The sequence below is a fragment of the Amblyraja radiata genome, chromosome 33 (genome assembly GCF_010909765.2).
Source record: "Amblyraja radiata isolate CabotCenter1 chromosome 33, sAmbRad1.1.pri, whole genome shotgun sequence".
In the NCBI taxonomy this organism is placed as follows: Eukaryota; Metazoa; Chordata; class Chondrichthyes; order Rajiformes; family Rajidae; genus Amblyraja; species Amblyraja radiata.
In genome coordinates this window covers 9,743,387-9,946,180 of record NC_045988.1, presented here as the reverse complement: position 1 = coordinate 9,946,180, position 202,794 = coordinate 9,743,387, and the positions used below count along the sequence as shown (strand labels likewise).

General features: G+C 45.8%; 7 protein-coding genes across 9 annotated transcripts in view; 4 read left to right on the top strand and 3 right to left on the bottom strand.

Moving 5' to 3' along the window:
- The first annotated feature begins 6,748 nt into the window (after positions 1–6,748).
- On the top strand, positions 6,749–34,927 carry ppp2r1b (protein phosphatase 2 scaffold subunit Abeta). The gene is made up of 15 exons (XM_033049840.1): positions 6,749–6,899; positions 9,377–9,467; positions 9,553–9,653; positions 10,813–11,045; positions 11,907–12,054; positions 12,201–12,356; positions 13,220–13,334; positions 14,047–14,117; positions 16,697–16,831; positions 17,866–18,039; positions 18,985–19,045; positions 26,014–26,168; positions 29,729–29,871; positions 31,370–31,461; positions 33,793–34,927. The coding sequence occupies exons 1-15, from the start codon at positions 6,813–6,815 to the stop codon at positions 33,807–33,809; spliced, it is 1,779 nt and encodes a 592-aa protein (XP_032905731.1). The 5' UTR covers positions 6,749–6,812; the 3' UTR covers positions 33,810–34,927.
- Positions 34,928–62,998: 28,071 nt separating this feature from the next.
- Positions 62,999–144,860, bottom strand: alg9 (ALG9 alpha-1,2-mannosyltransferase). The gene is made up of 15 exons (XM_033049951.1): positions 144,483–144,860; positions 142,668–142,794; positions 141,419–141,553; positions 137,331–137,401; positions 136,254–136,342; positions 134,440–134,575; positions 133,037–133,124; positions 131,889–131,994; positions 122,027–122,149; positions 113,932–114,086; positions 104,729–104,858; positions 103,583–103,730; positions 101,485–101,614; positions 94,105–94,235; positions 62,999–63,475 (listed from the first exon to the last, which is right to left on the bottom strand). The coding sequence occupies exons 1-15, from the start codon at positions 144,617–144,619 to the stop codon at positions 63,352–63,354; spliced, it is 1,830 nt and encodes a 609-aa protein (XP_032905842.1). The 5' UTR covers positions 144,620–144,860; the 3' UTR covers positions 62,999–63,351.
- Positions 142,534–156,655, bottom strand: fdxacb1 (ferredoxin-fold anticodon binding domain containing 1). 3 transcript variants are annotated; one of them, XR_004416770.1, is made up of 7 exons: positions 156,508–156,655; positions 155,020–155,206; positions 153,580–153,736; positions 151,998–152,201; positions 150,485–150,643; positions 148,401–149,668; positions 142,534–142,579 (listed from the first exon to the last, which is right to left on the bottom strand). XR_004416770.1 is itself a non-coding variant. In XM_033049948.1 (6 exons), the coding sequence occupies exons 2-6, from the start codon at positions 155,198–155,200 to the stop codon at positions 148,453–148,455; spliced, it is 1,917 nt and encodes a 638-aa protein (XP_032905839.1). In that variant the 5' UTR covers positions 155,201–155,206; positions 156,508–156,655; the 3' UTR covers positions 148,287–148,452. The 3 variants fall into 3 exon arrangements, 2 of the variants coding, with proteins under 2 accessions (XP_032905839.1, XP_032905841.1); XM_033049948.1 differs by lacking the exon at positions 142,534–142,579 and having other exon boundaries at positions 148,287–149,668; XM_033049950.1 differs by lacking the exons at positions 142,534–142,579; positions 155,020–155,206 and having other exon boundaries at positions 148,287–149,668.
- Positions 156,656–157,850: 1,195 nt separating this feature from the next.
- On the top strand, positions 157,851–161,876 carry c33h11orf1 (chromosome 33 C11orf1 homolog). The gene is made up of 4 exons (XM_033049527.1): positions 157,851–158,020; positions 158,103–158,349; positions 160,334–160,397; positions 161,330–161,876. Exons 1-4 carry the CDS (start codon positions 157,851–157,853, stop codon positions 161,746–161,748), a joined length of 900 nt encoding a protein of 299 aa, XP_032905418.1. The 3' UTR covers positions 161,749–161,876.
- A 2,433-nt stretch (positions 161,877–164,309) lies between these two features.
- Positions 164,310–171,459, bottom strand: cryab (crystallin alpha B). The gene is made up of 3 exons (XM_033049586.1): positions 171,037–171,459; positions 168,206–168,328; positions 164,310–164,708 (listed from the first exon to the last, which is right to left on the bottom strand). Exons 1-3 carry the CDS (start codon positions 171,238–171,240, stop codon positions 164,505–164,507), a joined length of 531 nt encoding a protein of 176 aa, XP_032905477.1. The 5' UTR covers positions 171,241–171,459; the 3' UTR covers positions 164,310–164,504.
- A 2,428-nt stretch (positions 171,460–173,887) lies between these two features.
- Positions 173,888–176,621, top strand: hspb2 (heat shock protein family B (small) member 2). The gene is made up of 2 exons (XM_033049585.1): positions 173,888–174,163; positions 175,922–176,621. The coding sequence occupies exons 1-2, from the start codon at positions 174,070–174,072 to the stop codon at positions 176,389–176,391; spliced, it is 564 nt and encodes a 187-aa protein (XP_032905476.1). The 5' UTR covers positions 173,888–174,069; the 3' UTR covers positions 176,392–176,621.
- Positions 176,622–191,012: 14,391 nt separating this feature from the next.
- Positions 191,013–202,794, top strand: part of LOC116991301 (uncharacterized protein C11orf52 homolog) — a 15,322-nt gene continuing 3,540 nt past the window's right edge. Inside the window, exons 1-2 of the mRNA XM_033049819.1 lie at positions 191,013–191,440; positions 202,536–202,576. Coding sequence (XP_032905710.1) covers positions 191,409–191,440; positions 202,536–202,576 — 73 coding nt within the window. The 5' untranslated portion in view covers positions 191,013–191,408. The remainder of the gene's footprint in view (positions 191,441–202,535; positions 202,577–202,794) is intronic.

Genomic DNA, 202,794 nt, shown 5'->3' with positions numbered 1-202,794 from the left:
TTTCATGGTGTTATGAAGTTGACTAATAAGATCAGTCACTACTCTCATTAAAAAGAGCCTGCATTCACCTACATCAGGGACATATGTTCAGCTAACGGTGAATTTCTTCCTTGGAACAAGGAAAGTCACTTTAACCCTTTGTGTGCAGCTCCCTGTTTAACTGAAGTAGGAATCGTAGCAATCACAGGATTGAGAAGGGCAATCCAGACCCATACTGATGCCTCCTGAAAGAAACATCAGGATGTTCTAGCTCTGAGTGTGCAGGCTGGAACTACAGGTGCCGATTTACACTGAAGATAGACGCAAAATGTTAGAGTAACTTAGCGACACCTGAAGGGTCTCGACCCATTCCTTCTCTCCAGAGACGCTGCCTGTCCCGCTGAATTACTCCAGTATTTTGTGTCTATCTTCTCTCTCTGACGTGAGGACAATGACAAGGGCCACAGTGAAGCCTCGTGATCTCCAGAAATATGGTGTCCAAGATGGTTGGTCAAAAAACCAAAGTATGAAATTTGGGGACCATAGAGTCATAGTGTGGAAACGGGCCCTTTCGGCCCAACCAACCAAAACCGACAAACATGTCAACTACCTGCTCTGGCAGCTCACTTCATACACCCACCACCCTTTGTGTGAGAAATGTACCCCTCAGATTCCTGTAAATCTTTCCCCCTTCACCATAAACCTACCGTACATCCAACCGTACACCTACATATCACACAGGTTATTGTGATTGGATAGGACACAGGATGGTATAGTGTGGACCGTTACAGCCCGCTGTCATCCAGAACGCCGCCACTTCTTGCTGTGGAAGGGGTGAAGAAGAGTGCCGACCCCGAAAACATCAGCTGTCCATCTGCTTCAGAGAAGCTGTCTGACCCGCCGAGTTACTCCAGCACTTTGTGTCTATCTTCACGTTGAGGATGTGCCTGAGGGATGCACACACTGGGACCTCACTCTGGATACAGTAAGGAGTGACCCACAGAGTCACTGGCCGTTGAGCTTCACTGACGCAGTTTGAATTACCTGTCAACAATGCAGAACCTACCATCAATCAGTCGTTGAACAATTCACCATTTTTTGTTCCACTTCTACATTGATACACAAAATGTGGCACTGATGAAGAATCACGGGGCCTGGTGTTTGCCTGGTTTGCTGGTGTGGACAATGGATATCCAGTCCAGACCAGTCAGTGGGCAGTGCTTTCAGCTTCCAGCCCAGTCAGAAGACAATGGTCCAAATCCCACTCCCCATGAAAATACAGTGAAAAGCTTTGCTGGAGATGGGCATGGCTGGGATTTAACTTTCTGTACACGCCAGACCTTTGAAGATAAAAACTAACGAGTCATTAAGGCTTCACAAAAGCTCAGGTTGCGTCATTTCAGTTACACTCTCTCTCCCTTGTGTGGGAAGGAACTGCAGATGCTGGTTTAGTTGAATAAATATTAAGTAAAAAGAGAGTGAAGATGGACGCAAGAAGCTGGAGTAACTCGGCGGGACAGGCAGCATCTCTGGAGAGAAGGGATGGGTTCCTTTCTCTCCCGTCCCCTTCCACTCCCTCCCATTCCTTCTCTTGAATGGAATACTTTATTGTCACATGTGACAAGGCACAGTGAAATTCTTTGCCTGCAAATAGTTTGCCCATATAAAGGACGCTTACTAAGTTACAAATACCCCCCCCCCCCCTCCCCCGTGACAGGTCCCTTTCTGTTCACCCCACCCTCCCACCTCCCACACCGCCGTCCCCCCACACTCTCTCCAGAGATGCCGTCTGTCCCGCTGAGTTACTCCAGCTTTTTGTGTCCATCTTCAATCTCTTTCTTTTTACCTAATATTCATTCAATTCATTTAGTAGGAAGCTTCAGGGGAGCAACTGTGTCCCACTGTGACTTAGCGATGTAGTGTTGACTGAAGATTGGCCCATTCCAGTTCAGGCCCACAGCAGAGTCCACAGCCCTACATCAAGAACCAGTGCAGTACTGGGGATATGGGTTGCACTATCAGCAGCGCTGGCCAAAGATCCTATAGCAAGCAAGATAGATCACTGGACGAAAAAGATGTAGTAGGGTCATGGGCAGATTCATGGGTAATTTTCGACCCCATTTCCGTAACCGGTGGTGTATATGTACAGCTGTGTAAGTATCTATGTATATATGTAAATGTACATCTATCTGTGTGCGTATATGTGTGTGTAGATACAGTATATATGCACAGTTTAAAGAAGATCCCGACCTGTCCATGTTCTCCAGAGATGCTGCCTGTTGAGTTACTCCAGCACTTTGTGTGTATACACAGCTGTGCATCTATGCTGTGTATAAAATACCACATTACACTGGGGGGAGTGGGGGGGGGGGGGGGGGGGTCAGAGACCTGGTGTGAGTAAGATGCGTGAGGGTAGTGTAATGTGTGAGCTGGCAGTAGCGGAGGCTCACTGGCTGTGACGATGGGTTTGATGAGGGATTCATCCCCCCACTGGTTCCTGTCTATTAATAGCAACATAGATTTTGATGTTGAATCAGCTTTATTAAAAATGGAAGAGTCTGTGTTGTCTGCTGCTGGGTGGAAGGACCTAAAAGCCCCAGCCCACTGGTGTCACCTCCCTGTGATCGGCCCTCTCTGCAGCAGCCCCGACCTGCACCCTCTGATTCCCGGATTCCGGTTGCCATGGAGACTGTTCACAATGGGATTAGAGGAATTCTGCAGAACAGGAGCTGCACGGGTTTCAGTTGAATAAAGTTGCTAACGTTGTGGCCATCTGTAGGCCAGCAGAGGGTCTGTAGCGAACATCATTGCCTTGCAGTGAGCTGCACAAAACCCTATCCCCTCCCAGGAGGGAGAGGGTCGCAGGGAAACGAAAGCCTCCACAGTTAACATCACAGAGGGGGAGGGGGTGAAAGATTGCAACCTTCATGTTGTCCGATGAGTACAATCAACCTGGCGTGCACAATCAAATAAGATCAAATAGAGCAAGTTGTCCTACAACTTTAGACTGTGCACGCCATACGCAAGAAGAAGACAGAGGGGGAGCAGTAGGCTTCCACTGGTATCTGATTGTCAGAAGAACAGGAGAGTTCTCCCTGGTATTTTCACACTTGCAAAGTTGTGACCAAGGGTCTTCCACCTGTGATGCTGCCTCTATTTTTCTCTCCACAGATGCTGCCCGCCCTGCTGTTTGCTGCCATTACTGCCCATGTCATCAACGCAATTAATGTGGTTGCCATAGTAACCTTGATCTTTCATTAAATCTTTTAGCTATTAATAGTATTGATAGTTCATAAGTTCTAGCAGCAGAATTAGGCCATTTGGCCCATCATCTACTCTGCCATTCAATCATGACTGATCTATCTTTCCCTCTTAACCCCATCCTCCTGCATAACCCCTGACACCCATACTATTCAAGAATTTGTAAATCTCCGCCTTAAAGATAGACATTAAAATGAATTTTGTAATTTTTCTTTTCTGCCTTCATACCCGTTCTGAAGATGTTGATCTTTTCCACAGGGCATCAGAAGTTCTGAAGACTTCTGACGTCCTCTCTCTCACTCAAGGTCCAACGTTTCTTTGCTGTTTGCGGGGTTTTGGTGGGTGTTTGGGTGCAGGGTAGATTGGATGTGATGGTTGTCAACACTAAGGAGGTCAGTGACGACAGATGGCACAATGGGCTAAGTGTTCGGCTGGCGACCGGAAGGTGGCCGGTTCGAATCCCGCTTGGAGTGCATACTGTCGTTGTGTCCTTGGGCAAGACACTTGGGCAAGACACTTCACCCACCTTTGCCTGTGTGTGAATGTGTGTGAGTGATTGGTGGTGGTCGGAGGGGCCGTAGGCGCAGAATGGCAGCCACGCTTCCGTCAGTCTGCCCCAGGGCAGCTGTGGCTACAGAAGTAGCTTACCACCACCGAGTGTGACTGAGGAGTGAATGAATAATGCGATGTAAAGCGCCTTGAGTATTAGAAAGGCGCTATATAAATCCCATCCATTATTATTATTATTATTATTAAGGAGACACTAGAGACTGCAGACGCTGGAATCTGGAGCTCGCTGACACAAGGTCTCAACTCGAAAATGCAATCTTTACTTTAGAGATAGAGTTAAAGCGGGGAAACGGGCTGATTGGCCCACCGAGTCCGCGCCGACCAATGACCGCCCCGTACACTAGCACTATCATACACAAGAGGGACAATTTATAATTTTTACTGACGCCAATTAACCTACAAACCTGTACGTCTTTGGAGCGTGGGGGGGAACCGGAGCACTTGGAGAAAACCCATGCAGTGACAGGGAGAACATACAAACTCTATGGGATAGGCACATGGATATGCAGGGAATGGAGGGATACAGGTTATGTGCAGGAAGATAAGAGGTGGTCTTGGCATCATGTTCTGCACAGACATTATGGGCTGAGGGCCTGTTCCTCAGCTGTTCTGGACACACACACACGCTGCCCGACTCGCTGTATCTGCTCCTCACTTCAATGGGTAGGAAGGAACTGCAGATGCTGGTCTACACCAAAGACACAAAATGCTGGAGTAACTCAGTGGGACAGGCAGCATCACTGGAGAGAAGGAATGGGTGATGTTTCGGGTGGAGACCCTTCTTCAGACCGAGAATCAGGAGAGAGGGAGACGAGAGATATGAAAGAGTAAGGTGTAAAAAGAACAGATCAAAGAAGAAGAGGCTCAAGGAAATGTACAATGGCTGAGGGGGGAGATGATAAAATCAGCACCATCTATCAATCTTTATCCCCTGTACCCGACTCCCCAGCATCTACTCCACCACCTACCAAGGCCCCTCCTTTCAACATCTCCACTGACCTCCTTACCCCTCCTCCACACTGCTTCCTCTCCCAGTTTGACCTGGTCACCCCTATTGAAATCTCCAAACTCATCAGCTCTTCCAAACCCACTACCTGCTCCCTCGACCCTCTCCCCACTCCCCTGCTGAAGTCCTGCCTCCCCGTTCTCTGCCTCTACCTCACTAATCTCTTCAACTCCTCATTGTCCCAAGGAATTGTCCCCTCCGCTTTCAAAACTGCTGCTGTTACACCAATCTTAAAGAAACCTGGTCTTGATCCCTCCTCTCTCATTAACTACCGCCCAATCTCAAACCTCCCCTTTCTTTCAAAAACCCTGGAGCGTATCGTTGCGTCGCATCTTCATTCCCACCTCCTTGCGTATAACCTACTCGAACCCCTCCAATCTGGCTTTCGCCCCCTCCATAGCACAGAAACTGCTCTCCTCAAAGTCCTCAACGACCTCCTCACCTCTGCTGACACTGGTTCCCTCAACATCCTCATCCTCCTCGACCGGAGTGCAGCCTTCGATACAGTGAACCATAACATCCTGCTCACCAGACTCAAAGACCTCGGCATTGAAGGTTCTGCACTCAGCTGGCTCCGTTCCTACCTTTCCAACAGATCCCACTTCATCTCTCTCCACAACCACACCTCTGCTACAGCTGCAGTCACTCAAGGCGTTCCCCAAGGCTCCGTACTCGGCCCCCTCCTCTTCATCATCTACATCCTCCCCCTTGGTCAGATACTCCGCCACTTCAACCTGGACTTCCACTGTTACGCTGATGACACCCAGATCTACCTCGGCACCAAATCCCCCCACAACCCCCTACTGCAACTCACTTCTCCTTGGCATCAGCTCCACCTACATCAACCGACTCCAACTGGTCCAGAACGCAGTCGCCCGACATCACCCACACCAAATCCTGGCATCACATCACTCCAGTCCTCAAACAACTTCACTGGCTTCCCATCTCCCACCAGAGCAACTACAAAATCCTGATCCTCACCTACAAAGCCCTCCACCATCTGGCCCCCCCATATCTCACTGACCTCCTCTCCCCCTACCAACCCTCAGATCCACATCAGCCGGTCTCCTCTCCATCCACAAGTCCAACCTCCGCAGTTTTGGGGACAGAGCCTTCTCCAGGGCAGCTCCCAGGCTCTGGAACTCCCTCCCCCAACTGATCCGCAATTCCGTGTACCTCACCATCTTCCAGTCCCGCCTCAAGACCCATCTCTTCACCTCTGCCTATCCTTAGCCCCACGTCCCCCTCCCTTTTCATCTGTGCATTAATTGCCTCATATTGTGTTTTGTATTGAATTCTGTCTTTACTTTGTGTACTAGTCATGTCTCTACTATTTATTTCATTCCCCTTACATGGTTTTCCTCTACCTGCTAAATTTTTGTAAGGTGTCCTTGAGACTCTTGAAAGGCACCCATAAATAAAATGTATTATTATAAGGAGGCATGCAATCAGTAAAATTAATCAGGAGGACTGTGAAACAAATAAAGGATTCAATTCAATTCAAAACCAATCGAACTAGGGTGGGGAGGGATGGAGAGAGTAAAAAGTAAAGTAAAGTAGCCTTTATTGTCATTCAGACCTTTCGGTCTGAACGAAATTTCGTTGCCTTGCAGTCATACATATAATAAAAATGACAAAAACACACAATAAACACAAATTTAACATCCACCACAGTGAGTTCACCAGGCACCTCCTCACTGTGATGGAGGCAAAAATCTTAAGAGAGAGGGAAAGTAAGGGTATAAATATTGATTTCTCTAACTCCAAGTCACCTTTGCTTCTCTCCAGAGATGCAGTGTGTGGAATTACTCCAGCACTCTGTAGCAAAGCTCCTCCAGTATCTTTGCTTTGTGTCAATCCTCACCTGAATGGACCCGCGGTCACGTGACCGCAGCAAGGGCGGCGCCACTCCAATGATCGGTGCGCAGGCGCGTGGACGGGGCCCGTGCTGCAGGCCCCCGGACACCCCGTGCACCGGCAGGCAGTGGGCGCTAAGATGGCGGCGGCAGAGGTGGCGGACGGTGACGACTCCCTCTACCCCATCGCCGTACTCATCGACGAGCTGCGCAACGAGGACGTGCAGGTGGGCGGCGAGGGAGGGGGAGAGAAGGAGGGGAGGGATGCCGGACGCCCCGGTCCCGGGGATTCAGGCCCCGCCGTCCCCGGCCTCAGGCCTCGCTGCTCCGGTCCCGAGGCCCCGCCGTCCCCGGCCTCCATGCCCCGCCCGCCCGCCCATCATCACACGGCGGCCGTGGGGGGAGATGAAGGCTTCAGGCGGATAAAATGTCCGTCGCAGGAGATAAACCTGGCTCCTGGGGACGGTCGCCAAGCCTGGGGCTAGTTAACAAACTACAACACACACCAGACACTGGATATTGTGTAATCAAACAAGAAAATCATATTAGATACATAGAAATTAGGTGCAGGAGTAGGCCATTCGGCCCTTCGAGCCTGCACCGCCATTCAATATGATCATGGCTGATCATCCAACTCAGTATCCTGTACCTGCCTTCTCTCCATACCCCCTGATCCCTTTAGCCACAAGGGCCACATCTAACTCCCTCTTAAATATAGCCAATGAACTGTGGCCTCAACTACCTTCTGTGGCAGAGAATTCCACAGATTCACCACTCTCTGTGTGAAAAATGTTTTTCTCATCTCGGTCTTAAAGGATTTCCCCTTTATACTTTAACTGTGACCCCTTGTTCTGGACTTCCCGAACATCGGGAACAATCTTCCTGCATCTAGCCTGTCCAACCCCTTAAGAATTTTGTAAGTTTCTATAAAATCCCCCCTCAATTACACACAGTATGTAGAGAGCCCTACAAGGGAGAAGGCAAAAGCAACCACCTCATTGGGTAATTCGCAGAGCAGGTGACTGAAGTGCCAGTGAGCGAGCACTGTGGCACCAACCGTTTTATTAGCTTTAAAATAATTATGGATTAGGACAAGGCCTGTCCACAGGTTGGCTTGATGATAGACTGTGTTACTGTCAAGTTGGTGCTGGACGTCCTAACATGTTTGATAGGAGATAAATGATCACATGCAGAACAGCACAGGAACAGGCCTATTGTCCCTAAATATCTTTGCCAAACACGATGACAAGACCAACATCTGCCTACATATTATCCATATCCCTCCATTCCCTGCACACATATGAGTGTATTCATACGTTTATACGGCCTGAAGAAGGATCCCGACTCGAAATGTCACCCATCCTTTTTTTTGTGCCAGAGATGCTGACCTGCTGAGTTACTCCAGCACTGTGTATGTCTTCAGTATACACCAGCATCTGCAGTTCCTTGCTACAACTTATCATACCTCCCTCCACACCACCCCTGGCAGTGCATTCCAGGCACACTACCCTCTGAATTAAAAAACCCCAATGATTATGAGGTTCAGAAGGCATTGAAAAAATTGTAAGGATAGAAAATTTTAGATATAATTACATCGGGGCTATGGTAGAGAAGAAATATGTAGATAATCAACCACAAATGTAGGGCAGAATAGGCGTGAAAGATTCAGTGGCTGTCGCTTCCTATTGTTTAGCTGTTACTGTGTTTAGTGGATGTGGGAGAAATTGATGTTGAAGATGTTGCAGTGGTTCTGAGGTGATTAAGGTTTATTCAAAGAAGAGGAGATGGTAGATACAAAATATTGGTGTAACACAGAAGGTCAGGCTGCATCTCTGAAGAAAAAGAATAGGTGACGTTTCGGGTTGGAACCCTTCTTCAGACTGAAAGTTGAGGAGGGGGTGGGGGAATAAACTGGAGGTGAGAAAAGGCCAGAATAAATCGGGGTCGGCAACAGATGACCTTGGGAAGGGTGGAGCCCATAATAGCCCATTGTTGGCCGGGAAGGTGTGACAACAAGACACCTGTGTGTCCCTTCCCTGTCGGGTCGGTCGGAGATGTCCGGGGTGATCCTGGACTGACGGGACACCGGCCCGTTGCAGTGGTGGCCCAGGCTTGCAGCCAGCGCGGAGAAGAAGCGCTAACTCCAGCTTGACTCTGCCTGTCCCGCCGGGTTAAACGACAGCCCTGGATTGACGGGACACCGGCCCGTTGCAGTGGCGGCCCAGGCTTACAGCCAGGGCGGAGAAGATGCCATTGCCATTGGCTTTCTTCACTACCTGCTGTACCTGCATGCTTACTGTCAGTGACTCATGTACAAGCATACCCAGTTCTCGTTGCACCTCCTCTTCTCCAAATCTGACACCATTCAGATAATAATCGGACCCTGTTCTTGTCACCAAAGTGGGTAACCTCACATTTATCCACATTATACTGCATCTGCCATACTTCTGCCCACTCACCCAACCTATCCAAGTCACCCTGCAGCTTCATAGCATCCTCCTCGCAGCTCACACTGCCACCCAGCTTTGTGTCATCCGCAAACTTAGAGATGTTACATTTAATTCCCTCGTCTAAATCGTTAATATATAAAGTTTTCCTTTTGACATCTTTGTCTCCTTTTGTGTGATTTAAAGAAAATTATTTCTTTGAAACTGTTCTTGACTAGTAGTAGCTGCATTCACAAATCATGATTTTCCTTCCCCAGTTACGTCTGAACAGTATAAAAAAACTGTCAACGATTGCCTTGGCTTTAGGAGTTGAACGTACCCGCAGTGAGCTCCTTCCATTTTTGACTGGTATGTACAAAGCCACAATTGTGATTGGTTCTATTTTGACCTGTCTTTTGGAACTGACTGTCACTGGTTTCTTGTCTTAATGCAGATACCATTTATGATGAAGATGAAGTGCTGTTGGCTTTGGCAGAACAACTGGGAAGCTTCACCGTTCTTGTTGGTGGACCAGAATATGTTCACTGTTTGCTGGTAGGAATGAACTTGCATGTATAAAGCACCACGCAGTATAGAACGCAGCACGGCACAGGAATAGTCCCTTTGGTCTATAATGTCTGTGCTTAACATGATGGCAAGATAAACTAATCTCATCTGTCTACACATGATTCATATCCCTCCATTCCTTGCATATCCATGTGCCTATCTAAAAACCTCTTAACCACCACTATGGCATCTGCCTCCACCACTACTCCTGGCAGCATATTCCAGACACCCAGTTTAAAAAAAATCTTGCCCCGCCCATCTCCATTCAACTTTGCCCATCTCACCTTAAAGCTATGTTCTCCAGGTTTTGATATTTTAATACTAGGACAATGCTGTCTTTTAACCATGCAGTTTTTTTACTTTTTACTATTTATGCATAGGCTCATTATTATTTAGATTTTATGGTGGAAGGTTTTTATGTAAGTTAGGATTTATTGATGTCTTTACTGCACTTTATTGATGTCTTACTGCACTATTACGCTGCTCGGACCTGAGTACAAATTTACCTGATCTCCCAGTGGCTCAGCACTTCAACTCCCCCTCCAATTCCTAATCTGACCTTTCAGTCCTGGGTCTCCTCCGTGGCCAGAGTGAGTCCCACCATAAAATGGAGGAGCAGCACCTCATATTTCTCTTGGTAGTTTGCACCCCAGAGGTATGAACATTGACTTCTCCAATTTCAGGTAGTCCTTGCTTTCTCCCTCTTTCCCCTCCCCTTCCTAGCTCTCCCACAGCCCACTGTCTCCGCATCTTCCTTTCTTCTCCCCCCCCGACATCAGTCTGAAGAAGGGTCTCAACCTGAAATGTCACCTATTCCTTCGCTCCATTGATGCAGCCTCACACGCTGAGTTTCGCCAGCATTTTTATCTACCTTCAATTTTTCCAGCATCTGCAGTTCTTTCTTAAACATTCTATCTACTGATGTTGCCACTTTCAGGGAGTTGTTGACTTACTGGCATTGTTTTCTTGTACATCCAAATATTATTTTACCTTTTCATATTCTCTCGCATTTTCTTTTATTCCTAATTCCCAGGCGTTTTCGCGAGCTCTTCTTAAACAAAGATTCTTTTTAAATCGTTATTTTTTTTAATGTAGATTGAAAGAATTCATGGCATTCGTTTCATTTTAATTATTTCCCATTTTCCAGCCCCCCTTAGAGAGTCTTGCCACCGTGGAAGAAACGGTCGTACGAGATAAGGCTGTTGATTCGCTGCGAGCAATCTCTCATGAGCATTCTCCTGCAGACTTGGAAGTTCACTTCGTACCACTAGTTAAGCGCTTGGCTTGTGGTGACTGGTTCACATCCAGAACTTCAGCATGCGGCCTTTTCAGTGTGTGCTACCCTCGGGTATCCAGCTCTGTAAAAGCGGAGCTGCGGCAGTAAGTATATGTTTCACTTTGACTGCTGCAGAGGTTTATGATGTTAATAGATTAAAAATTAGCAATAAATGTTAAAAGATCGTGCCAAATCTGAATAGATTGTTTGGGAACAATTTCAATATTATTGGTAATTAATGGAGATGAGAGGTGGATATTTCCATTTGGTGAGCATGGCTTTGTGTTAATTGAGTGGGTACAAGCTTTTTGGGAATTACCAACAGAAACCGCAGCAATTTTGTTTAATGCCGCGTGAATTTGAGGTTTTTGTGGGCCAAAAGGGACAATAGACTAAACGTACATGGTTCTAAATGAGCCTCTACACTTGGTTTTCTAAGCTGTGCGATTGAGATAGCCTTGTATTGTTTTTATACAGAGAGTCATGTTTTGGCAAACTTACTGATATAGATAAAATCTTTTGTATCAATGTGGCATACAGAGAAGTCACTTGTTCAAAAGGAAGCTTATTTAGAAACTTGGGTTTTATAGGACAGAAGCAGGTGGTTTCGTCTGCCCGGGTCTGGTACCTCTGAGCTTGTGCAGTGCATGGCCAATCATACTGACTTGCACCACATGCATTTATGTGTTATAGCAATATATTATATTTAGCAATATATTATACTGCCTTTCTGCTGCTGCTCCTCTACCTCTTCACTTGTCAAGTATCACTTTTTAAAATTTGGCCTGAAGTAATTTAAGCTTCCAGTCCTACAGGAACTACATTATATTACAGAGTATCATAAAATGTTTTGGAGATAGCTAGTATGCATGTTTGTTAGAATAATAATTTGCTTCATAATAGCACTTTTGGATCACTTTTATAGACACAGCTATAAACCATTATTGACATGATCTTCTCTGTAGGCATTTCCGTAGCCTGTGTTCAGATGACACACCAATGGTCCGCCGAGCTGCAGCCTCAAAGTTGGGTGAATTTGCCAAGGTTCTGGAGCTGGAGTTTTTAAAAAGTGACATTATACCTCTCTTCACTTCCTTGGCTTCTGATGAACAGGTATGTGGTTGCAGAAGATGCCCCTATTGTCAATAAGGTAAAAGGCTCCAAGTCTGATGGGAAATTTCCATGCAGGAGTTAATATTGTACTCATTCAGCTTTTATTGAAGAACCATCGTGAACTTTGTCTGAAAATGTTTCTGCAGGATTCAGTGAGGTTGTTGGCGGTCGAAGCATGTGTGAGCATAGCACAGCTACTGCCCCAGGAAGATCTGGAAGCTTTAGTGATGCCTACTCTACGGCAAGCTGTGGAGGACAAATCATGGCGTGTTCGCTACATGGTGGCAGACAAATTTTCTGAAGTATGTACTGTGCTTGTATGAATGGATTATTGATCTAAGCACAAAGTGCAATTTTCTGGGGTGGTGACATTGTGCATCTATATTTTTAAATTAAATGATAGTCTTTTCATTGTTTTACTTGACTATTCCAGCAGCACTCTTTCCGATTTTATCAAAAGAGGTACTATAATAACATTTAAAAGACATTTGGAAGGGTACGTGGATAGAGCTTTAGGGGCTAGTGGAATCAAGGGATATGCAGAGCTGTCAAGTTGTACGGATTTTCCGTATTTTGTACGGAAATGCGATAAGAATACGGATGTACCGATTTGCTTTGTAAAATACGATTTTTTAAAAATCGGCCCGACTTCCTGCTTCATCTTGCTGCTTAAAAAATGCAAAGATATAAAAGTCATACTAACTCTAAAAATTATGGCAGATTAAATCCATTAGTATTTTAAATTTCAAAAATCCTGTCAAAGGACGCAGATTTAATAATTATCAAAACACATTGAGTAAATCTATGACTAAACTCTTTGAACACAAGGTCCAAGTTCTATATAAAATCACGAGAACACTTGTGAAATTAGTACCATACCACGATTGGAAAAATAATTGTATTTAAATAGATATAGATTTTAGTATTTCTTTGATAATTTTCTGATTGTTGCCAATGATAGACCTTTAACCTGCGATGCTTTCTAATATTGCACACGTCTAAAGTATCTGTCCACATATAACCTTATTTGAAATAATTTAAAACCAAAAACAGGAACTGGTTTGTGTTAGCACTGTTTATGTGCTTTTTATTACATAGACCACTGGCACTGATTCTCTGTGAGCAAACTGCTTTTACTTTGTTACTCATTTCATTTCTCTTAAAGCTTCAGAAAGCTGTGGGTCCAGAAATTACAGAAAATGATCTGGTTCCAGCTTTCCAAAACCTGTTGAAGGATTGTGAGGCTGAAGTTCGTGCAGCTGGAGCAAATAAAGTTAAAGGTAAGTTTGAAATTTCCTTTATTTTTTTTTGTCTTCACCACCTTGGTTTCAATATAGCACCAAATAAAATTAATAATGAGAGTACTGCCAGGTGGCACTTTTGCATTGGTGTCCTGACCTGATTATTAGGCTAGCTTTGTAGAAATCCATTGTAGTAAATGGAAACTCATTGTCAGACAATAGCCACCTTTGTTTCATGACATTTCAGTAGTGGCTGGTCTTCAAAGGAAAGATCTTCAGCAAAGCACCTCACCTGTGGAAGCACTGTGGAAATGAAGCCAACGCTAGTAAAGCATCGCTGCATCAGGCCTATCAGGCATCGCTCCATCAGGACTATCTCCATAAGGCAAATGTTTCAAATATTGTGATATCTGTCAACATGCTTTGGCAATCGTCTCTCGTGCAGTAGCTGGCATCTTGCCTTCATTGGTGCCAAGTGGCTATCCAAGTTCATTTGGATTATTTGCCACTGCTCAAGAGTATATGGCACTTTGACACTTTCTTTAAATTATCATGATATTTATGCTTTAGATGCGAGCCTTGTGCTATTTTAAATAGTATTTCAAAATATGTTTTTTTGCTACCATCTTCTGGAAAGATATTCAAATAGGTATACAGACATTTTTCAATTGTGCAAATTTGCTTAGTCTGTTAAAATATAATAATTATATTTAAAATATAACAACTTTTTAACACATACTTCATTCTGTAGATTTCTGTGAAAACTTGCCAGTGGATTGCAGAGAGACTGTCATAATGAATCACATCTTGCCATATGTTAAGGTAACATTCTCATGTTCATTCACATTCTCATGTTCATAAGTGAATAAGGAGCAGAATTAGGCCATTTGGCCATCAAGTCTAATTCTTGGTTTATTATATAATTAAATTGACTTAGCAATTGACTTTATTCGCTTTAGAAATAAAACAGTTCCTTCATTTCTGGGGTGGATTGGAAATCATGATTAATTGTAAAGGTCAACCACGAGTTACAACAAAGTTCCTTTCTGGTGTACTATTCTTAATCCAAACAGTTCTGTAGCAGGAAATGCAGCAGCTAACTAAGTTGCCATACAGCAGATGATGCCTGCAGCAATGGCAAATCCATCTTGCTGGTCTCCTAAAGGTTTGATTGTATGCATGGGCTGTACTTAAGTACAGTGAGGGTGTCCTTCAGGTAGGTGCCTTTTGAATTATGACAGCGATCTGCATGTAACTGGACAATCTCAATATTATAGCGTCTAATTAAAATGATTAACTTCTGAAGGCACATTACCACATTAGCTTGATTTTGTGTTTAATAAAAAGGCACATCTTGCCATTAAATTGAGGGAAATTAATATGCAACTATTTAGCAGTATCTGTTTCTCTTGATCTACTGTAACTTTCGTTCTGGAGTCACTCAAAGGGATAAGTGTAGCATCAAGCATACTGAATGAATCAGACTGAAGAATTCTCACACCACACCACAGAATAGGTCTTCGTTCATAATGAACATTTTACTCTAAACACATTGTTTTGATACAAACTGAAATGTCAAACTTTTAAAGAAACTAAGTAACAAATATCCCTGGATCTTTCATCATGGTCTTGGCCAGATCAATATTGCTTTTTTAAATTACTTCTTCAGGATTGGGAAAATCAAAAAATTTCAAGTAATACTTGAGCGTTGTGTGTAAATTCACATTAAATCAATAACATTTTCAGTAGTGTTTAACTATAATCAACATTAAAGCTAAATCACTGTTTCTGTGTTGATTAGAATTGTGAATGTTGCAAAATGCCTCCTCCACCTCCTACACACACAACCCAGGGAGATTTTGTCACCCAACTATGCATTTATGGATGCAGTATTTAAGTAGTCAGTTTTTCTGTGATTGCAATCCCAAATCCTGGACCATGATCATCAAACTAGAACAGTTCAGAAAGCTACTATAATGAGTTTTCATGCACAGATAATGATGCAAAGTTGCTCTGAATATTCTAAATAATTATATAAAATATGTCCAATTTTGGAGAGTAATGTGGTGGTTCATTTCCATTTTTGAGAGAAAGGCCAAACGCAGGCAAATGGGGCTAGCTGAGGTGGGAATTAAAAGATTAAAAATCTTTAAAAAGATTAATAGAGGGATTACACTTAACTTTAGCAAATTTGCAGACGACACAAAGTTGGGTGGCAGTGTGAACTGTGAGGAGGATGCTATGAGGATGCAGGGTGACTTGGACAGGTTGGGTGAGTGGCCAGATGCATGACAGATGCAGTTTAATGTGGATAAATGTGAGGTTATCCACTTTGGTGGCAAGAACAGGAAGGCAGATTATTATCTGAATGGTGTCAAGTTAGGAAAAGGGGAAGTACAACGAGATCTGGGTGTCCTTGTTCATCAGACAGTGAAAGTAAGCATGCTGGCCACATGAAGAAAGCTAATGGCATGTTGGCCTTCATTACAAGAGTTGAGTATAGGAGCAAAGAGGTCCTTCTGCAGTTGTACAGGGCCCTAATGAGACCACATCTAGAGTATTGTGTGCAGTTTTGGTCTCCAAATTTGAGGAAGGACGTTCTTGCTATTGAGGGAGTGCAACGTAAGTTCATGATCACAGTTTAATGGCAGTGCTGGCTCGAAGGACCAAATGGCCTACTCCTGCACCTTTTGTCTATTGTCTATTGAAAGGTTCGGAAAAATGTGGGCCAAACGCAGGCAGGTGGAACTAGCTATGTGAGGGATCTTGTTTGGCATGGGCCGAAGATTTTGTTTCCACTTCAACCATTTCAAGAGGGAAAAGAGCTTCTGAAATGCAATATTTTAACTTTGGTTGAAATGTATAAACCATGGATTTTAACATAATTAGATTGCTTAACTTTTGAGTTTGAATACATAAGATGGAATGATCAATAGGTTTTAAACTCCCTCAAACCAGCTTTGCTGTTGACATGGTTCACCTGATCTTTGACCATAATTCCATTCTGATCATTTCCCCATAGAGTTTAATTTACTCTTTACTCCAACGATCCCATTTCAAATTCTGCATCTCAAGGAGGCGCAATTAAACATTTTGGGTCTCAGAACATTTTCTGAAGCAAACAAACTTTTTTTTGGCTTGTGGTAAATATTTTCTGGGAAAACATCAATACATTGTTTAATTAGGTTTTGTTTTCAATTTTGTAAGCTTATAGAAAAATTGGAAATTCACCATTGGGCTTTGGCATTTATCTAGATTTTACGAACAAAGGTTATTAATATGTTGATGTACACATGTAATTTATTCAAGTTTCGAGCTGTTGCTCACAGTGCATTTAAGAAGAACACTACTCTTCACTTATGTAAGTTTTTATTTGATGATTTTTATGAATTCCTTTCCAGGAACTTGTCTCCGATACCAATCAACATGTGAAGTCTGCTCTTGCCTCTGTTATTATGGGTCTGTCCACCATCTTGGGCAAGGACAGTACAGTTGAACATTTGCTTCCTCTGTTCTTGGCTCAGCTCAAAGATGAGGTAATTTTATCATGAATAAAACTATCACAAATTTTTAATTGGTACATGGTAGTTGTAATTAATGGAAATAATTAATGGATTAACGACACCATTTACCACAGGAAGCTGAGACTTTTTTCTTTGTGTATTGTTTCAAAACTGTTGTCAAATCAATGTTGATGAAAGATCACAATAAAACAGTGGACACCCATTCATTTTAGTCGCATCTTCCACCAGTTGTTCATAGTCTTTTATGCCTGACCGATACAAGTGCTTGTCCAGGAGGCACATCAGAAATGCTGTCAGTGACACTGCTTCTGTCACCTCCCCCCCCCCCCCTCATTGTAGTCTGGTATATCCATATCTTCTTTTTGAATGGTAGTTTTGCCAGGTAAAGGTATGAGCCAGCTTCATTGATCTTTCATTGATAGGTTATGCCGTTTGTAACTTAAAATTAATGCTGCTTTTTCTACACATTTAAAACCAGGTTTGTGTTTTAAACAACAAGACCTGTAAACCATGTTACTTTTATTATAACTTCTTCATAAGCACTTATTTCTTGTAGGATCCACAAAATTAATTAGATTCTGTTACTGAAGCAAATTGTGGTTGTGACCGAATACCACCAGATTTCCAAAGTTTACAGTATTTTGATTTTGAAGTTTACTTAGAAAGCTTGTTTCAAGGAAAAATTATACCTCAGCCACAATTTAAGCATGGTACTGTGTACTCATTCAGATTCCATGACCGTTTATTTCTGCAGTCCACCCTGGATTTGCTGCCTTTTAAAGATTCTGTTAGTAAATCTCTCCGGCAGCAATTTTACAATGTTTAATCTAAACCATAATATATACATAAAAAGCTGCATTTAGATTTATTTTGTCAGGTCGATATTTAATGAATGTCTGCCGAACTACTTAGAAAGGAGAAAGGGGGAAAGCAATTGTTGACTATGTATTTTTTCATTCCAGCATCCCAGGGTGTTCCCAGCATCCATTGAGATAACATTTTTCACATGTGCATTAGTAAAAAAAAAAATTGCCTTTCTTTCCTAGTGTCCTGAAGTACGTTTGAACATTATCTCCAATCTGGATTGCGTGAATGAAGTTATTGGAATTCGCCAGTTATCTCAATCCCTTCTGCCAGCCATTGTGGAGTTAGCAGAAGATGCCAAGTGGAGAGTGCGCCTTGCAATAATAGAATACATGCCTCTGCTTGCTGGACAGTTGGTATGTGATTTATTTTTAATGTTTTTATATCTTACCAATAGTTATTAAAATGTAATTGCGGTGAACTATGCATTGAATATATTCGTTGATTCTACCTGATGTTTACTTAGGGTAATTTGGGATGATTTTCCCATTGCATGTAAGGAGTTGACATGGTCCAGATAAATGCAATGTGCACAGATCATTGTTGAAAATACAGCTACACCCGTGGGGAATTTTCAATTGGATTGGATATGAAAACCAAATAACCTAGAGTTGTGCGAGCACGCAATAACAATGTGGGAAATTGTTAATTTATTCCCAGTGATTGAATCCTTGTTGAAAGCAGAAAACTAATTCCATTAAAGAATTGCATAATAAGAAAGTGAATAATATTTTGCAATATAATGGGAGAGATACTTTGCTGGTCAGAAGTATCGAGTCTGTCACTCTAGCAGTGTGGCACAAGATAAATAGCACATTTAACCTGGTAGGCTAGTACTTGGACCTGGTAGGGTAGTACTTAGTTGTTAATGCTCCTACTATTTTCATTCAACCACTGAACACTGTAAAGTTTGTTTTTTTGTTTATATTGGACCATGGTCTTGGTGTTATATTGGCACCAATAAACTCACGAGGATATACAAATACTTGATACAAGGGCCTTAACTAAATGAAATCAGATGTGAATATATTTTGCAAAGCCTACTGCTACAGTATGATCTAGTTATATACAGTTAATTCAAACATTTTTCACTCTTTCGCATCCCACCCCTTCACTCCCTACCCATTGGGTCGGAATAGGTTATTAGATATCTGAGAAACATACTGCTGTTTATAGAAACAAGCTACAAAGGCTGGAATGAGAATATTTGGCAGATTTTTAGATAGCACTGAAGAAATATATTACTGTGCAAGAGATTGAAAGGGTTATTTTATTGACATTCTTTTTTTCAATCTGTTTAGGGAGTAGAGTTTTTTGATGAGAAGTTGAACTCCCTGTGTATGACATGGCTGGTGGATCATGGTGAGTGAGTGATAAACCATTACATTTGCTGTTACAAAGGTTCTTAGTTTGCTGGAGCTTCCATGTTCTTGATTTCTCAATTTTGCAAAAATCGTTTTTTTTCAACTTTAAAAGATCCTGTTGCTCTTGTGTTTTGGCTTGCGATGTTTGCTGAGCTCTGGCAATGTTAACCAGCAGGGAGATATTTTGTGGTGTCTAGTCGATGCAAAAAGTCGACAGATGAAATTTGTATGATTTTTGTGGAGCCGAGATCCTAACCCTCAGGGAAACAAAGTAAGTTGGTGTTATTGAAAGACAGCTATTTTATTGATCTGACCCGTTTACAGTTTTGGTTTTACTTGCTCTTTAACATTTTGGCTACAGATATAAGGATCTGAGGCTAAGGGTTATTTTTAAGTGTTTTGCCACAATCATTTTTAATTTACAAGAATACTTAAGACCATGTGTTCTGGCACTTTCCACTTGAAGAATTGACTTTTTCCATTTCTTTATGTTGTGATGTAAACCTTAATTTGTAATTCCTGTTCCAAAATTGCCTTGACTGTAAGGCGGATAGCAGATTAGTCTTTCTAAAATAACGGAAAGAGCAGAAACAAGGAACATGGTAGGTGACGTTTTGAGTTGGGACCCTTCTGATGGTGGGGGAAAGAAAGATGAAAGAGAGGAGGGACAGGACAAAGCCTGGCAGCCTGGCAATGAATTGATGGATACACGTGAACGAAGGGGGGGGGGGAAAGGAGGAATGTTCAGCAGATGGTTGACCAGAGATGAAAAGACAGCAGGTGTGAGGCAAAAGTATTGAAGGATTGCGAATTCTGAAGCTAGAGGAAGAAAAGTAATGGGCGGAGGGACAGTCCAGATGGAGCACAGGGGAGGGGGCGGGGAAGAAAGGAAGGGGGGGGGGGGGGGGGGGGGGAGAATAAATGGGGCGTGGTTGGTTTTGTAGTAGTTACCTAAAAGTGGGAAAATTCAACTTTCATATCATTGGGTTGTAAATACCCGAGTGGAATATGAGGCGCTGTTTCTCCTTAAGCCCAAGCTTAGACTCGGCAACTGTTCCACCAAACACTTGTGCACGGTCCGGCAATGCGTAATGGATCACTCGGTTGCTAACCATTCCTCTTCCCGTTCCCATACTGACTATTCGCTCCTGGGCCAAATCTTAGGCAACTTCTAAAACCATTCCCATTCCCACCCCCCCTCCTCTGTGTCCCACTTGGACTTGCACCTATTTCTCCCACCCCATTCCCTTCCACCGATGTTCCTTCCTCTAGCTTCACAACTTGCAATTCTTCAATCCTTCTGTTTCACACCACCTTTCTTTTCTCCTCTGGCCTTTGTCCAAATGTCTGCCAATCAAACCCACTATCATTTGTGCTCACCTACTAGTTGCCAGGCTTTGACCTACCCCTCCTCCTCTCTTCCAGTTTTCTTTTCTTCACGCCTCCCCCCATCCTCCACCAACACCACAATCATTCTGCAGGGTGCCAACTCAAAACATTACCTATCCATGTTCTCCAGAGATGCTGCCTAACACTGAATCACTCCAGCATGTTATCTTTTTTGATTAATGGAACGAGCCTGCCAGAACAGAATGCAATTATGATTTTTAATTCTGACATTATGTCTCTCGTTCCATACTACTACATTTATACTAATGATGAAAGAGGGGCAGTGCTAAACCATTTCCAGCTTTGTAACTGGAATAAAGAGGAATATAATTATGGGGTCAAGAGTGCATTAGAGATCTTTGTACATTGCAGGAAGTCCTAGCCAGTTCCTCCTGCTGGTGACTGTAGGAATAGCAGATAAGAGGGGTGAATGTGTGAATCACTGCAACAGCTTCTGACTGGCACAAGCTGCATGGGTTACAACTAAACCAAAATGATGGATGGTATGGTTTACCTATGTATGGCATAATTTGCCTGAATAACGCGCAAACAAAAGTTTTTCACTGTATCTTGGTACGTGACAATAAAGCAGTGCCAATCTGCGCAGGAATGTTTGCTGGTGCTGTGTGGACTTGGTAGGAATAGGCAAAGAATAGATGTGCAGTTGAGGGGGAGGTGCAATCAAATATACACCCACCACCGTTTGTGTGTAAAAAAAAAATTACTATTAAATCCTTCCCCCCTCACAAACTTTTGCCCTCTGGTTCTTGATTCCCTTAAGGGGCTGTCCCACTGTACGAGCTAATTCAAGAGTTCTCCCGAGTTTCCCCTGATTTGAACTCGGAGAATTACGGTAATAGCTGCTCGTAGGTACTCGGGGCTCTCGTGGACATTATTCAACATGTTGAAAATCTTCACGAGTCTTCACGAGCTTACCGCGTTTCCCGAGTACCTGCCGTTAGCGTTACGAGCCACTAAGAGACGTCCTGACCTCCGACGTACCCGCTACGTACATTCTACGTGCTTACCACGAGTTAAAACTCTGGAGAGCTCTTGAATTAGCTCGTACAGTGGGACAGGCCCTTTACTCTGGGCAAAATACTGCATTTATCAGATCTATTCCTCTTGTGATTGTGTACGCCTCTATAAAGATCGCCCCTCATCCTTCTGCGCTCCAAGGAATAATGTCCTAGCTTGCTCAACCTATCCCTATAGCTCAGGCCCTTGTGTCCTGGCAACATCATCATAAATCTTTCTGCACTCTGTATTAAATTCCATCAAACATTCCTCAGCCCATCTGGCCAAACGATCAAGATCCTGTTGCAATTATTGACAACCATCCTCACTGTCTACAATACCACTTATTTGCAAATTTGCTAATCGTGCCTTGTTAATCATGAGTAGTGTAGTTGATACTGTCCTCATGGACTTCGGTAAGTCCTTTGACAAAGCCCCCATGAGAGACTCATCATAAAAGTTAGAGATTATGAGATCCATAGCAATTTGGCAAATTGGATTCAAAATTGGTTTTGTGATTAGGATGTTGATGGGGGATTGTTTTTGTAATTGGACCGATACTAGAGGCATACCATAGAATCTGTGTTGGAATTCTTCTATTAACAATTTGGATACAAACAAATGGAGTAGGGTTGGTAAGCTTGCAGATGACATAATAATTTGTTTATTTTTATTGTTCATTGTGAGGGTTAGTCTTGGGTTGCAGGTTAATATTGAGCAGTTGGTAAAAGGAACAGAACCATGGAAGATGGATTTTAATCTATTTAAATGCAAGAATGTTGACCAGTTTAGCACAAGTACTGGCCCTTTGGCCTACAATGTCTGTGCCTAACATGATGCCAAGACTATAACTTATGTGTCTGCAGAATACCCATATCCCTCCTTTCCCTGCATATCCATATGCCTATCCAAAAGTCTTTTAAATGCCACCAACGTATCTGCTTCAAGCCCCACCCCCGGCAGCCATCCGTGTAAAAGAAAGGGCTTGGCCAGCACATCTCCTTCAAACTTTGCCCCTCTCACCTTAAAACTTCTAGTATTCTAGTATGCCTTCTAGTAATTGATTTTTCCATCCTGGCTCTCATAATTTTATATACTAACCAGTGACTAGAAATGCACGCAATACTCCAAATATGGCCTAACCAAATTCCTATAAGCCAAAGTCCTATTTTCTGTTTTCATTTGAATGCTTCTGATTTATGTATGGTCTGCCTAATAGAGTGAGAAATTTCTAACCATTCGCCTATACAATATTAATGTCTGTCAAGCTGCGCCTTGAGTCTTGAATGCATCTCTTCATCAGCCTCTTCTGCTCACTATTAATTGGTAGTTGGAATTGCATACATGGGAAGAATGTTTTCGTAGTTGGCTAACTGTGAAGATTTAGTTAGGATACTTTACAGTAAACATGCAAACTTTTGTGGGATGTGTTACAGTTACTGCCAGTAATCTATGCTGGCTGACTGGAATTCCAGCAAATCAGAAGTCGGACAAATCAGTAATTTGTAGAACAGTAAACAAGTACAAGGAGACGTGCAGATCAGCAGCTTTCAATGTCACTGTTTATAAATATTTTTAAAAAGCTTTGTTTCCAACAGTAAACAATTTTTTCCATCTTTTTTCTCCACCCTTTCAATTTACTAATTATAAAATTAGAAATTCATACTGATACAGTTGAATTAATGCAACTCCTTGTAAGATAATATAGAATCTCAAAGGAGAGCATTGTGAGAAAACTAAGTTATTTCTCCGGAAGTGATGAGAAACACTTCTGAGAAAAGAATAACTTCATTTCTCCCACTGCTTTTGTTTGATCGGTTAAATGTGCCCTCAGGGAATGGGTCCCCTCTTCATTGGCACGTGATAAATGACCCGAAACGGCATAAATATGGATGTGCATTATTACTTATGAGTAAATGTATTGAATAAAACCACAGCCAGAGTTGCTCAACATGCAAGATACAGCTGAGTAATAAAATTGAGTTTTTGCATTTTTGTGTTGATTTGTCAGAATGGATTGTGGTATTTGAGGTCATTGAGGGACTGGAAGCAATGGGCACAGATATATAGAATTACATTTACAATAAATCTCACTTTAGTATCAGTTGTTTTTGATTCTATGTAACTTGGATCACGAGTTGATGGGTAGTTGTGTACTGCAACTGATGCCCCTTACAGGAACCTTAGGTAGATGAAAAGAATGAGCTGATGGAAGTTATTTGTATTACTTCTGTTTTAACATTGTGCAATGACTAGCATTTATTATTTGACATTGCATTGTGAAATGAGGCAATTGGCTTTGTACAATTGGAACATCTATTATAGTATTTCCTTACTGATGAATATTGCAATCTGGAAAAAGTAAAATATTTGTCTATTTGATCACAAAAATTGTGAAATTGTAAGTTCACGAGTTTGTAATTATCATACCAGTGAATTATAGTCTCTACGAAGCTTGAAGAATGCCTCTGTCAGGGCTGGGAAAGCTCAACTACAGGAGCTATCCTTGCCTCTGAAAGTCAACAGTAAGATATTGCAGCCTCCTATGACCTAATTGAACAGAAAATGCAGCTTTAATCTGTCTGAAGAAGCAAGTTCATATGATTTGTCACCAGGTGCCAATAGATAATTGGAATGTTTGGTTGTTTCCTAGTCAACTACAGAAAAAGTATATTGGCATCTTGTGAAAGATTATGACAAAACATTCTGAATACTGCAGCTGCTCAATATATCTCTCCTTTCAGTGAAATGATAATAAAACATTTAACACGAGATCCACGCTGTAATATTATTTAATAACTTGTCTTCAATGATTATCAACTCCCCTCTGAACTTTTGTCTAAATGACCATATGCTATCCAATACCTTTTGTATGATCTAAGATATGTCTTTAAATAATTGAAGAAAATAAGAATAATGAGACCATTCACGTTCTATTGTTCAAGATCTATATGGCCAACTCAAAATAAAATGTGCACTTTAGAGCAAAGATGCTTCAATCTGACTAAAAGGAGAAATTGAACATTTTATTGTGCTCCTTTAATGTCATTATTATCTCTACAGTTAACATTTAAATATGACATTAGAGCAGTTCACTTCTGCAATCAGTTATTTAGAAATGTTGTGACAGTATTGGAGTACTCCTTACAGAGTGACGAGTTTAGAATCTTTTATGATTAGTTTTTGATAGAACCCACTACGATGACCGCAAATATTAACTGTCTTTCTCTTTCCACTGATGTTGGCTGACTTAGCATGTTGAACAAGTTTTGCTTTGATCATAACTTACTTACTCTTTCTCTGTCTTCAGAAATCACCTATATCATTAGCAGTGCATTCATTGTATTCTTGTGTTGTAGCCAAAACTCTGCACAATACTCTAGCTGCCTTTAGCCTGAATTTCTCTTTTTTTTTTTAAATGATGCAATAACAAAATTTAAAGGAAATGTGGACAAATACACCCACCCATAGGAAAGTTTTAGAGAGATGTGGGGAAATGGGACGAGCTTAGATGATGCACAATGGTTGGCAAAGATGAGTTTGACTGAATTGTTTCTGTGCTCTATGACTGTGATGCCCGTGTGTTTTCTCAGAATTGCCACTTGCTAGGTGTAAGTATGTCAGTAAACATGAATTTATCTCTGCTATACAGTTACCTCTGTCAACATGATAGTTGAACGAATAGAACACTGCATTCAGATACGCTGGTAGCTGGCATATAAGGTCTAGTCAATTAAATTACATGGGTGACAACTGCACAAATCATAGTAGTTAATTGATGCTGTAAGTCTTTTCTAAGACAACTCAGATGTATTTAACCTTGTTTAACAGACATTTTAATATTTCTCAACCACTTGGCCATTTAAATGTGATGGGGGCCCTCAAGTTGAATTTCTGCTATCAGTCAAGACATCTTTTATAGTTGCTATTGTTTATGAGCTGTATTTGGGTTTCTTTTCCTTTTGATAAATGAAATATAGATTTCCCCCCCCCTGGCACAGTATATACAATGTAGAAAAGTCCAGCACAGGAAGGCCCATCCGACTGCAATGTCTGTGCCAATCATGTCGTCAAGATAAACTAATCTAATCTGCCTATTTTATGATGAAGGACTGATTTTGTTTTAAAGTATGTTACGTTTGATTTGACTGTATTTGGCCTTTGATGTGAGTTTATTTTAACTTGCAATTAGAATTGGAACTGAGAATGTTTCAATAATGATCACTTGTATCAGGTACACCCCCTTTTGGTTATTTTGTTATTTCATTCATTTGCGATTGGTTAAACCAATGATAAACTGTTTTGTATGCATGTTTCAAATATTTAATTGCAAGATAAAATATTTAATGATATATTAAAATAGTTTTAATAATTTTGCACTTTACTTTCCATGTGCACGACGACCTCCGTGTGTAACTTGGTATTAAACAGGGTGATATTTGAGAAACATTCAGGAAACTTGAATTTTATTTAACTAAGGTGGAATTCCACTACGTTTGAAAATCCAGTAATAAGAATTATCATTTCAGATATTTTCTTTACTCCGAATGTGTCTTCCAGTTTATGCCATTCGAGAGGCTGCTACCAACAACTTGACAAAACTAGTGGAGAAGTTTGGCAAAGATTGGGCCGAATCTACAATTGTGCCTAAAGTTCTCGCCATGGCCAGTGATCCCAACTATCTTCATAGAATGACCACCCTTTTCTGCATTAATGTGAGTATAATTCTGTTTTAAACTTTGAAAGTTCATATTTATTATTAATAAAGCATATAGTTAGACCTCAGTCCTAAGAGCAGAATTTAACAAATGTATCATGGATTTGTTCAAAAAGTTCGTTTTTTCAATAATTGTCTGTTTGTGAATATTTACATTCTGCAAAAATTAAATATTGATATCCCTTCATGCAATGCCAGTGTAGAGTTGTGTCAAAATGATAAAGTAAAGACTGTTAGTCTACAATCTTGGAGCATGACTCAATTAAGGAATCAAAGTTGTAATCTGTTTCCAAGAAGTGCCTTACTTGGTCTTTCTCTCAGTGGAGCTTGATTTCTAGTTGCATTATCTTCATTAAAACATGCTGGTCATAAGAACCATTCCACCCGGCCCTGTTTTTCTGTGCCAGTATTTGTGTAAAGAAAATAATTGATGTTTATAGGGATCTAAATATAAAACTGAGATCAATTTTATTATTTTAAAATTGCAAAATACATAAATTACAGTGCATTCAAAGGGTCTGAATACTTATGTAAATGTGATATTTCAGTTATTTCTTTTTAATTACTTTACAAAAATGTCTAAACACCTATTTTCACTTTTTTATTATGGGGAATTTGCGTAGATTGATGAATTTAATCCATTTTAGAATAAGGCTGTAATGTACAAAAATGTGGGAAAAGTGATGTAGATATTTTCTGAATGCACTATACATAACTTCGTAGTTAGATATTATATGAACCATTGACATTGAAACTCGTGTTTCCGGATTCTAGGAAAGCATAGACATTTCCTTATTTGTTGATTTATGAATCTATTATCCTAGATAGGTTTAATCTTTGAGAAGCATGCGCAAAATTTTATTTCCAAATCGTGTTTGTGAATGAATTAGTGTGTTGATGCCAATCCGTGCAGAAAGTAGCAAAAGTATGGAATGGGCAGCCAAGGCAAATTATGAGAAGGGAAAGTATTAAAGTTTTTCAGCATGAAACGGGCCCTTCGGCCCATCTTATCCACACCAACTGTGATACCGTTCAATACAACCACTATGCAAATGAACTAGCCACGTGGATCTCCCATCTTAAACCTATGTTCTCCAGTTTCAGATTCCCCCACTCTAGGAGAAAGACTGCCATTCATCTTTTAAAAAATCTCAATGCGATTATCCCTCAGCATCCTGTGTTCCAGTGGGAATAAACCCAGCCAGTCCAATCTCTCCTTGCAAGTAAAGCCCTCCATTCAGGCAATATCCTGGTGAATCTTTCACGTTATTTTTCATGCTGCCACATCCTTACTATACATATAACCTAGAACAGTACATCACAGTCCCTTCAGTTCACAATGTCTATGTCGAGCATGATGCCAACTCATATGTGACTGTACATAACGTATATCCCTCCATTCCTTGTACATCCATATGCTTATCCAAAAGTCTCTTAAATGTTGCTATCGTATCTGCCTGAACCACTCCTGGCAGCGTCATTCCCACCACCGGCTGTGTAAAAACAAACTTTCCCCAGCATCTCCTTGAAATGTGCCCTTTCACCTTAAAGTAATGTCTTCTAGTCTTTGACATTTCCACCCTGGGACAAAGATATTCTGACTTACTCCCCTAACTACCCCCTCGTAGGTTTATATACTTCTACCGGATTTTCACTCTGCCTCAGACGCTCCAGAGTTTGTTCCACAATCCAAGTATGAAGAAGGGTCTTTACCTGAAACATCACCTTTCAATGTTCTCCACAGATTCTGCCTGACCTACTGAGTTAATCCACCACTTTGTGTTCAAGTTTGCCCAACCTCGCACGGGCCCAAATGGTGGCACAGTGGCGCAGCGGTAGAGTTGCTGCCTTACCGTGGTTAGAGTGCCAGAGACCCGGGTTTGATCCCGGGGATGCTGTCTGTATAGTGTTTGTACGTTCTCCCCATGACCACGTGGGTTTTCGCCGATATCTTCGGTTTCCTCCCACACTCCAAAGACGTACAGGTTTGTAGGTTAATTGGCTTGATATAAATGTAAATTGTCCCTACCCACAATTTTCAGACTTCTATACCTTTCAGAGGCAGTGCCTCATACGGATCCCTTTGATGGCAGCAGGTCAGTACCCATGGTGGACCAAGCAGCATCCACCACTTTTTGTAATTTTCATTCATGAGTGTTTGAGTTACCGAACCAGGTTGTTATGCAACCTGTCAATATTCACTCTACTGTACAGCTATAGAGGTTTGAGAGTATTCTTCACACCGAATTATCATATTAGTGTTCTCCACACTGATCTTACCGTTCTCCATTTCCTTCTCCTGGGTGAGTACAGATGCAAAGTACTTGTTTAGTACCTCGCCTACATCTTCTTGGCGCCTGTTCGCCCTTGAAATTACCCGCTTGAGTTCTCTGCCATATCTTGCCTTCCTTCCTTCCTAGCCCTGTCTGATTTCATTATCTTACACCTTGCATGCACTTCCTATTTCTTTTTGACCACGTTTACAACTTCCTTTGATCATCCAGGGTATCTCTACTTTGCCATTCTTATCCCCCGTCCTACTGGAACATGCCGGTCGTCGATCAACTGGCCTTTAAACGACTCTCACGTGTCAGATCCTGACTTAATCAAAACAATTGCTTCCAATTTACTCCCCCGTTCCTGCCAAAATACCATTTGAATCTGCCTTACTACAATTTTGTACGTTCCCCCAAACTTGTCCCTATTCAAAGTATTCTTAAAATGTATGGTGTTGTGATCGTTATTCCCAAAATTCTAGTCCCTTTGATCAGGCTCATTTCACAACACAAGGTCAACAGTATAGTCTCCTCGAGTTGGACTATCCACATTCTGTTTTAGGAAACCCTCTTGGATATGCCTAATAAATTATGCCCAGTCTACGTCTTTTGCACTAAGTAGGTTCCTGTTAATATTTGGTGTGTAGGATGCAAAAGTGTGATAACATAGAATTAGTGTACGGTGATCGATAGTCGCCATGGACACGGTTGGCTGATTGTACTGTTTCCACGTTATATCTTGAAACTCTAGAGAGATATGGGAAATGCTACTAGCCTAGGTGGGTGTCTTGGTCAGCATGTTTAGACTGTGCTGGTGCCTTTTTCCATGCTGTATCACTCTATGATCTTATTTTATTTCATTTTAGTTTAGTTGAGATACGGTGTGGTAACAGAACATTCGGCCCACAGATTCCACACCGACCAGTGATCACCCGTACACTAGTTTTATGTCCTACACATGAGGCAATATACTGAAGCCAATTAACCTCCAAACCTGCACCTCTTTGGAATACGGGAGAAATGCATCCAGAGAAAACCCATGTGACCACAGGGAGAATGCACAAACTCCAACACCCATGGTCAGGATCGAACTGGGTCTTGGCGTAGTGAGACAACAGCTCTACTGCTGCGCCACGGTGCCACCCTGTGTTAGTCCCAACAAGGACTAAAGCCTCTGATTGTACAGCATTTAAAAAATTGCATTGTGAGCATTGTACTGATCAGGTAGGTGGTCTTTTTCAGTCCTTGTAAATTAAAAATGTGCCTGATTATACATTTTCAGGTGTTGTCCGAAGCCTGTGGCCAAGATATCACATCAAAACAGATGTTACCAACAGTTCTACAGATGGCAGGTGATCAAGTGGCAAATGTACGCTTCAATGTGGCTAAATCATTGCAGAAAATAGGACCGGTTTTAGATGCTAAGTAAGTATTGTGTGTAATTATTATCTTAAATTAGTTGGGAATCGTAAAGAGAACTAGAGCATCCTGCTCAAAGTAAGCAGGATGACTGATCTGTGGTCTCTAATTGCTTTTCTATGAAATAGAATGAATCCGTTAGCTAGTCTATTCTTCGTGGTGGTCCTACAATGATTCTTGGATTTTAGTTTCCACCCATATTAACAATTTATTCAACTTCCTACCTTTTTAGATAGCTGTATTTTATCCCGACAATCTCACAGATACCAAACCTCTCAATTAATTTCATTAAAAAATGCGGAACATGAAGCAGGAAACTACTGGTCTGTTTACTTAATATCTATGATCATGAGTATGTTAGCAACTGTAGCATAACATTCCAACATATACTCAATACCCTGACTGATGAAGACCAATGTGCTGAAAGCCTGCTTGACCACCCTATGACGCCATTTTCAAGACACTGCACCTGCACACCTGCACCTGCACTCCATTCACTGAGTAGGTCTTGCCCTGGTTACATTTCCCAAAATGCAATGCACCGCACTTATCTGCATCAAACTCCATTAACCGTTCCTCAGTCCATGTGGAGGCATAGAATAGAAACAGATCTTTCAGCTCACCCCATCTGTGCCAACCATATCTATCTAAATTAAGATAGACACAGAATGCTGGAGCAACTCGGCGGGACAGGCAGCATCTCTGGATCGAAGAAATGGTTTAAACCAGCATCTGCAGTTCCTTCCTACATCATTCTTTCTATATTAATCCCACTTACCTGCATTAATACTATTTCCCTCTATTCCCTGCTCATTCAAGTACCTGCCCAGGAGCTGCTTAAATGATGCTACAGTTTCTGCCTCCAGCACATTCCACATAATAATTCCAACACTGTACGAAAACATTACCCCACAGTTCCCCTTTAATGCTCCTCCCTCTGGTCTTAAGTCAATGAAGTACAAATTGTTCAGCTTTCACTACTGAAGCTTTCACTACTGAAGTACAAATTGTACTTCAGTAGTGAAAGCCACAGGAGGTAATTTTAGCTAATACCTTTCATAAAACTGCTTTTGTGATTAAATTTTAATTTATGCATCCCCCAGTTTCTATTTACCACACGAAGGAGGTGTATCCACTTCTGCCCATTCCCTTCAATCTGGTTAAAATTAACTATGCAAGTGTCTTTCTATTGCCACCCATGAGCCCAAATGAGCTATGTTGTAGTTTACTTCTGTACTGCCTGGTTAGTTGTCCTAGCCCTTATCAGGCTTGTGAAAATGGGAGGTTAGTTCAAGTTCAAGTGAGTTTATTGTCATGTTAACTGAGGTTAACTGAGAGGGAGAAAGGCAGATTCTAAGCTCAATGATATCCAGCGTATTTTGAGGTTTAGGAGTGCTACTTTCGTTTGAACCTCATGTGAGGTTCAAATGACAAATAAAAGGTATTGTATTGTACTGTTGGGTTTTCCAATGTTCACAGGATTTAAAATTGCTTTAAATTACAGCACTTTACAGACTGAAGTCAAACCAATATTGGAGAAACTGAGTCAGGACCAAGATATGGATGTGAAGTATTTTGCCCAGGAAGCTATAACTGGTAAGTTGCTGCTTTGTATCTACTTTAGTATGAGAATAAATATTCTTCCTTCAAACAGTTAATCCAAAATCCACCTGGGTTTTTGTCCCACATTTTTTTGCTGGATCTCTGAAACCAAGTGCAAGCTGGATTCGTATGACATTTGTGAACAGTTAAAATTGATGCTTATCGAAAGTTGTGTGCATCACAATCTGCACATTTAACGTCCCTGAAGGGTATGGAAAAATTGTGCGGTGCTCAGTATGCCCAATAAAAGGGGATGAGCAAGTTCTGTGATTCAACATTCTGAAACTAACCCAAGTAGTTGGAAACAACTCTGAAAACCAGTGTGAAGATTGTGAATGGGACTCAAACCATTGCCGTGACATTTATCCGGTAGATGAAATGATAATTGTTCAGGATTAGAAATCTTGTGCCAAATTTGACGTGCTGAAAACTTCCATTTTGTCTCTTATCTCACCCCACTGTTTCAGCAGATTGAACATTTAAAAACCTACTGATTTGAGAAAAGCCTCAGTTAATATTCACGTTGGGGATGGTGTATTTTGTATTGTAGTTTAAACTGCTTTCTAGAATGGGTTGTGCCTCTAAGGAGGATTGCAAGGAAAACAGTAGACAATTGAGCCTAACGTCTGTGGTAGGCAATTTACTGAAGAGTATTCAGATAAGATACAAGTGCATTCTTAATAGCACAGTTTTGTATGTGGAAGATCGTGACTCACGAATCTGAGTTTTTACAAGGAGGTAATTGTGGGCAATGTATATTCCTCCAACTTCACTTGCCAAACTCCAAAGTGAACTAATATACTTAGTGACGTCTCATTGACATTGACTTCTCTAACTTCAAGTAACCCTTGCTTTCAATCTCTCTCCATCCCTCCCCTTTCCCAGTTCGCCCAACAGTCTTATTTGCTCAAAATACATGTTATCTCTGTTTGCTTTGTTGTTACCTTCTCCCAGCTAAATGATCTATTCTACTTTTTCCTTGATCTCCATTCCCTTTGCCGTATTTTCACACCTTAATACTTGCTTATTTATGTATCTACTCCCCCCCCCCCCCTAACAGTCTGAAGAAGGGTCTCGACCCAAAACGTCACCCATTCCTTCTCTCCAGAGATGCTGCCTGTCCCGCTGAGTTACTCCAGCATTTTGTATCTATCTTCGTTTTAAACCAGCATCTGCACTTCCTTCAAACACATTATTCTGTGGGTCCTCTCCTACTCTTATTTTGTTATGTTGCAGTAATTCATGGGTTGTGTTTGTTGTAGAGTAACACCATTGCAACTGTCGGTGTTGAAATGTGTGTGGAAATGGCTGGTTAGACTATGGAAAGTTCCTTCCACGCAGATGACGGGTGTAGAGATGTAACATACTAAACTAGGATGCGTACCATTTTAAAACAATCTGATTTTGCAAGAAGAACAAATTAGATTTTTTATTTTTTGTCTTGAATAATTTTGTGGTGTTCTATCTCAAGTAATGTAACAGGTTCTGGGCGGGTGCCAATGTGTAGAGGCTGAATAATGGGCTCCATTAACCATTAGCTGAACATTTAAAATTTGGGGCAAAAATTACAAGGATGTAGAACGAGAATGGTGATGATCCAGAACTCCCTGCCTGTGGGTGATGGGCTCAGGATCAATCAAGGCTTTCAAAAGTGAGAGGAATAGAAAGTTCAGCAAGAATATTTTGAAAGGTTATGGGAAAAGAGCAAGACTAATAGAGTTAGACACAAAAAGCTGGAATAACTCAGCTGGTTAGGCAGATTCTCTGGAGAAAAGGAATAGGTGACATTTCAGTCTGAAGAAGGGTCGCAACACAAAATGTCACATATTCCTTTTCTCCAGAGATGCTGCCTGGCCTGCTGAGCTACTCCAGCTTTCCTTCTATCCTTGATGTAAACCAGCATCTGCAGTTCCTTCCTACTCTAATACTGGGGAAACAGTGTAAACTCCACGGCCTGCTCCTGTGTTGTAATAATTCCGTGTTTCTGCATCAGATATCAGAGGCTGTTATAAAGATTCCAATGTTTTCCATTTTCAATATTTCACTTCAAAAGGGCAGATAAAATATTTTGTGATTTCAAATTAAATAGTTTGTAGAAACTACTAGGTTTTAATGAAAGAGTATATAATGGTTGATGATTAAATAGTGAATTTGCCTGTAATGTACAAGAAATGTCCACACTAAATAAATAACACCCCATTGCTAGAATTCCACCACATAGTTTCCTTTGAAAATTCTGATAGACATTCTGTACATTTTGATGATTATCTTTACCGCGAACATTAACATTTTGTCGTGTTTTAATATCTAATCTTTTTTTCCTAGTGCTTGCTTTGTCATAGAAAGGGGGGATGAAGAAATAAATCTCCATACCTAACGTGAGATCCATCGCTGGTGCTGACGTCATTGAAAACCTTACTTCACTACTTCCTACCCTGGAAAATGTAAATGCATCGTTGGTAGTGTCACTGGATTGTAGCTGCATTGGGGATTCAGGCTTCTGCAATCTTGCTGCTGTCTACATTTGGCATGAGTGTGATTTACATTTATTTATTTTCATTGATTGTAGTGTACCCAGTGGCATTATGTATCTAAAGTGTTTAGCTGTTAACCGTGTTAGAAAACGGGTGTGTGGTTGTTCACCTGGGTAACCCAACCTTGTTACGTATGTAACCACTGCTTTCTCAGTAGTCACTTGTATCCGTGTTTGCCAGCATGTTTCTCCTCTCCCAAAAACTCTTGGATGCATCCCAATATTCAATTGCAAATATTAGTAGTAAAAGAGAATATTCTAGAAATGAATGTTGGTTATGTTGTGTTTAGATTGGAACAAAAATGAAGGGGTTCACTCGAGATGTTAATTGCTTTCTTTCGGATGCTGAATGACATGCTGCACACGTTGACTGTTCTTGATTTTCCTTTACCATTAATCATTTCTAACCGTATAAATGAACATTTGCAGTTTCCTTGTTAAATTAGACAGCTTTGGAATAGCCCTTGCTTCAACTGTTTTAAATAAATGTAAATGAAAGTCTCATCTTGACCATACTCATTTCAATGACTTAACAGCAGTGCCAACGAATGTTGTGGCTACCTGTAGAACGTAGAACAATACAGTTCTTTAGTTGTAATCTATAGTTCTGTAGTGTTTCCCACTCTTGGGCTGCTTTGCTTTATCAGGTTTGTCAGTTTTACTCTGAAGCTGCTTGATCCCCACCCTGAACAGGTCCACGTTTGGATATTGCCATTCCAGTAAGAGTTGGTCAGGGTTGGGATCCTGCTTCAACTTTGCAAATCATGTAATTTAATGTTTAAATTGCTTTCAACATGGACCTTTTCAAACAAATTTAGATCGTGTTAGATTGATTTACCCTGTTTATCAGTGGATGTTTGCCTCTAATTTGTATATTTTACACATTATTGATTTGACTGATTCCCAAATAAAGTGGATAAAGACAAACTTTGTTGTGTGGAAATGTAGAGATCTGCAAGATTAGCTTCCTCAGAGCGAAGGGTACAGATGGTAAGTGGGGAAATCAAAGGGATGCAAATTGTGGAATCAGTCAAGGAAAGTGAAACGGAGGATATAGAAACATAGACAATAGGTGCAGGAGTAGAGGCCATTCGGCCCTTCAATATGATCATGGCTGATCATCCAACTCAGTATCCTGTACCTGCCTTCTCTCCATACCCCCTGATCCCTTTAGTCACAAGGGCCACATCTAACTCCCTCTTAAATATAGCCAATGAACTGGCTTCAACTACCTTCTGTGGCAGAGAATTCCAGAGATTCACCACTCTCTGTGTGAAAAATGTTTTCCTCATCTCGGTCCCAAAAGATTTCCCCCTTATCCTTAAACTGTGACCCCTTGTTCTGGACTTACCCAACATCGGGAACAATCTTCCTGCATCTAGCCTGTCCAACCCCTTAAGAATTTTGTGAGTTTCTATAAGATCCCCCCTCAATCTTTTAAATTCTAGCGATGTTTCTACCCCAGCCTGTTCTCATCTACTCGCCATCCCCCCCCCCCCCCCCTCTGCCTCCCCTCCATGTTTCACTCCCCACCTTGTTTTCCCATCAGATTCCACCATTTTCACCCCTTTGTCTTTGCTTATTGCCTCCAGCCTCTGTCACTATCTCCACACTTCTCTCCCCCACCTGACGAATCTGCCAAGTGATCCTTCTTACCTGGATCCGCCTATTACTTGCCAGCTCTTGCCCCACCCCTCACCTCTCTATCAGCAATTTTCACTCTACTCCATCAATCTGAGGAAGGGTCCTGACCTGAAACGCCATCTGTCCATTCCCTCCACAGGTGCTGACTGACCTACTGAGTTCCCACAGCCCTTTTTTTAATTTTGCTCAGTTGATATCCTTGTCTCCTTCTTTCCTTCCTTCCCTAAATGCTCACAACCTCGTGCTTTAAATGGGTGGTCTTAAATTTATGTCATCTCGTTAAATGATACCTTAAATAGAAATCTCAAACTTGATCCCAGTGGTAGCTAGCAGCATAAACAAAATACCAAGACATTCCTAGACTACAATGGATATCATAGATTTCATGCAGACTGCATTCCAGGTTACTTTGCAATTTAATATCCCCTTGAGCAGCAGTACGTAAAGGATTGAAGCGTGGTAGAAAAATAATGGTGTTTCATCATAACCTTCGCCTGCTATCCATTCTCATTCACCCGAAGTGGTCATTATTGTGCAATAAGAGCAACTTGGTCAAGAATAAATTTCAGCTGATACTTGAGATGGACAATGAAAAATGGCAAAGTCATAGGTTGCAAGGAGACGTAATAGAGAAGAAGTATATAAAATTATGAGGCATAGATATGTTAGACAGTCAATCTATTTCCCAGTATGGAAATATCAAATAGTAGAGAGTATGGTTTTAAGGTCAGAATCAGAATCAGAATCAAATTTTATTCGCCAAGTATGTTTTGCAACATACGAGGAATTTCACTGGCCAGGTCAGTCATACAATTAAAAGCAACAGGCTCAAAAACACATTTTAACATGAACATCCACCACAGTGACTCCTGCACATTCCTCACAGTGTTGGAATGCAAAATAAAGTTCAAGTCCTTCCTTAAGATAAAGGAGATGTGAGGAACACTTATTTTTTACAGAGGTTGGTGACTGCTTGGAATGTGTTACAAGAGGTGCTGGTGGAAACAGATATGATAGTGGCATTTAAGAGATTTATTTGATAGGCACATGAAATATGCAGGTAATGAAGTGGTGTGGATTATGTACAGGTAGATGAGGGTTGGTCTTGGTGTCATGTTTAGCACAGATATTGTGGGCCGAAGGGTCTGTTTGTTCCATGAATGTCAATGAGCCCCACATTATGTGATGAAATCAATAAAAAATATTTTCCCTTGTCGGAAATATTAAAGAATAAAGGGCATAGCTTTTAAGGTGAAAAGGGAAATGTTTGAAGGGCATGTGTTTTTTACACACAGGGTGGTGGGTGCCTGGACTGCTGTTTTGCGATGACTTGGGCATAAACGTAGATGGGTTTGTAAGTTTGCAGGTGACACCAAGATTGCTGGGGTTGCTGACGTAAAGAAGGGTGTCTAGGCATACAACGGGATATAGATCAGCTACAAAAATGGATGTTTACTTGTCCTATTTGGCGCGTAACCTAAATCTTTCCTAGAACAGTATGTCACAGAACCGACAAGGGGGGAGGCAATCTTGGATCTGGTCCTGTGTAATGAAGCAGGATTAATTAAAAATGTCATAGTTAGGGACTCGTTGGGAACAAGTGACCACAATATGGTCGAATTCCATATTCAAATAGAAGGGGAGCAGGTTGAAACTCAGGCTAGGGTGCTTAGTCTAAATAAGGGGGATTATGAAGGTATGAGGACTGAGCTGATCAAAGTTGACTGGGATAGCAGACTCAAGAATAAGACGGTACATGAGCAGTGGTGTACGTTTAAGGGTATACTGTATAACCTTCAAGAAAAATTTATTCCTATGAAGAAAAAAAGGGGTAAGGGTAAGAACAGTCAGCCATGGCTCAGTAAAACTATAAAGGATAGTATTCGGCTGAAGGCAAGGGCATATAAGGTAGCCAGAGATAGTGAGAGGGTAGAGGATTGGGAAGCATTTAAAGGTCAGCAAAAAATAACTAAGAGATTAATTAAGACGGGGAAAATAGACTATGAAAGGAATTTAGCGAACAACATAAAAACTAATAGTAAGAGTTTTTATAGCTATATAAAAAGAAAAAGGGTGGCTAAGGTGAACGTTGGTCCATTGGAGGGTGAGACTGGAGAGTTGTTGGTGGGGAACATGGAAATGGCAAAGGCATTAAACGAGTATTTTGTATCAGTCTTCACCATAGAAGACACAAAAAATATTCCAACGCTGGATAAACAGGGGGCGGTAGGAATGGAGGAGCTAAATACTATTAAGATCACCAAGGAGGTGGTATTAGGGAAATTAATGAGACTGAAGGAGGATAAATCCCCTGGGCCTGATGGATTACATCCAAGGGTCTTGAGGGAGATAGCGGTGGGGATTGTGGATGCATTGGTGATAATTTTCCAAAACTCCCTGGAGGCAGGAACGGTCCCAGTGGATTGGAAAATGGCCAATGTAACACCTATATTTAAAAAAGGAAGTAAACAGAAGGCGGGTAACTATAGACCGGTTAGTCTAACATCAGTGGTGGGTAAAATGTTAGAGACAATTATTAAAGAAACACTAACGGGGCACTTGGATAAACATGACTTCATCGGACAGAACCAGCATGGTTTTGTGAAGGGGAAGTCCTGTTTAACGAATCTGCTCGAATTCTTTGAGGAAGTAACAACCCGGGTGGATAAAGGGGAACCGGTGGATGTGGTATACTTGGACTTCCAAAAGGCTTTTGACAAGGTGCCACATAAGAGATTATTGCTAAAAATAAAAAATTATGGGATTGGGGGTAATATATTAGCATGGGTAGAGGATTGGCTAACAAATAGGAAGCAGAGAGTGGGGATAAATGGTTCATACTCGGGATGGCAACCGGTAACTAGCGGGGTTCCGCAAGGGTCGGTGCTGGGACCCCAGTTGTTCACAATTTATATAAATGATTTGGAGGAGGGAACCAAGTGTAATATATCAAAATTTGCGGACGATACAAAAATGGGAGGAAAAGTAGGGGATGAGGAGGATAGGAAGAGTCTGCAAAAGGATATAGATAAGCTAGGTGAGTGGGCAACAACTTGGCAGATGAAATTTAATACTAATAAATGTGAAGTCATTCACTTTGGGGAAAAAAATGATAGGGCAAGTTATTTTCTAAATGAGGAGGAGCTGCGTTGTAATGCAACGCAAAGGGATCTAGGGGTATTAGTACATGAATCACTAAAAGTTAGTATGCAGGTGCAGCAAGCAATCAGGAAGGCCAATGGAGTTTTGGCCTTTATTGCTAGGGGGATTGAGTATAAAAACACGGAGGTCTTGCTGCAGCTGTACACAGTATTAGTGAGACCACATTTGGAATACTGTGTACAGTTCTGGGGTCCATACTTAAGAAAGGATGTACTAGCCCTGGAGGCAGTGCAGCGAAGGTTTACAAGATTAATTCCTGCAATGAGGGGATTGACATATGAGGAAAGGTTAAGTAGGCTGGAACTCTACTCTTTGGAGTTTAGAAGAATGAGAGGCGATCTCATTGAAACATATAAGATCGTGAGGGGCCTTGATCGGGTGGATGCACCGAGGATGTTCCCAATGATCGGGGAAACTAGAACTAGGGGACATAGTTGCAGAATAAGGGGGGGCTCTTTTAAAACTGAGATGAGGAAGAACTTCTTCACCCAGAGGGTGGTTAATTTATGGAATTCACTGCCCCAGGGAGCAGTGGAAGCAGAAACTTTAAATATATTTAAGACTAAAATAGATGGTTTTTTAGCTGCCAAGGGGATAAGGGGCTACGGGGAGAGGGCAGGGATATGGACCTAGGTATGGTTAGTATAGTAAGACCTGAGTGATCTCCTGGACAAGTGTCGATCGCCTGGATTGGGGTCGGAGAGGAATTTCCCGGATTTTTTTCCCGAATTGGACCTGGGTTTTTATCCGTTTTTTTGCCTCCCCCAGGAGATCACGAGGTTCTTGGGGTGGAGAGGGGTGATAGCGGTATAAAGGGGAGGGTAGTGTCTTGTGTTCTGTGTCTTGTGTCTACTGTTTGTGGGTAAGTGTGTCTGTTTAGTGTTCAGCCATGAGCGAATGGCGGTGCGGGCTCGACGGACCTGGTGGTCTACTCTCGCACCTACTTTCTATGTTTCTATGTTTTGTATTCATGTACTGTAAATGTCCTACATACACGTTTCTAATGTTTCCTCTGGCAGCTCATTCCATGTACCCACCACCCTGTGGGAAATAGCACCCTTCAGGTCCTCTGGTAGTTGTTTCATCCAAACGGCCTACACCGTTTTCTATACCTTCTCTAACCCTATATACCTTTTTCTTGATCAGAGCCTCAGTAATCTTCATCAAACAGGAATCTCTGATCTTGCCAGCCTGGCCCTTCACTCCAACAGAAATATGCTGGTCCTGAACACACACACCGAGAGAGTCAATAGAATCTCTTTCCTCCCTCCCTCCCTTTCCACTCCAGAACACATTGTCAATTTTTGATTTAACTTTAATGTTGTGGTTTCATACGAAATGTAGTTGAATTGGAAAATCAGCAGCTAAAGGTGCATATCCTGTTTACTGCCAGAGGCTTTTCTAAATCATTCTCTCCAACAAATAAACCAAAATACAAATCACGGTGGCAATGATATGGAACGGTCAGGTTAAAGTGTGCTCGAGAGAGAGAAAGAACACAGTCCACTCCTCAACCCTCCCCAAAATCATTGAACTAAAACAATCACGATACACAACTGCTGGGTTCACTAATACCACCTTTTAAGGCGTATGAACCATGATTCTGGCAACTTTTACTCTACAAGTGAAGCATTATATAATTCAAACTTGTTCAGTGGATTATTGACTCAGCTACATCTATTAGCAACTGTAATCGCAACCTCATAAGGTTTAAGGTAGTTCTGAATAAGAATAAGTCAGGGCCTAAGGGGTGGGGAAGTACTAAATTGGGGTAAGGCAGATTACATGATTAGGCAATGGTTCAATTGAGGTACAGTGAAATTTGATTTACCATACAGTCATACCAAAAAAGCAACGAGATACAAAACTACATAAAGATTAAACATAAACAGCCACCACAGCGGTGTGTGAGAATCCCCAGGGCACACAGCATAAGCGGAGACCCACAGCCATCAGTTCAATGTCCGGACCACACACATGCTCCTTCACCGTGATGTGACCAGAGTTGTACTGACCGCTGTCATTCTCTGCAGTCCCTGTCCGCCCAAACAGTCAGAAAGCCGTCCACACTCGCACCGGACTCCAGGATGTTCTCATGGCGCGATGTCCCCGCAAACACCGAGATCACTGTACTCACGGCAATCCCTCCGAGTCCCCACCAGCGGAGGCAGCACTTCCATCTTGTTTTTTGGCGACTTCACATTCCCCACTGTGATGGAAGGCGAATAACGTTTTACCTTCTTCCTCCTCCCTCGCGGTCGGCGATAGAAGCCCCCGCAATGGGGCGATCGAGGCTCCCGTGATCGAGGCGGTCGAAACTCCTGCGGGTGGAGCTCCCGAAGTCGGTCCCTAACAAAGGGATTGCCAACTCCACAATGTTAGGCAGAAGTGTGGACAGAGATACGATACGGAAAAAGTCGCATCTCCATCGAGGGAAGAGGTAAAAAAAAAGTTGCCTCCAACCCTCCACATAATACACTAAAGATACATTAAAACATACAAATAAAACAGACTAAAAGCAACAAAAGAAGAAAGGGATGAGACAGGCTGCTGGTGAGGCTGCCACTTGCGGTGGACGGAGCTGGGGATGGAAAATTGGGAGAATTTGTTATTGGGAAAGTATTGGACATGTGGGAGTTAACGAGGCTAGCAGATCAGAGTTCAGACCGGCAAGTTCCAGTAAGGAAGACGGACAAGCATGGCAAGGTAAGGGAGTTTCGGATGACCTGAGAGATAAATTTAGCCAAAAAGAAAAATGAAGCATATGTAAGGTGAAATGAAAATCAGAGACAGGGCTTTAGGAGAATATAAAGCAAGCAGGAAGAATGCAGGCAGGTGATTGTAAGGGTCAAAATGGACCCATGAAATGTAATTGACAAGTCCGAGTAAAGAAACTTCTAAGGCTTTATATATGTACATTGAAATGGCGATAATTGGAGAGAAGGTAGGAGCACTCAAAAATAAAGGAGGGAATTCACGTTTGGAGTCAGAGAATGTAGTGTACGAGCTATGAAGTGTGTTATTTGCATCCGTATTCACCAAGGAGAAGGGCATGGAGGACAGTGAGATCACTGTGGGTGTATAATAAACAAAAGCAGTTACCTCAAACCTAAAAAAGGCACTGGGCAGGTACAGCCCCTATAGATGCCAAAGGGTAGTGATCTCCAGATTACCCTCGATGCCATGTGCTAGTGAATGTAGAAATAGGAAGATGAATGCAGGAGTTGTTGAAGCGGGCAGAGATTTACAATTTTAGACCATTGGAATCTCTTCCGGGGCAGAGGTAATCTGTACAAGAGGGATGGGGTGCACCTGAACTGGAGGGGGACCAGTATCCGTGCAGGGAAGTTCGCTGATGCTATTTGTAAGGAGTATTGTGGAGGCAGCAGAAGAACCTGGATCTAGAGCCTGGATTAATGCTTGTGACGATGATGCTGTGGCCTTTGTGGAAACGTGCTTGTGGGAGACGTGACTGGCAGCTCAATGTTGCAGTGTTTTGACCGCTCCCTTTCTCTATCTACTTGTGTCGCCACATTCTGGAGCTACCGATTTGCATCCAAAGATCCATCTGTACATCAATGTTTCTACGAGTCCTCCCATTTATAGTATTTGACCACGCAAAATTCATGACCTCAGGTTGGTCTGGATTAAGCACTCATATCTGTCATTTCTCTGCCCATATTTCCAACTGATCTGTATCCTGCTGCACCCTTTGACAGTCTTCCTCATTATTCAAAGCTCCAGTAGTTTTTATTTCGTCTGCACACCTACTAATCAACTACCTACATTTTTATCCGTCATACATATCTATATTTTTCTATTTATTTATTTACAAACACGTGCACACACACACATATATACACACACATACATATATATATATATGTGTGCATATATATGTGTGTGTATCTGTATATATATCTCAATATATATGTGTGTGTGCATATATATGTGTATGTGTATATAGATAGATAAATATATCTGTGTGTGTGTGTGTGTATCTATATATATCTATCAATATATATGTGTGTGCATATATATGTGTATGTGTATATAGATAGATAAAATATATATGTGTGTGTGTGTCTGTATATATATCTATCTGTATATATGTGTGTGTGTCTATATATATATATATTATACACACGCACATATATATCACAAGCACCAGAGGACCCATCTCTGCAGCACACTACTGGTCCCATGCTTTAACCAGTGAAACTCCCTTCCACCTATAACCCTTTTCTAAGACCCAAGCAATTTTGAATCCAACTCACCGTGGATCTCGTGACATACAAACAAAATTGTTTTGAATCGAATGTCTCCATCCATAAACTATACTGAGGCAGTAGTTGCAGACAGTCTGTTGCTATGGTGATAAAATGGCCTTTGTATCAGAAGGCAGAAGGCTCACTGCTGTGGCTGGTGAATGAAATCTGATGAGCTGGAGTTATTCTGCGGTACATTCAGTCTGGCAGTGACTACCATAGAGTGCAAAATGTCAGCTCAACTACTGAAAATCTGCATTGATCTTCACATGAAGCACTTTGAAATATAGAAGTCTTGTTTAAACAGGAATGTATTTCAATGCCTTCACCCTAGGACTGAGTTCAGATCAGCAACTCCACACTATATGGCCCTTTGCATTTTTCATTTATTTGCACTGAATGTTTTCTCTTAGTTTGACATCCAAACCAATGAATATGTAATAATTAAACTCCTCTGCGTTTTCAGACGTTTACTTCTTGAGTTAACTATCAATAGGTCTCCTATTCTGTGGGAGGAAATAGCTTTGCAAATTACTGCTGTGTTTCTCCTAATTGTCTCATGGCCCTTAGAGGCATCTAGCTGTCTGCTCTGGTTCTTTTAATTTCTCTGTACCCATCCTGTCGTTCTGCATTGTATCATCATGTACCTGTTTACCATTTAAAAATAGCTCTCATGTGCTGAATTTTGGTGGAATCGGAATGGCTTTAGATCTGATCTCCTGATGTCTATAAAATACCAGAACAAATCTGCCCCATTTGATTCTTTGAAGATGTACTTTATTATGAGGCTGTTGATAGTGCTTACACAGAGATAAGACATGGTTCATTTGCCTTTCTTAGTTCAAGGGCTCTTTGATTGAGTTATTTATTCATCTCTTCATACAATACGGAATAATCAGGCTGTCAGGAGACTAATCTCATATTCACCACATTGTGGCTTCATCACAGTCTCATGTGCATCCATTTAGTGTGTAAATTAAACAGGGAATTAGAGATGGTTCTTACCTACAATCAGTATTAGTCACCAAGACAGCTTACCCGAATAAAGTGACATCAATACTCATTGAGAAAGTTGAACTATTATTTAGAATTTTTATTTTTTGCATTCACACAGAATGTATTAGAGGAGGCTACTTGGCCTAAATGTCTTTGAGTTTGAGCTGCATATCATCCTCTCCCTGCCCACGTTACAGTGCATTCACTCTCTTGCTCTCAAACGCTACTTGTTTCTCCCTCTGCCAACTTAAATTCAATTATTTATAGATAGACAAAAAATGCTGGAGTAACTCAGCGGAACAGGCAGCATCTCTGGAGAGAAGGAATGGGTGATGTTTCGGGTTTAGACCCTTCTTCAGTCTATCTTCAATTATTTATATCCAGAATAAAGAATTAATGCGAACAATGGTGACCAGGTTAGTCCAGGATGTTGGTAAAATCCACCTGTTTACTGGTGCCCTCAAGGGAAGGAAACGCTGTCCTTTTCAATATGGCACATCATTGACTGCACTCTGGCCAATGTGATTTACTCTGTGACCACCTTCTAACTTAGTCCCATGAACACAAGAACAAGGCTAAATTGGGAGACAGTCCACAGATCAATCACCTCCTGTGCTGCTGGTGCGCTGTTCTACATTGAACACTATTTACAGAACGCAGTTAGTAGTTCAACAAGGCAACGATGGCTTCACATCCTGTCACTGTTGGGGTGGACAAAAGAAGCAGGTGATTGGGAAGGCCATCACTTGCTTGTTTGAAGAAGGATCCCGACCTGAAATATTGTCTGTCCATTCCCTCCACAGATGTTACCTGACCCTCTGAAATCCAAATTGGCAGCCACATTGTCCTGTGCATGAGTTAAAGTTGACAACACAATCTTGCGTGGGATGGTACTGCAGACGCTAGTTTAAACTGAAGATAGATACAAAATGCTGGAGTAACTCAACGGGACATGCAGCCTCTCTGGAGAGAAGGAATGGTTGGCATTTCAGGTCAAGAAGTCTGACAAAGGGTCTTGACCCAAAATGTCACCCATTCCTTCTCTCCAGAGATGCTGCCTGTCCCGCTGAGTTACTCCAGCTTTTTGTGTCTGTAACACAATGCTGTACCAAGGCAGTGAAGGGAATGTTGACAATTCGGAGTTGCTAAACTGAGGTTGCAATTTATGGTTTTAAAGAAGGATGTTGAGTTTTCTCTTGCCCTGGTATAGTGTACCCTATTAGACTTGCAAGGTCACTGCTATGTTTGTCACCTTTAGAATGGAGATGAAGAGGAATTTTGTAGTTAGAGAGTGGTGAATTTGCGCAACTATTTGCCACAGAAGGCTGTGGAGGCCAAGTCAATTGATTTTTTAAGGTGGAGATTGACAGATTCTTGATTATTTAAGGGTGTCAGAGGTTATCTGGAGAAGGCAGGAGAATGTGATTGAGAGGGAAAGATAGATCAAGTTCAAGTTCAAAGCACTTTATTCGTCTCCGAGGGGCAATTTAAAAGGGCGCATTACAGTAGCTTTTTAAAAAGGAACACAATCAACAAACATAAGCAGCACGCATACTGCACAATCAACCAACACACGCATTTCACAGACACACTGAACAATCACACAACACACACCGCACATCAACATTCAACACATAGGAATAGTTTTTAAAGTGCTTCCTTAGTGCTTCAGTTAAAAAGTGCATATAGAAGGTTATTTCATTTCATATGTTCATGAGTCAGTGATCGGCATTAAGAAGCTGGACAGCCCTGGGGATGAAGGTTGCCTTCCTCCTCTGTGTCCGGCAACCCGGAGAGCGGAGTCTGCGTCCTGAGGGGAGCCACTCAAACTCAGGAAACAGGATGTGAGAGGGGTCGTGAAGAATCCTGCGTGTTAACTTTACAGACTGTTGGCCGCATAGGGCAGTGAGAGGGCGGACGGGCTGCGCAATGATTTTTGAGCAGACCTTGACCACATTCAACAGGCGGTTTCTGTTTTGCAGGGTGATGGAGTGGAACCAGCTAGTGAAAGAGAACGTTATTACATTTTCAATGAATGCGTAGTAGAATGTGGTGAGAATGTCTTTGTTAATCCCAAATGACTTCAGCTTCCTGAGTAGGTACTGTCTCTGATGGCACTTTTTAAGGATTTCCTCTGTATTAGAGGAAAACCTTAGCAGGTTGTCGAAGGATGTTCCCAGGTATTTGTATACCTCCACTATCTCCACTGGCTCCTGCTGGATGATAGTGGTGGCTGCCTCAGCCATCTGTCTCTGTTGGGGGGGGGGGAAAGGTCACAATCATGTCCTTGGTTTTGCTTATATTTAGCTCAAGACAAGACCTTTCACACCATACTATAAAGTCCTGCAGGGCTGAGCTGTGATGTTGTGTATGGCTGGGAAGCAGAGTCAGGAGGACTGTGTCATCAGCAAATTTTACAAAATGGCAGTTTGGCTGGGTGGATCTGCAGTCATCAGTGTAGAGAATGATGAGAAGTGGGGAGAGGACACAGCCTTGTGGAGAGCCAGTGAAGGTGAAGAGGGTGTCGGACAAGGTGTGGTTCACAAGGTGTGATCTGTTGGTGAGGAAGTCTATAATCCACAAAGTGAGTTGGTGGTTGAGGTGGAAGCGGGTGATGAGCTTCTCAGCCAAAATATGTGACTGCATGGTGTTGAATGCTGATGAGAAGTCTGCAAACAGAAGTCTGGCTGTGGTCTTGGGGATTTCCAGATGCTTATGGATGGTGTTTAAGATGAATATTTTTGCGTCATCGACACCCCTGCCAGCCTGGTAAGCAAACTGCAATGGATCCATCATCGAGCCAGTTGCCTTGGTGATGTGCTCCTTGATGATCCTCTCCATGGCCTTCATGACCAGGGAGGTGAGAGTCATTCAGGACCTTGGTGGTGCCCTTCTTTGGGATGGGAATCACTGTTGAGTTTTTCCACATCGCGGGGACTGTGCTGCTGGTCAAAGAGCCCTGGAACAGGTGCTGGAACACACCTCCCAGCTGCTCAGCACCATGATTGAATGGCAGAATAGACTTGATGGGCTGAATGGTCTAATTCTGCTCCTACAACATGAATTTATGAATGAGTTCATTGCAAAAATAGCATGGCTCTGAAATAATTTGGGATGTAGTAACAATGTATTAATGATTTTGTCATTATTCCCGATCCCTGGCACAAAGCCTAGGCCTAGGTGGCAGAAATGAAAAAATAAATGGAGTATAAATGATAAAAACTAAGAAAATCAAAGGTAGACAAAAGTGCTGGAGAAACTCAGCGGGTGCGGCAGCATCTTTAGAGCGAAGGAAATAGGCAACGTTTCAGGCCGAAACCCTTCTTCATATGCTGGTTTAAACTGAAGATAGATACAAAATGCTGGAGTAACTCAACGGGGCAGGCAGCCTCTCCGGAGAGAAGGAATGGTTGGCGTTTCAGGTCAAGAAGTCTGACAAAGCATCTCGACCCGAAATGTCACCCATTCCTTGTCTCCAGAGATGCTGCCTGTCCCGCTGAGTTACTCCAGCATTCTGTGTCTACAGTTTAAAGCAGCATCTACAGTTCCTTTTTACACACTTGAATCTTTTAGTTGTCTAGGTGATCATTGAACACAATGCTATACCGAGGCAGTGCAGGGAATGTCAATCTGTATTTAAATATTTTGAACAAGTTAAAATGATTTGCTGTGTTTAAACCCGTGTCATTCACTCAAATGAAACTGATCCTGTAATTAAGAAGCCGGCTTAATTCAGAACTTGTGCCTGAACAACTGATCCTTGTTATTGAAACCAAGAGTTCCATTCAAATATCTAACATAACCACACAAATTTATAATATCACATGTTCAGCAGGCTTTAAAAGTAAGATCCTCAGCTGGAGTCTGGTGTATAGATCCTTGTCATTCACATTGAGCCACAGAGGGCAGCTCCCAGCTGCCGACTGACATCCATAGAACTAAACATTATCTGTACTTACACTTGCACCAACATGGTCACCCTCACAGGCTTATCCTTTAAATATATGTAACATTAATCCCTCAGGGGTGGGGTTGTTGTAAATAATCCTTTCTACATAAAAATGTGAACCAATGATTCAATGATACTGTATTGTCATGTGTAGCTACATGCTAAGGACGTTCCTTTAGGAAGGAGATGGGGAGGAATTTATTTAGTCAGAGGGTGGAGAATTTGTGGAATTCGTTGACTGTGGAGGACGTCAATGGATATTTTTAAGGCCGAGATAGATAGATTCTTGATTAGAACGGGGGTTATGGGGAGAAGGCAAGAGAAAGGGGTTAAGAGGAAGAGATAGATCAGCCTTAATTTAATGGCGGAGTAGGCATGATGGGCCGAATGGTCTAATTCTGCTCCTATCACATAAACCTATGAACATGATATTCTACTGCTCAGTGGCCAACACAGACAAATACACAGACATGTGCTATTCATACATTTGACATATCATCATTCTGCTGAGCTTTGCGGAAGGTTCTGGAACGTGAACAGCACAGGCACAATCCCATTCCCACTGCTGCTTGTCGGTTAATCTTACACCATTAAGACCTATCGAGGCAAGACCATAAAATTCCTGTTGATAGTTTGAATGGAAAATTTGTCTTCTAATTACAATATAAAATGCTTTGCAAATTCCCAGTCTTACAATACTAAACATTACAAGATATGAACCTCTCTAAGTAAAGCCATTAACTTTTAATACATTTTAACTACATTTCATAATTGAACACTGTTAAAAAAAAAAAATGATCCTGTTGGATTTAAAACTTGACTACTGGAGCAGATCAATGTTATGAGCCAAAGAAACAGGTTGGGAGAGTCGAGAGTGTTTAATTATCTCTCGCAACAATGGAACAATGATATTACTCGCTGCAGCTTTACAGGCCCGTTAACACAACGATGTGACAGATAAATACACAATATTCAATAATACAATAAATGATCTGTTATACTGGGTAGCCAGTAATAGTGAAAACTGAAGTATGCAGTGAAGCCTGTCACAAAGGCCGTAGTAGTTTGGTGGTGAGGTAGGGATGTGGTTAATATGGTACAGCGTGGTTCAGGAGCCTGATGGTTGGTGGAAGAAATAAATATGAATCGGACAGGTTTGGGGGGATATGGACCAAATGTGGGGAGGTGGGATTAATGTAGTTTAGTGTAGTGTTGTGCAGCTGGGACATGTTGGCTGATGTGGGCAAGTTGGGCCGGAAGGTCTGATTCGATGACGCTAAGCTGTTCTTGAACCTGGAGGCCACAGTTCTCAGGCTCCTGTACTTTCTTCCCGATGGTAGCAGCGAGATGAGAGCCTGGCCAGGGTGGTGTCAGTCTTTGATATTAGCTGCTTTCTTGAGGCAACCCTTCCCGTAGACTCTTCGATAGTGGGGAAGGTCAGTACCACTGATGGACCGGGCGGGGTGATGTCCACTATTGTCCACATGTGGCTTCCCCTAGATGTGGTGAGGATCTGTTCCATCTTGTACATTGCTTGAGTGCTGGACACTACACACACAAGATGTGATTCCAATACTAGCGCCTTGATTCTTTATCTCAGACGGGACCTTTCTCTGAGACGAGTGAGCAACTGTGAGCAACTCTCTGCGGGAGCATTCGGCATTCACCATTCATACACCGTTCAGCCCAACCCGCCCACCTTGGCCAAGCAGGCCCACCTTGCATCTCCCCAAACCCCTCCCATCCATGAATCTGTCCAAGTGTAACTTTGACGTTTTGAGGAAGGGTTTCGGCCCATATTGAATGGCGGTGCAGGCTCGAAGGGCCGAATGGCCTACTCCTGCACCTATTTTCTATGTATCTATGTATCTATGAAGCGTTGCCTATTTCCTTCGCTCCATAGATGCTGCTGCACCCGCTGAGTTTCTCCAGCTTTTTTGTGTACCTTAAATAACTTTAACCTTTAGCAGGTTAGTGCTTGTGGTGAGAAGCTGAGGTGAGTCAACTCTCTGAAGGTCTTTATGGGGCAATTAATCAACTGGCTGGGAAAATGCAACACGAACTGAATTGTTGGGAGGGATAACTATTCATCACGATACTTTAACTTACGTTAGTCACAAAAATAAACAGATCCCAACGTTGAAGCCTGAACCAGAGTTTCCCTGTGTTGTCTCTGGTGATCTGTTCACTCTGTTTGTTGAGATCAGGGTTGCCTGACTGTGGATCTATGTCCCTGCCACTGACTCACAGGCTCTGTGCCTCCTTCACTCTCCGCCCTATTCATCTGAAGGTCACACATTAGGTTGGACCGCAGCAAATGGGGAAGTTAAATTCCAGAGATAAAATTAATCTGAATGAATACATTTTTTAGCCAAGTATGTTTACATACAAGGAATTTTCCTCGGTGCTTTGCTCGCAAGTAACAACATGATATACAGTAGAGAATTAAAAATAAAACATTATATTGGAATATAATATAATCTATGGAACGAAGGAAATAGGCAACGTTTCGGGCCATAGATACCATCGAGAGCATCCTTACCAACTGCATCACAGTATGGTATGGCAACTGCTCTGTCTCCGACCGGAAGGCATTGCAGAGGGTGGTGAAAATTGCCCAACGCATCACCGGTTCCTCGCTACCCTCCATTGAGTCTGTCCAAAGCAAGCGTTGTCTGCGGAGGGCGCTCAGCATCGCCAAGGACTGCTCTCACCCCAACCATGGACTGTTTACCCTCCTACCATCCGGGAGGCGCTACAGGTCTCTCCGTTGCCGAACCAGCAGGTCCAGGAACAGCTTCTTCCCGGCGGCTGTCACTCTACTCAACAACGTACCTCGGTGACTGCCAATCACCCCCCCCCCCCCCCCCCCCCTGACACTTATTATCACTTATTATTATTTATTCAAATCATTTGCTATGTCGCTCTTCCAGGGAGATGCTAAATGCATTTCGTTGTCTCTGTACTGTACACTGACAATGACAATTAAAATTGAATCTGAATCTGAATCTGAATCTGAATCTGCTGCACCCGCTGAGTTTCTCCAGCTTTTTTGTGTACCTTCGATTTTCCAGCATCTGCAGTTCCTTCTTAAACACATTATATTTTAAACGTGTGAAGAATGAAATAAAATACCAGAGGACAAGCAAGCTACAGACTTTTGGCTGTTGAGTCGAGCTACTGCTCGTGGAATAAAGCTGTTTTCATGCCTGGCTGTGGTGGCTTTGACAGGATTGTCGCCTGTGATGCTGGAAAACAATCCAGTATCACCAGTGACAACCATGAAAGTCTTTAAACTTTAGAGATACAGGGTGGAAGCAGGCCCTTCGGCACACCGAGTCCATGCCGACCCCGACGATCACCCTCGAGCAACAGTGATCCATATCCCTCTATTCCCAGCACATCCAAGTGCCTCTCTACTTGCCATCTGGCAGTGGATTCCAGGCACCCACCACCCTCTCTGTAAAAGAAAAACTTTACCGAAACTTTGCTCCTCTCACCTTAAAGTTATGCCCTCTAGTATTTGACTTTTCAATTCTGGGAAAACGGTTTTGACTATCTGCTCTATCTATGACTCTCATCATTTTATATCCTTCTATCAGGTCTCCCCTCAACCTCTGAGACTCCAGAGAAAATAATCCAAGTCTGTCCAACCTCTCCCTGTAGCGAATACATCCTGATCCAGGCATCATTCTGGTAAACCTCCTCTGCACCCTCTCCAAAGCCTCCACATCCTTTCTGTAATGGGGTGACCAGAACTGCATGCATTACTCCAAATGCAACATGAGCGAAGGCCTATAGAGCTGCATCATGAGATCTTGACTCTTCTACTCGAATGTCCCAACTGATGAAGGCAAGCATATCCTATGCCTTCTTTACGCATCCAGAGCCTCACAGCTGTTAGTGAGAGCTTTAAGCACATTCTCTACCATGTTTCCTACATTCCAATCATGAAGCAAGTGAGATACGTTTGATGTATGTCACACACCTGGCCAAGCCCATCACTCCTCAACACTCAACATTCACTTTGACTATTGACCCAATTCATCCATGCCGCCAAGTTGCCTAACCAAGCTAGTCCCACTGGTCTGTCCCTGCTCTGTGTCCCTACAAACCTTTCCAATCCAGTACCTCCCAAAATGTGGTGTTTGTACCCCTCTCTGCCACCTCCTCCGGCTGCTCATTCCATGCACCCACACAGCCTCTGTGTGGAAAAAGTTGCCACTCAGGTCAGGTCTCCTTTAAATCTTTCTTCTCACCTTAAACCCATGCCCCCCCCCAGTTTTAGAATCCTTGACCGTGGCTATTCAGTTTATCAAAGCGACATATCTCTATGATGTCGCTCCCCAACCATGAACAAGGAGGTTTCTGACAAAGCAGTATCCCCCCCCCAGTTAGCTCTGCACCACGTACAGCCGTTTTACAGGGAGGTCTGGGGCAACTAACTGGGGAGCAGCGGTCAGAGTACAGCTTGGTGGAGAGGAATGTGAAGCCGTCAGTTAGAGACCTCTGAGTCTAGCAGGTTGTGTGTGTCAACACTTCAGGAAAAGAGGGTGAAAAGTTGCAGAATAAAAAATTCCCAGTCAATGCCAAGCAAAGGCGATCCCTTTGTCTGCTAAATGCAGTGACTGACATGGGAACGAATAGGACTGGATTGATTACGTAATCTTAATCCTAAAAATGTGATTTTGTTTTTCATAGAAGGCAAGAGTCTATCATGTGTTTCATGAACCTCATGATAGGCTGGAGTGAAAGAGAATTGAATTGTGTGGCTCTGATGGGAAGTCTGTCTGTTAATGGGATATAATGGGTTTCCCGGAGAGTTCGCTGCCTTGGTTATTACTGGCTGCTGTGGTGAATCAGTGTCAATTAAAAGATAGTGGAGGAACAGAATGAAGTGGGAGCAGGGGTCTGGTCCAGTGGGAACTTGCCTTTATTACACTGTGTGGCCATGACGCACATCAAATCTCCGAGTCTGCACAGTTATTGAGCCAGTAAAAGACTTAATGGGAAAACCAGCTTCCCTGCGTCCAACCGATCCAAGGTCAAAACTGAAAGTGTTGCTTCACCATACAGGACTATTGCGCACTTTTAATAGTTTGCTGGCTGCAGTCTATTCCTCTTCACCTAAAATTGTATCCGAATTTAGGGGTGAGATTTAATATAATGCTCCTTCCTCAGTCACTGGTGAATGAAGGAGAATTAGAATATGTGTACACAGTATTGATTAGATCTGATTTGATTAGATAAAATTTGAAGTCCGAAACGTCACCCATTCCTTCTCCCCAGAGATGCTGCCTGTCCCGCTGAGTTACTCCAGCATTTTGTGTCTATCCTCGATTTAAACCAGCATCTGCAGTTCTGTTTTATACTGATTAGATCACGTTCCTTCCCCCTAACGTACAGTAGCTCCCGGCTGCCCTGTCCGTATTGATATTGTCCCTGTAATGTCTTATGCACCAGATAAAGGGATTGTGTCTATGGGTCACTTTGCCATGTCGGAGGATCTGTTTGAAGTAATCAGTCAACGAATCCGACATCAATCTTTGATCAAAACACTGATACAATGTGGGAATCACATTTATACATTATAATATTTTTATGCCATATTTCCTTTAGGTTAGAAATGGAACAATTATTCTATTTTTGAACAACAGCTGACGTCATTGGATTGTGAGTGTGAATGGGATTTTTAGGGATTCTACAACTGATTGGCAACCATTTATCACCGCACTTCTCCAACAAGGTTGCTAACTCTTGGATTACTTAAAACGTGCGGTTAAATATGTTCCACCAGTAAAAACTGAGCGTTGTACCAAACTATCATTCTATGTCATGGCCGGACCATTAGCTGTGGCTCATGGAGCCATGGGGAGAGTGGGCTGCAAGGTGGGACCTCCATGCTCTGGTCATGTTGAGGAGAGGAACTCGCTCTGTAAATGAACCCAAGAGACAGGCTCAGTCTGAAGCAGGGTCTCGACCCGAAACGTCGCCTATTCCTTCTCTCCAGAGATGCTGCCTGTCCCGCTGAGTCTACCTTTGGTGTAAACCAGCATTTGCAGTTCCTTCCTGCAACAAGGGACAGGCTTGCCTGGGGAACATGCAGGCTGAAATGAAAAACATAAAATTGCTCTAGTCATTCCATTCAGTTTTATCCATTCATCATGGTGGCATCACCAGCAAGGCCAACATTGATTTCCCTTCCTGAAGTGTGCTTGAGAAGGATGCTATTGACTACTGCAACCCATCTGAGAAACACGCTCCTCCAGGGTGGTGTTGATGGGAATATAAGGATTTATATCCCATGAATACCAAGCGACATAGATATATTTGCATTTTGTGATGGTGTGTGACAAAATGTCTCAGACTGGAGAAACCCAGCGGGTGAGGCAGCATCTACGGAGAGAAGGAAATAGGCGATGTTTCGGGTGTCAACCTGACAGGAGTGGTGGATACGTATCGTGCAGGTAGAGGAGATTGGTTTAGATTAGTATCACAGTCAACACAGACATGGAAGGCCAATGGACCCGTTCATTTTATGTAAATGGGTACAACATTTTTTTAAACTTTCACCTTGGCCAAACCAGTGACTGCAATTTAGCTGATTATCCGAAAGGTTGAAGAAGGGTTTCGGGCCGAAACGTTGCCTATTTCCTTCGCTCCATGGATGCTACTGCACCCGCTGAGTTTCTCCAGCATTTCTGTGTACTATCCGAAAGGTTGGGCAGGTTTGGATTGTTTTCTTTGGAACATCAGAGGTTGGGAGATATGATGGAAGTGTACACAAGAGGCACAGATAAGGTAGACAGTCAGACCGTTTTCCCCACGGTGGAAATGTCCAACACTAGAGGGCAAGGATATAAGGTGAGAAGGGGGGAAGATTAATGGAGATGTGTGGGGCGAGTTTTTTACACAGAGTGATGGGGGTCTGGACCATGCTGCCTGGAATAGTGCTGGAGGTAGATACCATAATGGTGTTTGAGAGACGTTTAGATGGGTACATAGATATGCAGAGAATAGACGCATATGGATCATGTGCAGGCAGACGAGGGTGAAATAGTTTATTTTGCAATTATGTTCAACACAGACACTGCGGGCCGAAGGGCCTGTTTCTGTGCTGTATTGTTCTATGTTCTATGATATTTGCCCCCACGGAGGAAACCTTCCTATAGAGAATTGTGTTGGAAGGAACTGCAGATGCTGGTTTAAACCGAAGATAGACACAAAAAGCTGGAGTAACTCAGCGGGACAATTGTTTTGATGTCAATGAATAGAGTTCTTAAATGCTGGAATCAGTGTTCTTTGAGCTTGTGAAATGAACCTTAAAGATCGGCACAGTCATCAGCTTGGGGACTGGGAGGGTTGTGAAAGGGTCAGTTGTTGGTGCCAGTGTGTTGGCTGACGTTCTTTGGCCTGCCCGGGGCCGTTTGGTGGACGTCACCAGGCCACCCGTGCCGTCCCATCACCGTGCGGCCCAGCTGTGTGTACGTGCCTCTCATTGTGCCCCTTATCTTTGTTCCCAATCGGTCACAGCGAGCGAACATCGTCAACACCTCCCGGCTTTTCAATAATATTCCACCTTCTACCTTTTCGTTTCCCTAAAAAGTCTTTGTGCGTCAGAGTTGTGTGGATTGGCAGGAACGACTGCTGCCTTCTGTGGACCGAGCCATCCCCAGGAGGAGAGGAGCAGCAGCAGCAGCAGCTCACTGCCAGCGTTGCATTTAAACATACAGTCAGTCTGTGACACTGCCTCCAGCCAGCGAGGTAGTCAGCACCAGCAGGAAAAGGCAGTGTTTGTTGAAAAAAACCCAACCTCTCCTTTCTGAATGAGTCTGAAGAAGGGTCCCGATCCAAAACGTCACCTGTCCATATTTTCCAGAGATGCTGCCCGACCAACTGAGTTACTCCAACACTTCTTCAACAAGCATCTTCGGTTCTTTGATTCACAAGGTTTCTTTTTGTCAGTCTGAAGAAGGGTTTCGGCCCGAAACGTTGCCTATTTCCTTCGCTCCATAGATGTTGCTGCACCCGCTGAGTTTCTCCAGCATTTTTGTGTACCTTCTTTACCAACTATCTGTGTGTGTGAATTCATCTGTTCATACCAGGAACTTCATGAAATGGCCACATTGGAGATGACACGGGCCCAATGTCAGGTTGTCGCACACAAGAGGTTGTTCCCCTTCATTCCTCCCCCAACTAATGAACACCTTGTGCAGGAAGGAACTGCAGATGCTGCTTTACATTGGAGATAGACACAAAATGCTGGAGTAACGAGTCATGCAGCATCTCTGGAGAAAAGGAATAGGTGACGTTTCGTGTCATGAAGAAGGATCTCGAGTCGAAACATCACCTATTCCTTTTCTCTAGAGAAAATCACATGTGACAATAAAATATTCCTATTCCTATGTGCAGGTGTATATGATGGTCTTGGCATCATGTTAGGCACAGACGTTGTGGGCTGGGGGCTGTTCTTGTACCGTACTGTTCTATGTTCTCAGGGAGGGTCTTCTGACAATCCCTGTATAACTTGCACACTGAAACCTATGAGTTGGGGGCCACCATTCCGCCAAGTTTGGTGTCATCTCGCAACTGCATTCTCATCGAAATCGTGACTGTAGACAGCAAACAATAGTGGCACCTGGTCACAGGACCCTAACCTGAACAATAAGCCTTCGATGTTCCAGTCAGCATTCTCTAACATCTCCATTCCACATGAGAACAATTGTTCCTCTCACAGAGGGCCTGGGTTTTGGGCCTGAGCTTTGGGCCTGAACTTTGGGCCTGAGCTTTGGGCCTGAGCTTTGGTCCTGAGCTTTGGGCCTGAGCTTTGGGCCTGAGCTTTGGTCCTGAGCTTTGGACCTGAGCTTTGGGCCTGAGCTTTGGGCCTGAGCTTTGGGCCTGAGCTTTGGACCTGAGCTTTGGGCCTGAGCTTTTGGCCTGAGCTTTGGTCCTGAGCTTTGGGCCTGAGCTTTGGGCCTGAGCTTTGGTCCTGAGCTTTGGACCTGAGCTTTGGACCTGAGCTTTGGGCCTGAGCTTTGGGCCTGAGCTTTGGTCCTGAGCTTTGGGCCTGAGCTTTGGGCCTGGGGTCAGTGGAAGTTCAGTGACTGAATATGTTCAGACTTGAAAGAGAGAAATAATTTATTTATTTTGGACTGAGTGAGAAGGATCTGAAGAAGGGTCTCGACCCGAAACGTCACCTATTCCTTTTTCCCCCAGAGATGCTGCCTGATCCGCTGAGTTACTCCAGCATTTTATGTCTATCTTTTGAGAATTGAGGGGCGTGAGGATGGAGTTGGAATGCAGGGCTCGAGGGGCTGAGTGGACTGACATCTACACAATTACTGCTGTAGATCCTTCCCGCTCTGGAAACCATGGCGGCTCTGAACATTTCCATTGCCCACACGGTGATCCCCGGGGGAAGGTGACTGGAGTGTTTGCTTTGAATTCAAGGTACACTTTGTGGTCAACCTCCAGCCCTTAGGGAAGGCTTCAGAAATAGTGAACCAATTTAATCTGAGACGTTTAATCAGCACTGGGACACATTTCATCGCTGTCTGGGCTGGGTTCCAGCAGCGCTAACAGACTGGTGGGGAGAAGCCACAGCACAATAATGGAATGATTAGCATCGTACAATATTCCCTCAAACCTTCCCCACAGAATTTCTGCAAATGGCTTCTGTGTTCTGCACTGGTTGGCAGCGCTCCACTCGACTGCTATCATCAGGCACCTGAATCATCCTATCACAACCAGAGAACCGTCCCGAACTACCATCTACCTCATTGGTGACCCTCGGACTCTCCTTGCTCGGACATTGCTGGCTTTACCTTGCACTAAACGTTATTCCCTTTATCATGTATCTGTACACTGCAGATGGCTCGGTTGTAATCATGTGTTGTCTTTCCGCTGACTGGTCAGCAGGCGACAAAGGTTTTTCACTGCACCTCGATACCCGTGACAATAAACTAAACTCAAACTAACTAAAACTGTTGATGAACTCATTATACATTAGCCACCGGCTGGCTACAGTGATGATCAGCACCAGCTCCCAGGGCAGTGTCACAAGGGACCATCACAACAACCCTCCTCAAGGCACCTACCTCTCTGCCGTTTTAGCCCCATCCCTCGGTCACAATATCAACAAATACAAAGTCCTGGCTCATCCCCAACTCACACAGAGCAAGAGAATACGATGTTTTCATCTGCTCTGCCTAAAGAAAGGCAGATTGTTTTCATACAAGAGTCTGTCAATTCCCAGATGCACAAAGCTCGGTCAGATTGACTCTCCCTCCCATCTGCTGTCTCTCGCTCTGTCTGTGTGAATTATATTCAGCCGCTTTGTGTATGAGGCAAAGGTTCTCCTCTATAGTTTACCTCCAAAGCCCACTGTTTTGGACACATTTATTATTCATTGCAAGCCCACAGTCTCCTGGCTGGAGGTAACTGGCAAAAGGTGTAGAAGTGTGAAAACGCACAACTCCTGATTCAGAAGGTAGACAAAAACATGCTGGAGAAACTCAGCGGGTGAGGCAGCATCTATGGAGCGAAGGAATAGGTGACGTTTCGGGTCGAGACCCTCCTTCAGACTGATTCAGGGCCAGTTTCTTCCCAGCTGTTTTCAGGCAACTGAATCATCCTACCATAACCATAGCTCATGTATTGTCTTTCCGCTGACTGGATAGCACGCAACAAAAGCTTTTCACTGTACCTCAGTACACGTGACAATAAACTAAACTGTACTGTAGAACTGCTCACTCAGTAATCTCCCACCTTCTCATTCATATTAGTGAGGGAGGGCAGGGAGAGGGACGGCCGGAGCAGCAAGCAGACACAGATAGATGGACGGACAAAGTCAGACACGGATGACCATCTATCTTCTGCTCTTTGTCACTGCTCAGTGTGAGATTGGAGCAGGGAACGGGGCCAGTCCTGGCATTGAGGTGACTGATGAAGGCCGTGACTGACACCTCAAAGTCTCTCCCCATCAGTCGTTGTGTGTAACTGTACAGGATGCGGTGGACTCAGATGAATTGAAGTCAAGACGTCATGGAGAATGTACAGCATTGAACAGGCCATTCAGCCCCAATCCAGTGGGCATCCTTTCCACCAACACTTGGCCCATGCTCTCGGTGTCTGGATGGTTCACATGCCCTGGCCACTTCTCAAGCACTGTGGGAAACTGCTTTCACCGGATGTTGCAACCCGCCCCCACTCCGTCCAGTCCTCCGGCTGGGCCATGTGCTCCAGGTACTTGAGACCTTTAGAGATAAAGCATGGAAACAGGCCATTCAGCCCACTGAGTCCGTGCTAACCACGATCACACCGTACACTAGAACTATCCTACACACACCAGGGACTATTTACAGAAGCCAATTAACCTACAAACCTGGTCTTTGGTGTGTGGGAGGAAACCAGAGCATCCGGAGACAACCCACACGGTCACAGGGAGAACGTACAAACTCCGTACAGACAGCACCCATAGTCGGGATCGAACCTGGGTCTCTTGCGCTGTAAGGTAGCAACTCTACCGCTGCACCACCGTGCCGCCAGCATGTTATGGGAAGTGTTATTTGGAAGATCTTTTTATGGAAAAGAAATACACAAAGTTTGATCGGTCGGACCTTTATATACCTGTTTCCATGGTTTTATTCAGCATGCTCTGAGATTAACGACATTTAATGAAAAACAGAGACATTCTGGTCCCCAGAGATCTCTTTTTGCTCAAATTCATTAACTGCAGATCCCGATCACAAAGTAAATAAAGCCAAGAGCGGCTGCAATGCAGCTCCCCCTTGTCTGGCATGGTGATGTGCAGAATCTCAATGATGTAAATAAACAATTAGCAGTGGGATGTAAAAGCAGTCAAGATGCAGCAGAGGATTTTAACATTGCCTTCGGGATAGACCGTAGAAAGGTCCCGACTTGAAAAGTAATCTTTCCTTTCACTCCATAGATGATGCCTGACCCGTTGAGTTCCTGCGGCACTTTGTATTTTGTAACCGTGGACGTGTTTGTGAGATGTGAATGTGAATGTCTTGCATGGTATCTTCATAAAATATGCAACCCTTTACATCAGGACCTGTAAACAGATCTTCTTTAATGCAGGGTAGGTTTCAGACTGAAACACGACACAGGATGCTAAGTCCATCTATAATTCATTCTTCCACCTTATCCCACAATGGTTGTATTCTGATCTTCATCCGCATGTCCCCCCCCGAGCTTGGGTTTCATGTTGAGATCCTACGTGTTCAAGAGATTATTAAATGACGACAACAGCAAAGTCAGAGCTACGAATGCCCACGGTTGGCATCTCAGTAGCATCTCATTACTTCTGTTTATCTCTTTTCGGCAAATGTGAGGATGATGGTTTTGTTGCTTAAATAATGAAATGGATCTGAGGAATGGGTCAGAGCCCCCCCCCCCCCCCTCTGAGTGAGGTGCTTGGGTAGTGTTTCAGTGCGTTGCTGATGGGACGGTTTGTGTGAGATGTTAAGGTGGAGTTGCCATCTACTGGCCTGGCCTCGTTTCTCCTGAACCAACAGCATGGGAAGGTGACGATGTACACTGCTTTCCTAAAGGCTTTGGCGAGATGCCCATCAACATAACAGCTCTTGTGCAGTGGGCCAGCTGACAGGGAAGAGAGTGGAGACTATGGGTCTTGTTCTTGTAGGCAAGATATTGTGCAATAGAGAACTACGCTGTACCTTATGTTATTGGGTGAAGACGGCAAAGGCATGGTTGTTAATTTAGTGGACAGGAAAAAGCAGGCAGGCAGGCAATTAACGTGACCTTAGGCAGAAGAGATTCACAGCAATGTGGGTCAAGTAGGTCAGGTGGAGATAATGTGGAAAACCATGATGTTGTCCGTTTTGCCAGCAGATATAAATTGTAGGGCCCAGTGCAGGATGTTCCAAAAGCCTGCATGTAGCTGCTTTAAATAAATAGGAAAAGCAACATGCTGGAGTTTATTACTCTGGAAATCAAATACGTAACAAATTGGAGTTAAGTTGCAAGTGTGACCATGGGGCTAGGAGGGAAAGATAGTTCAGCCAAGATTGAATGGCGGAGTAGATGGGCCGAATAATTACTGCATTCACTTATGAATTTATGAACCACATCTGTGCAATGTGCACAGTATTGCTGCCTTAGTTAATGATGTTGGGGGATTTGTGTTGACTGCTACTTGGAATGGACAGATGGTCTTGCAAGGAAAGGTTGGACAGTCCTGGCTGGTACCTGCTGGAGTGTGGAGCCCAAGGAAGGTTGCTCGAACAACACGCGGTTGGTTCTGAGAGGTTTTCATGGGTGGGTGGTGAGATTTTCGGATGAGGAGACACTTGTTGAAGATCGGGGTCTTCGCAACTCTCCCCAAAGGAAAGGTGGAAGAAGTCCTCAAATATTTTGAAGTCAACGGTGGGTGTATAGTTGAAGGCCAGTTGGCATGCCAACCCATCCTTTGGGGTGTAGAAGGAACCAGAACACTGGGAACCCATGGAGACCATGCAAAGCCCACACCAATGGTCCAGATAAAGGATACAGCAGCACTACCTGCTGCACTCCAACATGGGGGTGTGGGGGGGGGGTGTGGGGAGAGACGCTTGCCCTGCCAGCAAGTGGTGTCCACCAGGGTACACAAAATTGCTGGGGAAACTCAGCGGGTGCAGCAGCATCTATGGAGCGAAGGAAATAGGCGACGTTTCGGGCCAAAACCCTTCTTCAGACTGATGGGGGGTGGGGGGGGGAGAAAGAAGGAAAAGGGGAGGAGCCCGAGGGCGGGCGGATGGGAGGGTGGGAGGAGACAGCTAGAGGGTTGAGGAAGGGGAGGAGACAGCAAGGGCTAGCAAAATTGGGAGAATTCAATGTTAATGCCATAAGGACGCAAGGTCCCCAGACGGAATATGAGGTGCTGTTCCTCCAATTTCCGCTGTTGCTCACTCTGGCAATGGAGGAGACCCAGGACAGAGAGGTCGGATTGGGAATGGGAGGGGGAGTTGAAGTGCTGAGCCACCGGGAGTTCAGGTAGGTTATTGCGGACTGAGCGGAGGTGTTCGGCGAAACGATCGCCCAACCTACGCTTGGTCTCCCCGATGTAAATCAGCTGACATCTAGAGCAGCGGATGCAGTAGATGAGGTTGGAGGAGATACAGGTGAACCTTTGTCGCACCTGGAACGACTCGGAGACTCGGAGACAGTGGTGTCCACCATGTGGTTTCATCTCCTCATACCTGCCACTGGTGACATCCAAACTAATGACGATCTGTGATGAAATAGCAGGGTGCAAAATAATTTTATTCACATTAGATTTTATTTTCAATGGTTGGGCTGTAAAGGAACTGTGGTCACACGGTTAAAGAGAAACCTTGTGCAGGTGAGAGCATCTTGCAGGCGTTGACGTGAGCAACGTGTGGTGGGATTCAGGGAGGGCTGCTGCTGCTGCAGAGGGAGACGTCAACAGCACAACAACAGACAACAGACACAAACCAGAGGAAAGCTGGAATGAAAGCGGAAAATGCTGGAAATAGCCATCAGGTCAGGCAGCATCTGTGGGTATAGGAGAGTTTTAGGTGGATGACATCCTCATTAGTCTGGGAAGGGGAGAGAAGAATGTGATAACAAGGAACAGCAGATGCTGGTTTATTCCAAAGAAGGACTAAAGTCCGGAGTACTCAGCGGGTCAAGCTGTATCTCTGCAGAACATAGATAGACAATAGACAATAGGTGCAGGAGTAGGCCATTTGGCCCTTCGAGCCAGCACCGCCATTCAATGTGATAGGTTGCATTTCAGGTCGGGACCCCTCTTCAGACACAAAGTGCTGGAGTAACTCGGGGGGTCAGGCAGTCTCTCAGCAGAACAGGGATAGGTGAAGTTTCCGTTCAGGACCCTTGCTCGGATTGATTGCAGGGGGGAAAGAAAGCTGGAAAAGAGGTGGGGCAGGACATTGGTGGAGCATGGGAGGAGGGGTGGGGGGGGGGGGTTGATAGGCAGATTGTTGGCCAAATGCCATAGATGAAAAGGCAGGTGAGAGAGGAAGATATTTAAGCTGCAGTGAGGGTGAGTGGACAGACACATTTTAATATTTGGTTTGTGGAATGCACTTTCAATATTGGTGAGGTGTGGTGGGCAGGTCAGAGATTTGCCCCACTGCCAACAACCCTCAGCAAACAGATGGAAAAGGTCAGTCTGCACAGTGGACACAGTAATACAGGAGCAGCAGGAAATGTAAACATCAATGAGTTGACTGGGATGATACAGAGCACAGACAAGTCAAAAGGACACCGATGTCTTTGTCTCTGGTCGAATGTCCTCCCTTCCTCTTGTTTCCAGCTGTATTGTCCTAACGTCCCATCTTCCTCCGCGCTGCCTTCGGCCGTTTGGGTTTCAGAATGGTGTAGTTTGCGTACCTCGTGTACCGCTCGGATAGGAAGGGGACGTAGAAAGCACGGAGTACCTTTGACGATCTGAAACATAGACATGGAATCAGTGGAGCCTGTGCAGGACGTAGACTCCCGGTAATGGACCGCGATTGCAAGCACGGGTTAAGGGCCTGTCCCGCTGTACGAGGTAATTCACAAATTCTCCCGAGTTTTCCCCTGATTCGAAATCGCAGAATGACCGTAACAAGTCTGTAGGAGGCCGTGGGAGTTCGTGGATGTTTCGTAGCGGCTCGTTATGCTAACCGTCGGTACTCAGGGCATCAGGTAAGTCGGGTCGTTTTTTCATCCCGATGAGAAATGTCCACGAGAAAAAAAATAGTCGGGATGACTCGTACAGTGGGACAGGCCCGTTACAGTATAACCACCTTAATTCTCTGCCCTCTGGTTCTTCATTCCACTACTCTGGATAAAAGACTCTGTGCATTCACCGTATCTAGACCCCTTCATGATTTCATTCACCACTACAAGATCACCCCGCATCCTCCTGCGCTCCAAGGAATAAAGTCCTAGCCTGCACAACCTCTCCCTGCAGCTCAGGCCTTTAAAGTCCTGGCAACATCGACTCAGTGTGCTTTCCAGTTTAACAACAACTTGCCTGTAACATAATGGCTAAACCTGAGCACAATGCTCTAAATGTGGTTTCACCAATTTATTTCCTTACAATACTTGAAGAGTTGACCATCTCAACCTTGCATGTGAGTCTCCATCAACACCAGCAGGAAGAGGAAAGTGAGGGTGAGCCAGCCCCACCAAGCTGCCCTCTCTTTAATGGATTACAATGAAGACATCGCTGGCTCCGCAGGGAAATCTAATCCCATTCTCCACAGACGCCAATGAACTCATGACCCAGAGTAGGGGAGCCAGGTGCACATTAATTCACTTTGCGAACTTATATGGTATTTTAAGATGTTGAGTCTGCAGTTTAAAATTTTTCGAAAGGCAAGTAACTAAGTTTTCAATTCTCTTCCGTCATTGCAGTGTTTATACAATGATGTTCACTCAGACCCACAGTGCAAAGCAGTTTCAAAGGGCAGGGAGGGACCGGTGTAGGTTGGGGTGACATCCGCAAATGTGTGGAGGTCCTGCACTGTCATCCTGACCCCCTGAAGAAGGGTCTCAACCTGAAATGTCACCCGTTCCTTCTCTCCAGAGATGCTGCCTGTCCCGCTGAGCTACTCCAGCGTTTTGTGTCTATCCCAGCTTCCCCCATAGCTAGTTGTCCACCAGTGGAGAGAGCAAACGGCAGGATGACAGGGAGAGCGAGTGATTCAGGGAGAACCAACCCCCTCTCCTACTGTTGCAACTCCCTGTATGTCAATGCAGGTGGAGTGTGGGTGACTGAGGGAGAACCATACCCCCCCCCCCCCCCACCCCCCCACTGCTCCAACCCCACGTCTCAGTGCAGGGGGAGAGCAGGCAAATTATTTACCACATTTAATTTGAATGCATTTTATTGCTATTGTCTTGGTTTTGTGCAAAACTTTTAAACTTTTAAAATCATAAAAGTTAACCACTTTAAAAACTTAAATTAAGAACTTTTAGAATGTCACCGACATTAAAAATCAAACTCGTTGACAACTTTGCATGCTGGTTCAAGACATTCTCGGCAATTAATTCAATTACTTCATGGCTTTTTACCAAGAAAATGATGTCTGGACACATGGTTTAATCTAATAGTAGGTGATGAGCCAATGGTTGGATCTGTGTGGCTGTGCAAGTTGAATGGCCCTTCGGCCCAACTCTCATACCTCAGAATAAAATAACGTTCCTTTAGAATGTAGATGATGAGCAATTTCATTAGTCAGAGGGTGGTGAATCTGTGGAATTCATTGCCACAGATGGCTGTGGAGGCCAACTCATTGGATATTTTTAAAATGGAGACTGATCGGTTCTTGATTAGTAAGGGCATCAAAGGTTACAGGAAGGATAATGGGGTTGAGAGGGGGAAAATAGATCAGCCATGGGTGATCTCTCCGGGTGCTCCAGGTTTCTCCCATACTCCAAAGACGTGCAGGTTTGTAGGTTAATTGGTTTCGGTATATTGTAAAAGTTATCCCCAGTGAGTAGGATAGTGCTCATGAACAGTGCGATCGCTGCTGGTGTGGACTCAGTGGGTTGAAGGGCCTGTTTCCGCACTGTATCTCTAAAGGGTAAAGAATGGTGCAACAGTCGATGGGCTGAATGGCCTAATTCTGCTCCTTTGTCTTACGGATTTATGAGACCAAACTCACAGGCAACAGGTCGGAAGATTCCATCCACTGAGCCACGCGGACAGACACGGTGGAGATAATGTCACGGATGGGAAGCTGAATTAATTTAATTGTATTAAGATTGATGATTATCCGAGGGAAAATAATCTGTGCATGAGAGGATTGCTTTGATATTGTTGGAAAACAAACATCTTTGTTTCATTATTTTGCAGACGGATCCAAACGAGATATTTCCCCTGATGCAGCCAAACTGCAGAGATTACAGTGACAAGGATTTAATCGGAACCCGAGGGGCAACTTTTTTTTGCACAAATGGTGGTGGGTGTATGGAATGAGCTGCCGGAGGAGGTAGTTGAGGCAGGTATTATTGCAACGCTCAATAAACAATTAAACAGGTATATGCATAGGACAGGTTTAGAGAGATATGGGCCAAACGCAGGCAGGTGGGACAAGTGTAGATGGGGCATGTTGGTCGGTGTGGGCAAGTTGGGCTGATTGGTCTGTTTCTATGCTGTATGACTCTATGACTGTAGAAGTGGAGATGGCAGAATCCTGACTTCAGCTGGAGAGGCAAGTCACATGTGTGTAGAGCAACACCAGGGGAGAAATCTAATCTGCCCCACACTCGGTAATCCACAAATAAAGCCCCAGAATAAAATAACGTGCCTTTAGAAAGGAGATGAGGAGGAATATCTTTAGTCAGAGGGTGGTGAGTCTGTGGAATTCATTGTCACAGACGGCTGTGGAGATCAAGTCAATGGATATTTTTAAGGCGGAGATTGACAAATTCTTGATTAGTGTGGGTGTCAGGGGTTATGGGAAGAAGGCAGGAGGATGGGGTTGGGAGGGAAAGATAGATCAGCCATGATTGAACGGCGGAGTTGAATGGCCTAATTCAGCTCCTAGAACATGAACATGAATTTCCCTCATTTGTTCCACTTTTCCTTTGAGACCTGGTGGGAACCCATAGCTGTCTGGGAATAGCTCACTGGGAATGCTCCTGGATGTGAGTGGTGGGAGGGAAGGAGATTGGGAGGGGGTAGAGTGGGTGGTGGGTGAGTCAGGAACTTCTCCCCTGCAAACTCTTCCCCAGACATTGTGTGGCCTCTCACGGCTCATGCCCGAAGACGGTTTGATCTTGGCACAGACTGGGAGGACGAGGAAAAGCAATTTAACTCTGCTTGGATTAGTTTCAACTTTAAATTCTGTCGTCTTGTCTTTGAACATGTTGTGGCCCGTGACTTTTTGCTTAAAGTTATGTATTTTCCACCTCTCAAACTTGAGCTGTAGGCAATGAAAGTTACTCTGCAAATGGAGTTTGTCAATCCTCAAAGCCCGAATCACATTCGAGCATCGCAGGTGGTGCAACGGAAGAGTTGCTGCATCACAGCACCAGAGACCCGGGTTCAATCCTGACTACGGGCGCTGTCTGTACAGAGTTTGTACGTTCTCCCTGTTTCCCTGGTTGCCCCAGTTTCCTCCCACACTCCAAAGACGTGCACAAATTGTAGTCTAATTGGATTCGGTAAAATTGTAAATTGTCCTTAGCGTGTAGGATAGTGCTAGTGTACGGGGTGATCGCTGGATGGTGCGGTGGGCTGAAGGGCCTGTTTCCGTGCTGTATGACTAACAGCTAAAGAACAGGCCTTTGGCCCATTGTATCCATGTGACATTCAAGGAGCCATCAATACAAAACGCAGCGTATGGTCTTCACCCTGGTTTACGTTGGGGTGACCCAAAACAGTTAATTTATCCAATATATCTTTCAATATTCCAATCTGATCCAGGATATATGGACTTTTAAAACAGAACTCAATGCAAAGGCACAGAGGTGGTGAACAGAGAGGGCAGGATGGTGCACACCACTTTGACCTCAGGACCCTCTGGGTTCCCACTGGCACATTCCCATTTAGAATTTACAGCAGCCATTGAATGTACCTAGCATGTGGCGACCAGAACTGAATGTAATACTCCAATGCAATGCAGCCGAACATTGCAGTCTGACAGAGCTGTATCTTGACTTCCTGATCAGTTATGCTGAAATGTCACTAGCATTAAGTGCTGGAAGTTGAAAGTACAGGAGAATCATTAAATGCTTGAAGATAAATTGTGTTTGAGGTTTTGCAATAACACATGGACAGCAAGTCTACAGTTTGGCACGAGACCTCTCCACAGTTAAAGTCAGTTACTGGAAGATGATTAGACCTTTGATGTTAAACGTTGAAAGAATGGATTCTGCTTCCTGCTCAGCTGACAACTGCTTCAGGCAAAAACTGACTCAAACTCCGGTCAGTTTCACCTCTCAAATGTCGCTATCAAAGCCCTGGTTAAGCTTCCATTTAACATCAAATCGCTGGCACAAATCCAGGCACGTCATAAACCGAAATCTGCCCTAGGATTGTTTTATTATTAATAACAGTTAATTCTGATCCCCTTCAAGAGTAATACGGCGATCAGTTGAGCAGTGGGATGAAACAATCTGTTTTTACCCATGTGTAGGAAGGAACTGCAGATGCTGGTTTAAACTGAAGATAGACACAAAATGCTGGAGTGACTCAGCGGGTCAGGCATCATCACTGGAGAGAAGGAATAGGTGACGTTTTGGATCAAGACCCTTCTTCACACTGAGAGTCAGGTGGAGAGGGAAACTGGAGGTATGAGGCAGTACAAAGAACAAAAGAAAGATATGATAAAAGGCCTGTCCCATTTTCACGATCTTTTATACTCGTGGACATTTTTTATCATGCTAGAAAAAACGCCCCGACCTACTTGATGCCACGAGTACCTACGATTAGCATCATGGCCTGCTACCACCTACCTACGACCTCCTACGACCTTGTGACGACCATGCTGCGAGTATGAGTCAAGGGCAAACTCGGCAGAGGTCGTGAATTAGGTCGTGAAAGTGGGACAGGCCCTTAAGAACAAATCAAGGGCAGCAAGGATGATAAAACACACCTGGCTGTGGTAGCGAGCCTGGGTTAAACCATTAACTGGTTTTCTCTCTTTCCAAGCTCTGACAAAAGGTGTTAACCGGAAATGACTCTGCTAATCTCTCCACAGATACTGCCTGACCTGCGGATTGTTTCCAGCTTGTTTGGTTTCCATTACAGATTTTTCCTCCAACAATTTTTTTTGATGTGCAGTCCAGCTTCTCATGAAGAGGCCCGCAGTACTTTGGACTATTATGGGCACTGAACAAAGCCGGTCTTGGCGATCTGCTCACGTCAGGTTTTAGGAGAGTACATTAATGACGAGTATGAATCTGTATCAGACATCTTTATTACACTCCTGAAGACAGATATTAAAGTGATATTCATGCTAACAAGCTCCATCTGCACCAGTAACAGTGGACTGGCCCCCAAACCAAGAACGGCTAATTGCTCTTTACGTAAAGGTCTGCACTTTATCCTTTGACTAAAGTCACCTGAGGTGGTGGAAGCTGGCTGATGGCTCTGGATGAGAACTGGTCTGGATATTTGTTTTTCTGATGAGCACAGATGAGGTGAAAGGAGATGAGCTCGGAGGAGCCTTGAGCTGATAAAAAAATATTCAGAGAGAACGCTCCTCGCAGCTTGTATCGTGACTGCATTATGCAGCCGTTTAAAGAGGATCTCGCAGAGATAATGAGAACACCCTGACAAGTGAAATGCAATCAATTCCGAATGCATTACTGGAGGATATGTGTTAATTGTATCAGAGGAACACCGACATTTCTGCAGTGCCTTTCACTATTAAAGTTAACAAACTCCTTTGCCCACAGAAGATAGCAATGTCAGAATCACCAAATATTCAGCTTTCGTAATACTTTCCGAAGGATGAAACACTGGGAATAACTCCCTCTCGTGCCTGGACCTGTGTGTCTGGAAGCAACAACATGTCCCGAATACAGGACCGGACTTGTGCAGTCATGTCTCGGAGTTTAAACCCACATTCACCTAACTCGCAGATGAAGAATATTATCATCCAAACGACAGGAGCTAAAGCAGCTGCAATGTAAACCATTGATCTAATCGCAATGGTGTGCCTATTTTCACAATACATCTCTATAGGACTCTGATTAGGCCACATTTGGAGTATTGCGTGAAGTTCTGGATACCCCATCACAGGAAGGATACGGAGGCTTTGGAGAGAATACAGAGGAAGATTATCAGAAAGCTGCCTGGGTTAGAGGGGATCAGCCACAGGGTGATGTTGGACAGACTGGCTGTTTTCTCTGGAACGTCAGAGGTTGAAGGGAGAATTGATAGAAACATATACAATTATGAGAGGCATAGATAGGGCAGACACAGAACCTTTTTTCCCCAGGGTGGAAATGTCCAACACTAGGGGTTATAGCCTGTCCTGTGCTGTAGTGTTCTGTGTTCTATTTTTGAACTGATAGGATTGTACTACAGGCTTCCCAATAGCCAGCATGAGATAGGAACAGATAAATATGTAGACTGATTATAGAAAGATGTAATAGCAACAAGATTATTGTAGTGGGTGACTTTAGCGTCACCAGTATTGGCTGGGACATTCCCAGTGTGCAAGGCTTAGATAAGGCAGAATTTGTTATGGGTATCCAAGGGGGTTTCCTAAAGCAGTATGTTGGTGATCCAACTTGAGGAGTGACCGCACTGGACCTTGTGTGGGGAAACGAGCCTGGCCAGGAGACTAGTGTTTCCAAATGCCTGTTAAACATTGTAAATATCAGACCATGGACCGTGAGAGCTAAGTGAAAAATTTGCATCAGATAGAAAATCTGAAGAAGGATTGTCTGAAGAAGGGTTCCGACCCAAAAAGTCACCTATCCCGTTTCTCCAGAGATGCTGCCTGACCCGCTGAGTTAGTCCAGCACTTTGTGCCTACATTGTAAACCAGCATCTGCAGTTCGTTCCCACATAATCAGCGGCAGAGCCAAGTGCGGGGATTGTCAGCGGGTCCCACAGGCCACGCAGGGCCGACTAATCAAATCAGGACGGCAGATTGATTCAAGAGTCTGCTGCACTGGAGTGGAAAATTATTCAACACCTCATGAATCTTCAATGATGCTCAAGTGAAACTAGTTCCCAAGCTTGAAGGAGCGCACAGCTGAGCTGGAAAGGTTAGTCAGTGATGAACATATCCTGGGAGATGATGTTGCCGGTGGTGCCTCTCACCATCTGTTGTTTGCTTTAGCGAGAAATGTCTTCAACTTCAGATGACCCGCCTGCAGTCACCGGCAGCTGAAGGGCTCGAGTTTAACCATGCACTTTTTCCCCTTTATTCTTAAATTCCAGACACCTGCTGTTTCAAGAATATTTCTAAACGGGGTTCTTCAATGACAGTCGAAAGAATTCTTCTTTAACTGCCTTGTCCATCTGCATAGCTTCAGGATGTGGATCACATGTTGGATGTAGCGAAGTGCAATTGCTTGCAATTTGCAGAGTTAATTGGTTTCAGGGCGAGGGGAGAAAGATTTTATAGGAATCTGAGGGGTAACATTTTCACACAAAGGATGGTAGGTGTGTGGGACGAGCTGCCAGAGCAGGTAGTTGAGGCAGGGACTATTGCAATATTTAAGAAACATTTAGACAGGTACATGGATAGGACAGGTTTAGAGGGATATGGGCCAAATGCAGGCTGATAGGACTAGTGTAGATGGGACATGTTAGCCGGTGTGGGCAAGTTGGGCCGAAGGCTGTTTCCACACTGTAAGACTCTATGACAGGCTAGCAAAACTGTAATGAATATGATTCACCCACATTGCTTTGATATTTTAACTCATTTATCATTCCCTTTTGATTTCCTTGGGTGCCTACCTGATTCCTGAGAATGGAATCAGGTATAGAGAAGATTTATGAGGATATTGCCAGGGCTTGAGGGCCTGAGAAGTTGGGTAGGCTAGGACTTATAGGGTGATCTTATACAGCTGTACATGATTATGAGGGGAATAGATCGGGCGAATGCAATGTCTTTGTACCAGGGTTGGGGAATGATGAACGAGAGAGCATAGGTTGAAGGTGAGAGGAAAAGATCTATTAAGGATCTGAGGGGCAACTTTTTCAAACAGAGCATGGTGGGTTGGATGGGTCGCTAGCTGCATGGAGGACAGAGATGTGTAGTGCGTCCGTCACCGTGCCCGTGGGAAACCAGCACCACTGCGTCGCTAATGTTTACAACGATTTAATAATAAATAATAATGGTGGGTTCATAGAATGAGGTGGTAATTGAGGCAATTCAATAATTGCACTTGAAAGACAGAGTTTTAATCCTTTCCCCATCCTTTCAAGTTACAGTTTGACGTTCACGTTATTGCCTTTGCCGTGCTACGGGGGGCGATTTTCACAGCACTCGGCATGCCTGGGATCGGCAGAGAGGCAGAGGCATGTTGAACATGGTGGGATTAACACTCTCAGTTTGGAACAGGGAGAAATTGACTTCTGCAGATAAGCAGCGTGGCATTTACATATTGAGAGAGGCAGGCATGACGTCTGCTGACTGCAAGGGAGTCAGTGCGAGCGATGACATCAGCCTCGGGTGATTAATGTCTTAGGGACTTGGATAATTGACGTAGAGAGAGGAATTATAGCTACTGTGTGTAGCGGATGATGAAGCCTCTTCTTCTACAAGGCAGGGAGCACCTGCGTCAGCACTTCCACCTTGATGCAGCAGCTCAGAGTAAACCACAATCTTACATAAATAGAAACTTCTTCAAGGGATTGGGCGAAAGATAACAGGAGATCTTATCTCTAGCCAGTATCTTTGAAGGACAAAAAATCATGGGGTTTAATGGAGGTTTAATGGTGTTTTTAATGAGAAATGTACAGAGTGCTGATATTCAAAAACTCTTTGCCAGGACGATAGTGGGAAAGTCATGTTGTGCTCACTAACCGGTGCTGGAGTGTGGGAGGTTGAGGAGAGACCCTTCTTAAGGCTGGTCGACAGGAAACAGAATGCAGAATACAATGCTATCCCCAATAGAAGATGTGGGGGGGAAAGTATATTACATAGAGGGTGGGTGGGTGCCTGGAACGTGCTTGCCAGGGCTAGTGATGGAGACAGATACGAAAGTGGTATTGAGGCTTTTAGATAGGCAGATGGATATGCAGGGAATGCTGTAATATCTGAATTTTGGAGCAATATATATTCAGTTTCTGTTCCTATAGTTTTGCCCCACACACCCTACTGTCAGTATCCCACAGTTAGACACGAACTGCGGGAGTAACTCAGTGAGACAGGTCGCATCTCTGGAGAGAAGGAAGGGTGACGTTTCTGGTCGAGGCCGTTCAGAACGCCATCCAATCCTGCTCTCTAGAGATACTGTCTGTCTCGCTGAGTTACTCCAGCATTTTGTTTCTGTCATCGGTTGAAATCTGCTTCTGCAGTGCCTTCCTACACAGTATTCCTCAGTTATTTGTGACTGAAGCCCTCACTAGTGCTTTATATTGGAGCATATCCATATCCTCCAGCGATGCTGTCTGACCCGCTGAGTTATTCCAGCACTTTGTGTTCTGCACAAGACTCCAGCAAATGCAGTTCATGTGTCTCCTCTTTATAAACTTGAGATTGACTTGCGTCATCTCGACCTCTAACCTCAGGCGCAGAAGAGCAAACAAGGTCCCCTCTAGAGTGTAGCCGTCGAGGAGAGATGCTGCATTAAACTCCCTCGACACTCATGTCCCTCGCTCACGAGCGATAGATCGGGTAGATGCACAGAGTCTCTTGCCCAGAGTGGGGGAATCGAGGACCGGAGGACATCGGTTAAAGGTGAAGGGGAAACGATTTAATAGGAATCTGAGGGGTAATATTCTCACACAAAGGGTGATGGGTGTATGGAATGAGCTGCCAGAGGAGGTAGTTGAGGCAGGTACTATGGCAATGTTTAGGAGAAATTTGGACAGGTACATGGATAGGACAAGTTTGGAGGGATATGTGCCGAACGCAGGCAGGTGGGACTAGTGTAGCTGGGACATGTTGAACGGTGTGGGCAAGTTGGGCCTGTTTCCACACTGCATCACTCTATGACTCCATCACACCAGACAACTCCCACTGGCACATGTCCCAAGATGTGCTATCTGATGCCTGACGTCAGGCAGCAGATTGCTGGGCTGTGCGTTCCTGTATGTCAGCCTGGAGCTGCTAATCATTCCCAGCAATTACTCACAGGGTGCTAGAAACATCAAACTGCAGATACCGGTTTGCCAAGGAAAGAAACAAAGTGCTGGAGTAACTTAGCAGGTCGGGCAGCATCTCTGGAGACCACGGACAGGTGGCGTTTTGGGTCGGGACGTTTCTTCAGGCAAGTTTCAGGTGATGGTTTTTCAGTCTGAAGAAGGGCCCTGACTGGAAATGTCACATATCCATGTTCTCCAAGGATACTGCCTGACCCGCTGAGTTACTCCAGCACTTTGTGTAGAAAGGAACTGCAGATGCTAGTTTATACCGAAGATAGACACAAAGTGCTGGAGTGCTGTAGCAGGTCAGGCAGCATCTCCGGAGAAAAAGAATGGGTGACGTTTCGGGCCAGAGATGCTGCCTGAACCACTGAGTTACTCCAGCACTTTGAGTCTACTCCAGCACTTTGTATTATTTTTGTTAGCAAAGAGATTTTATTCAATTACTCACAGTTACAGGACGTAGGTTTAAGGTGAGAGGGGAAATATTTAATAGGAAGCTGTGGAGCAATTTTTTCACACAGAGGATGGTGGGTGGAACGAGCTGCCAGAGCAGGTAGTTGGAGCAGGTACTATCACAGCATTTAAAAGTACATGGATAGGAAAGGTTTTAGAAGGATATGGGCCAAATATGGGCAACTGGGACAAGCATAGATGGGGCACCTTGGTCGGCATGGACAGGTTGGGCCGAAGGGTCTGTTTCTGTGCTGTATGACTCTATGCAAACTTCTTAATGGTGCCACAACTTTGCACTTTGCTGAGATGTGATGAAATGGCAGTGACACCACTGGCGTAATTAGTACCGGGCTCCGTCTGTTATCTAATTCAATTATCGGGCTCATTTATCAGCGCAATGATTGTTCCACATGCGAGAATTCACTTGCACTTGCTGACGTCAATGCGAGAGTTTCTATCCGTTCCCTGTAGCCACCGCTTCAGTAGCAGTGCAATCAGCTGCAGGGATGAGATACGAACTGAAGTTTTAAAAAAAACCCACACACACACGACACATTGACAAAGCCAAGGTTTGTTTGGTTTGCCGGCTCAGTGTAACCTCACACCGTGGCTGTGATGTGCTCGATATCCACTCAATTAACCCTTTTACTTTCAAGCCCCGCCGCTACCTAGCAACCGTCAGCGGCAACAGCTCGGGATATCAACCATCATGATCAAAACGCAACAAACCCATTCAAGGTCCCGCTATAGGGAAGACATGCATTTATACAATATACGATGGCTGGATTGGAATCATGTATTGTCTTGCCGCTGACTGGTTAGCACGCAACAAAAGCTTTTCACTGTACCTCGGTGCACGTGACAATAAACTAAACTCCACCTGTATTGGGCAAAACACTTAAGTGCTGGAGGAACACAGCGGGTCAGGCAGCATCTGTGGGGGGAATGGACAGATGACGTTTCAGATCGGGACCCATCTTCAGACTGAGGTATTGGTATTGTACACAAAAGGTGGAGGTTGACACAAAACATACACATACGTGTTGCATGGCCAGAAAACAAAATAGTGACATTTAACTCTCGAGGTCCCAGTAGGCTGTCACAAAAAAAACAGCACTGTGTGTCGGTATTTATTTATTATTGTCACGTATACTGATACAGTTGGTTATGGCGGCACAGAGGCGCAGCGGTAGAGTTGCTGCCTTACAGCGAATGCAGTGCCGGAGACCCGGGTTCAATCCCGATAACGGATGCTGTCTGTACGGAGTTTGTACGTTTTCCCCGTGACCTGCGTGGGTTTTCTCCGAGATCTTTGGTTTCTTCCCACTTTCCAAAGACGTACAGGTTTGTAGGTTAATTGGCTTGGTAAATGTAAAAATTATCCCTTGTGGGCATAAGATAGTGTTCACGTGCGGGGATCGCTGGTTGGCGCGGACCAGGTGGGCCGAAGGGCCTGTTTCTGCACTGTATCTCTAAACTACACTAAAATCAGGAGTACACCCTAGCTTCTGAGAAGAATATTCGGTTGTCTGATAACAGAGGGGAAAGAACTGATCCTGAATCTGGTGGTCGGTGTTTTTTTAACATTTTGAATCATATATCCGATGGGTGAGGGGAGAAAAGGGAATTAGTTTCCCTCTGGAGGGGAAAGCAGTTTGTTTCCAGCTGTTAACAGGCAACTGAATGGGCCTCTCACCAACTAGAGTGCAGTCCTGACCTCCCATCTACCTCATTGGAGACCTTTGAACTTTCTTAATTCAGAATGTATTTGACTTCAATGTTATATCTTAATATATCGTAACATAAGGTCATAAGGAATAGGAGTAGAATTAGGCCATTCGACCCATCAGGTCTACTCCCCCATTCAATCATGGCTTACCTCTTATTTAAGAATAAGGGGCAAGCCATTTAGAACGGAGACAAGGAACTTTTTCACGAGTTGTGAGTCTGTGGAATTCTCTGCCTCAGAGGTGGAGGCCGGTTCTCTGGATACTTTCAAGAGAGAGTGAGATAGGGCTCTTAAAGATAGCGGAGTCAGGGGATATGGGGAGGAGGCAGGAACGGGGTACTGATTGGGGATGGTCAGCCATGATCACATTGAATGGCGGTGCTGGCTCGAAGGGCCGAATGGCCTACTCCTGCACCTATTGTCTATCTCTCCCTCCGAACCTCATTCTCCTGCCTTCTCTCATAACCTCTGACAAGTGTATTTTCCACTGACCCTCAACCAATAATATGATCAGATGATCAAGAGAGAGTTAGATTTAGCTCTGAGGGCTAACGGAATCAAGGGATATAGGCAAAAAGCAGGAATGGGATACTGATTCTGGATGTTTAAGAAAGAACTGCAGATGCTGGAAAAATCGAAGGTAGACAAAAAATGCTGGAGAAACTCAGCTGGTGAGGCAGCATCTATGGAGCGAAGGAATCGGCGGCGTTTCGGGTCGAGACCCTTCTTCAGACTGATGTGGGTGGGGGGGGGGGAAGAAAGGAGGTAGGCGGAGACAGTAGGAGAACTGGGAAGGGGGAGGGGAAGGAGGGAGTAACAGCCATGATCATATTGAATGGCGGTGCTGGCTCAAAGGGCCGTATGGCCTCCTCCTGCATCTATTTTCTATGTATATTCCTAGATATCTAATGTCAACATGTGCCAGTTGTGTGGTGGCAGTGCAACTGTGCAGACAAATGCTTCTCACAAACACAGACGGATTGTGGCTTAATTAGAGTTTGTAAAAGGAACGTCCAGGACCTCAGCATATATTTAACAAAAATGATGTTCCTCGTAATAAAGGGACTGCCAAGGGACGTAAAATACCTCTTGTAAATGTTCACTCAAGTCAGCTTACATTTCCGAATTAATCTGATGAACATTACCCACTGGCAGGATGGAATAATAAAGTTACTCAGAAAGGGTTGAAAAGTTCAGCTTCCGCAGTAGATTTCTTGAACAAAAAAAAGTCCCAGATTCCCTTTAATGTTGGAACCGTCCCGGGTTTGCCTGGCTTCCTTCATCTATCACAGCCACAAAATGCAAAGAATAATATGACAGAGGAGGGGGGGGGGCATTCAGCCTTGTCCCCCGTACCAACTCCTCAGCTACACATTCATCTGCTACTGGTGTTACAGCAATTGTTGTGTAAGAAGGAACTGCAGATGCTGGTTTAAACCGAAGATAGACACAAAAAGCTGGAGTAACTCAGCGGGATAGGTGGCGTCTCTGGAGAGAAGGAATGGGTCCCTTCTTCAGACCTGTATACCTGTTTTGCAGTAGAATGGCCACAGGGGATTCCTGAGGTCTCGACCTACTCCCTTACCTGGTGGTCACCACTCTGTTCTTTGCCTGCCCCTTAGATGTGACCTCTGACCTCAGTTACCTCCCCTACCTATGACACCCTCAGTCGCGGATGTGCTTTTTAAGGAAGATAGACACAAAGTGCTGGAGTAACTCAGCAAGATAGGCAGCATTTCTGGAGAGAAGGAATGGGTGACGTTCTGGGTCGAGACCTGCACCTGGGTGCGCCTCCTGCAGAGGTAGTCCTCAAGGACTACACCAGGTGGGGCACGGTAGTGCAGCCTTGCAACGCTTGCTCGCTGCAGACACAGGTTCATTCCCGACTACGGGTGCTGTCTGTACGGAGTTTGTACGTTCTCCCCGTGACCGTGTGGGTTTTCTTCGAGATCTTCGGTTTCCTCCCACACTCCAAAGACGTACAGGTATGTAGGTCTTATAAATTGACACCTGGAATTTTTAATGCTCCCTCATGGTATTTGTTCCTGAATGTCTGTGTTGGTCAGAGTTTCAGGAAGTTACCACATTTACAATTATAAGGCCCCTTATCCCGGTGAACTTTTTTAGTTGTTTAGTTTAGTTTATACAGCTTGGAAACAGGCCCTTCTGCCCACCTTGTTGACACCGACCAATGATCCCCGTACACTAGCACTATCCAACGCACTAGGGACATTTTACAGTTTTTACCTCAGTCAAATTAACCTACAAAACCTGTAAGTCTTTGGAGTGTGGGAGGAAACCAGAGCTCCCAGAGAAAACCCATGTGGTCACGGGGAGAACGTACAAACTCCGTACAGACAGCACCTGTAGTCAGGATCGAACCCGGGTGTCAGCAAATCGACCGCTGTGCCACCGTACCACTATAAGTGTCCTGTCGGTGATCACACTGCCATGGGGACAGGTCAAGCTCGATTGGAGACGGGGAGACTGTAAATATAATCTCAGTACAAACACGATGTCTGTGCACGTTACACTGCATTGTTGATGTTCTACTGCGTCCAGAGCTGCAGATGGGGGTTGCAGCACACAAAACATCGGGATTACAATAGAGAAAATCCCTGGCAACACATTTCACAGTCTATCTGCTCTGAATGGCTTAGACAGATTTTGTCTAACTCACTGTTTAACCAGTGACATCATAAGACCTTGTCTATTGTTTAACGCCAGACATCGTAAGTGAAGTACAAAACCTCATGTTACCAACTTACTTCCTTTCTCCCCGAGGTGCAGATGGCTCCTCAAGGGAGGTCTTCAATCCACCACAGAACGCAGCTGACTTACACGGAACAGTCCAGCACAGGAACAGGCGCTCCATCCCATAATGTCCGCACCAGACATCACGCTGTTACCCTCATCTCCACCATCTGCACATGGTCCGCATCCCTCCATTCCCTGCATATCCATCCCTGCCGCCACCACCGCTGCAAGGAGATCAGGGGCATGGGACAAAACTGAACGTGTCTCAAAGAGCCCACAGGGGCATGGTGGGCTGAATGGCCTCCTGTGGTGTAAATGTCAGAGTCACATCGCATGGAATGATTTCTCACCTGAAAGGGCAGCACGTCAGAGTCCCGGGTTCGATCCTGACTGCAGGGGCTGTCAGTAAGGAGTTTGTACGTTCTCCCTGTGACTGCATAGTTTTCTCCGGGTGCACTGGTTTCCTCCCACACTCCAAAAACGTACAGGTTTGTAGGTTAGCCAAGCGGGTGCATCATCATTTATGAAGCGAAGGAAATAGGCAACGTTTCGGGCCGAAAGCCCTTCTTCAGACTCTGTGTACTCTGCATAACTGCATACTCTGCATAGTCTGAAGAAGGGTTTTCGGCCTGAAACATTGCCTATTGGGTCTGAAGAAGGGTTTTGGCCCGAAACGTTGCCTATTTCCTTCGCTCCATAGATGCTGCTGCACCCGCTGAGTCTCTCCAGCATTTTTGTCTAACTTCGATTTTCCAGCATCTGCAGTTCCTTCTTAAACAGGTTTGTAGGTTAATTGGCTTTTGTATATTGTCGCAGGTGTGTAGGATAGTGCCAGTGTATGGGGTGATCGCTGGTTGGTGCAGACTCGGTGGGCCGATGGGCCTGTTTCTGCGTTGTATTTCTAAAGTCTAAATGTTAGGCTTGTTTGTCTTTCCACAGATGCTAGCCAACCTGCCGAGAGTCTCCAGTACTTTGTCTTGGTCTCCTCAGAGGCAACCTTCTGCATTGAAGATGAGTCGGTACCACAATGGTTTATAGAAAAAAAAAACAAAGCGCTGGAGTAACTCAGCAGGTCAGGCAGCATTTCTAGAGAACATGGATAGGCGATAATTTAAGTTGTGACCCTTCTTCTATGGTGGTTTTGTGGGTTCTGAGGTGGAACTGAATATTTCCTCTGAAATCCACAAGTAAATTCACTGTGGAACACACATCAGACCCTTTAAATGTATAAGAAGGATGTATAAGCAGATGCTGGTTTACACTGAAGACAGAGACAAAAAGCTGGAGTAGCTCAGCGGGGAAAAAGAATAGGTGACGTTTCTGGTGCAGGCCCTTCTTCACGAACAGATTTAGTTGGAATTGTTCCTGTGTGTTTGTTGGAGTGAAGGTTCATGTCTGCAAGAGAGTGTAAATGACCTCTCCATTACAACAAAGTTGATGCTGGAATGCAATTGAAAATGTCTGGTACAAAGTCACCTTGTCACATTCTCCTAGACTGTGTAATTATGTCGCCGAAAATCTCAATCTCAGCAACAGCGAGAGTTCTTCATTGTAAGCGTCGAGGCTCAGGTCTCGGGAGGTTTGTGTAGCCTCGTTCTCAAGGAATGCTGCCCTTCTGTGCCACCCGAGGGAGATCGCGCAAAGGCAGATCGCAGCCAATCCAATAATGCGTAACCAATCCCAGTGTTAAATGAGAAAAACCCTCCAAGCGGATGAGAAGACAATCATTTCTCCCGTCACCGAATGTGTAAATTGTTACTGTCTTGCACCTTCTTCCAAAGGGCCAGAAAAATTAAATGAAATTTTGAAATGGTGTCGAGGAAGGAACTGCAGGTGCTGGTTTAAACTGAAGATAGACACAAAATGCTGGAGTAACTCAGCGGGACAGGCAGCATCTCTGGAGAAAAGGAATGGGTGACGTTTCGTGTCGAGACCCTTCTTCACCAGTCTGAAGTGTCTCGACTCGAAACGTCACCCATTCCTTCTCTCCAGAGATGCTGCCTGGCGCGTTGAGTCACTCCAGCTTAAAGTGGTGCCTTACCATTAGGTATATTTTTATTAAGGTTATTTCCGTTAAAATGATAAAATAAATCATGGTTCATGGAAATCTGAGATAAAAGCAAACTGAACGTGCAGCTGGACAAGAGAGATGAATTTGCTTTCACCATCTTGTTCCAAACTGCTGCGGATCTACTGAGGTTCCCTCCAGACCTAACCCGCAGGCTTTACACAGCAAGACATGCTCTTGGTGGTGCTGGAGGGAGGGATTGTATGATCTCACCACAGTTCACTGCACAGTCTTTACTTTACTTTCGAGACACTGCGCGGAAACAGGCCACCAAGTCTGCGCCGACCAGCGATCCCCATTACACTAGAACGCACCACACACACACACACACACACGAGTGACAATTTACAATTTTTAACTGAAGCCAATTAACCTACAAACCTGTACGTCATTGGAGTCTGGGAGAAAACCAGAGCACCCGGGGAAAACCCACACAGTCACGGGGAGGAACGTGCAAACTCCGTACAGACAGCACCCTTAGTCACTGGAAGTGTCTTGACTGGCAATACACCTTCAATTTCCCTCTTAAATGCTCACCTCAACAGTCTGTTTAACCGTGGAATGGGGAATTAACGCATAACCTTCCAGCTCAAACAGAGAAGAATCAACAGTTCCTTTATCTGGTCCATTACCCTTTATCCTTTTCCAGTCTGAAGAAGGGTCTCGACCCGAAACGTCACCTATTCCTTCTCTCCAGTGATGCTGCCTGTCCCGCTGAGTTACTCCAGCTTTATGTATCTATCTCCTTTATCAGAGTTAACCTCTTGATTGTTAACTCATGTTTAGGTCAGAGAACCCAAATCTGCCACAGATTCAATTCACCATTCACAGGGTAAAGACATTCTACATTCCCATTCACTCCGCCTTTGCAGCAGCTGTGCATCCACCCCTCTGCTGGACTGTTCCACCTCACCGTGCGCCCAGCTCCATAACCAAGGCGGAGTATCAAGGCAATCACATCTCCTCTCTTGTCTCATGCCAAGCATTGGTGCGGACACCAGCAAGGAAATATATTCCTGGAGTACATTTCCCCACTGCTGGTTCATTATTTAAACATGCTGATGAGTCTTCGTACAGGGACTTAAAAATAGAATTACAGCTTAAATCATCAACTGGTGATGATTTTAAAATCTTAAGTGGGCTGTAGAGAAACAACTAAGTCACAGATGACTCAATTCTCCAGCGATTGCAGTGGCCATGAGAGGCACAATGTTCAGTTCTGGTCAGGGCCAGTGACAGGGGTACAATCTACAATGAGGAAAGGTCACAAAATAGAAACATATTTGTCAGCACTGTGTCTCCTCAGCGTTTAAACGATTTAATGATAATTTTATGCTTCATATGAGGCAAATATACTAAAGAAACCAATAGCTGTTCCCCTCTCCCTCTCTCTCCCCTCATCCCTCAGATGATCATTCTGATAACCCAAATCTGCCACAGTTGACCGATCCTTTTCACAAACCACTAACGTCTACAGGTCTCGGGGTTTGGATTTCTCATCTAGGTTCTGAAGACTCGGCCACTGTCTGAGGCTCCACGGCAAGAACATGCTCCCTCCTCACCTTCACTGAGACCTTTCTAAAGACCCTTTCCGTTTTACTCTTTCCCCATTTCCTATTTAAACTCGAAGGTAGACACCAAATGCTGGAGTAACTCAGCGGGTGAGGCAGCATCTCTGGAGAGACGGAATGGGCAACGTTTTGGGTCGTGACCCTTCTTCAGACTTCTTCTTCTTGCGTATGGCGTGCACAGCCTAAAGTTGTAGGACAACTTGTTCTATTTGATCTTACTTGATTGTGCACGCCAGGTTGATTGCATTCGTCGAAACTGGGCGGACCACATGAAGGTTGCAATCTCCCACCCCTTCTTCAGACTGATCTTACTCCTATTTAAACTCACTTGCCCATTATTTTCTGTACTCTGAAGCATCTCACCCAAAGGTGGAAGGGGCATACAGCACTTGGTGTCCTTTTTTGTAAACCAGCATGTGTGATTCCTTGTTTCGAGGTGATGTGGGGATTCTCAAACTGCCAGACGGTAGCCATTTGCTGTTTGCAACTTTACTGCCACATTCCAACAGGGACGGAGAGTGAAGATTAGTTCCTTCTTGTGGTGTCTGAGAAGCTATTGCTACCTCTGTCCTTGCTCCACCAACCTGCACCACCACAGAACCACTGTTCCACCACGGCCCATCTCCAGCCAAGCGCGTTCAGTGCAGTGGAAAACGCTTGTGTGCAGAAGGTGCACTTCAGCGTGGAGGGGTGCTCTCCACACTCTGCCAAAGCGAGTAAATTGACCGGCGAGATCTCGCCCGTGATCAGGCATCAACACTGAGGTTGCCACGGTACAAGTGTGGCGTGCAGATGAGGTCTGTCACCATGGTAACACAGCGCACTCCCACTGCACAGCTTTTCGTCGGAGCTCAGAGCCTTGTTCCTGTCTCCTGCTCAGAGGTGGCAGCTTGCAGTGTGAGAGTCGTGGAGTCATAGAGTGACAGCATCAGGAAGAAGATACAGGAGCCTGAAAGCCATGACCTCCAGCTTCTTCTTCCCAGCAACTGTCAGCCACTTGAACACTACACACTAACCTCGAGTCACAGAGCCACACAGCGTGGAAAGTGGCCCACACCGCCCAACATGTCTCTGCTACACTAGACCCACCTGTCCGGGTTTGGCCCATATCCCTCCAAACCTGTCATATCCATATACCTGTCTAACTGCTCCTTAAATGTTGGGAGCTGGCTGTGTGACCGACTGCCCAGCTGTCTAAATTGACCCCCCCTGCACTGGAGCCCTCAACTGGTCAGGCAACATCGGTTCAGCAAGAACCAGAGTAGGTGGTGACCTCTACCAGAAGGCTAGTGTGGTCCTGGTCTAAGCAAGAGATGCAGGGAAAGCAGGCACCTCTTGTCCTTTGTTTAAGAAGGAACTGCAGATGCTGGAAAATCGAAGGTAGACAAAAGTGCTGGAGAAATTCAGCGGGTGCAGCAGCATCTATGGAGCGAAGGAAATAGGCAACGTTTCGGCACGAAACGTTGCCTATTTCCTTCGCTCCATAGATGCTGCTGCACCCGCTGAGTTTCTCCAGCACTTTTGTCTACCTCTTTTCCTTTATTCTAATATCTCACAATTCCAGAACTTAATTTTCCTCTCCTCCTTCTTCTCCCTTTATTTACACCTTCCCCCAATCATTCCAGGTGAGGGAATGCCTGCCCCAACCTCAGGCCGGTAGAAGCACCAGCCGCGGCGTCATTCACTCACTCATGGTTTCCACTCTACCAAAGACATTCTTTGTCCTCTCCACCCCTCCCCTTACTCCAAAGCCAAGCATTTTGTTGATTTCCAAAGATAAGACACAAAGTTCTGCAGGAACTCAGCGGGTCAGGCAACATCTCTGGAGAAAACGGATGGGTGACATTTTGGGTCAGGACCCTTCTTTAGACTGAAAGTATCGGGGAGAGAACCAGTGGGAAGAAAAGGCCAGAACAAAGCTGGGCCATCATCAGACCATCAACCAAACCAGGAACCCTTCCCCTGAAAACCAATGACATCGTTTCATTCCTGGAGACAGTCAAACAGTAACAAGAGATGTCAGCATGTGTGCATTCTCAAAGATCTAGCAGTCGGTATTTACATCCAACTACCAACAAGCATGACATGCATGATTGCCAAGAAGATGCAAAGCTTTTATTAATGAGGTTTGAATGATGTAAAGGTGGTGATCGTGGTTTCAATGTCCAGGAGTGGAATTCTGAAGCCTAGATCCCTGATAGTGCAGCCCATGGAGTGCAGCAGCAGCACCTCGCCAGTAGCCCCGTTGGCCAGCTGTCCAACCTTCGGATCTTCGCTTACCGCCAACACCACCACCCCTCCTTCTCATGGCCGACCAGCGGTTCATGAGTTGGATGGGGTGCCGGACTTTGCGTGCAGCAGAACACAAAGCCCAGCCAGCCGGCCGGGCCAAAACTCCTCAGCTGGCCCGCCGGCTGGGCTTTGTGTGCAGTCCAGCACCCAGGCCAACTCATCATTCACCCAGCCACGGCCGAGTCGGTCAACGAATTGCCATCAGGAATTTGTCCCCTATTTTGACCTTGTTTGGGAGTGAGAAAGTTGGCAACCCTAATCTTCGGCCTAACTTCCACACTCAACTCCACAGACCGCTGGACACCGAGGGGAAATTACATAACATTGCCGCTGAACCGAAAGCAGCCAGAACCAGACAGGGAGCCTCAAGACCAATATGCCCTCGGGTAACAGCACGCAACTGTCCCAGATTATGCTGCTGTACCTGCTCACTTTGTAACAGGGATACACACAAGCACACTCCTCTATCCGCCTCCTGTGTATCTTTCTAATTAACTGCAGTTGGTTCAGTGCATGCAGCAACACTGAATCATTGTCAAAAGGTTAATGCTTTCTGCAGACCGAGATGACTCCAAACTGCCAATCAAACATAATTTGGGCAGTTCACTTTAGTGTTTAATGTTCTCTTGGTATCTGGGGAAAAGCAGATAAAATGGTTGTCATGGTTCAGTGTGACAAGTAACCCTTTGGGTGCCAAATATCCCGGCATCAAAAGAGAATCCAGAATGAAGGAAAAATAACAGGAGCTTGTTATTTTAAAGGGACTTTTAAAACGATTTCAGAACCAAAGCCATGTGACTAACTGTGAATCTAGGTCATTCACAAATTAAATATTTTCTTCTGTGTCTTTGATATACTGGATTCTACCCATTGAACATAGATCAGTACAGCACAGGTACAGGCCCTTTGGCCCAGAATGTCCATACTAAACATGATGTCAGGTTAAACTAATCTCCTCTGCCTGTATGTGAACCATAACCCTCCATTCCCTGCACCCCCACATGCCTAACTTAAAATCTCAAATAAAACTATTGTGTCTGTCTCAATCACCACCCCTGACAACACGTTCCAGGCACCCAATACCCTGTAAACAAAAACTTGCCCCGCACCTCCGTTCAAGTTTGCCCCTCTCACCTCACAATGCCCTTTATCCTTTGAATGTTCACCTTTGAAAAAAGGCTCTGACTATCTACCCCTCTCATAATTTTATATACTATAAGGTCTCCCCTCAGATTCGATGCTCTAGAGAAAACAATCCAGCCTCTCCTTATAGCCAATCCCCTCTAATCCAGGCAGCATTCTGGTAAACCCCTTCTACACCCACTCAAAAGCCTCCACATCTTTCCTGTAATGGAAATGTAGACCTGAAGTGCACACAATACTCCAAATGCGGTGTAGCCAACGTCCCATAAATCTGTAACATGACGACCAGACTCGTATACACATTGCCCCAAAACTTACACAATTCTTAAGGGGTTGGACAGGCTAGATGCAGGAAGATTATTCCCGATGTTGGGGAAGTCCTGAACAAGGGGGTCACAGTTTAAGGATAAGGGGAAGTATTTTAGGACCGAAATGAGAAAATCATTTTTTACACAGAGAGTGGTGAATCTGTGGAATTCTCTGCCACAGAAGGTAGTTGAGGCCAGTTCATTGGCTATATTTAAGAGGGAGTTAGATGTGGCCCTTGTGGCTAAAGGGATCAGGGGGTATGGAGAGAAGGCAGGTACAGGATGCTGAGTTGGATGATCAGCCATGGTCATATTGAATGGCGATGCAGGCTCGAAGGGCTGAATGGCCTACTCCTGCACCTAATTTCTATGTTTCTAAATGCTGGAGTAGCTGGAAGGGTCAGGCAGCACCTCCAGAGAATAGGGGACGTCTCGGGGCGGAACCCATCTTCAGAACGGTTTGGTCTCATTCTTTTCTGCAGGAGTGGTGGCAGCCAGACGGGACAATTGGTGGAGTGTGTGGGCTTGGAGCTGGTGCCCACGAGGCAGCAGCCTGTCCCGCTGAAAGCCACGACAGCAGGCAGGAGCCTGCTGGTGCAACAAATCCCATGACTCGCACGTTAAGGGTTAAAACTCACTCTGGGAAAAGCAGAGTGAACAGAGATATGCTTTGTTTAGCTGCTGATATGACTACCTGCTTTATTTCTACACTGCCTGCGTCAGTAATTTAACATCTACCCCACTGGACGGGACTGCACACGTCATTTCTAAATCCCAAGAGGATTCAGTATTTATGCATAATTAGGCATGAAATGCACTTAAAGCTGGAAGTTGCTTTGACTAATTTGGTTCCAACAGTATTATCGGTATTTCCTAGCCTTCAAAGTCAATAAATTCTTTCTATGATGCAAGCTGAATTCTGCAGGATACTTAAACTGGTGCAGCGTTAGGCAATGCCACCATTGCACAAAGATCCTCATTCTTTCACTTGCTGTTTTGCTTGCTGATGTTGGACATGTCCCCAGCGGAGCTAATGTGAGACTTCAACCTCAAGCTAATTAATTTTAATAGGTTGAGGTTTTAACATAATTCCTCTGCTCAAATTGCATTCCCGCCGTGTAACCAATATTGCAGCCCAGTTTGTGCAGAATGCACAGTCTGTTTCAGGTGTCCCTGTTGCTGGGTAGCATTCCTTTGGTTTGAAGGGTCAGGTTGCTGCCCAGGGAATTGTTCTGATCACTGCCAGACCCAACATGGAGTTGTCCCCCATGCTTTCCACACGATGTATCATTTCACCAGTATCGTAAAGCATAGAGCAGTACAGTATGGGAACAGAACAGGCCCTTCAGCCCACACCACCTGTGCTGAACATGTTGCCAAGACCAACACTTATCTGCCTACACCTGATCCTTTTCCCTCCATATTCATGTGCCTATCTAAAAGCCTCTAAATGCCACTATTGTATCTGCCTCCACTCCCACCCCTGGCAGCACCTTCCCAGCCACCACCACCCTCTGTGGAAAAAAAACATTTGTCCTGCATATCACATATAGATTTTGCTCCTCTCAACTTAAAGCTACCCCCTCAAGTATTTGATTTTCTACCCAGTCTGTGCCTCTCTCTGCATCACTGGTTGAGATGATCTGCCTATTGTCACACAGGAGCATGCTGTGTGTGAATTGGCTGCATTAGTGAGTCGACTGCACTAGTGTGCTCTGGAAATGCACTTTGCTTCCACTATTCTGTTCACACTAAGCTCCACCCCATTTCTAATAAGTGAAAAAAAAAGTTCCCATTCATCGTTCTATTCCTTCTGCCGGTGACTTCAAATCTACGCCTTTGTTTCTGCAGATGCGAGATACTGCAGATGCCGGAATCCTGAGCAAAACACAAAGTGCTGGGGGAACTCAGCAGGTCAGGCAGCATCTGCGGATGGAATGGACAGATGACATTTCGGGTTTGGACCCTTCTTCAGACTGGTGTGGGGGGGAAATGAAAAATGGAGGTGGGGGTGGAGCAAAGCCTGGCAAGTGATAAGTGGATACAAATGGATGGAGGGGGGGGGGGGGTAATTGGCAGATGAGTGGAGATAGTGACACAGGCTGGAGGTGAAATGAGGACCTTTTGTGCATTAGCTCATGGTTTAATGGACTGATGGACAAAATGGTGTCAGATAACGAGAGCAAGAAGGAAATGTAAAGCTGGAGGATGGTGGCTTTTCAGTGCCTGTTCCTATGCTGGGAGGAGGCATAGAGTGTGTAACTATTGGCTGGCACAGACACAATGGGCCATATCACATCCGTCCACAACATCACGTTTCTGTGTTTGCATGAATTACATTGCGCAGTACTTAATTTTAAAATCAAGAACAAATTAAACACCAGAGGTTGTTCTCAGACCCACAGGTACAGGGCATGCTGGTGGATTAACACAGTCCGACACAGACTGGGGTTCATTCCGCCACAGGTTTAACAGGGGAAACTGGGGGAGAACGGTTTGTTACGCAGATGTGCTCACTCTGGAGGTTTTGCTGTGTCCAGCAAGGAGTTCATCAGTCCATTAAACTATGTGCTAATGCACCAAAGGTCCTCAATCCTGGTGGACTGCCATTGCCAGCAGGGTCTTGCCCCAGGCAAGAGAAAACTCTGACATTTTTAAAACTTTGGATGAAGGGTACAAGATTTCTGAAATGTGGTGACTTTTGTGTCCGGACTGCACTGTCCTGCACTCTTGTACTTAGCATGATTGTGCCCCGATTTAGAGTGGGATTGTCACTGAACCCATGGCAGAGGTCAGGCCCACGCCTTCTCCACTGTTCCTCGACAGCATCCCCCGATGCTGGGGGAGCATTTGCACGGAGCCACAGGGAATAGGGAGCAGATTCCTGCATCCTCTCCGCAGGGCAAAACACACAAATTTAATCAGCTGTCGGATGTAGCAAATAAATCCCAGAGAAAGCCAGTCACAGTCGGCAGAGCGTTTCATAAAGATTCAGGCAGCAGGGACCCAGAGTCACGTCACTTGCAACTGGCTCGCACCGGAAGTCCTGCAGTCTGCAGACTCACATCCGTTTCATGTTTACATCCTTGATGATCTACCATTGGTACCATTGATTAATGATGTAATCTCCCATTACACAACGTGTTAGGCTGCAGATGGAACACCACATGCTTATTTAATCTTCCAGGGCAAACACATAGACTCCTCAAATGAGTTCCAGCAGTCTGAAGAAGGGTTTCGACATGAAACGTCATCCATTCCATCTCTCCAGAGACGCTGCCTGTCCTGCTGATTTACTCCAGCTTTTTGTGTCTATCTCCAGCATTAAGATCTTGGCCTCAAATTTATTTTCCTGACTGTTGTCCATAGCCCCAACTTCCCCTGCAGAACAATTAACACTTTACCCTCCCGTCTCTCCCTCTCCCCTGACTCTCCGTCTGAAGAAGAGTCTCAACCCGAAACGTTACCCGTTCCTTCTCTCCAAAGATGCTGCCTGACCCGCTGAGTTCCCCCAGCACTTTGTGTGTGTCTTTGGTGTAAACCAGTTCCTTCCTACACAACGGTCTCAGCTTTCAATGTGTTCAATGACTCCACCCCACAGCTCTCTGGGGTTTAGAACTACGAAGGTTCAGAACACAAAGAAATGCCTCCTCTTACACGGGCAATCCCAGCTCTCAACTCTCTCCCACGAGGGAAATCATCCCCAGCAAAGATCCTACAGCGAGCAAGATTGATCACTCGAAATATCCGTAGTACGGTCATGGGCAGATTCATGGGTGATTTTCAGCCCCATTTCCGTAACCGGTTTCTGTCTCTGCACCCAATATCCCACAGCGGAGCAAAGATACTAGTGCGGAGACGGAAGCCGGTTACGGAAACATCCTCGTAAAAATAAAAGTTATTTGGTAAAAATCTTCCCCTCAATTTCAGAATTATAATTTATTAACACAAACTGTTCCCCCGCAACGTTGATTACACTGCAAGTCGGGTCAGGTTACTGAAATGGATGAAAAAAAAGGCCCACGTTCCGCTCCGTTGCGTACTACACGTCAGCCCATTGTATTTAGAAGGAGTGGTCTATCTTCCTCCGCTATAGGATCTTTGATCCCCAGTGTTTACCTTGCCAAACATCTCAGGATCTTCACAGTCACACAGTCCACACCAACAATCCAACACCCACCCCATTTTATTCTCCACACATTCTCATCACCTCCCCTATACATTCTTACCTTCGGTAAAGGATTACGTACATTTCCCAATTAACATCTTTACGAACTGGGAGAAACACAGTTCCCGGGGAAACCACGTGGTCACAGGGAGAACGTGCAAACACCACACAGACAACGCACCAACACACTATGATTGAGACGGGGTCAGACACCGTGCTGTCCAATAGCTGTGAGGTTTGAAAGAGCTGTTTGCTTTTTCATTTTACGCTCTGTCAGAATCTTTAATCTTACATCAGCCCCTGGCTAAACCCTGGACTGTTCATCTATTGTTTTATTGATTATTGTGTGCCATTAGTTATGTTGCTGTGTTAGTGTGCAAATGTTTTGTTGTTCCGTTCCTGGCGCCTAGGACAATTATTCGCTCTAGACTCGAGTGGGGGACATCGTTCACCTGCAGACAGAGAGCAGCTCTGCTCCACTCGTGGGAAACGTGGGCGCGATTGTCACATCCTTCTCCACGTTGTTGACTCAATCGAGGTGAACGACTCGTGTACCAGCATGTGCGTACGTCAGAAACCATCTGCTTTGACAATGGCCAATTTACGATGAAAGCCCAGCGAATCTGCTGCATGTTCAATTTAGTTTAGTTTAGAGACGAGGCATGGAAAGAGGCCCTTTGGTCCATTGAGTCCACGTCGATCAGCGATCACTCCATACACTAATTCTAGTCTACACACGAGGGACAAATTATAAAAGCCAACTAACCTACAAACCTGTGTGGCTTTGGAGCGTGTGAGGAAATTGGAAAACCCGGAGGAAACCCACACGGTCACAGGGAGAGCGTGCAAACTCCGTACTGACAGCACCCGAGGTCAGGATTGAACCCGGGTCTCTGGCGCTGTAAGGCAACAACTCCACCAGCTGTGTCACTGTGTTGCCCAATTCCTCTCATGATTTTATACACCTCTATAACCTCTATCACCCCTCATCCTCCTGCGTTGCGCTTCAATGAAAAGAGTCCTAGACTGTTCAACCTCTCCCTATAGTTCCGGCCCTCGAATCTGGGCAAAATCCTTGTAAACTTTCTCTGCATTCTTTCCAGCTTGACAACATCTTTCATATAACATAGTGACCAAAACGGAACGCAATATTCCAAATGTGGCCTCACCAATGTCTTATACAACTGTAACATGACCTCCTATACTCAATACTCTGACTGATGAAGGCCGATGTAACAAAATACTTTTTTGACCACCTTATCTATCTGTGACGCCACTTTCAAGGAACTATCCATCTGCTCTTCTAGATCCAAGAGGCTTGCTGTCGACCCAGGGTTCATTCACCCAGTAAACAAACATTGCTCTGAGTTCACAGAGATTCTCCAGCACCACTCGATGTCGAAAGCACGCAAAGAAGAACAATGTGTAGGGAGGAACTGCAGATGCTGGTTTAAACCGAAGATAGACACAAAAAGCTGGGGTAACTCAGCGGGACAGGCAGCATCTCTGGAGAGAAGGAATGGTTGACGTTTCGGGTCTGAAGAAGGTTCTTGACCCGAAACGTTACCCGTTCCTTCTCTCCAGAGATGCTGCCTGTCCCGCTGAGTTACTCCAGCTTTTTGTGTCTATCTATAGTATGATTTGGCTGGATAGCACGCAAACAAAAGCTTTTCACTGCATCTTGGTCGGAACACGTGACATGAATAAATCAACACTGGATGCCTTCCTGCTGCTTGATTCCTCCCAGGGCAGGCACAGTCATACGGAGTTGGCAATTTTATTTTTGTTTTGTAAATTTATTTCCAATACAATCCAGAACCAGGGGCCACCATCTAAGAATAAAGGGGAGGCCATTTAAAACTGAGATGAGAAAAAAAAACTTTTTCACCCAGAGAGTTGTGAATTTGTGGAATTCTCTGCCACAGAGGGCAGTGGAGGCCAATTCACTGGATGAATTTAAAAGAGAATTAGATAGAGCTTTAGGGGCTAGCGGAATCCAGGGATATAGGGAGAAGGCAGGCACGGATTACTGATTGTGGATGATCAGCCATGATCACAATGAATGGCGGTGCAAGCTCGAAGGGTCAAATGGCCTGCTCCTGCACCTATTTTCTATATTACTATGTAATCTTGGCTGAATGGGGATGTGCTCCATATATGGGACATTACATGTGTGGAGATCAAAGTAACCAATGCAATAGAGGGCATGGCTTGAGATGGATATGTAGGATCGCTCATCATCTACACCTGCAACCAAGTGGATGAACCACCTGACGTGTCGCAGACAGCTGATCCCAGGGAATACCTGCCTCTGCAGCTACTTATCCCTTTAAAGGACTGCTGCAATATTTCTCTACCCCGTCAGTGCACCACTCTGTCCAGCAGCTCTCACTCCTGCCAGGCAGGGGGAGGATGTCCCTGGGGCATGTTGAGGCACCAGGAGAGGAGCATTGGGTCAGGCTGGGCACGCAGTAGGTTTTGTTTTACATGCAATGAAGTCTCCCATATGTTTAGAAAATGGTTCTTTCTCAGCATGGAGGTAATTTGTCAAAAGCAGAGTAACCAAGGCACAGAGCAAGATTTCATAGAAACATATAGAAATATAGAAAATAGGTGCAGAAGTAGGCCATTCAGCCCTTCGAGCCAGCACCGCCATTCAATATGATCCAAAATCAGTACCCCCGTTCCTGCTTCCTCCCTGTCGCACTTGATTCTGTTAGCCCTACGAGCTATCTCTACCCGTCTCTTGAAAACATCCAGTGAATTGGCCTCCACTGCCTTCTGTGGCAGAGAATTCCACAGATTCACAGTTTCAGTGGAGAAGCTGAGGCAGTGATGAGCGCAGGATCCCATTGTTACTGGATGCTGACTCAGCAGCCGGACCAGATAGTGCAAACATTAATATAACAAGGGGTAACAATGCCAGAATATGTTGGCACATACAACAGCCCATCAGACAGAGAGCTCCAGCAAGTCAGACAGCAGACCCAACAGCAGCAGTCTCAGAGATCACACAGCAATGTCACTACCTCTCTTGGGAAGCAGAGATTGGGTACAGGTTAAACTTTAGACCTTAGAGATATAGTGTGGACACAGGCCCTTTTGCCAACCAATTCTGCAGTGACCAGCGATCACCCCATACACTAACCTACACACATTAGGGTCAATTTTACAACTGACTGAAGCCAATTAACACATAAACCTGCACGTCTTTAGAGTGTGGGAGGAAACCGAACACCCGGAGAAAACCCACGTGGTCACAGGGAGAACGTACAGACAGCACCCGTAGTCAGGATCGTACCCGGATTTCTGACGCTGTGAGGCAGCAACTCTACCACTGCGCCACCGTGCCAATGCTTGACCTGACTGCAGCCAGTCCAAGTTCAAATCCCACGAATTCCTGCCTTTCTTCCACACCAGACATCAACGCTTCACAGAAAGATACCCATTACTCACACAGTCAAGAAGAGAGAACACAATACGTCAAACAAATCACAGAGGCCCGGATGAAGAACTGAGTTAGACTGATGCATGTCGAGCCAGTACGATCCAAACATGCACGCTGACCCAAGACAGCATCAGGCTATGGATCTCATGACAAACCCAATGAAATAACCCACCACCACCCCCCGCACCCCACTGGCAAAGTGCATTGAGTCAACCCCACTGCCCGAGACATCACCTTACCATGAAGAGTTGACCTGCAGGGCATTGAAAAATATCACAAATGCTTTGGATTAAAGTCTATGCTGATGTTTAAGAAGCCACTCGAAAGAAACAAAGGTTTTGTAACTTCACAGGACGTGTGCTCACCTCGTGGCATCTAGGAATGGTTTGTAGGCTACGACCATCCAGTCGTCTTTATTTGCGGCGTACCTGGGCTCCCGCTGAGTCTCGAATTCCGTGTCAAGGTCGACCAGGTAATGGCACTGCCTGATGTCCACCTGAGGAGATCAGTGTCAGATAAGAGTTTAGACAAATGAGGGGGGACCCCATTGAAACTTACCGAATAGTGAAAGGCCGGGATAGAGTGGATGTGGAGAGGACTACACTAGTGAGAGAGTCTAAAAGTAGAGGCCATAGACGCAGAATAAAAGCACGGACCTTTAGAAAGGAGATGAGGAGGAATTTCTTTATAATAATAATAATAATAACTTTATTTATAAAGCACTTTAAACAACTGCAGTTGCCACAAAGTGCTGTACATGAGAATTCATGAACAAAAAGCTATTACAAACAATTAAAAACCATTAAAAACCGTAAAACGAAGGACTATAAAAAACACACTAAAAATTAAAAGACATTAAAAGCACTAAAAACAGGAGCAATGCCTCAGCCAGTGTCGAAAGCCAAAGAATAAAAATGTGTTTTTAGGGAGGATTTGAAGGATTTAGACAGAGGGTGGTGAATCTGTGGAACTCATTGCCACTGACGGTGGTGGAGGCCAAGTCAATGGAAGGTAGACAAAAGTGCTGGGGAAACTCAGCGGGTGAGGCAGCATCAATATATATATGTGTGTATTTGTGAGTATGTGTATATATACAGTACACACACACAGACTGAACTTATTTTTTGTCTCGTTTATTATATTGTTTACAGTGTACTATGTTTACATATTCTGTTGTGCTGCTGTAAGTAAGAATTTCATTGTTCTATCCGGGACATATACTGTATGACAATAAAACATTCTTGACTCTCTTAAGAATAAGGGGTAGGCCATTTAGGACTGAGATGAGGAAAAACATTTTCACCCAGAGAGTTGTGAATCTGTGGAATTCTCTGCCACAGAAGGCAGTGGAGGCCAATTCACAGGATGTCTGCAAGAGAGAGTTAGATTTAGCTCTTAAGGCTAACGGAATCAACAGGATTATGGGGAGAAAGCGGGAACGGGGTACTGATTTTGGATGATCATATTGAATGGCGGTGTTGGCTTGAAGGGCCGAATGGCCTTCCCAACCTATTTTCTATGTTTCTATGACACTAGGTAACAAGACCATAATGCCGAGTTACTCCAGTACTTTGATTTTTACTCAGAATTCCAGCATCTGCAGGCTCTCATGTCTCCCTCAAGCCAACTACCCCCCCCCCCGCACCACCTAGTCTCTTGAAAAGATTGTGTGTGTAGAAAACACAATCGCAGAATTCTCGTTTAGTTTGGATGATTTACAATAACACTGCTGCTTCACCTGAAGGCATTTCAATATAAGAAGCAGGTTTCCCATCAGCTGTGTCTGAAATTATTTACACAACAATTCATAGCATCAGAGTGATACAGCATGGAAACAGATCCTTCAACCAACTTGCCCACGGCGACCAAGGTGTCCCATTTACACTGGTCCCACCTGCCCGCCTATCACTCTAAACCTTTCCTATTCATGTACCGGTCCAATTGTTTCTTAGATTTTATGATAGTACCAGCCTAACTGCCTCCTCTGGCAGCTTGTTCCATACACCCATCACCTCTGTGTTAACGGTTGCCCTCCAGGTTCCGATTAAATCTCTCCCCTCTCACCTTAAACTTATGTCCTCTGCTACTTGATAACACTACGGTGGGTAAAGGACTCTGTGCGTTAACTCTCTCTATTCCCCTCCTGATCTCATGCACCTCTTTACGATCAGCTCTCACCGACTGTGCATTCACCTGATCTATTCCCAAAGGAAACAATGTATTTGTGTTACTTCCAAGCCTGATGTCGTTCCATTGGCAAGATTCCCCAAATGCTGCAGCATTAACAGATCTGTCCCGGATATTGCTGGTGTCTGCCTGGTGTCCCTTTCAGTGACTGCATTGATCACGACTCAGTGGTCTCTTTGACATCTTTCCTTTTCATTGCTGCTCATGCAGTCGGTGATGAACAGTGTAAGCAGTGAGGAGGACAGGCCGCTGACAATGGCTCGGACTCCGGCACAAAGGGGGAGCGAGTGGTCAGACCCACAGCTCAGACTGGCCGTCTCCTCGGCTGAAGCAGCCCCGTCGCCTGTGCCAGGACCAGCCCTGCTCGCTGCCAGTCTGCCCTTTGTTTCCCCAGCACTACAATTAGCTGAAGGCCGAGTTGGCAGCAACTCACAGGATTTTGCACAGCAAGGGACCAGTTGGTACTATGCCACGCTGGCCACAAAAATGCTTCTCCGGGAGAGGGGGGGGAAGAGAAAGAAATAATAAAACAAAGGAATGGTTGGAGGCATGATATGGGAAATGGCAGTTTGAATAGTTAACCCCACAATGGGGACGAGCTCGGATGGCCAAGATGGGCCGAAGGGCCTGTTTCCACCCTTTACAGTTATATAGCTACAATCTATTTTTATTTGTCAGAGGTTATGACAGTGTGACCAATGACAGTATGACCACCATCTAGACATCACCCATGCAGTCACCACCCATGCAGACACCACCCACGCAGACACCACCCATGCAGACACCACCTATGCAGACACCACCCATGCAGTTCGTCACCACCCATGCCGAGGCCACCATGCAGTCACCACTCATGCCGCCACCCCCCATGCAGCCAGCGCGGTCCATTCTTGCACCTCTGGACATTTCCCATAAAATTTTATTCTATTCTTCATCCACGATTCCTGCAATTATTTACAAATAACTACCAAATAAAATGAGTATTGTCATTCTTTCCTCGAGTATTATTTTGGAGAAAATAATGTCGTGCTGTCAAAGTTTCACTATGTAGCGTGTATTTTGGCACGATACAATAGTTCTTGCAGCTACTGTGGTTATATATTGAGAAAATCATAATATAGATTGTAACCACATCATTTAATACAATTAAAAAACTATTAAATGACTTCCAATCCGGTAATCTACTCTGTGGGAGAAACTCCGGGGTATGGAGCAGTTTCCATTTGGAACGTAAAGATGCCAAGCTTGTTCCATTGAGGAAGTTATTCAATATTAGGGTGAAATTCTTACAAAAGTGGTTCAATAAGAGGTGTTAGCCTCAATATAAAATTCTATATTACAGTAGTCTGGATTATTAACTCACTCACAAGACCACAGCACGTTCAATGCAAACACCAAATTTTGTGTGTGTGTGTGTGTCTGTGTGTGTGTGTGTGTGTGTGTGTGTGTGTGTCTGTGTGTGTGTGTGTGTGTGTGTGTGTGTGTGTCTGTGTGTGTGTGTGTGTGTGTGTGTGTGTGTGTGTGTGTGTGTGTGTGTGCGCGCGCGCGCGCACGTATCCATTCACTCCCTTGTGCGTAGAAAGGAACTGCAGATGCTGGTTTAAACCAAAGATAGACACAAAATGTTGGAGTAACTCAGTGGGACAGGCAGCATATCTGGAGAGAAGGAATGGGTGACATTTCGAATCGAGAACCTTCTTCAGACTGAAAGTTACGGGAAAGGGAAACAGGAGATATAGACGATGATATAGAACAAATGAATGAAAGATAAGCAAAAGAAAATAACAATGATAAAGGAAACAGGTCATTGTTAGCTTGTGTTTGCACGAAGGTGTCAATTGAGTTTGGTATGCCTATGTTTTGCCTTGTCCTTGTGTGTACACATGCAGGTGACATTGTCTGTCTGCATACATCAGTGTACCTGCATGCACACATTTTACTACTGATAGCCCTCCATTAGAGATATGTTTTCCTCAGACTCACATGTATAAATGACACTGAGTCTAAATGTTTCCAGCCCCAGGTGGCCGGCGATCGGTTCAGGCACAGCTCCTGGGGGCATGATTGACGATGTCACCCCACCTTCCATGTTCTCCAGCACGGGTAACAACGGGAATGTGGAACGGGTAACAGACAAACAGTAATGTTGGATGTTGCCTGACCCACTGAGTTGCTCCAGCATTTTGTGCAGATGCTTTGGTATAAACCAGCATCTGCAGTTCCTTCCTAAACAACATTGCGGGCCAGGCAGCATCCCTGGAGGAAAGGAATAGGTGATGTTTTGGGACGAATTCCGTCTGCATGTTAACGTTGGTCTGCTCTCCCCTCCACCACACTCGCTGCCTTGTTTTCTCTCCCTGATCTTTTTTTAAATTGTGTTTTGTTTCAATAACAATATCCCACACAGGTCACACGAACACAAACACACATACACACGCGAACACACGCACACGAACACGCACACACACAAACACACAAACACACTCACACACATGGACGCACACACAATTTATGACCAAGTCTGAGGAGGTAATTTAACCTGAGAGTTGGGATTTCTAAACGTCTCAAGTTGCCTTGCAGACTGTGACCGGAGGTATCAAACTTCAGTGGTGAAGAATGCGTCTAGCTTGCTTGCCTTTGTGGGACGGGGCACTGAGTTGGGACGTCAGGACACACGATACAGCTGTATCGGATGCTGATGAGACCGCATATGAACTATTACATACAGTTCGGGTCGCCACGCTAAAGGAGGGATGCCATTAAATTGGAAAGTATGCAGGAAAGATTCACAGGCGGCATGTTACCGGAATCAAGCGTTTGAATTATAAGAAGAGACCGGATCAGCTACAATTATTTTCCCTAGAGCAGAGGAGGCTCAGAGTTTATAGAATCATGATGGGCGGATTAAAGGTGCACCTTCCCAGAATGGAGCTACCCTCCAATAATTTCCCCATTTACTGGTGCTCTCCCCTATTTCTCCATTAAATGGACAGTAAAGGTACAGGGAGACATAGGCCACTTTTAAAAAGATCTTACGATCTCAGTCTGAGGAAGGGTCTCAACCCGAAACGTTGCCTATTCCTTCTCTCCATAGATGCTGCCTCACCCGCTGAGTTTCTCCAGCATTTTTGTCTACCTTATGATTTAGAAGATTGAGATGCAAGTTAGATATTCTGGCTGGTGGCTTGTGACCAGTGGAGGCTGTGGAGAGGGTGCAGAGGTGGTTTGCCATAATCAATTGGATTAAGTTTGCACATGACACTAAGGTGGGTGGTATCACAGATAGCGAAGATGGTTAACAAAAATTACAGCAGGATCTGGATCAGTTGGGCAAAGGGGCTGAGGAACCGTTAACGACTTTTAATGTAGATAAGTGTGAGGTGTTGCATTTTGGGAAGTCAAAGCAGGGCAAGACTTTCACAATGATGCGTAGGGCCCTGGGAACTGTTGTAGAGCAAGGAGCACATAGCTCACTGAAAGTGGCGTCACAGGTAGAAAGACATGGTACATTGGCTTTCATTAGTCAGGGTCTTGAGTTAAGAAGTTTTGATATTGTGTTACAGTTGTACAAGATGTTGGAAGGATGTCATTAAGCTGGAAAGGATGCAGATTAGATTTACGAGGATGTTGCCAGGACGTGTCTGAGCTATAGAGAGGTTCCGTTGACTAGGATGTTATTCCTGGATCATAGAAGGCTAAGGGTTGATCTTATAGAGGTGTATAAGATCATAAGGGGAATAGATAGAGTCCTTTATCCAGAGTAGGGGAATCAAGAACCAGAGGACATAGGTTCAAGGTGAGAGGGGAAAGATTTAATAGGAACCCGAGGAACAACTTTTATTACATAAAGGGTGGTAGGTACATGGAACGAGCTGCTGGAGAAGATAGTTGAAGTAGGTACCATCACAACATTTAAAGGACATTCGGACAGATACATGGTTAGGCTAGGGTTAGCGAGATATAGGTAAAATGCAGGTAGGTGGGACTAGTGTAGATGGGGCTTGTTGGTTGGCGTGGGCAAGTTGGCCGAAGAGCCTGTTTCCACGCTGTATCTTTGACTCTATGACTCTATTTAAGAGGAACACGAGGGGTAACTTTTTCACACCGATGGTGGCGTATGGAAGGAGTCGCCAGAGGAGGTAGTTGAGGCAGATACAAAACAACTTTTAAAGGACACTAGGCCAGGTACATGGATAGGAAAGGTTAAGAGGTATATGGACCAAATGCGGGCAGATGGGACTAGTGTCGATGGGACATGTTAGCCGGTGTTGGCTAGTTGGGCCGAAGGGCCTGTTTCCACGCTGTAAGACTCTGACAGGCTAGCAAAACTGTAATGAATATATGATTCACACACATTCACCCACAATGAATATGATTCACCCACATCTGGGTGGGCATGGACATGTTGGGTTGAACAGCTCAATGATGCAATCACTAACCAAGGTGCCTTCCTGAGTCATCCCATTTGCCTGCATTTGGCCCAAATTGCTCCAAGCTGCAGTTTCTCAACCTTTGGGCGTAGCATGGGATTGAATCTTGCCCGTGAATGCACCCAACCCCTTTTCTAAAAGAATAATGCTAAATTCCAGCAAAAGTTGTTGAGATGGTTGACGCACAACTCTGCAGTAACCGTGCAAGTTTCAGCATGCAATGGGTAGGCAGACAGGCGGGCAGGAGCAAACGTTAGGCTTAATGTTTCATTATGTGTTCTGCAATTTAATCGGAATTTTATTTCGTGCTTTAATTTTGCTTTCAATTACTTAATTTGATTTTTATTTAATGCTTTAACTTTACGATTGATGAACTACAAAGCCAAATAATAAAATGTTTTGACATGGGTCCCAAGTCCAAACGTTTGATCAACTTTCAGCCACAGATTAATAAGATTGGGAGCCACTGCTCCAAACCCATCCTAGCCATGAACCCAACCCACATGTCTTTTAAATAAGTTAAATTGTTTGTATCTTCATTTTCTTTGTGTGAATTCAGAGTTAGAGACATACTGCACGGAAACAGGCCCTTCGGCCCAATGTGTCCATGCCAACCAAGATGTTCGTGTCCCATTTGCCCACGTTTGGCCAATATACCTCTACACCTTTCCTATCTAAGTACCAGTCCAAATGTATCCCCTTCACATACCCCAGGCTCTCAAGCCCTGGCAACATCCTAATAAATCTTCTCTGCACTCTTTGCTATGTTCGCTCATAGCTCATGAGAGATCTACTATTTATCAGAGCTACATCTGACAGAAAGAGTTTTATTTCAGTTCTCCTTTGTTAATCCTCAATTTTCTTGAATCATTACTTTGTAGAAAAACAAATACCAAGTAGATACAAAATGCTGGAGCAAATCAGTGGATCAGGCAGCATCTCTGGAGACAAAGATTAGGTGATGTTTCTGGTTGAGTCTGAAGAAGGGTCTCGACCGGAAACGTCATTATTCCTTTTCTCCAGAGATGCTGCCAGACCCGCTGAGTTGCTCCAGCATTTTGTGTCTATCTTCGGTGTAAACCAGCATCTACAGTTCCTTCCTGCACAAATACCAAGTCCCTCACTTACATATCGTGATGGTTCCTCGCGGTTTTGGTCATTCATATCTGTGGGCAAGGTTTGAGTTGCTTTGTGTCCTTTGGCAAAGGGCTTGGGGAGCTGCCCTCGAAACTCTGAAGTGATGAACTGGAGCTGCCAACTGGGAAGAAAAAAACAATAGGTCTTTAGTCTGCTCTGCGATGAAGCAGACACTGTTACAAGCCTTAGTTTTCCTTTTTTATATCAGAGCAGGTTCCAGCTGTATGAATTATTACGCCTTGGGGCAAACGTGCACCGTGACGCTGTTTGGAAGAATAATGACTGGGCCAGGCATAATTCCATCACTCTTCTGCTGTTCAGCAACCTGCAGTGTTGCATCTCCTCCCTCCGGAGCTGGCGAGGCCTCGGTGCCCCTCATGGGAAAGGTGACGCTTCTGACAAGGCCACAGCCTGCGGTGGTGTCAGCAACGATCATACCTCAGCTCTCTGACACAGGACAGCAATCACAAACCAACGCAAGCTCCTGCACACACTTTAGTACAAGTGTCCGCTCACACTTTAGTACAAGTTTTGCACACACATCAGTACAAGTGCCCACACACTTTAGTACAAGTCCCCGTACACACTTTAGTACAAGTCCCCGTACACACTTTAGTACAAGTCCCCGTACACACTTTAGTACAAGTCCCCGCACACACTTTAGTACAAGTCCCTGCACACACTTTAGTACAAGTCCCTGCACACACTTTAGTACTATTTCTTGCACAATCTTCTCAAGGTGTGCCTATTTTAAATAAGTTCCCATCCTCTCTCCGACAGACGTTCTGAGAGACTTTAGAGAGAGATACAACATGGAAACAGGCTCTTCGGCCCACCGAGTTCATGCCGACCAGCGATCATCCCGTACACTAACGCTATCCTTTACTCTAGGGACAATTTACAATTTGTAGAAGCCAATTAACCTACAAACCCTGTCTTTGGAGATGGGAGGAAACCAGAGCACCTGGGGAAAACTCATGCAGTCACAGGGAGAATGTATAAACTCCATACAGACAACACCCTTAGTCAGGATCGAACCTGGGTCTCTGGTGCTGCTGCGCCACCATGCCTCCCCTATGGAGACCCTCTCGCCCTGCTCACCCCCCCCCCCCCTGTGATTCCTGCCGCTCTCCAGATCTACGACAATGTTTTTTTTTGTAACAGAATGACTTTGTCTATTCAAAGCTAATTTTAGAGAGCTTGCTTAACTCATAAACTGATCTGAGCCAAGAGTTGGATCTACATTGCTAGACCTTCAACTAACAAAAATAAAATGCTAATGAAAATGTTAAATATTCTTCAGGCATGTCATGACAGATAGTTAAAACAGATCATGTGTGATGTATCAAACTGTGTACACACACTATTAACTGATAGTACCTCTCTCTGTAATGTTTTGCATTCCTTATGTCAAGGTCCTTGGTTAAGCAAAAGATGTCCTTGGTTGAAGAGCGACCAGCCCAGGGGTCACAGATGTAACCCAGAGATGTATAACCTTCACAATGCACAGTTACTGAGCAGCACCAACTGACAATGAATTGTTCATAGAGTCATACATTGTGGCAACAGGTCCATTGGCCAAGCTTGCACACACGGACCAACATGCCCCATCTACACCAGTACCACCTGCCTGCATTTGGCCCATATCCCTCTAAATCTATTATATCCGTGTCCATATGTCCTGTCTAAATGTTTCCGCAGAGGTAGTACTTGCCTCAACTACCTCCACCAGCAGTTTGTTCTATATACCCACCAAACTTTTTAAAAAGTCCTTAGATGTTAATAAAGTCACAGGGAAAATGTACAAACTCTGTAGACAGAAACGGTAGTCAGAATCGAACCCGGGTCTCTGGCGCTGTAAGGCAGCAACTCTAACGCTGCGCCACAAATTGTTATAATTTCATTCTCAAGCACAACTTCTGCAGCATCCCCTTGGTTTCAGTACAGGCATCGCCTTCAAATCTGTGAAAGGCTGTGGCAACATAGGTGATATAAAACGAGCTTCTCACTTGATCAGCAATGTTTCACGAGCATAAGGCATCAGTGGCGGGTGGTCGGGTAAATGAGTGGAGGCAGTGAAGTGACTTACTTGTCGGGGAGGAGGAAGCTACTGGGGAAGCGATACCACTCCTTTCCAACGCAAACGTTGATTGGCCGCCCCTCGGGTACCGTGTGAATGGTCGGGTCAGTCGCTATCCGGTGGAACTCTGGGTACAGGTCGAGTGGAGCATGGTAACCTGTAGGTTCAACAGCAAGACAACAAGGTGGGATTCCCTTCGCCTGTTTATACAAGTAATAACCTCCCCGTGTTCATCGGGAACACCGGATGTAGTAGATGAGGTTAGAGGAGGTGCACGCGATCCGTTGTCTCACCTGGACCAGGGATGGAGGCTGGGGAAGTATTGAGACCGGTCGGTGTGTTACATCTCTTGTGGTTGCAGGGGAAAGTACCTGTGGAGGAGTGGTTGGGATGGGAAGGGATGAGTGAACCAATGAGTTGCAGAGGGAGCAGTCTCTGCGGAAAGTGGAAAGGGGGAGATATGACGGGTGGTGGGATCACGTTGGAGATGATGGAACAGTATGTGTTGGTTGCGGAGGCTGGTGAGGCTCAGGAGAACTCTATCCTTGTTCCGCATGGGATAGGGAGGAGTGAGAGTAGAGATCCATCCACAACAGCAGGGACAGGGGAACCATGTTTACTGAAGGAGGAGGACATCTCGGATGTCCTAGAATGGTGAGCGTCATCTTGGGAGCAGCTGCGGTATTTAGGGAGAAGTTGAGAGTGGGAGAAAGTGGCCTTGCAAGAGGCAGGGTGGGAGGAGTTGTAGCAAGGTTCAAGAAGGAACTGCAGATGCTGGAGAATCGAAGGTAGACAAAATTGCTGGAGAAACTCAGCGGGTGCGGCAGCATCTATGGAGCGAAGGAAATAGGCAACGTTTCAGGCCGAAACCCTTCTTCAGAGTTGTAGCAATCTGTCTACCTGTCTGTTCTGCTCCATACAAACCACTATTTCTGCAGAGACTTGCTGGAATATCTGAAGAAGGGTCTCGACCAGAAACATCACCTAGTCCTTTTCTCCAGAGAAGCCCTGACCCGCTGAGTTACTCCAGCACTTTGTGTCTGTCTCCGGTTTAAACCAGCATCTGCAGTTCCTTCCTACACATTTTGTCAGCTGGAATATTTACCAGTATCACTGGCGATCACTGCAATGAAGAATTTCCAGCTACTAACTAACCTCTGAACAAAGCCACCGAGCGAGAGAGAGACAGGAATCCAAACAGGGTGACTGTGCCCAAAGCCAGCCAGTTGGAGGAGACAGTGTAGTGATCCGGCCGATATCGTTGGAACAGGAAATGATAAGATTTCTGGAAAAAGAGAGAAACATATTACAGTTATCTCACAGCATTGACTTGAAGGTCAGTGATGAGGTTCCTCTGAGCCGAAAAGTCACCTACCCACATTCTCCAGAGAAACTGCCGAACCCGCAGGGTTACTCTAGCACTTTTGTGTATTAACCAACATCTGCAGTTCCTTATTTTTACCTATAACTTGTTATTTACACCGCTGTCGGTGCAGTTCAGTTTATTGTTACGTGCTCTAAGGTACAGTGAAAAGCTGACCAGTGTTGTGTGCTATCCAGGCAGTGGAAAGACAATACATGATAACAATTGAGCCTTATATAATGTATAGATAGATACACGATGATAAGGGAATCACATTTAGTGCAAGGTAAAGCCAGTAAAGTCCGATCATAGATAGTCCTAGGGTCACCAAGTACTGTTGCTGGTACAAGTGTTCTGATTGAGATCACCTCCTCCTGGGAAGCTACCTTCACTGATGAGAAGAGTCATAGTCAACCAGTACAACATTCACATCACCTGACCTGCAACTGAAGCACAGCAAATAGAAACATAGAAAATAGGTGCAGGAGAAGGCCATTCGGCCCTTTGAGCCTGGAGACACTCAATATGATTCAAACCATTCAATATGATCACGGTTGATCATCCAAAATCAGTACCCCGTTCCTGCTTTCCCCCCAGATCCCTTGGCTCCGTTAGCCCTAAGAGCTAAATCTAACTCCCTCTTGAATACATCAAATACGCTCATTAGTTTTGAGAGGAAAGGTAATGGTTACGAGTTTGTTATGGAAAGTGGACAAAAAATGCTGGAGAAACTCAGAAGAAGGGTCTCGACCCGAAACCTCATCTACTACTTTTCTCCATAGGTGCTGCCTCACCCGCTGAGTTTCTGAAGAAGGGTCTCGGCCTGAAACCTCACCTACTACTTTTCTCCATAGATGCTGCCTCACCCCCTGAGTTTCTCCAGCATTTTTTGTCTACTTTCGATATTTCCAGCATCTGCAGCTCCTTCTTAAAGAGTTTGTTATAAAAGTTATTCTTCTCAAAAGAATAACCACTTTTGGTTTAGGTTCAGGTGTACACAAGGTTTAGGAGGCACAGGGCTCTTTGTGATGGTAACCAGGGGAGTAGAAGGCTGGTTGACACCAGAAGGTTGTAGAGGACAAGTCAGTGGATATCATTAAGGCAGAGTTAGATAGATTCTTGATTAGTACGGGTGTCAGGGGCTATGGGGAGAAGGCAGGAAAATGAGGTTTAGAGGGAAAGATAGATCAGTCATGATTGAATGGTGGAGTAGGCTTGAGGGGCTGAATGGCCTAATTCTGCTCGGATCACTTATGAACAGGAGTAGAACCTCTCCGTGGGCTGGGGGTTCTCAGACCAGGGACAGGTCTAAGGTGAGGATTGGAAGGGATACAAGAAAGAATTCTCTCACCCATGGGTATCTACAGCTAGGAGTGGGCAGCTAAGGGGGTGGGGGAGGCCGGTGTTCACACAGGATGTAGGGAGCCTCAGGACAAGAACTGGAATCAGCAAAGCAGAGGAGGGACAGTCCAAATGCTGGTGAGAGTGATCAATGTAGATAGGACTTGGTGGCTGGCAGGGACACAGAGGGCCGAAGGGTCTGCTTCTGTGCCAGGAGACCCTCTGACCCTACTTAATAGTTTTTCACCATCAAATGGGGGAGAGAAAACCGAGACTATTGACCCGCTAACACGTAGCTTGTCGGCAGAACAAATACATGGAATGAGGACTGTTGTGAATGAACACTGAGCAAGGAATGACAGGACTGAGCAGAGTTTCATTTTGTTTGGACTGGAATGGAATACTTTAATGTCACAGTGACAAGGCACAGTGAAATTCTTTGCTTGCATAACTAAGGTGTGCAAATAGTCGCCACATACAGCGCTGTATGCCGCATCCTCCTTTGTTCTCCCCTCCTCCTCCTCCTCCGCTCCAGGTCCTCCATTGTCCACCCACACCCCCCCCCCCCCCCTCCCCCACCACCCACACCCCTCCCGATGGTCTCCCCACACCAGGCCCTCCATTAGTCGTCCCCCATTGTTTAGTGTTACAACGTGGAAACAGGCTTACAAAAAGCTGGAGTAACTCAGAATCTCCGGAGAAAAGGAATAGGTGACGTTTCGGGTGGAGACTCCTTGTATTAGTTTAGTTTAGAAAGACAGCGAGGAAACAAGCCCTGGAGCCACTGAGTCCGCGCCGCACACAATAACCCTATCCTACACACACACTAGCAACAATTTACAATTATACCAAGCCAATTAACCTACAAACCTGTATGTCTTGGGATGTTTGGGAGCTCCCGGAGAAAACCCACGCAGGTCACGGGGAGAATGTACAAACAAGCGCCCACAGTTAGGATTAAATCCGGGTCTCTTGCACTATAAGGCAGCAACTCTACCGCTACGCCACCGTGTCACCCTATTCACATTCTATTTGCCTTTTTTTTTAACACAAAATTAAATGTATACAGTTGTGTACAATAGTATTTACACATCAGACTGTAAAAAAACACCCTCCATCAGAATACAAAATTGCCAAGTATACCATATTAGTAAACAACAAATGACCATATCACAATCCTGATCCAGCTGACTAATCTGTCCTTCCACAGTCTACGTCGACAAGAACACATTACGTCATTTGCAGCTCTGTTGACGGAGTTAAAGGGAGAATGTCATGAACAAGTCTGCGGGAGGCCGACAATTAAACGTCAAGAGAGGAAAGATGCCGTCCCCTGCAGCTGAGGCAGTTGCTAAACAGCATTCTACAATCCAGTTCTGCAGGCTGACCTTTCTAGCTCAGTGTCGGCAATACAGCTGTGGGAGGTGCTTGCGTAAGGTCTGACAGATAAAGGAAGGTTACTGAGCAATGCCCATCAACTCTCGGCAGATATCGCTCTGTTTATATCTCATTTGTTCCAGTGTTGGAATGATATGTGAATCAACTTGCAACAATATATATTTTTTTGTTTAGTTTAGTTTAGAGATACAGCGTGGAAACGGGCAAGCCCTTTGTCCCACCGAGTCTGCACCGACCAGCAATCCCCGCATACTCGCACTATCCTACACTCTAGGGACAATTTATCAAAGTAATTTGACCTACAAACCTGTGCTCCTTTAGTGTGTGGGAGGAAACCGGAGCATCCGGGAAAAAACCCGAAGGGAGAAAGTACAAACTCTGTCAAGTCACGTCAAGTCAAGTTTCATTCGTCACTTGCACATAAAGTGCAGTGATATGAATTAGCCAGCAGCGGTACAATAAAAAAACAACACACAATAAAAATGTACACAAACATCCACCACAGCATTCATCACTGTGGTGGAAGGCACACTGTGGTAGAGCCAACACCGGTAGTCAGGATCCAACCCGGATCTCTGGCGCTGTAAGGCAGCACTCTACCATTGTGCCACCATGCCACCCCGCCAATTTACATTGTTTCAACCAATGTCATTTGCATGTTGCAGGGGGCTTTGGTCTTCAAGGTGTGGTATTCTGGCCAGCGTTTGTTGAATTTCTGGAGAGCAATGTTCAGCATCATCATTGTGTTGAAACAGCCTGAATGGGGAACACTCTGCCGAAAGAAACCTGCAATCTCCACCCGCCCCCTTCAACACTTTCTGAGCAGGCAGACGTGTCAATGTCCGCCACAGTTCAGACAGCAGCAGGAGATTCCAGTCCAGGACAAGTAGGGAAAATGCAGTGGGTGGGAAGGAACTGTAGATGCTGGTTTACACCAAAGATAGACACAAAATGCTGGAGCAACTCAGCGGATCAGGCAGCATCTCTGGAGAGAAAGTAAGTGCAGACCTGTCCCATCAAGATCACACCCTCCAGCCCCATGTTGAATCTAATAGAAGACTGGAGGATACAGTTGCTGCTAGGATTTTTCTTTCTTAGACATTTCCATCACTAACTACTGCAGGATGACCATTTTCCTTCTCTGGGTTCACATCCCCCTACACCCCCACCCGCCCACTGTCTTCTGCTCCTTCCCCCTCCCCCTCTTTGTGTCCCACCTGGACTTCCACCTATTTCTCCCCGCTTGCTACTTTCCTCCCTCAGGTTTCACAATCCATAACGTCTTCTGACCTGCCACACACCTTCTGCTGTTACTGTTAATCCTGGCTAAATTGGAGAGGCCAGGACTTCAAAATGGGGTAAAAGCTTCAGGGAGATTTGGTAAATTTGCTGGGAGATTTGGTAAATTTGGAATTGCTCTCTGCACAGCTGGGACAAGCTGCGGAGAGGTGCCAGTGTGTCTAGAGCTTGGATACAATTTGCAAGCAAAGAATAAGAACATCTGCAAACCCTGTCAATTAGGTGCAAAATGTATAGAATGGATTGGATGGCTGCAAACCAGACATACACCTTGTAAATAATTGTAAATAATGTTGCAGAGTTTGACTTTGCCGAGTGTTGATTGGATGAGGTATTGAGCCTTGTCTGGTTTTCTTGTAGATCAGGATAAATGTTTCTAAGTTGGCTTCCTTGCGAAGTCCAGTTTGAATACAATGTATTGAGCTGCTGGGTTAGGGAAATGTCTGTTATGTATGGGGTTAATCGATATCTGTAATTGGGTTATTAAGAGACCACCCCCATGTTGTTTGGCCCCTCGAGGTCCCGGGACATATAAAAGCCCGTTACCACGAGGTCCAGTGTCGATCTTCTGGGACTGCGTGAGCTTGGGACTGCGTGAACGTCTGGAGTGTCTCTGTCTGAGCGAGGCCTAGTGGGTTTGAACAGGCAGATACGAGGATCGAACCTGCGGTGGGATAGGCACAGTAGTTGAACTGTGACGCGTTTTTGTTAAAATAAAATTTAGTTGTTTCAAGTGCTTGATTCACTGTTTTTACTGAAACTAGGCTGGGGGGGAAGCTTAGAAACGAGCAATTATCTTTACCGCTGGACTTTGTTCCAACCAGCTGCCTATCAAAATATCCCCTTGCCTGTGGTCACCAATGACCTGCCATGCTCTGTTCTGCCACTCCCCTCTTTCAGCTTTCTTCTCCCCCACTCACAATCAGTCTGAAGAAGGGTCTCGACCTAAAACGTCACCTATCCATGTACCCCATGTTCAACCTGACCTGCTGAGTTACTCCAGCACTTTGTGTCCTGTTGTCTATTAACCACGGTAGGATGGTGGCACAGTGGTAGAGTTGCTGCCTTACAGCACCAGAGACCCAGGTTCGATCCTGACCACGGGTGCTGTCTGTACGGAGTTTGTACATTCTCCCTGTGACTGCGTGGGGTTTTCCCCGGGTCCTCCCACACTCCAAAGACGTACAGGTTTGTAGGTCGATTGGTTTCTGTAAATTGTAAATTGCCCCTCGTGTGTGTAGGATAGTGCCTGAGTACGAGGTGATCGCTGGTTGGCACGGGCTCGGTGGGCTGAAGGGCCTCTAAAATCTAAAGCAGCATCTGCAATGCCTGCTTCCCACGCAGTAACCGCGGCAGACGCTAGCCTGGGTACGTTTCAGGGGAAATCTATTCCAGTCATTAATTGCTCTGCTCTTCCCTTAGGATTTGGTGAAAGTGCCATATTTGTGTGCATGTGATGTATCGGTGCATTTGGCACTGCTGCTGTTTGAAGATCACACATTAATAGCCCGCATCATTTATCAGCGCGACCTTCATGCGGTCATCTCCTTGGAGAGCCCGACGTAAGCCACGTGGCCAGCTGCACACTTACAGCAACGTTAATCAGCTTTAAAAGTCTTTGCAGCGTTTCACCCCACCTCCCCACCCCCCCCAAAGCCTTCGGATAAACGTTTCTTAAAAAAGTGCTCAGCTCTTATCGTGTTCCCAAACATTTAATTCACAAAATGTGCACATCATTGACAAGGTCAGTGACTATCGTCAGCAGCCGCTGCTGAACGGTTGCTTCGTGCATCATTCAGGCATCGTCACTTACACTGACGCTCACGGCAGCTTTATTTATTTATTTATTTGGTTTACGTTCCCATGCCTGCCTTGGTGGGAATCGAACCCATGCTTTCAGGTCAATAGCCCCAGGCCTCCATGCACTGACTTAGTCACTATGAAGTTACCGAACAAACCATTGATGATGTTGATTAGTTTAGTTTTTGTTTAGTTTAGAGAAACAGGCCCTATAGAGAAATAGTTCCCAGAAACAGGCCCTTCGGCCCACCGAGTCCTCATCGACCAGCAATCAACCTATACACTAGCACTATCCTACACACCAGGGATATATCCTATACACTAGCACTATCCTACACACCAGGGCCAACATAATTTTTACTGATTTTTACTAATTAACCTATAAACCTGCATGTCTTTGGAATGTGGGAGGAAATCGGAGCACCCAGGGAAAGCCGACGCGGTCACGGGGAGAACGTACAAACTCCATACAGACAGTCAGGATCAAACCCCTATTAGAGAAGTGGTGGAGAATTCATTGCGCCTACTTGCCCTACAATGGGATTTTTCACATCTGCCTGAGAGACTGGGCTGGATTAACATCTCGAGGCTGGGCGCGATGGGCCACAATGCATAAGTCGGCAGACAACAGGGGTAAAAGCGTGCCCAACGTCGCCCTCACCATGATGGCCACCTTCGTGTGTGGCTGCATCAGGCGGAGTGTAGAGCCAAGGCACGTGGGCACCAAAGTGTCACTACCTGCTGATGTTCTACCTGGCCCCGGTGTTGCGAAGGATGGGCCTGGCGCAGATGCCGCGCAACGTGCCAGTCAGCTGGACATTGCCGCACCATCTGTCGTTCATGGAAAGGTTCTCATCCAACATTCTCATCCAAGTCATTCACACAAGGTCCCGTCACCAATCCATGCAGTACACAGACGTCGAGTCAGTAAAACACATAGCCATCACTACCTCCTGCCTATACTCAAGCCAATTTTCCATACAGTTTACCATCTTGAAACCCATGTGCACTAACGTTTTCGATTAGCCCACTTCGCGGATATTTCTCAAAAGTCTTGTTAATGTAAACCCCATCTGCTGCCCTATTCCAATTTTCTTAATTACCTCCTCAAAAGTTCTACCTGGCCCCGGTGTTGTACCTGGCCTCGGTGGGCGGCGCGACTTTCGTCAGCAGCGGTCTCTGCAGTCCGTCTGCGTTTTTATTATTTTATGTCTATGTTTTTATGTAGTTTTTGTTATTTTTTGTTGGGGTATGTGTGTGGGGGGGTGGGGGTGGGGTGGGAGGGAGGGGGTAACTTTTAAATCTCTCCCTGCACGGGAGACCTGACCTTTTCTTTGTCGGGTCTCCGTTGTCGTTGGGGCTGCAACGAGGAGCGGCCTCCAACAGGAAGACCGGGGGCTCTGGCGCCGACTACTCACCTCACCGTCGCGGAGCTGGCCGAGCCCAGAGCGGGTGGAGCGGTGGTGGAGCGCTGCTGCGGCCCGACCTCCGGAGGTTCGGAGGTTGCAACTGCGGGTCTGGCGGACGGCGGCACCGGGAGCCCGCGGGTCCCTGGAGGGAGACCGCTTTTCAGGGCTCCCACAACGGCGACTTCTCCCGCCCGAGTTGCGGGGTTGAAGAGCTCCTGGAGCGGGGCCTTACATCATCGCCCCGCGCGGCTTGGAATGGCCGCGGGACTCTGCGAGCGCACGCCGGGGGCTCTAACATCAAGAACCCGGTGCGCGACCTTGCATCACCCGGCGTGGCTTTAATGGCCGCGGGACAATTCGCCATCGCCCGCCGGGGGCTTTGACTTTGACTCTGACATCGGGGGGAAGAGTGCAGTGGAGAGATAAGTTTTTTTGGCCTTCCATCACAGCAATGTGATGGATGTTTATGTAAATTATGTTGTGTCTCGGGTCTATTTGTTTGTAATGTATGGCTGCAGAAACGTCATTTCGTTTGGACCTCAAGGGGTCCAAATGACAAATAAATTGTATCGTATCGTAAAAAGATCAGATTTGGGAGACCAGATTTCCTGTGCACAAAGCCATTCTGACTTCTCCTAGTCTCTGCTTCCCAACTAAACATAAATCCTGTCCCTTGGAACCTTTTCTAATAATTTCCCGACTGCCCCTTTCTTGACTGGGGGGCCACCATTAGCTCTCCTCGTCTCAGGCACCTCACCCCTGGATAACGAAGATGCCAACATCTCTGATAGAGCCCCATTGTTCTCCTCACTTGCTTCTGGTAGCATCCTGGAATAGATCTTGCCAGTCCATGGGGATTGCACTCGAGTACAATATGATTTGCTTGGATAGCACGCAAAGAAAGAAGAAGCTTTTCACTGCGTCTCGGTACAGGTGACAGCTTGTAGCAAATCAATACATTCGGAAGGGCAAATCTCCAGGGGAACGTGTACCAATATCTCCAGCACTTCCTCCCTCCTGACACAGACAGTGTCCGTCCCTTACCACTCCCTCCTCCACATCTTCACCCTGATGAATACTAACAAGGTCTACCTTTAGACTCTGCTGATATCTCCCTGTCTCCACACACACTTTTCATCCTTGGTCACTGAGGGGACATTCTCCTTCCTCAGATACCTTCTCCTTTCTAATGATAGTCATACAGCTTAGAAACAGGCCCTTCGGCCCAACTTGCCCATGCCGACCAACATGCCCCATCTACACAAGTCCCACCTGCCTATGTTTGGCCCCGTATCACTCTACGCTATCCCTAGAATGCATGGACCTATCCAATCGATGTACCCGTCTAAATGCTTCGATAAAAGTTGCGATGGTACCTGCCACGACTGCCTCTTCCGGAAATAGACAGAAAATGCTGGAGTAACTCAGGGGGTCAGGCAACATCTCTGGAGAAAATAAATAGGTGATGTTTTGGGTTGGAACCCTTCTTCATACTGGAAGGTAGATGTGGGTGGAGGGGGAGGAGGGGGGGGAAACTAGAGGCGAGAAAAGGCCAGTCCCTCTGCCGACAGCTCGTTCTATACACCCACCATCCTCTGTGTGAAATAAGTTACCCCTCGGGTTCTTATTCAATCTTTCCCCCCTCCTCAAAGGTTCAGAGATTCACCTTATCCCTCATTGCCATGGTCATGTGAAGTCCTAGGCCAGGGGAGAACAAACTGGGACGGACCAAACACCGAGCTACTGACCTGCAACGCAGAGAGAGCCACGGCCCCACAGAGGCAGACGAGCGGGTAGATGGGGAAGAGGAAACGTTCTTCCTTGTGTGGCCGAGTGAAGAAGATCAGGATCCAGATGTACATGGGCGAGAGGGTCAGCCAGTACGGACGGCCAAGGTTGTGCACTGCAAGAGAGTCAATGCAAGAGTTACGGCAAGAGTGTCAGGGAGAGGTTCACTGAGAACAGCCGAGGCATGGAATTGCTCGTTTACAACCCGTGCCGTGAACCTGCACCTTCACAGAGTGGCCTTCATCCTCAACTAGTCGAAGGTAGACTAAATGCTGGAGCAACTCAGCGGGGCAGGCAGCATCTCTGGAGAGGAGGAGCGGGTGACGTTTCGGGTCGAGGTACTTCCTCAGACTGAGAGTCAGGGGTGAAGGAGGCAGAGATATGGAAGGGTAAGGTGAGAAAACACACATCGAAGCAGACGATGAGAAGGAAATATAGAATGGTTCATTGTTAGCTGAGGGGAAGGTGACAAGGAGGCTTACAAGCAGTAAAAGATAATCAGGAGGACAGGGAAACTAGTCGGAGAACTGGGATGTGGAGGAACACACTCTGAGTCCCCTGACATTCAGTTTGAAGAAGGGTCTGAGACCCAAAATAAAATCTCCCCATCCCCCCTCTCCCATCCTAGTTTTCCGAGTAATTTCACTTTCCTCCTGATTACCTTTTACTGATTGTAAGCCTCTTTGTCACCTTCCCCTCAGCTAACAATGAACCATTCTACATTCCCAAAACGTCACCTATCCACGTTCTCCAGAGAAGCTACCTGACCCATAGTGACAATTTCAGGTAGTCCTTGCTTTCTCCCTCCTTCCCAGCTCTCCCATAAGCCTACTGTCTCCGCCTCTTCCTTTCTTTTTCCCACCCAACCCCGACATCAGTTTGAAGACAGGTCTCGACCCGAAACGTCACCTATTTCCTTCTCTCCATAGATGCTGCCTCACCCGCTGAGTTTCTCCAGCATTTTTATCCAGAATTAAGGGACAGAAGTTTAGGGGTAACATGAGGGGGAACTTCTTTACTCAGAGAGTGGTGGCGGTGTGGAATGAGCTTCCAGTGGAAGTGGTGGCGGCAGGTTCGTTGGTATCATTTAAAAATAAATTGGATAGGCATATGGATGAGAAGGGAATGGAGGGTTATGGTATGAGTGCAGGCAGGTGGGACTAAGGGAAAAAAGTTGTTCGGCACGGACTTGTAGGGCCGAGATGGCCTGTTTCCGTGCTGTAATTGTTATATGGTTATATGGTTATCTACCACAGTGTTACTCTGCAACTTTGTGTCCTTGATTGATAACTACCTTTCTAAAGCAACACTGGCGTGTATAAAAGGACTTTGGGCATCCTGCAACCTTGAAACACAACAAAGAATTGTAGATCTTCCTACTACACAAGAGAGTGTGGCCAGTGTTGACTACATGGAATAAAATAAAGAAATGGGTTAATTACAAAGTAATTCAAACTGAAGTCACTATAATTTATAGCATTTAGTCTATGCTGTAATATAATTCAAACATTTTAACTCAACGCAGAAAGGCAGAGATGTACTAAATAATGGAGGGTTCTCGAAACTGTAGATCGGATCTGTGTCGACCATACTAACTGATGGAGAGTTCTTGAACGTACACAGATCCGATGCTTGTGGACCATGCTAAATGACATGGAGAGCTCTCCAACCTACTCAGATCAGGCCTGCTTGATAGGGAAGTTGCTTGGGAACAGACGCGTCCAATCTGCTGAGCGTCTGCGAGGGCACTGGGTTTACTGGGTGAAGCCACATTGTGCGATCCCTCACTGCCTCTGAACTTGTACACTGGCAGCTGCTAGTCGAAGCATCGCAATTCCGCTTTGGGGAATCTTGGGGAAGTGGGAACTCCTTTGTCCAAGAGGAACACTTGCTGACCAAGGAACACAAACTGAAATATAAAATTATGGAAGCAACTGATCGTATAGTTGCAAGCTTTGTTTCGGTGCTTGCAGTTTTCATTTCACATTGGGTGCTTCTCCTGGGGTTTGTAATTGAGGGAAAGCCAACAGCTGTGCGTCGGGCCACTCGAGTGCCTCTAACCGGCAGCTCCGAGAATAAGCAGCATTCAGGCAGGAAACCCGATCAGGCTGGTGAAACTCAGCAGGGAAGGGGAGCTGGAATAACCGGGGAAGGAGCGGGGTGCACTGAGATGCAGGAGAGATCTGGGCATGGGCGTTTCTGCGCCATATCCCTTGTCTAAATTTGCATTCAGAAAAAGGAAATTGATGTCGCAGTTGGAGAACTCAAAGGGGAAAGTGAAATGTAATTCAAATCTCCATCAATAAAGAACAGGTATTCACAGACTCAAGTGGAGAAATCCCCAGAGACAGGTGAGATTTGCCTCGGGCTACCATGGGAGGCAAGGGAAGAGATAGCTAGAGACTGACATTTTAAAACCTTAGATTACCTCAAGCGAGGGACCAGATAACTGGAAAGCAGCAAATGTTGTCTGCATTTTCAGGAAAGGCAGCCAAACTAGACAATGAATTGAAGAAGGTACACAAAATTGCTGGGGAAACTCAGCGGGTGCAGCAGCATCTATGGAGCGAAGGAAATAGGCGACGTTTCGGGCCGAAACCCTTCTTCAGACAATGAATTGAAGAAGGCTTCCAACCCAAAACGTCACCTATTCTTCTTCTCCAGAGATGCTGCCTGACCCATTGAGTTTCGCCAGCATTTTGTGTCCATCTGGATAAAAAGTTAATCTGTCTAGGTTTGACCGGTTTCTAGCATTGAAGGTGTGGGCCAAGTGCCGGTAGGTGGGGTTAACTGGAACAGTGTTCGCTGTGCGGAATGGCCAGTTTCCGCGCTGCACAACTCCGTGACTTTACACAAATTGTAAAATGAAAGGCTCTGTAAAAGAGCGATGCAAAAATGCACACAGGTCCATAAACTGAGACTCCATTCCCAAGCAGGACAGGGCCCATTGCCTCGTCCACAACTCTGTACCCGCCCTTACAAACAACTGTGTGGACACCGAAAACTGATGGGAAAACCCAGGAATCCCAGGAATCCTGTTCCCGGGCGATTTATTATTTTGAAAATCAGAGTATGACTCGGAATCCATAAATATTTCAGTTACAGGTTCCACCTGCAAACAATAAAGCTCTCCGCGCCCACACGACACCAACTGCACACGGTCTTCTTTGAAGGTTTAGACTTACAGCCCCGTTCAAGTAAACAGATGTATTGTTTTCATCTTGAGGTTCACCGCTAATATAAAACGCAGCATCACTGATCAAATATGCACGGGACAGTTACAGAGTTACAGACAGGAGCGTAAACAAATCCGTCCAAGCACCACCGTGACTGTTAGAAGTTGACACCTGACCACTCCTGATGCAGACAAAATGAGGAAGGTTCTGCAAGGGTACACAAAATTGCTGGGGAAACTCAGCGGGTGCAGCAGCATCTATGGAGCGAAGGAAATAGGCGACGTTTCGGGCCGAAACCCTTCTTCAGACTGATGGGGGGGGAGAAGGAAGGAAAAGGGGAGGAGGAGGAGGAGCCTGAGGGCGGGCGGATGGGAGGGTGGGAGGAGACAGCTAGAGGGTTAAGGAAGGGTAGGAGACAGCAAGGGCTAGCAAAATTGGGAGAATTCAATGCTAATGCCATCCGGACGCAAGGTCCCCAGACGGAATACGAGGTGCTGTTCCTCCAATTTCCGCTGTTGCTCACTCTGGCAATGGAGGAGACCCAGGACAGAGAGGTCGGATTGGGAATGGGAGGGGGAGTTGAAGTGCTGAGCCACCGGGAGTTCAGGTAGGTTATTGCGGACTGAGCGGAGGTGTTCGGCGAAACGATCGCCCAACCTACTGCAAGTCCTGGTTTAAACCGAAGATAGACACAGAATGCTGGAGTAACTCAGCGGGACAGGCGGCATCTCTGGAGAGAAAGAATGGGTGGCTGAAGAAGGGTCACGACCTGAAATGTCACCCATTCCTTCTCTCCAGAGGCTGCTCAGTTACTCCAGTATTTTGTCTATCTTCACCCCTGATGCAGTCCAGTCCATGTGAAACACCACACCGTACTGTCCATGTAGCATGTAGGACACGCAATGCCAATCTAATAAACAAAGCATGACAATTAGAGAAATATTGGTATCGGTTTAATATTGTCACATGTTGTGGGATACAGTGAAAGGTTTGTTTGCTTGCATGCTATCCAGTCAACTCATACTGTACATGAGTACATTCAAGCCACAAGTAACATAGGTAGTGCAACGAGGAAAATAACAGTGTTGGCGTGCTAGTCAGAGAGAAAGAGTAGATTTTTTAAAAAAAGCTCAGGGGCCGCAATCAGATAGTTATGGAGATCAGGACTAAACACTTAGCTTATGAGAGGACTGTTCAATAGTCTAATACCAAGGGGGAAGAACCGTTACTGTAACTGGTGGTCCGCGTGTTCCTCGGAGGCAGCTCTGGGTCGGCTGCGGGAGGCTCCCTGGGGCACGTAGTCTGAGCGGTGGCCGGAGGAGAGGGGACGCTGCGTTCACGGGCCGGTGACGAGGGGCCGGAGTGGAGTGGGTCGCTGGAGGCCCTGCAGCAGCCGTGGGCTCCATTAGATCGGGCGGTGCTCCAAGAGAGTGAGCACGTGGAACAGACGCAGCCTGCAGCGGCACGGAGCGGTGGTGGAGGACATTGACACATCGCCAGGCCAGACCGATCCCTGCAACTCCACGCCAGTACAGCCGCCAGGATAACGGGCCCTCATGGACAAGTCAAGACTCTGACACTTAAAAAAAAATTTGACATAGACAATAGACAATAGGTGCAGGAGTAGGCCATTTGGCCCTTCGAGCCAGCACCGCCATTCAATGTGATCATGGCTGATCATCCCCAATCAGTACCCCATTCTCCCATATACCTGACTCCACTATTTTTAAGAGCCCTATCTAGCTCTCTCTTGAAAGCATCCAGAGAACCTGCCTCCACTGCCCTCTGAGGCAGAGAATTCCACAGGCTTGAAGTATAAAAGATGATGCCTAAAAGGTGGCGACTGTTATGTGGTGACTAAGTGTCTTACACTCTTGTATGTAGTATGATTGTGTCTATTGTATAGTAGAACTGTCACTGAAGTGTACACATGACAACAAAGTACCATTGAACCATTGAGACATGTTGAAATAAACCAAGAGTGCTCTCTGGTGTTCAAAAGGGAACTGCAGATGCTGGAATATCGAAGGTACACAAGTTTCCCCAGCAATTTTGTGTGCTCTCTGGTGGTTGGTTTCATCACATTTCTCATGTCAGGCCCTCCTGTCTACACTTCATTGCTCCTTATACTTTGTTCATTGAGTTCAGTAACAATTAACCAAAATGTTAAAATGAAGTACACAACTTCACTGAAGAGCTCCGAAATGCTCCCGGTTGGTCCAACCTAAGATTTGATCTTTCATTAGATGTTTGGACTTTAGAGATGCATTGCAGAAACAGGCACTTTGGCCCACCGAGACCGTGCTGACCAGCAATCCTCCCGTACACTAGCACTATCCTTCACAATAGGGACAATTTAAAATATTACCAAAGCCAATTAACCCATACATTTTTGGAATTGGGGAGGAAACCGGAGCACCAGGAGAAAACCCACACGGTCACTGGGAGAAGGTACAAACTCCGTACAGACAGCACCCGTGGTCAGGAATGAACCTGGGTCTCTGGTGCTGTAAGGCAGCAACTCTACTGCTGCACCACTGTGCCACCCTGGTGTGTGTGTGTATATATATATTCAATAGTATATGGTCACACTGATCTGCTCTGTATTTATTTATTTATGCCTACTATATTCTGTTGTGCTGAAGCAAAGCAAGAATTTCATTGTCCTATCAGGGACACATGACAATAAACTCTCTTGAATCTTGAATCTTGAATTTTCAACTTCTCAATAAAGCAGGTGGGAACCTCACACCTCTGTAAAATGGCACCAATAATACCGTTGGCAAAACGAGTACGGTCACGTGCATTAATAGCTACCGAACAGCACCACCAATGTCCATGGTGATGACGTTCTTTGAGAGGTTGGTTATGAGAGGTCCTATCAACTGCTACCCCAGCTAGAACATAAACCCGCTACAATTTGCCTGCTGCCACAACAGATCTTGCCGGCTCTCCTCTCTGCACTGGGTCACTTGGATAATAAAAACGCATGCGTCAGGCTGTTGTTTGTAGACCACAGCTCAGGGTTTAACACCATCATTACTTCCAAGCTGGTTACCAAGCTCACGGAACTGGGTCTCTGCGAATCCCTCTACATCTGGGTCCATGTCTTCCTCACCAGCAGAAAACCATCAGTACTAATCTGCAACAACACTTATTCCTCGATAACCAACAGCACAGGGGCAACTCAAGGCTGCGTGCTCAGTCCCCTGCTTTACTCGCTCTGTACCAACGACTGTGTAGCCAGTCACAGTTCCAACTCCATCTTCATGTTCGCCGATGACACCACCGTTGTTGGACGAAATACGGATAATATAGGAGGGAGATTGATCATTTAACTGAATGGTGCTAGAATAACAACCTTGCTCTCAACGTCACTGAAACTAAGGAACTGATTGTTGACTTTGGAAGAGAACGGCCGAGGATCCACAAATTTGTCTTCATCGATGGGTTGGTGGCGGAGAGAGTCAAAATCTTCAAGTTCATGGGCGTGAGTATCTCTGAAGATCTGTCCTGGATCCAACACATCGATGCAATCATGAAGATAGCCCATCAACACCTCTACTTTGTCAGAAGATTCAATGTAAACGCTTACTCTCTTTTATAAACTTGACTGGTTGCATGGCGGCCTGGTTCAGCAACTCCAAAGCCCAGGAACAAAGAAGATAACAAAAAGTTGTGAACACTGCCCACTCCAATACTGACCTTCCAACCATCAAAGCGATCTATAGGAGTCGCTGCCTCAAAAAGGCAGCCAGCATCATCAAGGACCCACACCACCCTGGCCACACATGAATTTCACTTCTCCATCGGGAAAAAGATACGAGTATGAAAACTAACGTCCAGGTTCAGGAGCAGCTTCTTCCCACCAAACTTCGGCTATTCAACACTCCGAATTCCAACTAAACTACGAACCGTGAAGGAAAGAACTGCAGATGCTGGTTTAGATCCAAATAGACACAAAATGTTGGAGTAACTAAGGGGGACAGACAGCGTCTCTGGAGAGAAGAAATGGGCGACGATTCGGGTTGAGTCTGAAGAAAGGTCTCAAATCGAAACATTGCCCATTCCTTCCCTCCAGAGATGCTGCCTGTCCCGCTGAGTTACTCCAGCATTTTGTAAACTACGAACTGCCTTGGTTGCACTCGGGAATTTGGGCTTTTTGTTTTTGCACTATTGGGTTTTTTTTAATTTATTGAACTTCTTATTTTTTGTTTGTTTATTGTCTTAATTGTTTATTGTCTTCATTGTGTTGTGTTTACAGACCTGTTGTGCTGCTGCAAGTAAGAATTTCATTGCTCCATTTTGGTACAGATGGCAATTAAACGCTCAGTTGAGTTTATTGTCAGGTGTACTGAGGTATAGTCAAAAGCTTTTGTTGTGCTGACCAGCCAGCGGAAAGACAACATACGACTACAATCGAGCCATTACACTGCAGTTCCACCTCAGTTTCTCTTTCCCCCTGCAGTTTCATTTTTGCTTAGTTTGTGTATTTTTAGTTTAACTCAGAGACACAGCACGTAAACTGGCCCATCGGCCCACCGAGTCCGCACCGACCAGCAATCCCCGCACGTTAACACTAGAGACAATGTTACATTTATACCAAGCCAATTAACTTACAAACCTGTACGTCTTTGGAGCATGGGAGGAAATCGAAGATGTCGGAGAAAATCCATGCGGTCACGGGGAGAACGTACAAAGTTTGTATTCACAGCACCCAGAGTTGGGATCGAACCCAGGTCTCTGGCGATGTAAGGCAGCAACTCTACCGCTGCGCCACCGTGCCACCCAAATCAAATTCAGAGAAGGATTATTTTTATGAAAGTAGACATGACAACGTACCAATTTACTGCTGGCCATTGTGCTTTGTGATCCTTACCGTTGAATTTTTGCAGCAGGAATTCCATGAGGGTGGTTAAAGGCAGGGCACAGAGCGCCAACACAAACACCACGTTGAAATTCAGGCAGCCATTGATGAAGTAAAACGGCCAGGGTTCAGTACCTGGAGGGAGAGAAACAGAAAGGGAGTTGTTAATATCCCAACACAGCCAAGAATGAGATGCATCAAATGCATTTCCATTTGATGCTTTAATTTCATCATTGAACCAATGAGTGAGTAGAGTTATATGTGTAGGAAGGAGTGGCAGATGCTGGTTTACACCAAAGATAGACACAAATTGCTGGAGTAACTCAGCGAAACAGACTGCATCTTCGGAGAGAAGGAATTGGAGACCACGGTCTCGATCCGAAACATTACCCATTCCTTCTTTCCAGAGATGCTGCCTGTTCCACTGTGTTGCTCCAGCTCTTTGATTAGAGTTATAGTCACAGAATGGAAACAGGCCTTTGAATTCAACTTTCCCATGCCGATGAGTTATTGCCAGTGACCAGGCTACTTACTCCGTACTTGCTATTGTTTTGTTGAGAGTTTTATATCTTCCTTTTGGAAAATGGGAACTAACACCACAAATCTCATTGTCCTCCTCCAGTGGCTCCTCCTATCTCTCTCCCTCACCAAGACAGACAGGATCACAGCCGACCGACCGATCACAAGAGAGGGTGCTTCACAATTTTCAACCATCTTTTTTTTTTAAAAAGGACATTGTGAAAAGAAATGACTTCTGGCAGATTTAAGATCAAATTCAGAAGCCTTTATCTGATCCAAGAATCATTAACATGTGAAATATATTTCTAGGCAGAGTCCTGCACTCAACAACTTATTGTACTTCAAAAGACAACATGTTTTGATTGAAAGATAAATCAGGGGTTTTATGAACCGCTATGTGATCCATTCAATCAGAACCCATTCATCCTCTTAACATGCAGGGTCCAATAAACAGTGGCATGCACCTTCTCCAATGCAGCTCAGACAAGGTCCAGCACGGGCAGCTCCCTGGTGACACCCGTGTTCCCTTGCTGGCAAATGTCCGTGAACTTACAATTTCTTTAGACTTGTCGAGATACAGCATGGAAACTGACACTTCAGCCCACTATCCTACACACAAGGGACAATTTACAATTTTTTACCGAAGCCAATTAACCTACAAACCTGTACATCTTTGGAGTGTGGGAGGAAACCGGAGCTCCAGCAGAAAACCCACGCGGTCCCAGGGAAAATACACAAACTCCATACAGACAGCACCCGTAGTCAGGATCGAACCCAGGTCTTTAGTGCTGTAAAGCAGCAACTCTACCGCTGTGCCACCGTGCTGCCCCAAAGCAGCGAGGGGGAATGAAGGTCCATGAACATGCCGTTGATTTAGTTTAAAAAAATATATATATTTTTGGAATAACTCAGCAGGTCAGGCAGCATCGCTGGAGAGCATGGATAGGTGACGTTTCAGGTCGGGACCCTTTTTCAGACCGTTTATCTTCTGACTTATTTCATTCCCATGTAGCTACCACGGCACAGAGTCAGGATGTACCACATCCAATGACTGAGATAGACACAAAATGCTGGAGGTTTCGGGTCTGTTTCTGTGCTGTACCTCTACGATTCAGATGCTCAGACCCTTGACTGTATCTGTCATGCATGAAGAACTCTTGTGCTACAAGTCAGCTCCTGCTATAGAGGCCACTGTCATCTACACCAATGATTTGAATGGCGATGTTGTTAACATGGTTAATAAGTTTGCAGGTTCCACCAACATTGGTGGTGTAATGGACAGTGAAAAGGGTTATCTGTGACCACAACAGGAACAAGATGAACTAGGGATGTGGGCCACAAAAAGTTAGATGGAGTTTAACTACATTTTGAAAAGTAGAACCAGGGCAGGACTCACCACAGCAAGTGGTCGGGCGCTGGAGAGCGCTGGAGAACAGAGGGACGGACCTAGGTGCACAAGTACATAATCCCCTAAAATTGGGATACTAGTAGACAGATTGAAGGTGATGTTGGGCTCACTTGCCTTCAATCCATCAGGACACTGCGTACAGGAGTTGGACATCTTGTTACAACCACAAGAGTGGCAAGAGTGTGTAGTTCTGGCCACCAATCCTATAGAAATGATGTCATTAGGCTTAAACGGGTACAGGGAAGTTGCTGTTTCCAAGACTGCATGGCTTGACCTCTGCCATTGTTGCTCACTGTTCTACACCCTCCGTCTTAGATGTCTCCGCGTCACCGGTATGGTTTCTTGTGCAAGAGAGCAATTCTTCCGCATTTTTTTTTACAGGAGTTACGCTGCCAATGGCGTTTGCTTTCTCACTTACTGTCCTCGGGACGGGTGGCTCAATCGACACGCACAAGCCAGTTTACAACCATGTCTCAGTAAAAAAAATCCCGAAGTGTCGACACAAACAGCTCCAGACTGTGCTCACATCTCCAATTAAATTCAACAGGCACCCACAGTGTGAAGCCCAAATTAACCCGCACACAGAGAGAAACATGACACATTTTCACATCTTTCACTTAATGAGAACTATTGTCTCACACAAGCCGTGATTGGAATGCAGCTGGTGCACAATCGCAAGCAAATTAGAGACATTATAACGAGGTCAGGTATTTTAAGATAACGTGCATTAAAATGGGTGCAGTGTTGGTGAGGTGGCTCCATTGTTGCAGAGAACCACCGAACGAGGCAGGATCAGTCACTCCTTGATTCAAATTCACTTAATTAAGCAATCTGCAATTTACAAACGCCACATTTGAAAGGTTACACCTGTGGGAAAAAATGCTGAACCAGGTTGTGGAGACAGTTACTTTCTCCAGAAAAAGAATGATCTGATACAAGTGTTTGAGATAAATAAAGCTTGCTATTAAGTCTACCTGCACTTGTTGGCAAAAAGAGAAGTGGAGGCTGTAAGTTTGATTGCCTCAGATAAATTCAATAGATAATAGGTGCAGGTGTAGGCCATTCAACCCTTTGAGCCAGCACATTCATTCAATATGATCATGGCTGATCATCCACAATCTGTACTACGTTCCTGCCTTCTCGTCACATCCCCTGACTCCGCTATTTTTAAGAGCTCTATCTAACTCTCTCTTGAAAGCATCCAGAGAATTGGTCTCCACTGCCTTCTGAGGCAGAGATTTCCACAGATTCACAACCCTCGGTGTGAAAAGGTTTTTCCTCATCTGTTCTAAATGGCTTACCCCTCATTCTTAAACTGTGGCCCCTGGTTCTGGACTCCCCCAATATTGGTAACATGTTTCCTGCCTCCGACGTGTCCAAACCCTTAATAATCTTATATGCTTCAATAAGAGAGCTTCTCATCCTTCTAAATTCCAGAGTATACCAGCCCAGCCGCTCCACTCTATCAACATATGACAGTCCCGTCATCCCGGGAATTAACCTCGTGAACCTACGCTGTACTCACTTTTACTTGGGAATTGTGAGATGTGGAACGTTGCAAGGTGTAATTACAGGAAGGAACTTTACTTCTTTAAGAGGAAGCTACGTACGCTGGAGAGACTCAGCAGGTGTGGCAGCATCTATGGAGCGAAGGAAATAGGCAACGTTTCGGGTCGAAACCCTTCTTCAGACTGATGTGAGTGGGCGGGAGCGGGGGCGGGGGGGGGGAAGTAGAAAGAATAGATCATTGTTAGCTAGGGGAAGGTGACAACGAGGCATACAATGTAAAATTTAATCAGGTCCAGAGATGTTGCCTGTGCCGCTGAGTTACTCCAGCATTTTGTGTCTATCTTCGGTGTAAACTAGCATCTGCAGTTCCTTCCTACACGTTTCCGTTCTGTAAGCAGGTTATGATGGTTATGGTGGTTCATAGAATGTTCTGCAATGGCTGCGTCTCCTTCCCCTGGTCTGGGACCATCAACCACGGGTCCCCCAAGATTACCCAGTCCCTGACCTCCTCCATTGTCAGAGTGAGACCACACACAAAATGGAGGAACAGGACCACATATTCCGCTTGGGTAACTTACAACCCAACGATATTAACATTTCAAGTAATACCTCACCCCTTTCCTTTTCCCCAACCTCATCCCAGTGCACAGACATTTCATCTCCTCCATACATTCATCTTCCATCCCCAAGTCTCATATTCCCTTTTATCCTCCTTTCCCGCCTCCCTGTCCCCTTCCCCCAAACCCTCTCTCCGGCTTTTCATTTCACTCTTCCTCTCTTTCCTTATCTGACCCCACTTGAGTGAGGAATATGAGACTTGGGGATGGAAGATGTTTGTGTTAAATTTTTATTGTGTTTGTGTGTTCTTTATCATTGAACCGCTGCTAACAAATTCATTTCACTTGCACTTTATGTGCAATGTGACGAATAAAACTGATTGATTTATTGTGTCTTCATTTCACCTCTAGCCTTTGTCACCTACACCCATTTCCAACCCCGACTTGTATCCACCAATCACTCGCTAGGCTTTGCCCTGTCCCCACCTCTCTTTTCCAGCTTTCTTCCCCCCCCCCCCCCCTTTCTCAATCAGTCTGGTCCCTCCACAGATGCTGCCTGACCCACGGAGTTCATCCAGCGCTGTGTTATTTGCTCAAGATTCCAGCATCTGTAGTCTCTCGTGTTTCAACACTGCAGCATTGTTCTCTTAGCACTGGAGCCCATGTTTGGTAAATAACACCAAGACTCTCTCAGAATCAAGATTCGGCTCGCTGAAGTTGAGATCTTAACTTTGGATTGCACTCATGAGCCGGTATGGGTTTTTAACAATGCTTTATTTATAACAAGTCTAACCATGCCCGGTATAAATACCGTTCCACTGATCCAACATCGCTCACTGCTCCTCACATTATACAGTCTAATCGGTGGGTGGCGATGATGAGAAAATGATTCTGTCAAAGAGCCTCAGATAACATCACATGCCATGATCGGAAAGATGGAGCTGCTGAAACGATCACTCCCAGTGTGTGTGTGTGTGTGTGTGTGTGTGTGTGTGTGTGTGTGTGTGTGTGTGTGTGTGTGTGTGTGTGTGTGTAGATATACACACATATAGCAGCATTATTTTACATATATATGAATGTGTATATATACATAATATGTACACTATATACAAACATATGTACACACACAGCAGCATTATTTGTGTGTCTGCATGTATATATGCGTGCTTGTGTGCATGTGCATACATATACGTGTGGATGTACGTATGTGTGTGTCTATATATATATATATATATATATATTATATATGTGTGTGTAGGATGTAGACTCAAAATGCTGGAGTAACTCAGCGGGATAGGCAGCATCTCTGGAGAGAAGGAATGGGTGACGTTTCGGGTCGAGACCCTTCTTCAGACCTGTTTGTGTGTGTAAGTATATATATATATATACATTTTTGTGCATGTGTGCATATGTATATATACATACACGCGTTTGTGTGTGTATATACACATACATAAACACATATACAAGTTTGATACAGATGCTGGCTGACCCACTGAGTTTCCCCTGGCACTTTGTGTTTGTGTGCCTCCTTTAACTCCAGGTCCCGACTCCTCTTTCAAGAGGATACAAAATACACAGCTGATGTGAAGAGCAGGGAATTGCTGCCAGTGTCCCCGGGTCAACTTGCCTCTTCACCAACATCATTCACCCAACGAGGATGATGACGTTGTTAGTGGGAGCTTGCTGTGCACATTTGGCTGCATGTTTCCTGCATTACTGCATTACTGCATGTGTACCGCAGTCCCCAAAAAGCACCTTTGGATGTTCTGGAAACCTGCTTCATGAATTGAAGTTACTTGTTTTGAATAAATAAGTGAACAGCTCATAGCAAACAAGTTTTTGCTCAATGTGTAGGAAGGAACTGCAGATGCTGGTTTATACCGAAGAAAGACTCAAAGTACTGGAGTAACTCAGCAGGTCAGGCATCATCTCTGGAGAACATGGATTGTTGACGTTCTTAGGCCGGGATCCTTCTTTAGTTTTTGCTCAAAGTGGAGTTACACAAGTCACAACAGTGTGCGTTCACGCACACGACCAGAATCAAAGGTAATCCCAACGTGAAAGTTTGATAGAACCTTATTGCCAAACTTTGCAGTAACCCACTCAAGAACCTCGCGATTGAGATAGTGTTCGGAAGCAGGTCTTACAAACGCCCACAGTTCAGGGCCTGCCGTATGATCATGCACGCACGAGCACGCACGCGTGCGCACACACACATATCCACTGACCCCTTGCCAAACTTCCCCCCCCCTGTCCACTCACCCCTCTCCTCCTTCCTTATATGGACAACTCTCCCACACCCCCATCTCCCCCCCCCCCCCGCCCCTTCCACAGATCTCTCCTCCACCCTCCTGAATGCTGACCACACTCCCACCCACCTCCCCCATTCATGAATCCTCATATCCCCCCCACCCGTTGGACCCTCTCCCCTGTCCACAGCCCCTTCCCCCCTCCCATCTCATGAATCTCTGGGGTGAGGGTGGGATGAGGGAGAGGGTGGGGTGAGGGTGGGGTGAGGGTGGGGTGAGGGTGGGATGAGGGTGGGATGAGGGTGGGATGAGGGTGGGATGAGGGTGGGATGAGGGTGGGATGAGGGTGGGATGAGGGTGGGATGAGGGTGGGGTGGGGGTGAGGTTGGGGGTGAGGTTGGGGGTGAGGGTGGGGGGGGGGGTGGGGTGAGGGTGAGGGTGGGGTGGGGGTGAGGGTGGGGTGGGGGGTGGGGTGGGGGGTGGGGTGGGGGGTGAGGGTGGGGGTGGGGTGAGGGAGAGGGTGGGGTGAGGGAGAGGGTGGGGTGAGGGAGAGGGTGGGGGGTGAGGTGGGGGGTGAGGGTGGGATGAGGGTGGGATGAGGGTGGGGGTTGAGGGTGGGGGTTGAGGGTGAGGGTGGGGGTGAGGGTGGGGTGGGGTGGGGTGAGGGTGGGGGTTGAGGGTGGGGGTTGAGGGTGAGGGTGGGGGTGAGGAATCTGGTTCGTGTTTGTGGAGGAATCTCTACGATTGAGCAGCTGCAAAAAGGCCCCGATACTTTCGACAGCTTTTGAATGGATTTGCTGAGATGCTGCGCCCCATTATAAATAGCAACTTGCCTCTATATAAATAGTCATTCTTAGTCATCTAAATTGGGTTACGCTTGGGTGGTAGATTAACACAGTGATTAATAAAGTTTATTTTTAGTGATAAACACACTTTCGGCAGCATGAGGCAAAATGACTCAAGAATTGTTTTTTTGCTAGCTCAGTCATCGTGTGGAGACTGGGCGTGGGGGTGGAGGAGAGATGTAGAGGGGGTGGGGGGGGGAGAGAGGTGGGGGGGGAGAGAGGTGGGGGAGAGAGGTGGGGGAGAGAGGTGGGGGAGAGAGGTGGGGGGGGAGAGAGGTGGGGGGGAGAGAGGTGGGGGGAGAGAGAGGTGGGGGGGAGAGAGAGGTGGGGGGGAGAGAGGAGGGGGGGAGAGAGGTGGGGGGAGAGAGGAGGGGGAGAGAGGTGGGGGGGGGGGGAGAGGGGGGGGGGGAGAGAGGTGGGGTGGAGGGGAGAGAGGTGGGGGGGGGAGAGAGGTGGGGGGGGAGAGAGGTGGGGGGGGGAGAGAGGTGGGGGGGGAGAGAGGTGGGGGGGGGGGAGAGGTGGGGGGGGAGAGAGGTGGGGGGGGGAGAGAGGTGGGGGGGGGGGAGAGAGGTGGGGGGGAAGAGAGGGGTGGGGGACAGAGAGGTGGGGGAGAGAGGTGGGGGAGAGAGGTGGGGGGGGGAGAGAGGTGGGGGGGGAGAGAGGTGGGGGGGGAGAGAGGCTGGGTGGGGGAGAGAGGTGGGGGGGGGAGAGGTGGGGGGGAGAGGTGGGGGGGAGAGGTGGGGGGGAGAGGTGGGGGGGGAGAGGGGGGGGGGGAGAGGTGGGGGGGGGAGAGGTGGGGGGGGAGAGAGGTGGGGGGGAGAGAGGTGGGGGGGAGAGGTGGGGGGGAGAGGTGGGGGGGAGAGGTGGGGGGGAGAGGTGGGGGGGAGAGGTGGGGGGAGAGAGGTGGGGGGGAGAGAGGTGGGGGGGAGAGAGGTGGGGGGGAGAGAGGTGGGGGGGGGGGGAGAGGTGGGGGGGAGAGAGGTGGGGGGGAGAGAGGTGGGGGGGGAGATGTAGAGGGGGTGGGGGAGAGGGGTGGAGGAGAGATGTAGAGGTGGGGGGAGAGGTGGGGGGGGGAGAGAGGTGGGGGGGAGAGAGGTGGGGGGGAGAGAGGTGGGGGGGAGAGAGGTGGGGGGGGGAGAGAGGTGGGGGGGGGGAGAGAGGTGGGGGGGGGAGAGAGGTGGGGGGGGGGGAGAGAGGTGGGGGGGGGAGAGAGGTGGGGGGGAGAGAGAGGTGGGGGGGGAGAGAGGTGGGGGGGGGGGAGAGAGGTGGGGGGGAGAGAGGTGGGGGGGAGAGAGGTGGGGGGGAGAGAGGTGGGGGGGAGAGAGGTGGGGGGGGGAGAGGTGGGGGGGGGAGAAGAGTGCAGGGGACGAGAGAGGTGTAGGAAGTGGAGGTAGAAATCGCTGTGACTTGGTGCTAGATTATTGATCGTACCACAAATGGAAACATGCAATGTCAGATGTCTGCGTCTGTGTGTGCGTGGATAGTGTTAGTATACGGGGTAATCGCTGGTCAGGACGGACCCGGTGGGCCAAAGGGCTGTTTCCGCGCTGTATCTCTAAAGTCCCAGAAACATACTAATCTTCTCTGCACTTTGTCCAGCCCTGCCACAGACTGACGCCACGCTGAGGCAAGAGACTGCGACTGTGGAACAGGCCGGGGACAGATGACAAGTCGCTGACAACAATTGCAAACAGCCCACACTCACTCACGGCTCAGCGGGGCCATCGTGTGGTCAGATGGTGCACTGTAGCACGGCACAATGAGCATTCAATCTTCAACATTGACCTTTGAGTAAGTGAATAACAGGATGATACTTTATTGTTACATGTGACATGTCACAGTGAGATTCTTTGTTTTACATGCCCAAGGTAGGCAGAGAGTCGCCACATGGGAATGTCTCGGCCATTAATAACAACTCTTACAAATTCAATTATCCAGGTTTGCCAATTCCACATTTCCCAACAGATTTATGAAGAGATCCAGACATTTATAAAGCAGAATCAACATTCTGCTGGTGCCACACAATCTATCCAAGATATTATCTGCAAGAACTGTTTGGTGTATTATTTTAGGTAGACAATAGACAATAGGTGCAGGAGTAGGCCATTCGACCCTTCGAATCATCCACAATCAGTACCCCGTTCCTGCCTTCTCCCCATATCCCCTGACTCCGCTATTTTTAAGAGCCCTATCTAGCTCTCTCTTGAAAGCATCCAGAGATCCCGCCTCCACCGCCCTATGAGGCAGAGAATTCCACAGACTCACCACTCTCTGTGAGAAAAAGTGTTTCCTCGTCTCCGTTCTAAATGGCTTACTCCTTATTCTTAAACTGTGGCCCCTGGTTCTGGACTCCCCCAACATCGGGAACATGTTTCCTGCCTCTAGCGTGTCCAAGTCCTTAACAATCTTATATGTTTCAATGAGATACCCTCTCATCCTTCTAAACTCCAGAGTATACAAGCCCAGCTGCTCCATTCTCTCAGCATATGACAGTCCCGCCATCCCGGGAATTAACCTTGTAAACCTACGCTGCACCCCCTCAATAGCAAGAATGTCCTTCCTCAAATTAGACGAATTGGTAAAATTATTTCTATTACTTCCTGGTCCAGACAAATGTTCAGTATCGGGACGGGTGAGAATGAAACTCTTGTGGCTAGGTAACACAACTACAGATCAGAGCAATGTATTGCATAATTAAACTGGCCACCTTTATCAGAGGGGACACAGTAACGGCGGTGGGTGCTGGTGGGGACGGTGCAAGGGGGGGAGGGGGGAGAGCCTCACCGTAGATGTCGGGGCCGTGGGGGGTGAAGACATTGTAGACAATGATGCCCAGCGGAGCCACCACCAGTCGCCCGTAGTAGTAGCTGTCCACCACCACCAGAGGGAGCTGCGAACCAGGAGAAACATCTACATTTAGATAGCGCCTTACCCAGCCTCCCACCACCTCAAAGCTTCACAACGGACGAAGGACTTCTGGGGGCACAGTCGTTGTTGCAATTTGGGGGCCGTGGCACCGCAAGCCCTGACCAACAGCAAGGGGTCAGGGCACATCTGTGCTACAGTGAAGACAGTGAAACATATCCGGGACACCACAAGGAATTTGTCATATCGGTGTCCCGGCATCTTCGGTGGCAACAGGTATCTCCAAATGTAACAGCAGCTCCAACTGCTCTCTCCTGATGGGTCTCTACTTCTCACCCACCAGGCATTGGTTCCCAGTTCCACCCCCCCCCCCCACCCAGCTCCATCTGCCCGCCACACGCCCCCCCCCCCCCCCCTGCAACCTGTCAGCCCCCAACCTCACCCCTCCCCCCCACCCCCTCTTCATATCCACTGCCTGCCTGCAACACAATCAGTCCAGATGCAGGGACTCGACCTGAATCTGCAACCTTCCCTCTGCCTCCATGGATGCTGCCTGACTACTAATGTTTGTATATATGTGTGTGCATTTGTGAGAATGTGTATATATACACACACACACTGAACTTTTTTTTCTCTCCCGTTTATCATATTGTTTACAGTGTACGATGTTTACATATTCTGTTGTGCTGCAGCAAGTAAGAATTTCATTGTTCTATCTGGGACACACGACAATAAAACACTCTTGACTCTTGTCGGTATATGTGACAATAAACTAAACTATATGAACTATTTTCAAATCTGTGGCGGTACTTTTAGAAGTGAACAAATTTAAACAGACAGCTTTGATGTGCAACAAGTCAGTTGCTCTCCAGTGGTCCACACACCAACAGCAAGGCTGTCGAATGAGAACACAAAAGGAGTCAGTCAGCTCCTGAGATGTCTGTGGGGATGCTGTTTGCTTCACCTGCTCTGGTTTCATTTGCTACACTCTGTGAGTGGTCAGTGCAGTGATCCAGACCTAGGCTGGTGGAGGTCATGCTGTGATAATCGTCTCCTCCCACACTTACCAGGAAAACCAGGAGCGCCACAACTGCCCAGGTAATAAAACTCTGCAGCTTCCTCTTCAGTATCAGCAGGTCAAATGCTATCGGCAGCCTGCAGTAAGAGAACAAGTCATTAGATTACACAAAGAACTACAGATGCTGGTCTCCAAAAATAGCCACAAATTGCTGGAGTAACTTAGCGGGTCAGGCAGCATCTCTGGAGAACATGGATAGGAGAAGTTAGGCACAAAATGCTGGAGTGACTCAGCAGGGACAGGCAGCATCAATGGAGAGAAGGCCAAAACTCTGAACATTAATAGCCTATTATCTGTTATTTGCACATTATGAGTTTACTTATTCATGTGTGTATATATAGTTATATAATGGTATATGGACATGTTGATCTGTTCTGTATTCATGCCTACTATGTTCTGTTGTGCTGAAGCAAAGCAAGAGTTTCATTGTCCTATTAGGGACACATGACAATAAATTCTCTTGAATCTTGAATTTTGAATCTTGAATATACAATAGACAATAGGTGCAGGAGTAGGCCATTCGGCCCTTTGAGCCAGCACCGCCATTCAATGTGATCATGGCTGATCATCCCCAATCAGTACCCCGTTCTGGGTGACGTTTGGAATGGGTGACGTTTCAGGTCGAGACCCTTCTTCAAAAGCTGCCTGAACTGCTGAGTTACTCCAGCATTTTCTGCCTATTTTTGGTTTAAACCAGCATTTGCAGTTCCCTCCTATGGATAGGTGGCGTGTTGGCTTGGACCCTGCTCGAAGGCCCAGAAGGATCCAGACCCGATACGTCACCTATCCATGTTCTCCAGAGATGCTGCCTGACCCGCTAAGATACTCCACCACTCTGTGTGTCTATTTTTTTTTTTTAAGTTATTGGATTAATTTTGTTAATATCTATTATGAAGAAACATTATGAGACCACTCAGAAAACAGCCTGTTGAATAAACACAGCAAAGCTCAAGACAAACAGAAGGGGTTTTCTCCACACCCCCCTCACTCATCCTCATGCAAAGTGTTGTGAACCATGAACAAGCCTTACACAACAGGAGAAGCACGACTGGCTGGGACATGGGGTATTAATTGAACGGAGCACTTTTTGTTATGGTCTGCATTGCTACAGTGTACCGGCTACTAAAGAGTTAAAAAATAGATTTTCAGATTTTTAGAATTTTAATTCTTAATTTTTGAATTAGAATTTTAGTTTTTTACATTACAATTTGGTTACAAAATCAAAAACAGAAGAGGGGATTGAATGGTGGAGTGGGCCCGATGGGCTGAATGGCCTCATTCTGCTCCTATGTTTTATGGTCCCGTTGTGCTGTATCATTCAGCAACCCCCCACGCACTAACCCGAGGTTGACCAGTGTAGCATCAGGGAGCCGCGTTGGAGGAGGCCCTTACCCAAGGACGGCGCTGAAGGGCCATCCGACGATGGCTCCGGCCGCCACGCCCAGCACCGCCACCGCGTCCCGCTCCGTGAACCAGCCCGTCATGGCGATCAGTGTGGTGTACATGCAGAAGCTGCTGGGAAGCAAGGCTGCAAGAGAGAGCGAGGCAGAGAGAGCAATGGGCCACAGTCCTGGTGGGTGAGACATCGGGCAGGGACGATACCAAGGGCAGTGAGGGGGGAATACATGGGGCAGCAACCCAAGGGCAGTGAAGGGGGAGGGAAGAGAGACATAGGGCATGGACATCAATGACAGTGTGGTGTTGGGGGGAATTCACTCATCCCTTTCCACCCAAACCACCTCCTCCCCAGATACTTTCCCCTTCAACCACAGGAGATGAACACCTGCCCATATACCTCCTCCCTCACTTCCATCCAGGGACCCCAGTAGTCCTTTAGATGGGACAGAGTTTCACATGCACCTCCTCTAACCTCGTCTACTGCATCCGGTGCTCCCGATATGACAGTATGCTTTCCCTTTGCATTTAACCTCCAAAAACACAACACCTCACTCTTGTCCAGATTAAACTCCATCTGCCACTTCTCCACCCAAATATCCAACTGGCCCATATCCTGCTATATTCTTTGACAACCTTCCTCACGATCCAAACCTCTGATTAATTAGAACTGCATTTTTATCCAGATCCTTATATATACTACAGACAAGAGTTCCCAGCACTGATCCCTGCAGAACACCTCTGCCTCCTGTCTTCTAGAGCTAAGCCATCTTCATATCCAACTCACCATGTGCACCAGCCTAGCACGAGTACCTTTGTCAAAAGTCCATGTAGACAACATCCACTGCCATATCCTCACCAATTATCTTTGACAATTCTTCAAAAAACTCAGTCAAACTTGTGAGACAGGAAGGTCGACACAAATTGCTGGAGGAACTCAGCGAGATCGGCAGCATCTCTGGAGAGAAGGAATGGGTGACGTTTCATGTCAAGACCCTTCTTCAGACAGGACCTCTCCTGCAGAATGTCACGCATATTATCCCATATATATCCATGCTTTTCCAAATACGACTCAATCCTATCCCCAGGAATCTTCTCCAATAGTTTCCCTACCATGGATGTAAGTCTCACTGCCCTATGATGTCCTAGGTCGTCTCTATTGTCCTTCAACGCACATCACTGGCCATTCTCCAGTTCTCTGGGAGCTCACCTGTGGCTAAAGTGGACACAAAGGTCTCCATCAAGGCATCTGCAATCTTCTCTCTTGCCTCTATCAATAACCTGGGATAGATCCCATCAGACTGTGGGAACTTAACCACCTTAACGTTCTTCAAAAAACCCAACACCCATCCTTCTTGATATCAACATGCGCAAGCATCAGCTTACCCCTCCCTGATCTCGCCATCCTGCTTTACCTTTGCGTTGGGTGAATACAGTGGCAAAGTTCTCATTGAGGACCTCACACTCTTCCTCCGGCTCGGAGCATAGATTCTCCTCTTCCGCCCTTGACTGATCCTACCGTCTTCCTAGCTACCCACCGGTTTCTAATACATAAATAAAATGGTGCCTTGGCATTCTCTTCAATCCATCTCACCAAGGACATTTCACGGACCCTCTCGGCCCCTCCCGATTCCCATTTAAGTTCTCCCTTTATATCCCTCAGGGGTTTGTCTGATCTCAGCTTCCAAAACCATACATCTGCTAACTGACGAAGTCAAACGAGGAAGGTCCAATCACTCCCAGATTCCCCCGATCCCCTCTCATCCTGGGTGTTACTCTGTCCGTTTGGACAAGACTCCCCCGTGACTTACCCGCAGCGGAGCAGAACATTCCCGTACTCAAAACCAAGAACGCCAACATCAGTCGCCCCACGTGGAGACCAAACTTCTTGCAAACGGCTCTATAACACAAACCAGCAGATTCTCCGTTAGTACCAAGGGGTGCTGAGACAAAGAAGCAGTGGCTCTGCCCCAGTCATTAACAATTGTCTAAATATCAGGGCTCATTTGGTCAGGGTCGGGAGGTCAGTGACAGTGGAGGCTGTCAAAGGTTGTCAAAGAATACTGCAGGATATAGACCAGTTGGGTGGAGAAATGGCAGAAGGAGTTTAATGTGGACAAGTGTGGGGTGCTGTGTTTTTGGAGATTAAATGTGACAGGGTTATTATCCAACCCTTTATTTTAATTTAAAAAAATAATTACAATAATATGTACAATTCTGAATTATTCTAAACAAATCCCACCACTATAGTACAAGTAAAACCAATATTCTTAAATTACTCAAGAAGGGACTGCAGATGCTGGAAAATCGAAGGTACACAAAAATGCTGGAGAAACTCAGCGGGTGCAGCAGCATCTATGGAGCGAAGGAAATAGGCAACGTTTCGGGCCGAAACGTTGCCTATTTCCTTCGCTCCATAGATGCTGCTGCACCCGCTGAGTTTCTCCAGCATTTTTGTGTACCTTCCATTCTTAAATTACTATTTCCCCATCTTAGTAACGGATGCATTCTACACCCTGCGGTCCCGGATATCCTCCAGGGTGCCCACGCACAGCGGGTGGTCCCTCTCGGGTGCGAACCTGGAACCCCGGAGAAGGAGTAGGCAGCTGGCTCGGGCTGAGCCCTCTTCCGCCTGGCACCAGAGCTCGCGGATGGCCAGCTTGGCCAAGCCCAGGAGCTGCCCAACCAGCACAGCTTCAGCCCGACCCTCTCCGCTACGCACACGGTGTCCAGAGATGAGGACGGTGGGTGTGAAGTGTAGCCCCTATTGTCCAACCCTGAGCCATGCTGAGTGCAGGAGGCACCCCGGACAAGGAAGGTCCAATCTCACAGTTTTTAATATTCTTATCACAAAGCAGGAACACGTCCGAGACACTATGCTGACTTACTTGTAAAAGTACAGCTCACAAACACAGCAGAAGAAGGCTAAGAGACATCGCAAGAAATAGAAGACAAGTACCTGTAAACAGAAACACCTGTTGTGATAAAGCCAACTGTGGATTCAACTTTAATGATATTAAACAGCTGTCAATGCAGTTTCACAAAGTGCCGCGCACTGCGCTCAACCTTTCTCTGCCCCTGAACAAAGCTCAACCACTAAGGGTGCAGCACATTACAGGCCCTTAAGCATCGCCTTGGTCGGAGGGAAGTTACCGAAGATGGGGAACAGTATCTACTCACGTCTGAAACAACATGGGGTAACTCATGGGTGGGTTGCATCTGTGGAGTTAAAATGGAGAATCCATGTTGAGGCAAGAACCTTCGTCCAGCCTGAAGAAAGGTCCCGACCCGAAATATGGTCCCTCCATGCTCTCCACAGCTGCTGTCCAACCCGCTGAGTTCCACCAGCACTTTGGTTCTTGCTCAAGATTCCAGCATCTGCAGTCTCTTGCGTCTCTGGTCTGATGAGGGATAGTCATCATGGCATTGTGTAGAGGAGGTCGTGTCTCACAGAATTTATTGTATTTATTGAGGAGGTGACGAACATGGTTGATGACGATAGGACAGTGGATGTTGACCACATGGTCCATGGAAGGTATTGCACTTTGCAAGGTCAAACGTAAAAGGAAACAGTAAATAGCAGGACCCTGGTCTGAGACCCACCACTGATCGTTGCAAACCAACGCTGGTCTCAGCCCTCTAGTCAGAACGTATACATACGTAAATGTGTAGACAACACAAACATTGGTGTTGTGGATAATGCAGAAGGTTGTCAAGGATGCAGTGGTCATGGTGGTGCAGCGGTAGAGTTGCTGCCTTACAGCGAATGCAGCGCTGGAGACCCGGGTTCGATCCCGACTATGGGTGCTGTCTGTACGGAGTGTGTATATTCGCCCCGTGACCTGCGTGGGCTTTCTCCCAGATCTTCGGTTTCCTCCCACATTCCAAACACGTACAGGTTTGTAGGTTAATTGGCTTGGTAAATGTAAAAATTGTCCCTAGTGGGTGTAGGATAGTGTTAGCGTGCGGGGATCGCTAGTCAGCGCGGACCCGGTGGGCCGAAGGGCCTGTTTCGGCGCTGTATCTCGAAACTAAACTAAACTAAGCAGGATATAGATCAGATGGAAATAGGAGCTAAGAAATGGCTGATGGGGATTAAGTGTGAGTTGTTGCGCTTTGGGAGGTCAAATGTAGGATCCTCAGGAGCACTGATGTTCAGAGGGATTGTTGGCTGCAGGTGCAGAACTCAAACTGGCAACACAAGTGGAGAGGGTGGCAAAGAAGGCTCTATGGTTTTACACTGTGTTTGTTCAGTAATCGTTACTTTCTGGAAGTGACAGGTATTACATCGAACCTCGGGTAATTAGGATGCTCTCCTTCGGATAGAGGCCGGGAAAGCTGTAGTGTAATTGTACACAATGGTGCAGAGCTCTGACTGAGGATAAACTGCTGAGAATTGGAGAAAGATAATATCAAAGATAATTGGAGAAAGACACATTGAGAATAGGAACTCTTTTTGTGAAAAGCAGCAAGCCGCGCTGTGGAGGGGCTGCCGTAAAGGGCAAAAGAAGCAGATTCAATAGAGACATTCCCTCGGGAATTGGAAAAGGTTGCAAGGTGGTGAGAAGTGAGCAGTGTAGCGGCAGTAATTGGCAGCTGCATCTGAAGATCGATCGGCTGAAGCTGCAGGTATCCGTGGTTGACAAAATGCCAAGTGCTCTGTGCATAGAGATACAGCGTACTGTTCAGTTTAGTTTATTGTCACGTGTACCAAGGGACAGTGAAAAGCTTTTTGTTAGGTGCTAACCAGTCAGCGGAAAGACTAGACATGATTACAATCGATCCGTCCACAGTGTACAGATACATGATAAAGGGAATAACATTTAGTGCAAGATAAAGTCCGGTATAGTCCAAGGATCTCCAATGAGGTCGATGTTAGCTCAGATCTGCTCTCTAGTGGGTGACAGGATGGTTCAGTTGCCTGATAACTGCTGGGAAGAAACTGTCCCCGAATGTGGAGGTGTGCGTTTTCACACTTCTGTACCTCTTGCCTGGTGGGAGAGGGGAGAAGAGGGAGTGGCTGGGGTGAGATTGATCCTTATTAAGTTGCTGGCCCTGCTGAGGCAGCGTGAAGTGTAGATGGAGTCAATGGAAGGGAGGTTGGTTTGTGTGATTCCCTGGTCTGCGTCCACAATTATCTGCCACTTCTTGTGGTCTTGGATGGAGCTGTTCCCAATCCATGCTGTGATGCATCCCGTTTAAAATGCTTTCTATGGCGCATCTGAGGAGGTTAGTGAGAGCTGTTAGGGACATGCCGAACTTCCTAAGCCTTTCAAGGAAGTTGAGGCGTTGGTATGCTTTCTTCGCCATTGCTTTGATACAGCTAGTCCGGGACAAGTTGCTGGTGATATTTACTCCTAGCAAGTTGAAGCTTTCAAACATCTCTACATCAGTGCCGTCAATGTATACCAGGGTATGCGTACCACTTGAAGTCGATCACAATCTCTTTTGTCTTGCGCCATGGCAATCAATGGTTCTCAGGCACTGGAGCCATGGCTGAAGGTCACACACAGACCTCCTGTAATTTAGACAAGGGGGATTCCATGGCAGAGAACAAACAACATCAACAGGAGTGTGGATGGGATCTGAGGGTGACCAAGACTTGGTCGGAACTATTTAACAGGCATGAACTCAACCAGCTGGCCTTTGGCAACATTCCTGCAACTTCCATGCTCGGCTTAGTCCCAGCACCATTCCAGGTTCATTGAAATGACAATGTGGATTGGAGCTCCCATCTCCAGCTTGCCTGCGGTTTTATCAACCACCACGCATGTAAATAAATGCCGTGCCTTGTTAGTTGGACTTGACCTTGTACTGCAGCCATCTCTCTGACCACAGTGAACGAGAATATAGAGTGATACAGTGTGGACACAGGCCCTTCGGCCCACTTGCCCACACTGGTCAACATGTTCCAGCTACACTAGTCCAGGACATGTTAGCCGGTGTGGGCAAGTTGGCCAAAGGTCCTGCTTCCACACTGTGTCACTCTATATTCTCGTTCACTGTGGTCAGATAGATGGCTACAGTACAAGGCCAAGTCCAACTAACAAGGCACAGCATTTATTTACAATACGTTTATTGGAGTTTTACCTTCTGCTCGCAGCGGCGACCCAGGCCTGCACAGCTTGCCTTTTGTAGATGTTCCTTGATCTGCCTTGGTGTGGTGAGTAGAGAGGGCAGCTATGCGGTGGTGTGCTCCTCCTGCAGATGTGGGAAGTCAGGGAGACTTCCAGTGTGGGAAGTGGGTCCAACTGCAGCTCCTTACAGACCGCGTTAGCGAACTGGAACAGCAGCTGGATGACCTCAGGATCACCCAGGAGACAGAGGTCACAGATAGGAGTGACAGTGAGAAGGTCACGCCTTGGGCAGGGGCCGGAGGTAGATTGGTGACCACCTGAAAAGGCAGTAAGCAGAGTGCTGTGGCCATTCCTCTTGACAACAGATACTGGATACTGCTGGCGGGGATGACTGGTCAGGGGAGAGCAGTAATGGAACGTATTAACAGTGTACAGTCCAAACATCTGCTATGCACTGGCTCCACAAACACTAGTGTGGACTCCGTACATTGAAATATTTCACTCCAGCACCGGAGTTAAACACAGGAACTACTTATTCACGCTAAATCTTAGAACTGTATAGCATAGAAACAGGCCACTCGGTCCAATTATTCCATGCTGACCAGTGGGCACCTTTCTGTTTTGACACTATTTCTCAGCGCGGGTCCATTGCCCCCCCCTCCCCATTCCCTCTTTGAAAGTGCACATTATTATAAATTTCAACGTACCTTTCACACTTCACACCCTAATGTACAGAGAAACAGTACAGGTAAATATATGCCTCTAATGTACAGATAAACGTACCCCTAATATACAGGTAAATGTGTCTCTAATGTATAGGGACGCAGTACGGGTAAAGGTACCCCCTAATGTAGAGGGAAACAGCGGGCAGTTCAGAAATACCTTTCAATAAAACACACCTTGTTGGTTTGCAAGATTTTGGCATGGAACCAGGCAGGTAAAACGTGGAGCCATAGGTAAGCGTAAGAACGAATAGCGTACACCGGAGAATATTCCCAAGTCTGGAATCCCGTTCCATACAACAGAAAATGGATCTGGAAACAAAGACATGAAACATAAATCACATGTTCAACAATTTAATCTTCTTGCAACTGCATCTTACTGTCATTTTGTGTGATCACCCATCTACTTCTGAGCCCTACCCTAAGCATAACTCCTCACTGTAAATCCTATCTGTGACCTCCTCAGTCTCCTGGATGATCCTGAGGTCATCTAGCTGCTGCTCCAGTTCCTTAATGTGGTCTGTAAAGAGCTGCAGCTGGATGCACCTCCCACACTGGAAGACTCCCTGACTTCCCACATACTGCAGGAGGAGCACACCACCGCCTAGCTGCCCTTTCTACTGCACTAGACCAAGGAGGACCAAGGAACATCTACAAAAGACACCTGCGGTGCAGACTCGAGTCGCCGCTGCGACCAGAAGGTAAAACACGTTGATGAACTTATTGTAACTTTGTCGGCACCAAAACACGTGGGGACTCTGTGTAACTGTGGTATGATTTTACTGGGTCATATGCAAACAAACCATTTCACTGCACCGATGTACTTGTGACAATAATGTACCACTGACGCATTGAATAGAAAGGGGTTAAGGAAAGAGCGTTCACGTCAAGGCCCTGTTTCCACCAATTTTTCTACCACCACGCACAAGAAGCACAAGAAGCGACAAGACAGACACCATTGTGCAGGTGCCAAGTAATGTGTTCAGCTCTGGCTGAACAATTTCTCATCTTGTATGTGGACTCGATGAGAAGAAGATTGAATAGAAAGTAAGATCCTCTCCGAAGTATCTTATTTAGTTTAGTGACACAGTGTGGAAACAGGCCCATCGACCCACTGAGTCCCCGCCTACCAGCGATCCCCTACACTAGCACTACACTACACACTAAGGACTATTTACAATTCTTACCAAAGCCAATTAACCCACAAACATGTGCGTCTTTGGAAAGTCGGAGGAAACCCAAGCAGGTCACAGGGAGAATGGACAAACTCTGTACAGACAGCACCCGTAGTCAGGATCGAACCTGGGTCTCTGGTGCTGTGAGGCAGCAACTCTATCGCTGCGCCACCGTGTCACCCTTTACGTATCAGCGCAAGTTAAATTCCTGTCATTCCAAACAAACAAACAACTGGCGGTATCTGACTTACGGGCTCCCAGTAGTTGAAGGTTTCATCGCAGTCGGAGAGGTTGCTGAGTAATGCGGCGCAGAACCGTGCAGAGATGAGGCACTTGAAGGCCGTTGATCCCTCAGGTGCCCACACCTTCACTGACTGCCTGCAGAGGGGCAAACGTTGGAGGTAAGGGGAGGGGGGTCTAGGCACCGGCAGTCAGGGAGAAGGGATGGCAAGATATGGTACGGGTCGCAGAACCAGCAAACAAGTAGCAAATTAAATATTTGGAAGTTAACATAGCGCTTAGTCCATTAACAGGAAACACGGTACCAAACACAACAAATGCACTGAGTGAAATGTGGCAATGTTGTGGAGGAAGCCAATCCCCATGACTAGATTAGTTTCGAGGTACAGCATGGAAATAGGCTCTTCGGCCCACCGAGTCCGCACCAGTCCAGCAATCACCTCGTATATTAGCTCTATCCTACACACTAGGGACAATTTTACAGAAGCCAATTAACCTACAAACCTTCACGTCTTTGGAATGTGGGAGGAAACCGGAGCACCCGGAGAAAACCCACGCATCCACAGAGCGAGTGTGTTGAAACTCCGTACAGAGAGCAGCCGTAGTCAGGATCGAACCCGGGTCTTTGGCGCTGTAAGGCAGTAACTCTACTGCTGCGCCACTGTGCCACGAGCGAATAACTGACGTGTTTTTAATATGGATTTACCTGAGAGACAGGATGGGTAAGATGCTCAGAAAATTCCCTGACCACCTTCAACCCATTCCACCGGATCTCTGAACAATTCATTCCAATAATGTTCTTACTTGGAGTATTGTGCTCAGTTTGGGCACCCTGCCACAGGAAGGATGTTGTTAAGCTGGAAAGAGCATAAAGGTGATTTGCGAGGATGTTACCAGAATGTAACCCCCTGAGTTTAGTTTTAGTTTAGAGATACAGCGCAGAAACAGGCCCTTCGGCCCGTCGAGTCCATGCCGACCAACGATCCCCGCACATTAACATTACCATATACACGCGTGACAATTTTACATTTTACGCCAAGGCAATTAACCTACAAACCTGTACATCTTTGGAGCTACAGGGAGAGGTTGAGCAGGCTAGGATTTTCCTCCTTGGAGCACAGGAGGCTGAGGGGTGATCTTAGTGAAGCGGATAAAATCAAAAGATGTTCTTTTGCACATTTCATTAGAATTAAACACTTTTTAAACTTCCCTTTTAATTGCAGGCTTCAAGGATAAGCGACTGACAGTAAACAGGGAAACATTGTTGCAAAGGTGATGGGGCAGAGATACATGGTAACAAGGGGTGGACAATGTAACCACAGGCCCTTCGGCCCTCAACGTGTGTGCTGAGCATGATGCAAGACAGCAGCCAAGAGAGGGCGGGGTGGCAGAGCAAAGGGTGAAGGGGCAGCGAGGAGTGAAGGCTCAAAGTAAAAAAGGAGTGCAGAGCGTAGAACAGCACAGGGACGGCCCTTCGGCCCACAATGCCTGGACTAAACATGATGCCAAGGCCAACCCTTACCTGCCTGCACATAATTCATACCCCTGCACATCCATGTGTCTATCTAAAAAGCATTTTAAACGCCACTATGGTCTCTGCCTCCACCATCACCACTGACAGCTGGTTGCAGACAAGGGCGGACAATGTAACGAGGAGGAAGGAACTCTGCAGCAGCGCTGAATGAATGAATTGGTGGCTGGATGGATGGACACGGTGTGTGTGTGCAGCCCGGACCCAGGCTACCGCCGGCCGGGGAGACAGCAGCTGCTGGGCCCGGGTCCAGGTCCGGGAGCTCTCATTACCGGCACCGGGCCCGAGTCCTCACCCGTTCCTGCTCTCCTGGCTCTTGTCCTCCGCCCCGCACTCCTCCCGCGGCGCCCGGCTGCTGTCTCCGGCCGCCCCGGGGCCCCCGTCCGCCGGCGGCCTCCTGCCTCCCGCCCGCTGCCTGCTCCGCACCGCCATGGCCCGGCCTGTGGCGTCGCTGGGCGGCGAGGCCGCTCACTGCAGCCGTGTCCTCGGCTCCCTTCCCTTCCCCTCCCCTCCCGTCCACAGCCCTCGGCTACTCGGCACAAAACAGTCCAAAGACCAAAACAACCCCGCTGCTGGAGACCCCGTGCGGCTGCAAATAACCAGCAGCATCTATGGACAGAGAGAAAGAGAGAGAACCCGCTCTGCTCCAACTTCCACGGGAAATAATTATATTTTTCATCCAAATTGCTTCGGTTTATTATTGTCACGTGTACTGAGGTGCAGCGAAAACCTTTGCTTTCCTGCTACCCAAAAAGATCAGATAATACCGTACATAAATACAATCAAACTCCAGTGTAATAGGTAAAGGAGAAGATTGAGAGTGCTGAATATTTAATATCTCAATGACTTTTTATTGACTGTTCAGAAATATCTTTCATTCATTTGTTCCATTCCTCTGCATCACCGTCTATATCTCTCGTTTCCCTCTCCCGTGACTTTCAGACTGAAGAAGGGTCTCAACCCAAAACGTCATCCATTCCTTCTCTCCAGAGATGCTGCCTGTCCCGCTGAGTTACTCCAGCATTTTGTGTCATTCTTTTAAAGCCCTGTCCCACTGTACGAGTTCATTCCAAGAGCTCTCCTGAGTTAAAAAAACAACTCATGGAAGCACGTAGCGGGTACGTCAGAGCTCGGGAACGTCTCTTAGCGGCTCGTAACGCTAACGGCAGGTACTCGGGAAATGCGGTAAGCTCGGGAAGACTCGTGAAGATTTTTCAACATGTTGGAAAATGTCCACGAGAGCCCCGAGTACCGACGAGCGGCCATTACCGTAAATCTCCGAGTTCGAATCAGGGCAAACTCAGGAGAACTCTTGGAATGAACTCGTACAGTGGGACAGGGCTTTTAGGTTTGTTCCCTCGGCCGTTTGTTCACGTTCTTTGTCATCGCTGACAGACACACAAAGTGCTGGAGTAACACAGCGGGTCAGGCAGCATCTCTGGAGGACACGGATAGGTGACGTTTCGGATTGGGAACCTATGGGACAGGCCTAGATCTCAGATCTACAAGGTTTACTTGGAACACTGCGAGATGATATTTTTCCAGATTGTTTTGCTGTAAAATTAAAAAACAATGCAAATTCTACAAGATAGCATGAGGCAGTTAATACGTAGCCACTGACAGTGCGGCACTTCTCTGCCCTGTGGGACTAGGGCCAAGAAACAGACTCCTGTAGTCAAGCACAAAGAACCATACGCAGTTTAAGGTGAAATTAAACTGACCAAAGGGAGATGCTTGGAGGTACAACTTGCAGATACTATTGCAATGTTTAAGAAACATTTAGACTGGTACATGGATAGGATAGGTTTAGAGGGATTTAGTTTAGATTAGAGATACAGTGTGTAAACAGGCCCTTTGGCCCACCGTATCCACACGGACAAACGAATCCAGGCACATTTACGCTACACACACACACACACACAGGAGGGACAATTTTCAATGTTACCATCAAAATTATCCTGTAAGGGTTTGAAGTGTGGGAGGAAACCGGAAATCCCGAGGAAAATCCACACAGGTCATGGGGAAAACGAACAATCTTTGTATAAACAGCACTCATAGTCAGGATCGAACCCAGGTTTCTGTCGCTGTAAAGCAGAAACTCTACCGCTGCACCACCATGTGGCCACTAGGGTCAGCAAACAGGCCCCTTGTAGTCAAGCACACGCAGTTAAAGCTGAAATTAAACTGACCAAGGGGAAATGCTTGGCGGTACAACATGCAGGTATTATCACAACGTTTAAGATTTAATATTTAGACAGGTACATGGATGGGGCAGGTTCATAAGATCATAAGTGATTAGAGTAGAATTAGGCCATTAAATCTATTCCGCCATCCCATCATGGCTGATCTATCTCTTCCTCCTAACCCCATTCTCCTGCCTTCTCCCCATAACCTCTGACACCCGTACAAATCAAGAATCTATCTATCTCTGCCTTAAATATATGCGCTGACTTTGCCTCCACAGCCTTCTGTGGCAAAGAATTCCACAGATTCTCCACCCTCTGACTAAAGAAATACCTCTTCATCTCCTTCTTAAGATGGATATGGGCCAAACACAGATAGGTAGGACTAGTGTAGATGGGACATGTTATCGACGTGGGCAAGATGGCCCAGTTTCCACGCTGTATGATTCTGTGACTGAGTTAATTGTTGAAAGCTAAAGCAATGGTGAAATATTCTTACTCCCAATTCTTCCTCTGAGGATGGTGGTAGTGATGGTGAGGATGGTCATGGAATGGAAATAACAACTCGTAACACATTACAAACACGGCCACTTATTTGTGAAATTCTTCCTTCAGCTTCAACAATTTATTGGTATATTTACTCTGTACATAGCAAAAATGTTCTGAGGCACTTCAGAGGAATTATCAAAAGATATTGGGCTGAGTCACAACAGGAATATATATTACACTAGGTGACCAAACCATGATAGAAGAAAGTTTTGAAGATTATCTTAAAGAGACAGAGATTTAGAGAATTAATTGAAAGGGTTGGGTTTGTGGAAGCTGAAGTCACAGCCTACACAGGCCCTGTAGCAGCGCAGCAGTAGAGTTACTGTCTCACAGTGCCAGAGGCCCAGGTTGATCCTGACCTCGGGTGCTGTCTGTACAGAGTTTGCATGTTCTCCGTGTGACCGCGTGGATTTCCTCTGGGTGCCCCGGTTTCCTCCCACATCCCAAAGACGTACAGGATTGTAGGTTAATTGGCTTCTGTAAATTGTCTGTTTCCCCCAGTGTGCAGGGAGTGGATAAGAAAGCGGAATAACGTTTAAATGAATGGGTGACCATTGATCAGTGGGCTGAAGGGCCTGCTTTCATGCTGTATCTCTAAACTAAACTAAACAAATATGAAATTGATCAAGAGGCTAACAGTCTTCGGCGGTAGCAAAGGTTGACTAGTTGGGAAGGATGTTACTGCGAAGATAACAAAAGTTTACAGATATTGGAATCTGGAACAAAGAACAAGGTAGCATCTGGAGAGGCAAAAGGTAAAATACATTCTTGCCATAGAGGGAGTACAGAGAAGGTTCACCAGACTGATTCCTGGGATGGCAGGACTTTCATATGAAGAAAGACTGGATAGACTCGGCTTGTACTCGCTAGAATTTAGAAGATTGAGGGGGGATCTTATAGAAACTTATAAAATTCTTAAGGGGTTGGACAGGCTAGATGCAGGAAGATTATTCCCGATGTTGGGGAAGTCCAGAACAAGGGGTCACAGTTTAAGGATAAGGGGGAAGTCTTTTAGGACCGAGATGAGAAAAACATTTTTTACACAGAGAGTGGTGAATCTGTGGAATTCTCTGCCACAGAAGGTAGTGGAGGCCAGTCTTCATATTGTGTTTTTGATTTTTTGTCTTTGGAGCGATTTCTGTCTTTAATTTGTGTATTGGTGATGTCCTTATTATTTATTTTACTCCGCTATATGTTTTTTCTCTCTTGTTAATCTCTGTAAGGTGTCCTTGAGACTTTGAAAGGCGCCCGCAAATAAAATTTATTATTATTATTATTATTAGTTAATTGGCTATATTTAAGAGGGAGTTAGATGTGGCCCTTGTGGCTAAAGGGATCAGGGGGTATGGAGAGAAGGCAGGTACAGGATACTGAGTTGGATGATCAGCCATGATCATATTGAATGGCGGTGCAGGCTCGAAGGGCCGAATGAGCTACTCCTGCACAGTGTCTCCGGCGATGTGAGGCAGCAACTCCGCCACTGCGCCATTGTGCTGCACTAAGGTGGAAAACGTAAATGCCGGTGGAAGGGCGTTATCGGAGAGTTATTTGGAACGCTTTCTGCAGTTCCTCGCGGAGATCCAGCTGCATTTGCAGCGCTTGTCTGTACGAGAGGGCTCGGTCACACGACTGGTACGTCAACCTGTAACAGCGGCTTCTCCGCTCAGTGTGAGGTTGACAGAAACTGTCGATCAGTATCATACGTCTGACCGTCTCTCTGCTGACCCGCCTCACAACAGCGTGGACCTCCAGTTCGTCTGGCCTCTCGTCGCTGCCCGCCCAGAAACTGAGATCGTGCGTGTAAACGGGCGGGTAGAGCGAGAAATCACGGAAAGGTTTCATTTCTGACCCGCCCAGCTGGTTTAAAAAGCGCTCGTCGAATGTCCAAAGCAGCCTCCAGTCAGGTATGTGGTAGAGCACCATGGACAGCAGGTCAAGGTTTATTGAAGCAACACAGACGCTCAACTCACCACCCATCTGCTGACCAGGAAAGAGATCCAACTTTCCAAGAGCATTGTTTATAAAGTCTGACGGAACCATGTCCTTAATATAAATATTCCAGCATTTTCCACTGGTCTTCTCCATCAGGACAGTTGGATGCAAGTTCTGATCCACCTGGGAGATTTCTGAACCGCTGGTTCTCAAGGTTGACGTCACCAGGAACGTGATGGTGTCCTCTACAGAGCTCATAAATCGGTGGGGGAAATCTGGCTGTCGTTTGTCATTAAAAGCACCAACCAGCACCATCTCATGGAATGCAGGCATGGTTTGTGGAGTAATCGGGCGTTTCCTGAAAACAGTGCCGCTGAGTGTATAGATGACTCCAGCTCTGAAGTCTGGTCTTTGCAGCACTTTGTCTAGGTATCCCATCAGACTGGGGCGGAAACAGTACCTGCAGCAAACCTTGCTCAAGTCGGGATCCTCAGCCCAGTTTAGCAGCTTGCAGTCCACGTTTTTGTCTCCTTGGCTCAGATTCGACATGGGTACTGAACATTCACAGCAAGGGGGTCTGCTAAAACATTGACCATCTCTGCATCTGCACTGATCCGCCCCACAGTTTGAGCGGGTAACAAAATAAAGCTCAGGCTGACAAACCTCAGAGTCCATGCGGGGGTCTCCAGGACGATATTCTAATAGCAGAGGAAACTGGTCCTCCAGTTCCTGAACAGCTACATTGGCTGCAATCCGCTTTTTCAACAGATCCTTAATGACGTTCGCTGGGTGATTTGAACCTTCCTGAAGAAAATTCCTGCCAAGGTGAAAAATATATTAGAGTTGTTGAAATAAGTCAAAATTTCTTTACATGAAGAGATTCTTAAACAAGAGTGGGCTATGATAGAGATGTAGTGTGAAGAGGGTTCCATGGCCAAAACTAATTGCCAACATAACCGTATGTGGGCTTCCAGAGTCTTCTCGACATAACAGCATGGAAAAAGGTCCTTTGGACCAACTTGTCCATGCTGACCAAGATGTCCAATCTAAGCTAGTCCCAATTGCCCTCATTGGGTCCATATCCCTCTAAACTTTTTCTATCCATGTCCTTTCCGAATGACTGCCACAACTACCTCCTCGTGCAGTTCATTCCATACTCCTACCACCATCTGAGTGAAAAAATTGTCCTTCAGGTTCCTATTAATTCGTTCCCCTTTCGCTTTAAACCTATGTCCTCTGGTTCGCTCCCCCCTACCCTGGGTAAAAAATTGTGCATTCACCGTTTCAATTCTCCTCATGATTTAATACACCTCTGTAGGGTCACTTCTTAGCTTCCTGCGCTCCAAGGAGCCAAACGCCAGTACGTGGGTGCTCTACTGCTGGAGTGTCTCAGGAACACGGGCCGGATCCTCTCCATAGCCAGCACATCCTTCCTCAGATATGGGGCCCAAACTTTGCTCACAGTATCCAGTTGCTATCCATGTCCCTGACAATGACTGAGCCTGTCGACCTTGTACCCTGTCTCAGCTGCCCAACTAAATCTTCCAGCATTTAAATGGCATTCGCCACAGAGTGGCTGGCAGAAAAGCAAGGTCTGGGCCAGCGTTTAATATAATGTGCAACCGAACTCAACCTGTTTATTTTATCAGCAAGTTCTTCAGGGATGCGGAAGGAACAGTATTCATTCCCAATTATAGTTTCCATTGTAAACGGCTTCATCTTATCAATTGGCAAACTTCTCGTGAAGACATGTGTCAACGCTCCATCCACACGGAAGGACTTATCTTGACTCCTGCAGGAAGAAAAATCAAAGCTGCAGTTTAACACGTTTTATATTTAAGTGTTTACACGTTTTATAATAAAAGCATCGTTAGAATCTGCTCTAAGGTACGTGTGATTTTTCAGTTCAAATTCAACTTCATCAATGTTAGTGCCAGGCAGTGGGGTGTGTACAAGGAACATATAAGCCCATGTTAGCATCCACCACAAAGCAGCGTAAAAACACAAACCACTTTGTTTTAATTTTAAATTTCAGTAACCAAAAAACCTCACTATTCATTTCATAGCCATGTGTTGGGACTTCCCCATGTCCAGAATAGCTTCTTTGCTTATATTTTTATTCCTTGAAGTGTAAAGGCTGAGGGATGATCTTATGGACATGTATAAAATCATGGGGAGAATAGATAGGGTGAATGAACGGTACACAAAAATGCTGGAGAAACTCAGCGGGTGCAGCAGCATCTATGCTGAATGAACAGTCCATTGTCCTAAGAGAAAGGGAATCAAGAACCGGAGGCTTAAGGTGAGAGGGAAAAGATTTAATAAGAACGCGAGGGGCAACGGTTTCACTCATAGAGGGTGGTGGGTACATGGAACGAGCTGTCAGAGGAGGCAGGTACAAGGACAACATTTAACAGTCACTTGGATAGGTACATGTATAGGAAATTTGTCAGACAATATGGGACAAACATGGGCAAATTGTAGATGGCATGATCCAGGTGGGCCGAAGGACCTATTGTCATGCTGTGTGGCTCTATGACTAATAAGACTTTATTGTATTGCATCAATAGGTCTTTGGCTACAAAGTATTTCTGGATGTAACAGGTTGATGGAAGCACCCGTTCATTCTGCCAGCAGTTTCCACGAAACGATATCCCGTGAGAGCTGAGCAGCGGCATGGAGGAGTTATGATTGGGGGTTTCAAATAAGTGGGTTAACATCTCTGATCTCTTCTTCTTGCGCATGGCGTGCACAGCCTACAGTTGTAGGACAAATTGTTCTATTTGATCTTATTTGATTGTGCACGCCGGGTCGAAACAGGGCGGACCACATGAAGGTTGCAATCTTTCACCCCGACATCTCTGATTAAACCAGGGATCAATGTTTCATTGTGCTAATATTGCCAATAGATCAATAACGCCATGGCTGGCATTCGTCAGGGAAATGAAACAGAATACTGCAAGCAGGTCAAACAGCATCTGTGGAGGGAGAATCGGAGGCAATGATCACATTTCCCGCAGCCACAGTATGCTGCTTTTGCATTTCCTGGTTCCTGCTCTTCACTGCAGAAGGTAAGGAAGCCACGCACAATCACAGTTCAACACACAAGGCTGTGGTTGTATATGTCTTGTCCACCAGTTACATACCTGTAACCTGTGCTGGTGTAGCCACCGTGACAGGTGGCGTCAAATGCGTTCACTTCACTCAGGATGAACCCTGCTCCTGCGGCCTGGGCAACGATTTGCCAGCTGTCGTGCCAGTGGCGTGCGGGCTGGTCGGCACCAGTCCCCCCCTGCCCCCGACACAGGGTAACCTGCATGTCACCTGTCGCAGTTACCACCTCTGCACAGCTGGAAAAGAACAGTGTTTGTTAGTGCTGTCGGTCCACTCAGTAACATTCAACTCAGCTGTATAGCACGGGAACAGGCTCTTCGGCCTGTCTTGTTGCCATTCTGCGGTAATCCCATTTGACCCTTTTCCCTCTAAACCCTCCCTATCCATATATCTTCCTAAATATATATTTAATGTATTTTTAGTATCAGCTTCCTCTGGCAGCTCATCCCAGATCAGGACTACCCCGAGTGAAAAAGGTGGCCCCTGAGGTCCCTCTTAAATCTCTCCTGTCTCACTTAAACCTGTGCTCTCTCGTTTTAGATTCCCCTACCTTGGGAAAAGGACGGCAAGTGTTCACTTTATACAATCAGATGACCTTTATAAGTAAGTTCTACAGGTGCTGCCTGACCTGCTAGGTGTTTACAACATTTTCTGTATTATTTCATTAGTCCAGCATTGGCAGTCTTTACTTTCACCATCTCTGCTCTCAGACGTTTTCTCTGTACGTTAAGTGGCCATTCGGCCCAATGAGTCAATGCTGACTCTCAGAACATTCCCATGATGTAACTTTAAGGGCGGCAGTGGCGCAGTGGTAGAGTTGCTGCCTTACAGCGCCGGAGACCGGGACGTCGGAGTACGTTCTGACTACGGGTGCTGTCTGTGCGGAGTTTGTACGTTCTCCCCGTGACTACGTAGGTTTTCTCTGGGTGCTCAGGTTTGCTCCCACATTCTAAAGACAGACATGTTTGTATATTAACTGGAATTGGTAAAATTGTAAAATTGACCCTTCGTGCGTAGGATAGTGCTAGTGTATGGGGATCACTAGTTGGTACGGACTCAGTGGGCCGAAGGGCCTGTTTCTAAACTAAACTAAAACCATCATCATAAATCTAGGAGTGTTGCTGTAGCAGCACCACCTGCTGTGAATTTTTTGTTTTCAAGGAGTGCAGTGCAGATCGCCCAGATTTCCTGATTAATATTTATCCTCTAATCAAACTGAAACAGATAACATGGTCATTATTGCAAGACTGTGCCAGGGAGCATGCTTAGGGCATAGTAACAGGTTTGTTTGCTCCAGTCACAGCAGTAACAGCAACAGTATCTCATCAGCTGAAGTGCATTAGAAAGTCCGGAAAGATATATGAAAGCCACCATATCAATGTAGGTCCTAATATCTCCACCTCCCACATTCTAGTACCTTACTTTGCCCAAATACTTCTCAGTTGTAGGAAAATCAAATGGCCCACAAATACAGAACATGCAATGAGGTCATCAAGTAAAACCACACAATGGAAACAATATCATATTACACCGCCCTATGCCAAACTGGAAATTCACCCGCAAACATGGGACCAAGCAGAGGATCCCGTCCCCCTGCGGAACATTCAGACCTACCTCCTGAAAAATTTTGCCAATAGCTCTCTATTTTTTTTCACTCCAGCCTTCCTGCCACAGTGTGGGAAATTGAAGATAACTCTGTCGAAAAGCCTGCTTCTTAAAGACGGACATTCCTGGATGTTGGTACAGTCCACGAGAAAGTGGGCCTCTGCTCCTGGAGAAGGGGTTACAAAGGACATTGCACGAGCGAAATTCATCTCCTGAGTGTGTGAAATTATGATTTATAGCATTGAACTTGGTTATTTCATCATCAAATCGATTGGAAGGTAGAAGTAAGACACACTAACATCGGAGTACAGAGGAGATTCAACAGTTTATTCCTGGGATGAGAAGATTTCTCATCGAGTGTCGTCGGGCAGTTTGGTTTTCTATTGCTTACATGTAAAAGAGGAATGAGGAGTAACCTGTCTCTGACATATAACATCCTAAGAGGAGTTGACAGGCGGAGGTCTCCACTGGTGGAAGAGTCATGAGCAAGGGGACATGAATACAAAATAAGGGACCAGTCATTTATACGATACGATACAATAGAACTTTATTTATCCCAGGAGGGAAATTGGTCTGCCAACAGTCATAAAACACAAAATCCATGAAACATGAAATTAAAGTGATGAGTTGAAAGGATTGGGGATGAGCAAAGATTGGGGGAGGGGAGTCTACCCCATGACAGACAGGGGGAGGAGTCGTACAGTTTGATAGCCACAGGGAAGAAGGAACTACTGAGGTGTTCTGTGCTGCATCTTGGTGGAACCAGTCTGTTGCTGAAGGTACTCCTCAGGTTGACCAGTGTGTCATGGAGGGGGTGAGCTGTATTGTCCAGGATGCTCCGCAGTTTGAGGAGCATCCTCGCCTCCAAGACCACCTCTAATGAATCTAACTCCGCCCCCACAACAGAGCCAGCCTTCCTGACGAGCTTGTTAATCCTGTTGCCGTCTGCGGCATTTGCCCCAGCATGCGGCAGCGAAGAAGATGGCACTGGCTACCACCGATTGGGAGAAAATCTGCAGCATCTTACTGCAGACGTTGAAGGAGTGGAGCCTTCGCAAAAAGTACATAACTAGGATGGGTAGCAATTCCTCATCTTAGAAGGTGGAATTCTCTACTTCCAAGGGTGGTGGAGGCAGATCATTCGATACATTTGTGAAAATGGATAAATGTTTGAAAGTTCAGAGTTGAGGGCAATGGGAAACTAAGGGGGAAGAGCACAGTAGGAGGGGTGTGTGGGTGATGGAGGGGGACAGGAGAAAGACACTGGTGATGATGAGCTGGGGGCATGGGTTATAAAGAAGGGTGTACATGAGAGGTTAAATGGAGGAGAGAGAAGGGAACAGTTTGTGAGCAAGTTCCCAGAAATCAGAGAATTTTAATATTGATGCCGTTGAGTTGTGGACTACCCAAGTGGAATATGAGGTTGTGTTGTGAACGCAAATCCCTCACCTTTCTCCAACAGGCAGTTGATATTATTGGCAGCATGTTCGTGTTTGGTTATTGTTTCTTCACTTTCATAGCAGGTGGCCACGACCTGGATATCTCGGGACACGCGATCACACAGGGAGGCCGAGAAGGAGAAGTTGCCCTCTCCCACGAGCAGCACACTGTCTCCCGGTTTCATTGCCATTTCAGTCTGAAAACAGAGGCAAACTTCTCAAATCCCATCGCACAAAGACAAACCACGTGCTCTCAAACCATCACATCACTCAACATTGGCCCTCCACAATGCAAATCTATCTATATTAATTTATTTCTTTAATCTTTTGCTTTCAAATTCACCCGTTGTCTCATTGGTTCCTTTTGGAAGTTCCTTCGGACAAACCAATTTCCAAGCTCATTCCTTCCTCCAAGTCTGACCACTTCATTCAATGATTGAAATATACTATATTGTGTCATGTTCCTAGGTACAGTGAAATGTTTTATTTTGCATACAACCCGGTAAAATCATGCAGCAGACCTCACCTAGACAGTATTTTGTGTTCACCTAGAGTGTACACAGGTGTCGCCACATATTGGCGCCGACAGAGTTAAAAATGTTCACTGAACAGTCCTATCTACTGGCTCCCACCCCCCTCCCGCCCAACCGGGTTCCCCTCCATTCTCAACCGGGTCCTCCAATATTCTCAGTGGCCTCCACATTTAGAGTTTGCCACCAGTCACTGGAATTCGCTCACTCAGCCTCTAATATTCTCAGGGCCACAGCGCTGGAATAAAGACACAAGAACAAAAGACACACAGAGAGCAGACCATTTGGCCCTTCAATTCCATGCATGCCACCATTCATCAAGATCTTGGCTGATGTCCTCCTTCATTGTCATTCCCCTGCCTTAACCCTCGACTAATACGCAGAAATCTACCAATTCTTGCTTTGAATTCATTCAATGACCCTTCATGGTTGAGAATTCCAAACATTCTCGTTTGCCTCGTCCCTCCATCAGAGGGAAGGATTTACCCCACAACTGGCTATCCAGGTGGCTCGCTCTCCCTGAATCCCAAGATTGAACTTTCCAGAGACTTGGAAGTTGCAAGGTGCAGCAGGAGCGTGGAGACTCTCTGCTTGCTGTTCCACAAGAGGGTCTATTGCCCTCATGTGTTGTATAATGTGACTGGGTAACATGCAGAATAAGCTTTTCACTGGATCACTGTAAATAAACTAAACCAAATGTACAAAGTACTCTAAATGCAGTCTGCCCAATGGTCCATTTATTTGCTGGAAGACATAGATGCCTCTATATAGGCACACAGAGGGTGGTGGGTGCCTGGAACAAGCTGCCAGAGGATGTAGTTGAGGCTGGGACTATAATAACAATTGAAGGACATTTGGACAGGTGCATGGATAGGACAGGACCAAATGGGACTAGTGTGTAGATGGGGCATTTTGGTCAGCATGGGCACGTTGGGCCGAAGGGCCGGTGTCTGTGCTCTGTGACCCACCTCCCTCCGGGGCGCAGGGTCAGACCGTTCGGCCCATCATGTCCGTGCTGCTGCGGCCACGGCCCGGTGTCGAGGCCTAGCTTCCCCGCGGAGCCTCGGCCTCCCGCTCAGCCTCCGCCGGTGCTCGCACCCGCCGCTCCTGGGTCCTAGCGCCCGTCTGCTCCTGCCCAGCCGCGGCTGCCCTGGGTCCTAGCGCCCGTCTGCTCCTCCCCAGCCGCGGCCGCCCCGGGTCCTAGCGCCCGTCTGTTCTTACCCAGCCGCGGCTGCCCTGGGTCCTAGTGCTGGACGAAGACTCTGATGCCGCCGCTCCTGGGTCCTAGCGCCCGACCGGATCCATGGATGCGACCGGTGAGCGATGGGGCAGGAGTCGGGGTGGAGAGGGGCAAAGGGGAGAAAGCGGACAAGAGCAAGGGTGCGACAAGGAGCAAGAGGAAAAGGGTTGCAGAGGGACGGGGCAAGGACGGTGAACTGAGGGCAAATGGTGGAAGGTGAGGAGCAAAGGGAAAGGAGCGGCGGAGGATGAGGGGAGCAAACTGTGGAGCGAGGACCTTTGGTGTGAGGAAGCAGCAGGGAGGTCGCCCCAAGTCTCAAAGTGTAAAGGAATGCAGAACATGGGACAGCACAGTCTGAACAGCCCCTTCGGTCCTCAGCGTCCAGGGCTAGGTTTATTATTTACTCGTGTACCGAGGTACAGTGAAAAGCTTTGTTTTGCATGCAGATCAAATATACTTGGGGTAGAAACAAGGAACTGCAAGTGCTGGTTTAGAGGGCAAAGCTACAGTATAAAGTACACAAACACACCAGTCTGCCCACAATAGCCCAGGCCCTCTGTGTGGGGATGTTGGCAGGGTTAACGTCCTCTGATAATTGTATCTTAATTATTAAAATTGTAATATCAATCTGTAACCCTGTGAATATTTTCAAACAAACGAGATGTAGCTCGGATCAAAAAACATCGCCTCCCCAGAGCACCAGGGGCCAGATACTACGCCTGTCCCGGGCTTCATGTTAAGGACCGCACAGAGGAGGGTGTATGGAACCAGCTGCCAGAGGAGGTCGCTGAGGCAGGTACAGTAACAGCACTTAAAAGGTACACAAAATTGCTGGAGAAACTCAGCGGGTGCAGCAGCATATATGGAGCGAAGGAAATAGGCGACGTTTCGGGCCGAAACCCTTCTTCAGACTGCATTTAAAAGATGTTTGGACAGGTACACGGTACATGGGTGGGAAAGGTTTGGAGGGATGTGGGCCACACGCGGTCAAATGGGACTAGTGCAGATGGGGCATCGTGGTCGGCATGGGCAGGTTGGGCCGAAGGGCCTGTTTCCATGCTGTATGACTCTATGGGCGGGAGTACAAGGTGCGATGCCACAGTATGCACCGTGTACACAGGACACAGCAAGAAGAGCAGCCAGGTCCGGATGGCGCTGACTTTATACAATTCTGTCAAAGCGCCGCGGGAATTCGGTCCGTCCAGCCCGTGCCGGCAGCTGATGGTGCGACTCCGGGGTAAGTGAGCCGGCGACAATCGAGCGTTTCACTGGGTTCCCGGAGCTCCCACGGCGGGGTCAGTCTCTGGCCGCTTTGTGATGCAGCGTTGCCGGGGCAGCGGGGAGCCCGGCCCGGCCCAGCCCGGCACTGGGTCTGGTCAGTCGGGCCGCAGACATGGCAGTGTGGGCAACGCAGGACTTTTGCCCCGGACTCGGGGGGGCCGCCGGCCCACAGAACGATAACTGGGAGGGCGGGGGGCGCCGCTACAGCGAGAGCACGCTGCTTGATCGCTGGTTCGAGGAGAGGAGTGACCTCCGCTATCTCCGCAAGATGAAGCCTCTGCCGTCTCAGGTGCCTGGGTCGCGGCCGCAGCGGGCACAGCTGGAGACTGCAGCTGGGACCACCCAGAACACCCCTAGCTAAAGCCACAGAGTTGAACAGCAGGGAAACTGACCGTTCGGCCCACTTTATCCATACAGTACTAGTCCCATTTTCCTGCTTTTGGACCATTTCCCTCTAAATCCTTTCTATCCGATGATGCTCTTTCTGTCACATATGCAACTGCAGAGTTAAATTATTTTTGCATATGCGCATATATCTACAAATATATTAAAAAATTCATAATTGGGTCCGCTCCTATAGCTTCCTCTGGCAGCTCATTCCAGATACGGACTACCCTCTGAGTGAAAAAGTGGCTCCTGAGATCTTTTCACCCTCATATTGCGCCCATGTCCTCTAGTGATAGAATCCTTTATCCTGGGGAAAAAGACCCTCCAGTCTGAAGCAGGGTCTCGACTCGAAACGTCAACCATTCCTTCACTCCAGAGATACTTCCTGTCCCGCTGAGTTACTCCAGCATTCTGTGTCTATCTTCGGTGTAAACCAGCATCTACAGTTTCTGCCTACACATTGAGATCACACCTTTCACTCCATGTAGATTATAAAATCATAAGAGATAGGAGCGGAATTCGGCCCTTCGGCCCATCAAGTCTACTCCGCCATTCAATCCTGGCTGATCTATATCTCTCTCCTAACCACATTCTCCTGCCTTCTCCCCATAACCTCGGACATTCGTACCAATCAAGAATCTATCTATCTCTACCTTAAATATATCCACTGACTCCGTAGCCTTCTGTGGCAAAGAATTGCACAGATTCACCACCCTCTGAATAAAGCTGGAGACACAGCCACTTCTCCAAAGGGCAAACCGACCATATGGTTTCAGTGATGCCGACTGAGTGATAAATATCAGCCCGAACTCAGGGGAACCCTTTCTCTTTGGAGTGCAGGAGGATGAGGGGTGATCTTACAGGTGTATAAAATCTTGAGAGGAATAGATCAGGTAGATGCACAGAGTCTCTTGCCCAGAGTAGGGGAATCAAGGACCAGAGGACATAGGTTTAAGGTGAAGGGGGGTATATTTAATAGGAACCTGAGGGGTAACGTTTTCACACAAAGGGTGGTGGCTGTATGGAACAAGCTGCCAAATGTGGTAGGTGAGGCAGGGCCTATCCCAACGTTTAAGAAGCAGTTAGACAGGTACATGGATGGGACAGGTTTGGAGGAATATGTGCCAAACGCGGGACTCTAGTGTAGCTGGGACATGTTGGCCGGTGTGGGTTTTTGGCCCGAAGGGCCTGTTTCCACGATTGGATCTCTATGACAATCTGTTGTATTGACTTTGGGGCTTCAGCCGGTGTCTCGCCTGATGTCTGACACTGCCGCATTCACCTGGGCAATATCAGCGTGCAATTGTTTGTAATGCCCCTGTAACGGGTGGAGTGTACTGAGCCACGGGGCAAAACATTCAAGTGCATTTATTGAAAAACATTTCCAACTGTGAAACAACTATATCTTTCCATTGAACCTTAATTATTTTACAAACTCAAGGACGGCACGGTAGAGTTGCTGCCTAATAGCGCCAGAGTCCCTGGTTCGATCTCGACGACGGGTGCTGTCTGTATGGAGTTTGCATGTTCTCCCCTTGACCGCGTGGATTTTCTCCAGGTGCTCCGGTTTCCTTCCACACTCCAAAGACGTACAGTCTGTAGGTTAATTGGCCAGGTATAAATGTAAATTGTCCCTAGTGTTTGTAGGATAGTTAATGTGCGGGGATCGCTGGTCGGTGCGGATCCGGTGGGCCGAAGGGCCTGTTTTTTTGCTCTATCTCTAAACTGAACTAAACTAAACTCATGATCCGTGTTTGTCATTGAGTTGCACCTCTTCCGCTCCTCCTGGGATAATTCTACTTATTTCCCCCTAACATGACAGTATTATCACAATCAATCATCAGCAAATCTTGAAAACAGTTTTATCTCCAATTGTTCTCTTCTAGTATGAACATGCGTATCGAACAATATATGAGGATTCCTACGTCAAGCCAGAGGCTCCGCGGCGAAGTAAGTGATGGTACAGCTGGCATGGGACACTTGAAACTCGAGGGAGATGTCAGCATGTGTAATGTCACAAATGTGTCACCTCATCGAAACCAACGAGGGAGTTTGGCTTTTGTGGAACTGGTCCGTTGCATTCGGGAACCGCAGTGCTTGTCTAATCCTTTACATTGCTCACAAATCAACTGTATTTTGTAGGAATATGAACAAAATTGCAGGTGCTGGTATAAATGGAAGATAGACACAAAATGCCAGAGTAACTCAGTGGGACATCTCTCTTCTCTCCAGAGATGCTGCCTGTCCCGCTGAGTTACTCCACAATTTCGTGTCGATCTTTTATTTTTGTAGGTGCTCGCCTTTCTATACAAAGCTAACTTGGATAACTTGCAATTTAAAGTGGCATCGGATACTTCCTCGGTCTGAAGAAGGGTCTCGACACGAAACATCCCTTTTTTTCCAGAGATGCTGCCTGACCCGCTGAGTTACTACTAGCTCCAGAATTGCACAGTTGGATTGTTATAACAGGTCAGAGAGTCGGTAGTTCCATCAACTTCCACCCCCGGCTCGTGTAGAACAGCCCACCCTGTCCCCTCAGTAGCCCTCCTTCGGCTCTCTGACAGTGGTGAAGGCCAACGTGCCAAGTGCCTTCAGCCATAGGTTGCTCAATACCGCCGAGTTGGTTTATCTACACGTCGGCATCGTCACTGCTACTTAGTTAATTTTTTTAACCATGACACAAAATGTAGGAAGCAAAAAATATAAGCTTTGATTTTCAATTCTGTCAAACTTTAAAAAAAATTCTATCGATGAACGGAAACTTAATTATTTCTTCTATGTAAATCACTTTGGTTTCAACGCGAGTTAACGTGCTATATAAATACAATTTACTTACTTTCTTACTTACTTACTTTATTGTTACAAAATGATTGCCTCCACAGACTTTAAACGCGAGTTCCATGCTTATCCTGGGCACCAGCCAGAGTTAGACCCTCCGATCACCAAGATATTCCCAAAGACCACCTACATGCTGGATTACATGGACCCCGTGTTGCATTCTAATCCTCTCGCACAGTTTGAGCCGGACAGAGGGGAGAGCCAGCAGCTGGAATATTGCGGGCTCCCGGTCACACCAGAAACGGAGAAGCAGCAGCTATGTTTCTCTTACATTCCTCTGGAACCCTGCTCGTCCACCGGCGGAACGGAGGGCAGGCAATCGGATCTCCCGTTTTGTGGGTCTTTCGTCCCCACGAGGTATCCTTTGGGGCTGTGCACGGCGCAGTTTTGCCAGTCTTGCACACCGGCCGCGGTACCTCCCGGGTCAGGCCTGTCTGCGTGCTGTGGGCCCGGAGCTCCATGAGGAATGGCACTCGGCCTGGGAGAGGAATCAGTGGAGCGGCGCAGTTAGGGACGGGAGAAAACAGAGAGACTTTCATTGTAATTAATAGTATGGAATGACTCAAATAAACAGGGCGTGGTGTATGTAACCCCGTGTGCTGAGAATGTGATTTTTATTTAACTCAGTCCGTGACCGACTACAAGAAATTAACTTTAGATGTCTAGTAACGGAAATGCAGAGAAAGGTGGCGCAGAGGAAGGGTCTCGACCCGAAAAGTCACATATTCCTTTTCTCCAGAGATATTGTCTGACCCGCTGTTACTCCAGCTTTTTGTGTCTAACTATCGTCGGTGTAAACCAGCATCTGCAGTTCCTGCCTGCAGTGATGGAGCGGCGCTGCTGGCTCTGCACAGTCCAGCGATCCTCGCTGTAAGTTCCTCATTCCTCGGGCACCCGGGGAGTTCCATTGCAGGTCTCTATGTGCAGAATCTGTCTTCTGCTCTGTCTGTCGTATGTGCTTGCTGAACTCTGGAGGCAAGTCGGTGAGTTAAAGACCCTCCAAACCAAGTGTGTATTTGATGGAATCCATGCTTCCATGAAATCCATGAAATCAAGCGTGCGCTTGAGTTACTTCAGAAACATGTCTTTCGTCATTCATTCATTCATTCATTCATTCATTCAATCATTCATTCATTCATTCATTCATTCATTCATTCATTCATTCATTCATCGTCGTTGAAAACATTAGCGATGCAGTGTTGCTGGTTTCCAACGGGAAAGGTGACGGACGCACCACACATCTCTGTCCTCCAGTTCCGCCGCTGGAAGTATAGGATATTGGTGTGTGTGCTTTATCATTCCTACAATGCTATGTACGACAGTGATCGCAACTTCTACTGAAGTGTGGATGGCCGTTGGCTCGCTACAAGCGATACATTACGATATAAACTTGCATGAAACGTGAGAGATTATTTGATGATTATTTGTTGGTGTAGCCGCTGTACTTTTAGGTAAATTCTGCTGTTACGATAGAACTTTATTTGTCCCAGAGGGGAAAGTGATGTAGTAAACATGTACTAAACCCAGGACCAGGGGGCACAGTTTAAGAATAAGGGATAAGCCATTTAGAACGGAGATGAGGAAACACTTTTTCTCACAGAGTGGCGAGTCTGTGGAATTCTCTGCCTCAGAGGGCGGTGGAGACAGGTTCTCTGGATGCTTTCAAGAGAGAGCTAGATAGGGCTCTTAAAAATAGCGGAGTCAGGGGATATGGGGAGAAGGCAGGAACGGGGTACTGATTGTGGATGATCAGCCATGATCACATTGAATGGCGGTGCTGGCTCAAAGGGCCAAATGGCCTACTCCTGCACCTATTGTCAATGTCTATTGTCTAAAACATTACCACAACCCGTTGCAAATCTTACACAATGCAACAGGAATACTGCGCTTGTGTCGGGCGACCTTGTTTCCTTTCAAAGACCGATGGTGTCATTTACTGTGTAGGAAGGAACTGCAGATGCTGGTTTGCACCGAAGGTAGACACAAAGTGTTGGAGTAACTCAGCGGGACAGGCAGCATCTCTGGAAAGAAGGAATGGGTGACGTTTCGGGTCGAGACCCTTCTTTAATGGGGTGTGGCGGTGTGTGAGGGGCAGCGAGGTAACTGGAGGTTGTTGGTACACAAAAACGTTGGAGAAACTCAGCGGGTGCAGCAGCATCTATGGAGCGAAGGAGATAGGCAACGTTTCGGCCCGAAACGTTGCCTATCTCCTTCGCTCCATATATGCTGCCGCACCCGCTGAATTTCTCCAGCACTTTTGTCTACCTAAAAAACTCAGTTCATTTCCTCTTTGCCCTGGAGAGGAAAAGACTACAAAAAGTAGTAAACACTGCCCAGTCCATCATCGGCTCTGACCTTCCTTCCATCGAGGGGATTTATCGCAGTCGCTGCCTCAAAAAGGCTGGCAGTATCATCAAAGACCCACACCATCCTGGCCACACACTGATCTCCCTGCTACCTTCAGGTAGAAGGTACAGGAGCCTGAAGACTGCAACAACCAGGTTCAGGAATAGCTACTTCCCCTCAGCCATCAGGCTATTAAACCTGGCTCGGACAAAACTCTGATTATTAGCAACCACTTTCTGTTATTTGCACTACCAGTTTATTTATTCATGTGTGTATATATTTATATCATGGTATATGGACACATTTATCTGTTTTGTAGTAAATGCCTACTATTTTCTGTGTGCTTAAGCAAAGCAAGAATTTCATTGTCCTATACAGGGACACATGACAATAAACTCACTTGAACTTGAACTTGAACTTTATGTTTTATCCATGACCTCTAATCCTTGAGCCGCTGAGTTTCTCCAGCATTTTTGTCTACCATCGATTTTCCAGCATCTGCAGTTCCTTCTTAAACAACTGGAGGTTGTTATTTGTTTGTACTAACCCATTGACCTGTTGGCATCTGTGCACTGGCTGATAAGGTAAGCAAATGCAACAAATAATTGGCTATTATCCTGAAATGCCTCGTCTGTCACGGGCATACAGCAAGGAAATAAACAGGATTTGCGCGTTAAGTTGGTTCATCAATTGTTGATTTTATTTTAAGGTGATATTAATGAAGGCAGCAAAGATAAATGTTTGTTGCAAGCTGACATATTAAGGAATGTTTGATTACATGGCGATACAAAAAATGTTACACAAAAAGCGAAAGGCGATACTTTAATGGCTTGAAGTTGTTTCACACTGAACTCAACAGAAAGGTCCGGGGATTCACATCTGCTGAGGTCCAGCGACCGCAGGCTTCTCCTCTCGGAAGATGGGCACGGTTCTCTCGGGGACGTCGGCCACTTTCCGGGGGCCGGTGACGGTCAGCACTCCGTCCGCCGACAGCGAGGAGGTGATCAGGGTCGGGTCCACTCCCGCCGGGATCTTGTACTTGCGGTGAAACTCCCGGGAAATATATCCGTGTTCATCCTGCAGAACAGAAGGGTTTCAGCTGCTGAACATTCCCGCTGTCTTTGTTTCACAAAGTAGAGAAGACACCACAAGGAAAAGCTCAGACCAGTCAGCAGCCATTGGGGATGTTCTATTCGTGACTGGTACAGTTCTGAACTGCCTGTACTTCCTGGAGTTTAGAAGGATAATTGGGGGGACCTCATTGAAATGTAGTGAAATGCCTGGATAGCGGGAATGTAGAGAGGATGTTTCCACTAGGACCAGAGGCCACAGCCTCAGAATAAAATGACATACCTTTAAAAAGGAGATGAGGAGGAATCTTGTTAGTCAGAGGGTGGCGAATCAGTGGAATTAATTGCCTCAGAAGGTTGTGGAGGCCAAGCCAAAGCATATTTTTAAGATTGATAGATTCACCACCATCTGACTAAATAAATTCCTCCTCATCTCCTTCCAAAAGGAACATCCTTTAATTCTGCGACAAGACTCTCCAACTAGTGGAAACATCGTCTCCACATCCACTCGATCCAGGACTTTCACTATTCGGTAAGTTTCAATGAAGTCCACTCTCATCCTTCCATACTCCAGTGAGAACAGGTCCAAAGCCGTCAAACGCATTTTCCTGCGTTAACTTGCAGCTACACAACACTCCTCCACTGAACCAGCACACTCATGCACCCTCTGCAGAATTAATTACGAGACCGTAGTCACAGAGTTAGATAACAACACAGATGCCTGAACCACTTGTTGTTTGCTGACATCTCTCTGGAACACCAGAGGCTGCGGAGAGACACGACAGAAGTATTAAAAAATGAAGAGAGGAATAGATAGGGTAGACAGTGCGTACCTTTTCACCGGGATGCATATATACAATAGTAGAGGGCACCGCTTTAAGGTGAGAGGGGTAAAGTTTAAAGGAAATGCACAGGGCAAGACTTTTTTTACAGAGAGGATGGCGAGTGCCTGGAACGCGCTGCTGGGGTTGGTGGTGGAGGCAGATACAACAGTGGCATTTTAGAGACTTTTGGATAGGTACATGGATATGCCGGGATATGGATTATGTGCAGGTGGCCGAGGGCTGGTCTTGGCATTAGGACCGTTTGCAACAGACATTGTAAGCGGAAGGGCTTGTTGCACTCTTCTAGGTTTTATGTTCCATGGTTTCACTTCACCCAAGGGACCAGTGTAGTGAGCAACAGGAGCCAGCTGATGAACGCAGGCACCACAGTTGGTACTCACTCTGCCTTCAGTGGACAGCCTCAGGAGTACAGGGCAACTGAAAGCATTGGCCAGTGAGCGGGAACTTGTGTCACACACGGGTGCTCATAAGTGATATGGGTATTCGGTCCATCAAGTCTACCCCATCATTCAATCATGGTTGATCTATCTCTCCCTCCTAATCCTATTCTCCCGCCTTCTCCCCATAATCCCTGACACCCGGACTGACCAAGAATCTATCTATCTCTGTGGGATGGGAGATTGCAACCTTCACGTGGTCCACCCTGTTTTGATGAATGCAACCAACCTGGCGTGCACAATCAAATAAGATCAAATGGAACAAGTTGTCCTACAACTTTAGGCTGTGCACGCCATACACAAGAAGAAGAAGCAGGTCTATCTCTGTCTTAAAAATATCCATTGACTTGGCCTCCACAGCCTTTTGTGGCAAAGAATTCCACAGATTCACCATCCTCTGACTGAATATTTTCACTGTCAATTAACGTCAATTAATCCGAAGCACATTCGGGATGGAAGTGACAAGATTCCTGTAGCCTGGGAACTATATTGCATCTGTCACATCTTCAGAACTTTCTGGAGACGACTCTAGAACCAATGAATCACTAATGAAGTGCAGTTGCCATCTAACCTCAGTAAGTTGCTGAGCCAAAGATAGTTGTTGGAACTGACTTTATAAATACATCTCCAGCTGAGATAAGGTGTCTGATGCACACTGCACTCCCCACCCGCTGACACTGACTGACGTCAATCCAAGCTCAGATACGTGACCACCAGCTTTGGCCGGAGCCCCATTGAACCCTTGAACCACTGAGTGTAAACCACACAGGAGAAGTCGTCGCCGCTGTAAGAAGTATTTTGCTTGGGACAGCTTACAACCCAGCGGTATGAATATTGACTTTTCTAACTTCGAGTAACCCTTGCTTTCCCTCTCTCTCTCCATCCCTCACCCACCCGAGATCTCCGACTAGTTTGACGGTCCGACTGATAATTTTTTCTTTGTACGCCTTCCCCTAGCAGTCACCCTCTACATTTTCCTTGCTTCGTCCCCTTTGATCTCTCATCTTGATGTTTCCCCCTCCCCTGACTCTCAGTCTGAAGACGGGTCTTGGCCAGAAACATTGCCCATTCCTTCTCTCCAGAGATGCTGCCTGTCCCGCTGAGTTACTCTAGCATTTTGTGTCTATCCTCGCAGTCCGAATGTTCTTCTTCTCCTGTCTGATTGCCCGTTGTCCAGTTAATAACTAGTGAGGTTATATTTAAATAATTTCTACAACCTGGACATGTTGTTGAAAGTCAAATGTATCTGTTTGTAGAATTGGTGGTATTAACATAACTGACTTGGAGGCGGCACAGTGGCGCAGCGGTGGAGTTGCTGCCTCACAGCGCCAGAGACTCTGTCTCCGGGTGTTGTCTGCACAGTTTGTACGTTCTCCGCGCGACCACATGGCTTTTTTTCTGTGTGCTCCGGTTTCCTTCCACATTCCAAAGATGTGCAGGTTTGCAGGTTCAACGTCTGACAAAGGGCCTCGACTCGAAACCCCACCTATTTCTTCTCACCAGAGATGCTGCCTGTCCCGCTGAGTTACTCCATCATTTTGTGTCTATCTTCGGTGTAAACCAAGATCTGCAGTTCCTTCCTACACAGGTTTGTAGGTTAATTGGCTTCTGTAAATCGTCCTCAGTGTGCAGGATAGTACTAGTGTACGGGGTGAGGGGTTATCGCTGGTCGACACGGACTCAATGGGCCGAAAGGCCTGTTTCCACGCTGTATTTCTCGACTAAAACTAAACTAAATGTAAACAACGACCGACTTAAGACCAGTCCGATCACCACCTGTATTTCCCATCCGGACTGAGCATGTTTACAATGTTTCATGGCTGCAAACATTCTAAAGTGCTGCCATAGCATTGGCTTGCTTCCAATGGTCTAATAGCAGATCCGGACTGCAACGCATCAGCTGGTCACCAGCGTAAACAAAGTCTACACCAATTAAAATGTATTGGAAGGAACTGGAAAACCTTTTCAAAATCATCTAGACCTAATGTGCTGCTGTAGGGGACTTTAAAATCCCAGTGGGGACAATGTTGTTTACTCACCCATACTAGTCCTGGCCCTCACTCAAACTAGCAGCCTGTGCAGGAATGCTCTCATTCCCACCCAGGGAATCTCTCCCGCAAATTCAACTCAACCCATTTTTCTTATTCTTTAAAGTTTACCCGGCCGATGAAAGCACCCACCAAAGAGGATGATCTAAAGCGGAACCGGAGAGTGAGACTTACCTGACGCTCTTCATGCTGGGCTTGGATTTCAATAAAGTCCCCCTGGATTTTGACTCGAATTTCCTCAGGGGTGAAATGTTTGACATCAAGGTGAATTGCAAACTTGTCCTTGTCCAGTCTCACCTGCAAGAGATAAAGCATGCATCCTGAGCAAAGAGTGGACGTCAAGTTCCCAAATTTTCTTCTAAATAACCCAGTGATAAAATAGTGGTACAGAAACATGACCCTGAAAACCCCCAACTCAGCTCGGATGGCAGGATATTGTAATAGGGACAAGTGCACAAGCCCATTAATTATTTGCTGAGTGTCTTTGGTGTCCTGTGGCTGGGAGAGCAGTTCGTAAGTTCTAGGAGCAGAATTAGGCCATTCGGCCCATCAAGTCCAAGCAGCCATTCAATCATGGCAGATCTATCTTTCCTTCTCAACCCCGTTTTCCTGCATTCTCCCCATAGCCCCCGACACCCTTACTAATCAAGAATCTACCAATCTTGGCCTCCAAAGCCGTCTGGACATTATAATCCCCCAAGTAAGTGGACACAACCCGTTCCCAGTAAAACAACTTTAACAAACTTTTCCGAATATTCTGTGTTACCAACACAACTTGCGGTTGCATAAACCTGCTAGCCACTCAAAAACATGCGTTGATTTTTAAAGATGGATCAAACAGGCTCATGTATTATTTTAATGCACTTTTTGTCCCAATGTAAAAACCTTTTGCTTTCCTCCCCCAACAAATAAAGCTGAGTTTCAAACCGTTGAACCTTGCTCTCCATTCTCTGTGAAGTGGTCTATCCTTGCAGAGCTGTGTGCAATAGGAAAGGGCAGGTCTGGAGTTGGGGCTGCAAGGAAGATATCTTGTTGCAGGAAGGAGAACACCTCCTCTCTCCTCTGTAGAGTCTTGCATGTGATGCGACGTATATAATACACCTTGAGGTATACGCCCCCCCAGTGGCAGAGGATTGGTGCCCTTTCGGCCCTACGAGCCAGCACTGCCATTCAATATGATTATGGCTGATCATCCAAAATCAGTACCCCGTTCCTGCTTTTTCCCCATATCCCTTGATTCAGTTAGCCCGAAGAGCTAAATGTAACTCTCTCTTGAATGCATCAGTGGGCAAGTTTCCACTGTGCACCCTGAGACAGTGAGTTTGACAACAGCACAGGGAGTTTCGAAGATGGTCCTTCTGTGCAAGTGCATCCATTCATTGGTGTTTGACATGGGCTCTCTCATCACACCACCGTGCTTCAATCAGCTACAGTCCTTGCCAGCCTACACTGGAGACTGCTGGAGCATTTTCTTCGGAAACAACACTCCATGGAATGAGGGACGTGGCTGTCTGAACAGGCGGCTCACACTGCACAATGGCAGACATTGTGGGAACTCATGATGGGGTGAAGAATTGTTCTCAAAGATTGTCTTAAGATGTCTTAAGATTTAAAACATAAAACATTTATACAGAGTCTTAAAGCATGGAAACAAGGCCTTCGGCCCAACTTGCCCATGCCAGCTAACATGCCCCAACTACACTAGTCCCACCTACCTGCATTTCAGATCAGATTTCAAGTAACCCTTGCATTCCCTCTCTCTCCATCCCACTCCCACCCTAGTTATCCTGGTGGTTACATTGTTCATATCCCATCATTAACACCTCCTCCAAAGCCAACAATGGACCATTGTGGGCTCTTTGGCCATCTGTGCTGGCTCTGATTTGTTCGAAAAGGTAGAGAAAAAATCAGAGCTGCCTCGAATGGTCAAGGTGTCCACAATGGTCCCCTCCCCCCACTCACCATCACCAACACCACAGTCACATATGTGGAGTCATTTAAGTTCCATGGAACCATCATCCCAGGGATCTAAAATGGGAGGCCACCATCGACTCCACAATCAAAAAGGCCCAACAGATGATGTACTTCCTGGGGCAGCTGAGAAAACACAATCAGCCACAGACAATGATGGTCCAGGTATATACTGCCATCATAGAGCCTGTCCTCGCCTTCTCCATCATGGTCTGGTTTGGCTCAGCCACCAAGCACGACATCCGGAGTCTGCAGCGCATAGTTCGATCTGCCGAGAAGGTTGTTAGCTACAACCTTCCCCCCATCGACAAACTGTACACTGCAAGGGCCAGGAAGCGAGCGGGTAAGATCATCTCTGACCCCTCTCACCCTGGCCACAAACTCTTTGAATCACTTCCCTATGGAAGGCGACTCCGGACTGTCAAAACCGCCGCAGCCAGACATAAAAAACGCATTTTTCCACGAGTAGTAGCTCTACTGAACAGCCAAAAGTCTGTAGCCTCCTTTTGCTCTGGTATTTTATTTTACTCAAGGTTTCAAGGTCAGTTTATTGTCACATGTACCAATTAAGGTACAGGACACACGTTTCAATTATAATGTTTTATTTTGTAATTGTCTACAGTATATCGTGTTGTTATCCTTGCGCGCAAAGCACCAAAGACAAATTCCTTGGAAGTATACATACTTGGCTAATAAAATGTATGCAGTTCAATTCAATTCAATTCACTTGCCCATTAGGGGCAAATTAACTGCGGCCAATTAACCTCCCAACCCGCCAGTGTTTGGGATGTGGGGAAACCGGAGCACCCGGAGCAAACCCACGCAGTCACGGGGAGAATATGCAAACTCCACACCGACAGCACCCGAGGTTAGGATTGAATCTAGAGTTGTGAAGATTACGCACAGGAAAATTGAACAAAATAATACTTGTTTTGAGACAAACGCACATCTAATTTCATCACACGCTCTCTAAGCAAACATGTTGTTAAGTAACACGAAAAGGACACGGCGATATAAGAACGCGTAGAACGTACCTCAGAGAGTCCAGACTGCAACCAGCTGGGGGTCCTGCTCAGACCTGCCGCCTTCCAGTAGAAGGGGTTCACCAGAGAGGAGAAGTTGATGAAGGGTTCGAGGTCAAAGTGTTCCCCAAAATGCTGGTCAAAGATGCGAGAGGGGAAGAGGGAGTTCTGGAAGAGGGAACGGCGAAACCACGGGTGTTGGATGGCAATGTCCATCTTCTCGCTTTGAAAGGAAGGAGAGGGTTTAGCTTTGAAACTTGTGCGGAGCTCAGTCCAAGAACCGCTTGCAGGTCAGCCCGTGGCTGTGATCTTTATATACACAATGACAGCCACCCATTGAACCTTCTGGAAAACTGATGCAAGGCTGATTGAGTCTGTCATGTGATCTCATTCTTTAGGGAGTTATTATTTTGGGGGATTAGACGTGTCACCACCAGTAACGCGGTCTCTCTAGCGGCGAACAAAGCTGTGCTGATCAATCCCTTCCTCTGCTGGCAAGGCCGCCGTGGGCTGCACCAGATGACCTCATGGCATTTTCAAAGGGGAGCTATTGTATCGGGAGAGATTTTATGATGTTCCAGTTTTATTAACGATTAAAGATTTTAATGCCCTTTTGTTCCGCGGTGTCTGTGTGTTGGGTCATTCAGAAGCTGAACCGGAATGGCGATGATGGCCATCACAAATATGTCATCCCAGAAATAGGCCAGTGCTGATCACTTTATAATGCGGCCGAGAGGGTATTTTAGTTCCTGGCTGTGTTGAATGGGATCAGTCCCTAGTACCGCGTTACCAATTGATGGCGTCGCAGGACGCTGCCTTGGAACGTCTCGATGACTTATTTTTACTTTTGAGGGCCTGAGACATGTTCTGCCCCCTGAGCCGTGTGATTACCAGCCCATCTCATTGGATGGTGTAGGGGGCTGCAGGCCTGGAGACACGTCTAGAAACAAAGAACTGCAGATGCTGGTTAATCAAGGAAAGTCACAAAGTGTTGGAGTAACCCAAGTTCAAGGTCAAGCGAGTTTATTGTCATGTGTCCCTGATAGGACAATGAAATTCTTGCTTTGCTTCAGCACACAGAACATAGTAGGCATTTACTACAAAACAGATCAGTGTGTCCATATACCATAATATAAATATATACACACATGAATAAATAAACTGATAAAGTGCAAATAACAGATAATGGGTTATTAATAATCAGAGTTTTGTCCGAGCCAGGTTTAACAGCCTGATGGCTGTGGGGAAGTAGCTATTCCTGAACCTGGTTGTTGCAGTCTTCAGGCTCCTGTACCTTCTACCTGAAGGTAGCAGGGAGATGAGTGTGTGGCCAGGATGGTGTGGGTCTTTGATGATGCTGCCAGCCTTTTTGAGGCAGCGACTGCGACCAGGCGGGTCAGGCAGCATCCCTGCAGAACATGGGCAGGCGACCCTTCCGCAGACTGCATCCATCACCTGTCCATGTTCTCCAGAGATGCTGCCTGGCCTGCTGAGTTACTCCAGCATTTTGTGTCTTTCAGCTTCAGGTTCCAACCACAGTTGGGTAATTTAATGGCCCCGACTGGGATTGCACTTGATGCCAGGTTTTTAAAAACGAAGCAGAATCAGCCGCAAGGTTGGACCAGAGAAGCTGAGAATGTTTCCTTGCAGCGGTGTTGACGGAGCTGTGAGAGGGAATCTGGTCCCATCCTCCCGCGGTTGGAGGACCAGGATTCTGGGTGTGATATCTGAGCGGTAGATCCACGGAGGCTGATTGTGACGGGGACTCACTGTGAGGGGGTGGGGGAGGTATGGAGCCCATCGCAATTCCCAGAGGGAACTGGATCACAACTTGAGGGAAAGAGGCAGGGAACTAGACTCTCCCCATTAGAGTGATACAGCGTGGAAACAGGACCATCAGCCCAACTTGCCCGCACCGACCAACATGTCCCAATGGCACTAGTCCCACTTGCCTGCGTTTGGCCCACATCCCTCTCAACATGTCCTATCTACGTACCTGTCCAATTGCTTCTTAAACATCGCTCTACTAAGAACTGGCACAGACCTGATGGGCTGAATGGCCTCCTTCTGTGCTACAGCCATTCCACAAATATCCCTGCTCTTTGATGGGTTTGAACTCCCAGTCATTAGTCCAGGTCATGACGGGCAAGAATTACTAGGAATCTGAGGGGTAACGCTTTCACTCAGAGCATGGTGGGTATATGGAATGGGCTGCCAGAGGAGGTAGTTGTGGCAGGTACTATAACAGCATTTTAAATATATTTAGACAGGTACACGGATAGGAAAGTTTTAGAGGGATATGGGGCGAACGCGGGCAGGTGGGACCAGAGTAGGTAAATTGGTAGAGTAGATTATAAGTGCTGCCTGACCCGCTGAGTTACCCCATCATTTAGTGTCTATCTTTACTCTTATTACTCATTTAGACAAGTACATGAATAGGACACGAATAGAAAGATATGGGCCAGATGCAGGCATGTGGGTCTAGTGTAGATGGGGCATACTGGTCGGTGTGGGCAAGTTGGGCCGAATGGCCTGTTTCCACGCTGTTGTACCACGTTGCTACCAACCGCGTGTTGAAATGTCCAGCCCGGCGGTTCTGGAGTGGGATTGACCTTGACAATGACCAGTCAGAGGGATTCCTTGACGATAGACACAAAAAAGCTGGAGTAACTCAGCGGGACAGGCAGCATCTCTGGAAGGAAGGAATGGGCGACGTTTCGGGTCGAGACCCTTCTTCAGAAGTCTCGACCCGAAATGCCACCCATTAATTTTGCTCCAGAGATGCTGCCTGTCCCGCTGAGTTAACTCCAGCATTTTTGTCTACCTCATCAGGCACACTGCTAGTGCGAGCTCAAGCTGTGGTCGCTTTCAGCTGCCGGTCTGTGGGTGGTTCCAGGCGCCCGGGTCTATTTCTGTTCTGTTCTAATTCCACTCCCTCCCTCTCACTAGAACCCGACTGTGAATGACCCGGCCTGGCGGAGATAGGGAGAGGGAGAGTGAGTGAAGGGGAGAGAGGGAGCTCAAGCCTTGTGTCTGATACGAACGATGGAGGACAGGACAGTCCCTCACGCTTACCCCATGAGCGTGGAATACGAGGGCGACACGCCAAGCACAATCTACGACCAGAACTACGGGGAGGGTGAGTTTGTTTATGTTCGCGTTAACCAAGTTACACGTTGTTGCTTTGCCGACACTTTGGCTGAGGGTGGGTGTGCCGAAATAAACGCGACCCCCCGGTATTAAAGTGGCCAGCTCGGAGCAGGATCTTTTTAAACAAAATCATCGTGGAGTTGGCGATCGAGTTGTGCCCATGCGCATAGACTCACCCACACACGCCTACTGACACACACACACAAACACTGCATACAGACACACTCAGATGTGCGCACACACACACACATACTGACACAAACACAGGCGGGCACGCACACATGCTCTCTCTTTCACACTCACACATACAGTCAGACAGAACGACACTCACTCACGGATACACACACACACACAAACACACACAAACACAAACACATACACTGCCACACACACACACACACACATACACTGGCACACACACACACACACACACATACACTGGCACACGCACGCACACACACACACACACACTGGCACACACACACACACACATACATTGGCACACACACAAACACATACATTGGCACACACACACACACACTGGCACACACACACATACATTGGCACACACACACACACACACACATACACTGGCACGCACACACACACATACACTGGCACACACACACACACACACACACACACACACACACACACACACACACACACACACGCGGCGAGCACAGCTGCGGACTCTGGTTGGGAAGTTGCCAACATGCACGTCTTCACATCAACATCTCTCTCTGCCGTGATCTTGCACTATTTCACCTGCCTCTGGGTGACTCAGTGTTACTGCTGCCGGAGACCAGCCCTGACCCCACTACTTTTTTTACACCCGATTTATTCACATGATTATAAATTCCCGATCTGCTGCGGTGAGATTTGAACTCGGAACTTTGCATCAATGACCCTCAACTCTGTGTGAGACCTGTATTTCAATGACCACTGCACTACATCCCATCACTGTGGTCCCAAAGGCAGGGGTGCGAATAATGGGCCAGTCGTTCATCACCACCCTGTCTGCCCGTGACGCCACTTTCAAGGGAACTCTGTACCTGCACTGCTAGATCTATGTACCTGCACTACTAGATCCCTCTGCTGTGCACCACTCCTCGGGGTCCTGCCCGGGTTTGACTTATTCAGCCACCTTACCCAGCTGATCAAGATCCTGCTGTCATTCAAGAAAACTATCTGCACTGTCGCTAGGTAGTTACTAGATAACTAAAGATAACTACAACGTTAATTAAATCATTATGAGACAGTTACTAGATAACCATGTAATACAAAATGAACAGATGCTGGTTTATACCAAAGATAAACACAAAATGTTGGAATAACTCAGCGGGTCAGGTAGCATGTCTGGAGAAAATGAATAGGTGATATTTCAGGTCTGGACCCTTCTTCAGTCTGATGAAGGGTCCCAACCTGAATCATCACCTATCCATTTTTTCCTGAGTTACTCCAGCATTTTATGTCAATAGACAATAGACAATAGGTGCAGGAGTCGGCCATTTGGCCCTTCGAGCCAGCACCGCCATTCAATGGCTGATCATCCCCAATCAGTACCCCGTTCCTGCCTTCTCCCCATATCCCCTGCCTCCGCTATTTTTAAGAGCCCTATCTAGATCTCTCTTGAAAGCAAATGTCTATACGAGGTTACTATCTTCACTGTGTGTGTGTTGCAGTGTTAAGTTACAAATTGTTGGTCTATCATTAGCAGTTTTATAACTTCCAATAAATCCCTCAGGTTTGTCACCGGAGGATATTTTAGCTCCGACTTTGTACCACGGTTACTACATTAGACCCAGGATCAACAAGCAACTGGACCGAGGGTTTTCAGAGATAGCCACAAAGGACCATAAATTCCAGGTCTTTCTGGATGTGTGCCACTTCCTGCCAAGTGAGCTGTCGGTCCGGACGGTGGACAACCTGCTGGAGGTGTCCGGTAGTCATCCTCAGAAGTTGGACGACCACGGCTTCATCTGCCGAGACTTTAAACGCACCTACATCCTGCCCCTCGACGTGGACCCTCTGCTGGTTCGAACAACTCTGACCCACGATGGCATCCTGTGCATCGAGGCGCCCAGGAAAGGCGGAGAGATACAGCCTAAAGTCAACGACGTGAAGATCAACCTGGCGTCTCCGCCGGGGATGAAGGAGCCCGGGGCTGAGGCACAGAAAGACCAGACGACTCACGAGGCAAAGATATCCCACTGATCCCCAGCAATGTTGTGGCACTGATGTACGGTCCTTGTTGCTTTTACAATTCATCCATGTTATTGTAGCAGCTAACTCGAAAGTAATTGGCATCTTGTTCAATAACTTTAAGTTAAATAGCAAAACTAAAAGTGTGACTAACATTGTAATATGCTGATATTTGCTGTATATTTGAAGCAAGAATTGTACTGATGAATGTATCTCAACTAAAACGAGAGGATTATCTTGAATAATATCTCCTATCTGCTTTTCATTTCCCTTCGCCTCATCTCTCTGCGACAAGATGACTAGTATTGAAGCACCCCTCTGCCTCCCTGTCCACGAGGAGATTATGGCGCTTGCTTTGATCAGCTGAAATCTGTTCATACAGATGTGTGTGTGTGTGTGGTGATGGTCCCTGTCTGCTGGAACCCGAAGGACAGGTATCTGCCCCTTCATTATCCACTGGTTAAGCAAGCAACTATGCATACAAGTTAGGTACACACAATTGCTGGGGAAACTCAGCGGGTGCAGCAGCATCTATGGAGCGAAGGAAATAGGCGACGTTTCGGGCCGAAACCCTTCTGCATACAAGTTACACTGGTAATCACATCCAATCTATAACCCAGAGCTCCACCATCCGAGAATGGGAAACTACTGCCATTTCTCTATGTGACTTGCTAACTGGTGTCTGGAATTCATTAACTAATTCTCTAGATTTGTCAGGCAACGTATCCATTTTACCAGTTGTACAGACACATGTGTATTGGCATATTTTTAATTGCAATTAATAAAAACGATAGAATAATCATTTATAGTACTGCTTCCAACTATTTTTCTTTCTTACCACACCGGAGACCTTTCAGCCCATAAAGTCTATACTAGCCCTCAGACAATCTTATTAAATTTCATTCCTTTTTTTAAATTTCCTGCAACCTCTCCTCTCTTACATGTCTATCAGCAATGCCCCACCTCTGCCACACCTTGCCTCTGATTCACCTGTCACCCACCTACACTAAAGGTGAGTTATAATCGCCAATTAACAGACTCACAGAGACCCTTCAGCCCACTGAATCAGTGCTGACCATCAAGCATCATTCAAGCTTTATTCTCCCCAACTTCCATCAGGTTTTACCACAAACATACACCCTGGGAACAACAATTGTGGGAGTAACCTGGGGGGGAGGAGGGGGGGGGGCAGCTTTTTCACTCAGAGGGCGGTGGGTACATGGAACGAGCTGCCAGGGGAGGTAGTTGTGGCAGGTACAGTAACAACATTTAAAAAAACATTTGGACAGGATCATGGATAGGAAAGGTTAGAGGTATATTGATCACACGTAAGCAAGTGGGACTTGTGTAGATGGGACATCTTGGTTGGCATGGACACTGGGCTAAAGGGCCTGTTTCCATGCTGTATGACTCTATGACTCGATAACACTTAAGTTTCCATACATAACTAATACAAGACTCTATATTCCTTTTTTAAATTTCATGCAAACTCTCCTCTCTTACATGTCTATCAACAATGCCCCACCTCTGCCTCACCTTGCCTCTGATTCACCTGTCACCCACCTACACTAAGTTTCTTACTGGAATTTTTATCAAACACAATTATTGCTGAGCCAATAAGGAGAAATTAGGGCGGGTGGCCAAACATTAGATCAAAGTAAAAGTGCAGAAGATGAAAAAGAGTTAAGAGGGAATTCCACTTAGGTCTTTATCAACAAAGGCGCTAAATTCACAGATGATTAGGAAGTCAACAATTCTGGAGCACAGAATACTTGGACACAGATTACAGATAGAGGAAGGTGGGATAGGGTGGAGGGATGAGAACATCTAATCTTCATGTGTGGGAGTCTAGGGGGAGGTTAATATTGGGTGGTGTGAGCAAATATTTTAAATCATCACAGTGACTTGTTTAAGTCTGAAAATTAATGTTATGACTCTATCCAAGTGAAAATCAACTTATCCTTTAAATTTATCCTCAATTGCATTTCATTCTGAGGTCAGCTGTTCATGCAGCCAAGTTCTTCATTTTTAAATATATATCTGTTTGATAAATAAAACTTTTAATATCTTGGTCCAGTTACTTTGGTTCTTGCTAGTACTCTTGCTGCCGACCACGGGTGAACATCAGAGGAAGATGACTGACTTTGGTGCCTTCCCTCACAGTGGGAAACTTTTGATTCTGCTGTGTGGGGATGTTTTATGTTGAACTCTATCGTGTGTTGTGTTCTTTATTTTTATTGTATGGCTGTATGGTGATCACACACTTCACTGTGCCAACTGGCACATGTGACAAATAAATATATCTTGTATCTTGTTGACAACTGTTTTAATCACCAGTTAAGGTCCAAGAATGAAACAGTAACTGCTGCAGGGGGTTTTCGTAAGTGACACAAAACACTACATTTTCCAAATTGTTGGAGACCGTTGTTAACGAAAACTTTAAAAGGCACCACAAAGATCAGGTGGCAATCAATACTTTATTTAAGAACGTCAAATACAGTGATCACTCCTCAGCGATCACTCCTCAACCAAAGATTAATCTGCTCCTTATATACAGATTATCGGGACGACAGATGGCACAATGGGCTAAGTGTTCGGCTGGCGACCGGAAGGTAGCCGGTTCAAATCCCGCTTGGAGTGCATACTGTCGTTGTGTCCTTGGGCAAGACACTTCACCCACCTTTGCCTGTGTGTGAATGTGTGTGAGTGATTGGTGGTGGTCGGATGGGCCGTAGGCGCAGATTGGCAGCCACGCTTCCGTCAGTCTGCCCCAGGGCAGCTGTGGCTACAGAAGTAGCTTACCACCACCGAGTGTGACTGAGGAGTGAATGAATAATGCGATGTAAAGCGCCTTGAGTATTAGAAAGGCGCTATATAAATCCCATCCATTATTATTATTATTAGAATCTTCCATTGTTGTGCTATTTACTGTTGGAGGCTACTTACGAAAGGTCTTATAACAATTATAAATCATGTACCTCCAAACAATACAGATCAGTAAACACAGCCCAATTCCACCCCACTGCAGATAAGCTTTGGTAAAGTTTCAGCTATGATCATATTGAATGGCGGTTCTGGCTCGAAGGGCCAAATGGCCTACTCCTGCACCTATTTTCTATATTTCTAATCTCACCTACACCTTCTCTATTGCTACTACGTTCATTGTGTGACATGTCCACCAGAACGGCACACAGTATCCCCAAGTTTAGCCTGACTGTCGCAACATAATGTCTCATCTTCCTTACCAGCAGAGCTACCCCAATCCTCCGTCCACCTCTCTGTCTTTTCAGTAGGACTCGTAACCCTGGACATTCAGCTCCCAGCTCCGATCCCTTTCAGCCATGTCATACCTACCAATTTCCAAACAGCCACTTTGTTCCATATACCACGTGCATTCAAATATAACACCTTAAGTATTCACCATCTCTCTTCTCACATTGGTCCCGATTTTGCCTAGTCTTAGACACTTAACCCTTCTTAAACTTTCTGTCCTATAACTTCTGGAGACTTCAGTAACCTCTTCTGCACAGAACTATCCTTTAAACACATCTAATGTGGGGCAATGCAGAGCCTGGTCAGACCAAGGGCTTGGTCCAGTCACAAGGATGTCCAGTCTCTGCTGCCTGGATGAACACACACACATGCCTGGTCATACTTCGTATCCCACATGGACAAACTGTTCACACCTGAACTCATGCTGTACCTTCTTCCACAGCCCAGCTTCACATCCTCCCTAAACTCCTCCCTCATTGTACTCTCCCTCCTCGAAAACCTCCTCCCCTTGAGCAACTCCCTCCCTTCCTCACAACAGCCTCTCTCTCCGCTTTCTCTTGCTTGTTGTCCATCTCCCCTTCCTCAGTAAACCCCATCCCTCCTCTCTCTCTGCTCCAGGCAATTCATTGTCACAATGCCATGAAACCCTCCCTGATGAAAGAACAAGCGTTTCCTACGTTCTATGATGTCTTCTCCGCCCTGAAGCTGAAACACCCACTTGTTAATGAGGCCAGAGACAGTGTGCACCAAGGTGGTGGCTGACTGATGACGTGTTCTGGGTAGTCCGCTCCACCTTCAATAATTACATTCAGTTATGTGGCACAGACAGCAACACCTGAGGTTCATTAGATGCCAATTCAGTATGTTTCAGCCGTGTGATTTAGTTTAGTTTAGAGATACAGCGTGGAAACAGGCCCTTCTGCCCACCGTGTCCGCGCTGAGCAGCAACCCCATTACACTCACACTACCCTACACATTAGGGACAATTTACAAACTTTACCAAAGCCAATTAACCTACAAACCTGTACATCATTGGAGTGTGGGAGGAAACCGGAAAACCGGAGGGGAAAAACCCACGCGGTCACGAGGAGAACGTACAAACTCCGTACAGACAGCACCCATAGTCGGGATCGAACCCGGGTCTCTGGCGTTGTAAGGCAGCAACTCTACCGCTGCACCACCGTGGCGCCCCATGTGATGATCGGTTTCACTTGTCAAATGTTTGTGCCGACACTGCACAGGGCATTCATCGTCAGGATTGAATCACCGTGCTTGACATGCTGGAATGCAAAGTGTCTCGCCATGTGCTTTCCCCTGAAGTCTGTACTATTAGCATCCCCCCTGACCTCATTTCTAAGCACGTCTGTTTATCCACATATCACTGTCGCTATTATTGGCTCATTTGTGGCTGTGAACATATTGGAGAGGCTAATGGAGAGAATTATTTATCTGCAAATCCTCTGGTGGATTCAGGTGAGGTTTAAGTGGTATTAAACGAACTAGTGCAAATATTGCTGTCCAAGGTAGTTCATCAATACGGCATCCCCCAGCCTGACTCACTACCACAAGCAAGCATGTCTCTTCACTACCCTATCCACCTGTGCTGCTACTTTCACGGATGTATATGAACACAAATCCTAAGGTCTATCACTTCATTAACAGGGTGGCATGGTGGCGCAGCAGTAGACTACTACCTTACAGCGCCAGAGACCCGTGTTCGATCCTGAATACGGTTGCTATCTGTACGGAGTTTGTACATTGTCCCTGTGACCTGCGTGGGTTATCTCCTAGATCTTCGGTTTCCTCCCACATTCCAAAGACGTACAGGTTTGTAGGTTAATTAGCTTGGTATAAATGTCAATTGTCCCTAGTGTGTGTAGGATAGTGCAAGTGTACAGGGTGATTGCTCGTCGGTGCGGACTCGGTGGGCCGATGGGCGTGTTTTCGCGCTGTATCTCCAAACTAAATTAAACTAAACACCCCCTGGGGCCCCGCCATTCACCATGCATGGCCTGCCTCGGTTTCCCCATCACACCATCCTGGCCACTCTTTCATTTCACTCCTACCACCGAGAACGAGGTACAGGAGTCTGAAAAACATGACCTCCAGGTTCAAGAACAGCTTCTTCCTATCAACCATCAGGCTCTTGAACACCACAATACAATAACTAAACAATGAGCTATGTTGAGAGCTGGTTGCACTGAGAACTTTGGCCTTTTTTGCACCAGAACCGTTATTAATTTATTGAAATTGTATTTTTTTATTATATTGTCTATGTGTATTGTGTTTACAACCTTGTTATGCTGCTGTTCCATTGTCAGTACATATGACAATTAAACACTCTTGTAGGGAGATCATCTTAAGCACAGGCAGCTCCGACAAACATCACTGCAACACCAACCTGACAATCTGCGTTCAGCTATGTTTGCTGAGGGAAGAATATTGTTCAGACCATTAAACGTATGCTCACCCCTTGCTCTTCTTCAAAGACGTGCCATGATCTTGAACATACACTTGAGTGTAGGTCTGTGATTTAAAGTTGGCATCCAAAGAAAGGTAAGTCCAGCAGTGCTGAGAGAACCTGCTTAGCTTTTGAGTTCAGGTCTCTGGAGTTGGATTGAACCTGTAACTGGTCAGGGAACTGACAGCTGGAACAATGGAAGTGAGTTTCAGAACTCATTCCCTGCAATTATACAGGGATATTATTGATAGTTTTGAGGTTGGTAACTTTTTCTCTTAATTTATCTTTGACAAATTGAATGAAAAGACAAATGTCCAATATTTCGATCACAATTTGGTTTTACTTCCCTAAACTATGAGTGATTAACTGTGGAAAATAAGGGCATCATGGGATATGTGGTCAGTGTTTGAAAGTCATCCGGGGTAACAAAGACCAGACACAATGTTATTGAAGGTACACAAAAATGCTGGAGAAACTCAGCGGGTGCAGCAGCATCTATGGAGCGAAGGAAATAGGCAACGTTTCGGGCCGAAACCCTTCTTCAGACTGATGGGGGGTGGGGGGGAGAAGGAAGGAAAAAGGGAGGAGGAGGAGCCTGAGGGCGGGGGGATGGGAGGAGACAGCTCGAGGGTTAAGGAAGGGGAGGACACAGCAAGGGCTAGCAAAACTGGGAGAATTCAACGTTCATGCCATCCGGACGCAAGCAACCCAGGCGGAATATGAGGTGCTGTTCCTCCAATTTCCGGTGTTGCTCACTCTGGCAATGGAGGAGACCCAGGACAGAGAAGTCAGATTGGGAATGGGAGGGGGAGTTGAAGTACTGAGCCACCGGGAGTTAAGGTAGGTTATTGCGGACTGAGCGGAGGAGTTCGGCGAAACGATCGCCCAACCTCCGTTTAGTCTCCCCGATGTAAATTAGCTGACATCTAGAGCAGCGGATGCAGTAGATGAGGTTGGAGGAGATACAGGTGAACCTTTGTCGCACCTGGGATGCTGCTGCTGCACCCGCTGAGTTTCTCCAGCATTTTTGTGTACCTACAATGTTATTGAACCCTGGAGCAGGTGTGAGGGGCTGCTGGCTTTTTATATCAATGGGTCAGTAGTCACTTAAACATCAGTAGTTATCTGAATGGAACTGAAATGCTTCAGTAGTATGGACCCACTGAAGTACTACCATCAAGCCGTGAGTTCATTGTGGTTCATTACTGAGGTAAGGTTGTGATTTGTGTGCTGCAGTGTGGTTCATCAGTCTATTGATTACTGGAGGAAAGCTGTTCTTGATCCTGAAGGTCACGGTTTTCAAGCTCCTGTACCAACTTCCTGATGCTCGCAGTGAGATGAGAGCGTTGCCAGGGTGGTGTGGGTCTTTGACAATATTGGCTGCCTTTTTGATGATATTGGCAGCAGTGCCCGCAGTAGATCCGTAGGTTTTCTCAGACTCTTCAGTTTCCTCCCACACTCCATTGACATACAGGTTTGTAGGTTAGTAGGCTTGGATAAGTGTAAATTGTCCTTAGTGTTAATGTGCGGGGTTCACTGGACGGCGTGGGGCCCGTTTCAGCGCTGTAGCTCTAAACAAAACTAAACTAGACAGATGGAGGCTATGTACGGGTTATACTAGAGTCTGGCCATCTTAAACAATGGGAAGATGAATATTTGGGATTGATTTATTATTGCCACATGTACCGAGAAACAGTGAAAAACTTTGTTTTCTTTGCTATCCAGTCAAATTATATCACACATGTACATGTCATTCAAATGTGCAGAATATAGTATTACAGCTACAGAGAAAGTGCAGATAATAAAAGTAGAAGGGCATTGAGGTAGATTGGGAGATCAGGAATTCACCTTTAGCGTATGAGAGGCCTGTTCAAGAATACGATAATAGATATCTGATAATATGTTTTATTTATCGAATATTTTTTATGACCAGCTTAGTAGAATCCCCATGGACTAGGAGGAAAGACAAAAATTACAAAAATTACAATCATGTAGTCCATGACTATGCTCGATGCTTTCTTTGCTGGTGCCATGGTTCTCACCCATCCCGTAAAGCAGGCTGGTGCGTTTATCAGCAGTTTGGCACTAATGCGGAATGTCAGTCTGTTGTTCAGAGGCTCTGTTCTCAGTAAAACAGATTTAACTCAATCTATTGATGATGTTCCCAACTGGTGCAGGCTTCTTCTCTTAATCTTCCTCCGACATAATTGCTGAATCTCAGGATTCCAACATGAGGCACTTATCAGCGATTACAGAATGATAAATGTGCGAGATGGGACTCTTTTACAATGTTGCTCCTTTATAACTGACAACATCAGAGATTGAAATGTTCTGGACTGAAAGGAACATCACTGGACTGAGTAGATAAAAACATGCAGGGCGAACAAAACTAACTGATGAAGTATTTCATAAAATGATCGGAAGATTATTTTTGAAACATGGACTCATTCACAAAATTACAATTAAAACACAAAGTACTTGTGCTATAACACCAGAATAAGCACACAACCAAGCCCAAAGCCAAAGCCCTATCTAAACTGATTCAACTAACTTATACTAAAGACAATAACTAACTCCATATGCAATAATCAGCTACCTACATGTTAACAAGCACATTTTTAAAAATATATCATATTTGTACCTTCTCTCTGTGACCATGTGAGTTTTCTCCGGGTGCTCCAGTTTCCTCCCACATCCCAAAGACCAAAGGGCCTGTTTCCACACTGTATCACTAAGCTAAACAAAACATTAGAATATCACTGTACCTTAATTGGTACACGTGACAATAAAAGACCTTTGAACCTTTAAACATCACCGTTCCTTTTAGTTAACTATAATGGTGAAATAGTGAGAGGAATGGATCAAGGTTTGGTTGAAGTACGTGTTCAGCTTTGGCAAACCCTGCTATAGGAAGGATGTCACTATGTTGGAAAGAGTGCAGAGAAGATTGACAAGGATGTTGCCAGGATTTGAGGGGCTGAGCTCTTGGGAGATGTTGGGCAGGCTAGGACTTTATTCCTTGAACACAGGAGTAGATAGGGTGGTCAAAAGGCTTTCAGCACATTGGTCTTCATCAGTCAGAATATTGAGTATAGAAGTTGGAGGTCATGTTGCAGTTATATAAGACGTTCGCAAGGCTGCATTTAGAGTATTTTTCAGTTTTGAGCACCATGTTATAGGAAATGTTGTCAAGCTCGAAAGGGTGCAGGGAAGATTCACGAGAATGCTACCAGGACTCGAGGACCTGAGCTATAGGGGGAGGTTGAGCAGGCCAGGGCTCGATTCCTTGGAGGGCAGGAGGATGAGGGGTGATCTTATAAAGGTGTACACAATCATGAGAGTAATAGATCAGGTAAACGTACAGTCTCTTATCCAGAGTAGGGGAATCGAGAACCAGAGGACATAGGTTTAAGGTGAGGGGGGAAAGATTTAATCGGAACCTGAGTGGTAACTCTTTTACACAAAGGACAGTAGGTGTGTGGAACAAGCTGCTGGAGGAGGTAGTTGGGGCAGGTACTATTGCAATGTTTAAGAAACATTTAGACAGGTACGTGGCTAGGACAGGTTTTGAGGGACGTGGGCAAACGCAGGCATGGGACTTGTGTAGATAGGGCATGTTGGTCAGTCTGGGCAAGTTGGGCCAAAGGGTCTGTTTCCACGCTGTATGAATCAATGACTGTCTCGTACACTTGCTAATCCAGTCAGACTGTGCAGCTATAATTACAAAACTTGTATCTTCTCTGTTGAATCTTTAGTAATGGAATGCATTCATGGGGGAAATGTGGCATTGTGGATTTGAATTTTCACTCAGGTGTTGGGCCCACATTGTGAATTATAATCCAATCCGTAGAAATTATTTTCAACAATCCTGTTGTTACTGTGCGAATCAGCCATAAAAGTTAAAATGTATGTATTTTTTCTCTAGTCAACAATGATTATATCTTATCATTTTGCACTCTGGGCATTAGAACAAGTGCCAAGTGATGTGGGTACTGCACGCAGCACATTCGTTGAATATTCTCGGGCAAATTGACCTTTGAAAGCCTGTACTGATTGCTCAGGAATGCAAATGGGATTAGTTATTAAAAAGCAAATAGCAGAATTAAAACTTCAAACCAATGATGCTGCAAATTCCCAACCATTCTTGTGTGCCGTGCCAATCCTGTGTTCAGACCATATTGCAATAATTTGTTATGGTCAGGGTTTTGTGACATTTGCAAAGTAGGCATTTAATGAATGATGCAGTGATGGGTATGTCTGTGCGATGCCACTCTGTATTTCCTGCTGGCCAGTTCAGGGAGATTGTAGTGGGGAGAGCAGGGCGAGGGGAGTGTGGGTGGGGGGCGGCAGTACTTGGCTGTATCTGCTGAGGGGTATCGGTACAAAGTTATCCACCTGCCTCTGCAGAACGCTAACGGGAAAATTATGATTGAGAAGAAACGGGCCAGAGAGAGAGAGGGACAAAGAGAGAGAGAGAGAGAGAGAAAGAGGGAAAGCGAGAGAGAGGGAAAGAGAGAGAGAGGGAGAGAGAGGGGGAAAGTGAAAGAGAGAGAGAGAAAGAGAGAGAGAGGGAAAGAGAGAGAGGGAGAGAGAGAGAGGGAGAGAGAGTGGGAAAGTGAGAGAGCGAAAAAGAGAGAGAGAGAGTGAGGAGGAGAAGAGAGAGTAAGTTCGAGAGAGAGGGAATGAGAAAGAGTAAAATCGAGAGAGAGAGAGAGAGATAGTGAGATAGAATAAGATCGAGAGAGAGTGAGAGAGAGAACAAGAGAGGAAGATTGGTATGTCAATTAAGTTTGATGAAATCAAATACCTGTAATAATCAAACTAAACAAAGTTTTATTTAGTTTATTTATTTTGGGGTATTTGGGCATTGCTGGCAAGGTTAACATTTATTGCATTATTAGAGCATGAACAAGTGAGTGCTGATTTTATCAAAACATGTAAGGTCTGGGGCCTGATGGAATGGCGGTGGCAAGGATGCTTTTACCGTCAGAGAGGAAATAAGGATTCCTCCATTTACGATGGTCGTGAGAGGGAATTTCTCTTCTCAGAGGGTTGAAAACCCTTGAAGTTCTCCAATTCAGAGAATCGTGGAGGCTGAATCATAGAATATAAGGCAGATTTGTGAAACTAGATGGAGTCAGAGGGTTTGAAAATCAGGGATGGATGCGTAGATCAGATCATCTAGGTAGGACCCTGCAGAATAATGGAGCAGGTTAACAGGTACATGTTCTTATCCCTTCAGGCTATGTTCATTTAAAGCAGATGAGAAAGGCAAGTATTTTTTACACAGAGTGGTGTGGTTGGAATGTGTTGCCAAGAGAAGTGGTAAAAGCAGATGAGATATTTAGGAGACATTTATACATGTATATGAGCAGGCAGGGAATGGAGGGGTGTGGACTACGTGAGGCAGATGGGATTGGTTAGATTGGCATCATGGTTGGTGCAGACGGGATGGGCCGAAGGGCCTGTACCTGTGTTGCACTGTTCTACGTTGTAATAATTGATCTCCTTTTGTTGAGGTAACATTTACGGTCAATGAAAAGGTGGAGGGGCAGGTAGTGCAGAGAAAGCAGGGACTCTGCAGAAGGATGGTTAGGTTGGGAGAGTGGGTAGAGAAGTGGCAGATGGAATACAGCATATCAAAGTGTTCAGTCATGCATTTTGGTCGTAGGAATAAAGGTGTAGACTATTTTCTAAATGGGAGAGGATTCAGAAATTGGAGGTGCAAAGGGACGAGAGTGCTGGTGCAGGATTCCCAAAAGGTTAATTTGCAAGTTGAATCGTTAGTTCAGACTGCATTTGAAGTATTATGAGCAGGTTTCAGCCCCATATCTGAGGAAGGATGTGTTGAAGAGGGTCCAGAGGAGGTTTGAGAGAATGATCCTGGGAATGATTGGGTTAACATATGATGAGCGTTTGATGTCTCTGGGCCTTTACTCGTTGGAGTTTAGAAGGTTGTGTGGGGACCTTATGAAACTTACTGAATAGTAATAGGCCCGATAGAGTAGATGTTGAGAGGATCCACTCGTGGGAGAGTCTAGGACCAGAGGACACAGCCTCAGAATAAAAGGATGTACCTTTAGAAAGGAAATGAGGAGGAATCTCTATAGTCTGACGGTGGTGAATCCGTGGAATTCACAGCCACAGATAGCTGTGGAGGCCAAGACAATGGGTATTTTTAAGGCAGATGCACAAATTCGTAATTTGTAAGGGTGTCAAGGGTTATGGGGAGAAGGCAGGGGAATGGGATTGAGAGGGAAAGATAGATCAGCCATGATTCAATGGCAGAGTAGACTTGATGGGCCAAATGGCCTAATTCTGCTCCTACGTCGTGAACTCATGATAAAGTTTCTCTCTTCATAGACACTGCCCTGAAATTCTGAGCAAGTCCAACATTTACTGTTTTTTAATTAGATTCCAGAATTTGCAGCATTTTTCTTTTGTATTATCATCATATCAAATTTGTGCCTTTTATGGTTTTGTTTGTCCCGATTTTTCAGTGTTTCTGTCAATGATGAGTGAAACTGACGGTGATGGTTTTGGGCGATAGAGCATCATCTAGTCCTGGGTGGACGAAAGTTAATGGTTTTAGTTTGCTACGCTCCACTACTTGACAGCTTGCAAACGGCTTTCTGGGTGTGACCCAAATATGAGAAATGCCTGATATGTGAAGCAGGTTTAACAAGAAGTACACAATTGCAAAATCCTTTTCATGTGTTCTCAAGGTAAGGAGATAGAGGGAGACACAATGAACTGCAGGTGCTGGAAATGTGAGCAAAAAGTCAAATGCTGGTAGAACTCAGCAGATCAGGCAGCATCTTTGGAGGGAATGGTCAGATAACATTTTGGGTAGCTTCCCTCCTTCAGACTGATTGAGATATATACTGTAAGTAACCACTGATTTCTAAGGGGAATTTTTGAGGTCTGTTTTAATCTAGGGTCAAAAGTAGAATAATCTAGACACAAAATGCTGGAGTAACTCAGCGGGACAGGCAGCATCTCTGGATAGAAGTAATGGGTGACGTTTTGGGTCAAGATCCTTCTTCAGACTTCATCCAGAGATGCTGCCTGTCCCATTGACTTAATCCAGCTTTTTGCGTCTATATTCGGTTTAAACCAGCATCTGCAGTTCCTTCCTACACAGTAGAATAATCTAGTTTACTTTCAGTTCAGTTTAGAGATACAGCATTGGAAACAATCCCTTCGGCCCACCCTGTCCATGCTAACCGTTGAACATCTGTTCATACTAGTTCTATGTTATTCCCATTGCTCATCCTCTCCCTACACACTCAGGGCAATTTACAGAGGGCCAATTAACCAACAGACCCATACACCTTTGGGGTATGGGAGGAAACCACGGCACCTGAAGGAAACTCATGGGGGTCACAAGGAGAAGAGTCAAGGGTCAAGAAAACTGTGACCTCCAGGTTCAGGAACAGCTTCTTCCCAACAACACTACAAACACCAACTAAACAATGAACAGTCTTGGTTGCACGAGGGAATTCAGACTTTTGTATTGCACTAATATTTCTTTTAATTTACTGATTTTTGTTTTGTTTATTAAGTTGTCAACTGAGTAAGTACTGTGTTTACAGGCCTGTTATGCTGCTGCAAGTAAGAATGTCATTGTTCCAGTTTTGGTACATATGACAATTTAACACTGTTGACTCTCTCTATCTTGACCCTTGAAACAGAGCACCCAGAGGCAACCTACATGGTCACAGAAAGAACGTGCAAACTCCATACAGACAGCACCCGAGGTCGGGATCAAGCCCAGATCTCTTGAGGAAGCTCTACCAGCTGCATTACAGTGATCCAATGTTACAGCAGTCATGACCCATTGATTCTAGTTGACCAAATCATTGGCATTGTTTCATTATAATGATATGTAAAGTAAGTCTGTTATCTCCATGTAATTAGAATAAAACAGAAGATGCATGAAATATTCAGCAGGCCATGCAGCAAGCATGGAGACAGAAATAGTTACCATTTAAGCTGATGACATCTCATCAGAACTGGATGTCTTCCTGTGCCATGATCACCATTAAGGTTTCTACTAGGATGTTTGCAATGACAGCAAGAGAATTGTCTTGACAAAAATTGAAAGTCATGTAATAACTTACAGACATTGAACTTTATTTCAGATTTATGGGGACTTCTGTGATGTAGAAAGCTGAAACCAATTTGTACACAGCATGCTCTCACAGGCAGCAACATAGAGCCCAGAGCCCTATGTTTCTGCCCGTTGTTTCAGTAATTCAGAATTCAGGTGGAATTACCAACATTTAAACATTTTTACAATGTTTGCAGTGAGCATTCCACAAGAGTAAACCTTCAACTTTCACTGAGACATCAGTTGAGGCAGATCCAATAACAACATTTAAAAGACATTTGGCCAGACACATGGGTCGGAAAGGTTTAGAGTGAGCTGGGCCAAACGAGGGCAAATGGGACTAGTTTAGATGGGGGATCGTGGTCGGCAGGGACCGGTTGGGCTGAAGGGCATGTTTCTGTGCTGTATGGTCATGACTCCAACAAGACTATGCACAAGTTGTTTTACATCGGCCTCTTGAAAGAACGCCCAGGGTCTGATAAAGAGTCTCGACCCGAAACATCACCCATTCCTTTTCTCCGGAGATGCTGCCTGACCCGCTGAGTTACTCCAGCATTGTGTGTCTGAGGAAGAGCAAGGCCAAGAAGTAGGTAGGTGGAGACCTGCCCCATCTGACGGACACACACGGAAGACTTCACACAGGACTTTGCCCACGCCCGCTTACAACTGTGTGGTGAGCATTTTGACCTTTGCGTTGTGCTTTCTGTTTTTGCTCCTCCTCTCCCTCTGCCGATCGAGGGTGGAGCAGACTAGGGTTATAAGAAGTTCGTTCATACAAATAATGTTTCGTTCTGGCCAGGGTTTTTTTTTTTAACACCACAAACTGAAGTATTGTGAAAAATGACTAATGTCAAAACGCAAGTACCGCCTTCCTGCCCTACGCAAAACCAATACAGGCAGGAACCGAACATAAATAGGATGGAATGAATGATTGGTGAATTGCAGGATAGAAATAGTTGATACACCTGTTGTGTCACGCATATAACATTTCCCTCGTCAGACTCGTGGGCACCTTCCCGGTTCCCAGTTCGCGGCTCGGAGCGTCTGTCGGTCACCTGTGCCAGGGATAGGAGGAAGAGGCGAGAGTTGATGAGACATTAGGGGACTGTTACCGAGGCTGCTTTGGGCTGCTTACGTCGAGGAGTGGCCGGAGAGCGTGGATGGCACGGCGCCGAGGGGGACATGGGGAACGTCCTCCGGCTCTGCACAACCGCGTAAGACCCATTATTTTACACGTACCTACCTCTTCGTTTAACCTTTAGCAGTACTGGTCGAGGGTTAAACCCTCTGCTAACGCTGGCCCCGTGAAGTTAAAGTTACTCGAGTTTGTTTACCAGTTTCCTGGTGGATTTAACACAGGCAGCCGGGGGATTGACAAACCGCCCGCCGCTGCCTTCTCTGTGTTGATTTGATTCCCTTCATGACTTACTTTTCAAACAAAAAGTTATATTCATCTTTTAGCCCTGACTCATCTTCAAAATATTTCGCCCAGACACTGGGGTTTATTTGAGGCGTCACTCAGATATGTGGCCCTGGTTTACTCCAAGGGAGGTTGAAACCGCGTTAAACCTGTTGAAATAATTACAGCGAAACTCCATCGCTCAGCAACGTAAATGCTCACATAAGTTTGTAGAGAGTGAACGCAAATATTCCGACGCTGTTTTATTTTTAACGCAGGGGTTTCCCGGAGGAAGAAAAGTTGTTAATAAGTTTAGCTCTGATCCGAAGTTGCTTTATAAAGATAGCGTTGTCACTGCCAGATTGTGTGAAGTGTCCCGGGCCAGGCGAGGCTCAGCCCCGGGGCGATGTATCTATCCCAGGCCGGTCCCGGGAAGATGTGACCCGGGTCAGTCCCGGGAGATCTACCCCACGCCAGTCGCTGTCGTGTCTATCCCGGGCCAGTCCCGGGAGGATTCCAAATCAGCCCTCCACAGAAGCCGGGGGTGGATTAATACTCAGACAGTATTGGGCGCAATCTACAGGGTTTTTTTTTTAATGTACTTGGCAAACGAGAACTTCAGTACATTGGAACCGTGTAGGTGAGAGGAGGCCGTTCGGCCTATCGCGTGTGTTCCAGCTCTTTTGAAGATCGATAAAGTTGGTCTGTGCCACTCTCCTTTAGGTCTTTGTTCCTATAGCTTCATATTCCTCAATGCACAGTTAATCCACCCTTCGCAGCTGACATTCCACATCTCTGTTGTGCAGTCTCCTGCCATCTTACTCTCTCCTGTGCCAAATATGTCCCTTTTAGAGGCAGATAGTGTCTGAAGAAGGGTTTCGGCCCGAAACGTTGCCTATTTCCATCGCTCCATAGATGCTGCCGCACCCGCTGAGTTTCTCCAGCACTTTTGTCTACCGGGGACTTGGATAGGTTGGGAGAGTGGGTAATTAAATGGCAGATGGAATACAGGGAAGCAAAGTGTGGAGTCGTGCAGTTTGGTAGTAGGAATAGAGGCGTAGACTCTTTTCTAAATGGGGAGAGGATTCAGAAATTGGAGGTGCAAAGGGACTTGGGAGTGCTGGTACAGGAATCCCAAAGAAGTTAATTTGCAAGTTGAACCAGTAGTAAAGAAGGCAATGAAATGTTGTCCCGCTGTACGAGGTAATTCAAGAGTTCTCCCGAGTTTTCCCCTGATTCGAACTCGGAGAATGTCCGTAGCAGGTCCGTAGGAGTTCGTGGATGTCTCGTAGCGGCTCGTAATGCTAACGGTAGGTATAAAAAGTAACCATTTTTTTCATCACAAGTATTTTTTTACTCGTGGACATTTTTTTTGCATGGATGAAAAAACTTCACGAGTTACCGGGTGGCCCGAGTACCTACTGTTAGCATTACGAGCCGCTACGTGACATCCACGAACGAACTACGACCCTCTGCGGACATTCTCCGAGTTCGAATCGAGAACTCTTCAATTACCTCGAACAGTGGGACAGGGAGCATTTGTTTTGAGATGACTAGAATATAAAAGCAGGGATGTAATGCTGACTTTACGAGGCACTGATCAGACAACATTTGTATTATTATGAACAGTTTTGCATTGGCCCCATATCTGAGGAAGGATATGCTAGCATTGGAGAGGGTCCAGAGAATGTGTACGAGAAAGATCCTGGGGGAAAATGGGTTGACATATGATGAGCGTTTGACGGCACTGGGCCCGTACTCGCTGGGGTTTAGAAGGATGAGGGGGTACATTATTGAAACTTACTAAATTGTGCAAGGCCTACATTGAGTGTATGTGGAGAAGATATTTCCACTAGTTGGAGAGTTTAGGACTTGAGGGCATTTGGCTCCGAATAAAAGGACATACCTTTTTAAACGGGATGGGGAGGAATTTCTTTATTCAGAGGATGGTGAATTTGTGGAATCAATTGCCGTTGACGGCTGTGAAGGCCAACATTTGTTTTTTTTTGACAGATTCTTGGTTACGAAGGGCATCAACGGTTACAGGGAGAAAGCAGGAGAATGGGGTTGAGAGGAATAGATAGATCAGCCATGATTGAATGGCGGACTTGACTCGATGGGCTGAATGCTCGTGTGACTTCTGAACTTTATTTCTTTATTCAGGTCTGGGAATGGACCCTGATCTGAGCGTTGTGTATCGGCTCCATCACACCATTGATGCTGTTGGTCTCAGTAGGCTTTGCTGATGTCATATTGTGCAGGGACCGACTGAATAGTTGGTGGGGACTTTGGGCTGTTCTGGCGTGTGCAGTTCTCTGGAACAAACTGGAACAGCCTGTTCTAAAATTCATGCTCTTCTGTGGCAAAAGTTACATTCCAATGATAGAGACCTTGAACGCGATTCATGTCTTTATCAAAATGAAGATAAAGCTTGTAGTTTGTGTTAAGCTGGTTTCTGCTGGCAGTGTGATGAACACTTTGCCCCATTATCCATTTCTACATTGCTTGGAAGTGGAAATATACATCTATCTCTGCCTATATAGAAAGTGTAAAATACCTGACGAAACTAATGGTAAACATTGCAAGGCGAGAATTAATTCCACTCGGGTGTTTGTGAACACAGATCATAACAGCACAGCAACAGGCCCTTTGTTGGCCATGATGTCTGTGCTGAACATGATGTTAAATTAATCTGATCTTACCTGCTTGCAAATGATCCATATCCTGCATATCTATGTGCCTATCTAAAAAAAACTCTTAACCTCAATTGTTTCCTAGTGATCAAAACCAAACTTCTTTCCCCACATTCAAAGAACAGAGGAGCAGGATTAGGCTATTTGGCCCATTGAGTCTGCTCTACCATTTGATCATGGCTAATCTATTTCCCCCCATTCTCCTACCTTCTCCCCATAACCTTTGATGCCCTTACCAATCAAGAACTTATCAATTTCCTTCTTTAAAAAGACCCAATGATGGCTACCACAGCAATCTGCAGCAATGAATTCCACAGGTTTACTACCCTCTGGCTTAAGAAATTCATTATCATCTCTATTGTGAAGGTACATCCTTTTATTCTGAGACTGTGCCCTCTGGTCGTATATTCACCCGCTACTGGAAACATTCTCTCCACATCCACATCTTAGGCCTTTCAATATTTGGTAGGTTTCAATGAGATCCCCCTCATCCTTCTAAACTCCAGCAAGATCAGACCCAGTGCTGTCAAACACTCATCATACAAGTGTCACGAAAAACGAGATCAAATGCTTTGGAGAATGAGGAGATATTTATGGAGGCAATTCTAGGATTCGGCACTGTATTTATGAGGTGCCGAAGAAGATGTAATTGGAGGGCAATAGGGCTGAAGGATTTGAGGGAAATGGAGGGATGAGCTCCTCTGAACATTTGTAAACTGAAAAGCATTGATTGTGATTCAATGATATTTCTGACTTGGATCGTCATTTCATTGAGGTTCAGAGGGATCTTTATGCAGAAGTCTAACAGCTGGTGGTGTAATGTTGGGGATTTGCAAACACAGCTGGAGGGTGGACGGAAGTACCAGAGAGTCCTGCACAATGAATAATGTTCTGATTTACTGCTGTCCGGCAAACTTTCACCAATGGTACAATTCTTTCTGGAAACCAGGTGCCAGACATAGTAACAACAGAAATTTTGCTCTCACAATTGCCCATATTGTAGGCTCACAAGGTTAACTTGGGGAGGAGGTGTAGATGACTACAATGGGAGTTAGACATTTGCTTGGCAAAAAACCCCCCCAATAATGCCTTGACTATCAATTTAATTGTCAATATTTGAGAGTGAACCGGAGCCTGAAGCTATACAATTCACTAAAATACTTGCAACACTATTACAATGCAGTTGTTGAATCTTCAGTATTTTGCTACTAGTTATTTTTATCATTGGTAAGGTGTGACTGGGGACCACTAGTACATAAACACATATAATAAAGTAATGATATGACATTTCACCTAAAAATAGATTGACAAATTCTCCCAGTATTTCTTTGCCTACATATGGCAAATCTTTACTGAACTCATAGAGGCGTACAGCTCCACTTGCCCACACTGAACAACATGTCCCATTTACACTAGTCAGTCCTGCCTGTGTTTGGCCCATATCCCTCTAAACCCACCCTATTCATGTACCTGTTTAAATGTTTCTTAAAAGTTGTAATAGCACCTGCCTCATTACCTCCTCAGGCAGCTCGTTCCATACACTTGCCACCATTTGTGTAAAACAAAATGTTAGCCCTCGGGTTCCTATTAAATTTCTCTCTCCTCCCCCCCCTCCTCACCTGAAACCTATGTCCTCTGAAATTGGTTCCCCTACTTTAGGCAAGAGACTATATGTGTTTACCTGATCTATTCCTCTCACGATTTTATACACTTCTATAAGATGACCCATCATCCTCCTGCGCTTCAATTAATTGAGTCCTCGCCTGCTCAACTGCTCCATATAGCTCAGGCACTTGATTCCAGGCAACATCCTCGTAAATCTTCTCTGCACCCTTTCCAGCTTGACAACCTCTTATAACTGGGTGCCCAAAACTGAACGCAATACTCTAGATGTGGCCTCGCCAACGTCTTGTATAACTGCAACATGACCCCCACCCCCCAATATCTATACTCTGACTGATGAAGGCCAAAGTGCCTTGTGCAAAAAAGAAGTTTGTTGTACGTCTGTACATGTGATAATAAAGAGTCTGATCTGCAAATCTACAGTTTGCAATTGCAATGCTCTAACACCATTAGTTCCTGTACACTGCAGAAATGTATGGAGGATCTATTATGTTCAGACCTTGTTTATATTTAAAAGATGGGTTTAAATTCTAGTGAGCTGTTAGTGTGGTTTCTCTGTTTTGTGGTGCAGGATTCAGTTGCGAATTTGTGGGCTGAATACCTGTCTCATCACATATTTAGCTTACAGCTCCACCTGATTTAATAAAAAACAATTGCAAATTGTTGTCTCCCCTTGTAAAGTGGTGTGAGCTGATCTTTCATTACCTCATGTAAGTTACTATTGTACAACACTAAGGGGCATATAGAGTGAAATTAGCAAATTTTTCATGCCAGACATGTTGTCTGGGAAAGAATTGTCACATTTGTTCTGCTCTTGAGGTTACAGTTCAACCCAGGCTTTTGTTTTCTAGCTCAAGTTCCGTGTACAAGCTTCTGCTGAAGCAATAATCATTAAAAAATTCATTCCTAGCGGGTAGTACAGATTGTGTCATATATTAATGTGAGCGTAATATACCCTGCCTCTGAAATTCAGATTACAAACTGGCAAAGCAATATAGAATAAAGGTTACCATTCTAAATGGGGTGTAGGAGGGACACGGGAATATGGGCGCAAAAATCGTTCAAAGGAGCATGGGCAGATTGAAAATGCCGTTAATGAGGCACACAAGTCTGGGTATTGAAGCTGAAATGTGAACTGTTCCTCCTTCCACAGATGCTGCCTGACTTGCTGAGTGTTTGCAGCATTTTCTGTTTTTATTACTCAGTTCTGAACTATAGATTCAAGAGTAATAGAGGTATTGAGTATAAAAGCAGGAAAATCGTGCTTGCCCTTATATTTTTTTTTAAAATGCCGCAATCTCAAGGAAGTATTGTTCAATCTGGTTACAATATTACTGGGGAGGTGTGTGTGCATTAAGGAGGATCCAGAGATGATGAACAGGAATATTTCCAGGGATGAGGGCCAACAGTAGATTAGAAACACACCTTGGCCTTCTGTATCTCTGTGTCTCCCTCTCTCCTGATTTTCAGTCTGAAGAAGGGTCTCGGCCCGAAATGCCACCCATTCCTTTTCTCCAGAGATGCTGCCTGTCCCGCTGAGTTACTCCAGCTTTTTGTGTCTATCTTTAGTAGATTAGAAAGGCTGGGAGAAAGGAAAATGTAGGGGAGATTTGGTGGAAGTAGATGAAATGGTGACGGGTCTGGACAGAGTGTATAATAGGCTCCTTTTGGGGGAGGGCTCAAGGATTAGAGGTCATGGATAAAACATAAAGAGGAAGGGAACTGAGTTTTTAGGTAGACAAAAGTGCTGGAGAAACTCAGCGGGTGCGGCAGCATCTATGGAGCGATGGAAATAGGCAACGTTTTGGGCCGAAACCCTTCTTCAGACTGATGTAGGGTGGGTGAGGGGAGGCGGGAAGAAGAAAGGAAGAGGAGGAGCCAGAGGGCTGAGGGAGAGCTGAGAAGGGGAGGAGACAGTGAGGGCTACTGGAAATTGGAGGTCAATGTTCATGCCGCTGGGGTATAAACTGCCCAAGCGAAGGTGCTGCTCCTCCAATTTCCGGTGGTCCCCACTGTGGCCATGGAGGAGGCCCAGGACAGAAAGGTCGAATTCGGAATGGGAGGGAGAGTTGAAGTGCTGAGCCACCGGGAGATCAGGTTGGTTAAAAGCGGACCGAGCGGAGGTGTTCGGCGAGGCGATCGCCAAGCCTACGCTTGGTCTCACCGATGTAGATCAGCGGATGCAATAGGTGAGATTGGAGGAGGTGCAGGTGAACCTCTGTCGCACCTGGAACGACTGCTTGGGTCCTTGAATGGAGTCAAGGGGGGAGGTAAAGCGACAAGTAACATTTCTAATAGTTTAGTGTAGCTTTGTAGCACAGGTTGTTTGGAATCTGGAATGTACTGCCTGCAGGTGTGGAGGAGGCAGGTGCCTTTGTGGCCACCAGGAAGGAGTTGGATAAATATGCAGTGGAGAAAAAAATTGCAATAAGTTTCAGTGAAAGTGGAACTAGAAAGTTGCTCTAGTGAAGGCCAATAAATAAATTATGGATTAGTTTATTGTGTACCAAGGCACAGTGAAAAGCTTTTTGTGGCGTGCTATCCAAATCTCCTCTCTCTCTTCTCAGCTCCAAGGACACTTACCCAGTTCATCCACTGTATATACTGGAGTTATATTTCCAGAACAATTCAGTTTAGTTTATTATTATTGCCACATGTACTGAGGTACAGTGAAAAGCTTTTCTGTTTTAGTAAGCAAAAAAGACTATACATGATTACAATTAAGATGCTCACAGTGTATAGATGCCCAATAAAGGGAATAAAGTTTAGTGCAAGGTAAAGTCTGATTAAAGATAGTCTGAGGGTCTCCAGTGAGGTGGATGATAGGTCGGGACTGCACTCAGTTGGTGATAGGATGGTTTAATTGCCTGATAACAGCTTAGAAGGTCCAGCACCTGACAACCTGGTGTGCCAACAATAACCTCGTCCTCAACTCCAAGAAGACGAAGGAAATTATTGTCGACTTCAGGAAGGTCAGAGGAGGCAGTCATACCCCCATCCATATAAACGGGACTGAGGTGGAGTGCGTCTCCAACTACAAATTCCTTGGGGTACACATCTCGGAGGATTTGTCCTGGTCCCTCAACACCTCCAAGCTGATCAAAAAGGCACAGCAGCGCCTTTACTTCCTGAGGAGGCTCAAGAAAGCCCACCTGTCCCCCCAGATCTTGACCAACTTCTACCGCTGTACCATCGAGAGCATCCTGACCACCTGCTTCACGGTATGGTATAGCAGCTGCACTGTTGCGGACAGGAAGGCACTACAACGGGTGGTGAAAACCGCGCAGCACATCATCGGTGCCCCGCTCCCTGCCATGGATGCCCTCCACCGAAAACGGTGTCTGAGACGGGCTGGGAAGATCATTAAATACCCCTCCCATCCCAACCATGGACTGTTTGCCCTCCTCCCATCAGGGAGGCGGTACAGGAGCCTCAGGTCTCGTACCAGTAGGATGAGGAACAGCTTCTACAATTATACCATCACATTGCTGAACTCGGAGTCCCGCCGATAGATTTCTCCTGTCCCTCCGTCCCCATTGTTTAATTATTCTGTATTTTTGATTATTCTGTATCTTTTTAAAAAAAATTTCTATATGCACTACTACTACGGACTGACGCAAAACTGCATTTCGTTTTACCCATACTCAGTATTTGTGCAATGACATTAAAGTTGAATTGAATTGAAGAAACTGCCTCTGAATCTGGAGGTATGCATTTTCACACTTCTGTACCTCTTGCCTGAAGGTATTTTGCCTAAATGACTTCCTTCTTTTCTGTAACCATTCTGTAATCTATTCCACTTTCTCATTGTATTGCAATTTACTTGCACTAACGGGAAATTCACAATATGACCTTGGAGGTGGGAGGAAACCACAGCACCCAGCAGGTTTATGCAGTCTCGGTGAGAACGTGTAGATCCCCAGCTGTGCCACCTCGTCACCAGGGTGAGCTTGGCCTTCTGCTCCCTAGATCTCTTGCTCCCATCACCACCTCTGAGGCTGCTTTCTGACTAAGTTTCACTGATTATTGCTTTGGCTGTTCATGACATTTATCACTTCACGTTCATTTAGAAAGGGATTTCATTGACTACATAACAGCCCAGTCTGAAAATGTCCCAACGTATTTTGTATAATGTAGTGTTAGTTAGAACCCTACTGGTTTTCTATGCACATTTTGATGCTGAGTTTGATTTTGAATCCATTTCATTGTGTCTATTATCAATTGGCCGCAGCATTGATCATCATGAATAATGCTTGGGTAGTGTGCACCCCAGTGGTATGAACATTGACTTCTCTAACTTCAGATAGCCCTTGCTTTCTCTCTCCATCCTCTCCACCTTCCCAGTTCTCCCACTAGTCTCACTGTCTCTGACTACATTCTATCTTTGTCCTGCCCCCTCCCCTTGCATCAGTCTGAAGAAACTTCACCCATTCCTCCTCTCCAGAGAGGCTGCTTGACCCACTGAGTAACTCCAGCATTTTGTGTCTACCATTGAATAACACTTTCTACCTTCCTCCACCTGAATATTTGGTTCTTGGTGACCCTACATTCCATAACCACTAACATGAGCTTCATTAATAATCAAAAAATCAATTATTTTTTGTGGTGGTGGATGGCAAAGTTTGATTTTGAGATACAGTGCAGAAACAGGCTATTTGGCCCACCGAGTCCACGCCGACCAGCGATCCCTGTACACTAGCACTATCCTACACGCATGAGAACATTTATAATTTTTATGGAAGCCAATCAACTGACAAATTTGTACATCTTTGGAACGTGGAAGGAAACTGGAACACCCAGAGAAAGCCCACGGGGAGAACATACAATCTCTATACAGACAGCACCCGCAGTCAGGATTGAGATTGGGTCTCTGTCACTGTAAGGCAGCAACTCCACCGCTGTGCCACTGTGCTGCCCCACAGGGCAGGGATTAGAGGGGCACTGACAGAACTGAGAATGAAATGGAGATTAATTTAATGATTAAGTTATTTGGTCAAGACCCTGTAGTGAAAATGTGTAAAAGGAATCTCTTATCTGTGTCATATGGAAAGTCCTCATCTATAGTGATTGGTTTGGTTTATTTATTATCTGCAGATTGGACTGATAGCTATGGGTGGACCTGAGCAGGACAGGCCTGTCCGTGCAATTGTAAAGTAGAAGTTGAGAATAATTTTATGGCAAAGTCTGAGCCTTGCACATTTATTCCAAGTATCAAACCTTTTGTGATCAGTTGCAATTGGTTGGAGAAACGTTATGTTCAGAAGATAAAATGAGAGGAGCTAGACCAGGAAATGAAATCTATACCTTTGAGCCTTGCGGGGAGAGAGGAGATGCAAACAGCAGATACAGTTTGATTTAGATTGACAGAACTGTGCAGGTAACCAACCTGGGAAACTACAACCAAGAATTATGGGCTATTTGTAAAAGACGAAGTGAATGATAAGCAGCGACTGCACAGAGTTGCAACCTCAATTGTGTTAAAAGTTACAAAGGAAAAATGCAGTAATAGCCACAATTCTCAATAATGATTTGGGTGTTGTTAAGCTGGAAAGGGTGCAAAGAGGATTTACGAGAATTTTGCCAGGATTCGAAGGTCTGAGCAACAGCGCGAGGTTGGGCAGGCTTGGACTTTATTCCTTGGAGTGTTGGAGGCTGAGAGGTGATCTTACGGCGGTGTGTAAGATCATGAGGGGAACAGATTGGGCAAATACCCAAAGTCCTTTACCCAGTGTGGGGGAAATCATGAATCAGAGACATGGGTTTATGGTGAGAGGGGAAATACTTAATAGTAACCTGAGGGGCACCTATTCCACACCCAGTGTGGTGGGTATATGGAATGAGCTGCCAGAGGAGGTAGGTCAGGCAGGTACTGTAACACCATTTAAAAAATATTTGGACAGATACATGGATAGGAAATGTTCAGAGGGATATGGGCCAAATCCGGGCAGGTGGAACTAGCATAGATGGGTCGTCTTGATCAACATGAGGAAGTGGGGCAGAAGGGCAGTTTTCATGCAGTATGGCTCTTGACTAATTTAATGTCATTAACAAATCTTGCATGATGCTCAGAATATCTTTGATTGGACTTTACTGGACTTTATTGTGCACTAAACGTTATTCCTGTTATTCCCTATATCATGTATCTGTACACTGCGGATGGCTCGATTGGAATCATGTATTGTCTTTCTGCTGTCTGGTTAGCACGCAACACACTTTTCACTGTACCTCGATACGCGTGACAATAAACTAAACTAATTATTAATGAAGCAGCCCTCTTGGTGCATGGTAGGAATTACGTAATTTTCCCAGGACTCGTATTTGCCTCTCCCTTTATTGTCTAATTTGTTGTTGATTTAAAATGGAATCATACAATATTAAAGTCTGAATTAATAATGTACACAAGAGCAGCCTGTCTTAAACTGACTCTCAGAGCGCCAGTATTGACATTCCTCCCATTGAAAAGTCCTTCACCTTTATTCCCTCTTTTGTGACACTTCAGTCTGGTATTCAAGCCCGCCTATCTGCGGCGCAAGTGTATGTATAAAATATACCCTTTAATTACAAATTTCACTAACTGACTTTTTTCTCCCACAGGAACAAATCCGAAAAAAGTAAATCAAAAAAGAACAGTACAGGTGAGTGTTCAGGAGAGTCGGTAACCCGTTAATTAATTCTAGGATGAAATAAAAACAGCAAATCTATAAATCCTCAGCTGGATCTGACACAGGAGATTCATCGTTATATCACATCTGTGCTGAAATATCGCTGCCTGACCTGACCACCGAGCACCAGGTCCAGGGACTGAGACCTCTCAGCTGTTTGACTGTTCACCAGGTATTTCATTAAACACAAT

What these genes read in the sequence shown, in the direction of transcription:
- alg9 (XM_033049951.1), bottom strand. Translation starts at nt 144,619, where the DNA reads ATGGCGGTGCGGAGCAGGCAGCGGGCGGGAGGCAGGAGGCCGCCGGCG. An exon ending in AATGTTCTGCTCCGCTGCGG is followed by an intron (nt 134,576 to 136,253) that starts GTAAGTCACGGG and finishes TCTCTCTTGCAG; the next exon opens with CCTTGCTTCCCAGCAGCTTC. An exon ending in CCACGGCCCCGACATCTACG is followed by an intron (nt 122,150 to 131,888) that starts GTGAGGCTCTCC and finishes CTCTCCCTCCAG; the next exon opens with GTACTGAACCCTGGCCGTTT.
- fdxacb1 (XM_033049948.1), bottom strand. Translation starts at nt 155,200, where the DNA reads ATGGCAATGAAACCGGGAGACAGTGTGCTGCTCGTGGGAGAGGGCAAC. An exon ending in TTGGCAAAATTTTTCAGGAG is followed by an intron (nt 152,202 to 153,579) that starts GTAGGTCTGAAT and finishes GTTCTTTTCCAG; the next exon opens with CTGTGCAGAGGTGGTAACTG. An exon ending in CTTGCTGATAAAATAAACAG is followed by an intron (nt 149,669 to 150,484) that starts GTTGAGTTCGGT and finishes TCACCTTGGCAG; the next exon opens with GAATTTTCTTCAGGAAGGTT.
- ppp2r1b (XM_033049840.1), top strand. Translation starts at nt 6,813, where the DNA reads ATGGCGGCGGCAGAGGTGGCGGACGGTGACGACTCCCTCTACCCCATC. An exon ending in TGCGCAACGAGGACGTGCAG is followed by an intron (nt 6,900 to 9,376) that starts GTGGGCGGCGAG and finishes TTCCTTCCCCAG; the next exon opens with TTACGTCTGAACAGTATAAA. An exon ending in GTAAAAGCGGAGCTGCGGCA is followed by an intron (nt 11,046 to 11,906) that starts GTAAGTATATGT and finishes TCTTCTCTGTAG; the next exon opens with GCATTTCCGTAGCCTGTGTT.
- c33h11orf1 (XM_033049527.1), top strand. Translation starts at nt 157,851, where the DNA reads ATGGGCGGGAGTACAAGGTGCGATGCCACAGTATGCACCGTGTACACA. An exon ending in TGAAGCCTCTGCCGTCTCAG is followed by an intron (nt 158,350 to 160,333) that starts GTGCCTGGGTCG and finishes GTTCTCTTCTAG; the next exon opens with TATGAACATGCGTATCGAAC. An exon ending in GCCAGAGGCTCCGCGGCGAA is followed by an intron (nt 160,398 to 161,329) that starts GTAAGTGATGGT and finishes TTGCCTCCACAG; the next exon opens with ACTTTAAACGCGAGTTCCAT.
- hspb2 (XM_033049585.1), top strand. Translation starts at nt 174,070, where the DNA reads ATGGAGGACAGGACAGTCCCTCACGCTTACCCCATGAGCGTGGAATAC. An exon ending in CGACCAGAACTACGGGGAGG is followed by an intron (nt 174,164 to 175,921) that starts GTGAGTTTGTTT and finishes TAAATCCCTCAG; the next exon opens with GTTTGTCACCGGAGGATATT.
- cryab (XM_033049586.1), bottom strand. Translation starts at nt 171,240, where the DNA reads ATGGACATTGCCATCCAACACCCGTGGTTTCGCCGTTCCCTCTTCCAG. An exon ending in TGCAGTCTGGACTCTCTGAG is followed by an intron (nt 168,329 to 171,036) that starts GTACGTTCTACG and finishes TATCTCTTGCAG; the next exon opens with GTGAGACTGGACAAGGACAA. An exon ending in CCCAGCATGAAGAGCGTCAG is followed by an intron (nt 164,709 to 168,205) that starts GTAAGTCTCACT and finishes TCTGTTCTGCAG; the next exon opens with GATGAACACGGATATATTTC.